The 260,602-nt window shown below is 35.2% G+C and overlaps 16 protein-coding genes, 5 long non-coding RNA genes and 1 other non-coding gene across 28 annotated transcripts; 11 read left to right on the top strand and 11 right to left on the bottom strand.

Moving 5' to 3' along the window:
• Positions 1 to 3,800: 3,800 nt before the first annotated feature.
• Positions 3,801 to 10,536, bottom strand: LOC110791243 (phospholipase A1 PLIP1, chloroplastic). The gene is made up of 6 exons (XM_021995990.2): positions 10,296 to 10,536; positions 7,112 to 7,733; positions 6,138 to 6,584; positions 5,672 to 5,731; positions 5,159 to 5,575; positions 3,801 to 4,490 (listed from the first exon to the last, which is right to left on the bottom strand). The coding sequence occupies exons 2-6, from the start codon at positions 7,712 to 7,714 to the stop codon at positions 4,056 to 4,058; spliced, it is 1,962 nt and encodes a 653-aa protein (XP_021851682.2). The 5' UTR covers positions 7,715 to 7,733; positions 10,296 to 10,536; the 3' UTR covers positions 3,801 to 4,055.
• Positions 10,537 to 22,713: 12,177 nt separating this feature from the next.
• On the top strand, positions 22,714 to 25,986 carry LOC110791253 (abscisic acid receptor PYL9). Its single transcript, XM_021996007.2, has 3 exons — positions 22,714 to 23,085; positions 23,826 to 24,041; positions 25,364 to 25,986. The coding sequence occupies exons 1-3, from the start codon at positions 22,987 to 22,989 to the stop codon at positions 25,556 to 25,558; spliced, it is 510 nt and encodes a 169-aa protein (XP_021851699.1). The 5' UTR covers positions 22,714 to 22,986; the 3' UTR covers positions 25,559 to 25,986.
• A 1,193-nt stretch (positions 25,987 to 27,179) lies between these two features.
• On the bottom strand, positions 27,180 to 30,251 carry LOC110791254 (pentatricopeptide repeat-containing protein At4g01030, mitochondrial). The gene has a single exon (XM_021996008.2). It carries the CDS (start codon positions 30,119 to 30,121, stop codon positions 27,359 to 27,361), a length of 2,763 nt encoding a protein of 920 aa, XP_021851700.2. The 5' UTR covers positions 30,122 to 30,251; the 3' UTR covers positions 27,180 to 27,358.
• Positions 30,252 to 36,389: 6,138 nt separating this feature from the next.
• LOC110791256 (uncharacterized) lies at positions 36,390 to 41,362 on the top strand. 3 transcript variants are annotated; one of them, XM_021996010.2, is made up of 8 exons: positions 36,391 to 36,694; positions 36,789 to 36,862; positions 37,894 to 37,974; positions 38,523 to 38,607; positions 38,982 to 39,079; positions 39,261 to 39,348; positions 39,995 to 40,343; positions 41,046 to 41,362. In XM_021996010.2, the coding sequence occupies exons 1-8, from the start codon at positions 36,422 to 36,424 to the stop codon at positions 41,297 to 41,299; spliced, it is 1,302 nt and encodes a 433-aa protein (XP_021851702.1). In that variant the 5' UTR covers positions 36,391 to 36,421; the 3' UTR covers positions 41,300 to 41,362. The 3 variants fall into 3 exon arrangements, with proteins under 3 accessions (XP_021851704.1, XP_021851702.1, XP_056693613.1); XM_056837635.1 differs by having other exon boundaries at positions 36,560 to 36,694; positions 36,781 to 36,862; XM_021996012.2 differs by lacking the exon at positions 37,894 to 37,974 and having other exon boundaries at positions 36,390 to 36,694.
• Positions 41,363 to 41,836: 474 nt separating this feature from the next.
• On the top strand, positions 41,837 to 47,161 carry LOC110791255 (rhodanese-like domain-containing protein 4, chloroplastic). The gene is made up of 8 exons (XM_021996009.2): positions 41,837 to 43,523; positions 44,355 to 44,457; positions 44,566 to 44,640; positions 45,591 to 45,668; positions 45,760 to 45,834; positions 46,152 to 46,232; positions 46,350 to 46,736; positions 46,832 to 47,161. The coding sequence occupies exons 1-8, from the start codon at positions 42,895 to 42,897 to the stop codon at positions 46,877 to 46,879; spliced, it is 1,476 nt and encodes a 491-aa protein (XP_021851701.1). The 5' UTR covers positions 41,837 to 42,894; the 3' UTR covers positions 46,880 to 47,161.
• Positions 47,162 to 52,521: 5,360 nt separating this feature from the next.
• On the top strand, positions 52,522 to 60,784 carry LOC110791258 (cullin-1). Its single transcript, XM_021996013.2, has 20 exons — positions 52,522 to 52,764; positions 53,806 to 53,968; positions 54,039 to 54,138; positions 54,459 to 54,644; positions 54,779 to 54,826; positions 54,911 to 55,114; positions 55,199 to 55,276; positions 55,435 to 55,524; positions 55,622 to 55,702; positions 55,796 to 55,855; positions 56,269 to 56,301; positions 56,379 to 56,465; positions 56,542 to 56,691; positions 56,774 to 56,829; positions 56,949 to 57,069; positions 57,225 to 57,386; positions 57,494 to 57,637; positions 57,723 to 57,941; positions 58,048 to 58,215; positions 60,395 to 60,784. Exons 2-20 carry the CDS (start codon positions 53,835 to 53,837, stop codon positions 60,494 to 60,496), a joined length of 2,223 nt encoding a protein of 740 aa, XP_021851705.1. The 5' UTR covers positions 52,522 to 52,764; positions 53,806 to 53,834; the 3' UTR covers positions 60,497 to 60,784.
• A 3,578-nt stretch (positions 60,785 to 64,362) lies between these two features.
• LOC110791259 (polyubiquitin 11) lies at positions 64,363 to 67,009 on the top strand. Its single transcript, XM_021996014.2, has 2 exons — positions 64,363 to 64,589; positions 65,968 to 67,009. The coding sequence occupies exon 2, from the start codon at positions 65,968 to 65,970 to the stop codon at positions 66,652 to 66,654; it is 687 nt and encodes a 228-aa protein (XP_021851706.1). The 5' UTR covers positions 64,363 to 64,589; the 3' UTR covers positions 66,655 to 67,009.
• A 419-nt stretch (positions 67,010 to 67,428) lies between these two features.
• Positions 67,429 to 67,500, top strand: TRNAM-CAU (transfer RNA methionine (anticodon CAU)). Its single transcript has one exon. It is a non-coding gene; the product is annotated as a tRNA-Met (tRNA).
• A 39,346-nt stretch (positions 67,501 to 106,846) lies between these two features.
• LOC110791244 (uncharacterized) lies at positions 106,847 to 108,370 on the top strand. The gene is made up of 2 exons (XM_021995991.2): positions 106,847 to 108,075; positions 108,203 to 108,370. The coding sequence occupies exon 1, from the start codon at positions 107,074 to 107,076 to the stop codon at positions 108,073 to 108,075; it is 1,002 nt and encodes a 333-aa protein (XP_021851683.1). The 5' UTR covers positions 106,847 to 107,073; the 3' UTR covers positions 108,203 to 108,370.
• Positions 108,371 to 110,647: 2,277 nt separating this feature from the next.
• Positions 110,648 to 115,379, top strand: LOC110791260 (probable WRKY transcription factor 41). Its single transcript, XM_021996015.2, has 3 exons — positions 110,648 to 111,352; positions 111,510 to 111,629; positions 114,551 to 115,379. Exons 1-3 carry the CDS (start codon positions 111,030 to 111,032, stop codon positions 115,125 to 115,127), a joined length of 1,020 nt encoding a protein of 339 aa, XP_021851707.2. The 5' UTR covers positions 110,648 to 111,029; the 3' UTR covers positions 115,128 to 115,379.
• Positions 115,380 to 117,221: 1,842 nt separating this feature from the next.
• On the bottom strand, positions 117,222 to 133,875 carry LOC110780187 (anthocyanidin reductase ((2S)-flavan-3-ol-forming)-like). 3 transcript variants are annotated; one of them, XM_056837632.1, is made up of 6 exons: positions 133,497 to 133,875; positions 133,131 to 133,297; positions 132,815 to 133,024; positions 129,712 to 129,771; positions 129,143 to 129,519; positions 117,222 to 117,529 (listed from the first exon to the last, which is right to left on the bottom strand). In XM_056837632.1, exons 1-6 carry the CDS (start codon positions 133,621 to 133,623, stop codon positions 117,385 to 117,387), a joined length of 1,086 nt encoding a protein of 361 aa, XP_056693610.1. In that variant the 5' UTR covers positions 133,624 to 133,875; the 3' UTR covers positions 117,222 to 117,384. The 3 variants fall into 3 exon arrangements, with proteins under 3 accessions (XP_056693610.1, XP_056693612.1, XP_056693611.1); XM_056837634.1 differs by having other exon boundaries at positions 133,131 to 133,320; positions 133,497 to 133,627; XM_056837633.1 differs by lacking the exon at positions 129,712 to 129,771 and having other exon boundaries at positions 133,497 to 133,842.
• Positions 133,876 to 140,383: 6,508 nt separating this feature from the next.
• Positions 140,384 to 142,332, bottom strand: LOC110790476 (hydroquinone glucosyltransferase). The gene has a single exon (XM_021995270.2). It carries the CDS (start codon positions 142,212 to 142,214, stop codon positions 140,790 to 140,792), a length of 1,425 nt encoding a protein of 474 aa, XP_021850962.2. The 5' UTR covers positions 142,215 to 142,332; the 3' UTR covers positions 140,384 to 140,789.
• Positions 142,333 to 149,231: 6,899 nt separating this feature from the next.
• Positions 149,232 to 151,218, bottom strand: LOC130468072 (uncharacterized). The gene is made up of 2 exons (XM_056837631.1): positions 150,183 to 151,218; positions 149,232 to 150,094 (listed from the first exon to the last, which is right to left on the bottom strand). The coding sequence occupies exons 1-2, from the start codon at positions 150,876 to 150,878 to the stop codon at positions 149,489 to 149,491; spliced, it is 1,302 nt and encodes a 433-aa protein (XP_056693609.1). The 5' UTR covers positions 150,879 to 151,218; the 3' UTR covers positions 149,232 to 149,488.
• Positions 151,219 to 171,452: 20,234 nt separating this feature from the next.
• On the bottom strand, positions 171,453 to 173,232 carry LOC130468073 (uncharacterized). Its single transcript, XR_008928430.1, has 2 exons — positions 171,911 to 173,232; positions 171,453 to 171,796 (listed from the first exon to the last, which is right to left on the bottom strand). It is a non-coding gene; the product is annotated as an uncharacterized lncRNA (long non-coding RNA).
• An 894-nt stretch (positions 173,233 to 174,126) lies between these two features.
• Positions 174,127 to 176,483, top strand: LOC110790468 (uncharacterized). The gene is made up of 3 exons (XR_002533797.2): positions 174,127 to 174,284; positions 174,518 to 174,666; positions 176,144 to 176,483. It is a non-coding gene; the product is annotated as an uncharacterized lncRNA (long non-coding RNA).
• A 2,366-nt stretch (positions 176,484 to 178,849) lies between these two features.
• LOC130468071 (hydroquinone glucosyltransferase) lies at positions 178,850 to 180,794 on the bottom strand. The gene has a single exon (XM_056837630.1). The coding sequence runs from the start codon at positions 180,358 to 180,360 to the stop codon at positions 178,954 to 178,956; it is 1,407 nt and encodes a 468-aa protein (XP_056693608.1). The 5' UTR covers positions 180,361 to 180,794; the 3' UTR covers positions 178,850 to 178,953.
• Positions 180,795 to 190,819: 10,025 nt separating this feature from the next.
• LOC130467153 (uncharacterized) lies at positions 190,820 to 193,062 on the top strand. The gene is made up of 3 exons (XR_008927315.1): positions 190,820 to 191,036; positions 191,735 to 191,799; positions 192,823 to 193,062. It is a non-coding gene; the product is annotated as an uncharacterized lncRNA (long non-coding RNA).
• Positions 193,063 to 194,046: 984 nt separating this feature from the next.
• LOC110788784 (uncharacterized) lies at positions 194,047 to 194,804 on the top strand. The gene is made up of 2 exons (XR_002533454.2): positions 194,047 to 194,297; positions 194,405 to 194,804. It is a non-coding gene; the product is annotated as an uncharacterized lncRNA (long non-coding RNA).
• A 5,395-nt stretch (positions 194,805 to 200,199) lies between these two features.
• Positions 200,200 to 203,645, bottom strand: LOC110790455 (protein trichome birefringence-like 25). Its single transcript, XM_021995247.2, has 3 exons — positions 203,169 to 203,645; positions 202,286 to 202,602; positions 200,200 to 201,140 (listed from the first exon to the last, which is right to left on the bottom strand). The coding sequence occupies exons 1-3, from the start codon at positions 203,347 to 203,349 to the stop codon at positions 200,364 to 200,366; spliced, it is 1,275 nt and encodes a 424-aa protein (XP_021850939.1). The 5' UTR covers positions 203,350 to 203,645; the 3' UTR covers positions 200,200 to 200,363.
• Positions 203,646 to 204,659: 1,014 nt separating this feature from the next.
• On the bottom strand, positions 204,660 to 211,417 carry LOC110790446 (protein ENHANCED DISEASE RESISTANCE 4). Its single transcript, XM_021995235.2, has 5 exons — positions 210,860 to 211,417; positions 208,644 to 210,708; positions 207,318 to 207,378; positions 207,009 to 207,232; positions 204,660 to 205,172 (listed from the first exon to the last, which is right to left on the bottom strand). The coding sequence occupies exons 1-5, from the start codon at positions 210,975 to 210,977 to the stop codon at positions 205,118 to 205,120; spliced, it is 2,523 nt and encodes an 840-aa protein (XP_021850927.1). The 5' UTR covers positions 210,978 to 211,417; the 3' UTR covers positions 204,660 to 205,117.
• An 8,853-nt stretch (positions 211,418 to 220,270) lies between these two features.
• LOC110790441 (uncharacterized) lies at positions 220,271 to 225,584 on the bottom strand. 2 transcript variants are annotated; one of them, XR_008928429.1, is made up of 5 exons: positions 225,161 to 225,584; positions 224,817 to 224,854; positions 224,058 to 224,135; positions 223,540 to 223,673; positions 220,271 to 223,048 (listed from the first exon to the last, which is right to left on the bottom strand). It is a non-coding gene; the product is annotated as an uncharacterized lncRNA (long non-coding RNA). The 2 variants fall into 2 exon arrangements; XR_002533794.2 differs by having other exon boundaries at positions 220,271 to 223,673; positions 225,161 to 225,582.
• A 1,957-nt stretch (positions 225,585 to 227,541) lies between these two features.
• On the bottom strand, positions 227,542 to 233,673 carry LOC110790433 (jasmonoyl--L-amino acid synthetase JAR6). 2 transcript variants are annotated; one of them, XM_021995216.2, is made up of 5 exons: positions 233,421 to 233,673; positions 232,548 to 232,846; positions 232,335 to 232,436; positions 230,650 to 231,443; positions 227,542 to 228,163 (listed from the first exon to the last, which is right to left on the bottom strand). In XM_021995216.2, the coding sequence occupies exons 2-5, from the start codon at positions 232,829 to 232,831 to the stop codon at positions 227,625 to 227,627; spliced, it is 1,719 nt and encodes a 572-aa protein (XP_021850908.1). In that variant the 5' UTR covers positions 232,832 to 232,846; positions 233,421 to 233,673; the 3' UTR covers positions 227,542 to 227,624. The 2 variants fall into 2 exon arrangements, with proteins under 2 accessions (XP_021850908.1, XP_056693606.1); XM_056837628.1 differs by having other exon boundaries at positions 232,548 to 232,841.
• Positions 233,674 to 260,602: the final 26,929 nt, after the last annotated feature.

Here is a 260,602-nt window from a genome sequence, read left to right as displayed (position 1 = left end):
TAATAATAATGACCTTTGCATGGTGTTAAGTTTCTTGGTGGTCTCGCCAGTTCCAGTTCCAGTTCCGTTTTTAGTGATGAGCTTGTGATGCAGAGGATCAGGATGACCAAGATCGACCATTTCGCTTATGGATAAGGTTGTTAAGCTTGATGATTACTTAGGGTATGTACCGGAGCTTCTAAACTCTACTTTGCTTTGCGTACTTATCCCCCATGTATTTTTAAGGCAACTCAGCGCACATTCGATGGGGCGCTTCGATCTTCCCTGGGGCGTATTGTTACTGTTTCGGGGCCTGGGTTTGGCGATTGGCAGTTGCTACTTGCCACCTTACCTTTTGCATTTGGAGGGCTTGGTGTTTAGTCTGCAGGAGATGTTCTTCATTATGATTTTCTTGCTTCTCGGTTACAGTCTGCTGGTTTGCAGACACAACTTCTACGATATGATGGCATTGTTTGTCTTGGTCGAGCCTTTGAAGATGCATTGAGTCTATTTAATAGAATTATGGAGTCTGACATTTTGAGTAATCCTAGTGAGGTCGCTGCCCCTAAACTCATGTAGAAATTGGCATATATTTCACAAAGGTTACTGCATCTACAGATTTCACCTTCTCTTTATATCCCCGACAATCGACATTGTGGAAGTAGCAGCAGGGAGATCACACCTCTGCTTGGCTACGGGCGGTTCCCATATCGGTTTGGGACAGACAATGAATGCTAAGTCTTACCGTTGTGTGTTGTGTTACCGGTTGGGTGTTTCTTTGCTCTTTGTTTTAGCACCATGTTCTGCTTGCTCCAAGGTTTTTGCGAGGGTTATCTTCGGTGATCATGCGGTGTCGTGTGTTGGCATTGTGGGTATTAAACATCGGCATAATGTTGATCGGGATACCCTGTTGATGTTTGTTATCGGTCTGAGATTTCGGCACGGAAAGAGGTTGATGTTGGACTGTCTGGCAGGAACGACGGAGCTCTCAAACCTGCAGATGTGTTACTCTACTCTAGCTAGGGATCGGGGTCGTGATGTGTGTGTTGACTTGACAGGATCTTCTCCTTTGACACAATCTGGGATGTCTGGATTTGTTTCGGGACAGTTGTGTCTGATGCGGCTAATCGAAAGCGGGCCAAGTATGAAATAATTTGTCAGGCGATTGGTTATGGTTTTCTTCATTTCTCATTTTCTTCTTTGGGGAAGCAGGATAAGGATGTTGTTACATTTCTGAAGCGAGTTCTACTCTTTCTCCTATAACCATGTTAAGTGATAGGAGTTCTACTATTTCGCTTGAGAGTAGAACTCAATTGGTTATGGTTTTCTTTAAAAAAAATCTACTCTTTCTCCTCCATCTTTCACATTTAGTGATGAAAAATATATTCAACAACTCACAACTTCTACTCTTTCTCCTACCAGCCTCATGATTTACATTCTCTAATTAATTACTCACAACTTTTATTCCTTCTTCTTCAAAAATAAATAAATGTGTACTAATTGAATTAGGCCCTGTTCTTCTGAGTCTTTTTGGCTGAACATAATTGAACTGAACTTAACTGAATTGAACTGAATGGAACTAATGAATAGTAAGTAATAAGTAATAAGTAATAAGTAACAAACAATAAACAATTAAAAAAATAATTAATAAAAATAATTAATAAATAATAAATAATACTCCCTCCGTCCCAGATTAGTTGTTACACTTTTCTTTTTCGCCCGTCCCAGATTAGTTGTTACACTTCTAAATTTGAAATGACCACACAATTATTATATTATCTCTATCTTCCCACTATTTTTTTCCCACACCCTCTCTCTTTCAATTAAAAAAAAAAATACCCCACTAACTCCCATCACATCTACTTTTTCAATAAAAATAATAATTGATAACCAAACAATCAATTATCACATAAAACTTTGTGCAAAGGTAAGTGTAACGAATTATTTGGGAGGGTGTGAGTAATAAATAATAATAATATCTAAGATCCTGACTTCTAGGCTGCAGAATGTGGTGGGATCTATTATTAGTGAGTGTCAAGCTGATTTTATCCCTGTGAGGCATATTTCTAACAATATCTTGCTAGCCACAAAACTAGTTAATTAAGGATTACAATAGGAAGCACCTATCTTCTAGGTGTATGATCAAAGTTGACCTTGAAAAGGCTTATAACACTATTGAATGGAGTTTTCTCATAAGTGTTATGGTTGAATTGGGGTTCCCTGTCTTGTTTCTTGATTAGATTTTTTCTTGCCCCACTTCATTCTCTTATATTGTGCTTATTAATGGGAAACCTTGCCCTCCTTTTTTTTTTTGCTAAAAAAGGTCTAAGACAAAGAGACCATCTTTCTCCTTTTTTTGCTTTCTATGGGAACGGAATACCTATCAAAGAATATGCATCAGCTTAAAAAGGATCATAATTTAAAATTTCACCCTAGATGTGAAAGGAACATGGTGTTTGCTGATGATTTACTTATGTTTTGTAGAGGAGATCATATTCCTGCTTTAATGTTGTTCTAGAAATTTCGGAATTTTTCTCAAGCTTCAGGTCTTGAAGCTAACCTTGATAAGAACAACATCTATTTTCGTGGTATTCCTGGACTGGTGCAGATACATATTTTTGATAGTCTTAAAATCCCAGCAGGTGACTTCCCCTTCGGGTATCTAGGAGTACCCTTATCCGCTAAAAACCTCTCATATATTCAATGTAAGCCATTGATTGACTAGGTACTTGCTAGAGCTAAGAGTTGGACTACTAGATATTTATCCTATGCAAGGAGATTGCAACTGGTCAAAACCATTTTCCTTAGTTTGCAAACTTTCTGGTGTCAGATTTTGTCTTGCCTAAGAGAGTCATTAAGGAGATCCATGGGTATTGTAGGTTATTTATGTGGACTGGGGACACTACTGCTTCAAAAAAAGCCTTGGTTTCTTGGGCTACTATGTGTCTTCCTAGAACTGTTGGTGGCATGGAAGTGTGGAATAAAGTTGTTGTTTGTAAGCCTCTTTGGTCTCTTACCCACAAAAAAAGATAAAGTATGGATTAGATGGGTCGTCGCTTCTATGTGAAAGGAAGATCTTTGGTTGGCTTTCAATGTTCTACTAATATGTCTTGGGTACTGAAAAAGGTCTTTGGATGTATGTCATTGGTGGAGAGTGTTGGTGGGTGGGATGCAGTGGAGAAATATGGCATGTTCTCTATAAAACTTATGCACCAGAAGCTCACGGGATAATCTAATATAATATTCATAGTTGCGTTAAAAAAAAAGATATAACCCATATATACTTCCTTTGTTCCTTTAATATTGCGTCGTGGTTGACTTTACGTTTTCCAACGCATACTTTGACTCTTAATATCTTGAATTATGTAGATATAAAAATTATATAAAATTTATAATTAGAATATATATTTGATATGAATCTGACAAGATTTCCCGTGGCTACAATTTTTCTTAGGTAGAAATCACAAAAAAAAACAAAGGTCTAGTATAAATAGTGTAAAAACAAGTTACCTCGATATTTATGGAACGGAGAAAGTATGAATATTAGCTTGTACCACGTATGACGGATTATTGTAGTTGAATCTTGGACTATATAACTGCCTACAATAACAACGAAATACTTCCTTCAATTCGTTCATTTTTAGATGACACATTTTTTTATCACGTTTGTCAATGCGATATTTCAATTACTAATACCTTTTAAATGTTAATTATCAATGGGTAAAAATTATAAAAAGTTGATATCATAAACCTATATAATGAGACCATTTTAATAAGACACCACGTAACTAAATTTCTTAAGTATAAATCACAATTGATAGTAAAGAACATTATATATAGTGACAAAAGTCAAATTGTATCGTCTAAAAAAGAACGTAGGAAGTATATGTTAGCTTTGGGGAGTCATAATTCCAACTTCATATATGCAATGCATCTTTCTATATATACAATGGGTATGTACAAGAACTGAAGAAAGTCCTAATTCTAACTAGATAAGTACATGCATGCGCCTACTACGTACAGACTTCTGTTGTTTCCATTTACTAATTTTATTTATCAATAACAATTAACATATATCAAACACTAGTCATCACCTCCGTACGGGCTGTTGTGTTCTCAAAAACACCTTCATGTGTCCATGAATATTGAGGTGAAGAAGATCCAACCAGAGGCCATATCGTATGTCTCTCTGCAGTCTTGACTTTTCTCAAGGCTATTTGATTATATTGTTTGATAACCCCATTAACTGCCTTTATATAGTTTTTTGAGTCATGATCTCTAAGGATTGTTCCTTCTGAACCATATGCTCTTGGATCACTCAGTGTTTCTAAAGGGTGTGGAGTATTCAGGAATTCCCTCAAAGCATGTGCTACCAAACCAGGTTGAGTAGTATTCGTCTTCTTGTCAAATGTGTATAGAGCACACCCTTGTGGAAGTAGTGGATGTGATGGCGATTGTTTTACTGCTGGTTGAAGAATGTATACTTGCCCCATTGGAGAGTACAACAGTTTCTGTAATATAATTAATTAAATCATAATTAATTGGTACCCAAAGAATGAAGATAGTAAACGTACGTAACGTACTTAGAGCTGTCAAAAACTGATCCGTTTTGAAAATCGATAATGACCCGAATTTTGGTAAAACAGGTAACCCGAAACCCGACCTGTATCCTAACCGAGACAAATCAACAACTGATTTTAACCCGATGTTGTATGACCCGAACCCAACATCCGACTGAAAGATAATCGATAACTGAACTGACCGACCTAACAGTGATCCGAACCCAATTCAATACCCGACTCGACAATGACCTTAACCCGATTTTTACCACATAACCTGTTAGTGACTCGACTTGTTGTTAGTGACTAGTAAATATTTTACGCTTGAATATTTTCAGATGACCAAATCAGTCATTGACACGATCTTAACACGAGAGAGTGAACCCGAACTGAATTTTATTTTAACCAGACCCGAACTTGACCTCAAACCCGAATTAACTGCTACAAACACGACTATATAACAAAATTGAACTCGACCCGAACATGACTTGTACCCCAAATGGGAAAAAACTCGACATGAGCCGACTGAAAACCAACCCGACCTGAACCCGACTCGATGACCTGTTTTGACAGCTCTAAGTTACGTAGTAGTGTAGTACAAAGCGAAGATATATACTCACATGCTTGTTGAGACACGGGTGTGATCTGAAAGAGCTGTTTAAACGCTTGAGGACCTGTTCAACTTGTCTAGGATAGTTGCACGAGAATGCTCTAGGAACAATATCCCTATGCATTATAACGTTTTGCACCGTGCTTTCTTCCAATTGCAACTGTTTCAGGAGCTTTTCACCTCCACAAAACACGAATGGTGATCCGAAAGTAACCACTGGTAAAACGACTGATGGCTTCACAACTCTTCTCACAAGAAGCATCATATGGACTAACAGTGATAGACTTCCCCCTAGTGAATGACCTGTAAATTGAAATTTTGCATCTTCTCCATGGGAATCTATATGGTTTTGGATTTCTGGCATCAATTGCTCGTATATTCCCTTTGCTGCTTCATAAATCCCTCGATGAACAGCTACATTCGTTTCCTGTACTTGTTTTTTTGCCAGTGTTTAGATAGGTTTTACAAGATAGCACCTCTAAATATCAAAAGAGTTGAACTAGATCGAGTAGGTTGCTTTTACCTCGAATTTTGCTGGCTCGAAAAAAAGGTTTGTTTGCCAAGAAGCCAGCGATTCAGACCCCTATAACAACGCAGTAAATCATGTTACGAAATAAAACAATTAGAACTTATCTGAACGTTGCTATTTATAACCAGAACAATTGTCGCGCCCTGGCCGAACAACTGCTTTAAAAGACCTGACAACCAAAAAGAATATATGGGCCCATCCCACACATCACTAACCCAAGATCCTAGGTCTGACCCGGGGCGTGTTATGTGTCCACCCATACCACTCTCATACTTTCTCAAACTTGGTGTTTTGTCAATGTGGGACATTTTTCGCCCTTTAACTTTCCAACTCTTTACTTTTGTTTTCCAACAAGAACTTCCAACAATACAAACTCGAAAAGTTTACACAATAATTAAGGGGTTTTAATTTTGATTCTGGAATATATCTAGGTAAAGGAAGAAGGCTATATATAACAAACCTGGATTACAAAGCAGCGCACATGAGTTGTTGGATCATCACAAACGAACCACTCACAAGGAGAGGAATGTAGTGATTGGAGTTCCTTAGCAGCTGCTTGTTTTTCTTTCTCCTTTGCAGCTACTATTGTTGTCATCGTTGTTGCAGCCATTTGTGCAGCCATCTCTGAGTTACAGCCTCTCGGTACCGGACATACAACCCTATTTCCCGAATGATTTTCATTTTTGGCGCGGTTTTGAACATGACAAGCTGCAGATGCCGCTATTTCGTAGGCAACAGAAGAGCTAATAGTTACATGTTCTCTCTGCTGCAGAATTTCCAAGTCATCTTCTTCTTGTTGGTGAGTTGAGTCCTTGGCCAATTTTGCGTTTAAAGCAACCGCCTTCGCTTTCTTCTCCAAGGAAGATGTCATGAATTCTAGACCATAGAATCGTTGCAAATCATCAACCTACATGTTAAACACATTAATTCTCTCTTAGCCTTGTACGTCTTTGTGCATTTAAATTGTAAAAAAAACATTCTTTTTTGTCCTTAATCTCCTTGATAACATCCCATTTCTTTTGTGCATTACCTTTGTTGTTCTTCACTTTTATATACAAGTTGCAATAAAAAGAAGCACATACTAATATACTATGTATAAGACTTTTAAGTCCCAATATATATTCAAATAATTAGCGAGTTTTCATGTGAGAAGAACGAAGCTTTAAATTAACAAAAAACCTTAACCTCCTACTCCTCTGTCCCTCATTGCTTGCCCCATGATTCAATAGTGCTTTATTAAGAATTGGTTGTGTAGAATTGAGAAAACACAAACGTGATGGGCCAAATGTACTTTATACGAGAGTAAATTTGTAGTCTCATGAACTTTTATGGTAATGGGCAATCTTTTAGGGACGTCCTAAAATGATAAATGGGGCAAACAAAAAGGGACAGAGGGAGTATATGTTTTTTTACAGATATAAAATGCGTATATACCTTGATATCTGGAATTGCATAAGCTTTGTTACAGAGGTAAGAAAGCTTATAGAACTTGTTTGCATCTGTCCAAGGCACATGAACAAGCAACTTTGAGAAAGATTCAGAGTCCATTCTTATTCCATCTCCTGTTTCTCCATCATAATCCACTATACAACCATCCTCTCCATTACAATCATCTTCATTATCTTCATACCTACAATCAATTTCCTTCTCTTTACTACCCTTCCACCGCGCTCTCAACTCTAACAGCCTCTCCACCCAATTCGCTCTTTTCACCCCTTTTTCTCTCTCGACTTCCTCTTCCTTTTCACCATCACCCAATAAGCTGTCATCAACCTCCATAGTATCATTCTCATCATTTACAGTCTGAGTATCAAACAATAGTGCCTTCATAGGAATTGGACAAGTGGAAGTTGTTAAAATCCCAAAGGAACGATTCGACTTAAGTTTACAATGTGAAGAAGAGGCGGGTCTAATAATTCGGGTTGAGGAGGAGAGGAGGTTGTTGTCTGAGTATGATCTTCGTATAGTAGCTTGTTTATACAACTCTTCTCCTGAGGAAGATCGTCGAAGACTGACATTCATGGAAGTGCATGCCATGGTTGCCTAGCTAGCTATCCTGTAAAATGTAAATGTAAACACTTATTTCAATGATCAATAAACATCATATCAAGTTTTCTGTTTTTTTTTTTAATGTTTTATGGTTAGATTTTGTCAAATGTTATATGACAAGGAACCTTTTGAAATTAAGAAGATGTTAGCTAGCTAGAGAAAATATAATGCATTTCTTTCTGAACTACATAATTAATATTCCACCGGTTGGTTTGTTCAAAATATATGGTAGTTAATACTCTTTCAACATATAAAGTTTGCCCAAAATTTTGTTCCATCTTGCTTTACCTGAATCAGCGGCCAATAAGTTGAAGTTAGGGGAGAATAATTAACAAACATGAGCATTAAGTGTTTTAAGTGTTTCAATTTGATCAACCATTTTACTCTCTGGCTCTGTTCACTTTAGGCTCTGTTTTGTTCGACTTATTTTGAATTATTTCAGAAAAAATAAGTTCAGTTAAATTTAGATAATATAAGTTCGACAAAAATAAGTTTTTTTCAGACATTTTCACACACAAATAAGTTTATTTCAGACAAAATAAGTTTTTTTCAGATAGAATAAGTTCAAATAATATAAGTTCAGTCAAAATAAGTCCAATTGAACGAAGCTTTATTTTCACTTATTGCAGAAAAATAAGTTCAGGAAAAATAAGGGTTGACCGAGTATAATTTATAACTAAAATAAGTTTTGAAGTTCAAATAAGTCCAATTAAATTCAAGAAAAATAAGTGAATCGGGTGATAAAACGCCCCCTTACACTTTCACCTAGTACGCTAAGTGTCGTGTTTCAGCGATCCAGTTTGGTGAACCGAATTGTAGATCTGAACTTAATTATGTTAGTGTATAAACTCATGTTAACCATAGCAGGACTATGTTAGTGTCTTAACTTATTTTTGTTGATTTATCTGAAATAAGTCAAAATTTTTACCTATCGAGCATTGTATTGGGAAAAACATCCTTAAAAAGAGACGTGATTATCAATTTTAGCAAGTAGCAACAAAGCGATAAAATATATGAGCAAATTTATTTAGTGATAATAGGTGGCTAGTACGTTACACAATTACACCAGTACTCCATATTCTTTTAGAGACAGATGGAGTTAGAGCTGTCAAAAACTGACCCGACCTGAAAACCCGACCTGAACCGACCGAACCCGTAACCGACCATGACCAGAAATTACGGTAAAATAGGAAACCCGAAACCCGACCTGTACCCGACCCGAAAAAACCGATAACCGATTTTAACCCGATGTTGTAACACCCGAACCCGGACCCGACACCTGACCAGAAAATGACCGATAACCGAACTGACCCGACCGAACAATGACCCGAACCCAATTCGATACCCGACCCGATGTCAACCCTAAACCGATTGTAACTCGATGAAACCTGCTATTGACCCGACCTGTGACAACCCGCTACCCGATTTACCCAAGTTATCAATGACACGACCAAATATTAACTTCATTGATAAATCTATTTTAATTATTTATTGCTAGATATTGAAAAATTTAACTCTAAAATAAGTTAAACAAATTTTTTTAGAATATAAAATAATTAAAATGTATAGGTTAATTATCAGACCCGAGTTTGACCTGTCCCTGAGAGTGACCCGACCTGAATTCTATTTGATCAGATTATTATCCGATCCAAACTAAGACCCGAACCCGAAAATAACTGCGTTGCAAACCGACTTAAACCCGACTCGATAAGACCCGAACCCGAAATTATCTGCTACAAACCGACTTAAACCCGACCCGATAAGACCCGAACCCGAAATCAAACCTGACCGAAATGTGACCCGACCCGAACCCGACCTGAACTCGGGATAAGGAAAAAACCCGATATGACCCGACCTGAAATCGACTCGACCGAACCCGAACTAAACCCGAATGAAATATTGACCCGACACGACCCCACCTGATCATGACCCGAGACCCGAGATGACCCGACCCAAACCCGACCTATTTATAACTTATACGGAGTAACTAACTAATGAAACATTAATTGTTTGTATCAAGAATTCAAGATCAAGTTTCAAGACTGAAGTCAAGAGTGTCAACTTCACACATCAAGAATATAGGTGATAGATTTTGTACAATGTACATGCAAGAAATTTTATAAATATTGGCATAAAGGACAGCTCTATGGAAAAGGCTGTAACCTTGTTGTCTCCGCCTGTTTTCTTTCACGCGTTCTAAATTTTGATACTCCTAGTCCTCGTCAATTAATTAATTTTAATTATACTCCTCCAATTATCAATCATTCAACACGATTAATCACCTATTTCAACAATGTTCAATTCGAAATTTCGAATCTCTCTTCCTAATTCTAATTTATAATTTGTATTATGTGGCTTACTCGCACAAAAAACGAACCTATTTCAGCAATTGTGTAACCTAAATGTTACAAATAAACTACAACTACAATCTCAAACTCCTTTCGTGTTAATTATGATCTTAAGATAAAACATATGGAGTAAAATAAACCCTAAATTGTCCGCAAAGCTGAAACTATAATGCATTATAGTAATATGATCACTTTCAATATGAAAAAGGAAGAAAAATTACCTGGATTAATCTCCTTGATTTGATGTAAATCAAGGTTTAAGGATGGATCATATGCATAATGAAAGAGCTAGAATGTAGATGTGGGATAATTAACTCATATGATATGAAATTATTATGAATCGAGATTCCAGGGTTTTGATTTTCTATGTTATGAACTTCTGAATATATTTATGAAAATATAAAAGGGTTTAAAACGGCCAGGAGCTAGTGAGCTTTCTCGGAGAATCATGTCACGTGGACAACCCCAAGGTTTTGTTTTTGAACGAGTCTTGTATATTTCTGTTGGACTTCTTTGCCCTTTTTATGTACTGCTGTACTAGTCTTATACTACCTCTGTTCCTTAATACGCTTATTATTTGCAATTTTGTACGGACTCCAATACTATATTTAATCACTTATATAGTCAATTTCGTGTATATATATATATATATATATATATATAAGTTTGATATTCTGAAAATACATAACGAGAAATCTAATTACAAGATTTTATATGATAACGTTTTGATGTATATAACAGTGAGAATTTACAGTCAAAATTTTTATATTTTGGACATAACAGTGATTATTTACGGTCAAAGTTTTGATGGACAATTGGGGGAAGTCTTTGGAGGTGTTGAATGAACAAGGCTATCTAGAGAGATATTTAAAGGTCATCCCCTACTTGAATCATACGAATAAAAACCTCTAAATATTGCTTTCTCAAATTCTAAATTGGATAGTACGTACCATAGTATCTCCAATTCTAAATTGGATAGTATATCCAATTCAAGCAACATGAGTACATGACATAAATTTTTATGATTATGAGGTAAGTCAGTCACTAGTACAGTAGTACACCCTTTAATATAGTTTTTTTTTTACTAATCTATACCTATTAATTAAAAAGGAAAATCACATTTGATTAGATGACACGTGTCATCCATTTTTCCCTTCATCAATTTGGGTTTTTTTTTCTTTGTTGTTTGAAATATTATACAATTCCAATCGTCTCTATCCCTCCATCTTCCTCATACAACATGAATTCACCAATCTATTCATTCAACATTTTGTACTTCATCTTCCCGATTAACACTCCGTATTAATACACTGTTTAATTTATGGATTCTTTCAACTTTCAAATTTTATCTCTATTTAAATCATATATTATCTCTAAAATCACAAGCTCAATAAAATTAGAAGTTAAAAAGATAGACTAAATAACCACTATACTACCGTCCGTTCTTTGAACGGACTCAAAAGCTAGTTAAATTATATTAATAATACATTGATCTAGCGATTAAGATTGAAGATATGTAAATAAAATAAGTCACATGTATAAAAAAAATCTCTCTATTTATAATTTATATTGCCTCATAACTCATTTGTTTAAAAAAATAAACAATAATGCTATAATATCAGTAAAATTCTTATGTTTATTTTTTTTTAATTTTTACATGAGAGTAAAAATCTTATGACAAGCATCAAAAGGGGTAAAATAGTGAATGATCTAAAAGAGTCGGTGGAATATACTTTATTGTTTGGTAGTGGGTATCCCAACTAAAGCAGGAGTGGGGCGCACACACACAATTAGGAAAAGCCCATAACAGAAATGAAACAGCCAAATGTGCGGTTGCATGAATATAAGCCTCTTTGCATGTCTGCCCTACTCTTTAGTCTTTACCACTTTGCTTCCCCCTCAAATCCTCCATCCATTTTCAACGGATGAACAGATTCAACTATATTAGCAATATTCATTTACGCGGTTCACTTATAATAAAAAATAAAATTCTGTTCAATGAGTTTAAATAACTTTAGATAATCTCATATAATCAGATAAGTTACAATCAAATCTAATAAGTTACATAAGTTACAAGCAGGTCTAAGGCTCTGTTATATTCGACTTATTTTGATTTATTTCAGACAAAATAAGTTCAGATAATATATAAGTTCAGTCAAAATAAGTCCAATAGAACGTAGCTTAATAAGTTAAACAAGTTACAGCCAGATCTAATACGGAGTAAATTAATTTCAATCTTATTATTATTATAATTATTATTGTTATTATACTTATTAATATTATTATTATTATTATTATTTTAATTAATATTAATTATTATAATAATATTCATTATTTTATTTTATTTTATTTTGGTTGTAATATTCATTATTATTAAGTACTATTATTAATTATTATTATTATTATTATTATTATTATTATTATTGTTGTTGTTGTTAAATGTAATTAATTAGTATTGTTATTATCATTACTTTTATTAATATTATTAAATAATATTATTAGTATTGTTATTAATATTATTATTATGAAGGTCCAATAAGGTAAATCGGGTTTGAACAGTTTCAATAAGTCCAGTTCAGATAAGTTCGGATAAGTTCAGGTTGAATAGAATGCACCTCACGCGCTTACATCTTCTCAATTCATCTTATTTTCACTCCTAAGCCCATTTAATACTTCCTCCATTTCAAAACAGATGCATCATATCATATTGACTATCGACATTATTTATAATTAACCTTGACCATCAATATCTTTAATTACTATTAATAAAAAATATAAAAATTAGATATTTTAAAATATACTTTCTTGTTCCCTAAATATTGCACAATCTTTTTTTTTTACATTACTCACACTACACAATTGGTCATCTTTTGTGATTCACACCTAAGAAAAATTGTAATCATGTGGGATTCTGTTAGATTTGTATAGATACATATTTTCTAAATATCAATTATTATAATTTTTACTTATACAAAAATTTTGATATTAAGAGTCAAAGTCATTTTTTGGAAACCAAAGAGTCAACTATGATGCAATATCTAAAGAATAGATGGGGTATTGAGATTAACTCAATAACAATACCAAGTACAAAATATGGTCAAAGTTAGAAAATGTATAATACTTCGTATAAAAAGTCAATATAGCGTATCTATTAAGAAACATATAAATTATTACAAAATCGGCAACTTTTGTGTAAGACCGCCTTACCGGAAAGACCACTTTGGTTACTTAACTAATTGGTTCTATTTCTTAACTAATTGGTTATATTGCTTAATTAATTGATTCAATTGCTTAACTAATTATTTCCTTTGATTCACTAATTGGTTTCAGTGCTTAACTAATTAGTTCAAGTGCTTAACTAATTGATTCTATTACTTAACTAATATGATATCAAGATGGTCTTTTGTGTAAAACCGCCTTATATAAAAGTTTGGATTACAAAACTAATCTTATTTTCACTCCTAAGCCAACATATACTACAAAATCGGGATAAATAATACGAAGTGCAAATTTAAATTTTCGTGGCAACAATCTTGGGATAGAGTTAAATTTTTATTTTTTATTTTTTTTTGTTAAAATAGCAATTTATTTCAAACCAAAAGAGATACACCGTTTAAGAACAAACAGCACAACTACACAACATCCAACAAGGCAAACTTTGTTTTTTATGTTTTTAATGAGCACAATGCGCAATATAAATTACAGTAAGAAAATGGAAGATTTGAACATGTGACTTATTTTATGTTTATTCTCATTTTAATCACTAGGACAAAATGTTATTGTCAGGACAAAGTTATTGTACGGAGTATAACATTTTTTTTAGTGAGTAGAAGGATCCTTCTAAACTAGCATCTATCATTACCAATTGCCTGTTGGTTCAGTGGTGATTGGAGCTGAACTTGGTAGGGAGAACTCGTATTCGATCTCCCGCAACAACAATTGGGAGGGGACTGGAACCTATCCACCCAGAACTCGCCCCGAATCCGGATTAGCCCTAAGGGTGAACCGGGTGCTAACACAAAAAAAAAAAAAAAAAAAAAAAAAACTAGCATCTATTAGAGTTTAGACAACTCAACTACGCAGGTCAACGCAACAACACTAAAGGTACCCCGAGCATATCGCAACTGATGGACTCGGCTTAATGACCTCCAAGTCACAAGGTGGATTCCCCACCATCTCCATCAGCTTATTTTCGTATTATTTTAGGGAAAATTTGTCCCTTTGTCAAGTACAACCTTAAACTTTCAGATTTGTAAATTACAAACTCAAACCTTTTTTTTTTGAAACTTTTTACCTCATTTTAAATTACAATCCCAAGTCATTTCAGGTAAAAATCGTTGGATTATGATGTCATTAACAATCCAATAAATCTCTAAACAAAAAATAAACAATTAAAAAAATCAGAAATTATTCATTTAATATTTTTTTAGGAAATTATGTAATTGTGTTTTAATAAGACTAGTGACATCATATTACTTGCTTGCCAAAACAAAAAGATTAATGACATCATATTCTGATTGATTTCGTCTGAATATTATCCGATGTTGTAATATAAAGTGAAGATGTAAGTTTAAGGTTGTAATTTACAACTTAGTTTGAGATTTTAATTGGCAAAGAGGCAACTTTATTGGATTGTATTTGGCAAATTTTCCTATTTTAAGAGATACTTCGTATAACTGGTTGTGTCTCGTATAACATACATTTGTTACTATATATATTAAAAATAATACAAAGTATATATTTACTATATACTACCTCCGTTCCTTAATATTCTTTATGCTTACTATTTGTACGGACTAAAACGCAATATTTAACCATTAATACATCCAATTTCGTATGTGGAAAAAATTATAAAAAATGATACTCTAAAAATACAGACCGAAACCTAACAAGATCTTACATAGTAATATTTTGATGTACTAGTGAGAATTTACGGTCAAAGTTATCATACTTTGGACACATATTCCAAGAATCCAAGGCGTAAAGAACTTTCAGGAACAGAAGTAGTACTCCGTGTTATTTAAGGTTAATTTATTAAAAGTACATTTTTTAAAAGAAAAATTAATTAATTAATAAAGAGTCATACGACATCTATTTATTAAAAGTAATTTGTTTCGATGAAATTGTGCAAAAATTCAACAACTCCCAACCATACAGTCATAAACAATTACATTCTTTTGATTTTCTCTATCAACCCACATTAACGTACCCCTAATTGAAGATGTCCGCATTAATGGGCCATGGCATGATACTTGAGGCCCAACTAATAATAAGGCACAGGATCAGAAATTCACAGACTGTGTCCACTGTGACCATGAAATAAATTTGGGCCTAGCTATATCAATTGTTTGAAACGAATTATGGTCCCACTTCTACTCGTCTAACACAAGAATTGCAACCATTTTATGTTACCTTATACTCCGTATGATTAGATGGTATTCCCTCCGTCCCTTAATACTTGACCTGTTTTGACTTTTTGCACTATTCACATAATTCACTTTGACCCTATTTTATTTCTAATATATGAAAACAAATGTTACTATATAATATATTGTTGGATTCATCTTAATATATATTTTCAAAATATTAATATTTTATAAGTTTTTATAATATGTAGTTAAAGAAATTGATGGTCAAAGTTGTACATTGGCAAGCGTGTCCGGGTAAAACAGGTCGAGTATTAAGGGACAGAGGGAGTACTAATTTAATTCATCTTAAAACGAAGAAATAAATTGTTTATTGGTTTAGTGTTGAATGAGATTAAATTTGGTAGGAAATATTCCGTGTTCGATCCTCCGCAACAACAATTGAGAGGGGATTAGAACCTATTCACCCAGAATCCGCACAGAATCCGGATTAGCTCTAAAGGTGATCCGTGTGCTTAACACCAAAAAAAAATATTAAAATAAAAAAAGTATTGGACAGTGGTTAAAACTTGGAGTATGTGTACGATAGGTCTCGGGTTCGAATCCACTCTCCCCCGATTATAGTAATATTGCTCTTTATGGGTATTCCGTATTTGACAAAGAGATGATTAAAATAAAGTCTCACAATCAACCAGCCACTTTGATTTTGCTTCAAGCTCATATTGTTGTTAATGGTCTATAGTTTTGTTATATTTAACCCGTGTTTATCTTGCTACGCTCATTTTTTTTCTTGTTCTCTCGATCTATTTTATCTACTATTAATTTCTACCTTTATATTTATCCAATTTTACACATGCATTGTTTTATTGGGAAATGATGAACTCTTTCTTATCCAAACTTCTTGTTATTTTAAACATGTTTTCATTTGAAACAAAATCATTTCCTCACTAATTTTCTCTTTGGGTTGGATATTAACACAAGGGAAAACATAGAAAATTTTCATTTAGAACAACTTTTATTTATCTTTCTTTCTAATTTCAAGTACTTAATAAACTAGTTGTACCAAATAGTTAATGTAAATAAATACTTAAGCATTTATAGGTGCTACTTTATCAGTTTCAGCTACTTTATTAATTTTCAGTTTAATTTCAGCTAATGTTACCAAACAAAGTCTAAGTTAGATGGAAAGAAAATAGGGAAATGTTTAAGGAAAAACGTAACTTTTACAAAAACAATAGTTCGTATATGCAAATAGGTGCATAACTAAGGGCCATAAAGATTTTTTTTGTTGTAAATTGAGCTAAAAGAATAATACAAATTACAAATGAAAACTGGAATTTGAGCTTGTTTGCCTATTGTACACATGCCGTTAGGCTCCATTTGTTCAAAGAAAACTTTTTCCAAGAAATATGAATTTCCATGAAAAAATATTTTCAAGAGAAAACATAAGGGAAATAGTTTTTCTTTGTTTGCTTCCTTGCAAGAAAAATTATAAAGAAAAAGAACATAGAAGTGAAAATGAGAGATGGATAGGAAAAGAGAAAAAGAAATGTAAGAGGTTAGAATAATGTGGCATTCTTTCTTTTCAAAAAGATAGTTGTTTTTCCCCTATAAGCAAAATTGTTTCTTACCTTTTGGATTATTATTTTTCACCCTTAACAAACAAACAAAGGAAAATGAGAAAATCATTTTCCGATCAAAAAAGTGTTTTCTGTTTTAGTTTTAACCATTGGGACAATATATCATCTTTATCTGTCTATCCGTCAATAAATATTTTTTAGACATAAAATCTTGCTTGCAATGCCGCAATGATGCATGCCAAATGTCATTTATTTATGGGAAATTTGCTAAAAAAATATTTTTATATCCAAATTTTGCGAGAAAGAACCTTATATATTTTTTTTTGTGAAATCACAACTTAATGTAAATTTTTATTTTGTGGGAAAGGACCTTATATACTTTTTTTTTTTTGTGAAATCACACCTTAATGATTTTTTTTTTTTGCGAAAGACAACCAAAAGTAAGTTTTCGGAATTGATTGGGCTTTTTCGGCCATTGACTTGCACGTGTGGCTTTAGTTTACTAACCACACCCAATTTTCCTCCAAAATTCTAAGCATTAAAATCTAAAGTTGAAAAAAAATCGAAAAAAATTCAAAGCTCGGGAAAATCAGTGTCTTTAGCTAAGTTAAGACACACGTGCTGCTCGCCTGCTCACGCGCAAGTCATTGGCCGGGAAAACTCAATCAATGCCGAAAACTTTCCTTAGGTCATTTCTCGCAAAAAAAAATTACATTAAGGTGTGATTTCACAAAAAAAATTATATAAGGTCATTTCTCGCAAAATTTGAGTTATAAAAGGTCATTTTTGGCAAATTTGCCTTTATTTATTTTTATTTTAGTTTTTAAAAAATCATGTCCTTTCTCTATTTTTTTAACATACTAGATTAGATCCCGTGCACGCACGGATTTTGATTTTTTTTTCACAAAATATTTAAGTGAATATCTCCCAAACTACTACATAGTTATAACATTTTTAACATACTTGTTTAAATTTGTTCATCTAATATGCATATTATATTTAAAATGCTAATATGACAATTTGACCAAAATATTGAGTGATATATTTTCCATTATTAATATAGCGATTTGACTAAAATATTACCAATTTAGAATAATTATTATTACGTCGTATCTATTATTGCCATAATTTATAAACTAAAATTTATTTCCATACATAAATAAGGAGTAGCATATAAAAAAAAGGTAGAGAATAAAAATAAAATAAAACAAAACATATACACTTTTTTGGGAAAATGGTTTTTGGCGGGAAAAAATCGCACCAGGAATTGACACGTGTCATTCCTGGTGTTTCTTTTAGTATATAGTAAAGTAACTAGTTTAGGGCCCGTGCAACGCACGGCTACTACTAAAACAATTTATTACTTTAATAATAACTATAAGACTTGTGATATTAGGAAAACATGAAAGTAAAAAGAATATATGAAAAAATATAAATTTAAAGTTGTGTAAAAAAAATATTCAAATGAACTAAATTTGCATATTATTATGCAAAGTTAAAAATTATAGCCGTTTACTTGTATGTAGAATGATCTAACAACGTTAACCAAACCCGAATGACTGAAGACTAATTTTCGAAAAGACCCGAGCATAACCGAGTTAGTAAAATACAACATTTTTGAATTGAGTAAAATCTTGATAAATAAAGTTATATGTTACTCTACTTACCATGTATTATTATTTTAATTAACATTCTTACTTACCAGTTACCATGTATTATATTATTAATAGTAGACTAACATTAGAAGTTTATTTATCAATATTTTTTATATTTCTTATCAGATTAAAAAGTTATAATATTACATAAATAAAATTATATCATAAAGGAAAAAATAATATTGATTTAGCTTTCCTCCAATGATATATTATGCAGTACACATCTATGGTAATTAAATATATTTTTATCTTAGTTTCCTAAAAAAATGTAATGTAATTTATTTATTTTAAAGTAAAAAATAAAAAAAACATTTTGGCGGGAAAAGATTGCACCAGGAAATGACACATGTCATTCCTGGTGTCTCTTTTAGTATATAGTAATAGATAGATAGATATTTCATCTTCTCTTCTCTAATACCTAGGGCAAAAGCAATAGTGCAAACTTTATCAAGGTTTATTTTTATGCCACATCATCATTTTACAAACCCCATTTAATAAACCTTGTGCTAACAATAGATAAACCTATTTAAAGATTCATGTGTGAGCCCACGCATATATCATTCAACTCACATAAAAATAATACATATATATAAAAAAAAACCTCATAAATAAAACTTAGGCAGCAATAGTAAGGTTTGTATACAAACCTCAAAACACATGAAAAAAACCTCATAAAAAAAACCTCTTATTGCTATTGCTCTTGTCAATCATTCAATTGAACAATTTTCATCAAACGCCAAACTCAACATATTCCTTTGTTTTTTTAAAAAAATCAACGTTCTTTCTTTTTCTCCTTTATTAAACACTTCGCAGACAAATATAATTAGATAATTAAAATGAAGACAAAACTCATATATGCATCACACGGGTTAAAAACTAGTTGCTCTTTCAAGCATTATGATATAAATGAAGTTCGTATCCTCATTATTGATCGTTATACATGTTCCTCCCTAGAAGAAAAAGATTTGGTAAATGTAATATTTTATCATAGTCTTGATTTGCGCGGGCTTTGTTGTTTCCTGAATTATGCGTTGGAATTAGGGGTGAGCACGGTCCGGTTTGGTGCGGGTTGGGACAAAATTTAAACCATACCGTAATATTATGGTTGATATTTTTCCAATCCAAACCGAACCATATTAGTCTCCAAACCGGACCAAACCAAACCAAACCACATTAACGCGGTTTGGTTTATGGTTTATACTTTATTGACAAAACTAGTTTAGGGCCCGTGCAACGCACGACTACTAATAAAAAAAATTATTATTTTAATAGTGACTAAAAGACTTGTGATATTAGGAAAAAACATGAAAGTAAAAAGGATATATGAAAAAGTATAAATTCAAAGTTGTGTAAAAAATATATTCAAATGAACTAAATTTGCATATTACTATACAAAGTTAAAAATTATAGTCGTTTACTTTGTATGTAGAACGATCTAACAACGTTAACCAAACCCGAATGACTCAAGACTAATTTTCGAAAAGACCCGAGCATAACCGAGTTAGTCAAATACAACATATTTTGAATTGAGTAAAATCTTGATAAATAAACTTATATGTTAGTTTACTTACCATGTATTATTATTTTAATTAACATTCTTACTTACCAGTTACCATGTATTATATTATTAATAGTAGACTAACATTAGAAGTTCATTTACCAATATTTTTTATATTTCTTATCAGATTAAAAAGTTATAATAATACATAAATAAAATTATATCATAAAGGAAAAAATAATATTGATTTAGCTTTCCTCCAATAATATATTATGCAGTACACATTTATAGTAATTAAAATATATTTTTATCTTAGTTTCCTAAAAAAGCGTAATGTATTTAAAGTAAAAAAAATAAAAAAAAATTTGGCGGGAAAAAATCGCAACAGGAAATGACACGTGTCATTCCTGGTGTCTCTTTTAGTATATAGTAAGTAATAGAAGATTACAATTTTTATTTTCCAATTTGCACAGTAAAAATTGGGTGTGTGTTAGTTGGAGGACGAAGGTGAGAACTTTAAGTATGAGAGAAAGAGAATGAGTGTATTTAATTTTTCAAAGTTCCAAATACTATATTATATGTTATACAATGTTACATGATACAATAAAAGTTTGAATCATATATTATATTTTAAGTAGGGTTTTGTTTAGTCTGCGATTAACAATTTAAACCGTAAACCATATTAACTTACGTTTTGACTTGAGCTTTTTTTGTTTGTCAAACCAAACTCAAACCGTAAACCGTATTTAATTTAAAAAAACTAACCAAATTGTAATTTTCAAACCTTAAACCAAACCAAACCATGATAGTATGATTTGGTTTACGATTTGGTATGGTTTAAACCAAACTCTAAAATCTAAATTGCCCTAGTTGGAATGGATAAGAAGTGATTAGGTTTAGCTTACTTTCGGGTAAAGAAGATAACAACCAAAATTTTGTCCATAAGTTGCTCATGAATCACGATACATGCTTTGCGATCACTAATTGGGTTAGATCGATAAGAAACACAACTTTATAACATGATATTTTATCAACTTGATCTATATTGTTTCAAGTGGATTGTTTTTTCAACTATTGCACCTATATTTCTATGTCTTTTTGTGAGAATTAGATACCCGTTATTTTCTCTTTTTATTTTTGGTACATGTTCCATTCAATTTGATACTTCTACTTCATAGATAATCTTGTTGAAGTTTTGGACTAATGGTTAAGATTAAAGACACTTATATAATAAGTCACAAGTTCAAATTATTCATCCCCTATTTTCTAATTTATATTGTCGTATAAGTAAATGTAATTGACTACAAAATAACGTAAGTACCCTGGAGGTGATAAAAAAAGTCGGATTGAGCTACACTGGATTACTAATAAAAATTTATGTCCAAACCACAAATTCTATTAAAACTTTTCAAGAAAGATCTAACTTTGTCAGTCAGAACGTCAAGTTTTGTTTTTAAAACGTATTCGTGTTACTTTTTTAACCAGCATATGTTTCAAGTTGGGCAATTGAAGATCATCTCTAATGTATGTTAACACATGCATTTAATAAACTAAGACAATGGTAAATATGTGAGAGTGGGGAATAGCTCAGATGGTTAGAGCTTCCCTCCCGGTTCCAGGTGATCTTGGGATCGATTCTCATGAGTTAACAACTTATGAATCGGTACATGTTCATAAAGTTGTACAAAACTACAAAGTACCGATTCATAAGTTTAGAATCAATCAATAAGATAAGATCGATGCTAATCAAGCGAAAGTAATCTAATACATAAAACTTTTTTTTTGGGCGAGGATAATCATAGTCAAGTTAGGTTCAAATCGTACGAGTTAGGGGTGAGCAAAAAGTTAGGGTATCCTAAATCGGAATCAGAACCTGTTAGGAACCTGTTGTGCAGGTTTCGGTTCCGGTTCCGGATAACAAATTTGGGAACTTGTTGCAATAGGTTTCGGTTCCGTTTCTCAACTTTTTGGAGTGGGTACCCTGTACACACTAATTCTAATATGAAATACTCAAAATAAGGGATAAGGCCATATAAAAATGCTTTATATGCCCAAAATACAAAATAATCCAGAAAAAATAAATATAGAAACACAATTTAAGCTCAAACTATAAAAAAAAAAAAAAAAAAGAGAGCCCAAACCATAAAGTAGCTTTTTTTTCCAATAAATTAACAATAATTTGTTTAAATTTCAAAAAAATACAGGGTACCCTGAATCGGAACCTGTTCCAACAGGTTTCAGTTTTGAATCTCATATTCAAGAAACTGTTGCAACAAATTTCGATTCTGATTCCTGAAATTTTGACAGGTACCCTGTTGTGCTCACCCCTAGGAGTAACAAGTGAAGAAGAAAACACGCCCACGTGCCGACGTGATTTTTTTTTTTTTGTGTGTGGCAAATTAGTGTTGACCTGTTCATGTACTTGTTAAATTGCCCATAACACAAAAGATTATCCAAGTTGCAACCAATCAGAATCCAAAACCCTCAACTTGAAGTAGCTCACAGTATAAATAAGACTCACAAGTCCAACCAACCCACAATCAAGAACAACTGCTGGTCCGTTACATACTCAAATATGACCACCATGTCAATTTAGTCTTCTCCTTCCTCCTCACCCGAAACAACCACAAAAAATTAATGGTCAGAAAATGACCCTTGTGAGTATAAACAAAACTTCACACCACAAGAAGAAGTGATCAAGTTTATGAATTAAAGTGTGTTTTTTGTTTTTGTTTTCCTTCCTATTTTAATTTCAAAATTCCAAGAAAGAGAGGCAAAAATCAATTTTTGTTTAATCCAGAAATTGTGCAGTAATGGAGTCTGTGTACGTTTCAAGACACCACAATCACCAAATTGGAGCTAATCAGTGTTCTTCTGCTCTTACTCAACACATCAAAGCTCCGGTTGACCTTGTGAGTCTCTCTCTTCAAATTCAAATGAATTTCTTTTGCATGATTTTCATTGATTCCTTTCTGGGTTTGATTTATTATTGTATTCAATTTCTGGGTGTTGCAATTCAATTTGGAATTTGATGAATTCAGTTTCTGGGTCGTCTCGTGTAATTAGGTTTGAAATGTCGTAAATTAGATATCGACGCATGTGTCGATGCTTATACTTTTGTGCAAAATTTTGATTTTTTTTGAGTTTCAAACCAATTGCTACGTGGTATAATGCTGCTCTGTGGAGTTGATTTGGGGGATAAATTTCACAAATGTTCCATCCTGTGAATTGTATGATTGTTTTTGTGAGATTATTGGCTAATTAATTGTTTATATTGATAGAGTAGTATTATTATCATTATTTCTTCATTAGGTTTAAGAAATGTACTGCTATAGTGCTATGTGTCTCCTGATAGACAGTTTCTAGCAAAACTATCTAAATTCAAGATCATCTGGGTTTTTGAAGGAGTTCATTAGATTTTGGAGTTGCTGCAAGTATATTTTGAGATTAGAAATATTGTCAATTGAGTAGGAACTAGCAACTCAACTTTAAATAAACCATTGATCCTTTTGAGTTGATCGAGTTTTTATAGTTTGTCAACAGGATTTGCGGTTTGTTGTTCTTGTCAATAGGTGTCTGAACTGTATCATTGTTCAATTTCTAGTTTCTTGCTGTTAATCAAGAGAATGTCTTGTACTCCTGTGTTGGTCAGGTATGGTCTTTGGTCCGAAGATTTGATGAACCTCAGAAGTATAAGCCATTTATTAGCCGGTGTACTGCGAGTAAGGAGCTTAAGATTGGGAGTGTAAGAGAAGTGAATGTTAGATCAGGTCTTCCTGCCACAACTAGCACTGAAAGATTGGAGCTTCTTGATGATGATGAGCATATTCTCAGCGTCAGAATTGTCGATGGTGATCACAGGCTAAGGGTATGATTTCGAGCTCCTTTGTTTTGATATTGTTAGGCTCTGTTATGTTCGACTTATTTTGACTATTTGAGATAAGTTCAGATATATAAGTTTAGCAAAGAGAAAGATATTTTCACAAACAAATACTACCTCCGTTTCAAAAAGATCTTTACAGTTACTATTTGCACGAACTCCAATGCAATATTTAACTACTAATATATCCAATTTCGTATGTAAAAAAATTATAAAAATTTGATATTCTGAAAATACATCCCGAGACCAATCTAACAAGATCTTACATGTAACGTTTTGATGTATATAATGGTGAGAATTTACGGTCAAAGTTTTTATACTTTGGACACATTTTTCTAAGCGTAAAGAACTTTTTGAAACGGAGGTAGTAAGTTTTTTCTGATAAAATAAGTTCAGATAATATGAATTCAGCCAAAATAAGTCCAATAGAACGAAGCCTTAGTTTAAAATAAAGTTAGATTCCTGATAAATTATCTAACCCTGTTCTGGAAGAGATATGCTATGTTATCCTCATGGATCTCTTCCATATCATGTCTTTTGCTAAAGTATTCAAGAATTATATCTTAAAAGCTAGCTTTGTAACAAAACTTGAACTATAAATCTTCAATGTCCGTTTTTAGATTTGACCCCTGGAATAAACCAACAATAATAACCGTTGTTCACAAGTTTGACGTGTAACTAGAACCATTTATCCGTGTTTCCTTGTGTCTTTTCAAATTAGTTTAGAGATGAATGGAAGTAGTTAGCGGTGGAACTTGATTGGGCCATTCCCCTTTAATAATACATGGATGCTCTTTAACTTTGATTGTGACATTAGAGTGAGATTTAACCCCATTATCCTTGCAAACAATTTTGGAGAAATGGCATATAAAAAAGTAAAAAACAACAGGAATTGAAAAAGCTTGAAGCTTCATGGTCCACTTACCATTAAAGGTTTAAAGGGAGTATGGGCTTGAATGAGTTATTGAGTTGTGGTCGTACTGTCGTAGTGGAAAAAGTAATTGGATGTAATGACTATGCAAATAAAGAAGCAAAATACATTGGCTCATGTGCGGAATGTTACTTCTTCAACTCAATGGTGGTAATTGTAAATGCTTCTCAACCTCTTATCTATGTAACACGTACACAAACCATAGAAATAGGCATGAGAGTTTCCTTGTAGTATCACACACAAGCACATAGGCATTCCCGGGCATAAGTTCTATACTTGTTTGCCAATATTGCCTTACTTTATGTATCGTTATAGCTAGTACTTGTTTTATCAGTGGTTGCGTTTAATTGCTAATCAAACAACTAATTTGTTTATGTAGAATTACTCCTCAATCATCACAGTTCACCCTGAGATAATCGATGGGAAGATGGGGACATTAGTCGTAGAGTCGTTTGTAGTGGATGTGCCAGATGGGAACACTAGAGAAGAAACATGCTACTTTATTGAGGCTTTAATCAACTGCAACCTGAAATCATTAGCTGATGTTTCTGAGAGGATGGCAAACGCTTGTTAGCTGGCACAGGGGAACTCTTCTCTTTTAAGGCTAATAATAGTACAAATATATCGTGTTCGTTTGCTCGAAATTGATCCTTGAAGCTTTGAGGAGAATGTCATAGTCAATTGTTTGCATCCATTTTTCACCATGCTTTTGATGCAGGAGTTGTAGCCTCCCAGGTTTCATGATCACTTTTATTTTATGTAAAGCTTGTTTTTAAAGCAATCCTTGATAGAACCTTTGCCTGTATATTTAAGTCTTTTCCAAATGTTGTAGCTGTACATAGTGCCATACTGGATGTGTGGTACGACCCGTTTGGTACTCGGTCATAAACAACAAATGGGACGTAGTTGTACTACTCTTTCAAGAGTGATATATGTAGAGGCAAGTGTGAATGTACCTTTAAATTATGGGGAAAAAAACAAAATTGAAGTTTGTTTGTGTAATTGTGTATTTTTTTTCACCGCAGCTTCAAAATTCAGTATCTTTTCGACCAACGTTTATTTATTAGGTCTACTCGTCTAGAACTAGTTATCCGCTATTTTTACTCAAAAGTAAGTGACTGGCAAACTTTACTGTTAGCACACTAGGCCAAACTTTGCTTGGTTCGAGTAATCTCACTCTGGTAGACCTAGCAAAATTGGGAAAGAACAATTTTGTGGTGTTAGAAGTTATTGGAAGAGTGAAGAGTGTACCAAAAAGAAAGGATAAGGGAAGAGCCAAAATGAACAAACGTGGAATAAAAAGTGGCAGAAATCTTACGCCATAAAGAGCAAAACCCCACTTGAAAAGAACGATGGCCAACGAAGAAGAATCTAGTGTTAGCATATTTTCAGCATTCAGTACAATTTGTACAAAATGCCAATATACCATTGTACAGTTGTACTACAACTTCTAACAAGCAGTACATTCACTTTGTGGACCAACTTCTAACAAGCACTACATTCATTGTACAAATGACATTATTGGCTTTATTCCTTCTCTGTATATTGTACTACATAAATAGTTTTATGCAATTGTAAGCTCAGCTAAATCCTGACATTATTGGCTCTTAATTGGCCGAATAGGAGTTTCGAGCGGACAAACTAAAGATGGTATTAAATCGGGTTGATTTAGAACCATACCAAGTACGGAGTAGGTCTTAGCCGGTAGGCGGTAGCCAGTAGGTGCATAGTGGACTAAAGATGGTATTGGACCGGGTTGATTTAGAACTGAACGAAGTAGGTCTTAGCCTGTAGGTACCTAGTGCCTAGTGGGCTGGGTCTAACCTACCTCAAAAGCACGACAAAAGGCCTTTTTAGAGAATAAGTTAGATATATGAGATATATGATCTTTGTTGTTGAAATTTATCTCTCGAGTCCGGTACCTTACATGTACTTGGATATTGATCGTGTTTTCTTTTGCACGTGAATGTACCCGTTAGGGTTGTAAGTGAACCGATTCGAGAAACCGAGCGAAATCAACCGGCTATTCAACTTTCGCTTTTACACAATATAGACAATAAATAAGACAAGTTAATCTTTCATTTTTAAATTTTTAGTCATGTTATCTTGATGGGCATTTCTGACAGTAGCACTTACAAATTGTAGGTCTCACGATCACTTTATTAAGAAGAGCCAAAATTTGCCACGACAATATATAAATAGAGATGGACCGTAAAGACTATACTATTGGTCCCTTTTCCAGTTAGCTGGTAAGTGGTAACTGTTGGGAATTACAAAAATATAATCTATTGTAATCACATAATTAGAATTTACTAATCCAAAATGTCTATAATTACATGTGAGTTTTGAACAAGTTAGATCCCTTACAACCTTATTACCAACTATCACTGCAAGAACATCTTCCTTCCCGGAAATGATGAACTCGAACACCATCTTTAAGGATAATTTCACGGTTTCTGACAACAGAGATGAATTTAGCAGCAATGTGACAGTCAGAACACATTCTAGTATTCTTTATCACCCTGATTGGAATACCATCCCTGATCTTCATCAACCCATAAGTAATGGCTAATTTCTCAGTATGAGTAACAAGAAGCTTCTCTTTATCAGCATCACTTATATCTTGGTAAACAGATTTGATATCAGGGTTGTACCCTGCTTTCTTCATCTCAGATACCAGCTGATACAGCTCAAAGTATATATTTCCTATATCTGGGTGAGCTTCTTCTTCACTGAAAACATGTATTTTACGGTAAATTTCTATCCAGCTCCACCCATGTTGAATTCTTAGTCCTTGAGCAGAACTCTCTTCTCTCACACGATTCACATCTTCCCATCTACTTGACATTGAATACAAGTTCATCATTATAACATAATTAGCTGAATTATTTGGTTCTAGCTCAAAAAGGTTTTTGGCTGCAACTTTCCCGAGTTCCAAGTTGTTATGGACTCGGCAGGATTGAAGTAAAGAACCCCAAACAGAAGCATCTGGTTCAACAGCCATTGTTTTAATGAAGTCCCAAGCTTCATCAAGATACCCAGCTTTTCCTAGAAGATCAACCATGCACGAGTAATGCTCAACTGTAGGCCCTATGTTGTAATCAGTCTTCATACTATCAAAATATTTCCAGCCCTCATCAAGTAATCCTGAATTCTTACAGCATGATAGAAGAGCAGTGAAAGTTATGGCATCAGGATGAATTCCCATTTCACACATTTCCTCGAAAATCGTGATTCCTTCTTTCCCATGGTTGTAAGATGCAAAACCCATGATCATGCAATTCCAAGTGGCAACTGACTTGTTTTTCATCCATCGAAAAATCATAGAGGCACTCTGCAAACTTCCTGAGTTTATGTACATGTGTATAAGAGCAGTGGCTACTAACACATTTGTGTCAAACCTATTTCTTATGCACCAATTATGTATCTCTTTACCTTTTTGTAGCCAAGACATACCTGCAAAAGCTTGAAGTAAACAACATATAGTGGCCTCATTAGGGTTTATACCTTCTTCCACCATTTTATTGAAAAAACTTATGGAATCTTTGTACTTTCCGTTCCGTGAACAACCTGATATAAGGGCAGTCCATGAAACAACGTTAGGTTTCATGCCTAAAATCTTGATTTTCTCTATCACAGCCAACGCATCCTCTATACGGCCATTCAGTGAATAACCAGAAAGTAGAGAGTTTAATGTCACTATATCTGGGTTTATATCTTCCTCTTCCATCTGTTTCAACAACATCATAGCATCATCAAACAGACCCTTAGAGGAATACCCAGAAATCAAAGAATTCCAGGCAACAATATTTCTAGTCTTCATGAGGTCGAACATTGCTCGAGCTCTAATCAGTTCATCATTCTTGACATACATGTCCAATAATGTTGTCTGCACGTATAAATCACAATGAAATCCATTTCTATAAACATAGCAATGCATTTCCTTTCCTAGTTTGATCACATTCAACTCGCTAATTGCTTGAATTGCAGGGGTAATGGAGCTTGGGTTTGGTTGTAAATTTTGCACAAGCATTTCGTGTAGAATGTTCAGAACTTGATGATATAACCCATATTGTAAATGACTAGACAAGAGGGAATTCCATGTGACTATGTCTGGTTCCACACCATGGGACTCCATCCCGCTGAATAGCTCCATTGCATCATCAAAAGCACCAAGCGAAGCATAAGCAGAAATCATCGTGTTCCATGAAGATAAATTGCAGTTCTTCATAGAATCAAAAACCTTCCTAGCTAGCGTTACCTCATTATTTTTTGCATACATGCTAATCAAAGAATTGCATATTGCTAAATCCTTTTCCAAGTCATTTCTAAACACATACCCATGAATTTGCTTCCCTTCATCTATAGCTCTCCCTTTAGCACAAGCTTGTAAAGCTTTACCAATTGTAAAACTATCACTTTTAACAAACAAAAACTGCATCTTCTGAAAGTATTGCAGAGCCTTCATGTAACCCTTATTCTGAACAGCTGCGACAATGGCTTCATTCCACAACGCGACCCCTCCTCGTTCAGGCATTTCATCGAACACTTTATCTGCATAACCAGTTCCCCAACACCTCCCATAAAAGTTCATCAATGCAGACTTCAAATGAACATCCGTATCAAAACCCCTTTTGATCAAAGAAGCATGGACTTCCACCCCTAACCACTTACTAGTCAAAATTGCACAAATTTTCAATACAACAGACAATATGCGGCTATCAAATTCCACCCCTTTTTTACGCAATTCAACAAAAACCTCAAGTATCTCAACCGGGTTTCCTCCAAAACTCTTGAATTCCTCCAAAAACGACCTCCATAACACAAAATTCCTCCCAAAACCCAGATAAAAAACCGTTACAGCGGACTCAAAATCTCGAAATTTCAAGTAAGAAGTGATCAATTCCTGGGCAATTACATCTGAATTGACCAATTGGGGCGATTTTATGACATGGGCATGCAATTGACTGACTAAATTTAAAGAGTTTATCTTACCAGGATCATCAAAGTAATCAAAATTAAGGGGAATATGCAAATTTGAAGAAGTGATTCTGGAAAGCTTCGAGAAGGCAGAAGAGGTTTGAAGAACAGAGTGGAAAGTGGTAGTATTAGTAGAATTTGCAGCAAGAATTTCCATTGGAAAAATTGAAGTTGGTGTGAGAAGAAATGACCGTTAAGCGGGAGTTTTAGGCGGGTTTTCCATGGTTGGACCACCATTTTTATGCTTTGTTTGGATAAGGTTTATCCTTCTGGTTGTCTGTAATATTTGAAAGGATACAATTAAGGGAAAATTTGCCAAAAACCTAATAAAGTTCTCTATTTGTCAACACAAATTCTTATTTATAATGGGTGTACAATAAATATTTTACACCGGAGTAAAAGTTGACTTAAAATGCTTAAAAGTTACATTTATATATGTAAAAATTATCTATTTTTTAATGATAAATTTTTTCATTTGAATAAAAATTATTTCTTCAAAATCACTAATAATGTATAAATTAATCATTAACCCTATAAAATGTTTATCTATCAACTTTTTAATTTTATAATATAAAAGTTACAGAAAAATAGGTTAAAGTTACAAAAAACTGCATAAAAGTTATCTTGGTGTACAATAAATTTATTGTACACCTTGTGCGCGCAAGACCTTTTGATTTGTCAATTACAACTTTAAATTTCTAATTTAGTCAATTACAACCTTAAACTTATTACACCCCAAAACCATTTTCCGACAAAATTACTTGGTATTAAAAAAAATACCAAGTACATAATATCTACATTATATAAAAATAAAAAAAATCGATTATTTTATTTTTTTTGTTTTAATTCTTATTTATCAATTTAATTTTTTTTTATAGAAATTATGTAATTATTATTTTTAATAACATTATGACATCATCTTATGGTGAATTTTGCCGGCAAATAACTCCGGGTTGTAATTTTAAATGCATGTATAAGTTTAAGGTTGTAATTGGCAAATAGAAAACTTTATTAGGTTGTATTTGACAAATTTTCCACAATTAAGAGAGTAAAAAAGTGTATTTTTTTTAAAAAAAAATCTTTGGTGCGAATAGGTCACGAGTGCAGATATATTCGATTTGAAATCTATCGTATATTTCAACGGTAAGTGAACCTCTGAGGTCGCTAACTTCTTTTGGTGTTCACTATAGACCATGCTATACTTTCCTATTGATAATTAAATATATAAATAAATAAAATTATTTGGAATATATGTCAAATCAGTAGCTTTTCGGTAAGACCGCCTTACGGCGCGTGTAGGAAAGACCGAGTGAATAAACCACGCGCGTGTGGTATCACGCGCTATATAAAAAGAAAATATTTCTCTCTCTTCTCATTTTCTGCAAACACGGACTTCATTCTTTGCTTCTCTCATCCCTCTCTCTGAAACCCTAATCTCTGCTTCTCCTAAAAATCTCCTCCACCAAGAAGATCTAATCTCCAAACCACCTACACCATGGCCGTCAACTGGAGCAGCCGAAACGCCGTCGATCTCTCTCCTCTCCTCTCAGTGTTCTAAGCTTCCTTCCTCGCCGGAGAAGACAACCATCACCACCATCATACTCGTCGCCGCCGCATACCTTTCTCCCCCTTCGAATAGTCAAACTCACCGGCCATCTCCATCGTCCAAGTGTCTGAATAAGTATTTTAATTTGGATTATGATTTTGTAATTTAGGTTTTTGATTTAGGTTATTTTAATAATTTGTATTTTGGCTAGATCGTGTTCTTGGATCTACCAATTGTGCTGAATTTAGGTTTTTTATTTCCCTCTGATTCGTTGCGGTGGTTGTGGTTTTTAATTTAGTTGAATTTAGTCTAGCCACCCATCACCGGTGGATTTGCTGATGGTGAATTAGGCGGCGGTAAGGAAGTCGGAGTGAGGAATAGAGTCACAAGCCTCTATGCAGATGTAGTTTAGAAATTTGAAGTACTCCTGTAGTTTTTTTGTATAGATTTTTGTTTTAGTTATAATTTTTTTTATTTAGTTATGAAATAAAGTGCTTTAGTTATCTTTTTGCATTTTATTTTTGGTTATAAGCAACAAATTATCAATGTCTTTTGATGTCAGTTTTCTGAATATGTGAGACTTGATTTAGTAGATGAAGTTATACATTTATATTAAAAAAATCTTAAATAAAACTTCGAAAATATTAACTAACTAAAACTCAAAACAATTTAACTAAAACGCAAAATAAAGAAACTAATACCGCTGAAACCTTAACTAAAGCTCAAAAAAAGATAACTAATACTTGATTTTTTAAAAACTAAAAATATGTAACTAGAACTCGTGTTTTTTTTAAAAAAAATCCTAACTAAAACGCCAAAAACCATAACTAAAACTCGAAAAATCCTAACTAAAAACTTAGAAAATCGTAATTGGTTTCATTGCTTCAACTAAATCGTTCAATTGCTTAATCAATTGGTTCTATTTCTATAACTAAATCGTTTCATTACTTAACTAATTGAATTTCAAACTTAACTAATTGATTCAATTTCTTAACTAATTGAATTTCAAGATTAACTAATTGGTTTCATCGCTTTAACTAAATCGTTTCATTGCTTAACTAATAGAATTTCAGGATTAACTAATTGGTTTAATTGCTTAACTATTTGGTTCAATTGCTTAACTAATTGAATTTCAGGATTAACTAATTGGTTCGATTGCTTAACTAATTGGTTCGATTGATTAACTAATTGGTTCTATTGCTTTAACTAAATCGTTTCATTACTTAACTAATTGAATTTCAAACTTAACTAATTGGTTTCATTGCTTAACTAATTGAATTTCAGGATTAACTAATTAGTTTCATTTCTTTAACTAAATCGTTTCATCGCTTAACTAATTGGTTCGATTGCTTAACTAATTGGTTTTATTGCTTAACTAATTGGTTCGATTGCTTAACTAATTGAATTTCAGGCTTAACTATTTGGTTTCTTTGCTTTAACTAAATCGTTCAATTGCTTAACTAATTGGTTCATTGCTTAACTAATATGTTACATTACTTGACTAATTGAATTTCATGTTTAACTAATTAGTTTCGTGCTTAACTGATTGATTTCATTGCTTCACTAATTAGTTTCATTGCATAACTAATTGATTCAATTATGTAACTAATGGTTTCATTGATTAATTAATTGAATTTCAAACTTGACTAATTGGTTCAATTGCTTGACTAATTGAATTTAATGCTTAACTAATTTCTTTCATTGCTTAACTAATAGGTTACATTGTTTGACTAATTGAATTTCAAGGTTAACTAATTAGTTACAGTGCTTAACTAATGGGTTTCATTGCTTCACTAATTAGTTCCATTGCTTAACTAAGTGGTTCCGTTGCTTAACTATTTGAATTTCAAGCTCAACTAATTGGTTCCATTGTTTAACTAAATGGTTTCATTGCTTAACTAATTGAATTTCCGGCTCAACAAAAACTTTCTTTATATTTGTAAACTTATTAATTTTATCGCTTAACTAATTGGTCTCGGTGTTTAAATAATTGGCTTCAATGCTTAACTAATTTGTCCATTTCTTAATTAATTGAATTTTATCTTAACAAAAAGAATTTCACGAAATCATAACTAAAAAGAATTTATTCATAACTAAATATAACAAACGTGTAACTAAAATGAATTTAATCTTCACTAAAAAGAATTTATTCATAACTGAATATAACAAATGTATAACTAAAATGAATTTATTCTTAACTAAAACATTTTTAATCATGACTAATATAAATGAAACAAAAATGTTGAATATTGTACATATTTGGATATTAATTGCATTTCTTTGCAATTTTACAATACAAATTATTACTAAATACAACCAAACTATGACTAAAACAAATCTGTAACCACAACGAAGCAGCTCCTTAACAATAAGGACCACCAACACAACAACCACAAGATCTGCTCCACCACATCAAGAGGAACTCATTCAACCAGCACATAACAGCAAATAATGGCGGCTCTCAATCTTCACGCCGGCGCTTCTCTTCCTCCCCTTCATCTCTCGCTGCTCGCCGGCGATCTGTTTCTTTCCTTCGCGACACCTTTTTGTCGCTGGAACCCTAATTTCTCGCCGGAATTTAATAAAAAGAATCCAAAACAAAAACCGAAAATCAAAAACAAATAAAAACTCAATCCTAATAATTTCAAAGGAAGAAATCGTAATCTCCAGCGTATACGGGAAATAATTTCAGAACATCAAACCTATTTTGAACGCGGAGATCCAGTGGTTGACGTGCACTACCGCCGCCGCCGCCGCAATCGACTACGCCACCAAAAGTCGTCGTTGCTAAAACATCAAATCCGCATAGAAGCGTAACAATCAATATGCAAAAAAATTGAAATTTGGGCGAAAAAAGGGAGAGAGAAAATTTGAAACCGCATCCTCGTTCGCTTCTCGCCGGTGGAGACTTCGTTGTCGGCGGTGACAGAGCGAAGTCGAGAGAGAAAAGTGCCGATGTTAGGTAGCCGAGGACGTCGAGCCCGCATAACACGAAGGATAATGCAGCGGCGCCGATATCCTTGGTTTGATCCGTCAACAACGTAGCCACCAAGCTTGATGTCGGTGAAAAGAGGTCGGGAAAATGGAGACGGCGGCGAGGAGGCGGCGGCGAGGAGGCGACGAGGAGGCGACGGAGATGGCGGCAAGGAGGTGGCCGATTTTGGAGGAGAGAGAGGCAGAGATCTTGAGGGAAGGAGGGAGGGAGGGAGGGATTGAGGAGAGAGAAAAATGAATTACGGAGGTTTGAGAAATGGGGGTGAAGTTTAAGTTTTTATACGACCCAAATAAAAAACCCGAATCTCATATCCGCTTGACTTGACCCGCGGTTCTAACCCAGTGAGAGGTGGTCTTTCCTGTAAGACCGTCTTTTCTAAAAGTTTGTATAGTCAAATAATCGTAACAAGGAAGGAATAATATAATAACATGAAGGTACTAATGAGGAAAAAAAGTCAAATTATTATAATTGTTTCTTCATTATATCTTTCATAACATATATTTTGTGAGGGAACTCCATAATGTGTGTTTGTTAAGGTATAATAATCTGGGAAAAGAGGACGACACATAAATAATTGTTGATCAAGTTTATTGAGGAAAATAAAACAGGCTAAGTTAAAAATATTGTGTTTTACTTTGTTATTACGTTGTTGTTTGGTTTGATGTTTGCTAAATATAATACGTCAATTTTTTCTTTAGAGAAGGCGTTGAATAATTTAATACAACTACAAATACAAATACAAAAACTTTTGTGTGCCCGATCTACGATATTTTACCGTTACATCCAACCTAGTACGTAAAAAGTGAAGAATAAAACTCACTCTAGGTAAAAAGTGACCCAAACCAAAGATAAAAGTGAATCCGATCAAAGATATAAGTGACCTTATTCGAGAATTAAAGTGACCTTACTCAAGGCTAAATGTTACCCAAACCAATAAAAAATGTAATCCTAACAATAAACAATGAAATGACAGTGATATGATTGTTAATTACAAGTTATAAATATGATAAATACAACATTAACAATTGTCTCCGTTTTTGCGTTAAAAACAATGAGAATACACCAATACACAAGTGTAATATAGGTAGGCTATGTGGGGCTTGAATCATATCACGTATATTGTACATTGTTCTACCATTTGAGCTAATAGCTTGAAGATAAGGTAACTTATAACTACAATAAAGAAAACTAATAACATCAATAAGAGTAACTAAGAAAACAGAACATGTGCAGACAACCTTTCTCTTTTCTGCCGCCACACAATATATTATCGTAGATCGGTATTTCTGAAAAGTTTGTGTTATCAATATCTCTTACTTTATCCATATTTTATTATATTTACTATATTTTTACACACACTTACTCTTTTGTCTTAATACTTGTGCAAATAGTAAATGTAAATATCATTTTAAACTGGAGGTTTTATATTTAATTGAAACTGCTAAACTAGTTGACATCTACCTCTCTATTGTCTATGACTTTATTAAGCAAAACTAACGTAGCGGATTGCTAGAGTAGCGGGTAACTAGTATGACGGTAAAAGCAACATTTGATATTATAAAACGCAATAAAAATTGGTTAAAACTTGATTATAAATTTATCAAATACTAATCATTATCTTTAAACATTACTAATGTTAACGTTTGACAAAGTTAACTAATCACTACCCCTATACCTAACCGCTATTTAAACCGTTACCTTGCTAAAAAAATTCAATTTTACAAGTTACTCGCTACCGCCGAAAACATCCTATATGGAATTACAGAATACGAATGACGCCAAACATGAAACCAACCGATTTACCTAAATTAACCTTTGCTAGATCAGTAGCGCGTGAACGGCATCGTTTACAGTATCTGATATTCGCGGGTCTTAACCCTCTGTAATAATCTCAGATTTTCCGATGAAAATACCCGATGGCAAAGAAACAACTAAAACCCGACTCGATTCGACATCGGAACCGAGTCGAATCGTCAACTCGCCAACCTAAACCCTCAAACTCCTCTTCCAAGAACCTCCATGGCAGCAATAACCGCCGTATCTTCGCCATTATCGCTGTCGTCTTCATCGCGTCTTCTGCCGTATCTATACTTGTGTACCGCCGTGTCAAACACCTCTCTCCACCATCATTATCTGTACATCAGCGAGGTCTTGTGAAAGAAGATGTCACTTTCCAGGAGATCCTCTCTGTAAATTATACCTCCTAATAATTTTAATTGCTGCTATTCTTCGATTATTTTTCTTCGAAATTGTGATTATTTGGCTCAATTTTAAGCAATGCAGGAGAATTCTAGGGTTTCCGAGAATATCAGCCAACGGCATTTCACAAATTCCGTCTTGGCCTACATTACGCCTTGGTAAATAATTTTTTCTCTTTTTCCCTTGTTCCATTCATACAATCGTGGCTTTATTGTTTAAATTTCATACTGTAAAATAGACTGAATTTCGAATTTTGATCTTTTATCATGAACTGTGAATCTGTGATGGATTCATCACCATTTAAATTGTACTTCGGAGGGGAGCGTGGTAATTTAGGGTTTTGCTTGGTCATGAACGGCTTAAGTAAAGACACTAGCGGCCCGTTTGATAGCCGGCCATAAATGATGGCAATGGAAATGAATTTATATGTAAATTTGTAAGGAAAATCGATATTCATTCCCATGGTAATGCTAGTTCACTCAAAATTATCCTTTCTTTATAAATTTCATTACCATCCATTACCATTTGGGAGTGGTATTAGGTGGTAATGCAAATGATGAAAAATATCAAGTCTGAGACAAAATTTCATTACCATGGACATCATGATGTTATTTTCTTGTCAAATAACAATTAGATTTATTCTCATTCCCACCATTTATTACCGGCTACCAAACGAGCCGTAGCACGGTAGAAGTCATGAAAGACATTGGAATTTTTGCAGTATTGGTTTAGTTATGGCTCTGTATGTGTTTCTCCTTGGACATATTCTATATGGAAGAGCTAATTCTGAAAGCTAGCTCAAAGAGCCAAAGAGATATGGACCTCAGTGCTTGTTTTCGTTGTGTTTAACTAGTCTGTGGAAGATCCTAACCCCAAAATTATCAATTGCAAATTTGCACTAGGACTAAGCACTGTAACGTTCCACACTATGCTTTGCACGGTTAGAGCCGTCATGCACTAATTTGCTTTAGACCTATTTTCTAGCCCCTGGTTACCACTGTAATTCAGGCATCTCCATCCATGTACGAGGTCAATGAGGACATGGAGAGGCTCTGATTAGCATTTGTGCCTATTGAAGTATTGATGCAGGTCTGTAGGAGAACACTAGATCAAAGGGAGAATGGGGCTTTTATTTTTCAATCTAACCAGGCTCTAATACTAATAGGTCCAACCCAATCAAATTGTGCAGGAATGCAGCAGGTTATGATTTAGCAAAGAGGTTCTGCCCCAAGTTTACACATCTATCCCCTGTATGGTACAATCTTAAGACGTACGCCGTAGTAAATTCATTTCGCAAATTCCAAGCTAGCATGTTTTCTTATACTCATTACTCAGTAGATGAAAATTTCTGTTCTTCCCCCACCCTCTCTTGTTCGTTCTATAATTCCTTTGGGTGCACAAAAAACTATTTTATTTTTATTTTCATGTCATTTCATTCCTCTGTAATAGTTCTTGTACAAGCTTGTTTAAATTTCCATCTGCTTTCAGATTATTGTCTCTTGTAAGGTGGATTGTCTTGGTTTTTCTGCACGAGGGCAGAAAAAAAAACAGATTTTCTCTCCTTTTTTCTTTTTACTAGGGTCATTTCAGGCTAAAACTTCTTCTCTTTATCCTCATATAATGTCAAATAGAGATGATCACTTTTTGTGTTTGTTTATCTAGTATCTACATTCTCCTGTATTGCATTTGTTTTATTGTTGTCGTTTTCTCTGTCCATGTTTCTGGGAAAGGTGAAGGAGAAAGAGCGAAAAATTTCAAGTATTCTTGTTGACAAAGTTTTTATATGTATTTTAAACTTTTTTGTATACATGTGGTCAGTGAAGGGACAAAATTAGCTTTGGAGGGAAGACACAATGCTGACACAGAATGGTTGTCTGAGCTGAGACTGAGAGGAAATGCTCAGGTAAAGGAATGCCGATAAATTTATTGTACTAGGATGAAAATTTCATATTGCAGAAGTTTTACTATCATGAATCCGAATAAGTTTCTGCATGTCACTCTGTCCTTGCTGCTTTGAAGGTGGATTTGTTTAACACTTCTGAACGTGTTTCTGCATGTCACTTCTTCTATGCAGCATAACATATTAGCATGCCTTTCAGTGTGAGGTTTAATAACTTAAAGTGTGCCTTATGCAATTGTAATGAAATTGAAGAAGGCATGTATTGTTTGCCTTCGTCTTTGTGAGTAGATTCGCTTCCCGCTTTCCAATCTTCAGTGGATTATCAAAGTTATAGAGTGATCTGTTTTCTTGAATAAACTGTTACTTCTGATGTGTAGGTTTTACCAAGAGTGGTCCTTGAAGCAGTGCCAAAGGACTTGCTCAGGAACAAGAAACAAAGAGACAAAGCAATTAACCTTCTTCTAAAAGAGTGCAAGTAAGCATGTGAAAACTGTTCTTTCTAAGATTTAATTTTCAGCTTTGTTATTTGGTTTGGAAGGAAATAAAAAAAGAGTACTATATATAGGAATATTGGTGCTGATGAGTGTGTTAAATGTTGTGCACTATAATAATTCTTTGGTGCACCGTCATATCTCATTGTTTTTTTTATTGCACAGGGATATGGGCTATGATGGTCTTGTCTTAGAATCTTGGTCAAGATGGGCTGCTGATGGTGTTCTCTATGATGCTTCTTTGCGAAAAATGGTAATTTAGGACTTCTGTTCTTTGGACTGTCCAAGTAGAGCTTACTGCTAATCTATTTTATTTATGTTGTGATTGATTTCCAATTCCTATCCCTCAAATTTACTTGTCATAGTTAATTCTGTTAGATGCCTACAACTCAGAAAAGAGTAACTCTTTATTCAGACCTTTCACCTTTGTTTCTTGGACACGTAGGTGCTCTTAAATAGGAAATTTCTCACTAGTCACTAGGTTCTTGAGACTGATGGTGATCCTGGAAGTCTCATTGCTGTAGTGCATTGAGTTTGTGGGTTTTCGGAACAAGCCCTATTGCTTACTGATTTGGAAAATCAGGGTTAATTTTCTGTTGAATATGACCATGAGGCATTGACTGTTAACATTCAGTGAAATCTTCCACATTGAAACTTGAAAGTAAGGTGGTGGGATATGCCATTGCTTTGCTCCCTCCTATCCAATCGTAATTCATTTAAGCTGCTGATTTATTTGTTAGGGTTTTATCACATTTATTCAAGGAAACCCATGCCAGTCACACAAGAAGCACACATTAGTTTTCCAGCAAATTTGTTACGGTGCATGAACAAAAATGAGACCACTTCTATGTCATAGATCTCTTCTGCTGTTCTCCTTAGTTTTGCTCTGGGACTTGCAGGCACTACAATTTGTAAAGCAACTTGGAGATTCCCTGCACAATTTCAGGTCGCAAAGGAATGGTCAACCACTGCAGCTAGTGTATGTCATAGGTCCTCCATATTCACAGTCTGGGAAACTTCAAGCTCATGATTTTGGACCAGAAGATCTGAAAACTCTCAGTGACTCTGTAGATGGTTTTTCACTAATGACCTATGACTATTCAAGTCCTTATAGTCCTGGTCCTAATGCACCATTGACTTGGGTGCATTCCACGATAAAACTTCTCCTTGGTGACGGTGGTAAGAGCCTCGCCAACAAGATATTTGTTGGAATCAATTTCTATGGGAACAATTACATACTAGCTGAAGGTACGCTGTTTTTATCTTCTCATCTTTTTTAATAACATTTAATGAACAAACTGTAGGGATTTTTTTTCACAAATTCAAGGACTTTAAATGCTAAGGAAGGGGAAGCATCATGTTCCCTATGCATTCCGTTTATAGACATACTTGATTTTTTCTTGAAAATTCTTAGCTTACTTGTTGTCTTTCCTCCGGAGTATGAATATTTGTTTTGAGGGTGTGTGTGACCAAGGCTCCGTTTGGTAGGGTGTAAAACGTTTTAATGGAAAACGACTTTCCCCTCTTCAATCATTTTATGTTTTTTGATTTGGCAAGGGATGAAAAACAATTTTCAATAACTCCCTCAAAGGTGGAAAAACCTTTTCCATTTGAAAGGGAGTGAACCACTTTTCCATCTTTCCTCCTTACATCCCACTCCCTTCTTCCCCTCAATCTTCACCATCTTCTCCCATTTTCTTTTAAGGAACCAAACAAAGGAAAACTAGTTTGGAATTGTGTTCTCCCTTAGAAAATGTTTTCCATGGAAAATCATTTTGCACTGAAAACGTTTTACACCAAACCAAACGGAGCCTAACCGTAGAAGAAGCAATTCTGTGAAGCACTCTGCTAATTTAGCTTGGCATTTTCTCAAGCACTGAGTACATTTAGTTAAGGTCTATTAGTTTCTTTAGAGCACAAGATCCTTTTGACAGCTGTCTCGATTTATAGGTGGTGGTGCTCAAGCAATTACGGGCAGGGACTATCTCTCTCTAGTGGACCGATACAAACCCATGATGAGGTGGAAAAAGGACTTTGCAGAGCATTTCTTCTTGTACTCTGATGATCAGCATCGTGAACATGCAGTTTTCTATCCTACTTTGATGTCCATAGCAGAGCGACTAGAGGAAGCACGTTCATGGGGGGCAGGCATCTCTATCTGGGAAATAGGCCAAGGACTAGATTATTTCTTTGATCTTCTATAGGCACATTTCTTATTTGCAGAATTCTAATTAGCGGGTAATATGATTATTTTTACTTGGATCAAACCCAGTCTTTCACTTAAATTTACCATCTCACCCATCTTTTTGCGAGGGAGAGTCTGGTGTGTTAGCCTAGTTATTGCGTTGTTTGTTAAGTGGTTTTTAGGATGCAACAGGCTCGACCTAAGCTCACTGAAAACATTACAGAGTTGGATAGAGTAGAAAAGGTTGGTACTCCAATATCTGGTCATTAAACAGTTAAACTTGTGAACTTAAATTTGTGAATGAACTTGTATTTGTGCACTAAAATTTTTGAACTGCCGTCTGTAGTTCTGTGATGTGTTTGCACTGAAATCTCTTTTGTGAAATAAAAAGACTATAAAGGGCTAGAATCACCAACATTTTCTTTGATGTTTTGAAATAAAGACTGTATTCAGGTTATTTTAGGACCTCTTTGTCTGAGGAATTTGGCTGAATGGAGTTCCGTAGTACAAATTTTATTTGGCAGAAAAAAATCATTTGCAAAGCGGTGATTCCAAATGTATGATTGTTATTGATGAACAGTGTAAATCACATGGTATAATTGTAAACAAATGCAGAGTAGATTTTTAAGATATACTCCGTATTTTTAAACTCAATTCATGTAAGAACAAATTTTGTTTATATAAGTTTAAAATTTATTTCTTTACGCTCAAATTTTATTCATTTTATTCACTTTTTTGTTTTATTTTTATTTTTATTGCCGGTTCAATAACGAAAATGCCATGTATTATTATTTGCACTATTTACAAATCTCAGTTATTGATAAATACATTTCCTTGCAAAAGTGACAATGTTGGTAAAACTTCTTCGCCAATACTGGTAATTTTAATTAAAAAACATAAAAATCTTCTCTAATAAGCACAATACTGTTTTAGTAGTTTTGTACTTCAGAGTGGCAGAGTGCTTCTTATCTAATACAGTAAGAAATAACATTAAGGCATTAACATTGTTGCAATAAGTTTTACCTTCTGTTTTGGTGAACAATTGATACTATTACGTTGGAGTTATTAATTTCAGTGTGTTGAGTTATTTATCAGACCAGATTAGATCAGATTAGAATGTTATCAATCTCCGAAAGAATCAAAACTAATACTCCGTGGTGCTAGTACAAAAGATTTGGAAATTAAGTAGCAAGTAGTACAAAAGAAATGGTTGTTTTGGACTTTTCGGCCTGTACTGAATGTAACTTTAGTACTGTTGGTTGAGCTTCAGCTCTAGTATTTTCCCAGAATTTCTAAAATATTCTTCATAAATCATATATACTCCATAATTGTCATCCACACAATCATACTACTATTTCACGAGAAGACAATCAGCAACATCATCCTTTTTTCATGCCACGTGTCACCCATCTGGTGGACAACCAATGATCTTGCCGCCATGTCAGCACCCTCCACCCCAGCCAAAAGATTTTGCATTCTGTGAAGCCAATTCTTTTGGCTTGCAACAAAGATAGCTTAGCTTCTTAACTTTTATCTTTCATGGTGAATTCGTTTATTCCTCAAAAAATAAAAATATATTATAAATAAAATTGTGAGCCTCCAAAAATTTCTGCAATGGAGGCCCTCAATGCAGTAAGATTGAAGCCAATATGCGGTGTTCCTGATCAAAGAGGAATACCCAGAAAAATTCCACAAATCCCAACACTTCCATCTCTTAAATTCCCACAAATTACAATCAACCCACCAAAATTTACAGAGGATTTTGCAAGAAAATTTCATGGAAGTTTACTGCTTTTGGCTTCTTCTGCTTTCAGTGCTAACTTTGCTGGTGCTCTGACATATGAAGAAGCATTAGAGCAATCAGTAAATGCAGATGTTGGGGCTGAATTTGATGCAGGAAGTGTTGTTGAAACAATTGTCCAAAACCCACTAATTATAGCTGGTGGAGTTGCTGTAATTGCAGTTCCCTTGGTTTTATCCCAAGTTTTTGGGAGCAAGCCTAAGCCTTTTGGTGTTCAATCTGCTAAAATTGCATATGCTAAGATTGGTGAAGAACCTAATGCTCAGCTTCTTGATATAAGATCTTTGAAGGAGTCGAGGGAAGTTGGTAGTCCTGATATTCGAGGATTGAAGAAGAAGGCGGTATCCATTGTGTATAGAGGTGAAGATAAGCCTGGATTCTTGCAAAAGTTGTCTTTGAAGTTCAAGGATCCTGAAAACACTACTTTGTATATCCTAGACAAGTGAGTACCCTTAATGTTTTTATTTTTATTTAGTTTTTCTTTCTTTAATTTTTTTGGTTTGAACTTTGTTTCACCCTGTGTGTATGATTACTGTGTTGTGAGTGATAAACAAGCTAGGATTATAGTTTGATGATTAGATTGGCTTTAGTGTTTGTGATACATTGTTTGATGAGTTTGATTACAGTTTTTAGGGCCATTTGAACATTGTTAAGTTTCCATAAACATCAGCATTATCAGCATTTGGAGGAGGGAAGATATACATAGCCTTACCTCACTGAAACAGACTGGGTGTTTCTTGTTGAATCTTATCTGCAACAACTGTCTACTACTTGTACATTGTTACCATTTTCTACTGAAATTTTCTCAGCCATGCAAATTTGAATATTTCATGAACATGATCTTATCAACTAACAGAATTCTGTATGTTAATTCATTTGATTGTCCGAGTTCCATCAAACATAGCAAATTCTAGTGAAATATGACGATTAGTGAAAGACATACATAGCCTTACCACTGGTCTTTTATAAAAAATCAACACAGAATTACAGTAACTGTCAGCCACTTAGTTGTAGAGAATTAGATGCACTAACATAATGTACCTTGAACATCTGAAGTTATCATGTGCTAGTTTTGAATTTGTTTTGTCATTTTGGCTCGAAATTCTTTTTCCTAGTATGTTCTTCGTCAATGATCATGTAAACTGTAAAGACGTAAAGTGATCTCTTAAACTGATAACAGGATTCTTTTTCAAGTCCTCCCTCAGAAATGTTTGTAAGATTTTATTTTTGCTTTGATGTTTTCTACTTTTCTTTATGTGATACGTACTGTCAGATTCGATGGGAACTCTGAGTTAGTAGCGGAGTTGGTGACTGCAAATGGTTTCAAATCTGCTTATGCTATCAAAGATGGAGCAGAGGGACCTCGGGGATGGATGGTTTGTTACTTTTCAAAAGCTATAGTAGTTCTTTTGTCTTTTGAGTTTAAATGTAAATACTTCAATTCTCACTTTTTGGACTAATGAGATGAAGTTGCTGCATTGCAGAATAGCAAACTCCCTTGGATTCTACCAAAGAAAACATTCAGCCTTGATTTTAGTGCTTTGACAGAAGCATTTGGTGTATGTTTCTTGGATCTTCTATGAATGTGTATGAGATATGTTTTATTGCTTATAGACTCACTCAATTGAAACTGAACTAAAAGAAAAATATGGCTATTAGAATTACAATTTACAGGAAATTGCCTGCTTTTGTAGCTCCAAAATTTCATTGGTTCGGAACTTCCATTACCATTCACAATGGATGGATACAAATAGTCACTTTATGAGCTAGAAGATTGCTAATATATACTCGTACTTCCTCAGTCCCTGAATTCTTCACATTTTCTTTTCGCGATTTTCACTCTTCAAGAGTAATCTATCCACATGATGTGTAAAATATTTTTAAGCAATATATACCATCTAAGTTGATGGATAAACTTTGACATGAGAGTCTTGTCTTAAAGACCTTTTTTTTCATACGCCATGTCAGCATTTTACTATTATTAAATAATTAAATTATTGTTAAGGCTCCTTAATATTCAATCAAATTTAACACTTCACCTTTCAAACTTATTTAAGACTTGTATATTTATGCACCATATATTTATTTTATTATTTATTCAACTCATACAAGGGTAAGGTTGCGTATGTCCGACCTTCCCTTACCCCGTTTTTTGCGGGAGCCTCTTTGAGGCAATGGGGTAATGATAATGAATAAAGGATTCAACTCATACAAGGAGTCTTAAGTTGAGTTTTAGTTTTTCAAGACTCAATTTTAGACTTTGTCAAGACTCATCCACTTCAATGGTACAAATTCCTTTGTCTAATCTTAAGACTAGGTGAGTCATGTGCCATGTCTGCACAACTCAAGTCTTAAAACTAAGGGTTGGTCATGTTCTAAGTGTGAAGAAAAGTTAAGGACTGAGGGAAACCTTTATGAGTTGAATGACCAACTTGTTCTTCACTTTTTTTTTTATCAAAACTTGTTTATCTTTGCCTTTTAACGAATTCAAGGAGTTTCTGAAATGCAGGAGAGTGCCGATGGATTACCAGTACTAGGGATTGGTGCAGCTGCAGCTGCTGGATTTGGTTTGTTGGCTTTTACAGAGGTTAAGCCTATTTAATTATTCACTTCAACATTAGAGACTCACAGTCTTATTATATTACAAGTATTTATTCATCTTTGGTTTTCCTTTTCAGATGGAAACCCTTCTCCAACTGCTAGGCTCTGCAGCAATTGTTCAGCTACTTAGCAAGAAGCTTTTATTCGCAGAGGTAAGTCAACGGAATTCTATTGGACATTTTAGACATTAATTACGTACTATCATGGAAGTATAGAACATTATACTAAACTAAGAGTTGCATATTTTCAAATTCATCTTTTGACATTATTAAGCTATATGTTTCCTATTTTCAACTTCATCTAAACTCATTGAGACTTGTTTCTTACTTATTTTGTGAATTGAACTTGGATAGCCTTATATAGTAGGCTTTCTATTGTGGATATGATTTATGGGAAATCTGAATAACTGCATCTCCATGTACAAGTATTTAACAATGTTTGATTTTGCTTACCGTGATTTTCTTTACAGGATAGAAAGCAAACATTGGGTCAACTTGATGAATTCTTGAACACCAAGGTTGCTCCAAATGAGCTCGTTTCAGATATAAAGGTCGGTCACTGTCAGTCACATATAGGTCTTCTATAATTTATATATTTCCAAAATGAATGGGGATTTGGCAGATTTATGTCTCTGATGTTCATGTTTCATTTTCAATACTCGTCGCAGAAAATAGGAACTGCCCTTCTACCAATAACTGTGAATGACAAGGCACTTCCAGCACCTGAAGAGGCAGCCCCTGTTGCTGTTGCTGAAAACAGTTTCCAGAAAACTGAATCTGTACCTGCACAACCTGCCCCCGAACCACAAACAGAAGCAGAAGCACCTGCACAACCTGCCCCCGAACCACTAGCAGAAGCAGAAGCAGAAGCACCTGCACCCGAACCACTAGCAGAAGCAGAAGCACCTGCACCCGAACCACTAGCAGAAGCAGAAGCACCTGCACAACCTGCACCCGAACCACTAGCAGAAGCACCTGCACCAGAAATCAGCTCCACACCCCAGAAAGAAGTTAATACAGCATCACATCAAAGGCCGCTTTCACCATACGCTGCAGTAATTATCTTCCCTTTTCTTTTCTTTCTTTTCTTACTTCTTCTTTGAGGAAATGTTGAACTAGTTTTGATTTTTACCCTTGATTCTTTTTGCAGTATCCAGATCTCAAGCCTCCAACTTCCCCTTGTCCCTCACAACCTTGAGATTTACGTTGGAGCTATTCGAGGATCATTTTGTTAATTTGTGTCATCTACATGAAACTACATGAGTAAATTGAGCTTACTATGGGGCATGCATGCAAGCTAGAGAAACTTGGCTATCTCCCTTTTATAGGTCAGAAAATCTGTACTAGTCGTTTGCAAGTTACCCTGCAAATTGAGTCTTTTTGTTTCCTCTTCACAGAATTGGTAGCTCAATAAACTAAGTATATAATTAGGCTTTTGAAGCCATCAATGCGGCCAACAAAGACATTGCTTTCAACAAAATCTTTCGCCAATACTTAAGCATAAGCTAAAAAAAATATTAGCAATCAGAAAGAAATAATTCGCAATATCTTTTTAAACTAAATGAACAAATACTTGTTTATTGTTTTGTGTGATGGAAATTGTTTATTAAAATCCCGAGGCAAGAGCTGAAAAGAACAACAACAATACGAGTACATAGTTTAGTTGATTAAAAAGGCTGAATGGATTCATTGATGTCATAAAGAAGCTTGAAGCCTTAACCTGCAGAAGTAGCAGGACCATTGCCTACAAGAAGTGATGACTGATGACCATGGTCTGCAAGTCAAGCAAGGCTCATCTGCATTTTTGTTGAATAACCTTTGAACCAGAAAAATCTCTATTATATAAGAGAACGCCTGAACGGCGTAAAGAGTGATTGCCTATTTTATACGTAGTAGTTTATATTACAATATAAAAGGGTATTAATTTAAAAGATATTTACTAAAATCACCAAATATTAAACTAAGAAAAAATTAGCAATAAAAGGAAAAAATAAGTAAACAAATAAGTATTATTGTGTGTGCATTTTCAAATTATAAGCACACATCACGTGCATGGAAAACAATACCCCATACATCAACTCAAGCTAGTAGAGATTTTCATATTTAAAATAAGAAAAGATTACTTCCGGAGCTTTGCAAAAATTAACATGAGACCTGAAGTAGAATAATATTGAGGGGGCGTTTGGTTTGCACGGGGTAAAAGAAATAAAATCAACAAAGGGAGGGGCGGGGGGAGGAAATTAAACCCAGTTTCCATGCACATGATATGTCGTATGATAGTTATTCCCAAACGTCGATGTCACCTACAAACCCAATCAAATCAAATCAAAATCAGAGTTTATTTCATGGAAATTCAAACATTTTCCCCTCAAATTAATCGAAAAATTATCTGAACAGTGACTTGAAGCAAAGGGAGACAAATACAAATAAACTAACCCACTATTGAATGTCACCCAAAAATAAAACCTTTTTACCTCTAAAATCTATATGAATTGCCATCGAATTTCAATTTTTAACATGTTAAAGGTTGGAGGACAGTAAAATATTTCGGATGAATACTTTATACTACATTAGAAAAACACGTAGGATTACTTCAGAAAAATGGAAAAGTGAAGAAGCAGATACTTTTTATATTCTTGAATACATGGTCAACAGAACAACAAGGTCAACAGATCTCAAGTTCATCAGGCGCATATACATGCCCAAGTTCGTTAGATGCATAGTCTACAAGGTCAACAGATCTCAAGTTCATCAGGCGCATATGCGTGTAAAATCTACATTGGACAACGGTGTTATTCCCACTCCTCACCCCCTCGAGGCTGATTAGATTTTAGTACACTTTATTTTTGGGTTATGTTGTTTTTCTTGCTTTTCATTATGTATTTTCATCCAGTGTCAAAAAAAAAAAAATACATGAATTCAACACCAACAAAATGAAGTACTTGTATTTTGTAAACATCCAAATTATCTGAAACTGAAAAGAGAAAAGAAATTCAACCAAATTTTTTGTTTTTCGATGACTTAGAAAGTGACATGGCATAGCCGTGCCATTTCATATACACACATTATCGTTTATTGCATCCTCATAAAAAAATGTTGTTATCTATCATTGAACTCATGACCTCTTATATGTTAATGCAAAGTTTTAGCCATCACTCCAATGACACAACTTATGTCTTTAACACAATTAAAAAAGGAAAAAAAAAAATCATACTTATCAACTTATGTCTTTATGCCCATATTTATGCATTTGAATGATAATTCATTGTAACAAAAAGTTTCTTAATTTGTATTCATTTACTAATTGTATCCAACTTGACAATCTAGCATGTGTACAAGCCATCAAAAGTGTGGAAGTAGGAAGCGGTGAGTGTGCTCACCTAATCAATTTTTGTCGCTCTATGATCAACTTGGAGGATTGGGAAGTGTCTGTGATTCATGTATTTCGGGAAGGGAACCGCGCAGCGGATTGGCTCGCCAACCAAGGAGTGACTCAACCTCGCAGGACCGTCATCTTGGAGGAAATCCCCATAGCTCTCAGTAGGATCCTAGAGGAGGACATTAGGGGTGTGGCAATGCCTCGTCTCATTCCTCCATAATTAGCTTAGTTTGTTTCTGGTAGATGTAGTTTTATTTCTGTAATTTTCTTCTTTTTCGGAATTTTTTTTCTCCAAAGCATCAAAAAAAAAAAAAAACTAATTGTATCATTTATCTTTTCTAGGAAGTATTTAGATCAAACATATAACCATGAAATTAACATAGAAAAGAATATGAAAAAATAATATTGCGTTTTCTTTTAGCTAATCAAATTAAAGTGTGTTTTTTTCCTCCAAAACGTATGCTAGCTTTATAACTCAATATACAATTGTAACTTACAAGTCATAAGTAAAGTAGGTACAAAAAATAACAATTTATACAAACAATGCAAAATTACTAAAAAAAAAATAGTTTACCGGTTAATGGTTAACCAATTTTATTCGTAAATTGCATATGTAATGAAATTCACATTATTGTCAAACTATGTATTTAAAGAAACGGTTATTTCATGAAATGCCCCTGAGGTTTCACGAAATTCACCAAATACCCCTGCGCGTTTCAAAATACATAATATACCCCTATTTAAACTTAAAGTGCACCAAATACCCCTAGACTTAACGGCCGTTAGTGCTCCGTTAGGATTACTTTACCTTTATACCCTTACTCACCCAATATTCTTCTCTCTCCTCCCCTCTCTGTTGTTTGACCCGTCTGCCATCATCTCTCCATCATCTCTCTGTTTTTTCTTTTTCTTCTTGATGATTTCAACAGGAAAAAAAACTTGCACAATTTTTTGCACTATCTTCCTCATATCATCATAACTCTATTTCTCCCAAAACCCAGTGCACTATCTTCCTCATATCATATCATCATCATCATCATCATCATCAATCCCATAAACTCTATTTTCTCTTTAAACCTAAAAATTTTGTGGGAGAGTAATTTCTTACCATTTAAATTCAAGCCGTTACATAATTTCGTTCAAATTTGGCTCGATTTCGTTCAAAATTGTTGAATTTTGAGTCGATTTTGCAAGCCTAACCCTTGATTTCGAATTTGGGGGTTTTAATTTGTTATTTGTTTAATGTAATTGGGCATGTATAATTGATGTTAAACACATGTATATACTCATTTTTCTTATCATATAAAAGAAGCAGCAGCAATTTCATAAGGGGTCTGATTTTTGTTGCGTGATATAGGAGAGTAGCTGCAGCGACTAGAACTAGGGTAGAGTATAGATTAGGATATAGGAGATGAATAGAAAGCTGAATTAGTATCTGCAGATTTTGAATTTTGTTTTCAGATTTTGATTTCTTTTGTGTTTTGTTTTTATTTTTCGTTCTTGAGTTGCGATTAGGAGAAGGAATAGCAGCAGCAACATCGTAGGTAGAGGATGAACATCAACAATTAGCATAAAATTAGAGAAATTAGAAGTTCGAATTAGAGGCCTAGTGAATCCATTCTTTCTAGTCAATCTTGGGCATATATTTCACTGTTTATAGATCTTCCAACAATTGATGATTCCTACCACGGTATTGACATCTACGGCTACCAAGATGAGATAGTGGTTCTGGGGGTTGTAATTGGGTTTGAAGAAGGAGCCCATTTTGTTCTTCAGTTTACAGATTTGCCATTTCTTCGGGAGATAGAGTCTCAATGGAAAGATATTCTTCAGTTTACAGATTTGCCATTTCCCGATGAAATTTACTATGGCAACCGCGTATCTGAATATGAGGATGAGCTGCAAAGTATTGAAGTAAAAGTTTCTTAAGTAGAGGTTTTCCCACTTAGTTTGGAATCTCTGTATTCACTCGTGGTGCCATCATTTGTAAAGAGATATTACAAATTTTTACACGAGTATTCCAGGGATATAATAATTCCTGATGAAGCTCACAATCCTCAAGTGTGGATACCTGACCAAAATGATTCTGACAAAGGCCAATGGATAAGTTCAAAGGTCGGCATAGGATACACTGATTATGATATGGAATTGCTCCCTTTATTTCCTCGAGCATTTGGTGTAACTGAAGTTCCTGATTAGATCATTATATGCAGTTATGGCGTAGCTGGCTAATTGGGTATTTGGTGCAAACAAATTTACAAATAGGTGTATATTGTGCAAAAAGTTTATAAATAGGTGCATTTGGTGAATTATAAACATGACTTAACGGAGGACTAACGGAAAGTCAAAATAGGGGTATTTGGTGAACAGTACGAAAATAATAGGGGTATATTATGTATTTTGAAACACGCAGGGGTATTTGGTGAATTTCGTGAAACCTCAGGGGCATTTCATGAAAAAACCGTTAAAGAAATTTATAAGTGAATTTGAAATGACTAAGAAAAATCGAACTATATGCAACACTTTGGGGCATCCGCCCGGGCAAATAACTAGTTACTTAACAATACCCAAATTTTTAAATAAAAGAAAAATAAGCAAACCCAAAGCTTGAGAGTCGAAAAATCACAAACCCGAAGCCAAAAAATCAAAAGAGAAAAGTCAATAAAATGGCATAATATTGAAAAATACCATAAAAATCCATCACATTTCAATACTAATAGAAAAAGAGTAAAATGCGGATAATAGAGGAGTAAAAGTCTTGAATCACAAATGAATTTCGTGATTACAATTCTCAAGCATTTCAAAAAAAATATACGTAGTATAATTGTACTTAAAACACATTGGATGAACAGATGAGGGAGGAGAATTATGAAAGATCGGAGGGAATTACAATTGGGGACAATTGGAAATAATAATTAGATATTACAATTAGTTTTTAGATTTGCTCCCGAAAAAGAAAGAGAAAACGAGGGATCAGACAATTTTTTTTTAAAATCGATTCAAAATTAGAAATTTTAAATGAAGAACACATGACACTCTATTTTTTTTCAAAAGATCTTGTGCGCACAAGGTGTACAATAAATTTATTGTACACCAAGATAACTTTAACCCTTTTTTTTTTGTAACATTAACCTAATTTTGATTAACTTTTATATTAGCAAAAAAAATTTTGATAGATAAATATTTTAAAGGGTTAAATGATTAATTTTATATATTATTAGTTAGTTTGAAGAAATAAATTTTACTAAAATGAAAAAATTTATCACTGAAAAATAGATAACTTCTACATATATATGCTTAACTTTTAAGCATTTTGAGTTAACTTTTACTCTGATGTACAATATTTATTGTACACCCATTGTAAATAAGAATTTGTGATTTTTTTTTAATTGACCTGTTATTAAATAAAAAGTACGTATGGATTACTTAATACTCCGTTAATATGATTCATCCTATACACAAATTAACTGGAAAAAATTTCTACATTCTTTTACGAGTTTCACCCATTCATCTTTAAAGGTGGTAAAATGCCGATTTGTTAAATCTATAGGTTATGCCATCGGGGGATTTGTTTCACAACGTAGATAACACACACACAAAAATACACATTTCATCACTACCAAAACGCATCCCCATCTTTCTCTCTCCTCCGTACACCGGTTGCCGGTGACACCACCTCCGCCTCTTCTTTTCTCTCTCTTCAGGTGATCTCTCCTTTCTTTCTTTTCCTCTTTCAATAACTTTAATGTTTGTGCTTGTTCTTGTTACTTAGTTATAAAATCTTGTTTTTGTTAAAATGCAATTATACGTCCTGCTTTCCTGTTTTTTTTTACTCGATTTGCCAATTGTTTGATCCTTCTGTTTGATAATTCGATCACTCTGAGATTGATGGGTTTCTCTGTGGAACTTTTTCGTTGATTGGGTAGTATTTGTGAGCTAATTTGGTTTAAATCGATTCATTTCTGGGGTTAGGGTTTTTTACTTTTTTTGGTGTGGATGCAGTGGAGTTAACTCTAATAGTTTTTTTCGTATGGAGTTGTTTGAATGGAAGGTGGATTATCTGTGAGGACTCTCAATTCAGCTTTTCAGGATGAATTTTTCAGAATTTTGAAGGAAAATGGAATAATTGACTGGCTTTTGTGAATTCTTTCATTCCTTTTACCATTTCGTACTTTTAGTTAGGCTCATAGGTCATCAACGGACATGTAAATTTGATATGTTTGTTTTTTTGGTAAATTTGAATTTCATTACCTATTGCATTTATCTGGTTACAGTATGGATTTGAGGTCTCCCTGAGTTTGTTGTACTCACAAGGAATAAATTTTGGTTGGATTATACACCAAGGTGTTCAAGTGAGCTCAATCTTTACTTATTTGAGCTCAATCTCTATGATCAATAATTCAGCCAGCCCCTAACATCAGGGAGAGAAGATGGTTGGAGAGGAGGGGATAAGGGATTCTTGGATTGCCTTTTGTTTTCTTCCCAAAATCCGAGTTAGATTGGGAAATCCCATTTATTATATGCTATTATCATCATATGGTGATGGGGCGTGCAGCCCTGCATTAATTTTCTTAGCTGCCGTTTTTAGATCTGGGATTTGTTATGATGATAATCTGCTATGTGACTGAAATTGCTCAACTTTTCTATAATATGATTTAAGATGACTTTATGGTAGATATCATGATCAATAAATGTGGTATAAGAAAAATTTGTAACCAATGGGTTGGTTTTGTGTTGTGTAACAGTTGATTGAGCTAATACAGTAGATACACAAATGAACGATCGTAAAGTTATCGAACTAGAGCAAGGATGGGAGTTCATGGGGAAGGGGATTACGAAGTTGAAAAGGATTTTGGAAGGATTACCAGAGCCGCCTTTTAATTCGGAAGACTACATGATGCTGTACACGTAAGTGCCTTATCTGTTATTTTTTTAGCTCGCTTTATTGCACATTACTGAAAGTCTTATTCACTTGTAGGACAATATACAACATGTGTACACAGAAACCCCCTCATGATTACTCTCAACAACTCTATGACAATTACAAAGAGGCATTTGTGGATTACATACATTCAACGGTATGCCATTCTTCCAACGGTCTTTTGTTTGTGTGCCTGTATATGTATATATTGATGATTTAGTCTGAGAAAATATAGAGGGGACTTCTTTTGGTGTTAACTGATGGTTTTATTAGTTGTATGAAAAGAGATTGCCCCAACATATCCATTCTAGGAAGTAATTGATATACTTCTCCCTTATATAACCATTTTAGTTTTTCACGTGTAATTCATGTAAAAATATTAGATTTTACTAACTGTTTCTTGCAAGTCTGTCCTACATGCCAGCTCTGTGCTTCTAACACTTTTTTCCTTGTTCCCTCCCAATTACTCCAAATCAGGTTTTACCTTCTTTGGGGGACAAACATGATGAGTTTATGCTGAGAGAGCTTGTGAAGAGATGGTCAAATCATAAAGTAATGGTGAGGTGGTTGTCTCGCTTCTTCCATTATCTGGATCGGTACTTCATCGCTCGGAGATCGCTTCCTTCTTTGAATGATGTTGGATTGACGTGCTTCCGTGATCTGGTATTGACATAATCTTCATGTCTCTCTTTATATAGTATTTGTTGTCTGCTTATCTTCTTTTGTGCAGATAATTTTGACTTTCGCACAACGTGAAGGGCTAATCACGAATGTAACATTTATCACTATTTGCACAGGTTTATCAAGAAATATCTGGCAAAGCCAAGGATGCTGTTATTGCTCTGGTATGGTTGTGGCATGAAGCTTTTATCCTGGTTTTTCCTCATGTTATGCATGCAGATGAGAGATGACATATTGTGTCTGATCAGATTGATGAAGAAAGAGAGGGTGGGCAAATTGACAGAGCCTTATTGAAGAATGTACTTGATATATACGTTGAAATTGGAATGACACAAATGGATTACTACGAAAAGGACTTTGAAGCTCATATGCTGGATGATACTGCTGCTTATTACTCACGCAAGGCCTCAAGCTGGATTCTGGAGGACTCATGTCCGGAATACATGTTGAAGGCAAAGCATTTTCTTTTCACTACTTTTTAATCTTGATCGTAGAATCAATGTGCTTCTAATCTAATATATTTGTGGACAAAACAGTCGGAGGAGTGTTTGAAGAAAGAGAAAGATAGAGTGGCTCATTATCTACATTCCAGCAGTGAGCCAAAGCTTCTGGAGGTTAGATTTAGTTGTTGCTCGGTTGCTCCTAGTTAAGCGATTTCCTTATAGTATTGCCTATGTTTAGATTCTACTGGGCATAAATTCCCTGATATTTATGAATTGATTGGGCTTCTTATATGGTTTGGTTTTGTGGTCTTACCGGCTTTCCTCTACAGAAAGTACAAAATGAGTTGCTACTGGTTTACGAAAATCAGTTGCTTGAGAAGGAGAATTCTGGATGTCGTGCATTGTTGAAAGATGACAAGGTATACCACTTACAAAAATTATAGTTTGAATGTTCTCCTTTTTGCGTATGTGTGCATGCAAATGAAAATGTTTGTTTTGGTTCTTGGATCTGTGTAGGTGGAAGATCTTTCCAGGATGTACAGGCTTTATAGCAAGGTTACCAAAGGGTTGGAACCCATTGGCAGTATCTTCAAACAGGTAGAACTTTCTCCACAATTTCCACTGAGCAGGATCTACTTGTCTTTGTAACTGATTGTTAGTTTGTTAATTTTCATTTTGGTTTTCCTGCAGCATATAACCGATGAAGGAACAGCCCTGGTGCAGCAGGCCGAAGACGCTGCAATTAGCAAGGTGTGTCATGTTCCACAATGATTATTGGAATTTTACTTCTAATATCTATACTCTACTAATTTTTCTCGAGGGCTATGAAAAAATGAATGTTATTACCTATACTACCTCCTTAAGTTGAGCAAAGCTAGATTTTTGTTAAGATTCAAATGCGTTGTGTTAGTGTAAGCTTGAAACAAGCAGATGATAATGATCTACACCTTCTCATTTCTGTTCTATCTTGATTGGAATTTGACAACTATCTAAAAAATGTGGGAAATGGCTAGTATACGTTTAGAATATTTTTCTCCTTAAATGTTTGCATTCTTAGGAATATGGATTGATGAAATTGTGCTCATTCATTTGTTACTTTTCTGGAACATATATTTGTTGCTCTTTTAATGTTCTGTTTATTGCTAACACTACGTCCCTGGCAGGCTGAAAATGCTGGCGGTGGTTCACATGAGCAGGTGGGTCTCTTAACTTGCACCTTCATATGTGATTTGGAATAGGATATTTGTCTTGACTTGTTTTCCTTTCCTATCAGGTCTTCGTCAGGAAAGTGATTGAGTTGCATGACAAATTTATGACCTATGTTACAGATTGCTTCAACAGCCATACCATCTTTCACAAGGTTGGCTTTTTGAAAATTAATTTGTGGGCTGTGGTTCCTGGGTCTTGTTTTGAGCTAACTTAATGCTGATCTGTAGGCTCTCAAGGAAGCTTTTGAGGTATTCTTAAACAAGGGTGTTGCTGGTAGTTCAAGTGCTGAACTTCTAGCTTCATTTTGTGATAATATTCTCAAGAAAGGTGGTAGTGAAAAATTAAGTGATGAGGCTATTGAGGATTCACTGGAGAAGGTAATTTAATGTCAACTATTGAACTTTAACACTATTAGAGAATTTAGTTACAAAATATTTTTTTATTTTATTTTAAAATCAGGTGGTGAAGCTTCTCGCATATGTCAGTGATAAAGACCTGTTTGCTGAATTTTACAGGTTAGCATTATTTCTCACCACCCTTGACCCCCTTTTTTCATTTTCTTTCTCATCATTCCTTTTATGGTTGTTTCTGTTGATGTGTTTTAATGTTACCTCATACGCTTGATTTCTTATAGAAAGAAGCTCTCTCGCCGGCTACTCTTTGACAAAAGTGCTAATGATGATCATGAGAGGAGTATTTTAACAAAATTGAAGCAGCAGTGTGGGGGACAGTTCACATCAAAGATGGAGGGGATGGTAGATTGACGTGTTTTCTTTCTTTCTTTCTTTCTTTCTTTCTTTCTTTCTTTCTTTCTTTCTTTCTTTCTTTCTTTCTTTCTTTCTTTCTTGTTTGATAGTAATAGTTGATGAGTTTGGTCCACAGTGTTTAACCTCTTTGCTTTTCCTTTTAGGTGACAGACTTGACATTGGCGAGGGAGAATCAAACTAATTTTGAGGAATATCTTGGACAAAATACAGATGCCAGTCCTGGTCTTGATTTGACTGTGACAGTTTTGACCACTGGGTTCTGGCCAAGTTACAAATCTTCTGATCTTAACCTTCCTGCTGAGATGGTAATGTGTGCTTTTTAGATCACAATTTTTCGTTCTGTGGTTTTCTAATGGACTTGGTTGTTTTGGTTGGCATGAGCATATGTTTATCTATTCTTATTTTTATATAGGTGAGGTGTGTTGAAGTTTTTAAGCAATTTTATCAAACAAAGACAAAACACAGGAAGCTCACCTGGGTATATTCGTTGGGAAGTTGTAACATTAATGGCAAGTTTGGTCCGAAAACAATTGAATTGGTTGTTGGAACTTATCAGGTAATTGTTCAGAATTAAATTTTCTGTTTAATACCTCAGTTAGTTTATGATCTCAATTTATTGTCCTGGTTTACTTTCCTTGTAGGCTGCTGCGCTGATGCTCTTTAACACATCAGATCGACTGAGTTATTCAGAAATAACGACCCAACTAAATCTAGCTGACGAAGACTTGGTTAGAGTGCTTCAATCTCTATCTTGCGCAAAGTATAAGATTCTTCTAAAAGAGCCAAGCACAAGAAACGTGATCTCAACTGATTGTTTTTCATTCAACTCTAATTTTACTGACAGAATGAGGAGGATTAGGGTACGTGTCCGGTGTCCCCATCGCCCCCACCCCTAGTTTGAATAGTTAATTTGGAAGATTTTTTTAAAAATGAAATCTATTGTTTTCTTTTGATGTTTGCATACAGATTCCTCTTCCTCCAATGGATGAGAGGAAAAAGGTTGTTGAAGATGTTGACAAAGATAGAAGATATGCTATTGATGCCTCAATTGTACGCATAATGAAAAGTAGGAAGGCTTTGGGATATCAACAATTAATCACGGAGTGTGTGGAGCAGCTAAGCCGCATGTTCAAGGTATGATGTCTTCTCCATGAACGTTTTCTGATAACGTTTAGCTAGGCCTTTTACTTCATTGCTGCTGCTAGTGTCGTGAAGTAAGGAAATACATCTGCCTTCCTTCCCACACTTTGATGATTAATTGGCTTCCTACCTTTTGTCCTTCAGCCAAGCTAGAAATCTGTGCTGATTTTACCAATTAGACCTACAATATATAGCAAAAGGTACATGTTAGATGGTTGATATCAATGTGAGTACAATAGATTTACAAATATGAGATAACAACCACCAACAAGAGAGGGCTGGGTGTGGTACTGGTATCAAGGCAGGCAATAATTGTTATCAAAAAGAGAAAGGAAAATTGCTGGAGGCAATAGGGATTAAGGTGTTAGGAAGGAGGGATGTTTAGGTTTTGCAACGTTGGACAGCAGAGAGTTCCCATTTTAGAGCGCTTTATTATTTGGGGGGGGGGGGGGGGGGGACTAAAGGCTGTGTTGGATGGCACAATCAGATGCCTACACTGGTCATTGGTATGTGGAAAAGGGCCTGACAATGCAACATTTAAATGAGGCGTTGTGAAGTACATTTACAACTTTGTGGATCATGTTCGTGAACCTGCAGCAGTCTATTTGGACGTGGCACCAATGTATAAAAAGGCTCAAAGCGCACCAAGGCGATTTGGAGTTCCCAACGCCTTAGGCGCGCCTCGGTGCGTCTCATTGAAGTGAGGCGCCCTAACAAAATGTGAAAAAAATTGTGAAAAAATGGTGTGTGCCTGAGGAGGTATTGCGCCTCATCAAAATCGCCTCGCTCAGACAATAAAAGGCGATGGCTCCAAACGCCTTGCGCCTTAGAGCCTAGGCGCGACTTTTTATACACTGGGACGTGCATCCAATCAAACAAGTCCTTGTATTTTAGAAATTATATGCTTGGCTATGGGTGTGTGTCTATTTGATAGCACTGATTAGGGGCTTGGGGCAATCTGTTATTTTGCTTTCTAAATCAGAGGACATCATTTTTCTTTCTAAATCAGAGGACATCTTGTCCTCATTATTTGCACTTCTTTTTTTCCTACTGTATATTCTCTTTTCTTATCGAAAAATCTATCTAATTACACCGATAGAGATAAGACTGCATTTGTGAACTTTCCCGGATGCCACTTATTGTTGAATCAATAGTCCATACTGGGAGGTGGTAGTAGTGTACATCTGAACTGCTTGGCTACAAACATATATATAAAAAAAACTGGAGTACATGGGATGTGGGAGATATTTTTGTCTTTCTTGGTGTTGACTACTCTCAATGAGAAGTAAGTAGAAGAACTGATGCATACTAGACGAGTAGACGTAGGGAACAGTAATTGCTAAGAGCCATGAGACTGCTTTGGAAGATGACCAATTAATGTTTAGTGGAGACTTAGTAGCATGACTTTTTGTTGGTTTTTTCTTATGGTGAACTAGTAAAAGGAAACTAGGGGTTATGTATCAATTTTTGAAATACGAGGTGAACAGGTTAAGTTACCACCGACATTCCAAGACAAAATAGCGAACAGAAATGATTGTAAATTCTGTTTCGTGGATTGCATTCTCATACGAGTGAGTAAGTTAATCCAAGTGGAGGATAAAAGTCTCACGAGGAAACTTATTGAATCACCAGCATCATTTCTTTCATGAAGCAAGTTTGATTATACTTGTATAGTTGTATATATGGATACTTTTCTTATATTAGGCACAGAAGAAACTTGCATAACTAGGATATTAAATTTATAGGATTTTTCTGGCTGAGGACGGTATGAGAATGCATTGTGTAACCTTGTACGTAGTTGTTTCAGTGGTGTTCAGCACTTCAGCATTGTGCTGTTTCCCGTCTTTTATGCATATGATGTTCTTCTTTCCATGCAATCATTTCTAGAAGATTAGAAGGTGACTATTAGAAAGATCCTATGCAGTTAAAGATAGGCAGGGAATGATGATACATTAATTTTGTGGTTCTTGGATTGATTGGTTGGATACATTAATTTTGTGTTATTTTCAACAAACTGAACGACTAAAGTAGACATGGTCTGATATCAGAAAGTGAATTTGAGAGAAAGGGAGATTTCTTTACTCCCTCGGTCACTCCTTTTCACTGTAACATCTCTATGCCAGGCTTAGTTTGTGAGCGACTCTTGCATAACTGTGTTGTTTTCTCTTTACAGCCTGATTTCAAAGCAATTAAGAAGAGGATCGAGGACTTGATAACCAGAGATTATATTGAAAGAGACAAGGAAAACCCTCAGCTATTCCGGTACTTGGCTTGATCATATTCTCGTGTTCTTCTGAGCTTACTCTTTCGATGCCTTATATGTAACAAACCCCGAATGATAATGCCAATAGTAGGTTCTTATTGTACAGTAATTTGGTTTTCCATGAGTTTAAAATTCTTAGCCAATTTTTAATATTTTTGGGCTCATGCAATCCAAGAAATCCGATAGACATGTTTGTTTAACTAAATAATGTGTTCAGTTTAAAATGTTATGTTTAGTGAGGTGAAATAGGTTTTATGTGCACCTAATTTCTCCAGATTTAATGATGGTTCATTCACTTTATACTATGTCTTATACGAATACATTCTTCATATGTTGTTACTTTTATTTCTTTTTGGAATTTTTTTTTAATACAACCTTTAGGCATCCTTCTGAAGTAAGTTGTGTTGTTGAGTTATCCGGGAATAACTACCCAAAATGGTCACTCTGTAAGGGGGCGTTTGGTACGGAGTATTTATCTAATGGAAAGGAAAACAACTGAAATGACTTCTTTTATTTGTTGTTTGTTGGACATCGTTTGTCATTCCCTTCACACTCTTTTCTTTTTCACTTTCCCCAAGTCCTCTAGATTGATCCCCCACCCCCCTTGGTATATCCGTTCTCTTTCCCTCACCCCTTGACCACCATTCTTACCAGCCTTGACTAACCTGACCACACCATACCTCCACCTGAGCAACCCCAGAACCACTGCAGCTGCCGATATTACTTCCCAACCACCTCATCCGCGAAACCACATCGACCACCCTTCCCCACCTCGTAACTTCCCTTTCACACCTCGAAACCACCTTCCACTAAACATTAAAATCAACCCCACCGTGCACCCACCCATAAAACCAAAAAACAGAACCCTAAATTTCAGAAGAAAAATGTAGAAATGAAAAAAAGACCATTTCTTATCATTAAATGTGGTTTTATATGGTCAAATTCGGCCATGTTTGAATTTCAACTTTAAAACCTCAAACTTGAACTTTTATGGTGGTGAAAAATAGAGGAGAGAGAAGGGGCAGTGGAAGCCGCGGGGCGGGGATAGAGTGTGTGGATGGCAGCGGGAGTTGGAGGTGCGGCTACAGAAGCAACAAAGCGTGACGTCACAACGGTAGTGGATCGGCGGGAGCAGCACCACTTGAGGAGGGAGAATGATGGAGTATTGGTGAGAGATTGAAGAAGGGTTGAACGACTAAAGTTTCACCCAAACAACCTTGTACATCAAAGCGTTTTACTTTTCATTTCCTCTCTTTCACTTTGTTGAATTCATTCTCTTTATTCATGCGAAATAAACGGCCCCTAAATACTTCTTCCCTCTTAATCACAGATGTGACAAAATTTATACTGGCTTCACTAGAGAAAATTACTGAATTGTATATAAAAACGTACAATCTTGTTTTTTAAAAGAAAAAGCCGTGACCATTTACTATCGTTACAGATTTATCATGGCCTCGTTGACATAAGATTATCGTAGGTGGGTGCTAATTAAAGGTCCTGTTGATGCCTCTTACAATAAGCGAGGGATTTCAATCTTGAAGCAACCTTTAGAGGAAAGGAAGGGACAATAATCAATATTACTGTCTGTTTCAATTTTAATGCTTCGTCGATATTTTGTTTATTACTCTCTCTTTCCGTTTTTTTTTTAAATTGCGTCACTTTGCCTTTTACCACTTTTTATAATACTAAGTTTGACTTGATTTTTTTTTTTTTTTTTTTAATATAGAAAATCAAATCCGTGTTATTATAAAAAAATGTTGTTGGATAAGTTATAATACATATTTTCACAATATTAACTTTTTATAATTTTACAAATATTATGTAAAATTAGAAATATTAATGGTCAAAATGTGAAATGATGCATTGACAAGAATACCGATTCAAATGATCATTACAAAAAAAAAAAAAAAGGAGGAAATATACTTAATGTACAATGTCTATTTTACATTATGTATACTTCCAATGGAAGAAATTTCAAAAAACCAAAAAGTGCACCAATCGTTTAACGACCGAAAAATAAAATACATACGAAGAAAATATTTTTGAGTGATAAAAAATTTCATTTTAATAAAAATTATTCTTGCAAAATCACAAATGGTGTACTATGTATAACGGTAACTATTTAGCCCTTTATCAATTATTTTTTCATAATATAAAAATTAATTAAAACATGTTAAAAGTTACAAAAGTTATCACGGTGTCCAATAAATTTATTGTTCATTTTATACATGCAAAACTTTTAGAAAAACAAATAAATGATCTTGCACGCACAAGGTGTACAATAAATTCATTATACACAAAGATAACTTTTGCTCAATTTGTTATAACTTTTAATATGTTGTGATTAATTTTTATATTATAAAAAAAAGTTGATAGATAAAAAATTTAAGGGTTAAACGATTAATTTCATACATTATTACTCCGTAGTGATTTTGAAGAAATAATTTTTATTAAAAATAAAAAATTCCATCACTAAAAAATACTCCTACCTCCGTTTCGTAATAGATGCGTCATTTCTTTTTTCACGTATCCCAACATACTTCTTTGAACATTAACATCTCTAATTGCATGTAAGTAAAAATTATAAAATTTGATATTTGAAATCATCAAATTGATACGAATTTAACAAGATCTCACTTGACTATGTTTGTTTTTACATAATGTGAAAGAACAATTGTCAAAATTAGTTAATGAATAGTGTCCAAAATAGAAACGATGAATCTATTGCGAAACGGAGGAAGTGGAAAAAATTTCAATATATAAAAGAAAATTTTAAGCATTTTGATTAACTTCCGAGCAATAAATAATACTTCCTCCGTTCCACAATAGGCATCGTTTCTCATTTGCACGTATGCCAACACGCTTCTTTAAACATTAATTTCTTTAAACATTAATATCTTTAAATGCGTATAAGTAAAAATTATAAAAGTTGATATTTGGAATCCTCGCATTAATACGAATTACAAACTTTTATATAAGGCGGTCTTACACAAAAGACCACATTGGTGTCATATAAGTTAAGTAATGAAACCAATTAGTTAAACAATAAAACCAATTAGTTATGCACTGTAATCAATTAGTTAAAGTACTGAAACTCATTAGTTAAACACTGAAACCAATTAGTTAAGCAATGTAACAAATTAGTTAAACAATTAAAGTGGTCTTTTCGGTAAGGCGGTCTTACACAAAAGTTACCGAATACGAATTTAACGAGATCTCACTTGAATATGTTTTTTCTTACACAACAGTGAAATAATAATTGTCAAAGTTGATTGATGAATAGTGCGCAAATGAGAAACGATGCATCTATTGTGGAATGGAGGAAGTAAGTTTTTGCTTATAATAAGCCATACTTGTAAGTTTTTGGTAAATAGAAATAAGATAATTAGACAATAAAACACTAGGTGAGTGTCACCACCGTCGTGTCTTGTTAAGATCCACATGCTAGATACTTGAATAATACGGACTTATGGTATACTCCGTAAGAATGACAAGTATGGTTGGATAAAAATAGAATATTTTGGGTTGAAAGTTAAACGTGATTTAGTTATGTAAAAAAAAAATAAAAAAAAAATGTGTCGTTGTTAGCTAACAACTTCGTAAAATGATTTTAGCTTTACTATTAAAAAATGTTATCCTTTAACCATAAATAAAAGACCAGCTAAGGTACTTAATTCAAAAATTACTTGGTATACTAGAATAAGTCCAGAATATTCGGCCAACTTTTGATCATATCAATTTAATCAATTAGGACACGCGTAACTCCTGGGAAATGATAAATCCAAGGAATAATTCACTTCTTCCAAGGAAATCATCTTTGAAAAAATATGGATTTCTTTGGAAGAAGTAAAAATTTCCTTGGATTTATCACTTCCCGTAACTCCTGTAATACCTCAGCTTAACAAACCAACATCCTCCTTTTCTTTTTTTCTATTTAAACCCTCCCTCGTTTTTCTTTCCCCTTCATCATCTGCGATTTCCCTCATCAACACTTTAATCATTCAATTCCTAATATCGTCATTTTCTCTCCATTATCTAAGGGCTAGGGTTCGGATTCCTCGCTAGCTAATTCTTGACGCTTTTCGCTCAATCTTTCTGATTCAAGGTGAGAATTCTGCCTAATCTTTAATTTTTAATTTCCTCGTTTGTCTTTGTTTTTTATTTGTTGTAATATTTGTTTGTATAGTTACTACTCAATCTGTTTGAACTTGTTGATGAATTGATGATCATGTCGATGTTGATTTTGTTTATCATTTTTGCTTCAGTTTCTTGATTATACGTCGCGATAGTTATGTTGTTTGCTTAGTGTAAATTCTTGTTTAGGTTTTGAATTTTGATTTCACTTCGTATTGGGGTTTTCATTTCACTTCATGTTAGGGTTTTGACTTTTGATTTATTTCACGTGAGAGTTTTGATTTGAGTTATCCAACTTTTCATTATATAGTGCAATGTACTACGGTCAGTATATGTTTCGGAAAAATCAAATTTTGTTGAAAAAGGCGAGGATACGGCAAAAAAATTAATTTTAAGAGAGCTAAAGTTTGAAGCCTTTAGACAATGAGAAATCATTGTTTTCTGTTAAAATAAATGGGTACTTTTGATTTTTGTTAAAAAGGTGACCAAACGACCCAAGTCAAGCGTTGTCCGTAACCATTTTTAACCATTTTACGGGTACGTATCCATGGAGTACCCGTATCATGCCCGTATCCACAAAGTACCCGTACTGATTCTTCACTTGATAGTCCTAGGGGTGAGCCGAAATTTAGGGTACTCTGAGTTTAAACTGGAACCTGTTAGGAACCTTCGGTTTTGGAACCGGAACCGATTGTGCAGTTTCCGATTCCGGGTAATAAATTCGAGAACCTGTTGTAATAGGTTCTGGTTCTCAATTTTTTTGGAACGGGTTTCCCATACACACAGTAATTCTACTACGGAGTACCCAAAATAAGGGAACGGGCCATATAAAAATTCTTCATATGCTCAAAATATAAAACAATCCAACTTATTTTTTGAAAAATTTAAACATAGAATTACCAATTAAGCTCAAACTATAAAACAATTGAAATCCAAACCATAAAGTAGATCATTTTTCAATAAAATATCAATAATTTATTTAAATGATAGGTTTCGGTTCGTGAAATTTTAACATGGTACCCTGTTGTGCTCACCCTATGTAGTACCCATGCAACATAGTTTACATGTTAGGCAGAATCTCTTAAAATCTTATGTTAAGAAATTACGATGTGTAGCTTGTTTATGATCATCGTATGATTTCTTAGAATTTTACAAATTATGTTGTGGTTTAGGTTATTGTTTTAATCATGATTTTCTCAAAGCATATGTTCTCTTGCATCTTTTATTATCATTAGCCTCTTGTTTGATATTCATCAATGTTAATGTTAGATTGAAAGTAGGGACTGATTTGTGCTTGTTGATTTCTTGAGGAACTTCCTGTTATCTAAATAGTTGGTTTCATATTGCAGATGCAAATCTTTGTGAAGACACTTACAGGGAAAACAATCACTCTAGAAGTAGAGAGTTCTGATACAATTGACAATGTTAAGACCAAGATCCAAGACAAAGAAGGGATTCCTCCAGATCAACAGAGGCTAATCTTTGCTGGTAAACAACTCGAGGATGGAAGAACCCTTGCAGATTACAACATTCAAAAGGAATCAACTCTCCATTTAGTTCTTCGTCTAAGGGGTGGGATGCAGATCTTTGTTAAGACCCTTACTGGTAAGACCATTACTCTTGAGGTTGAAACTTCTGACACGATTGAAAATGTTAAGACCAAGATTCACGATAAAGAAGGTATTGCACCTGATCAACAAAGACTCATCTTTGCTGGGAAACAGTTAGAGGATGGTAGAACTCTTGCAGACTATAATATTCAAAAGGAGTCTACTCTGCATTTGGTACTTCGTTTGAGAGGTGGGATGCAAATCTTTGTGAAGACACTTACTGGAAAGACGATTACTTTGGAAGTGGAAAGTTCAGATACAATTGATAATGTTAAGACTAAGATTCAGGATAAAGAGGGTATCCCACCAGATCAGCAGAGGATTATCTTTGCTGGGAAGCAATTGGAGGATGGGAGAACTTTGGCAGATTATAATATTCAGAAGGAGTCTACTCTTCATCTTGTTCTTCGTCTGCGTGGGGGTTAATGCTTGAAGTTTCTAGATTCTGGAATTATTGTGTGGTTCAATATTACTGTGGGTGTCTATCTAGTGGTGTTATGTGTGGGTTTTATAAGTCTGTTGTTAGTATGTAGTGTGGTGTGTTATGATGGGAATGGTAACTGGTGAGTGGTGTTGGTATAAGAATGTGGTGATATAATCTCTAGAGTATGTAAATCTGGTTACTTTCTTATAAAATAATTCCTAACTTTCTTATAAGAGTGTGAATTTTAAAACCATACAAAGTATGTTTCTGTCTGTTTTAAATGATGATATTGGTGAGTTCGCTTACAATGTTTGATATCTGTCGTGAACTTGTAATAAAAGACATTGATTGTGCATTTGTGTGGTACTAGTCTTTGCATTAGTGTGAACCAGAAAAGACTTTTGGGCTACCTCAGCAGATTGTAAGATGATCACAAGGAAGCTGCTTTTGTCCATTTTGTGTCCGATTTTCAAAACCCCAGCTCTTTTACAAACAAGTTACTAACTTTACCAGATTACTGCTGCTTATTTGGTTACGTACTTACGTTTTGTGTGTATTCAGGGCAGACTTAAAATTAGTATTAATATTAATGGATCCTAATATTCATATTTACTTGTGCAAATTAATTAATACCAATAAACCAGAGTATAATCCACAGGATCAAAACCTAGCTCTGATATCAGCAATCCTGCCATCCTTTTGCTACTTCCCTGCAGTTCAGTATTCCTGTTTATTTGTTTGTACTATTAATTGTTTGAGCATGATGATACCAATAAATCAGAGTGGCGCAGCGGAAGCGTGGTGGGCCCATAACCCACAGGTCCCAGGATCGAAACCTGGCTCTGATATGAAAGAGAATGCTTCCTGCCATTTTTTTTATCTATGTCCTTTAATATATTTTTGGGCCCTATACATCCGCAGTATGATCCATCAATTTTGCTTTGGGCCCAACTTATTTGTCAGACCATTTTTGTAAACTACTTTTCCTGTTTTGTTTGCAAACAATTTACAATATTTACGAAGTTCTTGCTGGAGAAGTTACAAATATCATGATTTATAAAAGCTTCAAACTTCTTTTTTTTTGGCAACTAAGCTTCGAACTGTAATCATGAGAATAGAATAAAGTTACTGGGTTAGGGGTTAGACTAAGTTATTGGGTTTGAGCCGAATTTTCAAAGCAATTATGGCTGGCTTATGGGCAATGGGTTAAAGTAAGTTATTGGGTTTGTTTTGCCATACTTGTAAAGTTATTCTGGCCTATTAGAGTTTGGTTTGTCACCTGCGTTTTACTGACCCTAATTTTATGACTTGTACATATTTTCTTAACAACATATGTACAAGGTCATTTAAATTTTTATTTTGCCTATTTATTAGATTTAATCCCGTGCAATACACGGGTTAATATATATATTGTTCTATTATTTAATTTTTCACCGTTTTTCTCCGCCTATCATCGCACAATAAGTCTATAACCATCTACTTTTGTAATTAAACTTTCATTGTGTCGTTCTTCTCTTATTGGAGGCAATGTATCATATCAATGAATTTATGTAGGAATCAAATTAGACATTAGATATGAAGTTATGTTTACATATACTTCCTCCATTTTTCTTCTTACTTGCACCATTTTCCTTCTTTGAAGTTGCATATTACTTGCATCGTTTCCTTTTATGGTATGCATTTATATGTTTTTTGGTGTGTCCAAACACCAAAAACCTATTTTACCATTATACATATTATAAATTTACCATTAACATCTAGCATTCCAAATTAATTGTCACGTAGTCAATTAACATAATTTAGATTACATACAATGTGATGCGTGTCTTCTCTAGCTGCTCCCGAACCGAACAAGAACAAGTCTTTAGAGCCTCAAACGTTACCCCTCCGTAGAAAGTCCACAGCACGTTCCGATCCGCCTTAGGTTTAACCAACTAGGATTTTACTTAGGTTTATGTATTCGGGCTAGGTTGTATTATGTTCTCCCTTGAACACAATGGGAATGAACAATATGATTTTCAATGTAATTGATATATCTAATTATGAGGGTCTAGCTTCATATTTATAGGGTAGGAAATAAGGAGTTTGAGTCTTACTAGGAATAGAATTACCAACTCTATTAGGATTGAAATTCTTATTCAATTAGAATTGCAACATTAATTAAACTCTTTTAATTAAATCAATTCCAGTAGGACTAGGAATACTTAATCCAAGGTTACTTGGGAATTAAGCAATCGAACCTTTCTTGGAGCCCAAGATGAAACAACCCAACGCAGCTACAACGGGCCATGTTGGTGCGCGACGTGCCTGCCTAGGCCCAGCCACAGCCGCAGCTGGCCAAAGGCCCAGTGCGTCGTGGCCTTGCTTTGGCGGGCCTGCACAGCTTTGCTCGCTTGCTTGGCGCGGCCCTTGGCTGCTGCCTTGCTCGCTTGCTCGGCGCGGCCCATAGATGTTGCCTTGCTTGCTTGCTTGGCGCGGCCCATTGGCGCTGCCGCCTTTGCTCGCTTGCTTGTCAAGCGATGGGCCGACTCGCTTGCCGGCTTGTCGCTCGTCGAGCTTCCGATCCGTTTTCCGATTCCGGAATCTATTTCCATTTCGAACAAATATTTACGTTTCCATTAATATTTTCGATTCCGGAAATAATTTCATTTTCCGACAATATTTCCGATTCCGGTAATATTTCCGCTTCCGACAATATTTCCGATTCCGGCAATATTTCATTTCCAATAATATTTTCCGATACGAACCATGTTTCCGTTTCCGGTAATATCTACGACTTGGATAATATTTATATTTCCGTCATGAACCATATTTCCGTTTCCAGCAATATCATCATTTCCGGAGTATTCTTTATTTTTCCTTTTGACGAGTTCAGCTCCCACTGGAACTGAGATATGTCGTTTCCGAATGTTCATAAATGGAGTACTTAAGGAATAATATATTCACTTAAATACTTGATCCGTTCACGTACTATTTGTGTGACCCTACGGGTTCAGTCAAGAGTAAGTTGTGGATTAATATTATTAATTCCACTTGAACTGAAGCGGCATCTAGCTAGGCATTCAGTTCACTTGATCTCATTGAATTATTAACTTGTTAATTAATACTGAACCGCATTTATTAGACTTAGTATTAAATGCATTAAATGCAAACTTGGACCAAAGGCATTATTTCCTTCATTAATACCTAAAATATCTTTACTAATGACGTACAGTTAGTCCTCTGTTAGCCTAATTTCCAAATTCACTAAATCCCCCTATTTTAATACTTATTTCACCAAATACCCCTATTCTAATTCTGAAACTTAATTCTCCAATACCCATAACTTAAAATTACTCATTTTGATGCTCAGCAGCTAGTTTTTGTGTTTGAAAATTAGTCGTTGCTTATTGTTTGCTTATAAATACCCTTTTTCTGACCGTTTATTGTAGTTTTCCTATTATTTTGTTAATTTCATATCATTTTTGTCATGAGTTGTGCATACCCACTATTTACCCTATATTTACTGCTCGATCCCTCCGCTTTTCCTTTTTGCACTATTCACATAATTCACGTTGGCCCTATTTTATTTCTAGTATATGAAAATAAATGTTAGTATATAATGTATTGTTGGCTTCATCTTAATACAAACTATATATTTTCAAAATATTAGTATTTTATAAGTTTTAAAATATATACTTCAAGATATTGGTGATCAAATTTGTGCATAAGCAATCGTATTCAGTCAAAATGGTACGAGTATTCTGGAACAGATGGAGTATTTTACTATGTCATCTTACTAATTACTACTCCTTGACATATCATTTTCTCCAAATACCGTTTTTCTTCATAACTTTACATTAGTAGGAATCAATACAAACAATCGAGTAGTAGTGAATAAATCATTGCATGTTGTCCCTGGATGTACTGTGTGTTTGGAGTGTTTGCCGCTTTGCCCTGTTTGGTAATTTCTTGGAAGTGTTTGAGGCAATTCGATCCTTATCATCATAAAAACCGACTATTTCAACCCTGAAGATATTGCTAGGCTATTTATTGGAATTTTCTTAAAGTATAGGACATAATCCTATAAGAAATTGTATCATTAACGACGGAAAATTTCGGCGCTAAAGGTCAATAATCGTTGATTAATAACGGGATTTTCTGTCTCGAATCCGTCATAAAAGGGAGCCGTCGCTAATGGAAAATCCCGTCGTAAAAAACATTTGCGACAGTTGTTCCCGTCTTTGTTTGGTTGTTAGCCCCGTCGCAAAATGCTTTTACGACGGAATTTTTGACCCGTCATAATTAGGTTGTCATTAAAGATACAAATTCTTGTAGTGAATGTTTGTAAGTTTCAAGGATGCTAAGCTTTGAATAGCACTCGATATGTCTTTATCCCTCTTATTCTCGGATCTTTTACCGAAACGGCTACTTTGACGAATTTATTTACCAAAATGGCTAATTTTAAATTCTAATTCCCAAATTAGCTAAAAGTTTATCTTTTAAAGCAAAAATCAATAAAACGGTTAATGTTGTGAAATAAAGAGGAAGGAGAGGAAATTGGGAGAGAACAACTGTGTATCTTATTCTATGAACAATAGGGTATATATACATACAATAGAATAGGGTTTGCTTGAGGAACAATAAACCCTAAGATCTAGAATATTCTAGAAACATACTAGGGGTATAATGGGCATCCACATAATATTCATAACACTCCCCCTTGGATGTCCATTATTGAAGGTTATGCCTCGTTAAAACCTTACTAGGAAAACCCTGTGGGATAAAAACCTAGTGAAGGAAAAAGAGTACATCATTATTCATAATACGCTTGAGATGTTGCCTCGTTAAAAACCCTACCAGGAAAACCCAGTGGGACAAAACCTTAGTTAAGGGAAAAAGAGTGCAACGCGTATTTCTCCCCCTGATGAATACAATGTTTGAGATCTTTAAGTGCAATCAATCCAATACTGCTGAGTAGCTCTTCAAATGCAGCATCATGGAGTTCCTTGAAACTCGATTCTCCATAGTTTAACTTGAATCTTCAATTCTTTACTTGAACAGATGAAGTGAATATCTTTATCACCAAAGCTTCGAAAATAATACCTGTAAGATCATTTGTTTTTCTCTATCTCATTCGATACGTTTGTTTTCGAGTTTCTCGATGCATAATACTTTAGCTTCACCTTAGATAGATACATTTTCTTGTATATGATATTATAAGACTTATCCATACATATTGGACATATATACCTTCTTCTGGAGGTCATAAATTGTAGTTTTTGATCAATATTGATCAAACCTTTTTTTGGTCATACTTTCATGGCAATACATGATAAATAACAATATCATCGTCCAACTTGGAGGTATAATGTAGCTAATAATGTTATTTATGGTTCTTCTGGACCATGACATAATATCCACTGGAAGGACATTACATACCTTTATCTTATATTTTAAGATGATTCATATTTGTACAAGAATTCTTTCATGAATAAATTAATATGTATATTTCAAAACTCTCAAGTACTCAAACTACTGGTTGAGACGACATTCCAAAACACACTTTTAGAGTTTTGATAATATCTTACCAATGTTGTATATTCATGTGCAAAACTTAAAAGGCTAGATGTTTAAGAACATCATGTATAGTTCTTCTGGAACTCTTCTTATTTGCATGATTCATAACATGCTATTAAATCAACATTATATATAAACTTCTTTCACAACTATTAAGCCAATGGATTAAGAATCTCCACTTATAAATTTTTCATAAAGTTGCAAATCTATCTCACCATTCTTTGAATGCATATTCATATACGACATAATAATAGTCTTGAAACATGTTATATGAAATTATAACTAGCTAATTCTATATCATACCATGATAAAACATAAAACAAACTAAATGTATGATGAATGATGCATTTAACTATTAACTACACATGTGCATGAATGTAAGACTCAAATGCAAAACACTGTACAGTGTGGATATTTCAAATCCATAACTTGTTGGACTTCAGGTCCATGAGCTCATTTGATCATTATAGTTATGTCTACATTGAAACAGACATAGATTTACGATCCCCTATTCAAAATCCATTATTTCTCGCATATGCATTATATTTCGGTTCCATCATCTACCGGTATCATCAAAATTCTTCAACATATATTTTGCATGCTATTCATCAATGATATCTGAATATTTATTCAATAGGTACCATTCATTTTTTCTCACGGGCCATCTATTATTGTTCAGATATCTATACCACTTCAAGGGTTTTTCATACACTATATAATTAATAGTGTTATGTTTATTTTCAAAAATATCATCAACTGCATTATCTTGCCATCATTTTCATATAATCACTATGTTGGAACCGTATATATAATCTACACTTCAGGTGTAGAGATTTAAATAAATATTGGCAAGATATATATTTCTCAACACTTACTATATGTAACATCGAGCACTATGACTATCATACAACTTTATGTCTCTAGACATTGTAAAACTTAACATTATTAAGTCATAGATATTTATGTCCAAACATACTTCGAGGAAATAAAGCTGGCACGTACACTTACTCATATGGGGATCAATTTATTATCTTTCAATTTTGCCAACTTATTCTTGCTCGTCTCCCCCTAAGTTGGGAAAATATTTTGAATATGTTATGGGGCATAAAAAATTTCACCAACTAAATAATACACTTTTCAACGTGTATTTTGATAAATATTACATACTTTTGTTTTCTTCTGGAGATCAACATTGATTTTGGGGAGTAGATATAATATGCAGTTGTTTTCTTCATATTTTCTCTTTTCGTGCTGACGTATGATTGCCCCGATCAAGAGATTTATGATGCTTATTTATGATACTTAAATCAATCACAAAATACTTGTAAACTTATTGGTGATCTTCAAGTCACCTACTATCATTTTGGTGAACTTCAGGTCACTTACTATCATGGTGAACTTCAAATCACCTATCATTATACAATTTATCAAAATCATTAATATCTCTTGTATTCATTTTCTCAATCGATTCATTATAACTATTCGATTGAAATACAACTCAACCTCATCATTTTGTCCTGCCTTTGAATATATATACAACATATGAGGGAGTGTCAGCACATAAAATTTTATTTGATAAGAATTTTCAAATTCTCATAATGGGTGTTCTTAAACCCGGATGGCCTGGATTATCACATCATGCGTATATAATATCATATAAAATATTTCATTCTATAACTGCTAGTTATCTTCTCAAAGTGATCACTGTAATTATAGAATACTATAATTTGAACATATTGTGATGTGATATAACGACACAAACTGGTGTCTCAATTATAACGGCAAGACAATCTAAACAAAACTTATGGAAGATAGCTTGTACTCTTCAAGAGTATCCATTACAACTTTGGTACATATCACAAAAGTATACATCTTCAGAATGTAGTATATTACTCATGCTCATAGAGCGAGTCAATAAGACATGATCAAATATTTGTACCAAGTTTAACATATTGTATTATAATCTTGATCATATACTACTAATTTTATTATGTTGAGAGCTATTTCCCACTAATCATATCCTTGCATGTATTCATGTATAAATTTGGTTCGGAGAGCGCTACAATGTTTACTAGACATATATTTTCATACACCATGTTTATCTAAAATTTATTCCCTTTTGATGGGTGCTAATAAAGCTCAACAAGATGCTTTGGTGTAATGGGCCAAACATTTGTTCATTTTTCCTCTGCAACCAACCAAAAATATAAAATTTGTATTTTCTCATCATTAACTTTCACATGCTTTTCATCATTTACAATCTCACTTCTGGTGTGTATATATGTATTTTGAAATTACATTCGTACTCATTTATTCACCCATGATTATACTATATTTTACTTTCACATCCTCGATCATGACTATTGAAATTATCTTCACTATCTTTAGTCATACAATTTCTCATTCACTTCTGGGAATGGTTTACCTAATTGAACGTGATCATAATACTTTTCTTCAGGATTTCGTTATTTGTCTCATCCACCAAAAAGACAATATATAACTATTTAAAAACACTCTTAAATCTCTCTCAAAAATATCGTGTCTGCAGGACCACACTAGTTTCATGAAAGAAATGTAGGGTATCTTGACAACAAGATTTAGAAACTATTATAGTTTTCTAGGTCATATTTTCTTGTACTTCACCAAAAAGTCTGCGGGCCTTTAATGGTCAAAAGTCAAAACTTAAGTCGTGAACCTATTTTGACTTGTAAACAACAGTCAAGGGTATATTCGCATTTCAACATATAACACCCTTGATAAATAATTTTCTTCAAGGAAGAGCAATACCACATATTTAAGTTCTTCAATATTATCTAGTAAATTCTATTATAAATTCTACTTGTTTTAGTAGACCAATACCCTTTTTCTCCATAGATGTAACATACATTGGTCAAGTATCCTTTTTATCTTGTTCTTGTTTGTTGACATCTTTGTCCCACTTCTGGTGGGGATATGAGTTATTGAGAGAACCATCTCGGCCTCAAACTCGACCATATTCGTATCCACGCCCACGTCTATGACCACGTACTCAACCACTTTTGTTGTGTGGTATTTTCTTTCCCATTACGGGATGTCACATTCTCTTAAGGGAATGTCACATCCACTTTTGTTGGACGTGAATCTTAATTTTTAATCAATAGCTCGTTAATTAATATTTTTTTTCAGCCACAAGGAGACAAGATATAAGTTCAAAATATTTCTTAATATCTAATCACTGTATTGTGTCTGCAGGACAACTTATTTGAGTGAAAGTTAGAATAGGTTTTCTCCATCATTTTTGCATCGATGATTTTCTCCCCACATAATTTCAACTGTGAAGTAATTCTGAACATATATAGCTGAGTTATATTGAGTTACAGACTTAAAGTCTTGTAGTCTTAAATGTAACTAGTCATATCGAACTTTAGGTAATATTGCAGTATTCTAGTGGTCATACCTCTCCTTTAGATTATTCCAAAGCACTTGTGGATCTTTTACAGTCAAAAACTCAATTTTAAGACCACTGTGTATTTGCCTTGTTCATATATTTACTTCATTGATTGTATCGCCACTTATCCTTTGCATCTAGGTGAATTTTGGCATCTAACACCCAAGACATATAGTTCTTTTCAGTAATATCTAGGGCCGCAAATTCAAGTTTTGTAAGATTCGACATAGTTTGCACTAAAAGTGAATATTACGAATTATGACTTAAATAATAAACATATTCATCACAAATTGGAAACCAATACCGTAGATCAAATAATGTATACATATTACAATCCATGTAATAGAGAAATATACTTGTTCATGAATTGACGCAAATTCAAATAATACTTGTAATCATGAATTGATGCAGACAAAATAATTCAAACATATAAAAGTATGAATAAAAGTCATAATCTAACACTCAAACTAAAATAAACAAATAACAAAAGAAATGCAACGCAGATAATACAATTCAAGCATGAACTCAATTAATCCATCATGAATTATGAATCATGATTAATGCCGACCAAAAATACTAATCCACCGAAATAAATAATTTCGGTAAGTACAAAAGAAAAAATACTTGTCCTTAGGCAATCATATTGACACGGAATTCAATGCCCATTCAAATACATATTACAATAAAAGTAATCATTAATAGAAAAGCTTAGGATTTGTAAGGTGCAACAATTGACAACTCGGCATATCCAAATTGTAAATAAATGAAGGTAAACTTAACAATCACCGGTATACGTACTTAAATTGAATCATCGCATTAATAAAGTTATCAATAATAAATCACTACGCGCATCACAATACTTAACCAATTTAATCTTAAATTACACAAACAATAACGCATATATCGATCTATTGTATGATTTGTTTCATAATATAAGTATATCATGAAGATCAAATTTAAGTAATGTGATGGATAAATTATACTTACCTCAATGATGCATGGTAATTTTCTCTGTTTTCTTTTCGCTCGCTCAGTCGGTTAGGGTTTGGTGCTGATAACGTGTTGTGAAATAAAGAGGAAGGAGAGGAAATTGGGAGAGAACAACTGTGTATCTTATTCTATGAACAATAGGGTATATATACATACAATAGAATAGGGTTTGCTTGAGGAACAATAAACCCTAAGATCTAGAATATTCTAGAAACATACTAGGGGTATAATGGGCATCCACATAATATTCATAACAGTTAAGTTATTTTTATTTTATTTTTTAAAATATTGTGAACCGGATAGGATTTTTTTTTTTGGGAAGTTGGTCAACATCGTGACTTCAACGTTTCCAACTCAATTAAAAGGGAGTAATCGACATCCTTAAATTCTTATGTTTTCCTAATGAAATTCCAAGAGTAAAATTAATAAGTATGTAAATTTTTCTTTCTCTTTATTTAATTTTTTTTCATGTTTAATTACATTCAATTATTTACTTGTAGTGATTAGGGAGTTCTCAATTTCCAACTTTTGATAGATACTAGAAGCAAACAAGAGAAAGCATATCTTAGATTCTCTTTTATTCAATTATATACTCGATTTAATGGAGTTCTTAAAATTGACAAATACGTAATATTATTTGTCATTGGAAATCTTATGGAATTTTTTATATTTATTAACTGTAACCAATTATTACATAGGTTAAATAACCCTACATATATTCTTTGCGCTCACCACGGGCATACGTATGGCCACGATTCTCTACAAAATAAATACGGTTGGTAAGTATTCCATTTTATTATAAAACCTCTTATCGCTTGTGCAATATTATTTGTAAATAACTAATATTTAAACCCATAAAATATTATACGTACAAATTCTTAAAAAACAAACCACAAAAAAAAAAAAAAAAAAAACAGACTGGTTCAATGATTTTCTTAAAGAAAAAATAGTCATTTTGGTAAATCAAATGTAGCTAGTTTGGGAATTAAAATTTAAAAGTAGCCGTTTTGGTAAATAAATGTGTCAAAGTAGTCAATTTGGTGAAAGATCCCTTATTCTCACTGGAAAAGACGGTTTAGTTAATCTTACTAATTCCAAATTGCAATTAGTAAACCACATTTGCTACTAATTGGTCGGTTTTAGTACAACGGAAAAACTAGTCTTTTGGTCAAGTTCGGGTTACGGTCGGGCCTTGCAAATAAAGAGACTTTCGGTTCGAGTAATGGCCAAGCCTATACTTGGGTAGTTGGGTGAGGAGCCTATCATTCAGGTTATGGTCGAGTTGACTCTGGTACATCTATCTTTTCTCGAGAAACAAATCCTCCTTAGTTATGTGGTCAAGTCAGTTTTTATATTAAGCATGTGGAATAAATTAAATTAACTAAAGTATCAATTTATTATTAAGAAATTTTGTGAAACATTACTTTAAGTTTGGTGGTTTTGAAATTGCTACATTTTAAAAGCTTTCTAAAATTTAAGTACCTTATACTCCGTAAGTTTGATTTATTTTATTAACCTATATAACTTTTTGAAATTTAACTACCATCTAAATAGGGTCACATACATGGAGAAGAAGTGTTATACTTCGTATACGTACCATCATTTTAATTCTATTCCATTTTAGGCCATCTAAACGTTTGTTGTGTTTAATAACTTATGTCTTTCTAATTTAATCACATGCACATGCCAGAACTTCTCCAACAATAATTAATTAGCAAAGAAATTAAGATTTAAGCAAGATTAATTCTCAATTGGGTATTATTGAGAATAGAGTATAGACTAGTAGCAGGTATATATAAATGGGACACCATTCAAGCCTTCTTCAACGGAGCCATATTTGCATGTTCCAAACTCAAGTTGAACACAACATGCCTGCCACTTGTAGGATGCAAACCAACTTGCATAAGTTCACACAAAAACACACACACACCTTCTCAGTTCTCAATCTGCTGGACCTCGTGGATAAGACCGCGTCTTATGTATGATAGATCTCAGATTCGAATCCTCAGCGTCATTTATAATTTATATAATCTTTTTATTATTAAAACTAGAGGATTGAACTATATTGTGTGCACATGTGAATTTTCTCGTACATATAGTCGTGTACTCATGTTACAAACAATTTGTAACAAATACAAAGAACTTCATCGATCGATATTGCTAAATACGGGTCTGAACAACATCTATCATGAAGCCATTCCACCTTAAAACCATAATAACCTTGTAAAATGACTAACTCTCTCATCTTGTATCATTGTAGGACGACTGACTATGTAATATTTTATGGGTCAGATCGATCTTAACATATACAATAAAGTACAATATATATAAATCATCTGATAATTTTAAGAGTTGAATCCAAAGTTACTCCTATTGTTAAGTACAGAGTAATTTTAAAACGGGTCATTGAAACAATCTGTGTTTGAAATGTCAACGATATTTCTCCTTAAATCTTAACTGTTACTCTGAACTTAGGTTCTCTTCATTTTATTTCCACTTATTTCATGAAAAACATGTTCAGCACTTCAGCTAGTTAGGTTTATATAAGTTCAAGAAAGATAAGGATTACGTAACTACAATTTATAATTAAAATAAATTATGATAATTTTTGTAATAAGTTCAGATAAGTTCAGTTAAGTTTAGACAAACTTATAGTATAAGATAAGTTGAGAAAAATAAATTAAATTAGATGAATAGAACGCACCATCCTTAATATATTACGAAATTTCGTGATTGGTTAGTCCGTACTATCACTACAGAAATTTGACATATGTTCTAAAAGTATATGATCTAGATTATGGCGCAAGGAATATACTCTTACCTCTTAGCGAGTTGACAAACTCACAATTTCTAGTAGACTTAATTAACTCAATTTGGGTAATAGCTAGGATTGTTGATCCGAAGCACAAGGATGCTAAAGCTCATTAAATCACAACTAATTCTCATTAATAATTTTAAAAAATGGGATAGTGGCCGTTATTATAAAGTTATTAATCATGGTTTAAGTTCACAAAACATAATTAGGGTAATATTCATCCCCCCTAATTAAGAAAGGGAAATACATATCTGGATAACCAAACACAAGTCCACATGATTGATCCGCAATTTGTAGTACTCCGTATGAAGTACGATCCCTCATGTGCATGGTTTATAATAATCCAACTACATTTGTCGCTATTAATATCAAACCTTCTAGAAAATGTTTGCCTTTTTGCTGCAATTCTAGCTCAGATTTCTTCTAGATGATGTTTGTATTAACTAATTATGCATAAATTTAGGCTGGTTATGTTTAACTTTATTTGTATTTATTTTATGAAAAGTAAGTTTAGTGAGGAGTATTCTTGTCTATTTTATAAAGACAGTACATATAAATATCAAAAGGTCTTGCGTGCACAAGGTGTACAATAAATTTATTGTACACTAAGATAACTTTTACCTTTTTTTTTTGTAACTTTAACCTAGTTTTGATTAACTTTTATATTAGTAAAAAAAAGTTTATAGATAAACATTTTAAAGGGTTAAATGATTAATGTTATACATTATTAGTGATTTTGAAGAAATAAGTTTTACTACAATGAAAATATTTATCACTAAAAAATAGATAACTTTTACATATATAAGCTTAACTTTTAAACATTTTGAGTTAACTTTTACTCTGGTGTACAATATTTATTGTACACCCATTGTAAATAAGAATTTGTGTATAAATATTCGTTACATTATTGATTAGAAGTCGGCGGCCAATAATATTAGATTTTCCAAACTTTATTTCAAAAGTAGTCGAGATGTTACGAATTTATCCTTCTTCGTTAAACTGATGGGGCTCGAACCTTTAGCTTTCAAATGCTTAATTACTTTACAACTTACTTATGCTACTAACATTTTCACTCATGTTTTAGTCGACAAAACTTTAATAATAACAAGAATAGTCGAGGATTTCAACCATAACGAAAAGCTCGTTCTGCTATAGGTGCCTTTAATTCCTTACTCCATACTTTTAGTACTTCCTAGTAAAATACTAGTACATGTTTACCACTATTTTATACCAAGTATATAAATATAAGAAAACGAGTATGTAGTAACAACTAAATTATCTATGGAGGTTTTGAGACCCCATAAAAAATCACAAAATAAAAAAGACAAAAAGCTCCATTGTTGAAAACTACTCGTATGACATCAAAGGAAGTGAAAGGATAAACGAAGATGTGGGCCATACTAACAGATATTTGGACTGAATCAGTTGGGTGGTGAAAATACCTCTTTTACTTTTATTTTTATTTTTAAAATCAAAATTTGAAATGATCTGGTGCACAGTCAATTTAGGTGATAAAAATCAATTTATCAAAGAAACAAAACAAAGATAGATTTTTTTAATAACAATACTGGGAAATATTATTTGAAATCAAAAACAAAAAAAAAAATCTTTTTTGATGATAAAAGTCAATTTATCTAAGAAACAAAACAAAGATAGATTATTTAATAACAATACTGGGAAATATTATTTTGTTTAACATGAAGTCATAAGCTGTACCAAACTCCCATTATAGGAAGTTCCTAAAGTGGGATATTTAATTTTAAAATTTGAAATATTTGTATCATCTTTGATTTTCCACCTGAATAAGAATAACTGAATAAGTACTCTCTCATAGTCTCATCTGATCATCTCCATTCAAGGGACATTACTATTTGTCGCTTCATAATTGCATACGTTATGCCTACTTTTTCAATTTATGAATGATACGAAGTGAAGTATTTAATAATAAAAATAAGTAACATCCGAGTATATCGGGAAAAATAATAATCCAGTGGCATAATTTATTTATTATTCAGATGTGGCGGCGTAATTATTTAACATGATACTCCAATAATGTTATATTTCTTATTTTAAAATATTACGGAGCATAATAAACCAACAAGTGGAATTTGTTTATTTTTTTTTAAGTGATGGCAATAAAAATAATACTGTAGTACAGTTGGTATTGTTTTTGGTTTTTTTCCCTTTTGAAAAGGAAAAGTACACGAGTATTAGGATAGTCTTATCTCTGCACTACGGAGTATATCCTAATTTAATTGTTTATGAATAATAATTAATAATGATATTATTATTATTATTATTATTATTATATTATTATTATTATTGCTAAAACAACGGTACTCCATAGTAGTTTTGTACAATTTTTATTCAGTTTGGTTTAGATGCTTTAATTTTATAGCCCCTAAAAAAGAAAATATGCTTTATAGCATCATAATTGCATTTTTTGGGTGTAACACTTTCCCATTTTGTTTCAGTTTAATTTTAAACCTAGCCTAATATAAACAGTCAATTTACACTATTTTGGATTTGAGTGTCACTTTTAATGTTATAATGTTCATAAGAGTGCGAGATCCAAATGCTATAGGATACAAACACATAAACTTGCCAATAAGTGTCGCAGTTGTTTAATTTCCTTTCATCAATATATATAAAGAAATGGTCCAAACGAGTTGTAACTGTTTGATCTAATTTTATATGGAGTACACCGTAGTAATTTAAAAATATTGCATTGATAATAGGATAAATGGTTTTTTAACACCTAAAAAAAAAAATTGTTTTTTACCATCTAAAAAACTAAAACTTGTATTTTATCATCTAAAAAAATTTAAAACTTATTTTTTACCACCTGAAAAATGAAAAAACAGATGAAAATGTTATGTGGTGAGCCACAATAACGATAATACTTCTAATATGTTATATTCTTCCACGATTTCATGTATTTAACTCTTTTCTCTTCCCCGCTTCCTTATATTCCATGAATTTACATAATTTCTCACCACCATTAATTCATAAAATTGACAAAATTTAATGAAAGTAAAGAGAAAATGATGAAAGAGTTAAAGAAAATCACACAGGAGTGTAAGCAATTGGAGGAAAATTGAATTAGGTAGCCATACATAAAAGTTTCATCTATTTTTTCATTTTCAGGTGGTAAAAAACAAGCTTTAATTATTTTTTTAGGTGATAAAATACAAGTTTTGATTTTTATAGGTGGTAAAAAATAATTTTTTGATTTTTATAGGTGGTAAAAAACAATTTATCCTTGATGATGCGGAGTAGAAAACTAGCTCAAACAGTTGAATAAATGGAAATTACAAATAGTACCAAATTACGAAACTATGTGCGTGTGAGGATGATGCTCAATTATTAAGGACTAAAACGTAAGCATGGGGCAAATATCTGACGATACCCGTCGTCAACGTCACTCTCAATATTTATCTTTTAATATATTTTTATTATTAAATAAATTTGTGATGTTCATCACTTTTAAGTAAAATAGCAACCTTTTGGACGAAAAGAGCAAGAGAAGAAGAAACGCGGAAATGGGGTTTGAACTTTGAACTTTCATTATTCTTTCTTTCTTTTCCATCTTCTATATTTGACTTTCCACGTCCCTTCTTCATTTCGACGACGACTATTATTATAGAGAGTACACTTTTTATTACGGAGTACTCCCCTAATTAATGTTTCGTTCAGAATGACTATTACGGAGTAGTAATTATTAATGGGTGATGCTAAATGTCGTAAGTTGCGCAATTTTACGTGTCAGATTTTAACAACTCCACTTGCATGGACCAGGTCTACGCTACTATTAGTGTGGACCAGGATATTTTAGGTATTTTACAGCTTTTAAAGATGACATGGACAAGCAATGTGAACTAAAAAATTCGCGGCCTATATAGTAACTCTTACGTTTATATAGTTTACTTATATGCAATATAGTTACTCTACTAGTCATACAGTAAATTTTAACAATATAATTATTAATTAATATATGCGACATAGTTACTGCAAAGATCATATAATAACTGTTAAGTTGATATAGTTGTACTTGTATGTAGTATAATTACTCTAATAGTCATACAATAACTTTTTGATGTCATTTTGATAAGAATTCAATTACTTAATAATGTATACACAAAGATATTGACTGTTTTATATCATATAGTAAATATTTATCGTACAGAAATAGTTACTCTTCTATATCATATAGTAACTCTTTCTATTCTATAGTTACTATTAACTCTTTCAAAAATATAGTAACACGTCCTCTCCTTCCACGCCCGGGTCCTCTCCTTCCTTTACCACGTCCTTGGTTTTCATTGTTGTCAGAATTTTCTTCTTCTTCTTCTCCTGCTTTTGTTTTCCTTGCAGAAGTTATTCTTTGCACGAATTCAATTCTAGATGATCATCTTTGCATTTCTGAATTAATAGATATATAAACTAAGTTAATAATTTAACATTTAAGTGTGAAAAAATGACATAGTAACTATGTAAAACATATAGTTTCTATTATGCATCTTACAGTAACTCTTAGAATTAATGATGGTAAGATATTCGCAGAAATGCAAATATAGTTATTGTTGTAGCCATATAGTTACTGTCATAATAATATAGTCACTCTTATTACTAATAACATAGAGACAAAAAAAAAAAAAAAAAGAAGAACAAAATGATAACATAGTAACTATTAAAAATATATAGTTACTATTATACATGATATAGTATCTCTTAATATTAATGATAGTCATACATGAGCAGGGTTGCAGATATAGTTATTGTTATGATCATATAGTTATTGTGAGCATAACATAGTAACTCTTATACTAATAACATAGAGGAAAACAAACAACATAAAAATAACATTATAATATACATAAAAAACTATACCAAACATATAGTTACTATAATACAAGATATAGTACCTATAAATATCATTGATGGTCATTTAGTCACAAAGTTGCAGACATAGGTGGTGTGATAATAATATAGTAACTCGATCCATAATATAGTAACTACATCACTAAAAATGTAGAATAAACATAAAAAACATGCACATAACATAATAAACTGACATAGTACATATTTCAAACATATAATAACTACATAAATCATACAATAACTATTGAAGAAAATAAACATATGGTAACAAATCATGATAAAATAAACATAATACATATTTCAAACATATAATAACTATATAAATAATATAGTAACTATATAAATAATATAGTAACTATATAAATAATATAGTAACTATTGAAGAAAATAAACATATGGTAACAAATCATGATAAAATAAACATAGTACCTATTTCAAATATATAGTAACTATATAAACCATATAGTGACTATTATTATAATATAGTAACTATATATTGTACACATATAGTAACCATTATAATCATATAGTAACTATATCTATGAAGCGGACAAAAACATACTCTAAATAACATAGTACATAATGTAATCGTATAGTAACTTTTATTTATCAAAAAGTCACTATAAACTGTTCATAACATAATAACTATCTTAAACACATAGTTACTGTTTTAAACTTATAATAACTTTCTATAAAATATAGTAACTATTTTAAACACATATATAGTTATTATTTTAAAGTTATAGTAACTTTAAAAAAAAATATAGTTACTCTAAAAACTACTACTAACATAAACACAACGAACATTCCAGTGACTATTAAAAACACTATTTCGCAACATAAATTAAAGGTGACTATATCATTTATATACTAACTATGTGAAACACTAACCCTAATTTCAACAAAACAACAAACATTTCAAATCACTCAACAAAATAATAACTATTGTACACATATAGTAACTATTTTACACATATAGTAACCATTAAAATAATATAGTAACTATTATACACATATAGTAACCATTAAAATTACATAGTACCTCTTTAAACCATATAGTTATTGTATTACTCATATAGTTACTATTTAAAATCGTGAAGTCACTGATCGAATTCGCGAAGTGAAAACGATATTTCGGTAAACACAAACATTAATTTCTCCAAAACAACAAATATTTTCAATTTTAAATAAAAATAGACTTAAAATTCTTTTAAAAAACAACAAACCGAGATGCGATCTCTAAAAATTCTTGCGAAGATTTGTAGACGAGCGCAAATTCTTCGATTCGATTTCGGCAACGACGAACCTCCTTCTTGATCTACTACTTCCTCCAATTTTTCCTCATCTAATAGATCCAATTATAAGAATTATAAGAAAATTATGAAGAAAATCGAACAAAACCTAGAAATTTGGGCTAAATTTTGAAAAGCATAGAGAGAAAATGAAGAGAGATAAATGAAAGAGAAATGAACAGAATGTAGATCTGAAATTTTGAAAAATAAAAAAGTTTAAAACGTATATAAAGTAGACTAGCACAAATCACATTGAAACTCTACAAAACACATAGTAACTCTTTAAAACACATAGTTACTGTAATACGCATATAGTTACTATTTAAAATCACAAAATAACTGTCACATGACAGTTACACATATTGCCCATACAAATTACTTTGTTGCCCTGGTCCACGCTAAGTTAGCGTGGACCAGGTTTATATTAGTGTAAAAATAGTATATATGGGCGTCACATATGTCATGCGTTATCAAAATATTTTTACTATCAATGCAATTTTTTTACTATGAATATATGTAACTAAGGTAGTTGATACAAAGAAGGAAACACATATTTCCTATACAAATCATAATATTGTTTTGAAATAATAAATTACATTATTAAATTTGTAAATTAGAATATTAAAATTTTCTTACCTCTTTTATAACATGTATAATAGATTAAATAAATTAAATATTTTAGTTTTCAATTTAAATCATGCCACATGAGCATGTCATGTTATCATTATGACACGACTTAAAGGTCGCATGTTGCGACCTTTATCGTTCTCGATTACTAATTAGGTTGAATGATGACCTTATAATTAGTCATGCTTATAATAATTGATTCACACACACACAAAAAAAAAAAAAGATTGATCTGCCTTATATTTTTGTTGTTTTTAATTCTTTCGACAAAACAGAAAACTGAAAAATAAAATAAGTGATGATGAACTGATCTAAATAACTGAAAGTGCATTAGTGTCACAATTTGGACTTTTGTTCAATGTATCTGTTGTGTTTTTGAGAGGGAAGTTTGACACATTTAGCCGCGAAGAAAGAAAGTGAGACAGTAAAAAAAAAAATTCCCTTCAAACAATACAGTAAGTTTCATATCTAATAAATTCAGATGTTAAAACATATTTTCGTATACAATATATGTGATCGAGTGTCTCACATAGATAAAAAAGAAGAGAATTATCTGAGTTAACTCCATAATTGGGGTCTTAGTTTTGCCAAAAATCACCAGTCAGGACCTCTATCTTATTTTGTCACCGATTGGGACCTACGGTTAAAAATCCGACAACTTAACCGGCCTATGTTTAACTCACCGGAGCATGTATACTAAAAACACAGGTCCTTGTTCATGGCAATTTTTTTACAATTCCTTATTCATGGCAATATGGGTAACAAAAAGATTAAAAATTAAAACAATAATGTCAGCCATGATTCACAAATCACAATACAAGAAATCAAAGTAATTAGAAACTAAAATGAAGAAACTCAATTGCGGTGTTGATAGAGCGAGAAGCGGCCAAACATTGAACGGCTCACCCTCTTCGTACGGGCTTTCTTCTTCCTCTTTCTCTTTACTACTACTGATGAGTGATGAAGTATGTTAATGAATAGCGGAGAAGGAGGCATATGTGATATGGTTAAGAGATCACTTCGGTGGTGAAGAGAGGAGGAGGAGTAGGTGTGTGTTGATTAAGCATGTAAAGCTCTTGATCAATGGCGGTGACAAATGACAATTATCAACAACACTTCAATTCAACATCTAAACTCTCTCCCTCACACATCAACCATTAGCAACATTTTATTTTCTTCATTCTTAAATTCAAGCATTAACTCTCCAATTTTTCAGGTATTTAAATCCATTTCTCATTTTTGAGATTTATTTACTTCAATTACTTTCATTTGCTGCTCCTAATTGATGTTTGGTCCTAATTTACATTTTCATATTTTCGAGTAATTCACATTTGATTCTAAATTATTTGGGCTTGATAGCTTAAAGCCTTAAACGGACTATCATGGATGAAATACCATTCATAAAACTATGAAATCAGAGGAAGGGGGAAGGAGGTGTTGTTGTTGGAGGAAGGTATACACTATACAGATGGATGATGAGAGGGGGGAATCAGAGGAGAGAGAAAATTGTAAGAATTACGATTAACTAATGAAATTTATTTACTTTTGTCAAATTAAAATATAAATTTATATTTTTAAACTCAGTGACCTACATTATTTTAACTCAACTTGGGGTTAAATTTGTGTAAAGCTGGTCGGAAAAGCTACATGAGGTCCTTAATGGTGACAAAAAAAAGATGAGGTCTGATTGGTGATAAAATCTAAAATTGAGACTCTAAATTTGGGGTTAACTCAGAATTATCTGCTTAATAAGGTTAAGGGATTACTTTATAATTTCATATGATTTTAAGGTAGATCGAACCTCCTTGTACTTGTGAAAGGTGGAACCTCCTTAGATTTATAAAATGTAATATATCTCTTGACGATGGATGCAGTCCAAACCCGTATTAACATAGTACATATCAAAGTACAATAAATTTAATATTTAAAGTTTACTCACAATCAAATATGATTAGGTGTAACAACTTTCAGTTTGATTTAGTAAAAAAATTAAATCTAAGGGTTGAAGATCGATAATGTTGGATTGAAATGTTACCATTCCATAGAACTAGATTTTAACCCGTGCGATGCACGGATTCTATTAAATTATTATGTTTAAATAGAACTTCTATGTATATACCAATTTTATATATTAGATTATATTAGTTTTTATTTTGTATTGAATTTTATTTTAGATTTATTTTTTAATTATTAGAGTGTTTTTTTTGGATGAAATTGTACATGTGTAATATTAATAATTAATTAATTTACGTAGTACGTAAAGGAGGCATATTTGCTGAAATATTAGGGCGCCACATAGGATTACTATTGGTTTCGGCCAATGGAAAATAAGATTTCTAATTTATTTTTGAATTAAAAAATTCGAGTGCCATGTAGATAATTAATTAGGTGCCACATAGATACTTTAATTAATTAATTATTAACATATACAACTCCATACAAAATCAAACACTTAGTAATTAAAAAATAAATCTAAAATAAAATTCATCCAAAAATAATAGTAATAATTATGTATGTAACGAATATTAATTAATGAGTGCATGCGTTGAATAGCAATAGAGCAAAGAACAAAGCAAGATAAGTAGGAGCCATTGATCTTACTTTGTAGTATTAATTTCTTGTTGCTTTTAATAATTAACTAATTCAAAATTAATTTTGAAATCTTATTTTTCATTGGCCGAAATCATTAAATTTTCTACGTGGCGCTTTAATATTGGATTAATGTTTGATTTTAAACTGAATTTTATTTATTTTATTTTAGATCATTGTTTGATTTTGGATGAATTTTATTTTAGATTTAATTTTTAATTTTTAGAGTGTTTGATTTTGGATGGAGTTATATATATAAGTAATTAATTAATTAGAATATCTTCGTGGCACCTAATTAATTATCTACGTGGAAATCGATTTTTTTAATTCAAAAACAAATTAGAAGTCTTATTTTTCATTGGCCGAAATCATTAGTAATCCCAGGTGGCGCTCTAATATTTCAACAAATATGCCTCCTTTATATATATATATATATATATACTAGATTTTTAGCCTGGGCGATGCACGGATTCTATTAAATTTTTATTTTTAAAGTAATCCTATGTGGCGCTCTAATAATTCAGCAAATATGCCTCCTTTATATATATACTAGATTAGATCCAGTGCACGCACGGATTTTGATAATTTTTTCACAAAATATTAAACTGAATATCCCCAAACTACTGCATAGTTATAACATTTTTAACATATTCATTTAAATTTATTCAACTAATATGCATATTTAAAATGCTAATATGGTAATTTGACCAAAATATTGAGTGATATATTTTCCATTATTAATATAACGATTTGACTAAAATATTACCAACTTAGAATAATTATTAGGCAAATTTGTCAAAAATTACCTTATAAAATATGATTTTTGCGAAAAACTACCTTATAAAAAAAATGTTGTAATAAACTACCTTATAAAAATGTTATGTTGTAGGATACTACCTTTGGCCGGATTATGAGCATTAATTCAAAATTACGACGTTGACTTTACTAGGTGCATCTTACGCGACATCTAACAGGAAATACGTAATTAAATAGCACGTGACATATATATGGTAAAATCAATCTCAAAATATCGATCAAGCGTTCGTAATTCGGGAAAAGGTAGTATCTTACAACATAATTTTTTTATAAGGTAGTTAATTGCAACATTTTTTTTAAGGTAGTTTTTTACAAATAATTAATTTTATAAGGTAGTTTTTGACAAATTTGCCTAATTATTATTACGTCATATTTATTATTGGCATAATTTATTAACTAAATTTTTTTTCCATACATAAATAGTTTATAAAAAAGGTAGAGAATAAAAATAAAATATAGATACACTTTTTAGGAAAGTGATTTTTGGCGGAAAAAAATCGCACCAGGAATTGACACGTGTCATTCCTGGTGTCTATTTTACTATATAGTAATAGATAATAGATATATTAGATTAGATTAATCTAAGGGTTAGAAAACAAAGTGTGTCACCTAAAACCTTATTCCTCCAACCCTAAATCAGTGTTTCAATTAATCCGCCTAAAACAAACCCCCCATCACTCCTGGACAACTCTTGTATTCATTATATTAGGTCTAAGAGAAGCCCGTACGTAGCTGTTGTAGTATATAATGCAAACTCATATGAAATACATACTCAAGGAAATTCTCCCTTCAAAAAAACATACTCAAGGAAATTCCTAGCAAACCCTATCATCTCATCTCAAGGTAAATTTTCTTCACCTACAATTTTTTTTTGTCTCGCCGTCGTTTTCCTCACATTTTTTTTCACCTTCATCAACGTACCTTCTTCTCATATACTCATGGATAACGACGGCAAAATTGATCCCGCGTCTCCGTATTACTTAAGTTCTGGAGACCAACCGGGAATTGTTATCACTCATGTATTGTTACGGGGTGGGAACAATTATATGGCGTGGACTAGGGCTATGCGGCTCTCGCTACAGTCGCGCCGAAAATATGGGTTTGTTGATGGAACAATAACACAACCTACGGAGAAGAGGAAGCAACTTGATTGGGTCACGGTTAACTCTATGCTTGTTTCATGGATGTTGAAGAGTATGGAGCCCAAGATTGCTACCACTATTCCATTTCACGATAACGCTAAAAAATTATGGGATTACTTAGCCAAGAAATACGGCATTGCTAATGGGCCTCGACTACAACAACTTCGTGGCGAAATTGTAGCTTGCAAACAGGGTAAGGGAATGTCCATAGAGGAATACTACACTACTCTGACGGGCTTGTATGACGATTTAGTTCAATTAAAGCCGTTGCGGGCTTGTGAGTGCGGAAGTTGTTCTTGTAAACTGACTGAGAAGGTACAAGAAGACCGCGACGAGGAGATTTTACATCATTTTTTGATTGGAGTTTGTTATTCCAGTAGGAACACGCACAAGAGGGGGGGGTGAATTGTAATTGGAACTTTGGTAAAGTTTCTTGCGGAACTTAGAAACAATCAAGGAACTGAGAATAGAAAAGACAATAACAATAATTGTGAAAACTTCTTGACACTAATCAAGAAGAGAATTCCTTTTATTATAGTAATACCTCGATTACGATAATCTCTCAAACACAAGTTCCTCTCAAACTTGTGTTCCTCACAGTAATCTACTCTGATTACAACTCTTTTACTTCTCTCTCTCAGACTTAAACTCTAAGTCTAAACAGGATAACTCTATCCTCACTAATACAAAATACAATTCGTGTTTGGATAACTCTAGATATTAATGATGCTTTTGTGTGGATATAGGGCACTTAGGAACTTTGAATTAACTAGGACACAGACTGTTTTTAGAAAATCTTTGACAATACGTTTTTAGGAAAGCAAGAACTCTTAGAATGTTTGTGTAATTTTTCAGAAAACATACTTGCCCTTTTATAGATTTAACCCTAGGGTTAGTTCCCTTCAAAACCTCAACTGCCAACTGCCAGTGCTTTGTTCTTCACGTCCCTTGACTTGAGGAACAAGGGGAAGACCACTTCCCACGTTTCAGCAACAAGGCAGTTAGTGATTTGACTCAATCAAACCCTAAAAGATTTTCTTCAACAGATTTTATTTGTTTACAAAAACTGTGGCAAATTTTTAGGAAAATAAGTTTTAATAAAATAACATAAAACGTAAATCTATTTTATATTAAAAACTTATTTTTATTTAATTACATGTTTTCATAAAAATTTCTTCCAGTAAAATAAATGACCTAATTAAGTCACAAGTTCCTTGAGTACCCTATATATCTTTTGCAAAATTAATATTTACATAAAATTCTAAGTACAGTAGACTACCTAGACTTTTATGTCTTCCTTTTGTCTGGAACTTGCAACTCAGAAGCTTCAGACGTTCCAGCTCAGGAACAATGATGAGTTCCTCTCTGTCTATCAAAGGAACTCGTGGCCATGAGTCTGTAATAGTTCTTGTGAGTATTTGGAACTCTTGATATGTAAATGTGTTGCTCCTCTTGTGACTTCAAACTGGAACAGATACAACTTCCAGCTCAGGAACTCCAGTGACTGTTCCAAGTGTACATCAGGAACTTCACCATCTGATTCAAGTTCCTATCCTAATAGAAACTTGAGCATTTACCTGTCCAAAGTCATTAGCAACCATAATCAGGAAGTTTGCAATATGTGTGTGTCATCAACCAAAACTTAGGAACAACAGAGTTGATGATGACCTATATGCTACGGTGCGTACTAATCTGCTTTCTAGGGTCCCTATGCCCACGCTAGATGAAGCATACCTAGCATTCAAACAGGAGGAGGACTCTAGGGGTATTGTTGCCAAGGTACAAGTGCACCCACAGTCAATTTTCAATGTATTATTATTATTGTTTTCAATGTCCGTTGGACTTTTTGTGCCGCAATTCAGATTTTTACAAACTTTTGTATAAGGCGGTCTCACACGAAAGACCGCATTGATGGCACTTGAAATGCCACGTAATCGTGCTTACGTCAGACATATAAATACTCAATTTCTTTTCATTTTCCTCTAATTCATTTCCCCCTCTCTCTCCTAAACCATGCTCCCTCTCTCTCCTAAACGCTCTGCCTCTCTCTCTCCTCTCCATCAACTAAAGGATCTCCGACGACGACGTTTCCGCCGGAGAAGCTTCAAGAACAAGAATCCGGCGACCTTTCTAGAGAATCGAGGTTGACGACGACGTTTCTGGAGAAATCGAGAACAAGCTTGATGACGGAGGCCGGTTTCTGGAGAGTCAAGGTTGGCAGGAGGTGGCGGCGGTGGAGCTGAGGTTGCGCGCTGCAAACGGTCGGTGATGGAGCTGTGTTGCCTCCTCCAACCACCTCACTCTTTCTTTTAATTCAGGTTTTTGATTTTTTAGGTTTTGATTTTATTAATTTTGTTGATTTTAGTTTTTGTATTTGATTAATTTTGTTGATCGAAGGTGTGAGGGAGCATCCACCGCAAGATCTGTTCCTTCGGTTATGATTTTAGTCGCTTTAATGTCTAGCGATTGGTGGAGTTGCGCGAGGCGAGGCGAGGCGGAGGTACAGAGATGAATGCGGTTGTGGCTGCGGCGGTACGAAGGTGAAGGTGGATGCGGCGGTACGAATGTGAAGGTAACTCTTCCTTCTCTCCTCCATTTTTCGATTCGCTTAGGTTTTTTATTTTTCAATTTTTTGATTAATTTGTTTGATTTTTAAATTTAGGTTTATGAGAATTTGATTGATTTGTTATGTGGTCTAGGAAATCTCGACGGAGAGCTGTGGTGGACGTTAAGGCGGAGATAGATTGAGCGGTGAAGGAAGGAGAGTTGTCGGGAGCAGAGGTGGCTGATAGGTGCGGCTGGTGGTCGGTGTTGTTGTTGTTGTTCGCGGAGGAGCAAAGGTGTTGCAATCCCTGTTCGATTGTGTTTCTGCCGCTGATCTTCTAGTGTGGCTGGTGGCCGCCTCTGATTTTGGCGATGCGCCTGCGGCGATGCGAAGGAACAAAGCTGTTGGTTATGGCTGTTGGTTATGCGGTACAAGCGGTTGATGGCTTCGCTAGTGGTTTTCGTTTTAGTTTTAGTTTTAGTTAAGAATTGTAATGTTTTAGTTACACTTTTTTTGTATTTAGTTAAGAATAATTATGTTTTAGTTTAAGTTATACTTCTGAAATAATGGCCTTCTTATTAGAATTGCTGGACTGATTTTCTATGTTTTAGTTATGAATTTTTAAGTTTTAGTCACGATTTTTTTGGTTTTAGTTAAGGGTTTTTGAGTTTTAGTTACGTATTTTTTAGTTTTCATTCAGGGCTTTAGTTATGATTTATCCGAGTTTTAGTTATGATTTTTTCAGTTTAAGTTACGATTTTTTTGGTTTTAGTTAAGATTTTTTGAGTTTTTGTAACACCCCGACAATTCTCTCTTTTCTAAAATAATCTTTTAATATAAAACGTAGAGAATTATCAAGGCATTATCGCCCGTGTGAAAACGTAACGGCTTATTCAGAATTTTGCAGCGGAAAACATAAAACTAACTTTAGGTTTATAAATAATCTATTACAGATTTAGTCCCCAAAAATCATCCAACGAAAATAAGGAAATATAAATAGTACGACAAGTTTAAAGTCCCAATTAACAAACCCAAGTTAACTTAGCAAATCAAAACTAAATACAAGCTCTCTATTCCCGATCCCAATGATGCAACATCTTCAAACCTGCAGATGGACACTGCTTATTGATCCTTAGAGACTGCTCACCAAAGATTGGGTCATCACAGGATCAATAAGGCATAGCCATGATCAACATGCACAAGCAAAAGCACGTAATCAGCAAAGCTGAGTACTACATACTAAATCAATAATAATCCTAACATGATTCTATTAAACGAACAATCCTAACATGGTACTAAATAAAACATAAGCAAGGATAATCAAGATATATTGACTTGAAAACTATATTTGACTGAACTAGACCTTTGTATCATTAACATTATTTTAATTGAAATAGTCAATGGACTGAGTTGTCTACTAGAAACTTCTTCTTCTTCACTAAGGAAGACGAGGTACGGGCGCGACTCCGTAAACCCCAATGACCTGCGATATCGAGGGACTTTTGAATAAAATAGAACCGGTGATCAATCCGGCCCCAGAAAAAGCCATAGGCTACCCATGACCCCAACTCCTGATTGTCCGTCACTTTAGACGTGCACAGTCTAAAGCTATTGCTACTCATGTTCACTTTACATGACTTAACTTTTAATACTTGGTTATGACTCATCAAACATAAATATTATATTCAACAAGTAAACACAACTTCTTTTATCTTTGAATTAAGCAAGTGATCACAGAGATGTCACACAAGACTTATTCCAATTAATTCAACCTTTCCTTTAATACTGATCAACCCCTCTATATGGGTATAAGGTTTCAACTTACTAAACAAGGTCCTCGGCCCTTATAAAGTAGTGAAAAGCTAAAAGGGAACAATAAACAATCGATCTGAATCAATATATATAAATAATAATCTAATGTTCCCAACCAACATGTTCGCATCAATCATCCATACCAACATGCTATAATTCTCATAACGAAATATATATGCTTAACATGTCCACCCAACAATATTAAACATGCACTTTCAACATAACCTAGTTCATCAACAATTTCAACATAACCAAGTTCCTTAATCATTTCGACATAACGAAGTTCATGAATCATTTCAATATGGTTTCAACAAATCACACTCATTCCAAGCACACAGGTATGTACGTACCTTGTGTAAACAAACTGATAGGCCACTTTAACGAATTCAAAAGTCGCCTACAAAGAATTCTCCGCCTAAAAACAACCAATAAAATTCCCCAATCAATATCCAACAATTTACAGCAATACTAAAGTACTCCAATACACCCTAAACATATTTTGAACCATCCCCAATATCGAAACTTAACTAAATAACCTCCAAGCATAATAACTATTAAACTAATGATCCCAAATCGTTCTAAACTCCAATAAAACATCCCTTTTAAAATTTCCAGCAATATGAAATAATTTCAAACGTCCACAAAACATACTCAACGTTTTTAAAATCATAAAAATAATAGCTTTAATAACTTATAATCATTCTACCATGATTTTAGAACATTAAAACCTTTAAAATCCACGCTTTAATAAATAAAATCATGATTTCATTTCAATTACCCAATTTGAAAATTAAATTTTATATTTAAACATAGTATATAATCTGAAAATATAATTTAATCATAATAGATTATAATCTATATTCAAGGAGCATGAATTAAATTAATAAAAATTCATTAAAACCCTAACTTAAACGTAGTTAACAAATCTGAAAATAATTAAATTAATTTCAACAACATATAATCTGAAATTTCATAACTTAATCATAAAAATCATAAATTTAATTCAAGAAACATAAATTAAATTAATAAACATAATTAAAATAATTAGTTACTTAGGGTTTAAGAAATAACCAAAAAGGAGAGAGAAGGGTGGCTGGCCGGCGGTAGGGACGACGACAGCACAGTCGGCGGCGGACGGGGCACGGTTGGCTGGTGGTGCAGCGGCAGCGTGTACTGGTAGTGGTGGCGTGAATGGAGAACCCTCAAAAGAGGAGCGAGTTCTTGTGCGCAAGGGAGAAGGGTCCTCAGCCGGTGAGTTGGGCGGCGCGACGGCAGGGCACGTCGGCGCGGTAGTCAGATGCGGTCGGCGGTGGTCGTGCGGTGGAGGAGGTTGGTTGTGCGAAGGGGCAAGAAGAAGGGTTGTAGGTTCACGTGAAAGAGAGGAAAGAACGTGAAGAGGAAGGAGGGAGTTGCGACAGTGAGGGTTGTGTGGTTGGTGGCTGCGCAGCACGCAGGTGGTCAGCCGCGGTTGTGGAGGGCGGTCAGTGGTGGCTGAGCAGCAGATTGGGGGCAGCGTGAGGGAGAAGGGGAGAGATCAGTTTTGGGTTTTCACGTGAGTTTGCAAGGGGAAGGGTTTTGCTTGAGTTTTACGTGAAATAGAAGAAGGGAGGAAGGAAGGAGTTTTGGGCTTATTATGATGGGCTTCACCAGATTGGGCTAGCATTAGGATTGAGTTGTTTGAATTCAAAAAAAAAGAAATGGTTATGATTGTTTTTCCAAATTCAATCGAACGTGTTTTCGTAATTCAAATTCTTTTCAACGTAAAATTCTAAAATTATTCTTGATTGCACAATTGCTAAAATATTTAGAATATCTTTAAATAAATTAAATATACATTAAATATATAAACATAATAAAGTTCAAAATCGTTAAATATTTAGAACGTACTTAAAATAAAATAAATATGCGTTAATTATATATTTATTACTTAAAATTCATAAATTCTATTTAAATATAAATAATATACGTTAAAATATATTAATAAAATTTATAAATTTACGGGGGATTACAATCTACCCCTCTTAAAAGAAGTTTCGTCCCGAAACTTGACACAAAATTTCCCACATTTTCCCCAAAAGCTTTTAACTTATTCTTACTAGAGAAGTACTTGTGCCACCTATATGCACTCTTTTGCCAACTCAAAGCTATTTGTGTTACTCATGAACACCTTTTCTTATGCGGAGAATCTATTTGCTTTGCATAAACTTGTAAAATTTGCTAAAATGAGCATAAAAATGCATAAAAATGACATAAAATAGGTAAAAGCGCGAATTTCTATCGCAATCTACCCCCTTAAAGAAAACGAGTTACGCCCTCGTAACTCACCTCAGGGAATAGCTAACTAAAATTCTCTTTCGATGAATTCTACCTCAAAATTCCTATTTCACTAAAACTACTCACTTTAGACTTTTCACAACAGATGACGAAACAAAAGAACAAGTCACCACGAATTAAATAATGCTTGACTTGCGCGGAGTTAATAGAAAAGTACCAGAATCCATATCGGCAGATCGTTCATCCTCATTCTGATTCATCATGTACAACTTTCCTGGAGCCTTATTCGGGTTGTTGTTATCGTTTGCAGGCTTATTATAGTATTCTTGACTGTTTTGTTCCCCTCCAGGCTTTGAATTTTGAGCTCCAGACTGGTTAAACTTCACTTGGTTTCCACCTCCATTACTATTTTGTTCCTTTCTGTGCTTAGTGAAGCACTCATACTCCCTATGTCCCCTTTTTTGACAATAGTTGCAGGTCACTAATTCTCCTTTGCAGGTCTTACCAGGGTGATTGTTACTGCACATCTTGCAATGATGCACTCTCTCAGATGAGTTTGAGTTGTTGTGGTGCCCCTGATTGTTTCCTCCTTGGAAATTTCCATTTCCACTCCCATTTCCGTTTCTATTCCTTTTAAAGTTCTCTTGGTTTCCCCCAATATTAAAATCTTTTCTCTTTTCCCCAATTACCACAGTTTTCTTTTCCCTTCTAGACTGCAGACCATAAATATGAGCAGCTCTCCCGTACACTATGTCTAAGGATGTAAATGTTTCTCCACCTAATCCCAGTTGAATTTCATCAGTCAATCCTTGCTCAAACCTTTGAGCCTTTAATTCCTCAGTAGCTACCACCTCAGGTGCAAACCTCGACAAAGCTATAAACTTTCTATAGTATTCAGCAATAGTCATATTCCCCATCCTAAGGTTGATAAACTCCTGCGCTTTCTGCTTTCTCATAAAAGGAGGATAGAACTTCCCCCTCAAGGCAACTATGAATGAATTCCAATTGAATCCCTCAACAGCACTTAGTCTATTTCCATTTTCCTTCCACCAAAGGTCGGCCTCATCTTTCAGATAAAGGACAGCTTGACTTACTCACATACTCACAGGGCAACTCACAGCCTCAAATAGTTTCTCAAACTCCCTAATCCAGTTTTCCAGGAAGGTTGGGTCTGCTTGCCCATTGAAATACGGTGGCTTAACCTTAGAAAGTCTTTCAAACATTTCCCCTGCAGAATCGGGGCGCTCAGTTCTCTCATGGGTTAGCTTTTCCGCCAAGAGGCGAATCGCAGCAGCTAGATCATTGTTGTTGGCCATTCTAGAACGCGACCTGCAATTAGTATACTCTATTTTAGGTTTGAAACACCACTTATACATTATCCCATACAATTTAATACTTGACCATAAAGATCGCCTCAACCAACAATGTTCACGTTAATACACATCATTTACGAAGGCACGACAATCGTTTACGAAGGTGCAACGATCGTCTACAAGATGCAATAATCATTGGAAAATAATCATCCTCAATAATTCACGAAAGACATTTACACACTACACACAAGGCATAACATTTTGAATCATATTGGTCATGAGGGTCTAGATTGACCCTCACTTCCTTTATGTCTTCAAATCATTTAATATTTTTGTGGCAATTGAATTGATCCACAATTCACACTGAGTATGCAACCAATAGGAAGATTAATCCACGACGTACTACCTAGAGGTTGGGGTATTATGGAATCCTCAAAATAGAATAAAGAACAATTCCTTGAAAACTTTAACTTTTATTGCTAATTCCATAGAGGTTTATTACATCCTTGAAAATAATAAAGAATATTTCAAACTTCAATAAACTTAAACCTTAAACAGTTGTAGCTTTGCTACTTATTCTTTAAAACATAAAGGAGCTAATTAACTATTTATGACTTCAAAATATTTGTGGCCTCTTGCCTATCCATTGCCCTTGAAACTTGCGGAGTGAAATTTAGATCTCAAGATTATCGAACTCTTCTTCAGGGTCTTCATCGGGGTCTTCCTCAGGGTTTGCATCTTCACCCATGTCTTCATCTTGATTAGGCTCACTTGCCATCTCCTGTTCACTTTCGAGCTCTGCATCCGAATCACTAGAGATCTCAATGGTTGGCTCATGAGCCGCTGGGTTAGGATTCTCTGCCTCAACACCTACATTCTCATTCTCCACAGCTACATCATTTTCCTCTAGGTCATTATTTACACTAATTCCCATAGGTTCTTCTGTAACTGAATCCCCAACATGACTTCCTACGATTTTACCGTCTCTAAACCCACTTTCTGCCGCTTCAATAACGGTGGTCAGAATTTCTGAATCATATTTCCATCTACCATCCCAAGTTCCATACTTGGCCAAGTTTGGAGTTCCATTATCAGAATGCATGTCTTTAAACTTTTCCTTGAGTTCTAGGTATGGAAATTTGTTAGGTAAGCAATTAATGATAGTGGCTGCTATGATATCCTTTCTCATTAAGATAGGTTGCCCTTGAACTTTAGCATAATATTCACATCCAAACATGATTTTCTTCACGTAAATATCTGGGGTTTCTATATCAAGTTTCTCGAAGGATCCTATGTTGGTATACTTGGAAAGAAACATTTTATTCCTGAAATAAACAATTCAAGGTCTCACTAACGATTTTCCAGCCAAAACATAAACAAGGTTCAATGATCAATAAGTTTGGTGGAATCAAACAATTCTGTATGCACATGTAAATGTAACACTTAAACAATTAGCACACGCACGTACATAACAATCAATTTCTAATGCTAGCGTTGACTAGCCACTAATGCACATATAATTCTATCTTATATGCCCTTCTTATACTACCCATCTCTCATAAGCTAAAGCATTGGAATAATTTAAATAACAAGGTAAAAGGACGCTAATATAAGAAAATTATAACATAGAATAATAACATAAATAAAAATATAAAATAAATAAAGTAAAATAAATTAAGGAAATGCGTAGCGAATAAATTAGAAAATAAAGTTATTAATTCGAAAAAGATTTATATTTTCTAATAACGAATTCTAACTCTTGAAACAACTAAAAAAAAAATGTACTCATTTTTTTTTTTTTTTTTTTTTTTTTTGAATAATAAATAATAAGAAAAATAAAAATGTCGAAAGTATCACTTTAACTTTAATAATAATTTGATTTTGAACTTAATTAAGAAATATTATGTACTTTTAAACAGGATAAAAGGAAAATCGGCCCCCCAAAAAAAAGTACCAATTTTTGAACACTATAATCCGTAGAAGCTCGATTTTTTTAAGAAATTTATTTTAAATAACTAGATAGTTAGGCGCCTAAAAATTTATTAAAGTAAAACCTTAGCTTCTAGATACCACTTTGTAACACCCCGACAATTCTCTCTTTTCTAAAATAATCTTTTAATATAAAACGTAGAGAATTATCAAGGCATTATCGCCCGTGTGAAAACGTAACGGCTTATTCAGAATTTTGCAGCGGAAAACATAAAACTAACTTTAGGTTTATAAATAATCTATTACAGATTTAGTCCCCAAAAATCATCCAGCGAAAATAAGGAAATATAAATAGTACGACAAGTTTAAAGTCCCAATTAACAAACCCAATTTAACTTAGCAAATCAAAACTAAATACAAGCTCTCTATTCCCGATCCCAATGATGTAACATCTTCAAACCTGCAGATGGACACTGCTTATTGATCCTTAGAGACTGCTCACCAAAGATTGGGTCATCACAGGATCAATAAGGCATAGCCATGATCAACATGCACAAGCAAAAGCACGTAATCAGCAAAGCTGAGTACTACATACTAAATCAATAATAATCCTAACATGATTCTATTAAACGAACAATCCTAACATGGTACTAAATAAAACATAAGCAAGGATAATCAAGATATATTGACTTGAAAACTATATTTGACTGAACTAGACCTTTGTATCATTAACATTATTTTAATTGAAATAGTCAATGGACTGAGTTGTCTACTAGAAACTTCTTCTTCTTCACTAAGGAAGACGAGGTACGGGCGCGACTCCGTAAACCCCAATGACCTGCGATATCGAGGGACTTTTGAATAAAATAGAACCGGTGATCAATCCGGCCCCAGAAAAAGCCATAGGCTACCCATGACCCCAACTCCTGATTGTCCGTCACTTTAGACGTGCACAGTCTAAAGCTATTGCTACTCATGTTCACTTTACATGACTTAACTTTTAATACTTGGTTATGACTCATCAAACATAAATATTATATTCAACAAGTAAACACAACTTCTTTTATCTTTGAATTAAGCAAGTGATCACAGAGATGTCACACAAGACTTATTCCAATTAATTCAACCTTTCCTTTAATACTGATCAACCCCTCTATATGGGTATAAGGTTTCAACTTACTAAACAAGGTCCTCGGCCCTTATAAAGTAGTGAAAAGCTAAAAGGGAACAATAAACAATCGATCTGAATCAATATATATAAATAATAATCTAATGTTCCCAACCAACATGTTCGCATCAATCATCCATACCAACATGCTATAATTCTCATAACGAAATATATATGCTTAACATGTCCACCCAACAATATTAAACATGCACTTTCAACATAACCTAGTTCATCAACAATTTCAACATAACCAAGTTCCTTAATCATTTCGACATAACGAAGTTCATGAATCATTTCAATATGGTTTCAACAAATCACACTCATTCCAAGCACACAGGTATGTACGTACCTTGTGTAAACAAACTGATAGGCCACTTTAACGAATTCAAAAGTCGCCTACAAAGAATTCTCCGCCTAAAAACAACCAATAAAATTCCCCAATCAATATCCAACAATTTACAGCAATACTAAAGTACTCCAATACACCCTAAACATATTTTGAACCATCCCCAATATCGAAACTTAACTAAATAACCTCCAAGCATAATAACTATTAAACTAATGATCCCAAATCGTTCTAAACTCCAATAAAACATCCCTTTTAAAATTTCCAGCAATATGAAATAATTTCAAACGTCCACAAAACATACTCAACGTTTTTAAAATCATAAAAATAATAGCTTTAATAACTTATAATCATTCTACCATGATTTTAGAACATTAAAACCTTAAAAATCCACGCTTTAATAAATAAAATCATGATTTCATTTCAATTACCCAATTTGAAAATTAAATTTTATATTTAAACATAGTATATAATCTGAAAATATAATTTAATCATAATAGATTATAATCTATATTCAAGGAGCATGAATTAAATTAATAAAAATTCATTAAAACCCTAACTTAAACGTAGTTAACAAATCTGAAAATAATTAAATTAATTTCAACAACATATAATCTGAAATTTCATAACTTAATCATAAAAATCATAAATTTAATTCAAGAAACATAAATTAAATTAATAAACATAATTAAAATAATTAGTTACTTAGGGTTTAAGAAATAACCAAAAAGGAGAGAGAAGGGTGGCTGGCCGGCGGTAGGGACGACGACAGCACAGTCGGCGGCGGACGGGGCACGGTTGGCTGGTGGTGCAGCGGCAGCGTGTACTGGTAGTGGTGGCGTGAATGGAGAACCCTCAAAAGAGGAGCGAGTTCTTGTGCGCAAGGGAGAAGGGTCCTCAGCCGGTGAGTTGGGCGGCGCGACGGCAGGGCACGTCGGCGCGGTAGTCAGATGCGGTCGGCGGTGGTCGTGCGGTGGAGGAGGTTGGTTGTGCGAAGGGGCAAGAAGAAGGGTTGTAGGTTCACGTGAAAGAGAGGAAAGAACGTGAAGAGGAAGGAGGGAGTTGCGACAGTGAGGGTTGTGTGGTTGGTGGCTGCGCAGCACGCAGGTGGTCAGCCGCGGTTGTGGAGGGCGGTCAGTGGTGGCTGAGCAGCAGATTGGAGGCAGCGTGAGGGAGAAGGGGAGAGATCAGTTTTGGGTTTTCACGTGAGTTTGCAAGGGGAAGGGTTTTGCTTGAGTTTTACGTGAAATAGAAGAAGGGAGGAAGGAAGGAGTTTTGGGCTTATTATGATGGGCTTCACCAGATTGGGCTAGCATTAGGATTGAGTTGTTTGAATTCAAAAAAAAAGAAATGGTTATGATTGTTTTTCCAAATTCAATCGAACGTGTTTTCGTAATTCAAATTCTTTTCAACGTAAAATTCTAAAATTATTCTTGATTGCACAATTGCTAAAATATTTAGAATATCTTTAAATAAATTAAATATACATTAAATATATAAACATAATAAAGTTCAAAATCGTTAAATATTTAGAACGTACTTAAAATAAAATAAATATGCGTTAATTATATATTTATTACTTAAAATTCATAAATTCTATTTAAATATAAATAATATACGTTAAAATATATTAATAAAATTTATAAATTTACGGGGGATTACAGTTTTAGTTATGTATTTTTGATTTTCAGATAACGAATTTCAGAGTTTTAGTAAGATTCAAAATTAAGCATTGAAAATAAGTAGTTAAGCAATTGAATTAATTAGTTAAAAATGAAACTAATAAGTTAAGCTTCAGAACCAATTAGTTAAGCAATTTAATAAATTTGTTAAGTAATATGTAACATATTAGTTAAACCGTGCAACTAATTAGTGAAGCATTGAAACCAATTAGTGAACACTGGAAGCAATTAGTTATGCACTGGATTTAATTAAGTTAACCACTGGAAATAATTAGTTAAGTTTGAGATTCAATTAGTTAAGCAACGAAACTAATTAGTTATGCAACGAAATCAATTAGTTAAGCAATGAACCAATTAGTTAAGCACTGAAACCAATTAGTTAAGCATTGCAACTAATTAGTTTAGATTTTGGAAGTTTTAGTTAAAAATTGTAATGTTTAGTTAAGAATTGTCGTGTTTTAGTTAAGCCTGAAATTCAATTAGTTAAGCAATAAAATTTATTAGTTAAGCAATGAATAAATTAGTTAAGCAATTAAATCAATTAGTTAAGCACTGGAATATTAGTTAAGCAATTAAATTAATTAGTTAAGCTTGAAATTCAATTAGTTAAGCCTGAAATTCAATTAGTCGCAGTGGAATAAACTAGTGAAGCTTGAAATTCAATTAGTTAAGCAATGTAGACAATTAGTTAAACAATAAAATCAATTAGTTAAGTATTGGAATCAATTAGTTAAGCTACGGAATCAATTAGTTACGCAATGGAACCAATTAGTTTCGCAATGAAACCAATTAGTTAAGCTTGGAATTCAATTAGTTAAGCCTGAAATTCAATTAGTTAAGCCTGAAATTCAATTAGTTAACCAATTGAATCAAGTAGTTAAGCACTGAAATCAAGTAGTTAAGCTATTGAACCTATTAGTTAAGCAATATAACCAATTTGTTAAGCAATGAAACCAAATAGTTAAACAATGAGACTAATTAGTTAAGATATATGAGTTTTAGTTAATAATAATTTTGTTTAAAATTCATAACTATTTTTCTTTATACCTTAACCATTTTGTTACGTTATATGAGTTAGTACCAAAGAAAAAAAACCCTCAACTAATTCATATAAAATCTCAACTATTTGCCTTATAATTGTAACTTGTGCTGTTGAATAATTTAGTAAATAAACAAAAGCTAAGCAAACTACCGAAACAACCAAATTCATCAGAAAAAATTGCCCAAAAACGCATACTACTCAAAAATTCAACATAAGTACTGAATTTGGGTTTATTTCAACACAAATGGATCCGATATTTTTGCCAAAAAACAAAAAAACGATTCTAAAATTAGACATAAGTATTGATTTCAGGTTATTTCAACACAAAATGATCAGAAAATTTGCCAAAAATAAATGCAAACTCTAAAATTTGACATGAGTAATGAATTCGGGTTATATAGACTCGCATCCTTTGACAGGAGAGCTTCCATGTTAAACTATAACAAAATCAATACAATTTTTAGCTAAACTATAACTAAATTAATAAAAAAGATAACTAAATAAAACAAAACTATAACTAATTAATACAATTTTTAACTAAATAAAACAAAACTATAAGTCTATAACTAAATCAATAAAAATTTTAACTAAATAAAACAAAATTATAACTAAACCAATACAATTTTTAACTAAATAAAACAAAACTACGGGATCAACGCAATAGAAATAAGACAATGAGACATGTGGTGTTGAAACCCCCTGATTACACACTAGAACTTCAATGGCCTTGCAGCTTCGAATCGCCTCCTTCACTTCTTCGAGAATAAAGGTTGCTAGGGTTCAGGAGGGGCGGCGACGAGGAGGTGACGGCCACATTCTTCGATCTACAAAAGGAAGAGAGACGGGCATCACCGGCAGCGAGAGAGAGCAGAGTTTCAAAAACCTAAATCAACGATCATATCTTTGCATACCGCCGAGGTTAAGGAGGGAGATTGCCGAGTTTCAAAAACCTAAAACGCAAATTCAACAAAATCGAAGGAAAAAACCCAAAGAATCTAAAACCTCAAACGGAATCCATGGTCGCGCATCCATGGTCGGCGGAGACAGTCGGAATCCAAGGTCTCGCATCTTGCAATGGCGGCGAGAAGAGAAGAGAGAATGAAGGTGGCTATGGTTTTGGAGGGACGACGAGAGTGTTGGAGGAGAGAGAGAGGGGGAAAGAGGGGTTAGGGTTTGGGGTTGCAGAGAGGTTAGGATTTTGTGTGGGAGAGAGAAGGATGAGAGGAGAGCGTTTCCAGAAAATGAGAGGAGAGAGAAATTTCTTCTACTTATGTCGCGCGTGAGGCCACGCGCGCGTGGTTTCACACCAAGTCTTTTCTACACGCGCCTGTAAGGCGGTCTTACCGAAAAGTTGCTGTCAGATTTTTGTTGTTAAATTCTATATTCGTCGGAAAAGCGCAGACTATTGTCTTAGGTATTATACTCGTATATACAAGATTGACGTTTATTATTACTTGTATGTTTTGTATAGGTTAGTTTTGATTTCTATTGTAAATGTCCTATAACTTTTTGTTAATAAACTAATTTTTACCTTTAAAAAAATAATTTGGTATTGTATTTTTCGATGTATATGTTAGTTTTGATTTCTATTGTAAATGTCCTATAACTTTTTGTTAATAAACTAATTTTTAGCTTTAAAAAAATAATTTGGTATTGTATTTTTTGAGCTCCGCCTAGTCAATCTCCATTGTTGGCGAGCAAAGCATATCAAGGGATATTTTTGTATATTTTCAAAAATATCATCTAAATATTAAATATACAATTCCTTTCTATAAATATACATTGTAAATTTTAGATTGTATATTTGTTTATTATAATATTTAAAATATTTATCAAACACCATCTATAAAATGTCACTTTGCAATTAAAAATTATCAATTATTCTATGCATGAAATTGGTTTTCCATTTGAGGCCTAGTGAAGTCTGCTTCAGAGTTCGGGAAAGTGTTAATTCTTAAATAATTTCACATTCTCTCTTTCTCTCTCATCTCTCCAACTCTTTTATTGTATTTTATACAATTCTCTCTCTTGAACACCAAAAATTATTGTTCTGTATGATATAGAGTACATGTTTTTTTTTGGTTTCAAAGCAATGCTATGTTATTGCAACATTGAGTGCTAGTAACAGTGTAACAGCAACTTTTATTATTATTTCAGGTAACACCGGAAAAAATGGTTGTGGAAAAGAGAGGGGAATTGAAGAATAGGATAATAGTAGGGGGAGTGCTGACTGGGAACAATAAGCATAGCGATTATCGATGTATGCCATCTCGTAATTGGGAAATTGGTTACTCTGTTTTGGATCTCAACACTGGTGAAGTCTCATCACTTCCTAGTATCGAGCTAGATTATGGTTCCATGCCTCCCATGGCTGCTGTGGGATCTCGACTTTATACTTTTGAGGATGGCGAATCAGTCAAACCAAAACCAACACCAAAAACTAAGAAAGGTAAGATGAAGATGAAGATGAAGATGAAGATGAAGATGAAGATGAACCAGAATCAGCAACAGGAACAGGGCTTATCTTCATCTCATTTCTTAGATCTGACCAAACCTCAAAAAGGTTGGAGACTAGCCGCCGCTGGGGTCGATCCGTCGCAGCCAATGGGTGTCATCGCATTTGGTGGGAAGATGTATGTTTTTACAAACACTCAATTATCTTTTATTTGCGAGGTTTTCGATCCTCAACATAATCAGTGGCGTCGCTTAAAGCCGCCTCCATTTCCACCGTCACCCGGTGGTGGGGACGGGGACGGGGATGGGGATGAGGATGAAGATGGGCCCATAGCAACTCCTCCAGTTATGTTGGATTCCAAAAATAACAGAATAATTATGTGCTTCAACAATATCTCAACAATGTATGCCTACTATCCTTGTGAGGATCAATGGCGGTGTGTGGTTGAGGGGTTTAGAGGATGGTTTAGAGGAACAGAGCACTTGACTATGGCAGACGATGGGGTTATCTATGTTTATACTCCCAGAAGGAATGCATTATTTAGTGCTTATGATACAGTCAACAAAGAATGGTTGCTCGTTTCCTTATCAACCTTTGTTCATGTTGTCCAATTCAAAGTCAAAATAAATGACTCTAAAGAGGTGCTTGTCACTCCACTTTCTTCCCAATACTATCATCTCCAATCTCGCTGCTCTGCTTTTTGTTACCTCCCTGTCTAGGTAAGCTAAGCTCATCGTTTAATTTGTTATCTTTGAGTTATTGTAACAAAAAAAGTGACCAAGTGCAAATTCAAACGTGTATACTTACCTCTTACAGTCTTACTAACTGTAAAAATCTGTAAATCAGGTACTGGCTTCTTCCATTGGAGTAAAACAACACAGAGAAGATATGAGAGAGAAAGACAGGGACGACAAAAGACGAAACAAACTTTCTGTTATTATCAATTTATCAGATTAATTAATTAACTACTTCCTTTATTCTTATTTATATGACACCGTTGGGGTTTTGATACTATTCACACAAGCTCTTTTGATTTCAATTTGTGATTTATATTTAAGAAAAAACATAGTCGTGTGGGGTCTTGTTTGATTCGTGTCAATAAATATTTTTTAATATCAATTTTTTATATTTTTCTTATCCGTAATTGAAGATATTAATGTTTGAAGATATCAATTTTTTATATTTTTCTTATCCGTAATATGTTTGAAATCGTACATTGACAAACGTAACTAAATAATTGTGTCATACTCCGTATAAATAAAAACAGATGAAAAATTACAGAAGTATTTCCTTTTATACGCAAGGAATAATTACACTAAATACAAAAGTTAACAAACTAATTGTTACTCTTGGAAAGCAAGAAGAACTCAATCCAAATATTTCATACAAACAACAAAAGTTTGGAGGACAAATGCTTTAAATGAAATCAGAAATTTGCTGCTTGTAGTTGTGCGGCCAAGTGAAAGTCTTTAAAAGTAATCAATCTGGATTACGGAAGATAAATTAAAATTCAGTTTTAATTAGTCAAAAAATAATAAGAATCTATTTACATGAAAATTATGAGGTGTTGTTAATATTCAAATGGAGTACTGAGTACTCCACGTAAAATTTCATTCTATTCTAATAAACATACTCCCCCTATAGCTAAATAGTTAATTACAATTAGGCCCTGTTCTTTAGAGCTGAACTTAATTTAACTTAACAGAATATTACCGAAATAAATAATAAATAATAAATAATAACTAGTTAGTTACGGAGTACAAAATAATAATATAAAATGTTAATTAATAACTAAATAATAATTAATAATTAATAACTAAATAAATATATAATAAATAATAATAATACGTAATTGATTACTAAATAATTATAATAAATAATAATAATAATAAATTATATTCATTAATAATAAATAATTAGTTATAAATAATAATAATAATAATAATAATAATAATAATAATAATAATAATATAAATATAAATGATAGTAATATAATATAAATAATAATATAAGTAAAATTGAATTATTATTATTATTATTATTATTATTATTATTATTATTATTATTAAGTTAAATTGAATTGAATTAAACTGAACTGAAATGAATGCTCCTGAACTGAACTGAACTGAACTGAATACTCCTGAACTGAATTGAACTGCCAAATAAGTCCTGAAACTGAAATTAAGCCAAAAAGAACAGGGCCTTACAGTTTTATTTATTTATTAATTTTAGAATAGGTAATCCCTAATCCAGAGATCATTCCCAACTGAATAGGTCCTTTTCGATGCTGATTGGTTTCTCGATCATATTGACTCAATATCTATTTAATAAACTCAAGTCTTACATAGTTACATCATCAATTTGATGGTGTGGCATGTTCACACTTATAAATCAAGCCAACGCGTTTAAACCTTAGTGGGCTTGGTTAACGGGAATATAAAAGTAACACCACAATAGAAAATAAAGTAACACCAGATATACGAGGAACATCTAACATGACACTGCAATAAAACAAGAAAAGTAACAACAAATACAATGTATAAATAACACAAGCATATAAAGTCAAGTAACACTAGTCAATAACCCTCTTCATAGTAAATGCATGCGAATGAATTGTGCGCGCGCGTCACACCGTCAAGTTAATGGTGTGGCTGATCATACAAAATACGCGCTGATTTAATAATTGTATTGAAAATTATTCTATTATTTCTAAAAATATTATTATTTATAAACGTCTTTTTCAAGTTTTTTTCTTCTTTTTATCATATCTTCTACCGAGAACAAAAAGAACAACCACCTTCCAATTGTTAAACTAAAATAAAGGATATGACATGTTTTCTTTGACTCAAAAAATAATACGGAGTACTCCGTAACACGAAGTATTTAGTAACATAAGTTAAGTTTAGTAGAAAAAAAAATCAATAAAACTTTCTAACTTCAATGAATCATTAGATAATTCAGTTAAGTTCAGACATTTTTAACAACAAATAAGTTTATTTACAAAATAAGTTTTTTTTTCCAGATAAAATAAATTCTGTTAAATTCAGATAATATAAATTCAAACAAAAATAGTCAAATTATTATTATTTTAATTATTTTACTCTATATTATAATTATTTTAATTATATTGGAAAGGAGCTAATATGTTGTTTATGGGTATGGTTAGTGGTCCGTACATGCTAAATCACCATTGAGATGAAAGTATACCTTCCAGTGTTATTAATTTAGTAATGAGAAATGAGTAAATGACAAAAGCACTCGTTTTCAAAGTCAAAACTCAAACACTACCCTTTCTCCCTTTAAACTCATCCTCTCTCCTCCCTAATCCCTATATATCTTCTCTCCTTATCTCCCATTTTTCACTTAATTAAAACTCACACAATTTTCTCGATCTCCTCTTTCTTACATACTTCTTCTTTCACTCAAATCCTTAGCCTTTCTAAGCAATTTCTTGTGCATTTCCTTCAAATTAAAACCTCATCAAATCTTAGTTATATATATTACCCTTTTTATTTTAATTTTTATATACTCATGTTTGTGAAAATTGCTTATTCCCTCTTTCCAAACATTCCCTAGCATTATACATTTTTTTTCTAAACTCTCCTTAATAATTGTTCATAAAAAAACCTCCCTCTTTTTTGTTGAAAAATTTCATTTGGTTCGAGTTTTTGAGATGGAAGAGGTGATGGGTTTTGATAGAAGTGCTCATTTGATCAATGAGTTACTTCAAGGAATGGAATTTGCAAAGGAATTGCGAAACCGGATTATGAACCCAGAAAATAAAGGTTGTTTAAGTGATGATAATGATGATCAAGTAGCCCTTAATAATTCATTACTAGAAAAAATGTTATCATCATTTGATAAAACCATCACAATTGCCAAGTTGCTCCATATTCAACTCCCACTGCACCCATCTGAATCCCCTCATTCTTTGACCATTAGTAGCCCCATAAGTGAAAACTCTCACCCTGATGATTCTCCTCCTTCTAAGAGAAGGTAAATTATTAATCTTTATTGCCGTAAAGATCTGAGATCAAAATCCGTCTATTTTTTTTTTCAATATTTACGAGTAATTTTTATATTTAAGTTTATATCATTATATGATTAAATAAACATACTACATAGTCCGTACTAAGGTGAATTTTTGATGCAGGAGAGTAATGATGAGAAAGTGGACAAAGATTGTGAAGATGAGCTCAGAAAGAGGTGTTGAAGATGGGTTTAGTTGGAGAAAATATGGACAGAAAGACATCCTTGGAGCTAAATTTCCCAGGTCAGAAATCTGAGATTAAAATACCCTATTATGTTGATATAATGACATTAATTAACTAATAATTACATGTTCTAAAGTTTAGAATCAAATGTATGGTAAAATCACACATTAATCAATGTAATTAATATACTTTTATTTAACTTATTATTTTTACTCCGTATTTATTTAGTTTTAACTTTTAAGTAGACTAGCTAGGTAATATAATATACGGAGTACTTCGTATGTATGAGTAGGAGTATATGTTAGTGAAAGGGAAAAAACACGTGGGGTTTTTGGTATGAATGCAATATCCAAAATCATTGTAGGAGTACTCCGTTTAAAGTAAATTGTGTTTTGATTAATTGGAAGGGGACTGAGATTGAAGTTAATTTGTAGTTCCCACTTTGGTAAAACCAATAATTGCAAACCACTTCATGTCTTCATTGTTCATACCACTGCACAATTGTCATTGGTCATTGGTCATTGGTCATTGGTCAATGGAATGACTGTTGATTGTGATTTGTGGACTAGTATACCAATTTTTATTTTAGTTTATCTCAGATTTATGATTGGTTTGAAATTGTATTAATATGGAGTATAACATACTCCCTCCGTCCCTTAATACTTGCACCTCTTTTCTTTTCGGGCCGTCCCTTAATACTTGCACCGCTTTTATAAATGAAAATCTTTATTAATATTATATTATTTCTCACACTTACTTACTACACCACCTACACCCTATTTCCTACAAAAAATCATTTAAAAATCAATACCCCTCACTCACCACTCCCCACCCCTTACACATTTCCCACTAACTATATTAAAAAAATACCCACTATCAACAAACACCCATTAAATTAATAAGTCAATTCAAATATCTTAAACTCCGCACCGGTCAAACCGGTGCGAGTATTAAGGGACGGAGGGAGTAGTAAAATACTGAGCACGTAACAATAACAATAGTGAATACGCAAGTTAATACGTTATACTCCCTCCGTCCCTTAATACTCGATATGTTTTGACTTTTTGCACTATTCACATAATTCACTTTGACCCTATTTTATTTATAGTATATGAAAACGAATGTTAATAATATAATATATTGTTGGCTTCATCTTAATATATGCTTTCAAAATATTAATACTTTTATAAGTTTTTATAATATTTAGTTAAAGAAATTGGTGGTCAAAATTGTGCATTGGCAAACGTGTCCAGTTAAAACAGGTCAAGTATTAAAGAACAGAGGGAGTATAAATCAGTGAAAAGCCATTTCGGTTATTAAAAATAACCAGGCAAAAATGTGTTGCAAGAGACGTAAGAATGTAAGATGCAGGTTTTTATGATTTTGATTTTCATTTAGCAAAAGTCAGCAAGTTGATAAACTCAGACGGGGTACTCCGTACTAGCTAGTAGGAGTATTATTTGGTTTGTCGGAGTGTTGTTGGATCTGAGTTCTAGAAAGAACCCAATATCACCTTTGAATGTTACATATTGTAGGGCCATATGTATTTATAGACTTTCTAGGAAACTCCAAAATTTAGATTAGGAATTTAGGATATTACTTTCTTTCTTTTTTTTTTTGTTTTTTTTTTTTTGTGTGTGCGCAAATCAATCAATAGAAAATGTGAAAATTTATTTGCCCCCAACCCTTTTTGTGCTATGTCAGTGATTTTTAGCGAAAACCATGAATAAAAAATGTATTTTATGTGAGATTAAATTGTTATAACCGTTATCATTTTTAGTACTTGAACAATTTTCAGTAAAAATTTCACCAAACCTACTAAAGCATTAATTAAAACTTTATCAATTCTACAAATCTATACCTAGTATTTAAAAAGGGAAACCACACTTGATTAGATGACACGTGTCACCACATTTGATTAGATGACACGTGTCATCCATTCTTTTCTCCATCAATTTGGTTTTTTATTCTACTCTTTATTTATTGTTTGATATATTATACAACTCCAACTGCTTCTTTCACTTCATCTTCCTCTTACAACATCAATTTATCAATCTATTCATTCACCATCTTCCACTCCATCTTCCCGATTAACACTCAATATTAATACACTATTTAACTTTTAAATTTTACCTCTATTTAAATCATATATTCTCTTTAAAGTCACAAGCTCAATACAATTAGAACTTAAAAAAGATAGACTATATAACCTTTAAACAACCGCCAGTTCTTTAAACGGGCTCAAAAGCTAGTTAAAACGATAAACAAGGCAAACAAAAAGAAATAGAGGTATCCCAAACCTTTAAAATACTCACAATTAGAGTATTATGCTTAAGAATAGTGTTATGAGTCACAAAATGGTGAAATTCACTATTACTAAGAATATTTTTTTTCATTCCTTCCCTTTAGATGCTCTATGTTGCTTGTTCAAACAACCTAGGTTCAAGCCTTGTTAATTACATATTTTCCCAATTTCTTTTCTTTGTTTCACTTTCTCCTTTTCTGATTTTATTTTACGGACTAATTTCAATATCTTGGGGGACCGCGCACAGTCTAACAACTAGTAAAAAAAAAGTAGCTCTTTAACTCTTTAACTTTTACAAGTTGGAATATTTTAGTTAAAACTCTTTAACTTTTTCTACTCCGTAATATTGTTGTATCTCTTGAGATAAGGTTGGGTGGTAGCCTGGTAGGTGAACTTCAATTTCACAAATCCTAATCATCATTATTTGGACGGCAGTATTTTAATATAGCTTGTACTATGTTTGGCTATATTCATCATTTCATTGGCTTAGTCTTTACCGTACTTTTGTTACCTTACCATCATTAAGGTAACATCCACTTACCAGTTAGTTACCTTAGCAACATGCTTTCCAAATTTGATATTTTCAAAAATTTGCTTTTATCCTTTGAGTTCTAAACGTACATTCGATGTGTATTATCGTGACTAAAAGATTGGAAATGTGTTAAAATTATGCAGGGGATATTACAGATGCACTCATCGCCACACCAAAGGTTGTGCAGCAACAAAGCAAGTCCAACGTTCTGACGGAGATGAATCCATTTACCAAATCATGTATAGAGGAGAACATACTTGTTTCCAAGGAGCACAGGCCCAATTCGATGACATAATTCCAGCCCAAATGAAATCAGAACAACAACCACCTCCAAGCCCAAAAGAGCAAGAAGTGTATGTGGGCCTAAGCCCAGAAGGTGAACTTAAAGTAGAATCTGAGCAAGAACCTGAAAACCGTGCCCAATATTTTCGTTCCTTGTCATTTACCCCAGCAAATCTACAAGTGGTACAACCTGATCCTATTGAGAGCTACTTGATGAGCTATTGCTCGGATTTTGATTCACCAACAACCTCGGTGTCTAACTATCTTCAAGTGTTGCCATATAACCATATTGGTCTTACCGTAGAGACCTCGGGAACCGAGTTCACCGAAGCGGTTTCGGGTCCAAACTCGGTCACGAATTCACCCATGATGGATGACTTTGAGTTCCCCATAGAGGAGTTGCTTGATTTTGGTGGTAACTTCTCTTTTGAGCTTTGAACTATCTTTTGTCCATCTAATCCTACTCACCATTCACCACTTATCAGGTAGGTAGGAAGTTAAGAACCAAATGCGGCTTGTGCATGCATTATATTGGTTTAGTACGTACAATAGGGCCGGGGTTAATGTCTTAATTAATAGTCTATATATATATTACGAAGTACATGATTTTTCCACCTCGAGAAATCCGACACCTTGCGTGCGTGTTTTTTCCGATTACATTGTGAAGAAGATTGTTGAGGTGTTGTAGCATATAGACATATAGTTTGTAGAAACCTTGTGCTGTATTAATTACTATAGCCGCCTATTGTTAGGGAGTGTTTCAGGTTAACAAGTTTATGTTAAATTCTAGAGATGATCGAATGAATACATTCTTTATATACATTCTTTGTTCACAAATTTCAAATTTTGACCATTATTTGTGATTTATGGGTAAGAAAAATGGATTATTCTTGCGTGGATCTGGTCCACAATAATATTAGTGTGGACCCATAAATCAATAGATTTCTCTAGCACATTTTTTGCACTCATAATGACCTTTATTATTCATATAGTAACTATAATAAGTTAAACACCAAAATTCTTAAACATAGTAACCATTTTTTGAAGTATAGTAACCCTATGTTTTTTAAAAGCGAATTGTGACTTAAAATCACATTATTCAAGCATAACATGTATCAACGATACTAATTTGATATTTTTTTTCATAATAATCTTAATAAAATGTCAAAATAAATTAGGAACAAGTTGTTGACTTTAGTTTAAGGCAGGGTCACAATAAATTTAGTGTGGACCAAGTCCATTTAAGAATTGGTGAAGAAGAATATATAGTCGTGTGAGATCTTGTTTGATTCGTCTCGATTGTACTTTCGAAAAATCAATTTTTTATAATTTTTTACGATTACAAAATTAGAGATATTGATAACCTAACATTTACATTGCCAAACGTGAAAAGATAAATTGTTTCCATTATTTCGAAACAGAGGGAGTATACAATATTATAAAACATTCCATCTCAAACAAGTCTACACCGGCGGTAACGTAATTTATATTAAAAAAGATGATTCAAATCGTACACACCTCATGACATCCATTCAAGGTTGGATTCTCTACGAGTATATCCGGATGTTTATAAGCCATGATGATCAAGTAGGAGATAAACTTCCTTATTTTATTAGTAGCCTATAGGCCTTTGGATTACTAGGAAGAACAAAGTATTTAGTTAGCACAAATTCTTATTTACAAGGGTTGTACAATAAATATTGTACACCACATTAAAAGTTAACTCAAAATGCTTAAAAGTTAAGCTTATATATGTAAAAGTTATCCATTCTTTAGTGATAAATTTTTTCATTTTAATAAAACTTATTTCTTCAAAATCATTAATAATGTATAAAATTAATCATTTAACTCTTTAAAATGTTTATCTATCAACGTTTTTTTACTAATATAAAAGTTAATCAAAACTAGGTTAAAGTTACAAAAAATGGGTAAAAGTTATCTTGGTGTACAATAAATTTATTGTACAGTGCGCGCAAGACCTTTTGTTTAATTAGTAGCCACATGCCTTTGGATTACTAGGAATAACAAAGTATTTAATTAGTAGCCTGCCTGTATGGGATGGACTGGGCCTGTGCCGGTCCATAATGTCTGTTTCTATTTTCACAAACTTTACTGAGCTGGATCGTGATCGAGTCCAATATGCCCACAATCTTGCTCAACGAGCTACTAATTATGGGGTTTTCTTTTCCTAGTTTCCTATCTTTGTTTTCTTTTCTTTTTTTTTTTTTTTTTTTTGTTTTTTTGTAAGTGGTTGATATTAATCAATCACAATCTTCTATATTTGTATAGATATTATTATAGGATATATTCTTATTTAGAAAATTATTGACTTTGTAATATTCTTAGACTTGAATAAATACTTCAATATTAACGTTAAACATTTAAATTTTCTCATAACTCTAATGATATTGTGATTGATTTTTTTTGTTTTTGTTTTGGTGTTAGCACCTGGTTCACTCTTAGAGCTAATCCGAATTCGATGCGAGTACTGGTTGGATATGTTCCAGTATTAAGATTGAGTATAATAATCACTTACTCATCTCCTTGATATTATCCTTAATAAAAACAAAAGGGATCCAAAATCTGAGACACTTCGGATGGCAGTTTGCCAATATTTGCACAAGCAGTAACACTTGAAGTTGTTGAAGTTACAAACTAAGAAATTTCAAAGATTATAAAACTTGAAATGTAGAGTCTATGATGAAAATAATCCATCTAACCTCCTTGAGCAATTGACACAATCATCTAATATCATCTTCATATCATACTTGTAATTGAAACCATGGTCTGTTAACTTTGTTGATCCCCACCTTATAGTCCTCTTTGGTCCTTCCTTATACCTGCAATTACAAGTGTTTGGGCTCCCAATTGACTCTCAATTGGGCCACTAAGTCCAAAGCCCAATGGCTCTAAACAACAGCATCAAACCTACCAATGGCTATTCAGCCATCCATTAAGGCCCAAGGCCCAATAGCAATAAATGACCTATGGGCATTTATTATGCAAACACTATAAATAGGCCGCCAAGGCTCACACCTCAAGGTACGTCCAATTTACCGCCTTAAGACTACTCTTCTAGAGAACTTCTCTCTAGAATCCGAGCATCGTTCTTACTTAGGCATCGGAGGGGCTTTCCTCGGAAACACCCCCGAGGCTAGTGACTTTGCTCTTATGCAGGTGAATTCGGACTCTACTCATTCAAACAAGCAAGATCTTCAACACATACAAAAGGGCCTTCATTCGAAGCCCATTGTTTCCATCTTTACAACACCGGAACAATTTGGCGCCGTCTGTGGGGAAGAACACTTCAAAGCCTTTGAAAGACATCAATCACCTCTTTCCGCGAAAATGGTGAATGATGTTGTTAACAACAATGACGACGATATGATGGTGCGGTCAGATTCAGAATCTGACCAAGAGGAGCACCCTCAATCGATGGCGAGGTCACAGCCAAGCAGAGCTACGACCGCCACAAATGTAGGACCTCCGATTCCAACTAGAGAAGAGCTCACTGCGGCCATGACCATCATGCAAAACTTCCTCTTCAATGAGAAGCAGCAAGGACTGGCAAATGACCGCAGAGAAGAGAGGAGGACCAGGCGAAGGCTGAACGAGCCACCCAGTGCGGAAGTGTCCAGACCCGAACGAGAACTCCTTCCCTTGACAGGTACATACTTGACGTCGAGGTGGATGGAAAGCACGTGGGACACCCAAAAAAGGGCACAACAGCAACCAGATTGGTTTGCGAGACCATCGCCTACTCCAACGGCTCTCCAAAGCGAATCGACTACTCGTAACACTCGGGTCCGAAGCTCGGTGCTCAGCAGGTTGAGGCCTTCGGTCCACTCAAGGTTAAGACCCTCGATCCATACGAGACTCGGGGTGGGCGAGCCAAGCAGATCTGGCGAACGACCCAAGGTCAGTAGCCGAGAGAGAAGAAGAGACAGGAGGCATGATCGAACCCCTAGCCCCCATCGTACGCCCGAACGTTCTAATCACAGAACCTCGGCAAACGAAGGCATCAGGGCTAGACTCGGGAAAAGAATCATGACTCCCACGTCATCCCCTTTCTCGGACGAGCTGATCATGGAAGAAATACCGAAGGTAAGATTGCCAGCGCACCTGACCTATAGCGGAATCACAGATCCGAGGGATCATGTCATCTCCTACGAGCAGCAAATGTTCTTGAGTCCCTACTCCGAAGCATGTTGGTGTAAATATTTCCCAACCACGCTAACCGGAGTGGCGGGAGAGTGGTTTAGATCGCTGCCGAAGGGATCGATCAAGAGCTGGAAAAAGCTGAAAAAGAGATTCTGCACACAGTTCGTGAGCAACAATCGCCCCGACCGAACCACAGCAGAACTGACCTCAATCCAACAAGAAAGAGACGAAAGTCTGAGAGAATTCATGGCCAGATTCATGAAGGAATCAACAAACATACCAAACTTGCAGCCAGACGTGGCCATCTTCGCCTTGAAGCACGCGCTCCAGGAAGGGAAGTTCCGTGACGAACTCTCAATGAAGAACCCCTCCAGAATAGCTGACGTGCTCCAAATGGCTGATGCGTTCATCAGAACCGAAGAGTTCAACAAGGCCGCTGCAAGATTGAAAGGATCGTCGGATCCGAGAGACACAAAGAATACCCAGAGCAAGCCCGAGGGCAGCTCAAGGAAGGGGAAAGAGAAAGTAGGAGCTAGAGAGATGAGCCCGAAGAAAGACGGGAGAAGGGGTGAACTTCAACCCAAGTACACCAACTACACTCCACTAGCTCTGCCCCGAAAAGAGATATTTAGCCTCAACAGAAATGACGAAAAGTGGAAACTACCTGGGAAGCTCAAGTCCAACCCAGCTCGGAGAAACAAGAACAAATGGTGCGAGTTTCATGATGACTTCGGTCACCACACCGAAGAATGCAACTCGCTGAAAGACAACATTGAGGACCTCGTTCGCCGAGGCTACCTGAAACAGTACTTGTTAGACCGAAGGGAGGAAAAAGAAAAGGCCGCAAGCGGCAAACAACACGAGCAACCCCAGAAAAGGATCTACGAAGCAACAGGGCACAAGAAGAATGACATCCTAGTGGTGTTCGGGGGACAGAAGTCTGGCCAGGCCAGCAAAAAACACCTAAGAGCCCTCTCCCATCGGGTCAACTTCAGCGCGGTGGGAGATAACCAGCCACACCCCCCGAACATGACCTTCACTGCTGATGATTGCTTCGGAGTCCAGTACAAACATGACGATCCTCTGGTCATTTCCATGGACCTCAATAACCACAACGTACATCGAGTGTTAGTCGACGGAGGAAGTGCCGTCAATATCATCTTCAGAAACTGTTTCGAGCAGCTGATCCTCGAAGAGCCAGAGGAAGCACTGACGAAAGTCAGTTATCCTCTGATCGGATTCAACGGATCCGCAGCTATCCCTCGAGGAAAGATCACCCTGCCAGTCACAGTGGGTGAAGGCCAGGCAGCAAAAACCCTTCGGGACGAATTTTTGGTGATGGACTGCGACTCCGTATACAACGTAATCATGGGGAGAACCATGATTCACAAGATGCAAGCAGTCCCCTCCACATACCACCAGCTGATGATATACGTCTCGGATGCAGGATTCGCCGAACGAATCAGAGGTGATCAAGAAGTGGCGAGAAGAACCTGCCACACTGCTGTCCGAAAGCCCAAACTAGGGGACGGCCCCGAAGAAGAAAAGGGAGCTACGGGAGAGGAAAGCGAGGCAAAAAGGAGAAGAGCAAGCACGAGCAGCTTGTCTCCCGCAGAAGTTGATGCCCGCCCCGAAAGAAATGGAGGATATCTTCCTCGAAGAGGATTCAGACAGGAGCGTCCGAATAGGCAAGGGCCTAAGCTCGGGGCTCCGAATCGATTTGATCCGACTACTCAGGGATCACAAAGACATCTTTGCATGGTCAGCAGCAGATATGCCAGGGATAAATCCGAAGCTGATTTGTCACAAGCTGGACGTCAACGCTGAAGCTCGGCCAGTCAAGCAAAAAAAGAGGAACTACTCCTCGGAAAAAAACAAAGCCATCGCCGAGGAGGTGAAAAAGTTGCAGGAGGCCGGATTCATTGAACCATGCATGTATCCGAAATGGCTGGCCAACGTGGTGATGGTCAAAAAAGCGAACGGCTCCTGGCGAATGTGCGTGGATTTCACAGACCTGAACCGAGCCTGCCCCAAAGACTGCTATCCCCTGCCAAGGATAGATCAATTGGTTGACTCCACCAGCGGCCATGCACTGCTCAGCTTCATGGATGCCTTTTCAGGCTACCACCAAGTATTCATGCACCCCGATGACAGAGCAAAGACAACGTTCATCACAAGCGCAGGAGTGTTCAACTACAAAATGATGCCTTCGGCTTGAAAAATGCCGGAGCCACCTACCAGAGGCTAGTTGATCACGTCTTCGCCGACCAGAAAGGGAGGAATGTGGAGGTCTATGTGGATGACTCCATCGTAAAAAGCATCAAGGAGGAAGACCACGTCAAAGACTTGGCAGAGACCTTCGGAAATCTGAGGAAATACAGCATGAAGCTGAACCCAAAAAAATGCGTCTTCGGGGTGAAGTCAGGGAAATTCCTCGGATTCATGGTGAGCGAAAGAGGAATTGATGCGAACCCGGACAAAGTCCAAGCGGCATTGGATTTACCCGAGCCGAAGACCAAGAGAGATGTGCAGAGGCTAACCGGCAGGTTAGCCGCACTAACAAGGTTCATATCAAAAGCCTCGGACAAGGGAGCCCCCTTCTTCAAAGCACTGAAACCAAAGAACCTCCCCGGAGGAGAAGCAGAACCAGTCAAGAAAAAGGGGGTCCCGAGGAAAGTGGATCCCGAACTGATATGGGAACAGGAGCAAAAAGAAGCTTTTCAGCAGCTCAGAGCCCACCTAGCTCAACTGCCGACACTGGCCAGACCAAAGGAGGGGGAAACCCTGTACCTTTATGTCGCAGTTAGCCCTGGAACCGTCAGCGCAGTGCTTCTTCGGGAAGAAGAAAAGAAGCAACAGCCAATCTACTTCACCAGCCGAACACTCACAGGGGCCGAAACCCGGTACCCACTCATCGAGAAAGTCGCATATGCAGTAGTGGTAGCTACACGAAAACTGAGGCCATACTTCGACTCCCACCAGATCACAGTGCTAACTGACCAACCGCTCGAAAAAGTACTCGACAAAATAGAGAGGTCAGGAAGATTGGCTGCCTGGGCCTTCGAACTATCAGAGTTCGGCATCAAATATCAGCCGAGGACAGCAATCAAAGCACAAGCATTGGCAGACTTCTTGGCCGAGTGCTCATACCAGGAAATGCTGGATGATACGAAAAGCACTTGGGAGGTCTTCACTGACGGATCTTCCACAATAAACGGCTCAGGAGCAGGAGTTGTACTAATCCCCCCGACGGGGAAAAGCATAGAGTATGCATTGAAGTTCGGCTTCAAAGCAACTAACAACGAGGCCGAATATGAGGCCGCAATCGCAGGGATAGAGCTTTGTTTATCCCTGGAGGCCGAGCATGTTTGCCTCAAAACTGATTCCCAGCTTGTAGCCAACCAGATCCGAGGGGAGTATGAGGCCAAATGGCCCAGCATGACAGCTTACTTTAGCAAAAATTAAATCCTTAACGTCAAAGTTAAGATCCTTTGAAGTCATTCTCATCCCCCGAGGACAAAACACGCAAGCAGACGCACTGTCAAAACTCGCAAGCTCAACACTCATCGACCTAAACAGGTCGGTTCACGTGGAGGCTCACCAAGAGAGAAGCATTGACTTGCCACCCACCACAGTATGCAGCTTACGTACCGAACCCAGCTGGATGGACGCAGTAGTTGCATACAAAGAAAGGGGAGAACTTCCCGAGGATAAGCTGCAGGCAAGAAAACTGAAAAGATTCAACAAGTGGTTCATCATCAGCGCCGAAGGAGAGCTCATGAGGAAATCATTCTCTGCTCCGCTGCTAAAATGTGTGGGTCCAACAGACGCTGACTACATCCTAAGGGAAATCCACCTCGGGATATGCGGAAACCACATCGGAGGCAGGACATTGGCACATAAAGCCCTTCGGGCCGGGTACTGGTGGCCCACTATGGTTTCCGAGGCAAAGCAGATGGCAAGGAAATGCGAGAAATGCCAAAAGTTCGCACCAGCCATCCATCAACCAGCTCAAACCCTGCAATCAACACTGTATCCCTTACCATTCGCACAGTGGGGGTTAGACATCATTGGTCCCTTCCCCTCAGCGACGAACCAGAAGAAGTGGCTGATTGTAGGAGTCGACTATTTTAGCAAATGGATCGAAGCCGAAGCTGTCTCCTCCATCACCGAACCTCAGGTCCGCAAGTTCATATGGCAGAACATCATCACAAGGTTCGGCATACCAAGACTGATGGTCTTCGACCACGGGAAACAGTTCGACAACACCCCGTTGCAAAAGTGGTGCAAACAGTTCGGCATACACCTAGCGTACTCAGTAGTCTGTCACCCACAAAGCAACGGGGCAAGCCGAAGCTGCTAACAAACTCATCCTCAATGCACTCAAGAAAAGAGTCGAGGACGACAAAAACAAATGGTTAGAAGAGCTACCCGGAACGCTATGGTCCCTTCGGACCACTGAGAAAGAAGCTACCGGGCAAACACCGTTCCACCTTGTATACGGATCCGAAGCTGTAATCCCTGTGGAGATCGGAACAGAGAGCCTGAGGATCCAGGCATACAACAGGTATGATGGGCTCCAAGGAGAAAGCAACAACCAACTTCTATCCGAAGCTCTCGATCTACTGGACGAAGCTCGGAACGATGCAAGGACACTCAACGCAGCGTATTTGCAGAGGGTCAACAAGCATTACAACCGAAGAGTCAACGCCAGACCCCTAAAAGTCGGTGATCTAGTACTCAGAAACGCCGCCTCGGTTCAGAAAGGACGGATCCATGGCAAACTCTCAGCCACTTGGGAAGGACCATACATCATCCATTCCGAAAAAAGGCCAGGCACGTTTATGCTAAAACAGTTAGATGGAACAATTTTGAAGAACCATTGGAATACCGATGTTCTCAAGAAATATTTTGTATGATCTCTGTCTGTAAACCAAGTAAGTTGTTTAATGAGAAGAGGAAAGCCATGGGCACCATGAGTTTCATTAAACTTATCTCTATATTTATTGTCCCTTTATATATACATGCAGCCTCGGATCTGATCAATCCGATACTAAAAACAGGATTGACTTTGCCCATTCCTTGATAAAATGCAAGAAATGACCAAATCATACACTTCAGGGAATCGTCCAGAATCCTCGGATTCGCGGTACCCTAATAAAATTTGTTCGCAACAAACAGTCGCTCGAATCAAATTATAAAACTCCGGCTCAGATCCACGGATCGCCGAAGGCATAACTAAGAGGCAGACTAGCGATCTCTTGCCCAGGTTTCCGAACCACAAGAGATCGGAAGAACAATCCAAACCTCTGAGCAGATCGACGGATTTGAAGAGTCTGGAAACTAAAGAGTCTCTTAGCAGATCTACGGATTTGAAGAACTCGCAAAACTAAAGAGTCTCTTAGCAGATCTACGGATTTGAAGAACTCGCAAAACTAAAGAGTCTCTTAGCAGATCTACGGATTTGAAGAACTCACAAAATCAAAGAGTCTCTTAGCAGATCTACGGATTTGAAGAACTCACAAAGTTAAAAAGTCTCTTAACAGATCTACGGATTTAAAGAGCTCGCAAGATCAAAAGGTTTTTAGCAAGTCTACAGAAAGAGGAGCTCGAGAAATCTACGGATTTAAAGACCTGAAAATTGCGAAAGTACAAGTTGAAAAGAAGCAGCCAAGTAACAAACATTCATTTTTTATTCAATATTTGGGGGGAGTACAAATACATTGAAAGCCTCAAAAATTGAAAACAAAATGAAACAGTTAAAATCGGCAGCCATCAACAGACAATACCGGCCTACCGAAGTACTAAAGAAAACAAAAAGAAATGAGTACAACGCAGCGCCGAGGCAAAAGGGGGAAAGGCAAGCACATGTTCGGAAGTCCTCAACTGGAACCGACCGACTCTGAAGAAGACGACTGCCCGAATCCCTAACTCTTGGGAGTCTCAGGAGCATCCCCCAGGGGAGCATCCTTCGAAGAACCCCCAGCAGTAGTATCACCTTCGGAAGTCGCCTTCTGGGCCCGAGCCTCTGCAAGAGCAGCTTGGCGTTCAGCTTCAGCTTCGTCTCGATCGGCCTGGCACTCCACCAAGTGATCCTGGGCCCTCATCCAGAGCGGAACCTTCTCATTCCATGGGAAATGAGGCATATGCTTCGCGAACATCCGCCGAGCGCCCAGGATGCCATTCCAGTATTGCTCCCTACACTGATCAGCAGTGTAGAGGTCAACTCTCTCTTGCTCCAATTTCCGAATGGCAGCATCCTTCTCTCGGATCTTCAGCTGGAGAACGGGCACCTTGTCAGCTTGGTTCTGAACAATCTCCCGATGCTTGACAAACTGCTGAAGCCTCGCCTCCGCTTCCTGGCTCTGCTTAATGGCCGCCTCAAATTTAGAAGTCATCTCCTTGAGAAGACTGTCCTTTTCTTCAAGTTCGCTCGCAAACTTGGCGGCCATTTCTTTCCTCTCCTTGTCGAAGGAAGCTATCTTTTCAGCATCCTCCTCGACTTGGAAAGTAAGCTTCCCAACTTCGGCCCCGATCTGCTCAGCCGATTCCCTAGCCTCACGACTGTACTGAAGGTACAGTTGCTTGAGGCCCACCATCTCGGCCATGAGCTGCCCAGCCTTCTGGTCCAAGACAGGGATATCACGAGCATAAGCCTCCTGATACCTCCTCAGTTGCCTCTCCTCAACCGAGCTACACTCGGAAGCGAACGAGGACCAGAAAACAGCCTGGGAAAGAAGAAAAGACGAGAAAAGATGAGGAAAGAAGAAAACAACAAACCAAAAACGGAACTCAAAACAAAATTTCCAACACTTACCTCATTCAGATAATATTGGGCCATCATAGCTGGGTTCCTCTCCTCAGCTCCAGGAACCCTCCACTGCGGGTTGGCGCGAAGAAGATTCTCCCGTGCAGCTTCAGGACCCACCAAAGATCCCACGTGAGCCATGGGGTTCTCCCCCAAAACCGGAGCTCTAGCATAGCGAGCCATCGCCTCCCTTACCTCCTCGGGGATCCGTTTCAGCGGAACATCCGAGCAAGGGTCAGCGTGGATCAGTCTATCCAGGGCCGAGGTCGAAGTAGAGCCCAAGGTCGAGTGGCGCCTCTTCCTCGTCAGACCCTGCTCGGGTTGCTCCTCCTCAGCAGAAGGGACCTCCTTCTCAGCTTCGGGAACCTCTATGTGAGCTTCGGTGAGATCCACCATCTCCTTATCCGGACTTTTCTCCCTTTCGAGAGAAACGCCAGCAGATTCTTCCTTCTGCTCGGCCACGATAGGGACATCCGAGCCAGGAACAAGGTCGGCTTCAATTGCCTCCATCACCTTGGTTATATCCTGGATCTCGATCCCTAAAGCAGCAGACGGCTTCAGCGGAGAGGGGATGGTATCTTCCTCAGCCAACGGTTGGTCCACGGGCGGCGGTTCCGCAACCACCACACTCTTCAACTTCTGCCCTGGCAAGGGCATGAAGTGAAGGAGATTTTTGGGAGGAGGCATGACTTCCGAAACCGCTTCCTACAGGGCAAACGCTCAAAGGTCAGTTTCAGAGAAGAGAGAACGGACCACAAAAAGCTCCAAGTCAGAACAAATACCTTCTCCGAAGACTGAGAAGCTTTCGCTTTCTTCGGATGCGCAGAAGGCCTCAAAAGAGTGCTGCCCTTCCTTTTGCGCTGATCCTAAACAGAGGAGACCAAGGGTCAATAAATGTAAAAGAAGACAAAGGAAGGAATAAAGAAAAATCGCGAAGTACCCGGTTCCTAGATAAAGAGATATCTATCCGAGCCGGAGATGAAACCGAAGGAACGGCACGCGGCACAGCGTCAGTCCCAGGACCCTAAAAAGATGGTCCAGGACCAAGACGTTAGCCGACGGCCAACCAGAAAGAAAGACAAACAAAAGACTTCGAGATATAGAAACACTCACCGGATCCGAGGTTGTCCTCAAATCAGGGAGCACGACTTTCACTGGAACAGCTTCGGGAGAAGAGGCAGAATCCCACGGATCAGCTCGAACTTCAGATATCCGAGCGACACCCGACGGAGACAGCACGTAATCCTTCAAGCGAGGATTACGAGGATTCTCCTTCCCGAACTTGTAATCAGGGGCCGAGTCGTGAATGGTCTTCAGATCCAAAGAAATGCCCAAGACCACAGGATCAACGCAGCTAAAGCCGTACTCTGCAGAAACAAAGCACAAAGCAAAGTCAATAAAACGAGACAAAAAGGAGGAGGACAAACTTACTAAAGCACGGTCCCAGCCGAAAGACACCTACCCCTGTCAAAAATCCTGCTGAGACCGGCAACAGCAAGAATGTCCTCCCGCAGGATATAGTTGAGGTTCGGGAGCCAGTTGGACGGCAGTTTGTAGTTGTCCTCCCGAGCCAAAAACCACTGGAGGAGATCCACGTAGTGGTGATGGTTCCGATCCGGAGCAGCCACGCTTCGCATATCAGGATCAGGAGTCACAAACCACTTCGGCGGGCGGTAAAAATGTGGATGCTTCGGATCTGTGGGCACACGAACGAACAACCACTCCGTCTTCCAATTATGATCAGAGCTGAGGTAAGGGTAGGCCGTAATGTAGTTCGGCTCCCCCTTCCTTCGGGATCTTTTGTTGATGATGGTCCACCAACCATACCCATCCCCCTTGGAAGCGTGGTTGAAAGACAGATCGTGCAGATCCCGAAACACGGCAACAGAGCATGGAAAGTTAATAAAATCGCACACCCATCTAAATCCGATGATGTGCCTCATAGATTTGGGGGTAAGCTGGGCCAAACTGATGTTGTACGACACCAGGAGCTCGGAAACGAAGGGATCCAAAGGAAAGCGGAGACCGTTCTCCAAATGATGAGTATACACAGAGATGAACCCCCTCGGCGGATGAGTCACCCGAGGACGCTCCTGGTCGGGAAGCTCGCACCAGTACCCCAAGGCGTGCTGGATTCCGTATAACTCTTCGGCTCTCCGATGGTAGTTCCCCAGCTTCGCCTCCACCAACCAGTCACCACTGACCGATTTTTCCAAGGGACCATCGATCTTAGTGGTCTCATGCAGAATCGGGGCATACTTGCCCTGCGGATCAGCTTCAGTCCAATGAACTGGAAACTCAGGGTAAGAGCGGCGCACACCCGAAGAACCAGCTTTCTTACCAGAAGTTGCGCGTTCAGACACGCTAGACCCGCCAACAACATCATCTTTTGAAGCATCCCAACCAGTCGAACGCCTCTCCACCGGCCTCTCCGAAGGCCGACCCCTCGAAGTTTTCGGTAACCTTCCCGAAGGCACGTTCTCCCTCTCACTAGAGGAGCCAACGACGAACTTGCTCTTGCCCCTATTCTTTGCCATGGCCGCGAATTCTCGGTCTAGGGTTGAGATTGAGGGGTAGAAGGAAAAACGAAGAAAAAAGGAGAATTCAGAAACAAATTACCTTTTTCCGAAGCGGAATTCGCCGATAAAACGAACAACACAAGTTCCCGAAGTCTAAAGTTGGCCGAATTTCGTAGATCTGAAGAAACAAATTGCACTGCGATCGCCGGAATTTAGAGAGAGAATGGATTTGAAAGAAGGAGTAAAAAGTTCGAAAAGAGCAAAGCACCCCGTATTTATAGAAAAGAAAAGGGGCGCATCAACTTCCTCAACCCACGATCTCCACAACACAATACAACTCCCAACACTTGTCATCAATGCAAATCATCCCTTTTCAAAAAAGAGAGGGAACTTTCGGACTTCTGACAGCTGGAAACCCACCCATTTAATTCTAAATGGACCGGGTCTGGGGGGCATGTTGTTTGGGCTCCCAATTGACTCTCAATTGGGCCACTAAGTCCAAAGCCCAATGGCTCTAAACAACAGCATCAAACCTACCAATGGCTATTCAGCCATCCATTAAGGCCCAAGGCCCAATAGCAATAAATGACCTATGGGCATTTATTATGCAAACACTATAAATAGGCCGCCAAGGCTCACACCTCAAGGTACGTCCAATTTACCGCCTTAAGACTACTCTTCTAGAGAACTTCTCTCTAGAATCCGAGCATCGTTCTTACTTAGGCATCGGAGGGGCTTTCCTCGGAAACACCCCCGAGGCTAGTGACTTTGCTCTTATGCAGGTGAATTCGGACTCTACTCATTCAAACAAGCAAGATCTTCAACACATACAAAAGGGCCTTCATTCGAAGCCCATTGTTTCCATCTTTACAACACCGGAACAACAAGTATTGCTTAGTAATGATAGATGTTCTATTATACGAGACAAAATTACTTACAAAGTTAAATTTGGGTAGCTTAATTACATTTGTTTGACATGGAATTCCGGGTAAGTTTGCTCTAAACATTCAGCAATTTCAGTAGAAGAAACATAGTTGCTGGCACATAAGACTCTTCCATTAATGGAATCATTCTGGATGCAGAAAATGTGTGCTTCACAAATATCATGAATATGTATAATTGGGATTTTCCCACACAAATCCTCTAGACATCGGAATGTCTGATAATACTGTGATTCGATTTCTGTAATCTGACATAATAACACTGCAGTCGTAGCAGGCGTGTAGGAAAGTAAAGTGTCCCCTCCTACCAATCCACAAACCAGGGTTACTACCTCCATATTTCCATCTTCTCCAAATCTCAAGACTTCTTTCTCTGATTCTGTTTTTGAGATTATGTAGTCCTGCATTTTGGTACGAATTCATTACATTGATAGCTTAACATATTAAATGGGTCGTAAGATCGAAATTAGGCCATGTTCTGTTGACTTATTTTGACATATTTTTTACTTATTTCAGACAAAATAAGTTCAGATAAGTTCTGACAAAATAAGTTTTATTCAGAAAAAATAAGTTCTCAATATTATTAATATTACGTAGTTACATATAGCCAACGCGCGGATAGTGCAGGGGCCTGCACGTAGATCTACGTGCACCTGCACCAAAACGCAAAAACATTAAATGAAAACGAAAAAGAACATAACAAACTAAACAGAAAGAACATAATAAAGTAAACGAAAAGAACATTAACTAAAACCTGAAAAGAACACTAATGTTAAAAAACTAAAGAAAATATACAAAAATGAAAATAACATATTCTCTCTCCTGATAAACTATAAAAAGAACAATTATTTTTTAAAAAGAACATCGTGTGAAAAATACAACAGAAAAACAAAAAAAAAATATATTATCGATAATGTTATTAAATATTAAAAAACATAAATAAGTTAAAAAGAACACAAAATAATTAAAAAAAGAACAACAACTTTTTTACAAAACAGAAGAAAAAAGAACAAAACACATGGAAAAGAACAACATTTTCTTTTTCCTTATCAAACAAAAGAACAGAATGAAAGGGACGAAAAGAACAACAAATCTATGTTCTTTTATTAGTTGTATTTGTTCTTTTCAAACCACTTAGTGTTCTAATTAAAAAGACGAAAACGACGATATTTTGAAGCACTTAAAACTAGATCTATATTTTTATTTAAATGTATTTTTGTTCTTATCCCACGCATCAGAACTATGCTCTTTTATTAAGTGTTATTTGTTCTATTCAAACGATTTTATATTCTAATTAAAAAGACGAAACGAAGATTTTTTGATGCACTTAAAACTAAATCTATATTTTTTTAAAAATTATTTTTTGTTCTTTTACCACAAATCAGGCTATGTTCTTTTTATGTTCTTTTTTAAGTGTTATTTGTTCTTTTCAAACCATTATATGTTCTTTTTTAACAATCTATGTACGTTGATATAAATAAACAAACTATGTTGATTTAAAAGAACAAACTATGTTGATGACACAGTAAAAGTAAAGTTGTGAAAAGAACATAACAACTTGAAAAAGAACATTAGAGGAAAGAACAAGGAAACGTACCTTAATCACTTGATCAACATGTATCAGGAACATCAATATCTTTTAATAAATCTTAAAAAACTGATCTCAATCCTCGGAAAATATCACACTCTCCAGAGATTCTCTTGCTTCGAAAACTAACCAAATTAAACTAGTGTTTTTTCTTAATTCACTCATTTTCAACAAACAAGAAACATTCAGAAGGAATTTTAGAGAGAGAATAAGGAGAAAATGTTTTTTTTACTTTATCACTCACCATCTCACTCTTTCTCTTTCAAAAAATCTCTCTTATGTTGAGAGAATATAAATCATCTCCTCTTTCTCTCTCTACAATGTATTTATAAAATGACTAATGGTTATGACTCATAAGTACAATTATTATATATATAGTTGCTGAAAAATAGAAAATGAACAAATAGGAAGTAGAATCAAATAATTGAAGAACAAAGAAGGAGAAAGGAAAAATTGTTAAAGAGTGCATAATGAGAACTGTGCACGTGTTTTTATTTTGTTATTTTAACAGAGTATTATAAAAAGAACAAATGAAAAGACTAAAAGAACAAATATAGAGACTAAAAAGAACAAGTCAAGTACTTTGTCCCACAATAACATATGATTCGGAATCATCATTTTCATCATTCTGTTATGAATTATCAAGCACATTATTCTTAATATCTGAAAAAAATAATAGGTTAACATGTATAAAAACAAGAAAAAGAACGCAATCAAAAGAACAAAGGATAAATAAAAAGTAACAAGAAAAATAACACAATAAAATAAAAAGAACAAGTTATGAAACGCAAATGAAATTGAAAATAATAAAAAAAGAAGAACACAGTAAAATAAAAGAACAAATTATGAAACGCAAATGGTCTATATTTCTACTATAATGAAACTGTTCTTTTAATACGAGCATAATGAAACTGTTCTTTTAATACGAGCATATGTTCTTTTAATAGGTAAAAATGTTCTTTTCTGGGAAAAAAATCGTAATTACGTAATCAAAATCTTCAAAATCAACGATTTCAACAAAATCAGCGTGTTATTACATAATTTGATTCATTAAAATCATCAAATTCATCAAAACACGATTATTACAAAATCAAAATCATCAACATAGTCAAAATCATCAAAAACACAATTATTACAAAATCAAAATCATCAAAACATACAATTTATTATTACAAAATTGAAAAATTACCTCCCAAAATCAGATTACCAGCTGCAGAATTCAGGTTTGAAGAAGAAGAATCAATTTAATTTGATGTTGAAGCAGAAAAATCAACGAATTTTTGGGGATTTTCATTAGTTTCTCTCTCTAAAACCCATTTAAGAAAACCTAGTTCACACTTTTTCTCTCCTCTTCATAGTTTGAATTCAAAATATAAAACGCAGAAGAATATATATCGCAAAAATAACAACGAATCAAATAAAAACGCGATAAACATAGCTGAAAAGAACAGAGCCTTTAATGTTCTTTTGTTTAGGGGAATTGTTCTTTTGTTCAAGGGCATTGTTCTTTTTTCTGGGAATTTAATAAAAACGCGCGTTTTATGTTTAATGTTGGTCGTTTTGATCCCGATGCACCTAGAGCTACGTGCACACGCCTGCACCATCCAATTTGCGACATATAGCGGTTTTGAGCGCATAATATCATCAACTGATCAACCCCATTTAAGGCCACATAATGCACCGTCCATAATCTTTAAGATAACTAGTCAAATTAGACTAGTCCGATTTGAAATTAAATACTATGATTTTTTAATTTATTTTTAATAAAGATAGACTAGTCAAAACAAATGCAAGAGGATGAAGAAATGGATTAGTGTTTTATGTTTTTGTGACGTTCTTTTACAATGTTTTAATGGAATAATAATATTATTACGAAGCAGTGTCTAAGAATGTTAAAATATTAGCACATGAACATAGTTTTTCCTTTGTATTGTTGTAACCAATCAATTTCACACAAAAAAGTCTACAATTATTGCTACAAATATTGAAAAAATAAGTTCATTTCAGACAAATTCAGTAAAAATAAATTTATTTCAAACAAATTCAGTTAAGTTCAGATAAGTTTAGTTTAGTCAAAATAAGTCTAATAGAACGGAACATTGATGTACCTTATGGATTGAGGAATTAACAAAAGGAAGATGAAGAGGAGTCCAACAGTTCTCATCCACAAAATCCATAAAACCAGTGTCGTCATCTTTGAGAGGTGAAGCGGCCATCACACTGGCAGTATAGATGAGTCGTCTCACGGTGCCTGATCTTATGCAAGACGTGATTATGCTCTTTACACCACCTATTGATGCCTCGATTAAATCCTTGTACTTAACCATTTCATTATTATAATTATTAGCCTCATTCAAACTTAAATAAGCTAGATTAAAATGCAATATAGTACTTTAGTAAAGAGAATGAATTAAAAGGACAAACTTGGGAGTTTGGAGAGTGCATCAAAGGAGTTGCAATATGAAATACAAATTGGCAATCTTTTATAGCAACCTCAAACTGTTGAGGATTGTATATGTCTGCCTCAAATAGTTTCAATCTTGTGTCTGCTCCTTCCATACTCTTCAAAACCTTCACTTTTATTGGGTCTCCTATAACAAATTAACCAACCACTCTGCTCTCATTAGTCTATCAATTTTTACACTCTTTTCAAATCAATATCCGTTTTCAGTTTTTGGTTTTACGATTTTGAAAGTCATATATATTAGAACGAATCAACTAAAAAATAATCATACTTATATACTCGTAATAAATAAATGAAAAAAAAGAAGATATGGGAATAGAACAAACCCAGGTTTCTGAGTGTGGCATGAACATAGTACAGACCCTTGTCCAAGAGCATTTTGATGAGAGACGATCCAATAAATCCAGCACCTCCAGTAACACAAACTTTGCAATATCTACTGCTTTCCTCCATTTCTATTTTCAATCCTTAATTATATTATTTTCAATCCTTAACTATATACTTCTTGTGCCTCTTGTGACTGTCACAATATATAATATTCTTGTGCCTCTTGTGACTGTCACAATATATAATATTATCTTATTTTGTTTTGTAACAATCGTATGGTTAAGGTGCATGACTCGATTGCCAGTTGAATACCAGTGCGTATTTAATTAATGATCGTGTAGTCGTGTACTGTGTGATTTGTACGGTTCTTAAGCAAAGAGTTGGCAAATTTTTGACCCCACACGACCATAAGAGTATTAATGTTCCTTATATGCAAGTTGTATATTAATTGCACCATTTATTTGAACGAAAAATTAAGAAAATTTTGTGAAACACTACCTTAAGAGCAGGATTATTGGGGAGGATATATATATCCTCTCTTCTACTCTCTCTCCTTTTCTCCTTTTGATACATCACATTCTCTTTCTTCCACGTCATTTCCCACTATCTCCTTCCTCTTCCTTTTCCTATTTCTATTCTTTTCCACACATCAAAGAGGATCCTCTCTTTTTACCTCTCTCTTAGTTTACATACCCTAATACATATTATCTTTCTTATTAAAACATTTAATTTAGGAATAATGATAATTTCAAGTGTTTAAAAAATAAATTAGCCTAATTAATTATTTTTCCATTACTATTGATAAAATAAATCGATTTGTAACCTAGCTTGAAAATAATAAACTTGTTAATATAACATTAATAATAAATAAGAATATTACAATATAATGACAGTAATTAACCAACAATGACAAAAACAAACCATAACAATGACAAGAATAAAAACATTACTACTAACGTTAATTAATGCAATACACTGACCGTAATTAAAAAAAGTGACGGTAAATGAAAAACAATAACAGTGATAAACCCTAACGGTGACAATAATAATAAAAATTGCAGTCACTACTAATAATTCAAAGCAAAAATCTACTACTCAACTAATCTATCAGTTTCAGGTACATATGTATGCTTCAAGTTCATCATGAAAAAGATGACATGTATGAAATATGGTTAAAATTAGGTTCATTTTATAGAGAAAAAATATATATAATCGTTGGTATTTTTTTTATTTACAAATAAGTTACCGTTTTTTATTTATTATCGTTTAAAATTATAACCGTATGCAAAATTGTTTAAAACTACCCAATTATTAAATGACATGTGGCTTAATATATCCTCTAGCTAACCCAATATATCCTCTCCATATAGAGGATATATTGCATTCCTCTCCATATGGAGGATCCTCTCTTCTACTCCTACATTAAAGAGGATCCTAATTTAGAGGAGTGAGAGTGTAAGGGAGGACATATATCCTCCCCATTGTTGATGCTCTAATGTTCGGACGTTTTGTGAATTACTACCTTATAAAAACTTTTTTATATTTTTCTACCTTATAAGTTTGATATGTTTTAGTAACACTACCTTGTAACAGAAAACGTTAAATCTCTCCGTTTGTGGACCCCACCCCCAACGACTTTATTCCATTTATCTTTCCTCTTTCTCAATCTCTGTTTTCTACTTCAACTCTCAATCTTTTTCCTCTCATTTCTCAACCCTCTTCCTTGAAATCCCTCTCAATATTCCTTTAGCAATCTCATTCTCAACATGTTGTTGTATGACACGCTGAACTAGCATAGCACCATGGTTGGGATCATATCCTTCATGAAGATTTATCTCTCTACACTTTGAACTTCCATGGTCCCAATCACCATGGAACCGAACTTTACTATCCTGAAAATATTAATCTTCCTCATCCCAGTAAGCTTGCAGGGTCTAGCAATGGATTACTTTGTTTCACATTTAAATCTGATCATCATGTTCTTCACAATCCTGTACTGTTACTCGGGCCTATGAGGTATTACCTCAATGCAATGTAAAAAAAGAGAGAAAAGAGAGAGTATTTTGAAACAACCTCCGAAGTCTGACATGTGAATCATTCCATCAATTCATCAGAGCAACTAAATTGCAGAAAACTAAATAATAATCAAATTTATGAGAAATAATTGAGATAACAACTCTCATAGGAAAATTATGAATGACAACACAAATGATCCAGAACAGCGTATATTGCCTTTACCGGCGAAGATATTATCGAGCCGCCGATAATTTTTAAAAAATGAAAAATAGATATGAGATAAGAAATTAATGGTTAATTGGTATCGGTCACGGTAAATTCAGAAACATAGACCAAATGATATTCATCGTTTCTCACAGATCTACAAACAGTTTTGATAATCAGAAATCACATATTTCGAATTGGAAACAAGGAGTTGAAAGGAAGAGAGAGAGAGCAATCATCAGAGACTTAAATACAAAAACAATCATAGAGATTGGGAAAATCTGTAAGTTTTTGCAGATATTTCTCATTAGATGATTGATGCTTCGAACCGTAGGAGAGAGAGAAAAATATGAAAAAATGCAATGAAGACTCGGAAAAAAGTGTTGTTTACCAGGCAACGAGGAAAGTTCGGCGAGAGCAGCGATGTTGATGATGGAGAACATGGTTTGGGTGAGTTATTATATGAGTTTGTAAAGGATAAAATTGAGAAAGAGAAGTAGAAAACAGAGACTGTGAAATGGGAAAGAGAAATGGAATAAAATTGTGGGGAGTGGGGCCCACAAACGGAGGGATTTAACGTTTTCTGTTACAAGATAGTGTTACTAAACCATATCAAATTTATAAGGTAGGAAAATATAAAAAAGTTTTTATAAGGTAGTAATTCACAAAACGTCCAAATATTAAGGTAGTGTTTCACAAAATTTCCAAAAATTAACAAAGATAATCTCAACCATATGTGGTCTTCTCATTTTATCCGTACTAGAGTTTAACCTGGAATAATCCCAACTATAGGGTTAAACCCTTTCTAAACCTCCAATTTGACTTACAACCTTAAGCATCATTAAAATTTACTTACTCTCCCTCTCTCAACTATATTGTGTCGGAGAATATTTTTGATACTAGGATATTGCAAGACTTAATGATTTCGCTGATTATCTATATATTTGATGAAGATGAACTTATTATTATTGCTCCAACCCATACTTCTTTGCCATCCTCAAGAAAATGATACAACCCACAACCAAGTCATTGAGCCCGTCCAAACGGACCAGCTGATTGATGTTGCTACGCTTTGGTCAGAAAATTCAAGCCCACATGCTTCTCCCATTAGCATAGATCAGGCCGTCTCTCAGTCCAAAAACTTGGGTCGTGGTCATCGTGAAAAGTTTCCGTCATTTAAATTGAGTTTGTGATACATATAGTTTTTGTTGAAAGATTAAGGCAAAACTCACAAACATCAATCGGACATGACTATAATGATGTAGTACATACTTTTTGGTGGAATGATGTTGTTTGGTATAAGACTAAGTACATACTTACATACTTACATACATGTGCCTAGCTACAACAGTTTGGGTTGCATACTGCGAGCGTTGTAGTGTGGTACGGTGCTAGCAATTTTTTTAAAAAAATAAATAATTAATATTGGGTAGTGTTTGGTAACTGGTTCTCATTTGAAATTCTTTAATTCAAAAATGGGAATTGAAATGCTGAAATTGAATTCCAAATCAAGTGTTTTGCAAACTCCAATAATTTCAATTCCATAATTTCAATTCCATAATTTCAATTCCAACATAGTGTTTGTGAAATAAGTGATATTTTAATTCATAATTACCAATAAATTATTTTTTCCCCCTTAAAAAGTAAAAAAATGTAGTACTGTAGTATAATTTACATAATTAGTCGTATCATTGAATCCCCAAAGTTATATTAAAAACACTAACAAAAAAAAAAGAGAAAATGTGCAGGTGAAATTATGGAAAGGGATCGACTATTCGGCATACACAAAATGCAATTGAAGATTATCAATTGAACCTTAAATTCAGTAATCAAGATTACCAATTGGAGATTTCTGCATACCAAAGGTTATGAATTGGAACATCAAAGTAGACCCGATTTGATTATAGAAGAATTTGATAGAAATTATTTACAAATCCTAAAAATTTATCATTGATGATGAGTAATGGCGGCCAGATTCATGGCGGAGGAGTATTCGACTTGTTCTAACGCCGGCGACACCGACGAAGGAGTGAGGCAAAGTTATTTGGCTTCACGGTGATAGGCACGAAGAGATGGTTAGAGGTGGAGCTGCTTGTGAGTTGTGAGTCGTGAAAGCGGAGGCGGCTGTTACGTAGGTGGATAAGGGTGGTTCTGGAGATGGTCGACGATAAAGTGGTGGTGGAACGTGAAGGCAGCAGTGGGTTTGGTAGAGGAGAAAGAAAATGAGAGGGGAAGTGGGCAAGGAGGTGAGATCGGGAGAGAGGGGGGTGAGAGAGTATTGGAATTGAAATGACAACATTTGACATGACATTTCAAATTCCTTAAAATGGACATATATTTGTAAGGGTTGGATTTGGCCCAAATACAATTTCAAATTCTATGGGTTACCAAACAAGGGAATTAAGCCAATTCAATTATTTCAAATGAAATGCCCATATCCAAACAGGCCATTAGAGTGTTTTAAAAATTCCCAAGCACTTGACTATCATTTGAAAATAAATAAAAATAATAATATCAAGTGCTTGACTGCTTGGGTGAACCAAAACAAGCACTTGAAAATTTTCCAAGTAGTTGGGGTTCATGTGCTTGGGACCAAATTACCAACGCTTGTGGGCATTTTCACCCAAACGGTTGGTCTTTTTTGACTAGTGATTCTACAAATATATAAAGTACATTGAAACAAATCTAGTAAGATTTTACATGATTATATTATTTCGTATGGATTATAGATTAGTGCGAATTCAAGGTTAACGTTTTCAAAGTTTGATAAAAAATATTACAATTAGCCAATAATTTGGGAATAGAGGGAGTACAATTATATTATAGAATTGCATGTACTATGTAGCTAGTAGGCTATGTTTGTTGACGTTTAATCCGTTGCTGGTACTCTGTATGTTATTAAGTGGTGCACTTTTAATTTATGAAAACTTTCTCTCTTATTTTATAATTTTCTTCTTTCCCCTTGCATCTCATTAGTCATATTAATTTTTTACTTTCAATAGTCACTAGTCATATTAAATTTTGTGTCGATCAAAATATACCATTTATGGAGTAATAAAATACAGAGGGAGTAGTAAATCGGTAAATGCATATCTGGTTTAAAGATTGTAACATCTATCACGTCATTTTCTATAGAAGTAAATAAATGGAGTTGTAGAATGGGTTACTTATCATTATCATACTTCTATCTTCAATATTACAAATGCTCACCAAATTAAGAAATTTGAAAGGTTACGTTTGTCCTAATTAACTCTGTTTGTTACTGAGTACTTTCAGAAAGAAAAGCGGAGACAAAGTTGATTACTCTTCTATTTCCTTCGTTTCATAATGTTTTGCATATTTTTTACTTAAATATAACGTGTGTTTTTTGGTTTTGGATCCTCTAGACTCATGCTCATAGCCCAAATGTGAAATGTGTAACGACTAGCTAGGCGATTACCCAAGTGGCTAAGCTAAGCTACCTACCCGGCCAACAAATTAAATAGCCATATTGTAGTTGATAAATAAATGTTGCGAAACACATGGCATAAATACGGAGTACTTGGCTGCTGCTTAAGGTTCAAATAGCATAGTGTACAAAGTACTCCCTCCGTCCCTTAATACTTGACCTGTTTCTAAAAATGAAAATATTTAACAATATTATATTATTTCTCACTCTCCCCATATTAACTCACCTACCCCTACTCCATACAAAAAATAAAAATAAAATTCAATCCATACTCTACCCCTTCACACATTTCACACTAACTACATTAAAATAATATCCCACTATCTATTAAACTAATAAGTCAATTCAAGTCCCTTAAACTCTGTGCCAGTCAAACCGGGTCGAGTATTAAGGGACGGAAGGAGTATACTACTGTATATATTGTGGTCTGGTGGGTGTGAAATTGTGATCGTGAAAAGCAGCGTCGTAGGTGAAATACATCTGTTGAATAATCGATCATTTAATTTCGTCACAGTTTTTTAGTTATTACTCCCTCCATTTCTTTTTGATGTATCCATTTCAGAAAGTGGGGAGTTTTTAAGAAAATTGGAATCTTGGTTTGTATTGGTATAAGTGTAATGATTGGGTGTAAGAAAAATGATTGTATGTAAGAGATTATAATAAAAAAAAGAAGAGAGAAAATAATAAAGAAATAAGATAAGAGAGAGGAGTGATAATGATGAGTGATAAAGGAGGTGAGAGAGTGGGTATATGGGGAAGGGAAAAGAATTAAATAATAGGGGTGGAGACATTTAGGTGGGAATATGGATAGAATCTTTAGGTATTTTGGTAATTAGATAGAAATATAAGGGTATTTTAGGATCAAATGTATGTCCAAAAATAGAAACGGATACAACAAAAAGAAACGCTTAAAATGAAAACGAATACAACAAAAAGAAAGGGAGGGAGTACTACGTACTAGATATTCCCAGAAAGTTTCATTTCTCATCTTTCACCAAATTTGTACATCAAACAAAGAATTCAACTACATAACTTACACTTTCTACACGATCACTTCTAATTTCAACAGTTATCTATTAAATGGGGTCCATTACCTCAATTAATTTGGCTCCTTTATCACTTACCAATTTGTAACCATGCATCTTAAAGTCTCAACAACTACCCTACCATTTTTATTTAAATTTTGGTAGCTAGAATCAAATCCAAAAAAGATCGATATTCACAACAAAACAATTCCAATTTATAATGATTAATCCCCAAACAAATCAAACTTATTACAATATACAATGTAATTAAATACTTTGTACAATCTCGTCCACTTACACACTAAGAATATGACTCAAAAACTACGATAACCAGAGGAGAATCTTCCACCAGAACTATTTTACATGTCGCAACCTCTAATATTATTAAGTATGGAGTATTAATATTAGATATAACCATTGGAGAATCTTTCACCGAGATTATTTTACAGGGCTGCAACCTCTAATATTATTAGGTATTAATATTAGATATTAAAGAGATAAACAATAAAGTAGAAAAAAGTTTGTACATTCACACGCACTACTAAAGTAATGGATGAATCTTTTTACTTGTTTTCTTTATGCAACATGATGACTTTTATTTAGTGAGATTTCCACTTTTGAACCACTTCAGAAAGTGCCTTTGTGGATGAACCATTTTCCCCAACCACTCTATTTGCTGCTTCCTTCAACTCATTCATCCGATTTCGGATTGTCTTCCCTTCTTGGCCTTCCATTAGACCTTTAACCACCATTCCAATCTCCCCTCGACCAATTAGTCCTTTCTCGTCAGCTTTAGGCCTTAGTGCGATCTTCATACCCTCGTTTAGCATTACCGCGTTCATCTTCTGCTCGGCATAAAGTGGCCACGTAATTAAAGGCACCCCATGAACTACACTTTCTAGAATCGAGTTCCATCCACAATGGGTTAAAAATCCGCCGGTTGCCGCGTGGCTCAGGACTTTGATTTGTGGGGCCCACGTTGGGATTACTAGACCCCTCTCTTTAGTCCTTTCCAAAAACCCTTCAGGTAAAAAGTCTAGTGGGTTTTTTTTATCCCCTTCGACGCTAAAGTACGTAGCATTAAGAGTTTCGTCGTTCGGACTCCGTACAACCCATAAAAACCTTTGCTCACTCATCTCCAAACCATGAGCTAGCTCAGTTATCTGGTTCAATGAAAGGGTCCCACCACTCCCAAAAGAAACGAATAAAACTGAGCCACGTGGCTGCTCATCCAACCACTTCACAGATTCACACTCATCAACTTTATCATCACTTGAACCGGTTTGAACCAGCGGTCCAACAGGGTAAACCGGGGGCCTCCCCGGTTCAGGACTTTGCAAGTATTTTAAAGCCCCTTCCTCTAATTCGTTAAAAGAATTTACGAAAATACCATCGGCTAGTTTATACCTGTTGACATGATGAAGAGTCCATTTATAAGCATCATCTTTTCTATCCTGGACCGGGGCTAAAAGGTCTTTTCCATAAACCGGAGTACAACCAGGTAATTCAAGCGGTTCTTGCATGTCCCTATACTCACAGGTAACTTGAGCATCAAGTAACGGTAAATGAAAGAAGAACGACAAACACATACCCGTAGAAGGGTAAAAAAGATACGGCTTCATCCCAAACTCGCGAGCAACGTCAAAGGCGTCGGTTCCAAAGAGGTCAACAACTAGGGAGACAAGTTTGTGTTGCGATTCTTGAAGGTCCCTTAAATGGGTCCGGATGGCCGGAAGGGACCGGACAAAAGTGAGACTAATCCTAGTCTCAATCTTGGCGTCATCGGGCAAGTCGTCGAGGTTAACAGGAGGAAGGAAAGAGGAGGAGGCCCGGTCCTCGGGAAGGGCCGCCAACACGGCCTTTTGGGCCCGCGTTGGCGGCCCTTCGGTAGGGACAATAAAGGAGAATTGTAATAAAGGAGTAAGTTGTAGGATTCTCTTAGCAAATTCTACAAGGGGGATAAGGTGTCCCATCCCCGGTGTTGGGATGATCACTACGTGAGGAGGAGGATTTTGAGGTTCCATTTCTTGAGGAGAAATTCAAGAGGGGAGAGAATAAAAGTTGTGTTATTTGTAATTGTAGATGTTGAAAAGTTTTTGTGATTATTAGTGGTTGGGAGGGAAAAAGATTATGGAGGTGTTATTTATAGGCAATAAAGTTATTTTTTTATCATTATAAATAGAATTTTAAAAAAAAAATAGTTTGGAAAGTGAATTTTAGAATAAGTGGTGATGAACTAATAATTGTGCGTGTGGGGGTGTTAAGAGTAGTAGTGGAAAGTGGGAAACATGCTCCTTAGCTAAGGCCTTGCCGCCTTGGTATGCAATGTACAAGTCATATATGGTTAGAGATAAGGGGACTTGTCAAACAATAACAAAGAAATAAAATAAAGGAATTCAAAAACATATCATATTGACTACTCCCTCTGTTTTAAAATGTTTGTTACGTTTGGACTTTTACACGTTTATTAACGTATAATAAAGATTCTTTTGGTTTTTTATTAAAAAAATAAACCAAGTAAAACCCCAATCCACTAATAATTACAACAACCAATAAGATTGTTTTATTTATCAAAATGAACCAATAATGAAAAAGCACAAAGATTGCTAACTTAACATACTTGGAAAATTGTAAAGAAATTTAATGAGTTGAAAAAATTGGACCAATTAAAATTAAAAGTTGACACAAAAAATAATATTATAATAAGTTTATAAAAGGAAAGATTCCCCAATGTAACAAACATTTTGAAACAACCTAAAAGGAATACGTAACAAACATTTTGGAACGGAGGGAGTACTTTTTTTCGTTTCGAAATTAATAGGTACACTTTGACTTTTGACATTATTACAATTTTAAGTTGATTATTATTTTTGATTTATGGGTAAGAAAAGATATAGTCATGTGAGGTATTGTTTGATTCGTCTCAATATGTACTTTTGGAATATAAACTTTTTAATAAATTTTACAAATACTTAGAGATATTAATGGCCAAACATTTACATTGACAATCGTAAAAATACTCACTAGCCTATTCCCATTATTTCGAAACGGAAGGAGTACTACGTATCGTCCCTCCGTCTTTTTTGTTTACCTCATTTGATACTTTGGTCCGTACAACTAAGGACTTACAGAGCATTATTGTTGTATGTTCTGTGTAAATGAATTTGCATTGTTAAAGTATTATTTTGCATTTTTATCTCTCTACCGTCGACATTATTAATTACGGAGTACTAGTTTATACTTCTCCGTATTATATATTAACAAAGTATTGTGAATACAAAAATAAATTAGGACAAAGACATGGAGATATCACATTTATATTTAAGAATATCCCTTTCAAGATTGTGTCTATTGCATGAAAGATGAAAATTAAGTTTTAAAAGTTAAAATAGAACAATTAAAGAGAAAGTTTGTTGTCCACTCTTTTTAAATACTAATAACAAGTAAACATAAGATATTTTAAAGATAATGGTATTTTTAATTGAACTTTGAAAAAGTATATTCAGAAAGATTGAGGTAAAACTTTGAATTGATAATTACATATATCGTATATACCTACATTTTTTTTAATACGGTAAAAAAATTAACACAGAGTATTTAATTATTTGTATCGTGTATATATCTACATGCTGTTCACTTTTAAGAATACAAAGTATTACATCAATTTATGTAATTTTCAATGATGTTATGCAAAGGTGGATTTTTTTTCATTCAATTGATTATTCGCTTGTGATAAAATATATACTCTACCAATGGTGCACCTCTTGATGATAACCTATTCGAAAATGATAAAGGTCACAACATGCGATCTTTAAGCCGTGTCACAATGATGACATGACATGTTTATGTGTCATGATTTAAACTGGAAACTAAAATATTTAATTTATATATTCTATTTTAAATGTTTCAAAAACCTATTGTAATCATTAATCAAATCGAAGTATATGCTTAATGATTAGTCAATAATTAATTTAATTTCAATTTTTTTCTCTTTCATCCACCCTTTCTAGACAATTGATTTCACCTGCTGTTCGAGGCAAAGATGGTGTACTTGGATTGTTGTGTGACGTCATTCTGTAGGCCAATGATAGGGTGTGTGAAAGAGAGAGGAATTTTAATTCGACTCCTTTCAATCAGCTTACAGAAAGCCGACCTATGCGTGGGGGTGACGTCACCACAACGTGAGCCTTTTGTTGTAGTTTGTCAAACCCAAATTATTGACTTTGTAGTTCGTACAACATCCCATTCAACAACACCGGAAAGAAATACTAGGCAATATAACCATACTGTTTAAACCAGCATGTGTTTAATTGATAAAAAAAAGTGGAAGTACAAAGTAATAAAGATATGAAGGATTTCTGTCATAAAATTTAATAGATTGAATATGGTTTTTATCTGACGTATATTACATACTTCCTCCGTTTTTTAATACTCGCAACGTTTGTTAGTTTCACGCATGTCAATGCACAATTTTGATCATTTATATCTTAAATTCACTTTATGCAAAAATTATAAAAAGTTGATATTTTGAAAATACACATTGAGATAAATTTAACAAGATCCCACATGACTATGTTTTATCTTATATAAAAAGCACTAAGAATAGTCAAAGTAGATTATATGAATAGTGGCAAAAGTCCAAATGTTGCGAGTATAAAAGACGGAGGAAGTATGACATTATTTTTAAAACGTTAATACTCCCTCCGTTTCTAAATAAGTGTCAAATTCCCATAAATATTGTTCCTTTATAAGTGTCCAGTTTCCATTTTTGGACATACTCCTTTCCCACTTTTCTATACACTTTTTCCATTTTTCCACACACTTTTCCCACTTTTCTATAAATATTATTGTACGGGTATGCTACCAGCTGGCTGGTAGCATCGCCAAACTGTTAAGGAGGCACGTGACCAGTTATTATTAATCCTTAACGGCAGTTATTATTCCCTACCAGCATCTCTTACAAGCCGGTAGGGGGGAGGCACGTGACCAAACCAAGAGGTCAACGGGTCGCTATCAATCGGGTAGGACCCATTTGTCCGTACGCCCGACCCGCGCCTATATATATGGGCTTCATTTATGACAAAAGGTACGCAAACACAATCATTTCCACTAAAACCAAAATACTTATCACTCATCATATCTGACTTTAGCATCGGAGGGGGGATCCTCGAATCACCCTCGAGGCTAGTTCATCTTTGTTATCTGCGCAGGATATCAACAGGATAACAGTAGCACTCAACCAGCAAGACATCTCCAACCGTTCCCAAATCATACCGGAACAATTGGCGCTAGAAGGAGGGGATCTCCCAACCTTGTCAAGTAAATCAGCCATCATGGATACCAACAACAAAAAACCTAGAAAAAACAACAATCTCCCACAATCATGGATACCAACAACAAAAAACCTAGAAAAAACAACAATCTCCCACAATCAGCAGTTATCACACCAACATCAGTAGCACAACCCGCAGTCAAACCTTCTCTCTTACCTGTCTCAACCAGCCAAGTCACACCACTTACCGATCCTCCCCCAAAAACACTCAAGTCACAGATAAGCATTGCCCCCCAGGTTTTGAAGACCGGAACGACGTTATCATAGAGGACGAAACGTCCATGGAAGAAAGGGCACAAGATTCCCCATCACCCCCACAGATTCAGAGCAACCTCTCGGCGTTGTCCCAAAGGTTCACACCACAACAGCTGCTGACGGCGTCGGCCGTCATGAAAGCAATGGCTGAACTGTCCTCAAGGAGGACAGAGGGAAATCAGATCGTGGTTACCGGCAATCGCCCGGGTGTGATGCCGGTTAGAAATCTCTACGAAACCCTAGAGCATGAAGTGGTACTGCCAGCACAACCTGAACCAATACTTGTACAGAGTGAAAATCCGGGTAGAAGAAAAAGGCATAGCTCTCGGCGCAGAGAAAAGTCCACTAGACGCCGGGAGTCGGTGTCAGAGCAAGAAGGGTCGTTTCCTGCTGGTAGGGAATCGACACCGTATCACGAAGAGTACATCGTACAGTCTCCACAACCAGGTTGGAATAGATATGAAGGATATCTACCTCATCAGGAGCCGATGAGGCGAACCATACACCCCAAAGACTCCCCACTCTGCAGGGGTATACTGGAGCAACCTATGGAGAAAGTAAAGATGCCGAGGTGCAAATACAACGGAACCACAGACCCCGAAAATCACTCCACCGCTTTCGAACAACACATGATGCTGTATTCTGACTCAGATGCCATGTGGTGCAAAGTGTTCCAAACCACATTATCAGGGGTAATAGTTACCTCACCGGAAGGAGACCAGTTCGAGTATGCTATTAAGTTCTCTTTCCAGGCATCAAACAACGAGGCAGAATACGAGGCCGCGATCGCTGGCATACAGATCTGCACGACAGCTGGTGCTCGTAGGCTCAGGCTTACAACCGACTCACAGCTGGTAGCAAACCAGTTCTCAGGAGAATATGAAACGAAGGAAGAATCCATGAAACGATACGCCGAAAAGCTTAAACAGTCAGCGGCACAGTTGGAAAGCTTCGAAATAAAATTAGTACCCCGATCAGAGAACATGTTGGCAGACTCCCTGTCAAAACTGGCCAGCTCAAGTGCTCTGGTAAAATCAGTAATGATGGAGGTCATGCACCGAAGGAGCACTGAAGTATTGGCAAATCAGGTCATGGTAATCACGAGCCAACCTGAATGGTATGACACCTTGTGGGCATACAAGAGAGATGGAACCCTGCCTGCAGAAAAAACGGAAGCAAGAAGGTTGATTAGAAACTCATGCTGGTTCGTAATCATCAGAGGCCAACTCTACAAACGGGGTTTTAGCTTGCCTCTGTTACGATGCATATCAGCATACGAATCGGCACGACTGATAGAAGAAATACATGAAGGAGTGTGTGGAAATCATCAGGGAGGAAAAACCCTTGCACTGAAATGCCAAAGGCAAGGATACTACTGGCCGACAATGCTAACAGACGCACAAAAGTACGTCAAGAAATGTGAAAAATGTCAAGTTTTTTCAGCAGTCATTAATCGTCCTGCAAACGATCTCATGCCAATCCTAAATCCAATACCGTTCGCCCAGTGGGGAATGGACATTCTGGGACCATTCACAACGGCATCCGGTGGAAGAAAATATCTGATAGTGGCAGTCGATTATTTCACCAAATGGATAGAAGCAGAGCCGGTGGCAAAGATAACTGCAAATCAGGTCAAAAAGTTCATATGGAAAGGTATAATCACCAGGTTCGGATTACCAATGGCAATCGTGATGGACCATGGAGTACAGTTTGATTGCTCACCAGTTCAAAGTTTTTTGAGTACGTACAAAGTCAAGTTTGCCTACTCTTCTGTTTGTCATCCCCAAAGCAATGGACAGGCAGAAGCTGCCAACAAACAGATACTGGCAGCAATGAGAAAGAAGCTAGACGACTATAAGGCTGGTTGGGCCGATATTGTTCCAGAGATACTTTGGGGAAATAGAACCACCGTTAAGGAAGCAACGGGAGAGAGCCCATTCCGTCTATGTTTCGGATCAGAAGCAGTGATACCAGCAGAAGTAGGGTTACCTACATTCAGGATCCAGCATTATGAAGAAAACAAGAACGGTAAACTGTTAAAGCAGGAGCTGGATCTTCTACCAGAGATCAGACTCAGAGCAGAAATCAGATCGGCGGCTTACAAGCAGCGCATAAGCAATGCCTACAACAAAAGAGTAAAACACAGACAGCTTGAAGTAGGAGACCTGGTGCTCCGCAGAACTGCAGCTACAGGCAAGGCAAAGGTCCAAGGGAAGTTAACCCCAAACTGGGAGGGGCCTTATCAGATATGGGAAGAAATCGTACCAGGAGCTTTTAGGCTGATGGATATGGGTGGAACAGCACTAAAAAATTCATGGAACGCCAGCGTCCTTAGAAAGTTTTATGTGTAGTCACTAACCCAAAAAGGCCGATTGAGCCAGGCCTGTTATGGTCCATGAAATGAAAGAAAGTCGAGGAATTCAAAGCAGAAGAATCAAACCCTTAAAGTAGGTCAGCAAGGCTACTATCAGCTTGCTGACTCGGGGTAATGTATAATCAAAAAATCGTGATTCAAACCCTTAAAGTAGGTCAGCAAGGCTACTATCAGCTTGCTGACTCGGGGTGATACGAATCAAACCCTTAAAGTAGGTCAGCAAGGCTACTATCAGCTTGCTAACTCGGGGTAATGTATAATCAAAAATCGTGATTCAAACCCTTAAAGTAGGTCAGCAAGGCTACTATCAGCTTGCTGACTCGGGGTGATACGAATCAAACCCTTAAAGTAGGTCAGCAAGGCTACTATCAGCTTGCTGACTCGGGGTAATGTATAATCAAAAATCGTGATTCAAACCCTTAAAGTAGGTCAGCAAGGCTACTATCAGCTTGCTGACTCGGGGTGATACGAATCAAACCCTTAAAGTAGGTCAGCAAGGCTACTATCAGCTTGCTGACTCGGGGTAATGTATAATCAAAAATCGTGATTCAAACCCTTAAAGTAGGTCAGCAAGGCTACTATCAGCTTGCTGACTCGGGGTGATACGAATCAAACCCTTAAAGAAGGTCAGCAAGGCTACTATCAGCTTGCTGACTCGGGGTAATGTATAATCAAAAATCGTGATTCAAACCCTTAAAGTAGGTCAGCAAGGCTACTATCAGCTTGCTTACTCGGGGTGATACGAATCAAACCCTTAAAGTAGGTCAGCAAGGCTACTATCAGCTTGCTGACTCGGGGTAATGTATAATCAAAAATCGTGATTCAAACCCTTAAAGTAGGTCAGCAAGGCTACTATCAGCTTGCTGACTCGGGGTGATACGAATCAAACCCTTAAAATAAGTCAGCAAGGCTACTATCAGCTTGCTGATTCGGGGTAACGTATAGTCAAATATCATGATTCAAAACCCTTAAAGTAAGTCAGCAAGGCTACTATCAGCTTGCTGACTCGGGGTAAAGTACCAGATTCAAACAGCACAATTGCATAAATAAGGGCAAGCATAAAATAGAAAAATAAAACAAACAACACAATATCATAAGCATAAGAGCAACACCATCTGAATAAAGCAAATTCGACAGCCAACACCAAAACTGACGTTTGTTAGCTGATCAAAAATGGCACAAGGTAAAGTTTACAAAAACAAAACATAAAATATCCCAGGGCAAAAAGTGCCACAAACAGCTGATACCAAAAGTGCGTCTAAAAAAATAAACTAATCTTTAAAAGCAGCAACGCCAGATGAACCACAGGGTGATACCGGTGATGACTGCCCGCACCTTCAAACTTGTTGATGATCCGTCTGGTTGGTACTGGAAGACAGCAGGGCAGGATCCAGGTAGTCTTCTTCCTTCAGCTCAATGGGAGGGAGAGTCAAGGGATCAGCATTCTGAATGATCTCCTCCGGAATGATCTGTGACTCCCAACCGGTTGGTACCTTGTGCTTTTCCTCCACCAGGAAAGCATACTCAATATCCTCACAGTCCTCCTTGGTAAGGCCAATACCATGAACGCCACAACGGTGGGCAGCAAACCAGCCACCGTTATGACTATCCGTGATACGCTTACTATAGGTCTGGGACCGAGAAAATCGCAAGGCACCATCCCGAGCACCGGTCTTGTAAGCAGCTTTGGCCTTCTCATCCGCCTCCAGCAACTTCTCAGACAACTCTTTGTTCTTGGCCTCCTCTGCCTCCAGCTTGTTCGCAACATTCTCCAACTCTTCGTTGCGTTGCTTCACCCTTTTCAGCTCAGAAGTTTTTTGGTCCAGATCTTGCTTGGCGTCACTCACCTGCTTCTCCAGATCAGCCTGCCTTTTCTGAAGGTCTTCATTCTGCTCCTGGTAGCAGAGGTACAGCTTCACAAGCTCCACAGCAGAGTTGCAGGCCTACAAAAGACAATTCGTCAAAAAAAAAAAAACACCGATTGCATGTATATACAAAAAGCATACCATAAAAACAACACCGATTGCATACCTTGAGCATATCATTCATATGTTGGGCAGCCGGCGCGTCAATCTCAGCAGCAGGATTGTCGCGAGGAGTAGCCAGATCCTTCAAAGCCCTCCAACCCATACAACCACCCCCTTTGCAGTCGTCGGTGAGTATCGACTCACCACGAAGAAGATCGATTTTAGGGTTCCAGGGTTCATCAGGCTCACCAGGAGGAACCTCAAAGTACTTCATCTTCCTGGGGGATAGGCAAATCGGAGTCTTCTCAATCCACTCCCCAGGACGGACAAAGACACCCATGTTCAGACCAGAGCTTGTACCAGCACTCTGGCTAGGGCGAACATACCCAGAAGAAGTATGAAGAGTAGGAGGCATGAGAGGAGGAGTCTTCTGGCCCATACCAGCAACATCAGTATCATTTACCTCTTGCTCTTGGTTCTGACGGGTTGGAGTCATAAGATCCACAACCATCAAGTCTGGTTGGGCTATCGGCTCAACATCCGCAACAGCATCACCCCCTTGGCCTGCGATGTTCACATCGGCAGCTGATTCAAAACCTTTCTCAGGAGACTTCTGCTGAGACTTATCAGGGGCAGGCTGCGTAGTACCGTCCACTCGAGACCGATTCACCCGAGTGAAGGGTTGGTTACGATTGCGAGGACGCCTGCCAGTAAGGGCAGCACCACGACCGCAATCCAAACTTTTAAAACCTCCAGCCATGTCAGGAGCAGTATGGACGGTCTTGAAGACAGGTCTTGGAGCAGGGTTGTCAGGAGCAGTATGAGTCGTTTTGAAAACAACTCCAGTAGGTGCACGGATGGAAAGTGGTTTGGGAGCTGGTATGGAGCTTAATCTTTTTGTCTTCTTAGCAGGAGACTCACTCACAACCTCCTCCCGAGTCGAACCACGCTTTTTGTTGGCTTGGGTTGCGTAGGTCGACAGAGTGGAAAACACGCCTTTCGGATTGGGAGGGTTGTTGGTAGTAGGGCGACCGTCTTTACCCAAGCCAAGAATAGCAAAGTTGAGAGTATGCAGGCCTGGTAAGAAAAAACAAGCAAAAAATATTTAAAAACAGACAAACAACATTACATACAAAACAAGAAAAGCATACTTTAAACAATATAAGAGGGGGATATAGCTATCAGCCCCACGACCATACCAAGAGTATGGGTGTGGCACAAGCCAACTGCAGACAGCGGCCCATTTCCCAAAATATACTTAGCAGGAGGCAACCAGTACTTAGGAACGGTCACAGACTTCTGCAAACCGGTGTCAACATGCAAACATGACACAAACTGATGGGCCCTTTTCTCCCTGAAACCCAACTCCCGAATGGGGTAATGGTTCATATGAGGACGGGGGAGATGAAAGCGAGTCCGAATGGGGAAATCAGAAGGCACTCTCAACCAGTAGAACTTCTTTTCCCAATCTTTACAGCTAGACAGCTTGGGGTTGACTGTCATTTTGCTTGCCTTGGTGTAAAAAGACCACCATCCAGACTTCTTCTTGTACTTTTTCAACCAAATCAGCCGCCTAAACAGGTTAATGGTTTGGGGCCATTGTTTAAAAGATAGCAGCCAGGTAAAAGCCACAACATTCCTCACTACCTGAGGCGTTACCTGCGCCAAACATACATTCCAAGCCCGGAATACCTTCTCTATAAAAGGATGAAGAGGAAATCGGAGGCCGAAATCTAGATGATGGGCATACACGCCGATATGATCAGGAGGACAATCCAAAATCACACTCCCCTCAGCAGGAATCACGAGACGGTACCCTTTGGGCAGTTTCAAATACTCTTTGGCCCAGCGCGGATGGTCGTCTTTGATAGCCCTATCACGAAAAGATTTGATTATCTTAGCTTTGTAAACGGCACTACCAGCAGGAGGAGGACTCTCAACCCTGTAGCTCATCTCTTCCGTATCGGAATCTGGTTCCACATCCAGATCCCCTTCTCTCAATACCTGCTCACACAGAGAGGCCACGTCTTCACCATCATCCCACAACCGGCCAATATCATCATCAGACTCCAAAATTGAATCCCCTGCATCCTCATCATCTCCCCCACCGCTACCGGCGGAGTTATCGGACCCCGCAACATCGTTAGCACGACTGCTAACCTCCCCTTCATCCATCTGACGGCTCCCACCAGCCACGTCCTCTAGATGGGCACCCCTGATGGCATCCTGGTTGAAAGACACAACAACATTGCCAAAATTAGTGCCATAGTCACCATATCCTTTACCGGCAGGGTCCATAAATTGCGTCCATGATCGAAGTTCGTACTCAAGGGCAATAGAGGGAGCATCCACTGCCGGGATTGTTTCGCAGTTATCTACTAAATTCAAATCATGACGAATGTCGGCTCGTACCTGTTTGCGCATATGAGCCTGTAATTCCTTTGCAGCATCCTCGTAAGACGGCTCAAAATAGTCAGAGGCAGACGGCTTATCATCATCCTCAAAATTGACATCCTCAGAGGTAGACGCAGGGTCAGCATCGTCATACCCAGCCCCACTCAACACATTATCACTATCTCGCTCACTCGACATTACACCCAAATATAAACCTATACGAAGGAAGAAACAAAAACAAAAAAGACTATACCTTCTCGCACAACGGAAATTTAGCAGCCCAGAACCGAGGTACAACACTTCCGCAAGCACCGCAGTCAGCAACAGAAACAGCGCCGAAAAAATAACTCGCAGGAACAAAGGAGAAGATTTGAGAAAGAGAGAGAAAAGTTTGAAGAAAAGAGCGAAAGTGTTTTGACGTTTTAAGAAAAGAAAGTTAAATAGTCAAAAATCGAGGAAAACGGGCGATTTGACAGTTAAAGGCAGTTGAAAGGACAGAGCAAATCTCAGCCATTGAAATAAAATGATAAAGCGACACGCGTCGCATAGCACGCAGATGCATCACACGTGGAATAAATTTAAGCGGTACAAATTCAAAATACTTCCTAAAAAATTCCAAAATCTCAAGGGGGCTAGTCAGCATCCAAAACCTCAAGGGGGCTAGTCAGCATCCAAAACCTCAAGGGGGCTAGTCAGCATCCAAAATCTCAAGGGGGCTAGTCAGCATCCAAAATCTCAAGGGGGCTAGTCAGCATCCAAAATCTCAAAGGGACTAGTCAGCGTCCAAGCATCCCCAAAGGAGCATATCGGTAAGAGGGAGCAGGACACCCTATCTGCTTAGTTTCAGCGAAATTACAGGTGGTATTCACTACGAGAAAGCTAATCAGCACTTAACACATAAACACACCAGCATTTCGCGGAAAGCGCGCAGTCTGAGGGGGCTAGTTGTAGGGAGAGCACTATTTTCAGAGCAAGCACATCAGTCAAGACAGATATGCTCACTCTGAGGGGGCTAGTTGTACGGGTATGCTACCAGCTGGCTGGTAGCATCGCCAAACTGTTAAGGAGGCACGTGACCAGTTATTATTAATCCTTAACGGCAGTTATTATTCCCTACCAGCATCTCTTACAAGCCGGTAGGGGGGAGGCACGTGACCAAACCAAGAGGTCAACGGGTCGCTATCAATCGGGTAGGACCCATTTGAAGGAAATAATGCCCTTGGTCCAAGTATGCATTCCATGTTAAGTCTAATAAATGCGGTTCAGTATTAATTAACAAGTTAATAATTCAGTGAGATCAAGTGAGCTGAATGCCTAGCTAGAGGCCGCTTCAGTTCAAGTGGAATTAATGATATTAATCCACAGCTTACTCTTGACTGAACCCGTAGGGTCACACAAATAGTACGTAAACGGATCAAGTATTTAATGGCATTAAATACTCCATCTATGAATATTCGGAACCGACGGATCTTGGTTTCAGTGGGAGCTAAGATCGTCACAGGCAAGAAATGAATACTCCGGAAACGATGATATTGCCGGAAACGGAAATATGGATCGTGTCGGAAATATGAATATTATCCAAGTCGTAGATGTTGCCGGAAACGGAAACATGGTACGTATCGGAAAATATTATTGGAAATGGAAATATTACCAGAATCGGAAATATTGCCGGAAACGGAAATATTGTCAGAATCGGAAATATTACCGGAATCGGAAAATAATTCCGGAAACGGAAATATTAAATATTTGTTCGAAACGGAAATTAATTCCGGAATCGGAAATATTAAATATTGTTCGTATCGGAAATAGATTCCGAAAATGGAAATTTAATCGGAAGCGTATCGTACGAATTAGCATCGGACGAGGCCTGCCGGACGAAGGCCCAGCACGAAGCCGGGCCATCGCCCAGCAAGCACGCACGCCACAAGCCCAGCGCGCACCAAGGCCACGGATGCGTGGGCCGCGCTGCATGGGCTGCTGCTCGCATACGCATGGGCAGCCCTTGTGGCTGCCGTGTGTGTGTGTGAGTTTGTGCTCATGCGTGATTCCTAAAACTGCAAGAGTTAGTGTGTGATTAAATTCCTATTCCTAATTAGATAAATTAATTAAATAGAATTCATGTAGGATTCTAATTTCAATTAATTCGTATCCTACTAGGATTGCGATTCCTTTTCCATAACTCTATAAATAAAGGCCTAGGGGTCATTATTTAGATACAAGTTTTTAAGTATTCAAAACTAAGATTTTTAAGCAGAAAAATCAGCCAATATTCTTGCCTACCCAACCGAAAATATTAGAACCTTAAGGGCGATTCTAGTTGGTCAATCTTAAGGCGGATCCGGACGTGCTGTGGACTATCTACGGAGGGACGACACTTGGAGTCCTAAAGACTTGTTCTTGTTCGGTTCGGGCGCAGCTAGGGAAGGCACGCAACAAAGAGTATGCATCTAAACTATGCTAAATGATTATGTGTAAATAATATGTTTCCTGGCTTTATGGTTTTTCCGCATGATTTATAAACTGTCATATGAATCATAACCTAACAGTGGTATCACGAGCCCCTTATTATTTTCATAATCTAAATTGCATGAACATGGTTAAATATTACAAATTTGCAAGAATTAAAAGGGGTGATTAATTTTCGTAATTGTTAATTAATTGCAAATTGCGTTTATTTAATTATACGTACGCAGTTTTTCGGCATTTTCTTCGTTACTCATCCGAATTGAGTGATTTTTGTGTCAATTCCGCATGTAAAAGGCATTCTAAAATTTTGACAAAAATAGTATTTTTCTGCCAAACCCAGAATTCTCAAATTCGAAGCCTAACTATGACTTTTCGAAGGTTTTAATTTTTCGAATGCAAAATTTCGTAAATTTAAGATGTTAAATTAAATATTTGCGATTCTTGTTGATAAATCTTGAATTTTTGATTGACCTACTGCATATGTTTAACAAGTTTGAATGCCTAGTCTTGTTAATTATGCAATCTAATTTGTAATTATGATTAATTTGTTGAAAATTAGAATAATTTAGAATTAATTTGATTTTCATAATTAATTGTAATTTAATTAGAAACCTATGATTAAAAACCACCATAAAAATTGTAAATTTACGATAAATTTTAAATTTTTATGACCTAGACTTGAATCCATATCAATCGGAAATCAATTGGATAATAAATTTTCGATTTTTCGCCCTAAAATTATGAAATTAATATTATTTATTAATTTGTCATTAATTTTAAATATAAATTTTAAATTTTTATGCGATTCGTTCAAATAACTTGCACGCACGAAGCAATGGACGCTTCGTGTTACCCTTAAGGGGTGTTGTATAATGCGGGCATGCGACGACGAGCAAGGGAGCTCGTCGCCCGTGCGGCACGAATGCAATGAGCAAGGGCGTAGTGCACGAGCACAAGGCAGCAGCCATGCCTTGTGTCGTGTGCCACGAGCAATGAACGAATGGGCATGGGCGAGGGGCGAGCCAAGGCAGTCGCGTGTGGGCAGCAAGCGAGCTGCGCCACAACGCGCGCTGCCTCGCACAAGTGCGCGCAGCCTCGCGCGCAGCGAGCGCAAGCTCGCGTGCCACGAGCGCTGCGCCCAGCACTACTCGCGCGCACAGCGCGCGATGTCGCTCGCCCAGCAAGCGATGTCGCGCCCCAGCGAGCGATGGCTCGCGCGCACAGCGCGCGATGTCGCCCGCCCAGCGAGCGATGTCGCGCCCCAGCGAGCGATGGCTCGCGCGCACAGCGAGCGAGCCAGCGCGCCCAGCGAGCGATGTCGCCCGCCCAGCGAGCGATCTCGCGCGCGCGCACTGCGAGCGATAGCTCGCGTGCGATGGGGCGCTGTGCGGAGGCTTGCGATAGGACAGCAGCAGCTATGCGACGAGCGCATGGGCTACGCGCACATGGCCAGCAATGGCTGTGTGCGTACGGCCCATAGGCGTGCAACGCGTAGGGTGTTTGCGTTACGATTAGATCGTTTTGAATGTTTAATTTGAAAATTTCAGTTCACGTAATTTTAATTAATTTTAAAATTAATAATTTGAATTAATTTCTTGGATTTTAATTTTGAATATTATAATTATAATAAATGGAATTTATTCTAATTATTTTACTAAAATTAAAATCATGAATTAATTTAAATGCGACTGAAATTAAATTAAATTTTTGGATTCAATTATAAATTTATATGAGCTTTAAATTTTAATTAAATTTGTATGTTTCCGGTTAGACTAGAAATACAATTTTATGTTTAAAATTAGTAAAGCATATGAATTTATTGGTTTAAGTGGGAGCGCTTTTTAGTCATAAACTCTTGATTAGGTCTACAAATCCTTAAGGTTAAAACAACTTGATTAGAATTAATAAGGACTGAATAATTGGTAGATTATTGGTGCCCTTGATTAATTGCTGCAAATGTTTACGTGATGCATAATGTGTTTTACTAACCAGCTATGTGGGCCATTTATGATAATGAATGGGTGAATGGTATATATTGTATATGTACTGTTTTGCAGGTTATGAAGTGACTAGTATGGCCCAAATAGGATAGAAAATATGGTCTGCGTACCATTAATTTGAATGTAATTGGTCTAAAGCACCAAAGTTATTTTTCAATTCAAATATGGTCTGCGTACCATCAAATAGTTGTAATTAGTTATAGCTTATCCTATTTGAAGAAAATGGTGCCTCCCACGGAGATTTTCAAGACGGACTTTGAAGTCAAAGCCTCAAGATGAAGTCGGGCCATACTAGATCACAAATATCTTATGCATGTTTTAAGTTATTTATTGTTTTTAAATATGTCTTAAAATGCATGAGATCAAAAGCTTGATTATGTTGCATGATTAAGGATTTTAGTTCACTTAAAATCTAACCAACATAGTAAGAGCCTTAAGTTCCAAACTTAAAAATTGAGTTAAAAGGTGCCATGCCAAAATATACACTTGCTTGGATATCCTTTACATCAATCTAGTAATAGTTTTCGCTCAGCGAGGTGTTACTTATTGGTCCTAAAGGGGCAAGGTACACAAATAATTGTGAGTACATGTTAGTTTTGGTGAAACTCAACGATATAAGTAAGGAGTCCTTTTATGTCGTGGCAAATTCGATAGGTTTACCTAATAAGTTCTTAGACGTACCTATCAACCAAGAATAGTTTCTAGACTATTAGCAAAAGGCTTTTGCTTACCTAAGATGTTCTAGGATTAAGTCGACAAACTGTGCTTAGTTCTTCAATGATTTTAGGATCTTGGAATCATTTTATTCACACCTGCCGGAACACATAACTTGAATAAAATGCTTAATAAACGCTGAATTGTGCATGTATGCTAGAATTTAAGTTTATTAAGAGAAACTGTGAATGGTTATTTATTTGTTTATTCTTTTCAATTGTAGTTTTTAATATGGCAAACAACAATTCATTCAACATTCGATCAATTCTCGAAAAGGAGAAGTTGAACGGGAAAAACTTCCTTGACTGGCAAAGGAACTTGCAAATAGTTCTTATGCAGGAAGAAAAGGAGTATGTCCTAGATGAGGCGATGCCCGAAGCTCCAGGCGACGGGGTCACTCAGGCAGCCCTCAATCGTTGGATTGATGCCAACAAGGATGTGAAATGTCTAATGCTCGCCACCATGAGTGCGGATCTGCAGAAAACGTTCATCAACTCAGATGCTTTCACAATCATCAGTGAGTTGAAGAACATGTTCCAAGATCTGGCTCGAGTCGAAAGATTCGAGACTCATAGGCAAATTCTTGAGACCAAGCTTAAGAAAGGCGAGCCCGTAAGTCCACATGTTCTCAAAATGATTGGACTCATTGAGAATATGAGTCGGCTGGATCAGCAATTTTCTCAGGAAATGGCTATAGACACCATCCTCCATTCTTTTCATAGCGGGTATGATCAGTTCAAACTGAACTACAGTATGAATAGTCTGGACAAAACGCTCACTGAGCTTCACGGTATGCTGAAAACCGCTGAAAAGACGCTCAAAAGTGATAAGCAGGATGTGCTTATGGTTCGTGGGGGCAAGTTCAAGAAATCTGGAAAGAAGAGGAATGCTAAGAAAGGTGGCAACAAGGCCAGCCCAACTAAGAAAACTGGCGCCAAATCTGCAAAGAGGAAGGTCAGTCAACCCACTTCTGAATCCGAATGCTTCTACTGCAAGAAGAAGGGGCATTGGAAGAGAGATTGCTTGAAGCTAAAGGAAGATCAGAAGAACGGAACAGTCGTTCCATCTTCAGGTATTTTCGTTATAGACTGTATACTTGCTAATTCAACTTCTTGGGTATTAGATACAGGTTGTGGCTCACACTTATGTTCCAATCCACAGGGACTAAGAAGAAGTAGAAAGTTAAGCAAGGGTGAAGTCGACCTACGAGTGGGAAATGGAGCACGGATTGCTGCATTAGCTGTAGGAACTTACTATTTGTCGTTGCCCTCCGGGCTAGTTTTGGAACTAGGAAGAGTGTTTCCATGTTCCAAGTCTTACTAAAAACATCATTTCAGTTTCTTGCTTAGATGCTAAGGGATTTTCCTTTATAATAAAAGACAATAGTTGTTTGTTTTATTTTAAAGAGATGTTTTATGGATCTGCTAGATTAGTCAATGGACTTTATTTATTAGATCACGACAAACAAGTATATAACATAAATACCAAAAGGGCCAAAAAGGATGATTCAGATCTCACCTATCTGTGGCATTGTCGATTAGGCCATATAAACTTGAAACGCTTAGAAAGACTTCAAAGAGAAGGAATTCTAGAACCATTTGACTTAGAGGATTATGGTAAATGCGAATCATGTTTACTTGGCAAAATGACAAAGCAACCTTTCTCTAAAGTTGGAGAAAGAGCAAATGAACTATTGGGTTTAATCCATACAGATGTATGTGGACCAATGAGTACAAATGCTAGAGGTGGTTTCAGCTACTTTATCACTTTCACTGATGACTTCAGTAGGTATGGTTATGTCTACCTAATGAAGCATAAGTCTGAATCCTTTGACAAATTCAAGGAATTTCAGAGTGAAGTAGAGAATCAATTAGGCAAGAAGATTAAGGCACTGCGGTCTGATAGAGGCGGTGAATATCTGAGCTATGAATTTGATGACCATCTGAAAGAATGTGGAATTCTATCAGAATTGACTCCTCCTGGAACACCACAATGGAACGGTGTGTCAGAACGGAAGAACAGAACCTTGCTAGACATGGTCAGGTCAATGATGGGTCAGGCCGAACTTCCATTAGAATTTTGGGGACATGCACTAAATACAGCTGCACTCACTATAAATAGAGCTCCGTCTAAAGCTGTCGAAAAGACTCCATACGAATTATGGTTTGGAAAGCCTCCAAATGTGTCTTTTCTTAAGATTTGGGGATGTGAAGTATACGTCAAACGATTAATTTCAGACAAACTTCATCCAAAATCTGACAAATGTATCCTTGTGGGCTATCCAAAGGAAACAAAGGGGTATTACTTCTACAATACATCTGAGAACAAAGTGTTTGTTGCTCGAGATGGTGTCTTTTTGGAGAAGGATCATATTTCCAAAATGACAAGTGGGAGAAAAGTAGACCTCGAAGAAATTCGAGTCGAACAACAAACTCTAGAGAATGCTCAAGATGACATTCAGGATGAAACTCAGAGATCTTTAGAAGAATCTGGTGAGAATCATGGTCAATCTAGAAATGTTACCCCGCGTAGATCGCAAAGATATAGATCTCAACCGGAAAGGTACTTGGGTATTTTGACGAACGAGAGCTATGACGTTCTATTACTTGAAAGTGATGAACCTGCGACTTACAAGCAAGCTATGACGAGCCCTAGCTCCAAGCAATGGCAAGAAGCCATGCAATCTGAATTAGACTCCATGTCTGAAAACCAAGTATGGGATTTGGTCGATTTGCCAGATGGCTACCAAGCCATTGGAAGCAAATGGGTTTTCAAACTGAAAAAGGACAAGGATGGGAAACTTGAAGTTTTCAAAGCTAGATTGGTTGCAAAAGGTTACAGGCAAGTCCACGGTGTGGATTACGATGAAACCTTTTCACCAGTTGCAATGCTAAAGTCTATTCGAATAATGTTAGCAATCGCTGCATATTACGATTACGAAATATGGCAGATGGATGTCAAAACTGCTTTCTTAAACGGCGTTTTAACAGAAACTGTGTTTATGACACAGCCTGAAGGTTTTGAGGATCCAAAGAATGCTAAAAAGGTATGCAAGCTAAAGAAGTCAATCTACGGATTGAAGCAGGCATCCAGGAGCTGGAATATACGTTTTGATGAAGCAGTCAGTGACTTTGGTTTCATCAAGAACGCGGACGAATCTTGTGTATACAAGAAGGTCAGTGGGAGCAAAATTGCTTTCCTAGTATTATATGTCGACGACATATTGCTTATCGGAAATGACATTCCTATGTTGAACTCTGTCAAGATTTGGCTTGGGAAATGTTTTTCGATGAAGGATCTAGGAGAAGCACAGTACATATTGGGCATCAAGATTTACAGAGATAGATCTAAAAAGATGATTGGACTTAGTCAAAGCACTTATATCAATAAGGTGCTTGATAGGTTCAAGATGGCGGACTCCAAGCGAGGCTACCTACCCATGTCTCATGGAATGACTCTAAGCAAGACTCAGTGCCCAAAAACACTTGATGAGCGTAGACGAATGAATGGGATTCCATATGCATCATTGATTGGTTCAATAATGTATGCTATGATATGTACACGCCCGGATGTTGCGTACGCACTCAGTGCTACGAGCAGATACCAGTCAGGCCCAGGAGAGGCGCATTGGACTGCTGCCAAGAACATTCTGAAGTACCTGAAAAGGCACAAAGATGACTTCCTGGTCTATGGTGGAGATGATGAATTAATTGTTAAAGGCTATACGGACGCAAGTTTCCAAACCGACAAAGATGATTTCAGATCACAGTCTGGGTTTGTCTTCTGCCTCAACGGAGGAGCAGTAAGCTGGAAAAGTGCTAAGCAAAGCACCATTGCGGATTCTACAACTGAAGCGGAGTACATTGCTGCACATGAAGCAGCAAAGGAAGCTATATGGCTAAGGAAGTTCATAGGAGAACTTGGTGTAGTCCCCTCCATTAAAGGACCAATAGCCCTGTATTGTGATAATAACGGAGCTATTGCACAGGCAAAAGAGCCTAGACACCACCAGAGAGTCAAGCATGTACTTCGTAGATTTCACCTTCTACGAGAGTTCGTTGAAAGAAAAGAAGTCGAGATAAGCAAAATTGGAACTGATGACAACATATCAGATCCATTAACTAAACCTCTGCCGCAAGCGAAGCACAACTCGCACACTGCAGCTATGGGAATCAAGCATATTGGAGAATGGCTTTGATGTCTCTGTTTAATGTTTTAAAGTTTTAGAGTTTAAATCTTTGTAAAACATTATTGGTTAATCATTCACAATAAATGAAAGAAATTCATTTTTCCATTTAATTTGTGGTTTATTAAATGATGAGTCCCTTCAACTTGACGATATATTCAAGATAGACTGTCAGGACCAGTCCTGTGACTAAGAAATGTCTATCAAGTGAACTTGAATGTCAAAGGTTGAAAATGGTCCCTAATCGGAGTTTTCTATAAAATTGGACGCATAGAAAACGTTAGACGATTAGAATGCAAGATGACTAGTAGTTCTGTTTCTTGAACTATGTGGACATGGCAATGTCATAATCATTTGCATAGATACTTACTTTGGGAAGACTAGTATCGGACAAGACCTATGAAACTTTACTGTAAGAGATGAAAGTCTGTCATAAGTAAATTTCATTAAATTATTAGACACTAAATCCTCAATACCTGAGTGATTTGAGATTACTTGTTTGAGAACTAGTTGCCTTGACGTTGACCAACCGTCGCACCGTAAAAGGAGGCTATAAAGGCAACGCTCAGGTAATCACCTATCAAACGAAGTCTAATCTCAAGATCGCAAGATTGGGATTGTCCTCCCATAAATCGGGAAGAGATGCTTAAAAGTTGTACAAGGCCACTCGGAGAGCTAGAAACTGTGAAATGCATGGCCGTGCTCGGATGAATCATAGGCTATGATTATCTGTTTATTTGATCAGTTGAACTCTGAAACCGAGGAACACCTCTGGACATAATAAGGATGACAACTCTTACCTTATGTTCAAGAGCAAGCATCGAGCGACAAAGGAATTAGGAAATGCACACTTGTCCCTAAGGACAAGTGGGAGACTGAAGGAAATAATGCCCTTGGTCCAAGTATGCATTCTATGTTAAGTCTAATAAACGCGGTTCAGTATTAATTAACAAGTTAATAATTCAGTGAGATCAAGTGAGCTGAATGCCTAGCTAGAGGCCGCTTCAGTTCAAGTGGAATTAATGATATTAATCCACAGCTTACTCTTGACTGAACCCGTAGGGTCACACAAATAGTACGTAAACGGATCAAGTATTTAATGGCATTAAATACTCCATCTATGAATATTCGGAACCGACGGATCTTGGTTTCAGTGGGAGCTAAGATCGTCACAGGCAAGAAATGAATACTCCGGAAACGATGATATTGCCGGAAACGGAAATATGGATCGTATCGGAAATATGAATATTATCCAAGTCGTAGATGTTGCCGGAAACGGAAACATGGTACGTATCGGAAAATATTATTGGAAATGGAAATATTACCAGAATCGGAAATATTGCCGGAAACGGAAATATTGTCAGAATCGGAAATATTACCGGAATCGGAAAATAATTCCGGAAACGGAAATATTAAATATTTGTTCGAATCGGAAATTAATTCCGGAATCGGAAATATTAAATATTGTTCGTATCGGAAATAGATTCCGGAAATGGAAATTTAATCGGAAGCGTATCGTACGAATTAGCATCGGACGAGGCCTGCCGGACGAAGGCCCAGCACGAAGCCGGGCCATCGCCCAGCAAGCACGCACGCCACAAGCCCAGCGCGCACCAAGGCCACGGATGCGTGGGCCGCGCTGCATGGGCTGCTGCTCGCATGCGCATGGGCAGCCCTTGTGGCTGCCGTGTGTGTGTGTGAGTTTGTGCTCATGCGTGATTCCTAAAACTGCAAGAGTTAGTGTGTGATTAAATTCCTATTCCTAATTAGATAAATTAATTAAATAGAATTCATGTAGGATTCTAATTTCAATTAATTCGTATCCTACTAGGATTGCGATTCCTTTTCCATAACTCTATAAATAAAGGCCTAGGGGTCATTATTTATATACAAGTTTTTAAGTATTCAAAACTAAGATTTTTAAGCAGAAAAATCAGCCAATATTCTTGCCTACCCAACCGAAAATATTAGAACCTTAAGGGCGATTCTAGTTGGTCAATCTTAAGGCGGATCCGGACGTGCTGTGGACTATCTACGGAGGGACGACACTTGGAGTCCTAAAGACTTGTTCTTGTTCGGTTCGGGCGCAGCTAGGGAAGGCACGCAACAAAGAGTATGCATCTAAACTATGCTAAATGATTATGTGTAAATAATATGTTGTCCTGGGTTAATGGTTGTTTCCGCATGATCTATGTAATGTCATATGTATCATAACCTAACACGGAGGGGGGATCCTCGAATCACCCTCGAGGCTAGTTCATCTTTGTTATCTGCGCAGGATATCAACAGGATAACAGTAGCACTCAACCAGCAAGACATCTCCAACCGTTCCCAAATCATACCGGAATAATTATTATTACTTTTTCTTACACATTCCACACTTTTACCACTTTTCAATCACCACATCCACTTTTATATATACTTTACTAATAAACAATTACCTACTTTTTTCTTTCCAAAAAAAAAAACATTGTCAATCTCTACCTCTTACACACAATCCAGTTTTATTAAATCCCGCGTAAATGTCTAAAGTGGACACTTATTTAAGAACGGAGGGAGTACAAAATTAAGTACTAGAATCATAACTTTCATTATTTTTTGTAAAATTTGGTAATATTAATCCAACCTTTGTCCGGTTTTCTTTTATTAATCCCACCTACGACATATTTTTTTAATAATCCCACATTTATTACCCAACGACTTTTATTGGGCTTAAGTGACCGATAATCGGTGAAAAAGTCATCGAGATGGTGATGAATTGATGTTGATGACTGAATATATCAAGAGAGAGTACTTCCACGTAGGACATATTACTGCCTACAATAGGTTTATGACGTGTTGTGCCCAATAAAAGTCGTTGGGTGGCAAAGATGGGATTATTAAAAAATATGTCGTAAGTGGACTTAATAAAAGAAAATCGGCCAAATATTGGATTAATATTCCCAAATTTTCCTTTTTTAGAAATTTTTTTCTCCTTACACCTTTTGTTTTTCTTACTGTTTGTATTTTTTTCCAAACCACAACGATAATATGAGAGGGGGAAATACTTAAAAAGTGTTAAATTGTCAAAATCAATGTCGAAAGGCATATACTCGATGTCTTTTTTTTAACCCTTGATACTAACAGAGAAATGTGGATTGGTGATGTCGTCATGATTTACACATGACGTATTGCATACATTGATGTGAGGGATACCAGAAGGTGAAGGAGCTTTTTTGTACTTGAGTAGTTGAGTCCTTTACCGCGAAAAGGCTACATATACTCAATGAGTATGGAATAGTGTCATATCCTGGGCTGTGATTGGTTTAGATTTATAAATTTCATGTGGGGTTGCTATTTTAGATTTAAATTTAAATCCCATGCGGGGTTGCTTATGTGAAATAGACCAATAAGAGCTCATGGTATGACACTATTCCATACCCAAGGGGTATATGTATCAGGGAGCGGAATTTCGACATGCTGTGATGTACATTTCGGTTGGAGGTGTGGAAGATGAATGTCACCCCGAAATTCCAACACTTCATGCGGAGAGTGTGCACGGGTACGCTCCCGGTCCGGTCGTACCTCAATTATCGGCATATGTTGGACAATTCATGCTGTCCTTGGTACGAAATCAGTGAAGAAACACTTCAACATTGCTTGTTCACGTGCCCCGCATTAGCTGACTTGTGGGTTGAGCTGGGTTGTGAGCATATGTCGTGGAATGAGGAGAGCGGTTTCATGGAGTTAGTCGGGTCTTGAGCAAAGCTGGATGTTACAAAGTGTCAGTTGGGGGGTTATACTCCTATGGGAAAATTGTAGTAGGATGAATGATAAGTGTTCAATGGTAAGGAAGTCCCACACTCTCTTGTGGTCAAGCGGACCAAGCGACTTGCAGTTGACCACAACAAGTACACGGAAAAGATCTATTATACTATCCGTGGTTGGACCTAAAAGAGCTCGAAGGTATGGATAGCTCCTCCACTAGATTACATCTGTAACACCCTAATAATTTCTTGCCATTTTTAAACCAATTTCCAACTCCAAATAAGGAATTACTAAAGTATTACCGCCATCATGATAACGGCTAAAGCTATTACCAAAATTACCCAGAAGAATAAATAAAGTTTTGAAACAGTAAATAATAGTTAATGGCCTCTATCAAGTTGGAAAAATAACGGCCCAAACCAAAATACCGTAACGAAATCCATTAACTAATTGGAAGCGTTATAGTCTAGACTAATTAAATCAATAGCGTTCAAAACCATGCAAGAGAAACAACACGCTCAACCAATCCCCATGCTAGATAACTTCTCTTGCAAGTCATAGAAACCTGTTATTGATCAACTACTCCCCAACAATGCAAATGCAAATGATGGATCATCATAGGGTCATTAAGGCAAAGGCCATGGCCAAAACACAAAGAACGTAATCAACGAAAGCTGAGTACAAACAAGCTAGAGTGAAATCTTATATCTATCATGCTTCATTCCAACGATAAATTAGATCACATACAACGACCAACTAAGTAAACAATTAATCATGAAGACAAGACTCGACTCTCGACATGACTCTTGACTCATAGATTAATTAGAATAAGCTTCGAATGGGCCCAAAAGAAATATCCATTACGGAAGAGTGTTGGGAGCCAACCAAACACTAAAATAAATATCTATTACGGAAGAAAGTAACCATGTCGGACCATACCGACAGAATTTCAGCGCATAAAAGAATGAAACAACGTCTTGTATCATTCGTAGAAGTACAAGCCCCTTGGCAAGGTACTCCCCCTATTGTTCATACTCAAGGTATATACGTTCCAAGAGTTTTGAAGCTTAATCTGGTTGCACTTTACGTTTATTAATATTTTGTTCACAAAGCCGACTCGACATAAACAAGCAAAGCATTTAGTAAACGATCAACCAAATAATACTCCCTTTTAGTTCAATAGGACTTGTGATCAAACATTCAATACTCAAGTGAAATTACGCCTATTGTCCATTCTCAACATACTGTTGAGTTCCACGACATGCCTGTTAACATGCGGGTTGTGCACTAGTCACGAAAAGTCATTAATTCAATTCACCTTGACTCATTCTACATATGCGGTGGCTAAAATGAGCGTACTCTTCATATGTACTTAATAAACATGACTCGAAATTATACCCTACATATGTTGTGGCTTACATGAGCATACACTTCATACGTGGTAAATAACAATGGTGCAAATAGGAACAATATACTTGGCTCATAAGATGCTAGACATTACGTACAATATCATAAATCATTCATTGCATGCGAATAAACCATACATGCATAACCATACTTGGACAACATGCTTGTTATTAAGTTCAACAAACATAACCAATCATAAAATGCTTGTTCGTTTCAATTCAACAAACATAAACCATATCTATAACATGCTTGCTCACATATTCCAACATGAATCCATAAATATTCCAAGTACATGAATCACAATATAAAATCACCACATGAATTCCCATGAAAATAAGGTGGTCATCCTAGACTTGCACGTACCTTGAATTCCTAAGTACGGGGGCCAATTTGTGATTCAATCCACTAAATTAGAAATCTAATCCTATCATTAAAATAATGAAACTTAATTATTATCCTCGTTCATTAAATTTTCAGCAACTTATTAAGTTTTAAAACGCTTTAATTAATTAGAATTAATCGATAACCGATAAAATAATGATTCCAATTAACCGTTTAAAACCCTGGCATGAAATTTGACTAATTTCATGCTTAAAACCATTAAAAATTAACACTTTGGGTCTAAAAACAAATCTGAAAATTACAATTGATTACAATAATTAAAATTGTCATTTAATTATGTTAATCAATTAGCCATAAGGCTTAAGCCAAAACCCTAACCCTAAATCATCATTAAAGTCATTAAAACCCTTAAAGATTAAAGCTTTATTTAACAACCAAATCTGAAAATTAATATCCTTCAATCAAAAATAGTCCTCAACATTCTAATCATCAAAATCCTCAACTTTGGTGTTCATAACCAATCCCAAGTACAACAATAATTCAAATTCATCATCAAAAATAATAAAAATCCAAACTTTGAAATAGAGAAGGTTAGGAAGAAGAGAAATTATACCAAGTCGGCCTATAGCACGACACGGTTACTTAGTTGATGTAATTGGGCGCAAAATGGAAGAAAAAAGGGGGTGTTTGGCGCACAGACAACAGCAGCAAGGAGCAAGCTCGCTTGCTTGCTCGCGGACAACAGCGCGCGAGGAGAAGGGAGAGCTGGTGCGCGGCGCTGGGCACGGGGACGCAATCACACAGCTGGGACGGCACGCGGGGCACCTTACAGCAGTAGCAACACGTCGCTGGGTGAGTTGGGCGAGCCTCAGGGCTGGCGCACGCAAAGGGGAAAAGGAGAGAGGAAGAAAAGGAGAGAAAGAGAGAAACTTGGAGAGGAAGAAAGAAATAAGAGATGGAGTTTTGAGGCTTTCAATAATGTAGAGAATTGTGAAATATTTAAGGGTATTTATAGGCTTGAACCCTTGGAGATTAGGTTTCAGGGAAACTTCCTTGAAACTTCCTTAACTTAAGTTGGGGTTTGGGTTAGAATTGAATGGGTTATTGAATTACTCACTTGAGTTCCTTAATAAAAATTGGTTTAAGCTTTGGGATGATTCAAATCGTTTTAATTTCAAAACCCAAATAAATTATCAACTTGAAAATTGAATTCGCTTTATAATTAATGAAAGTAATAAATACTTTTTAATTAATTAAACACATTTAAATGACTTATTTAAATACGATTTAAATTCGTAAAATCCCAAAATACTTTATAAATATAATAAAATATATTTATAATTACTTCAAAAATACGAGTTATTAAAACATCAAAATCAATTGTGATGCGGCCTTGAATGGTGAAGGGTGGACGGGAATAGGTATCATTGCTAGGGATCCTAAGGGGGAGTAAGATTTGCGGCGACAAGAAGGGTACGAAGCTACTAGGAGACGATCATAGCTAAAGGCAAATACATGGTAATGGCAGCAAGACTAGCCAAGAAACATGGCTACAAAAACATCATTCTGGAAAGTAATAGCTTGTCACTTATTTCACGACTTACAAAGGCTACCATTTTCTCCACAGAGCTTGATGTTATCCTTGAGGATATTCTCTCCATTTATTATTTTTTTGATCATGTTATTTGGTCTCATGTCAATAGGGATGGTAATTCAGTTGCCCATCACCTTGCGATATTAGTGTCATTTGGTGTGGAACAAATTTGGGAAAATCACTGTCCGAGTGAGGTTTCTCCTTATGTTTTGATGGACAATTTTTCCCTTAATTAATATACTTCGTATGCCCTAATCTTTCCATCAAAAAAAAAAAAGTTTCTTTTCCTTTTAGTTCTCTCTCTTTATTTTTTTTCTTCCTTTTTAACTTGTAGTATAAATACTCAATTTTTAGGTCATAAAAAACACCATGTAAATAATTAGGCAATTTTCCAATTTCTAGGTTCTTCATTAGTTTAGTTTAAAGAGAGAAAGTGAAAAAATTAAATGGAAAGTTTGGATTTTGGATGATTGAAGGAGCAATCTAGAGATTTGAACAACTTCTTGCTTCACTAAATGAGAATTTCTTACTCTCTTTTCTCTTCTTTTTTTCTTTAATTTACTTGTTTTGTTTGATTAATTTGTATGCTTAATTTCATGTCATGATTTAATTAATATAGTTTAATCTTTAGATCAATGTTTAGAATATAATCATGCTATTATTTGTTAAAGTATTTAAATTTATTGTTTTTATGTTTATGGAGGGTTTGGGTGAAAATCCAACATTGACTGATTTGGGTGTTTGTGATTGAAAATTAGGGATTTTCATGATTAATACATGTTTAAGCAATTCCAATACATGTTGCATTTAACTTGATCAATTAAGTGTTCCATGATTGGTTGGAGTAGTCTAGTTGGGTTGAAAATGGATTAAAGACCTAAACTTGATTATTTGGTTGAATTGAGACTTTGATTTACCTCAGGAATGTTAGGGTAAAACGGGAGTTCATCCTTGATACTTAGGAAAATTGTTCGCGCACCAGGAGGTGGTTCGAGCTAATTATGAATTCAACATATATCCTGTGTTTCATCCCATATTTGCATCCCTCTTATGCCCATTCCATGATTTGTTGTTATTTGACCCCGTTCCCTAATCTCGTTTACCTTTCTTAGTTTAGTTTAACTAGCTTTATTCGATTAGTCACTATATAAAACCCCATTCCGACTATGCTTATCAATTGATTGGTATAAATTAGTGCACCTTAGTCCTTGTGGATTTCGACCCTTACTTATTGTTTTGCTTGTGTTTAGTGATTAGTTTATGTTTTTTGTTTTTGTTTGATTAGGAGAGACTAGTAACGATCTAGTTTTCCCTTGATCATTTACCCAACTATTTCTCCTCATACTTCAATAATAATGATAATAATAATAATAATAATAATAATAATAAAAAAAAAAAAAAAAATAATAATAATAATAATAATAGTAATAGTAAATTAGTAAATAAATAGAAAAATAACCATTGTTTCCTTTTCTCTCTTACTCACCACTGTTAGTGTCACCCTACAAACATAATGCCAAGCAATTTCAATTTTTAGCTTGTCTATTCACCTTGATAGACTATGAATTATAGTTGTGAGTTTTTCATTTCTTTTATTTTATCAAAAATGAATTTACAGTTGTGAGTTTTTCATTTCTTTTATCAAATAATGAATTTGTGGTTGTGAGTTTTTCATTTCTTTTATCACACCATGCAAACATAATGCCAAGCAATTTCAATTTGTAGCTTGTCTAATCACCTTGATAGACTATAAATTAGCTTGTCTAATCACCTTGATAGACTATAAATTATAGTTGTGAGTTTTTCATTTCTTTTATTTTATCAAAAATGAATTTATAATTGTGAGTTTTTCATTTTTTTTTATCAAAAAATGAATTTGTGGTTGTGAGTTTTTCATTTCTTTTATCAAAAACTGAATGTTTGACACACAACTTGAAAATCTTTTGAGAACTTGTGAAAGTATGTTATGATGATCCCTATTAAATTAAAAAATGTTAAACAAAAGTCGTAAACTATATAATAGACGTACATTAGAAACAACATTAATGTTAAAGTCTTATCAATTAGCATTTTGTGCATAATCGCACACAACATTATAAAGTATTGTGTATATAGAAAGAAACACTTTTGTAACTCGCATTTCATTTTCCTTGGAAATCAAACCCTGTAAAAGAAAGAGATTAAAAAAAAAATAGGTACTACTACTATATAATAGTGGTTAATATTTTCGTAAATAAAAAATATAAATATGAGAAAATGAAATTCATTATTTTTTTCCCGCGTTGAACATCATATGAATAGTCATTGACATTAGCAAAAATTGTTTGGTTGAATCTTATCATCTTGTCTGTTAGCAAAAGTACACATATAAAAAATCTTAAACATATATTTATGCCTATTTATGAGAACAATCAAATCTATGCGAGTAATATAATGATGTTGTTGCAGATAACATTCTTTTAATATGTAGATAAACACAATTAATAAGATTAGCAAAACCACTGTAATATCAAAGAGAAACTGAATTTTTAATGGAGAAACAGAATAGGAAAAAGATGTGGGTCAAATATACTTACATTTCCCTAACTCTTAAGCTCATTAAAAATTGACGTAACTCCTCTGGTAGTTTGTAAGAAACCTCAAATTTTCGAAACCAAACTTGCAAGTCTGATCTTTGTCTTGGGCTTATTAAGGTAATGACACTTTCCATTGTGGACAACAAATCATTCACCTCGTTTTGGTTGTATGTATCTTTGTCTCGAGAAATATGAAACATTCTTCCTTCTCCCTCTTTGTGACATACATGGATGTTTCCAAATCACTACAACCTCTCGTATCCGAACGATATGAAAAACATACCACATGTACAATAAAAAAAAACAGTATATTACATTTCATTCATGAAACAAAATTATAATTAATGAACAAAGACAAGTTTTTACCGAAATATTGTGCGAAAGCCATCTATGATATATTTCCACCACCCTTCACGGGTTTGAGCAGCCCTTGTAATCTCTTACATGAAAGTGATGGTGAATACACTGAAAAATCAATTTTCAGGAGATAAGAGTTTTTCTTGAGATTAATAGAGAATACCCGATGTAGAATCCTCTGACAATTTGATATAGGATTTGGGAAAATGACCACCGCAAATTTTCATAATACCAATGCAAGAGTTTTCATCGAACTTGACCATTTCAAAGCATATTGTACCAATCATCTGAAAACTATAAATATATATTTATCAATATAGAATAGAGAAAAACTAAATTTATTTACGAAGTATTATTAATTACTCGTAAACAATAATTTGTTGTTGAGAAATATTTTTATTGAAACAAATTTTATTTGTATATGTGATACAAATAAAATTAACAATATATTAAAACTTTAAATTTGTGTAAAACAGAATTAGCTAAATTGACCAATATTAATGAAGCATGGTGTGCGTTGTACAATGTACGTAGAAAACACATATGCATCTTGTTATTTTCATTTTTTCGAGGAAAAATTTAATATTTTTTGTTAAGAAACATAAGAGCTATCAATGATAGTTATATGTTATGTGTTCTTATCAATGACTTGCCTTTAATTAGGTAAAAGAAAATGAATCAGAATGCTAAAAAGACGTCAAAAAACGAGAAAAGGCAGAGAAAGAAGTTAGAGAGATAAAACAATAAAAAAGACTTGGATTATATCTATTCCCTTGGTGATGAGGGGTTGAAAATATTACAAGTCTTTTCTATCAAAGTGTTTTGACATGCACAATTTAAACAGCATGAAGGTGAGTTTATTTTTCCTCCGATACAACATTATCAGTTTCCTAAGAAAACAAGAGAGAAATGTAACTATGTAAGGGAATAATAATCTGACAATTACAACGCTGGAAAAAAGTAATGAATTTCATTCTCCCATATTTATATATTTTATTTACGAAAATATTAACCACTATTGTATATTATTTTTTTTTATCTCTTTTTTTTTAAAGGGTTTGACCCCGGGGAAAAGGAAATGCGAGTTACAAAAGTGTTTCCTTCTATATACATAATACTTTATGATGTTGTGTGCGATTATGCACAAAATGCTAGTTAGTAAAACTTTAACATTTATATTATTTATGTTGTTTATAATGTACATCTTTTGTATAGTTTACGACTTTTGTTTAACACTTTTTAATTTAACATGGACCATCATAACTTACCTTCACAAGCTCTCAAAAGATTTTCAAGTTGTGTGTCACACATTCAGTTTTTAATAAAAAAAATGAAAAACTCACAACCATAAATTCATTTTTTTATAAAAGAAATGAAAAACTCACAACTATAAATTCATTTTTTGATAAAAGAAATGAAAAAATCACTACCAGAAATTCATTTTTTGATAAAAGAAAGGAAAATTTGCCAAATACAACCTAATAAAGTTCTCTATTTTCCAATTACAACCTCAAATTTCTATTTTTGTCAATTACAACCTTAAACTTATACATCCATTTTAAATTACAACCCGGAATTATTTTTCGTCAAAAATCACAGGAAGATGATTTCATAATGTTATTAAAAAAATGTTTACATATTTTCTATAAAAAAATTAAATCGATAAATAAGAATTAAAACAAAAAAATAAAATAATCGAAAAAATAATTAATTTTTTTTTACAGATATTATGTACTTCATAATTTTTTTAATAACGTTATGACATCATTTTCCGGTGACTTTTGCCGGAAAATGGTTTCGGGTTGAATTTAAAATAGATGTACAAGTTTAAGGTTGTAATTGGCAAAATTAGAAATTTGAGGTTGTAATTGGCAAATAGAGTACTTTATTAGGTTATCTTTGGCAAATTTGCCTTAATTTCCTTTTATTCATTCCTATTGAAACACTTTAAAAACCAATCCAGTCATTGTACCTTTGCCAAGTGGATTTTTAACTCAAAGGACCTAAACTATTAACCAAGGGGCCTAACCTTTTTATGTTTTGGTTAAATTTGGCCGAAAAATAAATAATAGGCTTAAAAGGTGGAAAAAAAATACACTAAACGGTGAAAAAATATAAAAGGTTTGACCCCAACTTTATGCTTAACTCGTTTTTCAGGTAGACTTAGTTTTTGACAGCCCTTGCTATATGCAACCCCTATTTGGGCCTCGCATTCTACAAATAAGACCAAGACGAGTAGACGACGAGTTATAATTTATAAGCCCAATTTATTTTATTTTTATTTAAAATTTTATGAAAACGAAGAGTTGATTTCCGACAGAACTTAGGGTTCGACTTTTCCCCCAATTTTCCGATCATCTTCTTCAAATTGCTGGTAGCAGTGGTATGTGTTCATCAATTTTTTTCTCTATTATTCTGTTTAGTTATAATTTGATTCCTTATCAATCAATTACTTGTGTATTGTAGACAATCATTTCTGTAATTCGCCAAAACTAGATTACTAAATTATATTTGGACCTTTGTATATGGGGATTTTTTTAAGTAATCGCTTTAAGTATTTCCAGAATCCGATGATCACCAAATTAATGTTTTTTTCTTCTCATGTTTAATTTGAAGATATAAAAGAGAAAGAAGTAAGAGTTAGTGAAAAGGAGGAAGGATATAAGATGATTTACAGAAAGTGGAGTTTGCTGAGCAGCACGGCGGTGATCACTACTGGCATCGTCGGCGCCTTCGTCCTCGGAAACCTCCTCTTTGTTAATCAGGTCAGTCATTTCAATTTTGATGGATGCTATACGATTCTTGATTGGGTGGTTAGTATTGATCAGCTAAGAAATAATTTTCACTAATTGCATTGATTTTGAGTCAATCAAGCTAGTCCTTTTGGCTTGTTTGACGGTTCGAGTAGGAATTGCAGAGGGTTTTGAATGGAACTCTTTAGTCGCTAGCATATACTACTGAAAATTATTCAAGGTTTACTTCACTTTTCCAATGATTTTGTCCACTTCAATTTAGGCAAAGGCCTACTTAAACTAGTGCCTTTCAATATTTGTTTAGATTTTTGTATGAATCTCCATGGAGTTTCAAAGTCATTACAGCTTACTACTTCAGCTTTATTGGCTTTTATATCCCTTTCTTCTCTCTTTCTTTCTTTCCATGAGGCATGTTGGCTCAAGTGATCATTCAATCAAGGAAATTAGGCGAATGAAAGGTTTGAGAAGGACAAGATCAAGTTCCGTTGGTTGTGTGTTTCCAGGGTAGTGAAGTTTTTGGGCAGAGCTAGACTATTTCCGATAAAAGCATTGTTATGTGGACATAGCCTATTCTAACTACTGGTTTCTTATGGTTTGACGTTTACTTTTCTACTTTGATAACTCTGAACTAGTACGAGGTATTTGTTTAGAATTTTTGGTGGCTTCACTTGTGAAGATGTTTTAATAAGAAGAGATCACAGTTATTTTCGTAGGATAGGGGAGGGTGGCTTTTGCTAGTCTCATCTACTACTATATGCTACGGAGTATTAAAAGTTAATGGATGGACTTTTGGACCATTTGTTGAATGGTTAATGCATCCTTATATGGGTTGGGGTTTGATGTAGTGTTGAGATGGGTTTGACGAGCAATCAACTAAGGAGGCATAAGGAGGGCTGAGAATGTGGAAGGAAGGTCGTATATCCAATGGGGCCGCTTGGTTTCCACCGTTCAAGGCAGACGCGGAATTCTTCTTCCTTGCGTGATCAAGCGGGCTGGCGTGCCCACTGGTTTTCTCGCCTGATGTTGCTAGCTTCATCTCTTTGTGTTTCGATCAAGCGACGTGGCTTGTTTAGGACCTTGGATTGTCATGTATACACAAGCACTATATATTCTCATAGTATGCTTGTTTATGTATGAGGTTTTGTTGATTTAAGAGAGAAAAACTCCTCATTGAAGCTTGCTAGCTTGATAATTTCTTTGTAAATCTTCATCATAATTTCTAGTGGATTGGTGGGGTTTCCTCCCGGTCCTCTGGTTCTGTTTTCATGCTTGGTTTGTTTGCTTAATTGTTGTTCTTCGTAATTGTTAATGGTTGTTATCTCAAATTATTTGGAACACTTCTAATTCACAACAATATGGTACTCTAATAATTCACTCCTTAGCTTCTAGTGCTTCAATGCTTATGATTATAGGATGATAGCCAATATCAAGTTGATATTTTGCTTATCTGTGATTGTTTTTTTTTTTTGTTTTTTTTTTTTTAATATAGGACCCTTTCCCGAAGCAAGTACCAAAGAAACAGAACGCGTCTTCATCACAGTAGATCCGTTTTGTAAGTGTTGTGCTAAGAATTTGTGGAGTTTCTTATCAAGTTTGTCGGTTTATCATGCGAGTTGGGAGCACTAATGAATCAAATCTCATTTGAAAAAGTGGTGATTATGTTTGAATAAGCTTTTGCTTTGAGATTATAGGCATCATTTGACATGTCATGCATTACAAATTTTAAATGAAAATTGTGTTGTGAAATCATTTTGCTCATGTTTACCCGTGCCTTTTCATTGTATCTCTTGCTTGTTTGGTGGAATTAATAATAAGGTTTGGTTAATCCATTGCTAATGTTATATTACTCGATTTTGCTTTGTTTCCAAGAATCGAATTCTGTCCAGTGAGTCAAGAATCCTCCCGTCCATGATGAAACCAACAAACCGAGATCCGTTGTGTAGGAACTCATGTTGATTTTCTTGTTTCTTAGCACCGGTTGTTGATCGAAAAGAGTTTCTAATAACCCAAAAAGAACCTATACCGCAGAGAATAACCTTTGTGTATTCCACAGCACCAATTTTGGGTTGTTTTTACTTTGATTATTCCTGGTAAAGAATTTCACTAATTCAATTTTGCAAACGTATATGGGAGACAGTCTGGGCCATTAATTCTTAGCTACTTGCTGATCACAATTATTGACAAGTTATGTTGTGATTCATAGCATATTATTAAAGGGTCATATTGCCTACTCTTCTTACATTTTAGTTTAGTTATACTGTACATAATATCTACTTCACTTGTTTTGTCGCTGGTATTTTATAATTTACCCATGTGGTTGGTGTTTATTTTTGAATAAACTAAGCGTACCTGATGGATCCCAATCCACGTCTCCCTAAATAATGGCCACTGGTTCATACTCCGTACCAAACTCAATTGTTATAAATAATGGCTGGTTCATACCAGGGGCGGGCCTATATAGGTCCAAAGGGACCTCCATTATTTTTGAAAAAAATTGTAAAATTGATTATCTGTGTAGTTAATTGCACCTGAAATAGTTAACTTATGTGTAATTAATTTACATTTATGACAATGAAGTATACTTGTAGCATACTGGTTGCTTGAATACTACGCTACATAGGTGGTTTTGGTTCGAATCCTCTTAAAAGGAGGTTAAATATGATTATTTTTCCTTATTTGTTCAGTGGCAATTATTGTAATAAATCTCCTTCAAAGTATCAAAAATTCATTTTTGCGTTTTTAGTATTTCGACGACTTACCTTTCAACATTAACCTCCTAAAAAGAGAAAATATGAGAAATTAAATAACAAACAATTTTTTTTTGGACCCTATTTGTAAATTTTTGGATCCGTCCCTAATTCATACCAAACTCGATTCAAACTGAGTTGGACTTTAATGACCTCAGTCAAATAATCTTACCAACTTTAGAAAGCAAAGAGATTGAACAACCTTTATTTGGTGTTCAACGATCAACATTCAACACCAATTGAACACAAAGAGGAAGAAATAGTTGGGTACAGAAAACAAACTTATATTCTTGAAAAACAGAAAAAAGTCTATTGGTTAAAATAAAAGATACTAGTTTTGAAGCCCGTGCGATGCACGGGTTTCGTTTTATTTTTTCTTTTTAGTAAAGGTTTTGTATTTATGTTATGAGGTTGCGTTACGGTGAATGGATGGTGTCGTTTTGTGGTTTTTTCTTAAGACAATTAATAACTATTAACAACTACACATTAATAATTAAGTTAATTTGTAAATATTGCATTGGAGTTCGTGCAAATAGTAACTGTAATTTAAATCATGGATCAAAGAAGTAGCCGCCATTGATAACCAAACTTAAAAGTGAAAGATGTGACAAACTTATAAGTGAAAGATTGTGATTGTGTATGAGTTATGAATTGAACAATACGACCAATTTATAGGATTTAATCAATTATAAATTTGAATATGATTAGAACTTCCGATTCATATCTTGAAGAGTTGTAGTGCATTAGTATTAGTATTTAACTTGGAATCATTATTCGATTAGAATTTTCAATTTATCTAATTTATCTTCATTATTTGATTAGAATTCTCAATTTATCTAATTTATCTAATAGGAGTTATGATATTTTTGGAGTTTTTCTGAAATTGTTTTCTTCGTGGGCAATTGATTGTTTGTTTGTGTTTTACCTTAATTCCAATTCATGTTTGCAATTTGCATTCTACATATTAGGATTGGCTTTATCTAACTCAATCAAAAAAGCTTACACGTAGCTCGATTTTACCTTAATTCCAATTCATGTTTGCAATTTGCATTCTACGTACATTAATTTATCTAATACTCCGTAGGAGTACCTCAATTTGTATTCTACATTAATTTATCTAATAGGAGTAGCCCACAATAGGAGTAGTTTTCACGTAGTTTTCAATTATTTGATAAAATTCATTATATCATGTGCATGTATCAATGATAAACTTTAGGTTAGATCTAAGTTTTTTTTGTTTGCATTTAGATATATCCACATGTCATCTAATTATTTAATTATCTATGTGTCATCTAATTATCTAATTATCAACGTGTCATCTAATTAAATATATCCACGTGTCATTTAATTATCTATGTGGCACTTGAATATTTTTAATTCAAAAATAAATTAGAATTCTTATTTTTCATTGGCCGAAAGCATTACTAATCCTACGTGGCGCTCTAATATTTCAGCAAATATGCCTCATTTATATATGTATATTAGATTCGTTGCCAGTAAACAAAAGTTAACCACGTAAGCAATATTCACTAATCATTTTTGGAGTTATAGGTTAACTATTTTGACTCCATTTTTTAGCAATTTGACTAAGAATTTTGGTAGACTCCCCATCCTCACTCCTTGTGTTTCTAGCTAATTCACTGAACTCTTTCATCCGTTCTCTTACTTTCTTGCCTTCCCCGCCGTCCATCAACTCATTAACAACTCTAGCTATCTCGTCTGCTTCGACGAGGCCACTTTCTTTAGCCTTAGGCCGTAATGCCACCTTAAGCCCTTCGTTAAGCATTACAGCATTCATCCTTTGCTCTGCATAGAGTGGCCACGCAATCAAGGGCACTCCGTACACAATACTCTCCAAAGTCGAGTTCCACCCACAATGACTCAGAAAACCATCCGTTGACTCGTGGGTCAAAACCTTTATTTGTGGGGCCCAAGAAGGTACCAAAAGTCCGCGATCCTTGATCCTATCCAAGTACCCCTCTGGTAGAAATCCAAAGGAATCATCTTTGTTACTACCTTGGGTAAAAAATGACCCAAATGTTGAATTACTAGGAGCTCTAATCACCCACAAAAACCTTTGCCCACTCTTTTCTAACCCAATAGCCAATTCATTCATCTGTTCATGAGTTAAAGTCCCTCCACTCCCAAAAGAAACAAACAACACCGAACTGGGTGGCTGCCGGTCCAACCAACTCAAACACTCTTGCCCCTCGTCCGGATCGCCACCCAACCCGGATTGAATCAACGGCCCGACCGGGTAAATTTCAGGCCTGTTCGGATCTTCGGTTTTTAAAGCGTTTATTGCAGCTGGTTCAAGATCCAAAAACGTGTTGACGAAAATACCCTCAGCGAATATATACCTCTTGATTGTATTGAGAAACACTTGATAGACCTGATCCTGACGGTCCTGAGTAGGATCAACAAAATCTTTACCGTAGAGCGGCACACACCCTGGCAGAACCAGGGGTTCCACCATATCACGGTACTCACACGACACCGTTTCGTGCAAGCTAGGGAAATGGAAGAAGAACATTAAGCAGAAAGCATTAGTAGTGAAGTACAAGTAAGGTGGGATACTGAACTCGCGTGCAACGTCAAAGTAGTCTGTGCCGAAGATGTCGGCGACGACGGCGACGACGTTGGAGAGAGAAGAGAGGGCGGATCGAACGTAGGAAAGAGAATGTTTGTGGACGAGATTGATAGTAACTTCATGGGCTACGTTGTGAGGTATAAGAGAGGGGTCGACACAGGGGAGAAACGTTGGGGAGATGGCAGGAGGTAGGGTGGAGAGGAAGGTGGTTTGAGCGGCGGTGGGAGGGGTGGAGGTGGGAAGGAGGAGAGAGACTGAGAAGTGGTGGTGGAAGTGGAGGAGCTTGGCAAACTCAACCAGAGGGATAAGGTGGCCCATCCCTGGGCTTGGGATTATTACTACGTGCGGTTTTGGATTTGCGGTCTGCATTATTGTGAGTGTTTTTTTTGGGTTAGATCAAGATGGGTGTATTTGGGTATTTATGTAGCCAAGTTTTGGTCTTTTGGAGGGTAAAGAAGGAATTTGTGTTAGGGGTAGAAAACTAGAAATCCTCGATCTATCCCATCATTTTTTAAATCTTGATTTGGATTTGGAAAAAGCCACATAATTCAGCAATCAACACTACTGACCACTTCTGTTGTCCATCTCTGCATTGTACTGTTTCTACACTTTCTCCTTCGTCTCTGCTTCCCCTATTTTACTGTCGATGTCCTCTGTTTCATGTTAAAATGTTAATCTAGAAAAATTTAAATCTAGAATGTACCATATAAAAATCTAGTAGTAAAGTGTGTAGAAAAATCTAAACAAAACAATATCTAGAATTTACTTGAAAAATATCTAATTAAGTATCTAGAAAAATCTAGTTAGTGGAGAAGGTAGAAAATTCTAAATCATGACGATGACCTGTATTGAACAACTATAAATAGGTTGTATTTGCATAAGTTTAAAGGTGAGCCAATCAAGAGAGCTCCTACAGAATATGAGGGATAGAAACTGTTGGAAATGCTCCCAAAATTATAGGCCTTGTTCGGTATCATTTTTAGTTTTATGTTTTCAGTTTTAAGAAAACTGAAAACTTGTTTCTGTTTAATTCTAAATGTTTTTAAAATTGGTACAAAACTACTGTTATTAATTTTCATGAAAAATTTAAAAACTACGGAGTACTATAATTCAAGTCTTTTGATTGATAAAAGTAATACTATTTACAAATTATTTCTTCTACCACGTGTCATCAAAATCAAAGAAAAAAGGCATGCTATTTTCTCTAATTTAATCCTCATAAAGATCCCAAATTTTTTATTCTGCTAAAAAAAACCCAAATTCTAATCCTCATAAAAATTCGCAATTTTTAATCTCCTATCTACCCAACTTTGAATCTTTGTACTCTACCACGGCAAAACATACGAGTAAGAAACTACTCCGTACATCAATTCCATGGAAAGCAAAATTGGAGGAACAAATAATTAATGGCAACAACAAGATATGCGGTTGTGATGAGATGATGATAAACTTGATTGGTATGAGAGAGAAAGTTCTAGATTTTCAGGGATTAGTGTTGGGTTCCTGTTATTTCTGATTTCTAAAACGAAAAACCCAAAACTACAAAAGGTGGTTTGCTTAATTCCGCTTCAGTTTTGTTAATTTCGCTAAAAACTTGTTTTATACAGCAGTTTTGCCGAACACGTTTTGGTTTTATTTTTGTTAAAAAAAAACGAAAAAACGGAAACACGCAATGATGCCGAACGACACCATTGTTAGTGGGTTAATGGATCATGGGATCATGATTAATAATATTTCTAATTAATGGGTTAGTGGGTTATTCCACATAATGTAGTATGTTTTATGTCGTTTAATGTAACTTAATTAATTGGAATGAATGAAATAATAGTATAATTTTGCTACATTGCTTCCCCTCTCTCATCTCCATTATAATTTCAACATGGTATCAAGAGCTTCAGGTTAGATCCGGAAAAAGAGAAGAAAAGAGATGGAAAAAAGAGAAAGAGAGAGAGAAATGGCGTATTAAAAAATATTTGAATGAAAAAAAAAAGCAACGTAGCTTGATTTCAATGTTTGTGACAAATAATTTTGTTTTTTCGAGTGATTTTTTTAGTGTTTTTGGAAGTAATGCTTGGTTGTGATGGGTTGATGGGTTCTTTGTTAGCCTATGAGATTAGAATTTCATATTCTATGAAAAATAGGGCGAAAAATTATTTGAGGTGAAGGAGTAGTCTTCACAAGTGTGGAAGTCGTAAACACCGCATAGACGATTTCAAAGTTTATAACAGTCGTGAAACAAGTCGATATGGTCAATTTGCATGACTACGTCAAAGGCGTTGATGGAGAGATGTGCTCCATTGATTGAATGTTGGTGATAATTATGTGCATCAATAATTTTGAAGATGGTAATGAGAAGTGCATTACATTAAGAAGAGAAGTGCTTCTATGTTAATGGAGAGAAGTGCTCCGTGAAGATTACTTCGTAGATTAAGAACAACAAAGGTCCATTATGCGGTGTTCAATGTTGGCTCCTACAAATTTTGGAGCAAGGGAGTGTGTTGGAAATGCTCCCAAAATTATAGATAGTGGGTTAATGGATCATGGGATCATGATATCATGATTAATAATATTTCTAATTTTAGGTACATGAATATTATTATTAGTGGTAGTAATGGGTTAGTGGGTTATTCCACATGAATATTATTATTAGTGGTAGTAATGGGTTAGTGGGTTATTCCACATAATGTAGTATGTTTTATGAGCCTATAAAAGGTCGTTTAATGTAACTTAATTAATTGGATTGAATGAAATAGTAGAATAATTTTGCTACATTCTTTCCCCTCTCTCATCTCTATTATAATTTCAACAGAAACAAGTGTTCTACCAAAACAAATATTGTTGTACCATTCTTATTAATGTAATCAATGATGAAAATACAATTTTGTTATATTATTCGGGTCCATCAAAACTTTCGCGTGCGTCCTCAAATTTCTATCATTTCCTTCAATTACTCCTTTGCAAGATCTTAGATTGTTACATAGATTAATTACTCCGTATAAAAAAAAAACTTGTTATGATATACTACACCCGTTTTAAAATAATCTTTACATTTTCCGCTTTAGTTTATTTAATTTATACGGATTAATGGTCTTTACATTGTGTTTTATTCTATTTTTGGACATGAAAATTTAATATCTTATCCCTCTTACAATCTTACCCCATAATATTCACAATTTTCACACACTTTTTTTCTTACATTCAACCACATTTGTGTACATCTATATTACTTTATCCATATTGTATTATATTCACTAGAGGTGATCATTTACGGGCATGGACAGGTAACGGGTCGGGCCCAAACTGTACGCCTTAATCATATACGGACTACGAAGTATTTCTCAAAGTTCCATCTATCAGTCAGTCAATCAATCTTCCCATATAATTCATGAATTCAGCAATCAACACCAGGCACTAACCACTTATGTTGTCCATCTCCGGTAAGTTGAGGTCACCAACCACTACCGTCAGTAATTAAAGCCCCTTCGAGTGGGCCAGCAATGGGTATTCATTATTCAATGCTCCATCCATATCAATTTGATACGGGACTATTTGTACAAAATATTTTTATTTTTTTTTTTATTTTTAAAAAGGTAAGAAAAGGAACTTAGGTACCCCTTCGCACAAGGGTGTAGCCTAAGTAGTCACTCTGTACAATTTCATCTAACTTGGGGCTGGAGTTCGGGGAAATACACATAGGATTACAAATAAGATGACCTACATTAGCAATCCAATCGGCTGCTCTGTTTGCTTCTCTGTATATGTGATTGATGTGAACTGAGTCAAAGCGCTGAAGGAGAATCTTGCTGTCATGAATAATATTTTGTAGCTTCCAAGGGGGCTTCCAAGTACCTTTTAAAGAGTTAATCACTAGAAGATTATCTCCTTCGATGTGAATATCCTTTATACCTAGTCTTATTGCTTCTTGGATTCCTTTGTGGAGGGCCAGGGCTTCAGCCATATAGACTTGAGAGTTGCCGAAATTGAAAGCCTTAGCCTCGATAGCAGTCCCGGTGCTGCTTCTGATAATGATTCCTCCTGCTGCTGACGAAGATTTGCGAGAACCATCGAAGTTAAGTTTGAAGGCGCCTGAAGGAGGCGGAAACCACCTCACAAGGATGGTGGAAGGAGTGGAGGATTGGTTAGGAGTAGTTGAATGAGTGGTGAAATGGGTACCTCTAAGTTGATGAGAGTCAATAAGGATTCTGAGTTCCCATTCTTTAAAGGTATTGAGGGCTCTGAAGAAACAGCGGCAAGTAGAGACCTTAGTGTTGGAGAAAACTAAGGCATTACGTTCCTTCCAGATAATCCAGCATAGGTTGATGAATTTGCGAAGAGCAACCTGGTTTCGTCTGAGGTAGTCTAGAGTTTTGAAAAAATCGATCATCGGGAAGGTGAAATCTAGCCAGTTTTTAGTGAGTCTGTGGGTCCAAACATTTTTTGAGTGTTCACAATGGAGGAATAGGTGGTCTAAATTTTCGCTAGCTTGATTACATCTTGGGCAGCAATTTGTAGGAATGATTTTTCTATGGAAAAGCGTTTCTTTTGTTGGGAGACTTTTATGACAGATTTGCCAAAGGAAAAATTTCAGTTTCGGAGCTAAATTAAGCTTCCAGATCCATCTAAACTTCCATTTGTCGTCAGTTTTGGGGAGGTCGTGAGCAAGCCAGGTTGCAGATTTAACTGAGAAGTCCCCAGAATTTGTGCAGCCCCAGATGGGAATATCCTGTAGGTTGTTCACAGGGATAGGAATTCCTCTAATCAATTGGACCGCATCAGGAGGAAGAACTGAATGTAACTTTGCAATATCCCAGTTTTTAGTCTCGTCAATGAAAAAGCTTACCGTCTTGCTATTGTCAATAAGATTCGTAGATAAACCCGGAAATTCAGCCAAGGCGTATTGACCAACCCAATTGTCTTTCCAAAAATTAATGGTGTTGCCATTCCCTAGTTTCCACCTTATACCTTTTCTAAGAATCTCTCTTTGATTCAGAATATTGGACCAGATAGGCGAGTCTCTAGATTTCTTTTTTGCTGAGAAAAAATTGTTATTTTGGAGATATTTCTTACGCATAATTTTAGCCCACATATTATCTTCGTCTGTTAGGACTTTCCAACCGAGTTTAGCTATGAAGGCTCTATTTAGCGGATAAGTTCTTCGTAGGCCGAGACCCCCTTGCTCCTTGGGTTGACAGGCCTTATTCCAGGCGATAAGAGGGATTGCATTCCCTGCTCTGTTTTGGTTCCAAAAGAATTGACGGTGAAAAACATCCATTTGATGACATAGTTTTTGCGGAATCAGGAAGGAGGAGCAGATGTAGGCTGGAAGCGACTCGAGGTTACTCTGAATGAGAGTCATTCTTCCTGCTTTCGACAGAAAATTGGCCTGCCATGAGTTGATGCGGTTTTCATTTTTTTGCAGAATGCGTTGATAGTCTGCTTTGGTGGGGGTGAATCCCGAGAAGTGGGCGCCCAGGTATCTACCCAGCGACATGGATTTTGTCATGTTGAAAATGCTAGCAAGAGAGTCTCTCTTTGAATGAGTGATATTCTTTGAGAAAATAATAGCCGATTTATGGAAGTTGACGAGTTGTCCCGAGAGTTGACAGAAATCAGAAATGATTTTTAGAAGGTTATGGCAAGCAGAGCTTGTGGCTTTACAAAGGAGTAGACTGTCGTCTGCGAACATAAGACATGGAATTTTAGCGGTTTGCGGAGCAATTTTAAACCCCGGCCAGTCCCTGGTTGGGCCTCGTACTAGCATTGTTAAGCATAATTATAAAGACTTCCATACAGATGATGAAGAGATACGGCGAAAGAGGGTCGCCTTGTCTTAAGCCCCTAGATGGGGTAAAAATCTTGGTCGTCTCGTTATTAACTTTGAGGGAGTAAGATACTGTTGTGACCGTTGCTTTAACCCAGTTGATCCAGGTTGCCGGGAAGCCCAATTTATCTAGAACTGCCCATAGGAAGTCCTATTCTATCCTATCGTAGGCTTTTTCCATATCTAGCTTAAGCGCACACCAGCCAGTTTTCGATTTTGATTTTTTAAAAACATTCAGAATTTCTTGTACCAGCAGGAGGTTATCGTGAATTGATCTACCAGGGGTGAAGGCATTTTGAAAGGGGCTAATGTGTTTCTTAAGAAAAGGGCTTAGCCTAGTGACTAGGAGTTTAGAGATAGCCTTATAGATCGTACTACAAAGACTGATTGGCCTAAAGTGGTTGGGATTCTCAGGATTGTCATTTTTAGGGATAAGGGCTATCAATGTGTGATTAAGAAAAGGCGGTAGATGACCATGAGAGAAAAAACTCTTGATCGCTAAAGAAATCTCTGGCCCAATAATTTTCCAGTAAGTTTGGAAGAATTTCGGACCAAACCCGTCTGATCCTGGAGCCTTAAGTGGATTCATACTGAAAAAACTCTCCTTGATTTCATCCTCAGAGAAGGGGGCAACTAGGTTTTCACTCTCTGTACTAGTAACTAATTGTGGCAGAAAATCCAGATTAAAAGTCCTGCCATTTTGGACTGAGGACTTAAACCTTTCTTTAAAAGATTCATAAAGAATTTTTTGAACATTTTCCTGACCTTCTTCCCATACATTGTCTTTATTTTTGAGTCTGTAGATATGATTTTTAGCCGCTCTATGCTTCATAATCTGATGGAAAAATCTGGTATTCCTGTCACCTTGGTTAAGCCAAGTTTTCTTTGCTGCGTTTTTCCAGGCATACTGTCTATGAATAAGAATTCTTTCTCGTTGTTTTAGCATTCTGAAAAGGTGATTTTTCCATATAGGGTTGAAAGGCTGTGAAATCAGTTTATCTTCCAATTCTTGGATTTTCTCTGCGTTTGCTTTAAGTTGCATGGTTTTATGGGAAAATCTTTCCTTGGCCCATAATTTTAGGTCATCTTTAATACTAGAGAGTTTGGTTCTTATTCTAAAGAATCTTGAACCTTGAATATTTGAGTTCCACTTTTGTTTAACAATTTTAGTTGGTTCTTCATATAGAGTCCATGAGTTCTGGAATCTGAAGATTCTGTTAGACGGTAACGCCTCTGAGTTTGTGTCGAAGAACATGGGGGCGTGGTCTGAGCTCGTGAAGGTACCATACTTTATAAAAGCGTTCGGGAATTTATGGGCGAAGCTAGTGCTAGCAATGGCTCGATCTTGTCGTTGATATAATCCTGGGTGAGATTGGGATTTCAAGGAGAAAGACTGTTGCAGACAAGCGATGTATGTAGCAATGGTCCTATTGATAAATCTGGGAAGTCTTTGACATTGGTTTAGAGTGACAGGGTTACCTCCGAGCTTATCTGAAGGTTGTAGAAGTTCGTTGAAATCTCCGACTAGAATCCAAGGGGTGTGGATATTTTCGTAAAACGTAGACATTGACTCCCAGAAAGGGTCTTTGTCTGGGTTTTGCGCGGGAAAGTATGCCCCTGATACTAGAATCTGTTCGTTAGTTGGTTTATATAATACGTTAAGGTGGGCACACCGATCTACAAGCATGTAGTTTTGAACCAGGATTGAGTCGTTATTCCAGCAGACCCAAAGTCCACCACTATGCCCCATAGGGTTGATGATTATATGTTTTTGGAAACGAAAACCTCTGATAACATTTCTACTAGTGGAATTAGTCGTCATAGTTTCAAGAATGAATAAAATGTCTGGTTTAAAGGTGGTGATGTAGTGGTTGATGTCACCAATTGCTTGGAGTTTTTTACCTCCTTGAATATTCCATGTGAGAATTTTCATAATTATGAATTAGCTTAAATAAAAGGCCTTTAGCCCATACGTTTCAAAGCGGAACAAAGTCCGGTTCCAGTTAGCCCAAGCAATGGGGGCTAAGATCAAACGCATTAAAGCAACAACTTTGTAATGAAAAGGAGAACTTATTACATAAACAAAGTTAAGAGGAACAATATTAACATTCCAGGAGAAGGAGCAAAAGATGTTCGAAGTCCAGGAGTGGAAATGCCATACTTGTGCATTGAAGGTATGAGTAAAATACCAACTGAGAATGCAAAAAACAGAAGTGAGAGTTAGCCAGAAGTTTCTAAACAACATATGCACAGTTGACCAAGTCCCCAAGTAGAGGAGCCAAATTGACATGAGGAGGTGATGGTTATTTAGAACAAAAAGGTCCTCAGGTAGGAAACATGTAATGTTTCTTACTACATCATAGGAGATGAACCAATGGCTATCTTTGGACTCAACCAAAAGGCACCAAGCAAAGAGCTTCCTGAAACTTAGGTTCCTCCATTTGAAAGGGAACCAAGAGGTGGTCCAAAGTCTAACCTTGATTCTGATCAAGGCAAAAGAAATGTTCCACAGTTTAAAGTCCAAGATAACATGAAGCCAAGGCAAACAACGAGATAAGGAGAGCCAACACAGAGCAAAATCCATTATAGTCAAATTATCATTAACATTACAATTAAGCACAATGCAAGATTGCTGAAGCTGATTAACTACAGTAGAAGTATGCCTAGCTAAGAAGCTACCTACAGGTTTACAAAAGCAGAAAAAAAAGAGCCTGTAGGAGACAGTAGACCAGCAGAACAAGCTAAGCATATTACTACTAAACCCTAAAGGCATAACTACCAGTAAGAACTGGTCAAAAAGATGTGTTGAGATAATTGCCATCAAAAAAGAAGTAGAAGGCGACACACAAGTCAAACAGCAGCAGGAGAAGGAGAGAGATCACCATCACCTCTCTTCCTTCTCTTAGAGTTCTCAGTTTCCATGGGAGGAGCACAGTCAGAAAATATTGGGTCATTCTCATCAAAACCATCACCATCACAAATCTCCAAGTCCATATCAAGCTCATCATCCCCCTGAACATCCTTGACACCAAGTGGAGCAAGCTCCAGTGGGTCAAAATCCGGCAAAATATCCTCATAGGGTTGAACTGCAGGAGGAATGAGAGTAATGGTGTCTCCAGTAGACACTTGAAAATCCTGCAGACCCTGAAAGCTGTTGGCCAGGGGAATGACAGGCAAACCAGCACCCAACCCTTGAGAAGGGGAGTGTAAAGGTCTAGTCTGGACAGGAGGAGGATGATGATAAGGCTTGGCATGGGACTTTCTTGTATTACTCCTGGGCTTGGCTCTTCTTCTTGGCACCACAGCCAGCCAGTCAGAAGGAGTGGCTTGTCCTCCACTATCCCCAGGTATCCCCATGGACAGTTTTGCCTCATCCAGCTGGGCCACAACCAGCTCAAGACAGGGAGGAGGCCTCTTAGGACAAGCATTCAGAAAGTGGTTTGGGTCACCACAGAGAGGGCAAACCTCCCAAACTCCTTCATAAGACAGAAAGTACTCTTGGATATCATAACCAAAGTTAAGAGTGATAGACCTAGGCACAGGCTTGGTTATATTAAGGTTGAGACAAACTCTAGCAAACTGACCCTTTTCAGTGTTTTCAGAAGTGAATTTGTCAAGTTTGATGGGTTGACCTACACAACTGGCAATCTGGTTAAGGTAGTGCCAAGTCCAGTACTCAGTAGGGAGAAAGGGGATTTTCACCCATTGATCCACATGGGTAATGGAGCTAAACTGAGCTTTGAAGGAGGCTCTCCAAGGCAAAAGAACAAAGTTAAGACCCTGCACAAACCAAGGTCTACCCTCCCAAACCTCATCCTTGTCAAGGGGGTTAGAAAATTTGATGAGAAACCAACCATTCCCAATGAACCTAAGAGAAATCTCACCCCTTAAAAAAGACCAGTCTTTCTTCATCCTAGCTATAACAGCAGCCTGAGGCACAAATTCCCCCCATACTTTCCCAAACAGACAGGATGCTTCCATAAGCTTGACTTGCTCATTGTCAAGTTTAGGGGCATCTAAGGTGATGGTGGCACTATTCGAACCAGGAACCTGTGGTGCATTACTGTGTGAACTGTCCTTAGGTGGGGGATTGGAATCATGATCAAGACTGCTACCTCCCAAGAGAAAGGAGCTATGGGTGGGGTGGCTGAAGAAGCTGGAAGAACCTGGATCACTAGGTAGGCTGGTAGGTTGAGATTCATTGGAAACTGGAGAAGGGTTCTTCTTAAGAAGTGAGGCATAGCTAGACACTACAGGGTTGTTAGACATTAAAACCCAAAGACGAGGACTTAAACTGGGAATTTTCACTAAGAATTGGAAGTTTAATCTTGCAAACACACAAAGAGAAAATACAGAGCTAAAATGATGAAGACTGGAAAACTTGGAGAAGGTGCTACTACTGTAATCCCCCATAATTTTATACATTTTATTAATATATTTTAACGTATTGTTAATTATATTTAAATATAATTTACGATTTTTAGAAATAAATATGTAATCAACGAATATTTATTTTATACTTTTAAATATTTCAACGGTTTATGAAATTAAAATAATTTTAGAATTTGATGTTGAAAAGAATTTGAATTACGAAAACACGATTGAAATTAGAAAACAATCTTAAGCGGTGTTGAATTCAAATACCAAACTTAATTCTAATCCTAGCCCAAATTAGCAAAGCCCAAAATAAGTTAAACCCACATCCCTTACCCATATTCCAAATTTATGTAAAACTCTCAATCCCCTCCTCTCCTTCACGTGAAAAAGAAAAAAAAAAACAAGAAACCTCAAAAACCCTCATTCTCTCATTCAGCAACCACGTGAACCCACCCCTGCTTCACGTTGCTGCAGCTGTCCACGCCGCCTCCACCGCCGGCGTTTTCCCTCCCCGTCGCCGCCGGTAACTCTCTCCCCCTCCTCTTCTCTTTAGTTTTTTCTTTTCTTTCTTGTTTTTTTCGCTCCTCCTCACCTTGTTTTCTTGGCCGTTGAACCAGCACCACCGCGCGCTGCACCACTTGCACCGCCACTGCGGCCCTGCCTAGCCGACCTCCCTCCTTTCTCCTCCACACACGCACTCTCTTATGTGCTTCTTGCGCGAACACGCAACAACCAAGTGCGCCCACCGCAGTCACCACCTCCAGCCGCGTCGCCCGTTCTCCGCGACCACCTCCCTTGCTGCCGCGCCGTGCACCACCGCCCAGCCTCTCCTCTCCTCTTTAGTTTGGTTGATTTTCTTAAACCCTAAGTTATTTAAATGTTTTAATTAAGTTTATTAATTTAATTTATGTTCCTTGAATTGAATTAAATTTATGATTTTTATGATTAAGTTATGAAATTTCAGATTATATGTTGTTGAAATTAATTTAATTATTTTCAGATTATATGTTGTTGAAATTAATTTAATTATTTTCAGATTTATTAACTACGTTTAAGTTAGGGTTTTAATGAAGTTTTATTAATTCAATTCATGTTTATTGAATGAAATTATAAGTTTTTATGATTAAATTAGATTTTCAGATTATACATTATGCTTAATTGATAATTTAATTTTCAGATTACATAGTTGAATTGAAATAAGGAATTTAATTAGTAAAGCATGGATTTTTAAGGTTTTAATGTTCTAAAATCATAATATAATGATTATACATTATTAAAGCTATTATTTTTATGATTCTAAGAATGTTAATTATGTTTTGGAGTAGTTTGAAATTAGTTATATTGCTGAAAATTTAAAGTACGATGTTTGCAAAGAGTTTTCGACGAATCTCAATCACTAATTCAATAATTATGATGCTAGGAAATCAAAGGTTTAAGTTTTGATATTGGGGAATGTTCTAAATATGTTTAGGATGCATTTAGAATGCTTTGTTATGGTTGCCAATGATTAGGAATTGATTTGGGTACGTTTCTTGATTATTTTAGGCGGAGAATTCTTTGTGGGTGACTTTTGAATTCGTTAAAGTGGCCTATCAGTTTGTTTACACAAGGTACGTACATACCTGTGTGCTTGGAATGAGTGTGATTTGTTGAAACCATATTGAAATGATTCATGAACTTCGTTATGTCGAAATGATTAAGGAACTTGGTTATGTTGAAATTGTTGATGAACTAGGTTATGTTGAAAGTGCATGTTTAATATTGTTGGATGGACATGTTAAGCATATATATTTCGTTATGAGAATTATAGCATGTTGGTATGGATGATTGATGCGAACATGTTGGTTGGGAACATTAGATTATTATTTATATATATTGATTCAGATTGATTGTTTATTGTTCCCTTTTAGCTTTTCACTACTTTATAAGGGCCGAGGACCTTGTTTAGTAAGTTGAAACCTTATACCCATATAGAGGGGTTGATCAGTATTAAAGGGAGGGTTGAATTAATTGGAATAAGTCTTGTGTGACATCTCTGTGATCACTTGCTTAATTCAAAGATAAAAGAAGTTGTGTTTACTTGTTGAATATAATATTTATGTTTGATGAGTCATAACCAAGTATTAAAAGTTAAGTCATGTAAAGTGAACATGAGTAGCAATAGCTTTAGACTGTGCACGTCTAAAGTGTCGGACAATCAGGAGTTGGGGTCATGGGTCGCCTATGGCTTTTTCTGGGGCCGGATTGATCACCGGTTCTATTTTATTCAAAAGTCCCTCGATATCGCAGGTCATTGGGGTTTACGGAGTCGCGCCCGTACCTCGTCTTCCTTAGTGAAGAAGAAGAAGTTTCTAGTAGACAACTCAGTCCATTGACTATTTCAATTAAAATAATGTTAATGATACAAAGGTCTAGTTCAATCAAATATAGTCTTCAAGTCAGTATATCTTGATTTTCCTTGCTTATGTTTTATTTAGTACCATGTTAGGATTGTTCGTTTAATAGAATCATGTTAGGATTATTAGTGATTTAGTATGTAGTACTCAGCTTTGCTGATTACGTGCTTTTGCTTGTGCATGTTGATCATGGCTATGCCTTATTGATCCTGTGATGACCCAATCTTTGGTGAGCAGTCTCTAAGGATCAATAAGCATTGTCCATCTGCAGGTTTGAAGATGTTGCATCATTGGGATCGGGAATAGAGAGCTTGTATTTAGTTTTGATTTGCTAAGTTAACTTGGGTTTGTTAATTGGGACTTTAAACTTGTCGTACTATTTATATTTCCTTATTTTCGTTGGATGATTCTTGGGGACTAAATCTGTAATAGATTATTTATAAACCTAAAGTTAGTTTTATGTTTTCCGCTGCAAAATTCTGAATAAGCCGTTACGTTTTCACACGGGCGATAATGCCTTGATAATTCTCTACGTTTTATGTTAAAAGATTATTTTAGAAAAGAGAGAATTGTCGGGGTGTTACAACTACTGAGGAAAAAAGACCAGTATTTATAGGCTTGATATAAAGACTTAAGAATACTAATGGTTGCAAGAAAAAACCACATCAGATTGAAAACAACCACAGAAGGATCTAGAAAGCCAGAAATAAATTGCAGCAACTGAGTAATCATCACACAGCTAAAATCGAAACACAAACCAACAAAAAGCAAGCATTGAAAAAACGCGAACCCAAGTAATAAATGACAGAATTGGAGTGAAAAGGCAAAGAAGAGTATAGAGAAGGACTTCCCTGCGACATTTTTTGGAAAAAGAAGAAATCTTAGTGCTTCTGCAAATGGATAAGCTCCTCCATTGGCCCAAACAGGACGGTAAAAATGCATTAGTGGAGTAAAACCTTTAATTAACCCCATTAAATCATCATTATTGTTGAAAAACCCAAGATCTAGTGACTCAGCATCGATCTCCACCTTTGGATCAATCTTGCCTTGCTGAAGAAGGCAATCTGAAGGTCGGAAAAGAGGAAGAACACCTCGATACAAACGAGGCACCAAACTGCTGCCAAGGAAGCCATAATTACCCCTATTAAAGCTTAGTCTAGAGATTTTTTGGGGAATCTCATTCCGGTAAGAGGACAAGGAGGAAGACGAAGAGTTTTGCAAGGCAAAACTTAGATCTGTGAACAATTTGAGCTTGGGAAGGGGCTAGACCAACCTAGGGTTTTCACACTCTCTCTAGAAAACTTAGGCCTCTCATGTTTCTTTTTTTTCTCTCTCTTTTCATTTTTTTTGTCTGTTCCTATTTGTACAAAATATGACCAACATTTAATTAAGTACGTTTAGCTTGCGTATATTAGCGTTTACAAAGTACATACACTTGAATTTTAAAATGCCAACGAAATTCATTCGCAGCTTCCTTAATGTGATCCATCTTCAATATTTTTTTTTAAACAATATTATCTTGTAGAATTAGAATAAAAATTAGCGGAGTTGACCTTTGACCAGAAAAGCACGATATAAACAGAAGATATGATTATGTGAAGACATAACTAATCAACAAAAGTGAAGCCACTTTTAAGAGAACACGAGAATGGTGTGCCTCAAATATATGAAGCCATTAATAGTTGTGTTATTGCTCATTTTCACGGCATCTAGTAATCATACTTTGTCCCTAACTCCCTACTTTATAATTTATTGTAATCGATATTTAATACTCTGTAGTAATTAATTCTTGTTTGTGAATTGTAACTTTAAATTGCAGATCTGGTATTAGGGCAGCGGTGCGCCTTGAAAGGTTATGAGTGCGGTACAAATATAAATCGTTGTTGTAACGGGCTATATTGTAGCACCAGAGGTCGTTGTTGTTTCGCCATCCGGTGGTGGCCGGACGACTGCTCAAAATAGCCAATCAAACAATGGAGGCCGGCCGGTGTTGGGTGGATTTCTCTTTTATCGATCTTATAGTTGTTGTATTACCGATTTACCGTCATTTGTCGTATACGCTCTATGTTGTTACTCTCTCTGTCTGCCTAGATGATAGAATATCGTATGTGGTACGTTATCCTCAATATTGTCTTACTCGTACTTGTTTAAAGTGATAGGGATGATAGTTTGGAAATAATGTTTGGTATAATTTAGATCCTTGTTACGATGGACTAGAATATCTTGTTACGTCAATTTATTGCTTTTTTAATTTGTTTTATTTTACGTGTTACAACCATATTTTACTTACATATTACTTTTTCCGTCTTTTAATACTCGCAACGTTCGTTAGTTTCACGCATGCCGATGCACAACTTTGATCATTTATATCTTAAATTCTCTTTATGCAAAAATTATAAAAAGTTGATATTTTGAAAATACACATTGAGACGAATCTAACAAGATCCCACATGACTATGTTTTATCTTATATAAAAAACACTACGAATATTCAAAGTAGATTATATGAATAGTGACAAAAATTCAAACGTTGCGAGTATTAAAAGACGGAGGAAGTATGAAAAAATGAGGAAAATTTTAATACCCTAAAAACGTTTTCAATAAAGATTAAAGCATTTATTGATAAGAAAAAGAAGGAATCGATACACTCTTCACGATTAAAGCATACAAACGCCGAGCATTTACAATGTACTTGTGTGCACTCTTCACGATTTCCTACTTACATATTGAGTTCGTTTCGATAAGTAGATAAAAGCACTCATTGATTTGAAAAAATTAAAAAAAAAACGAAAATGATAAAGGTCGTAATATGCGACTTTTAAGACGTGTCACAATGATGACATGGCATACTTATGTGTCATGATTTAAATTGGAAATTAAAATATTTAATTTATACGTAGTATAATTTATTAGACATGTTTCAAAAAAAGTAGGAAAATTTTAATATTCTAATTTGTTTCCTTCTTTATCTTGAATACCTTATTTACATATTTTATAGTAAAAATATTATATTGATAGTAAAAATAATATGATAATGCATAGCCTACGTGGCGCCTATGTGTACCAATTAAATTCCGACACGTAAAATTGCGACAACTAAATGTTGTCACAATTTGCTACCTTTATCATCACCCTAAAAACAAAAAAAATTGATACAAACGCGGGAGCACTTATGTGCACCTTTCACGTTTATTTACTTATATGCTCTGCGCATTAGCGTGGGAGCTTCGTAAGTGCGAAAATGCATCTTATTCTGAGGTGTATGTAAGAATTTTTACATTCATCTACGGTATAACTCTAACATTTTTGGCGGTACTAATTCTAGTGGGATACATAGAGCAGTCCGAAAATTACATCGTTTAAATTTCTATTACATAAGGCAAGACTAGGGACGGACCCAGAAATTTATTTATGGGGGTCCAAAAAAATTAATGATTTGTTTTTCTTGGGTTAAAGTTGAAAGGTAAATAGTTAATATTATAAACATCGTAATAAAATATGTGGAGAATTTATGAGTTTTAGTTTTGGATTTTCATAACAATAGTCCAAATTATAACAATAATTTGGCGCGATTTCAATTTAAAATGGAAAATGACTTTTTCATACTTTGAAGGAGATTTACTTTATTACAATAATTATCTCTGAATAAATAGCACACACAAATACTAATAAAAAGAAAAAATGAATATCATTCTCAACGCTTGTGGGGCAACACTTTGCGAAGTAATTAATTAGACTTCTAAAATTGAAGGTAACATGCAACTATAAATCTATAAAAATGGAGTATAAATATACATTACTAGAAACATATCTTATATATGGAAATTATAAAATATTTTTGAAGAAAAAATAAACTACACTTTTTTGTGTTTTTGTAAATCAAATCAAATCATGTATCATTATAGAAACAATATAATAAAAAAATAAAAAGTGATAAGTGATAAGAAAAAATGACTTGCAAAGGGAAAAGTAAAAAAAAAAACATGAATAATTTAGAGGATCAACAAACGACAAGTAAAAGATAAAATAAATTTTTAAAAAATATTCTTATAATGTCCTTTAAGAGGATTCGAACCCAACTAGCTTAGGTAGAATATTAGTCAAGCAACCATCATGCCAAAAATATTTCATTAAGATTATTGTAAGTAAATTATATATTTTTTAACTATTTAAGTGCAATTAATTACCTCAAAATCAATTTAGCAACTTTTTTGAAATTAATGGGGGTCCCTTTGGACCCTACCAGAGCTTCATAGGTCCGCCCATGGGGAATAGGGGAGGGACATTTGAGTAAAACCACTTTTGGTGTCCCCTCAAATAGACTAAAATGCCCCTATTAACATATATTAACACTAATTTTAAAATACTACGTATAATACAAAAATAAATTATGTACTTAATTAACCGGCAAAGATCACAAAATAAAAAAGGGAAAAAGCACAGTGAAATGCTTTATCACAGCAAAATATACTGCTTAACTCATGCACCAAAAAACAAGCCATAACTGAAACGGAAAATAAGAAAAAGAAAAGTACATTCAAGTATTCAACTAATAATAAATGAAAGCAAATTGAAAGATTAAAAAAATATAATTACTACTTATTACAATTACTAAAATTACAATTAGTAATTAAGTCGTCATTAAAAACGAATAAATGGCTACCAAAAACGTCAAAGATTTAAAAAGTAAAAGGATTGATATATAATTACCACTTATTATAATTACTAAAATTATAGAATAACAATTTGGGAAGAAAACCAATCGAGAAAAGAGGGTGAGAACTGATGAATTGCTTTCTTGAGAAAAGATGATTGGTCATGAACTGTGACTTCGGATTATGACAGACTTTTCCGCCATTTTTGTATCATTCTATCTCTTTCTCTTTCCTGTGGTACAGGGCTTGCGGCTGAATGACTGATTCTAACGTCAAGGAATCAAGCTAGGGTTCACACTTCACAGCAAAATGAGAGAGTGAAAATGAAAGTACAAGGTAAAACACTTAGGTAGGATTTAGTATTCATGCTTTTAGGCTTATGTAAACTTCTTTTATTGGGCCCAATCTTTTAGCCTAATGTTGGCCTTCAACTGTTTTCCAAAACTAAAACATAAAGACCATTAATTTTACCGTGTTACCTTAGGACCATTAATTTTATATCACTACATAATTTGATTTATTCACTGCATTATATATTGTGTAATTTTATGTAATTTTAGTTTTATTCTAAAATATTGTTACAGGATGGAGGAGTATCATTATGCACCCCTTATACATTTTTTTTTCTAGCGGTGTACGATGATATGACGTACAAATTCAAAGAATTCGTAACTATGATGTTTGAATTACACTAATCGAGGAATAACTAAGCAAATCTGGTAATTGATTTCGATGTCGGCGTAAGTGTTTCATATTAGTGAATTGTTTTATGTTATTTTTGTATAACATAACTTTTTTTTTTGTGTGTTTTTTTTTATTGGTAGGGTGAGGGCGTATAATGCACTATTTACTCGCCTCATATTGAAAAATTCATCGAAAGGTTTCAAGAAGGTTCATTTATATACTGCATATAGGAATTTTTTTTCTTTTGATCGCACTTTGTAAACAATTTTTCTTACTTACATATCGACTACAAGTTGATGCAGCATGGCAGAAAAATAGTCATCGATCGAGCTGGAATGAGCTGGGTTTTGTCATCAACTACAATTGTACTGAATGGAGAGAAAAGGAAGGCAATGATTGGGGTATGGCAAGCTCGGCGGTGCATGCAGAAGCAAAGGCCTGTTTAAAAGGAATGGATTGGGCTATTTCACTTTCTATTGACTCAATTTGCATTTTTACAGATTCTGTTACTTTAGTTACAAACCTGCAGAATTCTGGGACACCAGACTATCAACAGGAAGGGACGCTTTCGAGCATTCGCGATAAAGGTAAGAATTTCAGCAGATGCTTCATTTGCAAAGTTGATCGAGATCAAGTTCAACAGGCTCATAACTTAGCGCAAGCAGCAATTAAACTGGGAATTCGTGTGGCGCAACATCCTTTGGAGCCAGATTAGATTGTTTTTTTATTTTGTTCTTTTTTCGTTTCCTGTAAGTTTTAGCCGATGTCAAAAAAAAAAAAAAAACTTCGAATTAATCTGATTGTATCATTGTATTACTTATGAATATTATTTTATTTTATTTAAGAGAATGAGCCAATTGGACATTATAAATTGCTAATGAATATAATGATTTAGTAAAACTTAATTATTTGGTTGTAACCTTTGCAGATGTGACGACAGGGGAGTGGTGCACCGTGCACCATAAGAGGTTACTCATGCAGTCATGCGGTAATAATTTAGATCCATGTTGCGACGGACTAGAAATAGAATGTATCAAAAGTTACCTTTTTGGTGAAGTTTGTTGTGCCCATTTTGGTCCTTCGTGGTTGGCGACGTATGACTGCTTTAAGTAGCAAAATCAAACCTAGTGTTGCCGAGTAAGTTGTTGTGAAGGTTTTGTGTCAATTTAATGCTTTTCTTTACGGATTTTAATTTTGTGTATTTCTTAGTTTATGTATATACCCCCTACATTCTTAAATGAGTCGTCTAAGTAATTGTCCAGAAGATTCTTTAAGAAAAGAGGGAGTGTAATGGATTTATTTTTGGAATAATAAGTGGTTTAGTAATTGTATCCTTGCTTACTTTAATAAGTGGTGTCCAACCCAATTATGTGTACAACTAATGTTAATTTACGTGTGATTTGTTTTCGAGAGAAAGTCCATAACTCACTGTTGTGGCCATGGATGAGTTAAGTTGAACTTATTTGAGACGCTTAAGATTTTTTGTACCGATTTAATGGGACAACAAAGGAGTGTGTGAGTCAAGTATATCAAGACACACAAAGAGAGTGGATGTCAACCAGTGAAAAGTCTTGAGGATGTACTATCCCAAACCTTGGATGAAATTCATGTGAAAGGGGTTTTCACGTATAATTAGTGTATGATATTTGCATTTTGGTCTTTTACATGCATTTGATTTATTTTTTTTGTCCGTTACTTGGTGATAATTTGGTGAATCATTTTGATGTATTGGAGAATAATTATTTGGTTGACAGTCTTGGAAGTGATCTTTGTGGATACTCCTTCCATCTCAAAAAATTATCCCAATTTCTTTTTTGGTTCGTCCCTCCGAGTTTACCTCATACAATTTAATAATTTATAGCATGTGGCCCTAAAGATGTATGTGGGCTCGGCTGGGCTTCGGGCCGACTAGGCCCGAGCCAGACCCACTCGGTTTCATGCCGAGTCAGGCCCACCCAACTTCATGCCCAGTCCACAACCATCTTTATGTAGTCCTCACATGTTTCCTCTTACCTATTACTCTGTATATCATACTTCCTCCATTTTTTTTATTATTGCACTATTTTCCTTTTTCGGAAGTTGCATATTAATTGCACCATTTCCTTTTTTAGTAAGTTTACCTACATGAAATGTCATTTTTATCCTTGTATGGGTGGTGGGGACCAAACCCCACTTGTTCTTTACCTACAATCACATGGGTATTTTTGTCAATCTCTCACCTTTTACCACCTTTCTTAATTCTTGTGCCCAATGTAGATGGTGCAATAACACAAAAATGGAGGAAGTATTATTTTTAAATTAGCTAAATGACAAAACTATCAACCCACCTTCTTATCTTTTGCCTTCTTTCTTACAAAGTAATTAACAAAGTGAAAAATGGATTTACACCAAACGCTAGCCCAAGCCAACAACATTCCATCGCCCTCTCTTAATTCTTTCACTAGTCGTTCATCAAAATCTCCATGACCAAATCATTCCACGAGTCAATCGGCCCTGGCAAACACCAATGTAAGCAATCATACTGTACCTTTGCATTTTTATCCTTTGCAAAAGGATGCGACTGTCTGTACGGGCCAGGATGTCCATCGGGCCTCAATAGTGAGAGTCGGGTCGTATCAAGAAGCTTTAACCACACCTCTTTCTCCAACGCAACTCCAATCGCCTTATCAAATTCCTGCAACTCTACCTCATGAAGTATCCTATCTATATCAGTTATGTTTACCATTCCGTCTTTGAATGGCACTCTTCGATTACAAGTCCCACCATTATGCCATTCTCCATTTTCAAAGTGATCTGGGGTTACTGATCTTAACAAAACTTGCGTTTTATGATTTGAATTTATCACAAAGTTTAGAACTAGCTCAAGTGCTTTGCGATAAGCATAATCAAACCCGAGATCTGTCAAGTTCTTCTCCCCATGGCAGTAGTGACATCCCAGGATTGTGTTATTCTCAAAGTAGATTGCAGTCTTCAGAAACCATTTTCCACCTCCAATTATCGCATAGTCAAAGTTATTGTATTGGCTTGTCCATTTTTCATCTAACTTGTCGAGATGGAGCTGAGTTTCTGATGTTGAAAAACCATCGTTGTCTTCGAAAATCTCGGCTTTCACTAGGAATGGTGACCAAATTACCGCCACTGTAAAATTGTGCTTGGGAAATACCCACGTCTTTGATTTATATTCCTCGTCGTGATATATCTCCTTTGCTAGCTCCACCTGAACAATCAGCACATAACATCATAATTGAACAAACCAAAAGAATACATGTTATAACAGAAGCAATAAAGAATATAAATAACCAAATAACACAGATATTTAACATGATTCACTAACGATGTGTTAGCTACGTCCACATAGAGGAAAGTTTTATTGATCTTGCATACAATAACAGATACCGTAAAGTAAGTGGCATGACCGATTCAAAGCATGTTCTAACAATACATTCATTTCATCTACGACTTTGTGAAATAGCAAGTTTTTAAGGTAATTTTGTAAGATTACTGAACATGAATTTGCAACAACCACAGCAGCTGGAACCGACAACTAAGCCAATAAGCCTACACATTATTTCACAAGACCCACCATTCACCAAGATAATGGATCATGAATGGTACTGTAATTAAGTAGGACCCTATCTTAGTATCTTGCATACTAAGACAAGAGAAAGGTAGTAGTAATAGCAGTAGAGATTTCTAAAATCTCCAAAGCCATTGGCAGCGTTTAGATGTTAATCATAAAACGACACATCTCGTAATTTTAACCACTAAACTGGCCATCGTACGTTCTATTTTAATATCTGTCCCTACCCGAACTCAAGAGTACTCCATGGCCGCAATAAGTTAGGCTACCGGCCAACCAGGGATTTTAATGAATAATTCACATAAAGAATAATCGTGTGCAATATGGTTTATATACCCGGGTGCACAATGCTCACTGTGCACCCTATTTTACAAAGAACATATAGTTTAAATACAAAGAACATATTGTTCATACCCAAAGAACATATAGCCAATGAACATATAGTTCAAATTCATAGAACATATAGTTTAAATATTTCACTAGTACATGTACATTGAAATCGTTCTCAATGTTCATTAGATTTTCAATAAATGTTCAACAGGGTGCACAATGAGCACTGTGCACCCGGGTGTATAATCCAAATTGCGCTACAAATGAAACCAATTTCCTCTGTTCTATTATGTGTACCATACTGAATATGCCAAATTTCTCAAACATAGGTAAATCCTATATCTCAAGTCTTGTAGATTGGTAAAGAAATTTCTAAAAAAGATCAATTTTAAAATTAGAGAGAGCAAATATATTACAAATGAAATTTCCACACAAGACAAGATGATATATACCTGAGACAGGATACAAAGAAAGGATTGCACATGATTGCGAGAAATAGAATCTCCAATGAATGCAAATGACTTGTTCCTCATCAAATCAAGAAACCTTTCAGGATTGAACTTAGCCAAGTTACAATCCAAAGGTTTCCACCTCCAATATAGATACCCCGAATCGGGTCGCCCATTAGTCATACAATTCTGATGGTGCTCAATGAAAGGGCAGCTACTGTTATTGTAAACTGGACCAGATTGATTTGGAATCCATTCACCTTTAAACAAATCACATTTTGGTTTTTCTTCATCTCTAAATAATTTGGTTGAATCGGATCCTATAAATGTTAAACAAAAAGTACAACATAAGTTCATACCCATAAACTCATTTATTAACAATTTGTTGACGTTGTTTAACTAAAAATCAAATGCAATCCACTTTATTTAGTAGCAATTTTGTTTTAATTATCTGAATTTTGTTTGATAATGACTTCAATTATTTACAGTTTATTCTTTACTCAAGGCAAAATTGCTTAACCATCAAGACAGACTGAAAAGTGAACCTACACAACAATTTAAAACCTGGAAACTTACAGAAACATATAATTGCATAAAACCAAGATTAAAATCCATATTTAAAAACAATAATAACACTAAGTATATAATACTTTTAGAACTGAATTGAATTATATTCACTGTTTAATTGAATCAAAGCATTTTTAATCTAAAAAATTAAAATAAATTTCCCAGGACAGGAAAATCTACACACAAAAAAACTCTTCAAAATAAAAAAAAAATTGAAAATTGCATAGAAGAATCATACACAATTACACATGCATGATCATGTAACTGTAAATAAAATCCAGAAGAAATAAATTATACAAAAAATAAATAAAAATGGTACCTTTATCAGTTTGAGGGGAAGAAGTGTGTGATTCGAAAGCAGGGGATGAATAATGAATGGAATTGGAAGAAAATAGATGAATTGTCAAACCAAACAGGAGAAAGAGAATGAGAAGCTTAATTACAAATGAATTTTGTTTGTAAAATGAGAGGGGTTTCAATGGGTTTGAATCCCCACTCATTTCCTTGTTTTTTTGTGGTTTATTCCCCTCTTTTGTTTCTTTGGGAACTAGAAATCTCAACAATTATCTTTATTTTTATTTTTATAGGTTTTTTTGATTTTGATTGGGTATTTAGTGGAGTGTTTATTACTACAACCTCCAAATAAACCATGCAGGAGGAGATCTAGACCTCCTTACTTAAAAATGAGAAGAAAAATAAAGAATGATTTTACTATAAAAATTAAATAAATAAAGGAAAAAGCAGAGATGTGGGTGATGATTAATGGCATTGAAGTGAGGAATTGAAGGATGTTTGTAGCTGGGTTTTGAACTTTGGATATACATTTCCTTTTTGCTAGGTAATGAAAGTGGGCCATGACTTGATGATGCGGGAGCGGCGAGGCGGCAGATTGTGAGGTATCCCTCACACATAACAGGGCAACGACAGTACCATTTCGTTTAAAAAAGTATCATTTCGTTAAAAAGAGTACCATTTTTTTTTTAAAATACCATTATTATTTTTCTTCTAGTAATATTTAGCTTCTACTCCACTGTAGGAGTACCATTTTTTAAAATCTTAACACACTGGATTATTCAACACATGGGGTCATTGGCGGACTTATGACCATTTTCAAAAAGGTTCTATAATAAATCTTCCTAAAAAATTGTAAACGTGCAGCTTGCTGTAGTGGTCATTGAAGAAGCGGCTATGCTTGTGCTGTGTCCCGGGTTTGAAGCTTGATTGAGCAAATTTGTATAAACTTTTCTCTTCAATTTATTTGTCATTTTTTTTTTGCTAACCGGCCTTTATTTCCCCATTTTATTTATTCATTCTAACCAAACAACACTGTAAAGTCATACTTCCTCCTCTAATTTATTGCAACCAAACAAACCTAATTGTTACTCCATTTCTTTAGACACTGCCCATAAAGAACAATGATAATTAGCACTGAACTAAAATTCGAAGACGATTTAATAAACAATTAAATCGGTAAATCCATTCACATTTTTGTTTGCTATTTGGAAGTCCATTCAAAATTCTGTTTACAATCTATCTCGATATTTGAGTACATCGAATAAAAAAGAACTTTAGAGACATCTGATAAAAGTAGAACGTATATAGATGGTAGTATTAACTTCCATCAAGACAAATGAAGATGCGAGATAAAATATTGGAAGGCCCTCGATGAAGAGGTCGATCTGCATATACCAACTTTCAAATTCATACCATTTCTTGGGATGAACAAATAACCATCATTTTCTCTTGGGATGTAATTCATACCATTTCATTGATACATCACAAAATCACATGCAAAATTGAGAAAAGAGAAGAAAAAAAATGCCTTCCGGAGAGGCAGATAGTAACACTTCATCTGCCATTAGATTAATGTCATTGTATCTGACTCTCATGCCAAGGAATATGTAATATTCACTCAATTAACGCCCATACACTAACAATATACATCATTACAAATTAGCTCACCTAATTGAATATCACATAGATAATACTGAAAGACAGGACAATCTCCTCCCTTTCGAGACAACTAAAAACCTCTTCGAACAAACCAAAGCCACCAATGCGCGCAATATCTTTGAATACCAAGGACAAAAAGATGATCACCATTCTGTTATCCATATAGCTTATAACGGTATTTTTTGAAATCTCTTCGATAGCACTGCAGATTGAAATCGAAATCAAGTTCTGGATTCACAAAGGCGAGTTCAGGCTCTTGCGCCACCTTTAAGAGCATTTGGTGATGTTGTAATTCATGCATGCCAATTTAGAACTCTAGGAGACAGTTTTTGGGACTCTCATACCAAAACCATGTTTGACCTTTTCAATCCTGATTAAAAAATAAGAGAACATTCTTTTTGTCAGATTAGAAGAAATTATATGATTTGAGGAATAGTTAAGCAGGCATTATGTCTATATTCATCAGATAATAGATCTGAGATGATAAATTCAGATTATAGCAGTATAGATAAAGAACAAATCAAGCTGAATAGGTTCTCTAGGTTTGCAAAGACCACAGACACACTTTTAACATACATAAGGACATACTAGAAAGCAGTTCTAATTGCTTCCAACGACCTAATATATCATATAGGGCAACAAAAGCTCGCATAGTTGGTCAGCTTACGACTGACCACATATAAACCTGACGGAGTTTCATCCTAAAACCAATTGGTAATAGGTGGAGTAGCCACCAATCTTATATGTTGTCACTCTATTTCTTCAATGTGGGACAACTAATCCTAATACTCGCATGTGGATTACACTCTGAACATTTTGCTAGCTATTTCGTGATTGACTAAGGATGGTATTTCACCCCAGATATTCCCACAAGTCACCTTAAGTACTGTTCTTATTGTAATGAACTCCCCCCCTCTTTCTGGAAATAGTCACATTATCCCAATTTCACATAATTAAGGATCCACCATGGTTTCACTAAATCACCCTTTATAATACTTGTACAATAATACTCCCATCATCCCACAAGGTCTTTCGATCAGTTTATCACATTTCCTTGAATGAATGTCCAAAATTGTTTTAGTGCCAAATCCTAGTGTGAAAAAGCATAGTGGAATGGAGGGGGTAGTTGTCTTCTTTTGATATCTTCACAGGGGTACATTTGGAAATATAGGTACAACTTTCTCCTATTAAGAAAATCAGAAAAGGTAACAAGTTTCTTAAAACATCCCAAAGTGGCACAGATTAAGTCATTGCTGCTATCTTATGAGCTTTCTGGAGCGGGGAACAGAAAGAAAAATAAATGCAGATGAGATGTGAAGTTGTCCATTTACTCGTATTTTTTCAACAACTGGTAGACCCTAAGAGTGTACATTGGTTGGCTCTTCAAAAGAGCTCTTGAAAGGCTCTCCACTCTCTCTCTACCATTATCTCTCTACAAGACACACTCGAGAATTCATTCTTAAAAACACCCAACATTTGTTGGTTCCTCAAGTGAGCTCTCAAATCTCTTTTTTACTATTTGGTGGTCCATAATTAATTGTCTTTTAACCAAAGTTACTATCCACTTTTTAGAGTTACTCCCCGCTTTTCAACAAGAATCAAATCTTGGAGGGCTCTTGGGCAAGAGTTACCATGAAGTAGCTCTCCATGAAGAGCTACTCAAGAGCCCCAATGTTGGCCAAAAGATATTTCTTGTTAGAGAGGTACTTGGAGAGCCACTCCGAGAGCCCCAATGTACACGCTCTAAGGGTGATTCACCTAAATACTACTGATATTCATTACTCCTTCCGTTTCGAAATAATAGCGACACTTTGACTTTTGACACTATTCACAAATTTCAATTTCACTATTATTTGTGATTTATGGGTAAGGAAAAATATAGTCGAGTGAGGTCTTGTTTGATTCGGCTGGATATGTACTTTCGGAATAACAACTTTTTATAACTTTTACAAATATAGATATTAATGTCCAAACATTTACATTGGAAGCGTGAAAAGGAAAGTTGTCCCCATTATTTTGAAACGGAGTGAGTACATATCAAGACACGGGATATAAAGGCTCTTTGAGGGAACACATATTGGGAAGCCAACATAAATTAGACAGAAAACTGTCTGATGTCATTCTCTTCTCTTTTTTTCCCGTTTGTAGTGTGTGGGGTGGGGGCAGAGCAGATTAGGGACATTTATTAGTAAGAAATCAGACTTACGTTGGGGCAAGTTTGCCAAGGCTGTCAAGTTCTTGAGCAGAGTCTTCATCCACAACCCGTCCAGAGATGTCAATGATGTAAGATTTATCCTTATCAGTCGGAAGTCCTCTGATAGTAAGCAAATCCATATCTCTTTGATGAAGTTCTCTCCCATTCACAAACACACCAGTGTTCCCAGCAGCACAATGCTCTGGCATCGGATAATTGAACTCCTCAATAAATGGCTGCATAATGAAGGAAAAGATTCAAGACTCTACACTAAAAACAAACAACATAGAAAGTAATTGAACTAGAATCCGGATAACTTACAGGTATGATTCCAAGACAAGGCCCGCCAATAATACCCCAGAACCCAGCTCGGTAGTCGTACCTGATAAATTTGAATACAAGAAACAATTATAACAAAGCACCTACACTTGCTGTCCAAGTGAAAACCCCAACTTCAAACATGCAGGTTAACTTCCTTTGCACTCTAACCAATAACTTGACAAGCATGTTCCACACTTCCACGAGTACAAAACAAAACCAATTCACACTATACAAGAGACACCTCAATCCCAAAGTTCTTAACATCTAGTACAACCCAAGTGTTCAATAATAAATAATTATCATTAATATTAACTGGAAAATCTATACACAACAACAAATGCCGTGATTGGACAACAACGCATAACTGTGACTGAAAACAGAGGTATCCACATACATGTTGTGCCGAAACATCAGTTACAGTAAATTTTATATGTGGTCATTTATTTTCCAACAGCTATTCACAGCATTATTCCAAGATAAAAATGACTATCAGGTTAAATGGAGAAAAACATGAGGATGTCATCAACTCTGACATGTGCAGGACTCATACTTAGCAGATGATATCATGCCTTTCCCAAGACTTTTAGGAAACATGATCTTAGCTCTAGGAGAAACGAATAGCTATCCATACTTGCCTCTAATCTTCACAAAAGCAGCTAGAATTTCATGATCAAGGGCAAGACACCCCCAGAATATGCAATGCAACCACTGGCAATTGAATATGGGAACGCAATTCACTGCCTTTTATTTTGTGCATCTGGCCAAAACATTTCATGTATTAATCCGCCATTTTCAGTTTGCGGAGGAGGGAGTTACCGAATTAAGTAACACAGAACGCAACTCTCATATAACACACTGCAACTCAATCAACAAAGAAAAGCAAAACAAAACAACAGGTGGCACTCCCTCTTTCCTCAGAAGGATGTGTGGGTAGGGTGTCAACAGAGAACTGAGGATCTACTGGGATCCCAATAGGTTACAGCCATCTTTTGTTATCTTTTCTCACTTAGTAAGTATATGCTAGAATATAAATCCATATTAGCTAGAGTTTAAAATTTTACAATGTAGATTTATGCCAGAGAGGACATTTCAAGATTATTGACACTCTGACTTGATCAGACAGAACAATTTTGGAAATGTTTCTTGAATTTTACTCCAAAAGCTCTTTAGCTGTTTGGAAACATAAAACATTAGTTCTAATAGAAATCAGACTGAAGAAGACAACATAGACAATCGGATACGAAGTACTATATAACAATGCAAATCCATTTGAAAAAAAGTAGTATAAGCAGACATTAAGGCATATGAGCACTGTGAAGAACATACCAGTAATGTCCAGGGTATATTGGACCCGCCATCTTTTCTGCTTTCTTAACCAACTTATCTGGTATTAGATGCCCATTAACTGTAACATTTTTTTTCCCACTTTCCAAGTGTTGGGTAGATTTAGAGAAGCTCTTCTTTATGATTCCTGCCAAAAATGAATCCACCCCTCTCTTCACTTTTGGGTGATCCTCTTCTCTGCATTTATCTGCCGAGTCTTGTGGTGCCTCATTATTTGTGTATTCATCAAGTGACATCTCCATCTCAGTTGCTAGTGATTCCTTCAAGGAATTTTGTCGAACAGTAGTCTTGTTTGCAATAACCCTCTCTTGTTCTGAGCGACTACTCAAATTCCCTTTTCCATAACGGTTTACATTACGATATTTAGATGTGTAATCAAAAGGGTCTTGAAGAGGTGAACCCGAAGGAGACGGAGAAGATGCAACTTTTTCAGGTGGGATAGTTGCAGAGGTAACATCCTTTTTAGCAACCAAATCATCTGAGAAACGTTCATCCTCAGAAGTAGTAGCAGAAACGGAGTGAAGGTTGTGCATTTCTTCAGACTTGCTGGAGCTTACACCCTGGCAAGTTGAAGAAGAAACAGGTTCTCTATCCATCGCTTGAAAATCATACACCGAGTTAGCATAATCCTCAGAGCAAAAGCTAGCATTATGGTCATGACCAAACCCATCGCTTTTCTGAAAAGCTACTTGGGTTGTTTGCTTTACTGATGTGTCAACAGGCACAAGTTTTTCATCCGTAATGGCAAAAGAGATTACAGTGGAGCATGCTCCACAAGTCATTTGCCACTGATCCTTGTTGCAAAACACCTTTTTGGGCAACTTTAATACTTCAAAGCAATTATGGCATGTTACAAATGGAGCACCACCTGCTATGGGACGATAACGATGTCCTCCCCCAGCTAGAACCATCCTTTGAGGACGACCACGAGAAAAACTCCCCATTTCAACATTAAGGTCACTCGGCCACCTTGTGTGAGGTAGTGGGTCAACTATCCTAGAATTATACCCAAAAGCTCCTTGAACTTCACGATGGCATGACATAGACTTGTTCGCAACATGAGGAAACCTTCTATTGGCAAATGATGATGGTGGGACTTGCAAAGGAGCTTGCAGTTGTCGGTCATAACATCTATAGCAAGAACAAGAATGATGATTGAGAGTCATACCAATACCAAATGAGTGTCCCTCAAAAGGGTCTAGCTCAGGACCCATATATTGGTGGTGACTTGGGACCCGTTGTGGAGGAGGTCTCCGGAATATTGGAGTTTCATAAGAATCATCATACCTAGGAACATGATTTGAGTTTTGCATTGAGTTGTGGTAACTATGAGTAACTGGAAACTGCTCATGATAATGCTCAAAGTAAGGTGCATGTTTATTCGGAGAAGAGAATTGCCTTGAAGCCCGGTGAAAGCTAGAGGGTTGATCACGAAAACAATCCACAGGTTCAGCATAAGTTTCTACTAACGGAGCCAAAGGAGGTTTTTCATGGAACTTATCATTCACATTGTTAACCCTACTAAGTTGATCCTTCAATTCATCCAATTTCCTCAAGAGTTCCTCTCGATCTTGTTCAATAAGCTCGGTTCTAGTAGCTCGACTTGCTTCATTCCGATAACTAGAATCTAATTGATACTTAGAAGAGTCACCCAAATGATTCGAACTCGAAGACCTCATCCCTTCAAAGTAACCTCGTCTAGTCCTTCCCAATCGGTCCCCTGCCACAATATCACTTGATTTACGCTCAAAAACCCGACTAGGTCTCCTTAACCCACTTGCATTCTCATCTAGGGTCTCTAACTTATCTACTCTAGACTCCAATTTGCCATTACTCATTTCATTCTTACTAGCATCCCCATTACCAACTTCTCTCTTAGAATCATTCCCAAAATTTTCACCAACTTCCGTACTCCCTTCACCATTATTATTTACCCTAACCTCCTCATTTTCAACCCCAGAAATAGCAACTTTCCCCAAAATTTTCTCAGATTTCTCAGAAACAACCCCAACCCTTTCCTCAGAAGCTTCTGAATTGTTCTTTTTTGCTGCAAATTTAGAATCCGGAAATGAAAATAAATTATTAAATAAAAACACTCAAATCATGCAAAAAATTAACAATTCCTCACAAACCCAGCAAAGAAAACAATCAAGTTCATCAAAAATTGAAGGAAACAAAAAACAGGAAATTAGAAGTACCTCGAAGAACAGCACCACAACCACCACACTGGTAGACAGAGTAATCAGGGAGCTCAGGGAGTAGATTCTCACACTTGGGGCAACGAACCAACCTTAATTTTGATGATTCCACTGCCATGTTTTATTTTCAGGGATCTTTCAATTTAACAACAAAAAAACCCAGAAACTTTACAAAAACACAAGTAACATCATTGATCTAAAACAACACAACCAACAAAATCAAAACTAAAAGAAACCCATTTGTGACAGGAAAATAAGGACAAATTCTAGATTTTTTACTTATTTTTTAGAAATTTTAGTGGGAAAAATGTGAAAACTTGGTAGCAAGAAATTGACCCAACAGACATTAAAGAGGACTCCAAATTAAAGGGCAGAAAATTACAGAAACCCAGAAGTGAAAGTTACAAGAAATAATGCTCTGTTTTGTACTCCTACTGTCATTTTTTTTGGGTGTCAAAAATTAAAATAAATGAAAGAAAATAAATTTATTTTTAAACAAAAAAAAAAGGAACCTTTTGCTTTTTTCTGGGTTTCGCAATTGAGGAAATATTGTGGGTTTTGATTCTTTTTGCCATTCTCGCGGTCTTTCACATCAACAGATAAAGTTTTTTTTTTTTTTTTTTTTCTTTTTGCAATTTTTGAGGCTAAAAGTAATAAAAAAGGAAACCCAATGTGGTGATGGAACGACATCGTTTTAATGATTAAAGGTTAAAAATTTGGTGACAGTGTTTTACTTTTTATCCAGCTTTAATTTTGCTTTTGTTTTTCAGTCAAAAAAAGAAGAAAAATTAGAAAAGAAGATTGCTTTGTTTATTCCTTGTTTGGTTTATTGCTTAATGGTGACTAGTGATAGAAAGTAAAAGATGGGTTTTGGCCGTTGTGGAAAAGAGAGATGTGTGTCCATCTTTGAAGTGTTTATTTTGTCTAATGGTAGTAAGAGTAAACCACAAGTTTTGTGTATGGTTGATGACTTTGATTTTGAATGGAGATTTCACCCCCCATGGCTTGAAAGTAATGGTGGCATTGGTCGATTACTGAAAACAACAAGGTATACGATTACTCGTATTGTAGGAGATTTAACTATCAGATTGGATGTTCTTATAAAGATCAATTAAAAATATATGCAGCCTGTAGGTTGGTAGTCTACACCAAAAATAAAAAAATATTTTTGGTTTGTATGTTAAACGTTAGCAGTGTTCATATGTTTGAATTAAGAGATTTCTAAGAGTCTTAACGTTATTGAAACGGTAATATATGGAAAATGTTAAATGTAGCTAAGAGTTATCTATTGAAAGCTTAAAATAGAAATAAGCATTAAAATTTAAGAAAAAAAAACTTATAAACGCGGTCTGATGAGTTATCATTCACACAATTCAAGTAGTTAAACAAAAATCGTAGTTAATTAAAATACCTTAACATGTGATGGTATTAGTCGTAAAGTTGTAGTAGATATAGTGGATCGATGTAGACATGTAAAACCATAGTGTTGTTTGAAATGTAAAATGACATTTTGTGTTTGTTCTTCCCTATCCCCAAATAAAAAAGAAAAGGTGGTCATTTGGGTTAATCTCTCTTTTACACACTAATTTCCATTTTGGTCAGCAAACAAAAATGATAGGGCATATAATATACTCATATAGTCTTCATAGTCTATAAGTAGTTTAGTGTAAGACTGCATTGCAGTGGGTGTGATTGGGTGGTGCAGACCCCACCATTATACCAGCACTAACCCCACATTTCATTTTCTAACTATTACCTTCTTCCCTCCTTTTGACTTCTCATTATGCAATACTATTAATCAAAATGCAATAATCTTGTGTGTAATAAAATAATTAATAAAATAATCAATGAATTACTTTATCTGTCTGACTGTCTCTATTGTTTTTTTCTGGTATAAAGTATGTAACTTGTATTAGGCTTAAATTCTAATTTTAATTTCTTGAATTAATTATTTATATATTAATGATTTTGTGTTAGTAATTCGTTTTCATGTGCTGTCAAACAAGCATACAAAATTGTAAGCTTTTTGGCAGTTTTTGTGATTGAAATATTAGATTGTTTCTTCACCGGAATTATTGTTTTGTCGCTTGCTCTTTGGCTAATAATGACAGAGATTATAAAATTGTGATTATCATAATTCATGCGTAATTAGATAGAGTATGAGTTTATATATGTATGTATGATGATGCAATCATAAACATATTCTTTATTTGCATGTCAATCATTACAAGTTTGGTAGCCGCAGCAATTATACCACGGTGTTTTCGTGTTGGTTTGATATGTAAGTAATGTAACGTCCTAGGGTGGTTGTATATTTGGGTAAATCTTTTCTTAACTTTCTTTAAGGATCAATAATTATACTCGTACTATGTAGCACTCCGTACATAGTAAATGATTAATAGAAATATAACGATAAGTTTCGATATTGAGTAATAACAATCTCCTATGAGAAGTACTCCCCCGTTCCCTTTTGATATTCTTGTTTTATAAATAGCGTTCTTATTTTATCTTCCTGTTTTTATTTTTGGATATGATTTTTTACCATAAATTTCTCTACCATTTCTTATTTAATTCATTCACATTTCCCCATTTACCCACCCAACTCCACTTTTATGATTTTTTACCACTTTGATCAAAATATCTTATATCTCCTACATTTCATTATTACTTCCCTTCATTTCTTTATTACTTTCTCTTACACCCAATCATTACAAGATTTTATTTTCTTATTTCCCACCCCAAACTCCAAATAGAAACATAAAAAAGGAATGGAGGGAGTAATTCTTTTCTTTTTTCCACTGCAATGATTAAAGCTTTTTACCAAGTACTACTAGTTATAGGCACGCGCAATGCGTGTGTCCGTTAAGTGATTAAAATTTGAAATATTAAGGCCTCATTCGTTATCGTTTTTGTTTCTTAATTTTATAAGTGAACCTCCTTTCCTATTGCATACATCATGTAGACGATATTAGGTTATGAACAATCTAATTGACATGTCTGATATTGAAAATATAAAGCAATCTCTAGCCACGTGCCTTACCGGTTAACAAGTGTCTTGCCAACAAAATCTGAAATTCGTAATAAAAAATTAAATTAAATTAAATTGTACTCCGTATTAAGTAAGAAAAGAAGGGTAAATTTGAAATGGTAAAATTACTCAAAGAAGATGGTAGTATTTCGGCTTTTTAATAAAAGTAAGGATATAACTTCAAGGACAAAAGATTTCAACGAAACACATAAGGAGAAACCTTACAAGAATTATGATTTTCCCCAACTTGCTCAACACGAAATACATATTAGCAAGGTGAGGGGCCGGGCATGCGCTACACAATTGTCGATTCCTTTCAATATGAGACCAAGAAACTCAAAAGGTAAAAAAATTAATAGGTAAAACATAAATGGAATCATACTCCATCAAGTGAATCTAAGCTTCATGAAGATGAGAGACGATGAATTTATATCGGACTCAAAACTCACTCTTTTGAACCCATACCTTCGAAGAGTAGTTCTTTTATCTCAAGAAAACCTATCACATTTGATAGAGAATGAATTACTCGTTATATAAATATACTCCATTCGTTCCTTATTGTTTGCCCCATGTATTAAAATTTCTTTATTATTAAGAATTGGGTGTGTGAAATTGATAAGATCGAGACAAAACAACAACAACAACAACAACAACAACAACAACAACAAGAATGCAGGGAGATCACACCTCTGCTTGGTGGTCCTGATATCAAGTTTGGGACAGATAATGAATGATAAGGCTTATCGCGCGTTGTGTGTCGTGTTACCGGTTAAGTGTTCCTTTGTTCTCTGTTTCGACACCATATTCTTCTTGCTCCAGGGTTTTTGCGGGGATATCTTCGGTGATCATGCGGTGTCCTGTGCTGACATTGCGAGTATTAAACATTGGCATAATGTTGTTCGGGATACCCTTGTTGATGTTTGTTATCGGCCTAGAATTTTGGCACGAAAAGTGGTTGATATTGGTCTATCTGGTGGGAACGACGGAGCTCTCCTACATGCAGACGTGTTACTCTACTCTTGGGATCAGGGTCGTGATGTGTGTGTTGACTTTACAGGATCTTCTCCTTCTCCTTTGACACAATTTGGGTTGTCTGGCTTTGTACCGGGACGGGTTGTGACTGATGCGACTAATCGAAAGCGGGTCAAGTACGAAGCAAGTTGTCGGACAATTGGTTATGGTTTTCTTCCAACTCAAAACATTGGAGCTCGTGTTGCTGCTCATATCTTCATCGGGATAGGCTTTCCTATAGCTAGAGGAGTGGGGGCCCAGATTGTATCTCGGCTTACCACTAATTTTTTGTACTTTGATTGATTTTGTTAGCATTTGATATGATAATATTAAATAATAATAATAATAATAATAATAATAATAATAATAATAATAATAATATTTATGGTTTAGGAATAATAATCTTTATAGCGTGAATTCGATCCTCTTAGCTTTTGAGATCCTAAAGCCCCACTTGTTACTCCTTTATACAGTCCACAAGCACCAATTGGATCCCACATATACTAGTACGTAAGAGAATGATCACCAACAATGTCCTACTTTCTTTGGGAGGGACGGTGGTTTTGAGTTTTAGGTTAGGGTTTGTGTTTTTCCTTTTTGTGTCATACACTTATTATTAAAAGTTGATTATAAATCCTTGACATTATCACTACTTATAATACGAGAGTTTTAGGTTAACAAGAAAACAAACACAACCCTTTGTCTCTTGGTAGGTTGCCTTCTATAGGGCCTTTTGGGCTCAATTTAATTGTTTCTATTAATGCTTATTCGTGTTAGCTCATAGAAAGTAAGTTAAATTAGTTGTAGGCTCAATCTAATTATAATCTACGTACTTACTATCATATTTATTCTCTAACAATTATAATTATGGTTATATGAATGACTAATTTAACATAATGTTTATCTCCATAATATTTACTAATTAAATTTAGTAATTGCCGGAAATATTTAGGACATAATTTCTTCATTTTGTAGTTACTAGCCTTAGATAATGGATTGGAGAGTGTGATTGGAATGGTGTGGTATGACTTATGAAGAATTTTCACTGCGGCATTTTTCTTATGCTGAAGCAGGCACGTTTAAACTTTAGCTCTTGTTTGGTTTTCGAATAATGTTGCTAGAGTTATGAAGTACGTCTTGGTGGATGATTTAGCTCGTTTAACACTTTACCTCAAACTGAATTGAACACAACCTCGTCTTACAAGTTACAACCACCTTTATCTTGATATGAATCCATGATTTTGAAGTGATATGAAAGAAGGGAAGTGTGTTGTATCGATCCATTTCTAGAGACGGTCTCTAGCTGTCTTAGTAGTAAGTGTTTGAAACAAACAATACTAAGAGCAACAATAAGGGGAGCTCTTAGGTGACTCTTAAAGAGAGAGAAAAAATAAGAGCTACTCCCTCTGTCTCTTTTTGTTCTTTACGTTTAGTATATTTCACGCGTTTTAACGATTAATTAATTTGCATCGAGATTTCTCAATTTTTTTATTTAAACAAGATAAATCACGTTTATTTATAATGTTTTCACTTTTATCAAAATTCTGGTATTGGGAAATGAGAAAAATTTAATGTCTCAATGAAAAAATGTGAGAGATTAAATGACCCAATAAATTTAATTAGTTAAAATAATAATTGGACACAAATTTTGATAGAATACTAAGTCATTTATGTGATAATATAAAAGGAAATGTAAAGAACATTTTGAAATACCCAAAAAGGAAAACGTAAAGAACAAAAAGAGACCGGAGGGAGTAGCTCTTAAGTGTGTAATGGAAGTCTCTTATTTGGAGATTGTAAAAGAAATTTCTGAAATAAGAGCTAGCTCCAATAAATAAGAGCTAGTGTCATGTCAACATTTTATGCTTTTAAATAAAATAAAATAAGAGGGTAAGAGAGAATAAGAGTTAGTGGTAAGAGTTACTGCAGTTCAACAACTTTTGGGAGGGACTCTTATTTGGAGTTAAAGTTTACGTGGACATAGGAGAGAGACTAAGAGTCATCAAAATATTCTTCCCTTATTGATGCTCTAAACGCTCTGCATATTGTCGTATTAAAATATTATGCAATTTGAAAATGTAAAAAGTTAAACCTCTAAATGTATACTTTACTCCACTTGCACCAAATGATGATATGAAATAAATCAATAATGATACTGGGGTTTGGTTGGAACTTGGAAGTGGAACGAGAGTCAACTTGTTCATCATTTAGCACGTCCAAAACTTTAAATGAATGGTGATACATGGATCCAGGCCTACACTCTTATTTGAATCTGTAGCCCTGTACTATCTGTTTTTCTCCCTTCTTTCAGGGTACAGATTGGGCCTTGCTTAGTCACTCTCTTGGGCCTCCTGTGACTTGCTTTTTTTTGCCGTTCTCTTTTTATCGTAACATTTTTACTTTTACATTTGTTAATATTATTTTGATATTTAGGCTTTAATTCATCGGGTATGAAACATTTTCAGTGTAAAGTAATTTTCATGAAAAATAATTTACAGAAAAAAATATAATTTCAAAATTAATTTTCCGTTGTTTAGTTCCATATAAGAAAAATGATGAAATGAAAGGTAAAGTAAGCAGATAGTGAGAGGAGTGTACAAGAAATAAGGAAAAATGAAGGAAAACAGTTTTCCCTTCCATTTGAAGGGGAAATGGTTTTCTATCACAGGAAGAACAATTTTACTCCTAGGAAAAATGGTTTTACACTCATTTGCAAACCAAACAATATAAAATTGAAAATTGAAGAAAACTGTTTTACGCCCTACCAAACGGAGCCTTAATGTATCATTAAGCAAATACAAACATTAAACATCATGAAGTTAAGCAATCTCTTTCTGATAACAAGCCGCAACACCTTTAGGTGGTTGAAAACTTTGAAACTTGAAAGTGATACTACATTCATGCTTCTATCAATATCGTCAAGACCACGAGCCACCACATTTGCTGTGCGTTTGATGTGTATAATAGCAGCCAACCAGTTCCTTTTTATAAGAGTACTTATATGTTATAAGGAGTACTCTGTGTACTAGTATGTGTCAACAAAAATGAGATAAATTGTAGTACTCCCTCCATTCTTAAATATTAGTCATGTTTTGACTTTTTAACTCGTTTTAACTTAATATTTAAACACAAATATCTCCAAATACGTATGCCAAAAAAATATAAAATTTTGATATTGTTATACTACAAATTAAGACGAACAAAATAAGATCTTACATGAATATTTGTTGAAGTACGTATTAGTTAAGACCGAAAACTTGTATACGATAGGTTTCATATTCGAATCTCTCCTGCCCTATTTGTGATTTTGTAGCCTTTGAGGCTCATTTTCACAACAAAAAAAAAGAACCGGAACATATTAGTTATGATTGAGGACTGTATATATAGGATAAGTTTCATGTTCGAATTTCTCCTGCCCTATTTATAATTTGCAGCCCTTGTAATTGTGGCTTATTTGCAATAAAATTAAAAATATGCCGGAGCATATTGTTCTTGAACCATACAATATCTCGTTGTTATAAAAAAAAAACACATCCAAATAATAACATTACTCAAAAAAGAAAAGCCGTTAAGTAAACCATTTGATTCCAAAAAGCCCAAACTTGTTGAACTTGATCTTCATAATTCTTTCTCCTCTCAAAATCTTCCACAAGGAATAACTTCCTATGCACCCACTTAACCTACCAAACACCATATAGTCACCCTTAACTTCCGATGATGATACCATTGACGCCGCCGCAACAACCACGACGTCCGCCTTCGATGCACGACCACCAATACCATGATGCAATAATGACTTGTATTGTTTCGATCCACCACCGAGGGACGATGGCAGAAACATTAGATGTCGTTCGATCAATTGGCTAACAGAAGCTAGTTCATAGGAGTCGTACAAAGGACTCCCACAATCCCATATTTTCATGTCACTCTCTACTATTTCATTACTATCATGTGATGAATGTACCTTGTTTTTTGACATTTTTTCCTTGCCCTTTTTTTTAGGGATTATACTTTTCTAGCTAAGATCTATTTCTCTTGGAAGTTATGATAAATTTATGAATTGTGATGATGAAGAGGAGATCAAGTTACTGATTGAGGGACACCAAGACATTTTTTGTCCTGTATGTACATACGTAAGAGAGATTCTTATCATCCCATGTACGGAGTAATTATTGTTCATTAATTTTCAAGGTTTTTTTTTTGTTTTTAGGCTCGTTCGGTATTGTTTTTTTCTTCCAGTTTTCAGTTTTTTGAAAACTAAACATAAAATATGAAAAATCACAAAAGTAGTTATTAATTTTCAAAATCAGCATGATTATTAGGAGTACGGATAACTTTAAGTTCACCATTTCCAATTGATAGTGAATAGATCCTTACATTTTTTTTGTTTTTAAGTTTTTCCCTTATTTTCCTTATAAGGGCATTTCTTGTCTTTTAGGAAATCATGTGAGGATGTCATTATTCAATGTGCAAAGATGCTATTAAATGAAAGTCTCAATTATTTGTTAGGAAGAAAATGACAAATCAAGTTTTATTTAGAAGTAAATATTCTAGGATTTGGAGAATTATTTATTTTGAGTAATACTCTGCCAAATGACCAACTCAACCAAAGTTTAAAGTTCACTTTGAAATGAGGGGTCAGGGGTATAATACCATGTTAAATACGGGTCCGGGTCGCACCCATCATCAAGAGAGATAGCCTAGTTAACAAATTCAAAGGAGGTTTCACCTTAAAACTATATGATAATAAGGGGAGTAGTCTCTTGGCCTTATTAAGTAATTAACTTTCTCTTATTTTATCAATGTGGAACTCTCACGAGTGATGTTTCATGGGTTAGATCGATCTTAACATTAATTACATTATACTAAAACAGACACCAGGAATGACATATGTCACTTCCTGGTGCCAAATTTTCTTGCCTAAAACCCTTTCCTAAAAAAATATCTACCTTTTTTTTTCTCTCCTTTTGTAAAATATAATAGGATTATGGAATATGACTTGGTAATATTTTAGTTAAATCGTCACATCAAAAATAGAAAATATTCTTACTCAATATTTTTCTGTCAAATCATCATATTAAACATACAAAATATATAATATGTAGTAGGGAGAAAATAACATGATAAAATGAGTACGTTCGATATTCATTAATTAATCGATAGATTTAAGGGATAAATATTTCAGTTAAATATTTTATAAAAAAGATTAACTACCAATTGCTTGTTGTTTCAGTGGCGATTGAGACTGAAATTGGTAGAGAGAACCCGTGTTCGATCCCCCGCAAAAATAATTGGGAGAGAACTGAAACCTAACCACCCATAACTCGTCCCGAACCCGAATTAGCCATAAGAGTGAACCGAATGCTAACACCAAATAAAAATATATATCATTAACTCATAAACAAATTAAGCTACATGACAAGATAGGAGTAACCAATGATTTATTAACGTAATAGTGAATAAAACACCATAAAGATGTCGTACAACTTTATAACGTAGTAGAAGTAGTAAATTCATAAAACATGAAGAAATTAAGATGCAGAACATACACCATTAAAGATGCCGTTACAAGAGTAGCCAGGGCAACACTGATCAAAGAAACCACAAGAATCCCCAGCTGAAGGGCACCATCGGCAAAACCCCCTGAGCGAGCTGGTTATACTGCAAGCTGTCCCTGAACAACACTCTGGATTAAACGAGCATTCCTCTCCTATTCCTTTGCAACCATCTTGCGCCGCTGCACCACCGGCCATCATCACAATCATTGCAATTGTAATTAGCAACATAACCTCCACAAATTTCTTTGTACTACTCATTTTTGCCGTATCAATTAGTAATATATGCTCTTTCCTACTTCCCTTTATATAACATAAGTATTACACACTTACGTACGTACCAATGTTATTTGTCATTAATGTAATGCATGAAAGTAAACGCATCCGATCCACATCTGGCTAATGTGGAAATGATCTAGAAATAACGTTTAGGAGCTCTACTTTTATTTTTGAATTTTATTTTAAGGGTTGGATAATTATTATTAATGACTTTCTATGAGAGTCAACCATGTAAATTCTTCTTTGCTTCAAATCACGATCAATGTAAATTTAATAGGAAGATAGAAAGTCTTATGGAGTACGTAGCTAGATGATCCGGTTTATAATAATTTCTTGTGAGGCAAAAAAAATATATTCTATGATTCACTCTCAGGCCATGTTAATTTGGTATTGCATAAGCAATTTCTCTCCGCAACAACCTTTTGTTAGCTATTGAAAATAATATTTGTAATATATTCATTGAGGTTGATAATTTATTAATTACTCCCTCCATCCCGCATTACATTACTTGTTACACTTTCTTTTTTCTTTCGTCCCAGATTACTTAGGAGTTTTGTTACACTCCTAAATTAATTGTTACACTCCTAAATTAGGAATAACTCCACAATTATTATATTGTCTCTCTTCCCACTAAAAAATATTTGGTCTCCACTCTCTCTCATTCAATTTAAAAAAATACCCCACTAACTCTTATCTCAACTACTTTTTTAATAAAATAACAATTGATAACCAAACAACCACTCATCACCTAAATTTGTGTACAAAGTTAAAGTAACGAGTAACGTGGGACAGGGGGGAGTATTACTTTTTTGCAGGATAAATCAAATTATACCTGGAATATTTGTTATTTGCTAATAGATGATGTCTAGCAGTTGTTGACTTAGTTTGATAAAGTTATGTACTTCTCGTCACGTGTATCGGGAAGCCAATCGAGTATTTTAATTGGGTCAAAAAGTCAAAGTATTGACTCGGTAATTATTAGACGGTGAATTAATTGATTTGGGTTCCCAAATTTGGCCCATTTTAGTTATTTAAGTTGAACTCATTTATTTTAATGGTTAAAAGTTAAAACCCAACAAAAAGGGTGTAGTGATTGTTAAATCCAACTTAAAAGGCCCAAAACACATTTAAAACCCTAGAGGTCCCCTAACTCTATAAATAAAGTGCTCTAATTCATTCGTCGGGGGAGAAAATGACGGCGAAACCTAAACTCTCAAATACTCTGTCTGTCAAGTCACATCACATTCTCTCCCTAGAAGAAGAATATCAAGCCCATAGGTCCTTATTCAAGAAGATCGAATTTGTTCGTCAACAACACCAAATCGACATCAAATCATACCGGACTACCGGTGGAAGAAGAATAACAAGCATACAAAACTGACGTGTCGTTCTATCTACATCAACATTCTTGAACGAGATCAAGTCTGGAGCCCTTATTCATACAAATAAAATCAGTCTGTGAACCAAGTCAAACAAGTCCGTGAACCAAGTCAAATTCAAAATGGAGATTGAATAAGCACTACAACATATAAGATCAAAGAGGGCGAAAAAAATCGCCCTCTTTGATGTAAAACTCGCCCTTTTAGGCTACCAGGGCGATTTTTAAATCGCCCTCCCGTCGCCCTGTTAGGCTCGTCCTATTAGCTTTGCAGGGCAAACAAAAACTTTCGCCCTCTTTGAATGGAATCAAATAGGGCAATATTTTTCGCCCTCCTAGAATGAAATCAAAGAGGGCAATATCTTTCGCCCTCCTATAGAATGACATCAAAGAGGGCAATATTTTTCGCCCTCTTTGATTAATAAATGAAAGACAACTGCTTTTTTCGCCCTCTTTGATTGAAATTGTGAAATGCATATACTTTCACCCTCTTTGATTGTTTGCTTTTTATATTTCTATTTTTTTTAAATGTTAGCCAATACATCAAATCATTTACCCATGTGGGATTCGAACCCACATCTTTGTGCATTTGCACAATGCTCTCCCATTTAAGCTAATAGGTTAGTGCTACTTTGAGAAAAACTTAGTGGTACAGATATTGTTGTAGTGGTGCATAAGCTATAAGACAAACATATCAAAGGAGTACAAGACATACAAATATGAAGTCAGAATACACCGAATACACCACATTAATTTTACTAGGGAATAAAAAGATAGAAATAGGGAACATGAACAAGAAAAGAACCTGAATGTGATCTGGTCCAAGTAACCTTTGGTTATACTTCAGAGCGTTGTGGAGATAGCATCTTGCATAATCTGGATGAAACAACTAAACAAGAACTGGAGACACAGCGGTCCAAAGGAGATGCATATGGTCTCTTCATTTACATGTTAATCAAGTATGAAAATGATAACCTTTATTCAGGTTTGCCAAAGAAGTTATACAGCTAGCTGCTAATAAACAATATTTTATAATGTGCCTCTTGACAGTAACGGATATCTCAAGCTCTCATGTCGTCCACTTAGGCAAAAACATAACTGTTGGTTTTACTGTTAAAACTTAGTATGGAAACCAGACCAAAGAAATGAATAGCATGACTAAGTCATTGTGTATCAAAACAAGAATTACCTTTTCATAAGGTCTTTCTGGTCACAGAAAATCAAACTAATGCAAAAACATAATTGTTGGTTTTACTGTTAAAATTAATAGTTCACCAAATCACAAAGACAATCTTTTAGCGTGTCCATTATTGAGCAGATGATGATGATTTCCGATGACAAAATGCAAGTCTTCTCACAGACTCTGAACAGAAAGAGTATTACTATAAAGTTTAACGAAAGAAAACTATACATTATAAGAAAAACATACTTAAGAGCCAGCTCTGTGTGCTGAAGGCGGTAATAGAAAACCGCTAAATCTCCATAACTTTCCATTGTGTCAGGGTGATCGAGTCCCAATTCCCTCTCATTGATGTCCAAAGGTTTTTGCTGGTAAATTGTAGCCTGAAATTCAAGTGTTTTAATAAGTCATTAAACTAATGGAGCATAGACAGGATGCAATGAAGCTGATAAGCTAAACATGTGTAAAATATGCATTTTAATGCAATCAAATGTTTTTACCATCATTGTCAACTGACTCAACTCAACAGCAATGGACAAATGGTTGTAACAAATTCAATAACATCTACATCAGGAAAAATATCATGATAAAAATACCTTCTCATATTTGGAACTTATATTCCTCATTTATTTGTCATCAAATAATATAAGCATTGAACCATTGTACTTCTAAGAATTTTTTATTGATCATGCACTTGGTACTGAGCTACAAGTGTTTAATATGGGACAATAGATACATAAAAGACACGACTATTGGAAGATGCTAACCTCCATAGCTTGTAAAATGGCGGTCTTAATCTGCTGAGATGTCCAAATAGGATCAGAATGTGCTCCTCCAAGTGGCCCCTGTGAACCAACAATAAACCTTCCATCATGAGAAAAAATCAACTAACGAAAGACGATGTACCAAACTGAAAAATCTGGACCAGATTTCCATAGGAGACAGAGAACAGGAAGTCAGTAATGCAACCGCGTCATAAAAAGAAATCTAAATAAAAATAGAGTTCTGCGGGGATCATATTCTACAAGAACAATGAGGATGACAAAAGAATAGGGATAAAGCTTAATGTTACTTTTATCATCCTTCCCTAATTCAGATTTCATTATAGAAATGTCTATTCTAATTGTTCAGATTCTAAGCAATTGAGAAAACATGTATGAAATTAAGAATCAGAAAACATACATAACCACCAAAAATTGAATTTAAATTCCAAGTTAATTGTCAAACATTCCCCCCACTGGACCCAAAATTAAGAGTTAATAAGTGAATTGATAGCCAAAGAGTTCCTAACTATCCTTAGTATTGATAGAATACAAGCTATATGCTTCGGATTAGTCACACATGAACGCAATGTAACATCAAAATCATATGGAAATACACCAAAAAAAACTTTAAAAATTCAAAATTCATATAAACACAATCTATATGCTCTTGTATTCAGACAATAAGGCACAATTAAAAGCTTTAGAAATTCACAAAAAAATCTGATTAATAAAACTTTAGAAAAAGAAGAGAGAAAGTATTACTTAGAGTTGCAATTATGAATTATCCAACCCGGAATCACCTACAAACACAAAACCATAAAATCAAGTTCAATAATCTATCGCCAATTGCAAATTGCGAAGACAACAATCAGAAGAAGAAAACAAGCAGCATAAACCACAATTTGTTGAAATAAACCATTAAAAACACATAATATTCAACAAAACCTTCCATAGAAGTTTCAATTATAGAAAGACATTGAGATCTAAGAGAAATAAGATGTATAAGATGCCTGCCAACAAAATCGAAATTCTGCCAGCAAAAAACACAAAATTAATGAAAACAGTAATCAAACAAAATAGAATATAGCTATAAGTCGGAATTTGACCTAATTTATCGAGCAATTTTCGAACAAATCTTTAAGCTTACAAACTGAGCAGCGAAAGAGTTGAGTAATTCGACCAATTTTCGATTGAATTAGGGTTTTCTGGATAATTTGTGAAGGTTTTGGTTGGAGATTTAGGGGAGAGCGCGACAGAGAAATTTGAGCAGAGCTATGAATCCAATAGTTTGAGCTCTGCGAAAGATTTTGGGGGAAAACGAATGAAAATTTTGGGTGAAGGATTGCTAGTTGTGGGCAAAATTGAGTAGGGGGGATTTCGCCAGCATTCTGCTTATTTTTATGGCAAGGAGGGCGAAACTTCAGTAGGTGTCTTCTAAATTAATCAAGGAGGGCGAATGTTTTAGTGTCGCCCTATTTGGTTAGATATTAAAAGGCAATTTTATGTCGCCCTATTTGATTAGACATTTAAAGGCGAAATTAGGTCGCCCTCCTTGTTTTAATATTTTCGCCCTTGTTGCTCTTTATTTTTGTAGTGAAGAGGAGCAAACATTAAAAATTATACACAAAATACAGAAAAATACATAAAATAATTTTGTTGACATTATTTTGAGTTTATTATTTTGCAAAAATTTTTGTTTACAACTAGTACTCCGTAATAAATATTGGTATATGATGGCCCTATATACTTTGGGCATATTATTTTTGTATGACTTCTCCAATGCTCCACTTATGTAGTTATGTGGGCTCTTAACCTATCTCTATATAAATTGCCTCGCTAGTAGTCAGTCTAGTACGGATTACTACTAGTGTATTGAATAGCTAGTAGTCTAGTACGGGTTACTAGTGTATCAACTTGGTTAAGTACGAATCATTAAATCAACACAAGTTGGTGGAGTTGGTGGAGAACTCACTTGTAAGTTGGAGGTTATAGGGTCGAGCTCCATCAATTGCAAAATGCTTGGGAGTGGCTAAAGTGAAGACTTGCGTAGCTAAGCCGGTTAACCTGTGTTAGGTGCTGATTCAGTGGGGTTCCTTTTTCTTACCTAGTAAAAAAGAAGTACGGAGCATTAAATACCAGGTACCTAAGAGCTAAACTTTTGCATAGCAGAAAAAGAAAGATTAATATAATTAAGAGCGAAAACCATAACATAACAAATGTAGAAAGTACAATTCATACGGAGTAATTAAATACGGTCATTTTTAAAAAGCGTAATTAAATACGAGTGGGTATTGTATAAGATTGTTTCACCTTAGCCCATTGGCAGGCATTGTCCAATATGCCATGAACACTAAACAGCCCATGTGCTTCCATGGGCCAGGATTTTGTTTTATCCAATACAGCCGCCATGAAATTGTACCATCGAGCCATGCCGCGGGCATAGTAACTACATCATAAAGTTGGATACTTTGATTTAGACGTTACATGTGCTTTGTTCGGCAAAAGTAGCGGTGTGGCCAGGCCGGCCCGAATTCCGATCCGACCCGGCAAGAAAAACGCCCGGCACGGCACGAGCACGAAAAAAGTACGACACGGCACGGGCACGAAGTTGTGGGCCGTGGGTCGGACCTGGGCCTTAATTTTTTATAAAAAGCACGACAAGGCACTGCACGACTCGACCCGACACGACACGACACGACAAAGCACGCTAAATTTAGTAAAATTAGCCTTAGGTATGATGGCCTGGCCCGGCACGAAAGATCGTGGGCTTGGGCCCTTTTTTAAACTTTTCGCCCCGGCCCGATTAGGCCCACAACCCGTGGGCTCGACCTGGCCCGACCCACGACCATCTTTAGAAATAGTGGGTAGCGGTTAGCAGTTGTTTAGCGTTTGCTGTTAGAGTAGCGGATAATGCCCATAATGGTTAATAATAGCAGGTAACGGTTAGCTGTCAAAGTACCAAATAACTAGTATGAGTTTGGGTAAAAATAGCGACTGATATTGTAAAACAATAAAAGATATATCGTATTATTTAAAACTTTACTATAAAATTTATCAAACGCTACCCGCTACCTCAAGCGCTACTAATTTTAACGTTTGACAAAAGTCTACCGATCGCTATCTCTACCGCTAACCGCTACAACACTTACATATTTTTCAAATAGCATCTTGACTAGATCAAAACGGTACCCCTACATCAAACTCTACCGCCTATACCAATTACATGTTGGTGACTTGGTTCAGTGGTGATTGGGGTTGAACTTGCGGAGGACTCGTGTTCGATCCCCCGCAACAACAATTAGAGGGTAATGGAACCTATCCATCCAAAACTCACATTCGAATTCGGATTAGCCCTAAAGATGAACCGGACGCCAACAACAACAACAACAACAACAAAACAAAAAAAAAAAAACAACTCTGCGGTAGACCGATAAATTGGATGATAAAGAGCAAAGACGGGAACATTGAAAACATTGAATACCAGGAATAATTAAAACTCGCTTTTAGCATTGAGAAAAGCATAAATGAAAGCAACATTTTACATTTACGGACAATACACTAAGGAACTTACTAATATGCAGTGCTAAGATAACTCTTAACAACATTATTACACACAATTTGCAAGATTGGCTTATTACTAGACCCAACACATCTTGGTGTCTTAAACTGGTTAAGAGTATTTCCCATGCTCAAGCTATGCAACATTATCTTATAGAACGTTCCCTTCCTCACAATCCGAAGCTCGAGAGGTCCAATACCACCCACCTTGCGCGAACTAACATACCCAGCATCAGCAAAAGATCGATCCAAGCAATTACAACACTCTTTCAAAACATTTTCATCAGCTTCACCACTTAGCTCCCAGAATATAACATAGTTACCTACTTCTTTCGATAAATCCACATGGCTGCTGAAATCTAGCAGTTCTACCTTCTCTGCTACCAATAGCTTGCTTGCTTCTTCTACCGCGATTTGTAGATCTTTCTCGGTGTTCTTATCGATGTTGATGCTAAGCATAAGGTTCTGACGGCATACAAATTTCAGCTCTGGAGTTGAGTTGTGGAACCCCATTACCTTCACTGCATCTCCTAGCCTGTAACGATATAAGCCTGCAGGTATATATATAATACCGACATTTTAGTATATCGAAAATGATAAAGGTCGCAACAATCCGTGTCACAATGATGACATGACATGCTTATATATTTCGAGTATATATACTGTCAACTGATGTCTACCGTACATGAATATGATGTTAACAAGCTAGCTAGATGATAAATTATTATTCATCGTCCATTAAACAAAACATAAGCTGATTAGATTAAGATCATCTTGAAAGAAAAAGCATAACCAAAAAAGTCAGAAATCACAGCTGGATAAGTATACCTTTTACAAGGTTTAAGGAATATTTTACTCCCTTCAAATTTCTAAGCATCTTTTCAAGAACCTTTTACTAAATTAATCAACTTGTAGAGCTTGTGGGGCTAAGAGCATGAATAAGGAGAGAGAAAAATTAAGAGCTAGCTCTTAGGTGAGAAATGGGAGACTCTTAATTAGAGTTTGTAAGTAAAAATTCTGAAATAAGAGTTAGCTCTAATAAATAAGAGCTAGTGCCATGTCAACATTTTTGCATGAAAATAAAATAAAATAATAGGGTAAGAGAGAACAAGAGGTAGTGTTAAGAGTTAGCCAATTTCTACAATTTTTAGGAGGGGACTTTTATTTGGAGTTGATGCTTAGGTGGCATAAGAAAGAGAGTAAGAGCCACCTAAATAAGAGTCTTCCCTTATTGTTGCTCTAAGGATGTTTTAACTGTTCACAATTTAACATCTTGCATCCTCTATTTTTTTTTTTTTTTTATATATATATATATAAGAAAAGAAAACCAGGTGAAGAGAACAAAAATCTCCGAGCCCACCTTTACCATCCTCTACTGTGTTAGTGTGTTACGTGCTATGCACGAACAAATCTTCGACCCCACTTTTAGTGTACAATTCAATTTTACTAGACGATATTAGTCCTACAACTTTTCTACACAAAGTTCTCATATACTTCCGTTAAAATCGACTAATAAAAATAATTGACATACATATGATATACTTTCTTTGTCCCTTAATACTCGCACTGTTTTGACTTTTTGTACTATTTACACAATTCACTTTGACCCTATTTTATTCCTAGTATATGAAAATAAATGTTAGTATATAATATATTGTTGGTTTCATATTAATATATATTTTCAAAATATTAATATTTTTATAAATTTTTATACTATGTAGTTAAAGATATTGATGGTCAACGTTCTGCATTGGCAAGCGTGTCCAGTTAAAACAGTGCGAGTATTAAGGGACGGAGGAGTACTCAGATACAAAAAGAGGGATAAAAGATTTCGTTTTGAAACAATAAGGGGAGGGATGGATTGTTGTCTTCTCCTTATTTTTATTGCATACTTAGTACTTATTTCATATTTTTGGTAAAATCAAACCAGATAAGAAATTTTCAGACCAAAAGCACCCACATAAAAATCATACTACTATACTAGTCTTTAAATCAGGAAAAATCAGACCAGATGAGACTAGAAAAAAAAAAAAAACCCCTAGTGGCCTACTATTGTGGACCCATCTTCCCTTGACTGCATACATCCATACAGAGCATAAAGAAGCAGGGGATCCACTGCTAGATGATGATAGGAGGATAATCATAACTACTTGGAACAGTTTGGTAATGTGATTGTAGACTGTGATTCCACCAGTATGCAACAAAATGGTATTGGACAAAGACGTCAGACTAAGTTATTGCCACTTAAAGATTATTAAACTTGACAAATATACCCTGTATATCAACTAGATCTAAATGCATAACATATGGCTATTAGCTTTCCAGGAAGTTTTTGAATGACTAATCATATAAAATTCCACAACCAAACGTTAGCGTCCAACGGTATGTAGTTATGTAGTGTGTTTGGATATTTTATACGAAAACCCATCTTCAAAATAGAGTATGACTAATGACTAATGAGCATATACTCTTTCTATCCCCCAAAGGAACAAAAAAAAATAAATCGAGGAAATATAATTAGAGTAATCTTAATAACCCGGAATGTCTATTTGTGTGACTAGTTTCGCAACTAATATGTCTTCAGAGCAACATCAAGTGGTTCTTATCTTAAGACTTTTCTTATATGTCATGTCAGCATTCTACTAATTAATACTCCCTCCGTCCCAGATCAGTTGTTACACTTTCCTTTTTCGCCTGTTCCAGATTAGTTGTTACACTTCTAAATAAGGAATGACCCCACAATTATTATATTGTTTCTCTCTTCCCACTAAATATTTTTTGTCTTCACATCCTCTCTCATTCAATTAAAAAATACCCACTAACTCCTATCTCATCTACTGTTTCAATAAAATAACAATTGATAACCAAACAACCACTTATCACCTAAAACTTTGTGCAAATGCAAGTGTAACAACTAATCTGGGACAGAGGGAGTATTAAACATGTAACTCAAACATTTGCTTCTAAAATTCCAAACAGAAACACTACAGTACAAAGACTAATTAATGATAAGCAGTATATAGAATATAGAATATACCTCCAAAGTTGGTGAGTATGATTTCATATTCTTCTCCAACTTTAACTTCAGCTAGTCCCACAGGTTTTGGTTCAGTACCCCCATTTTTTCTAGTGTCCTTCAAAGGAATGAACTCAAAGTACCCTATATTAGGAAGAACAGCAAAGGTGGCATCTTCAGGGGATGATCTTGGATTAACATTTGCAGCAACCCACCCTTCCGAAGCCCCGTAATCAGCACACACCAAAGGCAACCACCCAGCATACCGCCTTAATTGTTTCACATATGGCTCCATAGAACCCGTCATTATCCCATAAACATACTTAGCATTTGGGAAAAGTTCAGGTATTAAGCCATACCATTTGCTTAAACCCGAGCATTTTTCGTAAATCATGTCAGCTAATTCAGGGTTAGGCTTAAGCAGTTTGGACATAGCAGCACGAATAGATGGATCAGTAACTCTCTCATTCAAGATTCCATCACGGATATCTGAGCAAAGATCTTCCCAAATTCGTTCAAAAGTTTGGAATGCTTGTACTAAGCTATGAGCAAATGTGGAGGAAATGATTTGGATCTCCTCGTAGTGTAGTAAACCACAGAGAAGATGACAGTATAAGGATTCATGAAAATCAGGCCCGAAAATTACTTCATCAGGGCTGCAACTTTGGGATTGTATTCCTTTCATTAATTGTCTAAACTTTGGGTAGCGGATTACATTTGTAGTTGCTGTTCCTGCTGGTAAACCCCCTTTGGTTATGAACTGTCTGCTACTGTAAAGGAAAACCAATGCTTTCCCATTTTGGATAGGAAATTCTCTGCAAAGACACACACAAGTGTACAATATTTGAGTCACTACATACACACATACCTAAAATACACTAATTTTTTAATAATCAAAATCTTTGTGGATGCTTCGTTGTGGGTATGGACAACTGACACTTCATTTTGGGCCAAAATCATATCGTAAAACTTTTAAAATGCGTGATAAAGAAGATTCCTACGGAAAGGTAAACAAATGATGTTTTGTTTGAAAATTCTCATGGGCGTATGTAAGCCGATAATGTTTGGATTGTGACAAGTTTGTCTTGTCAAGAAAATTGTGCAAATTCTTTAACCAAACTCCATGTATGTATGAGGGCGGAGAGGCCCATCTCACAGATGTATTTAGTAAATACATCTCACCTCACAAAACGAAGAAATAGGGATAAGACAAGCATTAAAACATATGTCACTTTTCAAAAACAGATGGCATTTTTCAAAAACAGGTGTCATTTTTCAAAAAAATTGATTTTATTATTTAGTGTTTGTCTTTAGCCTATTTTATCGTTTGTTGGCTGATATATGTTTTTATGTGACATGGGAATATACTTACTCATGTATGTATCATGTATGGTACTTAAATGGAAAAACTCCATCTTTTCACGTTTTGAGAACATTGCAAATCCCACAGAAAACTCTATCACTTAGATATCCTAGTTGGTAAGTAAGATCTATTTTTGGTAAATGTACTCTTAACGTCACCTCTATACTAAAAAAAAAAACAACTCCTACAACATCGATCATATTCATCTCTCTTTGTAGTTAAAAATGTCTATACATACGCCGTACTTGATAAAATCAAGCATTAATATTACTACTTCTAATACAGTAATACCGAGTTAATTTAATGACTCTATAGATTAATTAAAAAGAGAACAAATAAGTACCTGTTCCGATATGCAAAGGAAGTAAGGTAGATTTGCATAGTATTATCAAACAGTTGATCGTTGAAAGGTACAAACTTGCGCTTCCCTTGAGTTGTTCCAGAACTGTAAATTCAATAAATCAACCAAACAATCCACTAAAAATGAGTAAAAAAAGACAGTACTCGTATATAGGTTAAAATGGTGGGTTAATTATTATTATTATTATTATTATACCTCAAAGACATAGTGGGGATAGGTTGGGCAGTAAGAATAGGAGAAGTATCTCCATCCATGATCCTTTGAATATAAGGTTCTAAATCCTTGTGAGTTGCAAGAGGAACACATTGCTTATAACTCTCTGAATCTGTCCTTCCATTTAGTCCTACATCTTGTAGATATTCAGCCACCGCGTTTTCTTCTAGTATCTTCCTTAATGTTTCTTCTTGTACTTTCCCTACATTCTTTGTTATTTCTTCAAACTCTTTGATCACTTTCTCAAAGTCAAATGTTTCCAACATTTTCTCTCACCTTTCCTGCAACACAATAATAATAATAATAATAATACCACTACTAATTAAGAGTTAGCAATATTAATTAATAATACGTACTACATTCAAAAGGCAATTAATTAGCTACAAATCTCAATTCAAAAAGTCTTTTCTAATCACACTTCCGTCAACATTCAACAAGTCACCTGTTCTAGACAAAAGTTGGTGAAATTCAAGGAATTAACTTTTGGGTATTAATTACAGTACCCAAAAGATCCAAATGGATATCGCCTAAAACAAAAGCCGGAAAAAGATCAAATCCAGAAAAAGTGAAAAATAAATCCCCTCACAAATAGTATATTCTCAGGAGAATTTATTTTTGAGAAAATAAGGAAAGTAAAAAAAATGAATAATCAGAATCAGAATCTTCCTCAGAGTTTGGACATACGACATCATGTACTCCTGTTGAGTAAGGCAAATACCAGAAACAATACAAATCATACAAAAAATATAATTAAAATAAATGAATCTAAAAAATTTAATTAGTCAACTGAAGTTGTAATTAGTAGTAATTAAGTACTGTGGATAAGTAATGATACAGAAAAAGAAAAAGAATTACCTGAGCTGGAAAATGAAGGGATAAACAGGGGAAGAAGAAGGAGAGCGAGAAATGAGGGGATAAGTAGTGAGTATTTGAGAGCACAAAGAGACAAGAAAACCCAGTTGGAGAAAATTATTAATAAATTTTGGGGGTGTTTTCTAAAGGTAATGATAATTAAAAAGCCAGTGTCTGTTTCAATATCTCTATCTCTATTGAATAGTTGAATGTAAAGGTTGGAGAGAGAGAGAGACAGAAGAGGATGAAGAGTGATCGAAAACTGGTGATTGAGAAGTTGTGAATTTATAATGCGGAGATTTTTTTTATGACATCCTATTTTTTTAGCCATTCACCACCGTCCACCTCTCCGTAACTAAATACGGAGTATGTTTATACGTGTACATAGTACATACGGATTACTCCATATATATTACGGAGTATTAGAAAAAAAAAAAAAACTTACCGTTATAAAAAAAAATTCAAATAAGATAGGATAGGGTATGATAGGATAATTAGTCATCAAATACTCATGACACGTAAGTAAAATAATGTGGCGGATAAGGAAATGTAAATTATCAAAAAAAAAAAAAAAATTAGGAAACTTAGATTTCTTACCTTAAAAATACGGTAGGAAATTATTTATGTCCTTATTCTAATATCACCTCAATATCAAATATGGTCAATTAGGAAATAAGAGATTATTCAAATGAATAAAATTCTTCCATTTTTTAATATTAGTCCATTTTAGAATAACACAATCCAAAACAAGTACACTTGTCACATGAATCTCAATAGAATGTAATACATGTGGGTAGGAAAGATAAATAATTAAGGGGTATAATGGGAATAAAGCTTTACTAGGGAGTAAACAATTGGATCATTTAGATATTTATAAGTGTGTAATGAAGATAAATGTTGGACAAATAAGAAAAATTTCTAAAAGGACTAACATTCAAGAACGGAGGAATTAGTTTGAATGAATTGAAGGTTTGGGTAATTGTCACTACAAGAATTTGTATCTTTAATGACAATCTAATAACGACAGGTAAAAATCTCGTCGCAAAAGGGCTTTTGCGACGGGGATAACAACCAACAAAGACGGGAACAACCGCCGCAAATGTCTTTTACGAAGGGTTAACGACGAGATTTTCCATTAGCGACGGCTCCCTTTTATGATGGGTTCGAGTCAACGATTATTGGCCTTTAGCGACGGGATTTTCCGTCGTTAATGATACAATTTCTTGTAGTGTGTTTATCACAAATTCTCATATAAAGATGGTGTACTGCAATAATATTAACTCAAAATGTTTAATAGTTAAATGATATAATGTAAAGTTATCTATTTTTTCTTGATAAAATTTGTCGTTTTTAATAATAAAAAAAAATGTTGCTTCAAAACCACTAATAGTGTACAAAGGTAATCATTTAGGGTATGTTATATTCCCCTGGACTTATCTTAACTTAATTAAACTTCTTAATTAGAAATTATCGAAAAATTATTTTAGTTATAAATTATACTTGGTCAATCCTTATTTTTTCGGAACTTATATTAACTTAACTGAAGTTATTTTTCCGTGAACAAGTGGGAATTAGGTGAAATGAGTGCAAATAAGATGAACAGAGCATAGCCTTAACCCTTTAAAATGTTATTTATCAACTTTTTCATAATATGAAAGTTAAAAATATACTACCTCCGTTTCAGAAAATTCTTTACGCTTTGGAAAATGTGTCCAAAATATAAAAACCCTGATCGAAAATTCTCACCATTATATACATCAAAACTTTACATGTAAGATCTTGTTAGATTGGTCTCGGGATGTATTTTCAGAATATCAAATTTTTATAACTTTTTTACATACGAAATTGGATATATTAGTAGTTAAGTATTGCATTGGAGTCCGTGCAAATAGTAACTGTAAAGATCTTTTTGAAACGGAGGTAGTATATATTAAAAATTATAAAAACAAAATTGGGTAAAAGTCATCCTGATGTACAATAATTTTATTTTAGATTAGAATTTGATTTTGGATTAAATTTTGTTTTAGATTTATTTTTAATCATTAGAGTTTTTGATTTTGGATGGAGTTGTACATATTATCAATTAATTAATTAAAATATTTACGTGGAACCTAATTAATTATCTACGTGGCACTTGATTTTTTTAATTCAAAAATAAATTAGAAATCTTATTTTGATTGGTTGAAACCAATAGTAATCCTAGGTGGCGCTCTTATATTTCAGCAAGTATGCCTACTTTATATATATATTAGATTTAAATAAATAAAATGTTAGTATCAAAAATGAGTTCTACGTAAGTATGTATACATACTTCATGTTTAGAAGTAGTTGTATACTTGTATTATTTTGAATTTGTACACTATCTATATATTAACTTGATTCTATTTTTACAATTACATGAAAAATAAATGATCATATAAAAGAAAAAAAATGTTGTATTAAGTCTCAATGTTTTTTTCAAAATATATGTAAAAAATATTATTACTAATAATGATATTAACGTTCAATGTTGTGCATTGGTAAACATAAAAGTTAAAGTGGTGCAACTATTTCTAAATGAATGTTGTATGTTTCTTTCAGGTTAGAAAAACGGTTCTACTAGACTTGTATATCTCACATGTAAACTAAAACTAAACCAGCAAGAAACCCCAACCTCAAAAACTATCAATTCCAACTTTCAAGCTACCAACAATACCAAGTACTCCGCTACTTGGTAAGTTCGAGAATGGGACAATTGAACCTTAGACTCTTCTTGATAGAGTTGAACCGTAATCTTTCAAGTAGTTGTTCTAGTTTTCTTTTGTTATGGGAAAAGAAATGTTATTCCGTACTCGATATATGTAACACCCCGACAATTCTCTCTTTTCTAAAATAACCTTTTAATACAAAACGTAGAGAATTATCAAGGCATTATCGCCCGTGTGAAAACGTAACGGCTTATTCAGAATTTTGCAGCGGAAAACATAAAACTAACTTTAGGTTTATAAATGATCGATTACTGGTTTAGTCCCAAAAATCAACCAACGAAAATAAGGAAATATAAATAGTACGACAAGTTTAAAGTCCAATTAAACAAACCCAAGTCAACTTAGCAAATCAAAACTAAATACAAGCTCTCTATTCCCGATCCCAATGATGCAACATCTTCAAACCTGCAGATGGACAATGCTTATTGATCCTTAGAGACTGCTCACCAAAGATTGGGTCATCACAGGATCAATAAGGCATAGCCATGATCAACATGCACAAACAAAAGCACGTAATCAGCAAAGCTGAGTACTACATACTAAATCAATAATAATCCTAACATGATTCTATTAAACGAACAACCCTAACATGATACTAATGAACACAAACAAGGGCAGACAAAACATGATAGTTTGACGACCATACTTGACCAGACTAGACTAGCTAGACTTTTAGCAATAATATTATTTTAGTTGAAATAGACAATGGACCGAGTTGTCCATCCAGAAGTCTTCACTAAGGAGGACGAGGTACGGGCGCGACTCCGTAACCTCAGTGACCTGCGATATCGAGGAACGTTTTAATAAAAAAAGAACACGGTGATCAATCCGGTCCCAGAAAAGGCCATGGGCTACCACCATGAACCCCAACTCCTGTTTGTCCGTCACTTTAGACGTGCACAGTCTAAAGCTATTGCTACTCAGTTTCACTTTACATGATTTACAAATTGAGACTCTGTTATGACTCAACAATCACATAAGGCATAAAATCCACATTCGTTCACAACTGTTTTTATCTTGGAATTATGTAAGTGATCATAAAGGCATCAATCAAGACTCATTCCAATTTACCCAACCTTTCATTTAACCATGATCAACCCTGTATATGGGTATAAAGTTTCAACTTACTAAACAAGGTCCACCGCCCTCATAAAGTAGTGAAAAGCTAAAAAGGGAACAACAATCAATCGATCCAAACCAACATATAGAATAATCTAGTGTTCCCAACCAACATGTTTGTATCAATCATCCATACTAACATGTTACAATTCTCATAATGCAATATGAGTTCAATATGTCCGTCCAACAGTATTAAACATGCAATATCAACATAACCAAGTTCGTCAATAATATCAACATCACCAAGTTCAACAATAATATCAACATACCCAAGTTCATCAACAATTTTAACATGGTTTCAACAAATAGCACGCATTCCAAGCACACAGGTATGTACGTACCTTGTGTAAACAAACTGATAGGCCACTTTAACACTTTCAAAAGTCGCCTAAAGAGAATTCTCCGCCGAAAACAACCAACAAGTAATCCCAATCAATTTCTAATCATTGGCAACCATAATAAAGCATTCTAAATGCATCCTAAACATATTTAGAACTTTCCCCAATATCAAAACTTAAACATTTGATTTCCTAGCATCATAATCTTTGAATTAGTGATTGAAATTCGTTGAAAACATTTCGCACACGTCGTACTTTAAATTTTCAGCAATCTAAAGTAATTAAAAATTTGCTCAAAATATATTCCACATCATTAACATCATAAAAATAACAACTTTAATAATATATAATCGTTCTACCATTATTTACAATCATAAAAACCTTGAATTTCATGCTTTAAATAATCAAAAATCAATATTTCAATGTAATTAGATAATCTGAAAATTAAATATATTATTTGAACATACTATATAAATCTGAAAATTCAATTAACTCATAAAAATCATCAATTTATTAAATCAAATCATAAATTAAATAAACAAAATAAAATCAAAATATTTAGTTTACTTAGGGTTTAAGAAACAACCAAGAAAAGAGGAGGAAGAGTGCTGGCCGGCAGCATGGGCGGCGGCAGCGAGGAAACCAGGCGGCGGAGGAAGCTGGGCGGCAGATGGAATCAGCGTCGACGGCTGTTGTGACCGGCGGTGGTGGTTGCGTTGATGGTGAAGCAAGAAAAGAATAAGGGGGGAGGATTCCACGTGAAAGAGGAGAGAGACGTAGCCGACGGGGAAGCTGGGCGGCGGCGAGAATCTGGGCGGCGGAGGAGAAGGGTGGCCGACAACAACAATGGTGGCAGCAAGGTGGTTCTCACCTACCGAAGGAGGAAAGGAGAAACAATAAGTTAGTAGAAGAGAAAATAAAAGGATGAGAGAACAAGAGGAGGGAGGAGGAGCTACCGACGGCGAGGACGACGGCGGTCCGGCCTGAAGTGACGGTGGTCGGCGGCCGAGGCAGAGGTGAGAGTCCACGTGAAAGTTGAAGGAAGGAGGAATTTGGAGTACGTAGTTTTATTTTTAGGTTTGTGAGTTGAGAGGGAAGAGAATAAGGTTTGGGGTTTATTTACTTGGGCTTTAGTAATTGGGCTAAGAATAGGATTGTTCGAAACCGATTAGAATGTTTTCGTTCAAATTCTTTCAAAGTATAATTCTAAAAACTATTTTTGATTGCATAAATCGTTAAAATATTTAGAATGTAATTAAATAAAATCATTTATACATTAAATATATAAATATATTAATAAAATTCATAAATTTCATTTGAATATAAATAACTATACATTAAATTATATTAATAAACTTTATAAATTTTTGGGGGATTACAATATATCAATTTCCTTTTTTCCTTAGCAGGTACTACCTCCGTTTTATAGTGCTTTTTACGGTTATTATTTGCACAAATATTAAGACAAATGAGATAAAAATGGGAAATGTGGGAGGGTGTAAGAAAAAATTAATAAATTAAGAAAAAGTGAGTAAAAATATGTAAATTTTGTGGGAATGAAGGGGTGAAATGCACAAATTATAAGGTACACCCGGTTGTATCCAGTTCTACATGCAACCGGGTTAAAAGCACATATTTTTATGGCTTAAAAGCACATTTACATACTTAAAAAGCACATTAACGATTTAAAAGCACATACTTATATATTTTTCATTTCCTTTTACTTGCAAAACTTTGCTTTTCATCTTTAACAATGTGCTTTAAAACTGTAAAAAACGCTTTTAATTTGTAAATATGTGCTTTTAAACTATAAAAATATGCTTTTGAGGGGTTAAAAGTATAAAATGAATTGGTTGCACGTACAACTACGTGTAACCGGGTGTACCTTCTACTAATTGGGTAAAATGGTACATTGTTATGTCCAAAAATGGTACTTAAAACCAGAATATAAAAAAAATTATGAAACGGATTAAAATGAAAAATGTAAAGATATTTTAAAACGTAAGTGGTATCATATATGGATTATGGAGTACGTATGTGTTGTCGTTTGATGCTTTTTGTTTAACAGAAAAATGGCTTATTCAGTGATACATGACGTTCATCTACTAGACATATATTGTGAAAGATATAACTTGTCCCCCTTTTTTATTTTTTTTTGAGGCATACCAATATCTCTCCCAAATTCATGATCGAGTACGTTTCTTTACAACTAATTAGTGATGACAATTTTGCCAAGTACGACGTCACTTGTTCACTACTACGAAATTTCTAACCTAATATGTCTGATAGAGAATGATACCCTTCGATTCAGAGTTTTAAGAGATGTAACAATATCTCATCCGATCCTAATATTATTGGATGTCGGTTTGCTTTGTGATCGGATTGACAATATGAAACAGTTTTGTCAATGAAATTGACAATCATGATTAGAAGATCGACATTCACCAAAATCTCATTTTACAAGCCGCGTATAGGTTACAACCTAAGTTAATTAAACATTATAAAGGTAATTTTTCCCTAGTAATTGATCATTGTTTTCACATCCTAATACTTCGTATTATTTAAAGTAGATAATTATAATTATTGTAATTTCTTTGTGCTATGAGATTGACAAATATGATCGAAATACTTTTGTCAATGAAATTAGCAACAGTTTCATAAAATACATTCACCAAAATTTATCATTATTGTTATTCAATGTCGGTTATTTTTGTAGTTGGTTACTTTGCTATGGGATTGACGATATGAAACCGTGTTTTATAAGAAATTAACCGAAATTTCAGTTTACTAACTTAGCGTGTGGACTAGTGTCTTAAACTTTATAAAGGTAATTAATTTTCCCCTTGTAATTTATCATTGTTTTGATAACATGTATGTAGGGGTGTCAATTCTCAATCCGACCCAGTGAACCCGATGAGTTTGTCCGACCGTTTAGAATCCGAACCGTTTAGAACCCGCGAGTTAAAATCCGAAATCCGATCCGATCCGATTATATTCAACCCGAATCCGACCCAACCCGTTAGTATTGATCCGATTAAGATCCGAATCCGTTAACAGACCGATCCGTGACAATCCGGATCCATTTAATCCGATCCGAAGCGATCCGAAACCCGTTTATGATCCGATCCGTTTCAATCCGAATCCGTTCCAACCCGAGGAATATCCGTTTAATCCGATCCGTTTTTAACCTGTGACCCGTTTAATCCGACCCGTTTCAACCCGTGACCCGTTAGATCCGATCCGTTTTTAATCCGTGACCTGTTTAATCCGAACTAATTCCAACCCATCGATATAATAATATATTCAATAACTTATATTACTAATCTTAAATTCTTATTACTTTTAAAAGTTAGTTATTATTTTCGTCCCCGGCCTAATTAAGTCATCGATATGATAATATATAATTTGGAAACGAACTGCCCCAAATTCCAACCCGCTACCAAATAACCCGATCCGATAATTACCCGAACCAATATAAAACTGAATCCAATGTAACCAGGCTAAATTAGTTTCAATCCAACCCGTTTTAGTCTGTTACCGATTAATCCGATCCGATATGAATCCGATCCGAAATGAATCCGATCCGATATGAATCCGACCCGATATGAATCCGATCCGATATTAATCCGACCGACATGAACCCGAACCCGTTATAGTCCGACTAAACCCGTTAACAATCCGTCGTATTCCAATCCGATCCGATCCGACCCAAACCGACTACAATCCGACCCGTTTACAACCCGATCCGATATGAATCCGTGAATAAAAAATCCGACCCGATCCGGTCCGTTAAGTTTTCAATCCGATCCGATCCGACCCGTTAGCCAAATTAATCCGTTCCAATCCGATCCGTTTCAACCCGAATCCGATGAGTCCGACCCAAACCCGATCCGTTGATCCGATTTGACACCCCTACATGTATGCATATCACATTTTATAAATTACTCGGTGAAGGCCATATGTTAGTTTTAAGAGTTCTTTTTGAAGAATTTGGGTCTCCAAGCTCTTTAATTCGTTGTCATACGTTACGGCTTAAATATATTATGTTGGCATGGATCATGCTCCTGTTACATGCTATAAAAATATTGCATTCTTTAGTCTCCATTTACCATGTATACCTAATTTTGTGACTATTGGTTATTTAATTAATTAATGCCTTTATAATAGAGATTATGGTTTTTCATAGCCATACGTAGTTTAATTACATAAAGAATGATTCTAAAGCCTCGAGTTTTTTTACGCATAATATTGTAAGTGTATGCATACCCAATTTTATATGCTTGGTAGCACTTTAATTACTACCAGCTTCAGGTCTAAAACAATAAAATTCACGGCGGTGGACTTTATCCTTCTCGTTCTCATTCACTTTCTCGATCCCACCCCCGCTTCTGCCACCACGTCAACGAACTCAGAATATAGTGCTAGGCATCACAGATTCACGGTGGCCTCCGGGTAAGGATCCTCTCTACTTCATAAAGAAATAAATGATCCATTTCTAGGATGATGATAAAGGTTGCAAGTTGTAACAGCATTTAGTTGTCGCAATCTTACGTGTTGGAGTTTTATTTGTACATATAGGCAGGCCCGGTCCTGACATTTTGAGGGCCCTAGGCGAAATAAGGGATTTGGGCCCCTTCCAAAATAATACGTCTTTAATTGAAATAATATCTTCTTTTTTTTTTTTTTGTGAAATCCATTATATTGTTGAATTCAAATCAATAAAAACTTACTATATCTAGAATTTCAAAATCCGGCTCTAGTCGATTTCTTGAAATATTTCAATAAAATAAATACTCACTTAATTACAAGATATTTACTATGTGTAAAGAGATATTTTTTGAAAATAAAGGTTCATTTTGAGCATATAAAATATCAGTTAATTTTGTCTTCATTAAAATGCTCATCTATTTTAAAACTTATAAATCCATAGTCCATCAAATAAGCATTTTTATCACATATAGTTATATCAATTAGAACTGAGTACTAAAAGTCAATTACTACGTACATAAACTCAACGTAAAACAAAAAAATAAAAATATTGACGAAGTTTAAAAAGAAAAGAAAAGAGTTAATAAGGGGAGTCGAACCCTAGACCTCTAGTACATATATAAACTTTAGAAGTTACTTTCTACCAATGAGCCAAGGAAATAACATGTGTAATTAATGTGTTGTTTATTACTAGTACTAAATTACTTGATAGACAATTATTTTGGGCCCCTTTCCGCCTTGGGCCCTAGGCGGTCGCACTCCTCGCCTACCTCCTAGGGTCGGGCCTGCATATAGGCGACACGTAATCTATACGTCAACAAAAATTTTTTACTTATCAATTCAATATTTTTACTATGAAAATATGTAAATAAGGTAGTCAATACAAAAAAGGAAACGAATACTTGTTATATTTATAGTAAATATATATTTCCTTTTATCATGTACATCACAAATTAAAAAAATAAAAATTATAATCTAATAATATATTTTTGTCTAATTAAAAAATACACCAATTTAATTTAAAAATCTAATAATATATTTTATGTAAATAAAAATTCATAATTATACATTACATTAAAATATTATTTTAATAAGTTTACATTATTTTTAAAATATTACTTTAAATTCATAATTTGACAATTTATTTTATTTTTCAAAATTATTTGCATCAAGAATCTTAAATGTTCGGCAAAGACTTGGTTGACATTGCTATCATTATTTTAATTTTAATCTTAAATCTTCGGCAAATGCTTGATATTGCAGATTTGCAGTGGACAATTTTTTGTTTTTTTTGGGTTGGGTTGGGGTGCGGAGGGTAAATGTGAAAGGCCAAAACTAGATAATAAAGACGGAATACATTTCCTAATCTTTTACTACGTATTTTCTAATGTGTTGTATTTTTTCTTTTCTAAGTATAAATTAGTAAACGCATTTTTTATTTTTATTTCCTATATTATATAAATAAGTAAAAGTATATTTTTTTTCTAATTTTCTATACAAATTATAAATATTTTTCTGAAATAAAAGATTACATTATTCAATTTGTAAATTATAAGATTTCATACATTTTTTGTAACATGTATAATTGATTATATAAGCTAAATATTTTAATTTCCAATTAAGTTCATGACACATAAGCGTGCCATGTCACCATTGTGACACGGCTTAAAGGTCGCATGTTGCGACCTTTATCATTTTCGCCATTTTTAAATCAGTTGTACTTTGTCAATCCATATAGGGGGATCTGAATTAGTAAAAAAAAAACAGTAGGATTTTGATGGGAAATCTACTATCTCCATTTCATAATAATTTTTTACAGTTTGGATAAATATTAAGAAAAAAAACGAAAGCATATTAAAGTGGGTGAATGTAATAAAATATGGATAAAGTATGACAAATGTGAAAAAAGTGGGTGAAAATGTGTGAAAAATTGTAAGGGGGCGTTTGGTTGGGGGTATTCAGGAAAGGGAAAGGGAATGGACTGATATCATTCCCTTTGTTGTTGTTTGTTTGGCATGTTTCACCATTCCCTTTACCCAATTTCATTTTTGGGTTACCCCCAAAACCTTCTACCTTGATTCCCCACCCCCCCCTAGACTTTTCCATTCCCATTCCCCCCAACACCTCTCAAAAACGTTGACCACCACTTGACCAACCTTGACCAACCTAGGTCACCTGAACCCCCACCTCACCCAGCCACCAGATCAACCACCGGCGAAAAGGAGAGATGGAGACGGAGGGGGCGGCGGCGAAAAGGAGAGAAGGAGACGGAGGGGGCGGCGGCGAAAATGGAGAAGGAGAGGGAAGGGAAACGAAGAGGAGATAAGGAGACGGAGGGGGTGGGGGAGAGACGGCGGCGATAGAGGGAGAAGGAGAGGGAAGGGCGGCGAAGAGAAGAGAAGGAGACGGAGGGGGCGGGGGAGGGGCGGCGGCGACAGAGAGAAGGAAAGGGAGGGGCAGCGAAGAGGAGAGAAGGAGATGGAGGGGGGGGCGGCGGCGACAGAGGGAGAAGGAGAGGGAAGGGCGCGGCGGCGAAGAGGAGAGAAGGAGACGAAGGGGGCGACGCCGGAGGGGAGGGGGAGGTGGAGGTGGTCAGAAAAAATGGTGAGAAGGAAGGTGAATGAAATTAATAAAAAGCTCCCAAACAACATTTTATATCAAAGGGAATGATTTCCATTACCCTTCTATCCCATTCTTGATTCCATTCCGTTTACCCCTTGCGAACCAAACGGCCCCTAAATGGTGTGGGGTAAGGTGGGCAAAGTAGTAAATTTATATACGGAGTATCCAAAAATAACATAAAATACAATATAATTAATAACATTATGTAATGTACTAAAACGAAAAGTGTAAAGATCATTTTGAAACAGAAAAAGTAGTACTTACCTGTTCTTCTAAGTTTTATTTGGATGAATTAAATTGTATCTTAACTAAACTAAACAAATAAATAATAATAATAATAATAATAATAATAATAATAATAATAGGAATGATAGTACTAATAATAAATAAATAATCCGTAATAAATAACACATGAAGTAATAATAATAAAAATCGCAGTAACAATAATATTATAATAACAATAAATAATGATGAACATATATATAATACTTTCTAACATTATAATAGTAAACAAAATAGTAAAATAATACGGAGTAATATGGAGTATTAAAAACAAAGGTTAACCAAACGCTTTAAAAAAACTGAACTGGACTAGAATGAATGAAACTGAAGTTGATGAAATTGAATGAAAGTCCAAGAAAAAACAGGATCTTACTTATGACTTATGAGTAAGAGTATCTACTCGTCACTCGTCAGTGATGTCATAAATAATGCAGCGAATTAAGGAAGTAATTAAGGATGTGGCTTTTGGGTAGTGACTAGTGAGTAGTGCATCTCCGAGTGAAATTGCATTAAGTGCTCCTAGTAGAAAGTCATAGTTAGATACACGAAATCGGAAATACTTCGTACATTCTATTCTATATGTTGAAAATTGAAATCCCCTTTTCAAGGTTTGAGTCATTATATTATACTGCTAATTGCCTAATTGCGAAAACCATATAATTTTGATCATTAACATTTTAAATTGTTTATTAATAAATGTTAAAAACATGCAATCTTATTACTCCCTCTTTTCTTAAATATTAATCTTGTTTTGACTTTTCAACTTGTTTCAACTCAATATTTAAACGTAAATATCTCCAAATGCGCATGTTAGAAAAATATAAAAATTTGATATTATTAAACTACACATTAAGACGAACAAAATAAGATCTCACATAAATATGTTTTGAAGTACGTATTGGAAAGAAATTAGTTCAATTGTGAATAGTTTCAAGACTCCAAAAGAGACTAATATTCGAGAACAGAGATAGTATAAAAATACACATTGTTACTAACCGTATATAATCGTGCAAAAGTTAAAGTGATGTAAGTATTCAGAAATGGAGGAAGTAGGAGAATTGACCATTCCATCAAAAATAGCAACCTATGATTTGAATACTAAGGTCTTGTTTTTTTGGATTTAATTTCAGGTCAATTCAGTTCTGTTCAGTTTCATAAAATAACGGCATTGTATTCATCTTCGTCTTTAATAACCTTGTTCTATTATTTTGTTATTATTCATTCCGTTCTATAAAGTTGAATATAATTTCAATTTTGTTTAGCTTTTCATTTAAAATAAAAATAAAAAACGGCAGGACGCATGATTAAGAGAAAGGTCGGATATCCAATAATGGGCACTTAGGGCCAAAATGTGATGTCCCCTCCACGGCTCCACCCATTTTTCTGTGTTTGGGGGCGATAGCTACTCTTCCATTGTTTGAGTATTCTAAATTACGGAGTAAGCAAAAAGACAACACATACTCTCTCCGTTTCTTTTTGTTATATCCGTTTTCATTTTAAGCGTTTCATATTGTTGTATTCATTTAGATTCTAATCTATTTTTGGACATACATTTTATCCTAAAATACTCTTACATTTCTATCTAATTACCAAAATACCTAAAGATTCTACCCATATTCCCACCTAATTTTTCCCACCCATAATATTTAATTCTTTTCCCTTCCCCATATACCCACTCTCTCACCTCCTTTATCACCCATCATTATCACTCCTCTCTCTTACCTTATTTCTTTATTATTTTCTCACTCCTTTATTTATTATAATCTCTTACAACCAATCATTTCTCTTACACCCAATCATTATACTTATACCCATACAAATCAATATTCCAATTTTCTTAAAACCACACCAGATTTCAAATGTATACATAGAAAAGAAATGGAGGGAGTAATTGTTTAAATATTAAAAGTTAAAAATTAAAAATACATTGTGATGAGGAATTATTTGAGTGTTTGACCAATTCCGAACTTCACATACTTACACATGAACTACACGTGAACCACTAATCCCCCACTATCAGAATTGAAACACGGTAATTGGGTTACCCTTCTGATGATTTATTTTTATTTTTTTTCCCTCTCTAAACTCTAAAGCTCATCAAAAGCGGCTTTGCGCCGTGGTCCATGGCAATATGGCATGTGTGTGCGCGATGGTTTAAGGTGTTGGGTCGGAGACGGTATTCAAAATCGTGCGATCAAATTTCTTCTACATTATTTTTTATTTGTTAAGTGTTGGATTTTTATTTTTTTGTTTTTCAAATTATATCCAAGTGATAATATAATTAAAAAAGAGATGGTATTAAAGCGACAATTAAAAAAGAATGAATGGACTTTAACAATGACAATAAACGGATTAACACGCACTCCACGTCTTTTTGCTAACCCTTATTATCTAGAACAATGACTCTAGCTATCTCACAAGTGTAGTAACGCATGTACAAAAGTCGTACAACCGTAGTTTTAAAGACAACACACATTGAAACTTCTAGTGGCCTAGCCGATACGGAATTAGGCCGGCTATTCCGTAACAAGATATGGTTAATTGAGTACTTTGATGATAATACGTAGTCCTAATGTATGACAATTGACATGGATTTAGAGGAATTAATTAGAACAAAACAGGGAAATCGAATGCCATTCTTTGTTGGTATTAAACTATTACTCCCTCCGTTCCTTTTTGTTTGTTACGTTTGAACTTTTGCACGTTTATTAACATATACTTCCTCCGTCCCAGATTAGTTGTTACACTTTTCATTCTCGTCCGTCCCAGATTAGTTGTTACACTTCTAAATTATGAATGAACCCACAATTATTATATTGTCTCTCTCTTCCCACTAATTTTTTTTTTCCTCACACTCTCTCTCATTCAATTAAAATAATACTCCACTAACTCCTATCACATCTACTTTTTCAATAAAATAAGAATTGATAACCAAACAACCACTTATCACCTAAAACTTTGTGCAAAGGTAAGTGTAACAACTAATCTGGGACAGAGTGAGTAATAAAGATTCTTTTTTTTTATTAAAAAAATAAACCCAACTAAAACTTCAATCCACTAATCATAACGTACCACAACCAATAAAATTGTTTTATTTATCAAAATGAACCAATAATGGAAAAGCACAAAGATTGCTAACTTAACATACTTGGGAAATTGCAAAAATATTTAATTAGTTGAAAAAATTGGACCAATTAAAATTAAAAGATGGCGCAAAAAATGATAGTATATTAAATTTATTAAAGGAAGGATTCTCCCACGTAACAAACATTGTGAAACACCCTAAAAGAAATACATAACAAACAAAAAGAAACGGAGAGAGTAATATACTTTGTGTATACCTTAACCTAAACTTTCTCGATTCCGTATTATATTTTTCTTATTATATGATCACTTAGCTACGAAAAGTAGTTATATTACATTGGAATTAGTAATTTGTTCGTACAATTAATTTGCTTTTAAACAAGATTTAGGAACATTATTTGTTGTGTATAGGGATATAATATATGGAATACTCCGTATGATTATCATGTTTGTAATAGTAAAGCTACATTGGATCATGGATGGTCCATTGACACTTCAAACAAAAAGAAAAATAATAGAAACTTGTTCCATTGACACTTCCAATAAAAAGAAAAATAATAGAAACTTGTTGTTCTTAGGAGTAATTACCAATTTTTCTTCGCTTTACACTACAATTTTGCTCATTAACGATGCTACAATTTTAAAATTCTAACTGTGTCATTTTGGGTGTTAATAGGATGGAGTGAAGGGGCTAGCAAAGTAGCAAGTGAGTGGGTGGACAAGATTGAATTAGTACAAAAAGTTGGAATGCAACAAAGTGAATCGTGCATATATGGTCCACAAAAATCATCTTGTAAAATAAATAAAATGCGAGTTGAAGGCAACTTCAAGCTTTGCTTGGTACGTACTACGTAGTGCAACACTCACTCACTCATTCATTAAAACAAATCGCATTTTATGTTGTTGTATTGACAATTTGACATCAACCATTATGAACATGCATGCATATTTGGTTGCCATTTCACATGGCCCATTCGGCCATTCCGCAATATGTTCTAGATCTGCACGTTTTCTTCATGCCCATTTTTTTCACATATATTTTTTCACTTTAATCAATATTTTCAGACAAAAAAAAAACAATGAATTGAAATGTTCGATTTAAACATAACATGTTTCCCTTATATTTGGGTTTGGTTCTTTTCAGTTTTCACTAAAATAGATGAAGACATGAAGTCTTATACCGGTAGAAAATATTAAAGACTTATGCGTACAATTCGATAGGTAGATTTTAATTCTCTTTTAGTCTCTACCCTATTTATATATATTTTGTATTTCCTAGCTTATTCCTCGATTGGATGAATTGATGAAAAAGAACTACCAAATATACGGGGAGAAATAGCCTATTATTCATGCTCGAGATCCCACGAGTTTTAGGTTACGTACGTGTATGGGTCGATGATGTTTATAATCTTCTTTTTTATTTTTTTGGTTCTACTACGAGGAGTTCCTACCGCCTTCGGCGAGTGGATTAATCTCCCGCGGGAGTTTAATTGCATGGGTACCTCGATGGGCAGCATCCCTTCCAGTTGAGATTTTTTTTCCATTCTCAAGGCTCAAACCCGAGATCTTGGTTAAGGAGCAAGAGACTATTAACCACTCATGTCAAACTCAATTGGTAACATGCATGAGTAATTGATTGTTTAACAATAATTAATTGCTTTTCGTTTTTATATTTAGGCCCCCCCGCTGTCTTAGACTAGTACATTCTTAAAAGTTAAAACCATACTTCGCTTATCTTAAGTTCTTAACTACTCCATGGGCCATAGCCCACTGTCTTTGCATATTAATACTCCATAATATCTTCTACTTCTAAAAAAACATGGATTGGCACCTAACTATTTTTTACATGCACGACCTAATGTTGCAGCGCGCATTTGAGAAAAGATAAACTTCAACTATAAGAGATCTAAAATAAGTACCTCAAATATAATATAGGAATTTATCCGACATCTCGTTATCTATATTCGGTCATGTTATAACGGATGCAAGAAAAATAATAAAGACTGCAAATAAAAGACACATATTTAATGTGATTTACTAATAATGTGTTTGTTACATTTATATCATGAATTCTTGCATATAGTGTGATGAGTGTAACAGAGGTCAGAGGGATCTGTCGTTCCCTTTTGCATACCATACATCGTGCATATATTCGGCCTTGCATTTGTTTGGGTCTAGGTTGTTAGAAATAATCATGTGGGCCTATATGTATGACCATATGCGTATAAAAGTTATCTTAAAGTTAGCCCATAAAAGTGATCGATTTTATATTTAAGTATATTGGGCTTATAGGTATCTTATTGGTATGGGCTAATATGTGTAGAGACCCACTCCTATGTCTCTTATTTTATGATGGTCTTAATAGGGGATATGGGAGACCCTATATATAGGTGTTAGGGTTAGGGTTATGGTCCCCTGTTCATATGGTTTTCTATTCTCTCTAATATCCCATCATCAATAGAATATATCAAGGGAGACCATATAGAATTGGAAGATCCAAACCCCACTGTTCATACTTACTTACTCCGTCTTTTAATACTCGCAACGTTTGTTTGTTTCACGCATGTCAATGCACAACTTTGATCATTTATATCTTAAAGACGAATCTAACAAGATCCCACATGACTATGTTTTATCTTATATAAAAAGCACTACAAATAGTCAAAGTAGATTATATGAATAGTGGCAAAATTCCAAACATTGCGAGTATTAAAAGACCGAGAAGGAAGTATTAGATTAGTTGGTTATTAGGATTTCGTCAATTTAGATGAATCGCATAAATTTATTACTCCGCATATTGAATGTGTTTAGCCGCAATTCATGTTTTCTAGTTTATCGCATGAATCTGGCTTTATGCGATGTTTAATTAATTTGTGATTCCAGCAGCTGCACTTCATAGGTTTTGATTAGATTTTGGTATAAATTTTATTAGTTTTGGTATTCCTTCTTTAATTTGCTTTCAGGCCTTATTTGGTTGGGAGGAATTGGAAGGAAAAGAAAAGAAAGGAAAGGTCAAATAAAGTTTCCTGTATTTGGTACAAATAATTATACGGGAAGTGGAAGGAAAGGAAGGGAATTGGAATGAAAGCTCCTTTATAAAATTTTCACTTTCCTTTGGAGGAATTTGGAAGGAAAGAGAAAATTAAAAACTGTCATTTAGATTTCCTTTCTATTCCCTTCATTTCTTTTTCTTAAACCAAACACAGGAAAATAAAATCTATTTCCCTTCCTTTCTTTTCCCTTCCTTTCTTTTCTCTTCCTTTCCTTTACTACTAATGAACCAAATAGGGCCTTAGTGACGAATTAGTTTTTTTTTGTCAGGTTGATTAGAAGTAAAGGTATTGGATTTGGTTTGTTTTTTAATGCTCCGTATTTCTTTGACCGGCAATTTCGACTTGACATTGTACAGTATGTGTGTGGTTTCATATCACAGTAGTTTTATGGAATTTTGTTTTTTTGTGGGTTTTAAGAATTCATATATTGTTTGACTTCGCTTGTTCTGTGAGATTATAGTTATGACTTTTGCATCTATTTCAGAGATGAATTATAGCATTATTATTTTGCTAGTGTATTACTCCCTCCGTTCCTAAATAAGTGTCACATTTTTTTTTTAGCGTTTTCTTATAAGTGTCACATTTCCATTTTTGGACACATAAACTTTACTATTATACCCCTTAATTTCCCAACAATCACACCATAAATCTACCTTTTATTAAAAAATGTGCCCAAAAAATAATTAAAAATAATTAAAAATAAGATTTTTTGAAAAAAAAGAGAACAGAAATCAGAGGGAGTCAGGGGTAGACCTGGTTATTGGACAGGGTAGTCCAATGGATATAGGGTTAGGGTCAAGTTAATAGGGCTTTTATTGGGCAGGGCTCTTATTGGACAGGGCCTTTATTGGACATGGTCATTATAGGGTCAAACTTATACTACAATTAGTTTGAAAATAAAAATAGTAATGATACAAAAAATTACATGCATAGCTTCGTATTTACTTGTACTTGCACATGGCTCTTTTGTTTTTCATTTTTCATTGCTCGTTTATTGACCCGCCCAATAATGACCGCTATTGATCCGCGACCCGCTTTTGACTCGCCCATTATCGACCCTCTAAAAATGACCCTTTCAATACCCGACCCTCTTTTGACCCGCACCGACCCTGACCCGCCCCGCCCGATAACCAGGCCTAGTCAGGGGGAACGCACGTTCACCCCTCTCTCTCCTTCATTTTCTCATTTTCATTTCTCCCTCCTTCATTTTCATCTTCTCTCTCCCCTCTTTCTCCTTAAACTTCATCCTCTTTGTTCTTCCCTCTCCACTCTCTCCCCTTCATTTTCGTTCGTCAATATTTGATTTCACCCACAAAATTCAAGATTTTGTTTTAAATGGTGAAATTTGACCATGAAAATTCCAGATTTGAAGTTTTCATGGTCAAATTTGACCTTTTAAACCTCGAATTTGGCTTTGGATTGCTTAGGTATGTTGAATTTTTGATATTTTTTAATTTTATTTTAGTTTTATGACGATTTTTGGGTTTGTTGTTGATTTTTTTTTTATGATTCTGGGTTGGTTTATGATTTGTTGTGATTTTATGGATTTTTTTTTATGGGTTTTATGATTTTCTGATTTTTTTTTTTTTTTCTGATTTCGGGTGGATCTTAAGTTTTTTATGATATTTTTGATAGTTTTGTTCCAATTTTTGATAGTTATGATATCTTATGATTTGTTGATGTTCGAATTTTTTGATGATTTTAGTTTTGTTCGAGTTATTTTGATAATTAATCCTAGTTTTGTTCGAATTTTTTGATAATTAATGATGGTTTTGTTCGAATTTTTTGGTGTTTATCTTTTGATAACTTTTCTGGGGTTCGATAATTTTTCTGGGTTTGATATTTTTTTTTTTGATTTTTTGATGTTTTTTTGATGTTTTTTTGGGATTATTTTTGATATTTTCTGGTTTGATAAAGTTTTGGTTAGGTGATTTGGTTCGAAAATTTTGGTTAATTTTTCCGACGTTATGGCCGGGTCGAAATTTTGGCTGATTTGGCTGGGTTTTTGGGGATGATCCGTGGATATGTGGTCTTGTATTTCTATTGGTTGATGAATTTTGTTGTTGTAATTTGATTGGTTATTTTTGTTGGTATTGGATTGATGACATGGCAATGGGTTTAATTTACTGATTTCTCTCTCTTTACTTTTGTACTTTATATTATACAATTATCTACTTTATCCATTCCCCAAAAAAAACATTCTCAATCATTAACTCTTACACACTTCACAATTTTATTAATTACAGTGCCAATTGCCAAATGTGACACTTATTTAGGAACGGATGGAGTACTATGTTTCTTGTGTATTATTTATTAAGCATGTTGAGAGTAAGGTATTCACTTTAAACGCATGTAATACTGTGGATTAAGGTTTAATAATCAAATTTAACGTACTGGGAACGCCTTTACTACTTTTTCTGAAGGTGACCCATTCTTTTATGCCATAATTTCAAGGTCGATGTTGCTCCATTCACCGAAAAATGGTGCACCGAATCACCTTCTCCGAAGTAGTAAAGTTCATCTCGTCTAACTCCCGTTCCAATCGCCTACCCCGTTTGGTCCTGTATAACACAAGCAGAGGAATAAAATTTGACAATTCCATGTAAATCATCATTTAGGGTGAGTTTATCCCTCAGACTCAAACCCAGTTACAGAAACTTTCGTGTAAGACCGTCTAACGGTTAGACCAGTTTTTTGGTACTAACTAAACTAGTGTAAAACATAACTAAAAGTAATAAAATCATAACTAATTGAATAACAAAATAGTTAAGGTATAAAGATAAATAGTTAAATTTATTAGTCGAATAGTTATTATTTTTTAACAAACTTATTATTAACTAAAACTCATAAAATCTTAACTAATTGATCTCATTGCTTAACCAGTTTCATTGTTTAACTAATTGGTTTAGTGCTTAACTAATTAGTTTAATTTCAGACTTAACTAATTGGTTTCAGTGGTTAACTAATTAGTTGTTCCAGTGTATAAAAGTGGTCTAACCGTTAGGCCGTCTTTCCTAAAAGTTTGTAGGGTGAGTTTATCCCTCAGACTCAAACTCAATCTTCAGACTGTGTCACATCAGCTTTCCACTAACTTTTACCTTCTTTTAATTCTTCAGACTCACTCCAGACTCATTCCAGTTTTATACTTTATCCCTCAGACTCTCTCCAGACTCTCTACCAAAAGTTTAAGATATTATTTTATATTTAATCTTTTTTTTTTATTAAGGAACAAAGTTACCGTTGCTTGTATTGAATGAATACCAAAAAGGGAAGTTTAATTACTTGTGGGGCCCACAACCAAGTCTGAGATTGAGTTTGGGAAACCAAAACTCCTTCCCAGACTCCACTTCTCTTTTGTACCAAATAACGGTAGTCTGGGGGCAGACTCACCAAAGTCTGCGCTCAGACTTGTTGCTCCAGACTACCGATATTTTTACCCTTAGTTGGGAAACAGAAAGTAAGTTGCAGCTAAGTTGAGGAACATAAAGGACATGTTTGAGAATTATAGTATCCGACAACCGAACCGAGCCTTCATGTGTAGCGTTTTCGTTCTTGCCATTAAGAAGAGAGATGGGACAATTATAATTAATATCAAACAACCAATTTTTATCACCTATGACATGGTGAGTTGCTCCGGTGTCAATAATACATAAATTGGTATTAAATATACCATTTAAACGATGATCCGAAACTTGAGTATTGCCGATTAGCCCTGCAATAGCCTCGTCGCCAACCATTTTAAAAAAAGGGTTTATGTGTATCCTGCTCTTGATACCATGTAAAATATATTGTAACCGCACAAAAGCTTCGTGTATTGTATTACGAACGCCAAATATATAGTACAAGAGTTTGTGTGAATCCTATTAGGAATCTGCTTATAAACTATCCTAATTGAAACTGACGTAGGATACTAGAAATATGACTCAAATACAAACTCTAGTGTTTAGAATTATATCCTAACTCTAATTACTTTAACAGTTTTTCCTTTTGTTTGAAACCTGAAGTAAAATATGAACCCATCTCCTTTTAGGTTTCTAAACCCCATATCTTGGAGGTTTGAGGTATGGATTTAAAGCTCTAAAATTACAACCAAACACATGGTATGGGTTGAGATCATTCTAAACCCATACCTCATACCCAGTGGCGTATCCAGGTTTTTGAAATAGGGTAGACATTTGTTAACAAACTCTTCCTCCTTCTGTCCCTATAAATGTTTGCTCTATTTAACTGTTCATAGTCTCCAAACCCGTAAAAATCATAGAAATTTAATATTCTAAAATTATACATTAAAAATGAGTCTAACAATATTCGACATGATCGATTATATTAATTTCAGGTTAGTGAGAATTAATGGTGAAAATTTTTAATGTTTAACCAAAAATATCTAATGGGCATAAATTTAGGTACGAAGGGAATAACAATGAGTAAAATAAAGTTAGGTCTTTAAAAAAAAAAAAAAAAAGAAGCAAAATTTGATGTTTACAATTACAGCCATCGAATCCATGACCATTAGACTACAAGTCTACAAGTGTTTAATTAGTGCATGATTTTTATCTGTTGCATTTTAAAACTGTTTCATTTTCTTTTACATTTTTTTGGGAGGGTAGACACATGTCTACCCATTGTGCTATGTAGATCCGCCAATGCTCATATCTAGAAATCCCAAACCAAAAAAGAAAAAGAAAAAGGGAGAACCCAAATCTATTAAGAGTAGTAGTGACCAACATAGAGTTGGCTCAAGTGGTAAGCAGCTTGATGCCGCTTAAGGGAGGTCTCGGGTTCGAGCCTCGCCGTATGCAGAAACTCTTGTTGGGAGACTCACCCACCACAAGCAAGGTGTGCGACCCGGGTTGGATTCGGATGTAGTCGGAGCTAAGCTCCGGTGAACCGGGTGTGCTATGCGTAAAAAAAAAGAGTAGTAGTGGTTCACTGCTTCGTACATCTTTATTTCAATTTTAACGATTTCGTACTAACCTAAATTCCCAATATGTATTGCCTTTGGTTACCTTTAGTAAGGCCTCATGCCTTATGTTGGTGATTGATGACTTTAAATCTTAAATAGTGATGGGGATGTCAAAAACTACGTACATAATAAAGGGTAGTTAACTAGTTATTGTATATAGCTGAATTAGGTACGGTTAAACTAACTCAAATAAATGCGCCCAAATATTTAGGAAGCCATGGACAATTTAAACATAAAAGCATAAGAGCAAGACTAACATAACTATTGCTCAGACTAGCGCTAATCGAGATCAAGTCCCATTCAATTCAATGCCCGTGAAGAACAAAATATCTCCAGCTACTTCGATAACGTACTACATAATAATTAATAATGTTTAAAATTCATAATGAAAAGGATATTCTCCTTTGAAATAGGAGGTTACTGTCGTCTACAAATAACCCAACACTAATGCAACACTTTTTGTGCCAACTTTTAATTTTAATTGGTCTAATTTTTTCAACTCATTAAATTTCTTTACAATTTCTTAAGTATATTAAGTTAACAATCTTTGTGCTTTTCCATTATTGATTTATTTTGATAAATAAAACAATCTTATTGGCTGTTGTAATGATTAGTGGATTTGAGGTTTTACTTGGATTTATTTTTTTAATAAAAAAGAAAAATAATCTTTATTACTACGTATAAGTTAATAAACGTGCAAAAGTTCAAACGTAACAAACAAAAAGAAACGGAGGGAATAATTAACAAAGTTGTTGTACGTGGATTTCAATACAAGTATACAACTACTCTTGATCTACGGAGTATTAGTGGTGGGTAGTTTACCCAGTGGGTAAACAATTTTTTTCATTGAAATACTTCTAATCAAATACTCATTTTGGGGAATTATTACAAGTGAGTAAGTGAATTATGTATGGGAAAGTCACAATATTCATTTTTGTTCTACTTGCCTTCACGTAAATATAGTTAATCTAACATTCATATATTTTTTTTTTGTCTTTTAAGTAAGAATACTAAGAAAATTAACGTATTCATTGTCTACTTTTTAAAGTTATTTTCTACTTTAAGTCTCCGTCCTAAATGTGAATGTATTTATCTGTTCAAATAGAATTTGAAATACACACATTGCTTCTTCAAAATTTGGAGGATTCTTCTCAATTCTCCAAGAAATTACCTACTGGTTGTGATCTAGGTAGGTAGTAGCTAAATTTTCTTGTACTATTCTTAATCTAATTAATTAGTTAATACAAGTTATTTTACTATGTACACATATTTGGATTCTATAGTGTGTACTAGAGACAGCGATATTGTATTATCATGGGTGTTTGACTTGGTCCTTTTTGTTTTACATACGATTATTTTTTGTTACGTTGACCTTAAGAGTTAGCAAACATTTTCCCTCAGCTTAGTTATACGTAGTATGGTCCGTCGTCCAACATTTTCTGCAAATAGACATTATATGAATTATGTGAAACAATGTATGAATTATTGAGTGTAATATAATTGATTAACTTAAATCAATATGGACCTGTGTTATGCTCTCCAGCATGTAAAGAATCCTCTAAACCCTTGTACAAATCAGCACGTATCTTATCTTGGTTGAGTGCAATCCACCTCAAGTTATTGGCTTGCATTTTGACACAGTTATCGACAACAAATTGTTGCAGTAGACGACCGCCTCTTAAGATTAGAGAATCAAGATGTTGTCGCATCTATAACACAAAATACTTGTTTTGGTCATAAAGGTCTAAGTATATGATTTTTAGGATAAGGCTTAAAAAAGAGTTATTAGAAATATGCACCTGAAACATGTATGCATAGAATTCCCGGCATGTCAACTTCTTACCAGTGGAACTTCGACTGTTTAAATCCCAACCGTAAGAACCATAAGGGAACAATAGAGGATACTGCAGTGGGTCATAATAACCGGCAGTGTCTTTGATATAACTTAGTTGCCCAGTTACTGACTCTACCATGATGTCCCTATCCTTCAAGTTGGAAATGTCATCACCTCCAACGACAACTGCTGCTACTTGCGAAGCTGTCGGCATCGAGTATTGATGTTTATTTGTAGGTTGCTCTTTGATGACAAATTTGCAATCACTTAAGTCACTACGCTGAGCAAGATGACGGAGATTGTGGACAAAAGGATTGTGAGCATTCAAAATATTCTTGATTCTGTCGATGACATCGAGGCGTAATGATGAATTCTCTGCTGCACGATTTTCATTTTCATGCTCAGTATCATAAATGTAGAGTTGAAGAAATCGAGGACGATCTCCTTCGTTCAAAGGTAAAAAATCTCCAATACGATGGTAAATTGAACCTTGTGCACGGAATGTGTAAACGCCTTGACGTGCATTTGCTAGTTCGTCATCTAAATGAACTCCCATTGAAGTGAATGAAAAGACATGGTTGTACTTACGAATGTTTTGCCTAAAATGAGCCCCATATTCCGATTGATCAGAATATAAATCAAGCATATCAGAGGATAATGGAAAATCAGGTAAGTTGACCTTCCCACTTAAGCAACATAGTTCAGGAGATTCACAATGGAAAAGTCGTGCTTGGCAATGCGGACATGTTTTCATGGGTGGCAAACTGAATATAGGAACCCCTTGACTCTCTTGGTAATTTCTTGCACAATTTCTATAACCAGTTCTCCCTACTTTCCAGACCCTTATATCATCAGAAATGGGGTTTGATATGTTGTTGGTGTCGATTGCACGACTTTCACCGACATTGAATAATATGCCAGGCATGCGTATTTCATTTTCCGCCTCAACAAAACGCGGCAATTCCCCATCGTCTGAAGTAGGGTATGTTATACGTGCATTGGTTGTACTGCTCTCGCCAACACAAAAGAATCTATTGGGCATGCCGCTTGAGTTTGATGTTGGGTCTGGGATGGTCACAGTGGGTGCACTACTTTCACCGACACTAAAAAACCGATTTTCTAGATTTGCCCGAGTATCGAGTAAACGAAGTTCATCAATAGGTTGCACTGCATTATCAAATCATGTTTTTGATTGGTTAGGTAAGTTGTCATGTTTACATACTTAAAATGAATTGATTATGTTCAGATTTCTTACGTTCACGCCTTTCACATCCAGTTGTGACATTATGGGCACGATTAGTGATGTCTACCATAGCCCTTCTAACTCCCAAAATGTTGGGAGTATTGGTAACAATCATAGGCCCTTCCGAACATGGTGTTTGAGGTTGGCTTTCAGGAGTAGCTATAACATCTGATTGGTTTTCACATGCATAGCTGAGTCGTCTTTTGGCATTTTGACGATCTCTTTGTTCTGGAGTGAGTGATTTTCTCTGTTGTCTTTTTTTATCCCTCCATACCAACCTTTGATCTTGCATACATTGATCTCCGTTCTCGTCCATTATGAAACTCTAAAACTACACATTAATTTGGTTATTATAAGTTGTTTGTATTGTCTTTTTGTTGCAATATATATAGTGATAAATTAAATATTTTATTTTGATGCCTTTTTTTTTTTCCTTTTTTGCTAAAACGAACGTTTAGATTGTTAAATAAATTAAATATTTTATTTTGTTTCTTTTCGCTTTTCTTTTCTACTTAAACGAAAGTTTTAATTTAAACTAAATTAAATACTTTATAATATTTTTTATTCTATGTTTTTCTACTAAAACGAAAGTCTATTTCCTTAATCAAACATAACTTATCAATTTTTAATTTTTAATTTTTAATTTTTTATTTTCATATTAATATTCTTATAAGAACTTTAGATGATACTCCATATAATTTTGTTCCGTTTATTTTCTATACCACTGTATTTTATAAACCACGACGTTACTCCATTATATTAGTAAACTCTCATTTTCGTTTTCGTTTTTAGTAAAGTTAAGAAAGCTGGCCAATTTAATTCCCAAGGCCCAAGCCATTTTATACTCAACATGTCTTAAACCCTATCTCATTTTGTAGCCTATCCGCCGCTTATTTCATTTAGGAACCTATTTTTATTTTGTTTCCTCCTTTCTCTCTCTATGTTGAGCGCATCCGCCGGATCACCTTCCTCTCTCTCCTTAAAGAAGCGGCGATAAACCTCAAATATGGCGAAAATACGGCGCTCAAAGTGCCTATCCTTTCAAATTCCGATCAAAATATTGCGAAGATATTCAGATCAAGAAATATAAGGTAAATCTCTCCCCTTTCCCTCTCCCCTCTTCTCTAATTCAGATAGGGTTTTACGTAATCTAACAAATTCAACTCAGATTAAGGGTTTTATGTAATATAAGCGCAAATTTTCTTGTAGATAGGGTGTTTAGGGTTTAAATTAGGCTTAACTAATTGAAGCTTGTGTTCGTTTGATTAATTGTTGCTTGACATATTTTTTTTTTTTTTTGCATTTTTGGTTGCATGTCTTATTAATGTGGAGAGGAAGGTGCTGGTGTCGAGGCTGTAATCCCCCGTAAATTTAAAAACATTATTTATATATTTTAACGTATAGTTAATTAT

Source organism: Spinacia oleracea, chromosome 2, assembly GCF_020520425.1.
Source record: "Spinacia oleracea cultivar Varoflay chromosome 2, BTI_SOV_V1, whole genome shotgun sequence".
In the NCBI taxonomy this organism is placed as follows: Eukaryota; Viridiplantae; Streptophyta; class Magnoliopsida; order Caryophyllales; family Amaranthaceae; genus Spinacia; species Spinacia oleracea.
Note: the sequence above shows the minus strand (reverse complement) of the source record. Positions and strands in the feature narration are given on the sequence as shown.

Coding starts and splice junctions, on each gene's coding strand:
- LOC110791243 (XM_021995990.2), bottom strand. CDS start 7,714: ATGGCATGCACTTCCATGAATGTCAGTCTTCGACGATCTTCCTCAGGA. Junction 6,585..7,111: donor ATGCAATTCCAGATATCAAG/GTATATACGCAT, acceptor TTTAACATGTAG/GTTGATGATTTGCAACGATT. Junction 5,576..5,671: donor TCGAGCCAGCAAAATTCGAG/GTAAAAGCAACC, acceptor AAACAAGTACAG/GAAACGAATGTAGCTGTTCA.
- LOC110791253 (XM_021996007.2), top strand. CDS start 22,987: ATGGAGTCTGTGTACGTTTCAAGACACCACAATCACCAAATTGGAGCT. Junction 23,086..23,825: donor TCAAAGCTCCGGTTGACCTT/GTGAGTCTCTCT, acceptor TGTGTTGGTCAG/GTATGGTCTTTGGTCCGAAG. Junction 24,042..25,363: donor ATGGTGATCACAGGCTAAGG/GTATGATTTCGA, acceptor TTGTTTATGTAG/AATTACTCCTCAATCATCAC.
- LOC110791254 (XM_021996008.2), bottom strand. CDS start 30,121: ATGGAAATTCTTGCTGCAAATTCTACTAATACTACCACTTTCCACTCT.
- LOC110791256 (XM_021996010.2), top strand. CDS start 36,422: ATGGCAAAGAAACAACTAAAACCCGACTCGATTCGACATCGGAACCGA. Junction 36,863..37,893: donor TTGGCCTACATTACGCCTTG/GTAAATAATTTT, acceptor CAAATTGTGCAG/GAATGCAGCAGGTTATGATT. Junction 37,975..38,522: donor GTATGGTACAATCTTAAGAC/GTACGCCGTAGT, acceptor ACATGTGGTCAG/TGAAGGGACAAAATTAGCTT.
- LOC110791255 (XM_021996009.2), top strand. CDS start 42,895: ATGGAGGCCCTCAATGCAGTAAGATTGAAGCCAATATGCGGTGTTCCT. Junction 44,458..44,565: donor AGGGACCTCGGGGATGGATG/GTTTGTTACTTT, acceptor GCTGCATTGCAG/AATAGCAAACTCCCTTGGAT. Junction 46,233..46,349: donor AGCTCGTTTCAGATATAAAG/GTCGGTCACTGT, acceptor TACTCGTCGCAG/AAAATAGGAACTGCCCTTCT.
- LOC110791258 (XM_021996013.2), top strand. CDS start 53,835: ATGAACGATCGTAAAGTTATCGAACTAGAGCAAGGATGGGAGTTCATG. Junction 55,277..55,434: donor GTGAGCCAAAGCTTCTGGAG/GTTAGATTTAGT, acceptor TTTCCTCTACAG/AAAGTACAAAATGAGTTGCT. Junction 56,692..56,773: donor TTGAGGATTCACTGGAGAAG/GTAATTTAATGT, acceptor TTTTAAAATCAG/GTGGTGAAGCTTCTCGCATA.
- LOC110791259 (XM_021996014.2), top strand. CDS start 65,968: ATGCAAATCTTTGTGAAGACACTTACAGGGAAAACAATCACTCTAGAA.
- LOC110791244 (XM_021995991.2), top strand. CDS start 107,074: ATGGTTGTGGAAAAGAGAGGGGAATTGAAGAATAGGATAATAGTAGGG.
- LOC110791260 (XM_021996015.2), top strand. CDS start 111,030: ATGGAAGAGGTGATGGGTTTTGATAGAAGTGCTCATTTGATCAATGAG. Junction 111,353..111,509: donor TCTCCTCCTTCTAAGAGAAG/GTAAATTATTAA, acceptor TTTTTGATGCAG/GAGAGTAATGATGAGAAAGT. Junction 111,630..114,550: donor CTTGGAGCTAAATTTCCCAG/GTCAGAAATCTG, acceptor AAAATTATGCAG/GGGATATTACAGATGCACTC.
- LOC110780187 (XM_056837632.1), bottom strand. CDS start 133,623: ATGGAGGAAAGCAGTAGATATTGCAAAGTTTGTGTTACTGGAGGTGCT. Junction 129,520..129,711: donor CGTTGGCTATATGTAACTAC/GTAATATTAATA, acceptor ACCAAAATGCAG/GACTACATAATCTCAAAAAC. Junction 117,530..129,142: donor GAATTCCATGTCAAACAAAT/GTAATTAAGCTA, acceptor TTGTAATTGCAG/GTATAAGGAAGGACCAAAGA.
- LOC110790476 (XM_021995270.2), bottom strand. CDS start 142,214: ATGGAACCTCAAAATCCTCCTCCTCACGTAGTGATCATCCCAACACCG.
- LOC130468072 (XM_056837631.1), bottom strand. CDS start 150,878: ATGGCTGGAGGTTTTAAAAGTTTGGATTGCGGTCGTGGTGCTGCCCTT. Junction 150,095..150,182: donor ATATGAATGATATGCTCAAG/GTATGCAATCGG, acceptor TGTCTTTTGTAG/GCCTGCAACTCTGCTGTGGA.
- LOC130468071 (XM_056837630.1), bottom strand. CDS start 180,360: ATGCAGACCGCAAATCCAAAACCGCACGTAGTAATAATCCCAAGCCCA.
- LOC110790455 (XM_021995247.2), bottom strand. CDS start 203,349: ATGAGTGGGGATTCAAACCCATTGAAACCCCTCTCATTTTACAAACAA. Junction 202,603..203,168: donor TTCCCCTCAAACTGATAAAG/GTACCATTTTTA, acceptor TAACATTTATAG/GATCCGATTCAACCAAATTA. Junction 201,141..202,285: donor TTCTTTGTATCCTGTCTCAG/GTATATATCATC, acceptor CTGATTGTTCAG/GTGGAGCTAGCAAAGGAGAT.
- LOC110790446 (XM_021995235.2), bottom strand. CDS start 210,977: ATGGCAGTGGAATCATCAAAATTAAGGTTGGTTCGTTGCCCCAAGTGT. Junction 210,709..210,859: donor TTGTGGTGCTGTTCTTCGAG/GTACTTCTAATT, acceptor CTAAATTTGCAG/CAAAAAAGAACAATTCAGAA. Junction 205,173..207,008: donor CTTGGCAAACTTGCCCCAAC/GTAAGTCTGATT, acceptor TTTTTTAATCAG/GATTGAAAAGGTCAAACATG.
- LOC110790433 (XM_021995216.2), bottom strand. CDS start 232,831: ATGTTGGAAACATTTGACTTTGAGAAAGTGATCAAAGAGTTTGAAGAA. Junction 231,444..232,334: donor TCCTTTGCATATCGGAACAG/GTACTTATTTGT, acceptor GTGTCTTTGCAG/AGAATTTCCTATCCAAAATG. Junction 228,164..230,649: donor CATACTCACCAACTTTGGAG/GTATATTCTATA, acceptor ATATACCTGCAG/GCTTATATCGTTACAGGCTA.